General features: G+C 49.5%; 1 protein-coding gene across 2 annotated transcripts; it reads right to left on the reverse strand.

Moving 5' to 3' along the window:
- Positions 1 to 5,550: 5,550 nt before the first annotated feature.
- Positions 5,551 to 237,827, reverse strand: LOC140398257 (neuromodulin-like). 2 transcript variants are annotated; one of them, XM_072486709.1, is made up of 3 exons: positions 237,707 to 237,827; positions 84,733 to 85,072; positions 5,551 to 6,539 (listed from the first exon to the last, which is right to left on the reverse strand). In XM_072486709.1, the coding sequence occupies exons 1-3, from the start codon at positions 237,734 to 237,736 to the stop codon at positions 6,469 to 6,471; spliced, it is 441 nt and encodes a 146-aa protein (XP_072342810.1). In that variant the 5' UTR covers positions 237,737 to 237,827; the 3' UTR covers positions 5,551 to 6,468. The 2 variants fall into 2 exon arrangements, with proteins under 2 accessions (XP_072342810.1, XP_072342812.1); XM_072486711.1 differs by lacking the exon at positions 237,707 to 237,827 and adding an exon at positions 97,640 to 97,842.
- Positions 237,828 to 288,358: the final 50,531 nt, after the last annotated feature.

Consider the following 288,358-nt stretch of genomic DNA (forward strand, 5'->3'; position numbering starts at 1 on the left):
TTACCCCCACCGCAGCCCCCCCCCCCCGCCCCTTGCAACTATTACCGAAAAAAATCTCATTAAATCACCCTTTACCTATGTATCCCTTTACCATGCCAATCTCACTTTGTTATGGTCCATCCGGGGGCGGGGGGGGGGGGGGGGGGGGGGGGGGACTCCCTCACAGTTCTAAGCACTATACTTTAAAATTCCCAATTTCCAGCAATTTCTCATGATATTACAAGTGAAATTTCTCCTTCTTCAACACCATTAATAAGCTTGTTCCCATTAATTGAAATCTTTTGTCTCTTTCCCTCTTGTTGTTCCCCCCCTCCCCCCCCCACTCCCCCCCCACCCCCAGGTATACCCTTCTGCCTTAAGACCATGGGATGCAGATTTTAATATCTTCAATCGATGACTGGTTTAACCATCCATCACCAGACCTGACTGGACTATGGAGAACATGAATAGGATACTGCTCTCAATCGCTAAAACTGCACAATATTCAAATATCTCAATGATAATCCCTGGCTTCTCTTCTCCAGCACAAACTATCTTCAGAAAGCCCATTCCCTGCCTCTTCCATCCTCACCTGCAACAACAAATATGAGGAACTCCTGGGTGTTTTTCCTCACATTGATCAAGAATACACGTTCATCTGCCTCTGCTAAGCCCATCAGGTCAAATATCCCCGAATCTCCTCCAATGATTTAGTGATGAACTCACGTAGTTCTCTAGATTCTATTCCATCTCTTGCCTTGCTCGGTCTTGAGCTCATCCTGTCAATGAGATACACTTCCTACTTTCTTGATTCTGTTCTGGCCAAACTATTGACCACCCAGCTTTCTTTTCTGGCCCCGTGTTAGATGATAATGTTTTTCTATCTTCAACTACTGTTCCCCACACATCAAATCTGACATTATTGCCACTCGCCTCAAAAACTTTACCCTTGACTCCACCATCCTTGCAAATGAACGCCCTATCTCCAACCTCCCTCTCCTCTCCAAAGCCCTTGAACACGTTGACGCCTCCCCATCAGCATCTATCCATCCTGCAATTCCAATCCTCCAACCATATTTTCAGTACCAAGCCATGGTACTGAAATGGCCCCAATAAAAGTCCCAAATTACATTGTTTGTAATTGTAGCTATGAGAAGCTATCCCTCCTCATCTTTTTTGACCAATCTGCAGCCTCTGATACAGGTGACCACACCATCCAATAACTTTCCCCAATCATCCTTTGCGTAGTTCCACTTGTATCCATCTAATTGAAGTCAGGGTGGTTTCTATTACCACTTCCATACTGTAATTTCTGGCATTCCTCCAGGATCTATCCTTGTCCCCTTCTATTTCTCATTTACATGTTGCCTCTCAGCAAAACCATCCAAGAACCTCACGATGTTAGTTTTCACATCCTCACAAATTCCAGCTCTGCATTGCGATCAGGTCTCTCTCGAATCTGCCACTGCTGCTAAATTATCAGACAGCTTACCTGATGTCCTGTACTGGGTGAGCAGAAATTCTCTCCAATTAAGTATTGTGAAGACTGACACCAATGTTTGTGGTTCTGCTTCAGACACTGCTCTCAAGCTATTGACTCTATCTCCATGCCTCGCAACCGCCTGAGAATGAACCAGACTGTTCACAACCTTGGTGTCCTCTTTGACCCTGAGATGAGCTTTTGAATACATAACCAGGCTATTGCTATGCTCTTGCTGCCTCCGGACTTGACTATTGCATTACACGCCTGGTCAGCTTCCTATGTTCTACCCTGTTGACTTGAATCTAAAACTCTACTGCCCTTGTCTTAATTCATACCAATGATTTCATCCATCACTCCTGTGCGCACATTGGCTTCTGGTGCAGCAACGTCATCTGTTGAAAGATCATCAGTTTGTAAATCTTGAGGCTCAATTCTCCCAAGTCCCCATCAGTGTGTTCGATGTTGGACATGGTGGGAGGAGAGAATATCGTAGATGTCTAGACGTTGGTTTCACGCCAGTTTGGATTTATAGCGGGATCTTCCGCTAGTGCCTGCCATGGTGGTCTGGAAAACCTTCCAGTGGCCGGCGTGAACCATATTTGCATTTGTTAATGGGGTGCAGATGAAGGTTCGACCACCTTCAGCGCCCCCCCCCCCCCCCCCGCCACCAGATTCTCCGTGATGTCAGCAGGAAAATATGCTGACGTGAAACAAGTCAGAATAATGTGACATGCAAACAGTCTGACTGATATGAAAAATGCCTGGGGCTGTTTCCAGAGTTCTGGATGGAGGCTGCCTGCAACACTGGACCCTGGAACACCACAGCAGGGGATCGGGGAGAATCTGCAGGTGAACCTTCCGGATTCAGTGTCCTGGAGAGGATCCATCTTCCAGCGTCAGGATATTCCTGGAGATCCATCTTCATTCTCAGGAGGTCCACCTTCTGGTCTCAGGAGGTCTAGCTTCCTGCTTCAACAGTGGGTGAGTGATGTTAAACACCTCCTCAATACGGCAAGCCGGATACGGCAGCAGACTACACACCATCAGGCCTACCCCTCCACTGAATACAACGTTAAACACCCGAGTGCATAATTAATGAGGCTGGCGCTGGAAGATTTGCTATGTTTTCCCGCCACAGTGGGGAACATTCCTGCTCCGGCCACCACCACAGCACTTAGGCCGGAATTCTCCAGCTGGCAGCAGTATTCTCTGGCCCCGGTCGCAGCACACTCCCGTCCGTGGATTTCCGGACGAATGGGGTGGTTTCAATGGGAATTCCCTCTGACAGTGGGAGGGGAGGGGGTGAGAAATAAAGAATCCCGACCCAGCAAATGGCTCATTGCCTCCCATTGCTGAGAAACACACGACTGGGAGGCTAAACAATCCTGCCCTGAGTCTCAAAATGAGAGAATTCCGCCCTTAACGCTGACGATCCTTCCTGGCCTGCCGAGGATTCCCTGTTTGTATTCCAGATTTTCAAATTTTGCTGTTCTATCTCTCTGAGGTATTTGCAGCCTTCCAATCCTGACCTCTTGAGCAAGCCCCAATTTAAATTGCTCTGTCATTAGCGGGTGTGACGCCAACTGTCAAGGCCCTAAATTCTGGAATTCCCTCAGCAAATCCCTCCACATCCTCACCTCTCTTGCCTCTTTTTAGACACTCCTTTGAAACCTACCTCTTTGACCAAGCTTTAATAATTCCTTAGATGGGTCCTTTTCAGGTGTTGTTTGATGACGTTCCAGTGTAGTGCCTTAGGATGATTTACTTTATTTAAGGTGCTATCTAAATGCAGTGTGTCATATGAACGCATATACATATGTCCATGCTTGCACGCACACATACAGAACAAGACAATCTAATTTCTTGTAAAAACTGCTCAGAATCACCAAACTGAACCAATGAATCTCGCAGATGTTGTGACCAAGGCAATTCTAATATTTCATTTTGATTTGAACCATTTTTTTTTCCATTGATGGGAGAGAAAGGAGAAAACTGACCTTGAAAGAAGAAAAATGCCTCAGCATAAAAACAGAAACTGGAACTCAAAAATAAACAGAATTCTGGCAAACTTTTGAAATGTTTGGCATTGAGTCAACCTTGCAAGCAGGGTGTGAAATCGTGAGAGGTCAGATATGGAGCATTGTGGAGCTGGGCACAGAGACAAGGGAGATCACTTTAAACAAACCTGATGGAAGCCACTGCATTGGGTGAAACTGCGGCTTTACAACCTGCCCAGTATCACGCTCCACTGGCTTCAGTGGGGAATTGGACCAGTATTACATCAGTTTTCCCTTGAGTGGGTTAGGTTGAAACTGCCTCCAAAATTCTTTGCAGGGCCTCCACTTACATGTTGACCCTAGGGTTTGGCAACTCTAGCTGGGCATATTCCAGGAAATATCGGGGGAAAATGACACCACGGAAGGCATGCGGCCTGGCATGGGTGGGTGCTGCATTTATGAATTGGATGTACGAGTAGAGATACATAAATGCCAATCCTGCCCCACTCCCTCTTACTGTTGTCGATGCACAGTAATTCTGGTGGCTGGGAGGGTGGGGGAGGCACTGTAAGCATCAAAACAGGAAAGTCTCAATCTCAACTCAGCTGCTACTTAGCCTCTGGCACAACCGTGTCCAGCCACGACTCTCACCCTTGACCTCAACCCCTGGCATTTGAATTGGCAAGTCATGTCACTGCCCCCACTACCTCCCCAGCCCCCCCTACCCCCACCCCCACCAGCCTTCATGTCCCCAGGGTGTTGTAGTCTGCTCTCCACCAGACAAGGATACAGAGAATACATTTCCCACCAGCACCACGGGACTCATCTTCCTGGTTTTAAAGAATAATGATGCTTGTGGGCAATACTGGTCCAACTCACTCAACGGAGTCAATGAAATATTATTTAAAATCTCCCAGAAGGCTTCCATTGGCCACTAGGAGATTGATCCTGATTCCAGGAGACTCCCGATCATCCCAAGAGTGAATTGGAACTTTAGTTAACACCCTTTTGGCGAAATATTCCGACAGGCACACCACTGTGTCTGATAGGAAGTTATGTTGAAGTTTGCTACTGGATTGGGTATTTAATAAGCAAAAATAAAACATCAGTGGGGTCTAGTTCTCAATGTTAGTGGATCCATCTCAACGTGATATCATCAGTGAGTTAATGCTTTGTTCAAACATTAGTAAGTATCAGAATCTCTGAGGTTTCCTGCAAAAGATATGGACATTTGAGAAATTGAAACACTTGGGCCAGAAAGAAACTTCTGTGAAAAATGGGGGGAAAAATAAAGATAAGGATATTGCATATGGTCTTTCACGGCATTCAAATAAATATGGGAAAAGCAGAGCGTAGAGTGCAAAATCAGCAGTCATAGCTACCACTCTGAAAGAGGGAAGCAAGATATCAGCAGATCAACATACTGTGAACAGTTGTCAGGAGAATTAACACTGACCCAGTCTCCAGTTTTTTTTCTAACTGCATGTGACAAGATCTCCTGAAACCAACCAAAGCAGTTACTCATCATGTATCAGTAAATTTGTCAAAAAGAAAGGTGTGGCAATGTCCTGCCAATCCTCCTTAATAACCAATATTCCGGTTGTCCTTTTGATCTTCGGCTGGCAGAAATTTGCTCCCCTGTTGCCCCAATAGCTCAGAAACAAACTACTGGCCCATTGCATGAAGCTTTAGAGACCTTGAAATTCCTCAACGTTTGAACAAAGCATCAACTTAACTCTATAGGTCTATTGCTTCTCAGGCCCAACATCCAATATCACACAAGGCTTGCCAGGTACCAGAGACCCCTCCCAATCATAGAGCTTTGCTCATTTCTGTTCAAGCAGCCATACATTTTGGCATGGTAGGTACAGCCAAGGTAGTACGGAACTGGAGGAAAATAGAAAGAATGTTAGTTGTTACATCTGATCATCCATTAGATTGGGAAATGTGTTCGCCCGTCACATAACCTATTCACAGTCAAATCTTCCAGGTGGTATGCACTCCGACAACTTTCTGCATGACTCCCAGAGCGCACCAATATGAGGCAGAGATTCAGCATGAATTGAACGACAGAATCTCAGGATTTTAAAATCTGGGTTGAACATTTTGCATTTATTGAAAATTCCATTACTGGTTAGAAGTTTAAATAGAAAACCCCTCTGTTAGTGTCTGCAATTCGGTTCAGTTTTACTTTTTCTGGGGGTAGGTAAGGGGGAAAAAGAAACTCATGCTTAAAAGCTAAACAAATAAGCCTCCGTCCCTTCAAGGCATTAAGGCAACTCATTGCCCTGTGTACAACAAGTTCATCACAAAAGGTTCCAATTCATGCAGCATGCATACACACTCATTTCTGTTGCTCTATTGTAATCATATCTGTCTCTTGTTTACAAAAAATAGTAACTTGTCTGAAGACTTCAAGGCTGGTGAGAGAGAAAATGAATGACAGTACAAATGAAATTTCCACCTGACAATCAGACCCATCGCTGATTTTGCTGACGGGAAATTCTGATTGACTGGAGCTGGGGGGCCATTATTGTACCGAAGACCAGGCTTCCTACTGCCAATTATTCATAGATTATTCATCTGTAATATCATCTGGGAAGTAAATAAATCCAATCATAATGGCAATATATCAAGCTTCAATCTCCTGGTCGATCTGATATTAGAGTACCAGATCCAGCTCAGCCACAAACTCTAACATCCACATACATGCTCAAAATAAAATGGCCATGGACTATTTGTCCCTGAAATGAAGGGGAGACAACCAAAGATGCAAGGAATGAGGGAGAAGGAATTAAGGAAAGCTATGAGAAAAGGAGCAAAGAAGTGAGAAAGATAGGGATTCAGGGTCAGCGGATCTGCTGACAGGTGGAAATATACAACCTAATCCAGGATAAAGCATTTCGCAAAGAGTACAAATTGGAGAGACTCATTAAATTAATCCTGCACAATATTGTTCCGAGGTTCACTGGAGGTTTTGACAAGTTGTGTCATCGTAGCTCCTGGTCCTCACTGCTCAGGCGCTGCTGCCTCTGCCTCACCTTCTACCTCTTCAGATGCTTTCCCTCCATCTTCAGGGGCTGCGGAAACATTTAGATTTGATTATTAAACAGATTTGATCTCCATTTAACTCTACAGTCAGGTTACTATGTAAGAAATCATAGGGTCCAATTATTTGCAAGAGCATTGCTTGTCTTGTAAAATCATATTGATTTGATCATTGCTGTACTTTTGCTGCCACTTTTCAATCTAAGTGGATGGAAAATTACAGCGAAGTTCATCAGTGATTTCCTATGAGTGATTGGCAACCTCGGCTAGTGAATGGGCCACTTGCATGGCCCTCATTCATCTCAGTGGGCCACGAGATTGAAATCAGGCTTGTCCACTAACCATGACCCCATGAATAAGATTTAATACATCGAATACACGCAAATATCTCATAACAAGTTATAGAAAATGCTTAATCATTTATATATTAATAGAAATATCATCAACTTCAATTGTAAAAACAAAAAAAATAGTTACACTTTGCTCACATAGTCAATGTTGTGGGTGATCGGAATGCACTTCACCTCACTTACCCCTGGTTTTACGTTCGGATCACTTCAGTCACCCCGGTCAGTAAAAAGATCAGCGAGATATGACAACCCTGCCTGTTGGCAACAGTCAACAAAATGTCTCATGGGCTGCTCTTAGAACCCAATGAAATGAAATGAAAATCACTTATTGTCACAAGTAGGCTTCAAATGAAGTTACTGTGAAAAGCCCCCAGTCGCCACATCCCGGCGCCTGTTCGGGGAGGCTGGTACAAGAATTGAACCGTGCTGCTGGCCTGCCTTGGTCTGCTTTCAAAGCCAGCTATTTAGCCCTGTGCTAAACCAGCCCCTATGGGCCACATGTGACCCCCGGGGCCGCAGGTTGCCCACCACTGCACTGGACAGTCTATGAGGGTGAGACTCCATGATCGAAGCAAGTGTTATGGACACCTGGTCAGCTCTCAACAGTGGCTCAGAAGCTGAACCAGAGCCATAAGTTTTTTTTTAAAGATTTAAGATGGTGCGGAAAGATGGATTTGTTCCAGGAGTGATAATATAAGAAATAGGTCTTGGTTATTTTCTAAACAAACTCCACAGTTGCTGCAGTTTCTTTCATTACAACCTGCTGCCTTGTGAGTAGATATCACTCATGTTGTGGCTATTGTCTCTCCTCTTTGATTTCATGCAGCTGATCACTCACTGGTAAACTAGAGTCCTGTGCAATCTGATGCTGGATCTCAGCTTCCTTCCGAATCTGCCTTTCCAGACTAGCTTTCTCTTCCATGTAACCAACACTGATGCTTCCCGCTGGATGAAGTTCCCATTCCAGCTGCTTCCTTGCCTTCAGCTCTCCATTCACTCTGTCAAGGAGCTTTATTTTTCATTTACGTACATCAGCCATATCTGTTCATACCTGTGTTGTCATTAGCGGACTGAGCTGTCTTGGGTATTGTTTAATGGAAACATCATTTAGGATAGCTATATCCTGCGTAATTACTTTTGTACATTACACGTTATCCCCCCACGCAGCTCTATGTGACTGTAATGACTCTTTCAGGTCATTTTGATTTTCCTCCAGAAGGTAATTCAATAATTTATCCCGATTTTTGAATGTTTATTCATTGTTCAATTTAATTTGAGGAATGTCAAATTTAGAATTGTCTGGATTTAACGCTTCTTCCTTAGTTACAATGACTAACACTTCCTCTTTATTTCCTTCTCTATCAAAATAACTTTTTAGCATTAACCTGACACACTCTGTAAATCCTCCTTCTGTCTGGCATTCTTATCAAGTGATTTGCCTCACTTAGTTACCTTTCAATAGAATAAGGCCCATTAAATCTTGCTTTTGATGGTTCCTTGAATCTGGGAATGGGTATCAAAGGTGCTGGTTTGATTACCGCCTGAGGTTAACCTATTACCTGACATGTATGACACAATTCAATTACATCCTTATGCAGTCCAGATCAGTAGATATTTCTTAGTATTTTTGCTCGAGCCTTCCTCACCCCTAAATGACCTCCTACTGGAACATCATACGCTACCTGCAAAACCTTCTTTCTATAACCCACCAGTAATACCACTTGATGAACCTCTGCCCATTTTTCGTCTGCTTGGATATGTAAAGGTCTCCATTTTCTCATTAGTACATTATTTCTAATATAATAACATTCCAGTATACACTCAAATTCCATTTCCGTATATGCTTTCTGGTATAACTTCTTTATCTTTGAATCTCTTTATTGTAATTCAGCCAACTTGCTTGAACTAAAGCCATCTGCTTTGTCCATCACCTGCTCTCGTGCTGTATTACTCCTCTGATCAAACATGGTTTCTGACAATTCATCCACCGCTTGCTCTTTGCCTTGACTAATCATCTGATCAAATATGATTTCTGACACTTGAATCTCATCCTCCCTATCAGCACTCCTCAAGTTCTCTTCCTCCTGTCTCAGTCTGTGCTTTTGTGAATGGGTTACCAAACATTCAGGAAATACTCCCTGATATACCACTCGCCACATCTCTGATGTTTGATTTTCCACTGGCTTTTCAAGCACAATAGGCTTCTCTACTATCTGTTATCCAGTTAAATCATTGCCCAGGATAAATTGTACCTCTGCCAATGCTATTTCTTCTATTATTCCTATTACTACTTCGCCACTCTTCAACAGACTTTTTAACCTTACCTACTGGTCTCACCACCAATCCCACATATCCCTTTTTTGAAACTCTGTTTTCCAAACCATATATCTCCTTATCTCTCAACATTAAAGATTGACTTGCCCCTGTATCTCTTAAAATCCTAATTGCCTTACCTACATTCGGCTCACAAACAAAATCCTTCAGAAGGTCTGGTATATCTGTATCTGCCAGCTTCTGATCTGGTTGTACTCTGTGGCATCCCTTCCACTGGGACAATCGTTTGTTCTGCCACTTTAATATACCCTACTGGCTTCTCCAGTTTTGCCAAGTCTGTCTTCTGAGCACTTCTCGTAAGTCATCAACAAGGCGACTTCCCATGTCCAGCTTTATTACAATGAAACCACTTGAGTTTTCTCATCTTGCAACCACTATAATTTCCTTTTTACTCTGTGGCAAACTCTCCTTAACATCACAATCTCCTCTGCATGGACCCCCTGTGACCTTCTCATGTTTCCAGTTTCTATCCTTTGTAGATTTAAATTGACGTTGGACACTAACCTTTGCTTTATGCACAAATTCAAAAGAGTCAGCCATTTCTGCGGCTTGTCTAGCCGTTTTAACTCTCTGCTCTTCCACATGAGTTCTCACTACTGCGGGAAGTGAATCTTTAAATTCCTTCAAAATAATCATTTCCCTACTAAACCTTTGACTTGGAAGCATTTCTTCTTCCTCTAGACCTTCTTCAGCTCCTGCCTTTAACTTCAATCTTTGGAGCTGTTGCTCTCTTCGCAGTGCCAGTGTCCAAAGTTCAAATTGTCTGCCTTTCCTTTGCTTCTGCCATAGCCAATCTCTCTCTCTTCCTTTGCTAATCTTTCCTTTTCTATTTTAATCTTATTCCTTTCCATTTCCCTTTGAAAAACCCTCTCTTTTTCATTGGCTTCATTTCCTATCTCCATTTCTCTCAGTTTTTGCTGCATTTCCAATACTTTAATTTTTAATTGGATTCGAGCAAATTCTAATTGATCATCATTTTACTTGGCTGATTGCCCACTCCTGTTTATGCAAAAGACAGAGCCATGTGATTGATATGCAACTGACTTTCCATTGATAGACAAAGAGGCCATCACACTCTGCAATGGGCTAACAGCTGATCAAGCAGGATGGTCCCAAAGAACAATGGATCTGAGGCATCCTGTGTATTCCCACTAACAAGTTTAAGCCTGACCGGGACAATGTAACTCGGCCAGGTGTTGGCGTTTCCCTCTGACTCTGCGCTAGCAGGTTTTTTTTCCCTCAGTTTGTTTAACCCCTAAATTGCCTGTTGCATTGGGTCTCAGTTTTGGACACAGTTTCCTAATATCTCCCTCACATGACACAAGCATTCGGAAATTCAGCCCCTTGATTTCTGACAGTGCCACTGGGTACCAGTCACACTGCTGTGCTTCACTCAGCAGCTATTGTTCATGCAGGAACCCAGAGAACGAGGACCTGCTTTACAGACTGTGAATGCCCACAGCCCAGATTGGACTAGATGAAAATGAGTGGTAATCAGTTTTGACAAAATCAGTGCAATGGCATACTGGATGTGGAGAAGACATCTAAAATCGCAACATCAATTTCCAGAAATAAAAACTGGAAATAGAAAGTTCGTCAGTCCATGATCCCAAAAAACCTAAGAATGTTTGAAACCTCAATATCAGAAACAGTCGCCATAGCAAGGCCTGGAATTTGTGGAGGTTTAAGCAATGAACTGCATCATAGCCCCAATAAAACTGACCATAACTTCAGGACTTAAAGCAAATGTGGAAATTCTGAAGTTGCAGTTTGTCAATCAGTGCTCCAGCATGGATGGCGATTGGACCCCCTTTTGCCTGCTCCTCCCCCCCCTTCCCCGGGGCCACAATCACTAAAACCAGCTCATGTGGCACAAACTTCCCCTTGTTCACTCTCACGTCACTGTTTCAAATCCTATAAAAAGTTACACCATATTCACTGAGGTATAACTTGGATTTTGGATTTTAGACATGATCAGAATAATAACTGTAGCATAAAGGAGGGTTAATGTGGGCCTGAGTATAGTACCACCCGCACAGAGATGTAAGAGAGCACGTGACACCCACCCAGGGTCAGTTGAATGTTGGACAGAGCCGTGAAGAAGGTAAGTTTAATGAAGCGAGGGGAGTCCGGTGAGTTTCTTAAAAGACTTTTATTTAGCAGCAACATTACCTACAAGGGGCTCAGTTACACTTCACCTGGTCCGCTCTCCTTTCTAATCGGCTCTACAGTGGCCAACCATTTGTACTAGTGCTGGGTAAGCTACCGTACCCACAGCATGGGAACTCACAGTTCCAATGAGCACGGGGAAACAATCATCCCTCGCTGGTTGAGTCCCGTGCAGGTTATTACAGTAAGAGAGGTGCAGAGGAATTACTTTCTCCAGTGGGGGAAAATCAAAAGCAAAGAAGCATAGTCCGAGAATTAGATCCAGGAGGAAAATCAGGAAGCACGTTTCTGAAAAAAGGTTCATGTGGATTTGGGTGAACTCTCTCATTCCTGAGAGGCTGTGGATGCTAGGGGTCAATTTTGACTTTTACAACTGAGATTGATGGATTTAGGTTTATAATAATAATCTATATTATCACAAGTAGGCTTACATTAACACTGCAATGAAGTTACTGTGAAAAGCACCTAGTCGCCACACTCCGGCGCCTGTTCGGGTACACAGAGGGAGAATTCAAAATGGCCGATTTACCTATCCGCACGTCTTTTGGGACTGTGGGAGGAAACTGGAGCACCCGGAGGAAACCCACACAGACACGGGGCGAACATGCAGACTCTGCACAGACAGTGACCCAAGCTGCGAATCGAACCTGGGACGCTGGCGCTGTGAAGCAACAGTGCTAACCACTGTGCTACCATGCTGCCCTTAGTGAGGGTATCGAGGAGAAAGAGCATATGGAGGCAAATGGAGTTGAAGGGGTCGGGACCAGCTATGCTTTAATTAAATGGCGGAGTAGGGCTAAGGAACTGAATGACATACACCTGTTCCTATTTTAACAAAGCTGTAGGTCTGTTTGTTGAGTGTCAGTCAATTTTCTAATTTCCTACTGTACCACTGACTTGCTGATGGTGGGAGTGTTGAGGCAGTTGAAATGTTCGTGTTGAAACAATAGTCACAGCATCACCACCATCTGGAGAATGTTGGTACTGCAGGCACTGTTGCTTGGCAACTGACATTAAAAAAGAGCTTAGAATCCTCAGAACATCACAAAATGCTTTATAATCAATAAATTACTTTTGAAATGTCATCCCCGCTGTATTTAGGCCAACATAGCAGACGATCTGCACGCAGGAATTGCATATAAATGGCAAAAAGAAGTGGCCTGATAACCATCATAAATTCCTTGGGCCTGCTCCCGATCAGCCAGCTTCACTTTGGCGGATGATCGGTGAAACCTCAGATATGAATATATGGGCTTCCAGTGCAAAGTCAGCAGAACTCCCTGAGGAATTGATGGTGTCGGTTGAGGGAGGAGCTGTCTGGAAGCCAAGAGAACGGCCAACCCGTCTTCAAATAGTGCTCTGGGATTGTTCAGATATCCATCTGACCAGACATTGAGATGCTTCCTGCTTATCTGAAGAACACCATCCCCAACAATGTCACACTCTTCAGTACAGTATTGACCTTGAAAGATGTATTTAGTTGAGGTCTTGTGACGCAGTGGGTACTGTCCCTTCCTCCGAGCCAGAAGCTCTGGGTTCGAGTCCCACACCAGGACCTGATGACCAAGGAAGATGCGTTCATAATACGGTCAAACAGGCTGAGTGTCAACCTGAAAATCCTTCCAACCCGCCAATCTCTGGCGGTGAGAGAGGGAGAGATCCTGGTCAACCACGCTTGATGTGGAGTGGCACCCCACAAGCTATAAGCCCCTGGCGATAGACCAGCGGCCTGTTACAGGAATTACTAGCTATGGAAACAGATGAAAGACTGCTTTTGTGCACCACTAGGTACAGGAAGAGATTGGAAGATGATTATGTATTTAAGTCTGTGAGCTATGGATTGCAGTGCGCCATTTTTCTTTGGATTAGGAAACGAAAGGTCCAATATGAGCTGGGTCTTCCGTACACTAATTCTGTGTCAGGTACGTGTTCCAGACCATATCGGTTAGGATGACAAGTAGTCATTTGGGCGTCTTTCGGACCATAGCCTATTTAAATCAGGGGCCGACGGTCCATTTGCTCTGTAAGCAGTAATCACCAAACGAATGACCTTTTAAAGAGATAGTGAGCAGCTGGGAACAGGAAGATAAGTAACAATATTTTTATTCACCTGGATGTGGAGTCCATTGGAGCAGGAGCTCTCCTCCAAGCACCACACTCAAACTCCGGTTCTGCTGGCCTACTTTCACTTTGCCTCATACCCTCACCCAGCCAATTTTCCAGCTATCCTATCTGGATATCATCCCCAAACCCTTATCTCCCTCAATGGCAACTGCCGTCCACTGTTCACCAGTAACATTGCTCATGTGGAGGACCCGCAAGCTCACTTAGAGATCGGGGCATCCTTTCAAAATTGAGGCCTGATTGGGGTGAGTTCAGTTATTTTGTGAGTTTCCAATCTCAGTCTGTTTGGAAGCCTATTCAGAACTGAAGCATCTCTCAGGATAGTCATTAATTTTAATTTTAATGGTCAGTTCAAAAGTGAAGTTAAATGTCGCAACAAATATTTAAATAAACAAAATATTGCAGATGCTGGAATCTGAGATGACGGGTGCAATTTACCCGAATGAGCAGAGAGAGTGGCGCAGCGGACAATTAGCTGGGTGTTTCCTGACGCGCGGAGCGCCGTGAAACACCAGGCTATCGAACAGCTATTCGGGTCCCAGTGATGAAAATAATTTCATCCCCAGTGATGAAAATAATTCTAAGTGTAGGCTTAACTGGTGAGAAACTCCCCAGGGCCCAAAAAGTGACTTCAGCAGGGAATGTGCGCCTGAGTCCGCAATCAGCTCATGGTTTCTGCACTGAGGAGCTCCGTAGCCCCACACGCACACACTCGCAGTGCACCATTCCCGTCCCGATCAATGTCGCGTAAAAAATGTCAGCTTGGCACCTGAGCAGTGCCAGCCTGACACCCTGGCAGTGTCCCTGCCGGCTGGCAGCACCACCCGGCACATTGGCAGTGCCAGGGTGCCGGGATGGAATTACCAGTGTGCCCTTCTGGCACCAGCAGTGCCAGAGTGCCACCCTGCCCAGAGAGCAAGCACCTGAGGGCCTCCAATCTCCTGGGTGACAGGGGCACTGCCAGGGTGCTAGGTTGGCCATTTCCCACACTGTGGATCACTGTGCGGGTGCAGGGTGGGTTTGAGGTCCTCCTTATCGGTGAATTGGGGCTTGGTGGGTTCGGGGCTCACGAGAGATTGGGATGCCATTTAAAAATAGTGTCCTGATCTCCTTCTACATTGAGGAGTTCCAGCGAGCAGAGCTCCCCAGTGCAGAAAACGGGACTAAGTGTGGCCTCGGCCACGCATTCCTTGCTGTGGCCCCCAATCTACCTGAATAGCTGTTCGATAGCCTGGTGTTTCTCAGCACTCCGAGTGCCAGGAAACACCCAGCTAATTGTCCGCTGCGCCACTCTCTCTGCCCATTCGGGTAAATTGCACCCGTCATCTCAGATTCCAGCATCTGCAATATTTTGTTTCTTTAAATATTTGTCGCAACATTTAACTTCACTTTTGAACTGAGCATTAAAATTAAAATTAATGACTATCCTGAGGGATACTTCAGCTCTGAACTAGACTTCTAAACAGACTGAGATTAGAAACTCACTAAGGAACTGAACTCATCCCCCCCCACTCTTGCAGGTTCCCAAAAAGGGGAGAAGGTGACATAGTGAGTATTGTCACTGGATGATTAATCCAGAGACCCTGGGTAAGATCTTGGGTCCAGGGTTCAAATCACATCACGGTGGAATTTAGAATTCAATTAATTTTTAAAATCAAGAATTGAAAATTAGTCTCAGTAATTGTGACGGTGGCAACAAAGTTATAACAAGAACCAGCTATAACCCCTGGGGAAACGGGCAGGCGGAGAGGGAGAACGGGACGGTCTGCAGGGCCGTCCAGCTGGCCCTACGGTCCAGAAATCCCCCGGCCTCCCGCTGGCAGGAGGTCCTCCCCGATGCACTGCACTCCATTTCGTCGCTCCGATGCACTGCGACTAACGACACACCCCATGAACGTCTCTTCGCCTTCCCCAGGAAGTCCACATCCGAGGTGTCGCTTCCGACTTGGCTCGCAGCTCCAGGGCCCATACTCCTCCGTAAGCACGTACGACTCCACAAGGCGGACCCATTGGTTGAAAGGGTGCAGTTACTCCACGCTAAACCCCAGTATGCCTATGTAGCATACCCCGACAGCCGCCAGGATACTTTCTCCCTCAGGGACCTGGCACCAGCAGGTTCCCCCCACACACCCCTCTGGCCCGGCGCCACCCTCCCCTCCCCGGCGCACCCAGCAGCAACCCCCCGGGACCTCCCCCTGCCCACGCCCGAGGATGAGGAGGATTTAGGCACGTTCCCGGAGTCACCAAGGACCAGACCGGCACCAGAATCGCCGCCACCACTGCGTCGCTCCCAACCTCAGATCAAGGCTTCGGACCGGCTAAACCTGTAATTGGTCCGGGACTGTTAAAGCACCATGTACTGGACTCCAAACTTTTTTTGCCTCTGTATATTAAAACTTGTTCTGTATATAGTTCTCCGCCACCCCCGCCGGACTCAATTTTAACAGGGGGTGAATGTGGTAATCACCCAGTAGGCGGAGTATAAATATGTGTTCTCCCCATACAGCAGCTATTTCGCCAGCTGCTGTAGGAGGCCACACATCTTAGTGTAATAAAGCCTCAGTTGTATTCAACTCTCATCTTTGTGCAATTGATCGTGCATCATGCGACGTAGCCGAGGATGGCCAGGCGGGTTGGGCGGAAGAAGCATTTCTCTCTATTATAAGTGAGATTCAGGAGTTTCGCGGTGTGGAGGAAGCACCGGAGGTTCTCGTCATGGTCCTGCTGGTCATGGCCGCAGATGGTGACGTTGTCTAGGTATGGGAATGTGGCCCGCAGCACGTACTGGTCAACCATTCGGACCATTTCCCTTTGGAAGACCGAGACCCCGTTGGTGATGCCGAAGGGAACCCAGCGGAAGTGATGGAAGCGGCCATCTGCCTCGAAGGCAGTGTACTGGTGGACCTCCGGGCGGATAGGGAGTTGGTGGTATGCAGACTTCAAGTCGACTGTAGAGAAGACTCGATACTGCGCAATCTGATTGACCATGTCAGATATGCGGGGAGGGGGTACGCAACGAGCTGCGTGTACCGGTTGATGGTCTGCCTATAATCGATGACCATCCGGTGCTTCACCACAGTCTTGATGACTACCACTTGGGCTCTCCAGGGGCTGTTACTAGCCTCAATAATCCCCTCTCACAGGAGTCACTGGATCTCCGACCTGTTAAAGGCCCTGTCCTGGGCACTGTAACGTCTGCTTCTAATAGCGACGGGCTTACAGTCCGGGGTGAGGTTTGTGAAGAGGGAGGTTGGGGCGACCTGAAGGGTCGCGAGGCTACAGATGGTGAGGGGGGGGCAAAGGTCCGTTGAACTTTAAGGTAAGGCTCTGGAAATGGCACTGGAGGTATAGGGCCGCGTAGAGATGGGGGAGGACGTAGAGCTTAAAGTTGGTGTACTCTACGTCTTGCACAGTAAGGGTCGCAACACAATACCCCCGGATTTCTACTGCGTGGGATCTGGAAGCCAGGGAGATTTTCTGGGTCGCGGGTAGGATGGGGAGGGAGCAGCGCCTTACCGCACCTGGGTGTATGAAGCTGTCTGTGCTCCCGGAGTCGAAAGGGCAGGCCGTCTCGTGCCCATTGATCCGGACGGTCATCGTGGACTTCGTGAGGTGGTGCGACCGGGACTGGTCGAGTGTGCGGAGGCGAGTGTCGGAAGGCGGTCAGTAGGCGGGTCGGAGTTAGCGTCGGCCAGCGTACGGTCGGGCGAGCTGGGCTCCCGGGAGGCTGCGGAGTGGTCCCAAGATGGCGGCCCCCATGTGTCGCACATGGCTGGTGAGGTGCAAGATGGCGTCCAAGATGGCGGCTCCCGTGGGTCGCACGTGGCAGGTGAGGTGCAAGATGGCATCCAAGATGGCGGTCCCCGTGGGTCGCACGTGTCGGGCGAAATTAAAGATGGCGGCACCCACGGGTCGCACATGGCGTGTGGAACGGCAGCTGGGGGCAGCCCCGACAGGCAGCAGGCAGCGCTGCTGGGCCTAGATTTAGGTGAAGATCGGGCCTGGCAGGCTTTTGCAAAATGGCCCTTCTTCCCACAGCCGTTACAAGTTGCGTTCCGTGCCGGGCAGCATTGTTGTGGGTGATTACTCTGGCCGCAAAAGTAGCACTTCGGGCCTCCGGCATTGGCGGGCTGCTGCGCGACGCAGGCTTGTGTCGCACTCGGGTCGGTTAATGGCTGTGCCCACGAGGCCCACGAGGGTGCCGCGCGGTTGGAGGTGTAGGCCCCCATGTTCTGAGACGCCACCTCCAGCAAGTTGGAGAGTTGTACTGTCTCTGGGCGGCCGAGTGTCCCCCCTTCTAATAATCGCTGGCGGATATAGTTAGTGTTCATGCCCGCAACGTAAGCGTCTCTGATCAGCAGCTCCGCGAGCTGGGTAGCCGATGTCGCCTGACAGTCGCAGTTCCAGCAGAGGATGCGCAGGGCATGCAGGAATTCTGCGAGTGATTCCCCAGGGCATTGCCGTCTCGTGGCGAGGAGGTGCCTAGCATCTACCTGGTTAACGAATTCCACGTATTGTCCTTTAAGCAGCGTTATCGCTTGCGCATACGAGGGGGTGTCCCTGATGAGAGGAAAGATCCTTGGGCTCACCCGTGCGTGGAGGATATGCTTATTCTGGAGGTCTGTGAAGTCTTCATTGAAGGATGCGAGGTACGCCTCGAAGCAGCTTAGCCAGTGTTCAAATGTTACTGCAGCGTCGGCTGCTTGTGGATCCAATTCCAAGCGATCAGGCTTGAGTGATGAGTTCATCTTGAGAAGGTTAGTGTATTAAATTGATATACCATCAATAACACATGACGAGTGATGAACGTGACTGAGGCTTTCATACACTAAACAGCAAGCCTCCTGCCTCTGGACCCGAACTGGGTCCGGAGGCGGAGACTTGCCACTTTTATACAGAAGCCCAAGGGGAAGAACCACAGGCGGAGCCAGCCTGGACAAGCCCAGGCATGTACAATACAGTACAATACATATAATGCAATAGCATAGTTTACCACAATGTAGGGAACACTGCAGCTAATTTGGGACACAAACTCCCACAAACAGCAAATGCAACACTGACCAGATAATCTGTGATGTTGACTAAAGGGTAAATAATGGCCAGGCCAGTGGGAATACCTCCCCTGTTCTTCTTCAAATTAGTGGCAAGGGATCTTTTATACCCACCCAAGCAGACAGGTGGGGCCTCAGTTTGACATCTCAGCTGGAGGATGGCACCTCCAACAATGCTGTTTTCCCCCTGCACGTCACTGGACTGTCATCCTCGATTCTTGTGCTCAGGTCTTGAGGGTGGGGTTTGAACCCAAAACCTTGGGCTCAAAATTGAGAATGCAGCCAACCGAGCCGCACCTGACACGCCAAATTCCCCAGGCGCCTCACAGGAGTGTTGTCAGATGGGATTGATGGTACTGAGGCACATCAGGAGATGTTAAGACAGGTGACTGAAAGCTTGGTCAAAAATAAAGAAAGAGCATCTTAAAGGAGATTAGCAAGGCCGAGAAGTGGACAGCTTTAGAAAGGGAATTCCAGAGCTCAAGGCCGCGAATGCTGGGATAATGAAAGTCAGGCAGGAACAAGATGCCAGAATTGGAGGAGTGCAGGGATCTCTGTAGGGTGGTCAGGCATCTAGTTGAGTGCCAGACTGCCCACTGGCCTGTACCAGATGACTTTATGTCTGGTCTTTTGTGATTTTGGTGCATTGTGATGGAGCACCAGAAGGGGCCTATACCCTCCTTTCTCTGCCTGCAGCAGCCTGAAAGAAAATGGCACCAAAAATAGGAGGGTTTTCATATTTTTACCCTCCCACCGACCTCTTGAACTGGGTTGAATCTCCATGTATAATGATGTCACCCCCACGTGTAGGAACAGTGTCTAAATTGCCTCCAGCAGTGGCCATCCTAGATCTCTGAAGATTGTAGGCCAGAGGAAGTTACAGAGATAAGGAAGTGTGAGCCCACAGAGCGATTTGAAAACTAGGTTCAGCAAAGAATACCTGTGCTGTCTCTATCCAACAGGAGCATGCGCTGCTCTTTTACTGTCAGTGATTCTGATATAAGATGCAGTGGAATTTCTTCAAACAGGACCAATTATTCCCATGGGTTCTGCAATGCTTTCAGCTGATCACCCGCTATAAGTTTGTAATAGTGACATCTGATCATGAAGATGTGAAAACCTCTGGATCTGTCTGTTTAACTTGTTTAATTTGGAAACATGAATTCATTTTTTTTTAAATTAATTCTGGAAACAGTTTCTTGTTAAATGCCGTCCTTGAGTGCAAGTGTAGGTGGTATATGTAGGTGTTATATTGAAGCAACTGGTGTGCAGGTTAATTAGTTCTATTGTGACAAACAAGTGAGAAGAAAATTTGACATCCGTTTGAAAAATATGACATTTGGCATCTAGTTTTTCTTCAAAAATTATTCAGTCACATCATTCCAAACTTGCACTACCTGGCCTAGAAATGGATAAATTAGCAATTAGCAGTTCCCCCACATGTGATGTTGGATACTTGGGCACTTTGTTATTAGATGGCGCTGTCCAGTTTGCTGTCCCTTCACCCTTTCAGATCGTCCAGATGCACTTGAAATCACCGACTGGATTGAATGGATTGACTCTCGCCGGAGCAGAAGTGGGAGCTGCTGAAGAATGACCAGCCACTCACTGCTTGAGCCATGGTAATTAACCTAAGGGAAGCATTTTTGTGCATTGCGTCTGCAATCAGAAGACCCATCACTTCCTTAACTTCAGACATGGTGAGGTGGCCTCCTTGCAGCACAATACGGAGGTCAGAGGAGCAGGAATTGTTTCCTCCAACCTGATTGATGGCCCACGGGACCATCCTCACGATCATTGGTTGCAGGAGATAAGGCTGTGGTGTCCCACATCCCGCAAAAAGAGCAAGTCACCTTTGACCTTGGCAATCCAAGGTTGAAACACATCACATAGTAGACTTAATGCTACACACATTAATGAAACCAATCTTTAGACCCATTTTAAAGCTGTTTTTCACTTATCAGATTGAAAAAGTGACCTAGACCTGGGGTTGTGCTGGTAACAATCACTGCTCCCAGTTACCTGCACCTGGGGCTGTGTTGGGGACTTCAGTGCTCCCAGTTACCTGCACCTGGGGTTGTGTTGGGGACTTCACTGCTCTCAGTTACCTGCACCTGGGGCTGTGTTGGGGACTTCAGTGCTCCCAGTTACCTGCACCTGGGGTTGTGTTGGGGACTTCAGTGCTCCCAGTTACCTATAGCTGGGGTTGTGTTGGGGACTTCACTGCTCCCAGTTACCTATAGCTGGGGTTGTGTTGGGGACTTCACTGCTCCCAGTTATCTAGAGCTCGGGTTGTGTTGGGGACTTCACTGCTCTCAGTTATCTAGAGCTGGGATTGTGCTGGGGACTTCACTGCTCCCAGTTACCTGGACCTGGGGTTGTGTTGGGGACTTCACTGCTCTCAGTTACCTGGACCTGGGGTTGTGTTGGGGACTTCACTGCTCTCAGTTATCTAGAGCTCGGGTTGTGTTGGGGACTTCACTGCTCCCAGTTACCTGGACCTGGGGTTGTGCTGGGGTCCTCACTGCTCCCAGTTACCTGGACCTGGGGTTGTGTTGGGGACTTCACTGCTCCCAGTTACCTGGACCTGGGGTTGTGTTGGGGACTTCACTGCTCTCAGTTATCTAGAGCTGGGGTTGTGCTGGGGACTTCACTGCTCCCAGTTACCTGGACCTGGGGTTGTGCTGGGGTCCTCACTGCTCCCAGTTACCTATAGCTGGGGTTGTGTTGGGGACTTCACTGCTCTCAGTTATCTAGAGCTGAGGTTGTGCTGGGGACTTCACTGCTCCCAGTTACCTGGACCTGGGGTTGTGTTGGGGACTTCACTGCTCTCAGTTACCTGGACCTGGGGTTGTGTTGGGGACTTCACTGATCTCAGTTATCTAGAGCTCGGGTTGTGTTGGGGACTTCACTGCTCCCAGTTACCTGGACCTGGGGTTGTGTTGGGGACTTCATGCTCTCAGTTACCTGGACCTGGGTTTGTGCTGGGGACTTCACTGCTCCCAGTTCCCTGGACCTGGGGTTGTGTTGGGGACTTCACTGCTCTCAGTTATCTAGAGCTGGGGTTGTGCTGGGGACTTCACTGCTCCCAGTTACCTGGACCTGGGGTTGTGCTGGGGTCCTCACTGCTCCCAGTTACCTAGAACTGGGGATGTGCTGGGGTCCTCACTGCTCCCACTTACCTGGACCTGGGGTTGTGCTGGGGACTTCACTGCTCCCAATAACCTGGACCTGGGGTTGTGCTGGTGACTTCACTGCTCCCAGTTACCTGGACCTGGGGTTGTGTTGGGGACTTCACTGCTCGCAGTTACCTGAACCTGGGGTTGTGCTGGTGACTTCACTGCTCCCAGTAACCTGGACCTGGGGTTGTGCTGGGTACTTCACTGCTCCCAGTTACCTGGACCTGGGGTTGTGCTGGGGACTTCACTGCTCCCAGTTACCTGGACTTGGGGTTGTGCTGGGGACTTCATTGCTCCCAGTTACCTGGACCTGGGGTTGTGCTGGGTACTTCACTGCTCCCAGTTACCTGGACCTGGGGTTGTGCTGGGGACTTCACTGCTCCCAGTTACCTGGACCTGGGTTTGTGCTGGTGACTTCACTGCTCCCAGTTACCTGGACCTGGGGTTGTGTTGGGGACTTCACTGCTCTCAGTTACCTGGAGCTGGGGTTGTGTTGGGGACTTCACTGCTCTCAGTTACCTAGAGCTGGGATTGTGCTGGTGACTTCACTGCTCCCAGTTACCTGGACTTGGGGTTGTGCTGGGGACTTCATTGCTCCCAGTTACCTGGACCTGGGGTTGTGCTGGTGACTTCATTGCTCCCAGTTACCTGGACCTGGGGTTGTGCTGGTGACTTCACTGCTCCCAGTTACCTAGAACTGGGGTTGTGTTGGGGACTTCACTGCTCCCAGTTACCTGGACCTGGGGTTGTGCTGGGGTCCTCACTTCTCCCAGTTACTTGGAGCTGGGGTTGTGCTGGGGACTTCACTGCTCTCAGTTACCTAGAGCTGGGGTTGTGCTGGGGACTTCACTGCTCCCGGTTACTTGGAGCTGGGGTTGTGTTGGGGACTTCACTGCTGCCAGTTACCTGGACCTGGGGTTGTGCTGGGGACTTCACTGCTCCCAGTTACCTGGACCTGGGGTTGTGTTGGGGACTTCACTGCTCCCAGTTACCTGGACCTGGGTTTGTGCTGGAGACTTCACTGCTCCCAGTTACCTGGACCTGGGGTTGTGTTGGGGACTTCACTGCTCCCAGTTACCTGGACCTGGGGTTGTGCTGGAGACTTCACTGCTCCCAGTTACCTGGACCTGGGGTTGTGTTGGGGACTTCACTGCTCTCAATTACCTGGACCTGGGGTTGTGTTGGGGACTTCACTGCTCCCAGTTACCTGGAGCTGGGGTTGTGTTGGGGACTTCACTGCTCTCAGTTCCCTAAAGCTGGGGTTGTGCTGGGGACTTCACTGCTCCCAGTTACCTGGACCTGTGGTTGTGCTGGGGTCCTCACTGCTCCCACTTACCTGGACCTGGGGTTGTGTTGGGGACTTCACTGCTCTCAGTTACCTGGACCTGGGGTTGTGTTGGGGACTTCACTGCTCTCAGTTACCTGGAGCTGGGGTTGTGCTGGTGACTTCACTGCTCTCAGTTCCCTAAAGCTGGGGTTGTGCTGGGGACTTCACTGCTCCCAGTTACCTGGACCTGGGGTTGTGTTGGGGACTTCACTGCTCTCAGTTACCTGGACCTGGGGTTGTGCTGGGGACTTCACTGCTCTCAGTTACCTGGAGCTGGGGTTGTGTTGGGGACTTCACTGCTCCCAGGTACCTGGACGTTGGGTTGTGTTGGGGACTTCACTGCTCCCAGTTATCTAGAGCTGGGGTTGTGCTGGTGACTTCACTGCTCCCAGTTACCTGGACCTGGGGTTGTGTTGGGGACTTCACTGCTCTCAGTTACCTGGAGCTGGGGTTGTGTTGGGGACTTCACTGCTCTCAGTTACCTAGAGCTGGGATTGTGCTGGTGACTTCACTGCTCCCAGGTACCTGGACCTGGGGTTGTGTTGGGGACTTCACTGCTCTCAGTTATCTGGACCTGGGTTTGTGCTGGTGACTTCACTGCTCCCAGTTACCTGGACCTGGGGTTGTGTTGGGGACTTCACTGCTCTCAGTTATCTAGAGCTGGGGTTGTGTTGGGGACTTCACTGCTCTCAGTTATCTAGAGCTGGGGTTGTGCTGGTGACTTCACTGCTCTCAGTTCCCTGGACCTGTGGTTGTGCTGGGAACTTCACTGCTCTCAGTTACCTGGACCTGGGGTTGTGTTGGGGACTTCACTGCTCCCAGTTACCTGGACCTGGGGTTGTGCTGGAGACTTCACTGCTCCCAGTTACCTGGACCTGGGGTTGTGTTGGGGACTTCACTGCTCTCAATTACCTGGACCTGGGGTTGTGTTGGGGACTTCACTGCTCCCAGTTACCTGGAGCTGGGGTTGTGTTGGGGACTTCACTGCTCTCAGTTCCCTAAAGCTGGGGTTGTCCTGGGGACTTCACTGCTCCCAGTTACCTGGACCTGTGGTTGTGCTGGGGTCCTCACTGCTCCCACTTACCTGGACCTGGGGTTGTGTTGGGGACTTCACTGCTCTCAGTTACCTGGACCTGGGGTTGTGTTGGGGACTTCACTGCTCTCAGTTACCTGGAGCTGGGGTTGTGCTGGTGACTTCACTGCTCTCAGTTCCCTAAAGCTGGGGTTGTGCTGGGGACTTCACTGCTCCCAGTTACCTGGACCTGGGGTTGTGTTGGGGACTTCACTGCTCTCAGTTACCTGGACCTGGGGTTGTGCTGGGGACTTCACTGCTCTCAGTTACCTGGAGCTGGGGTTGTGTTGGGGACTTCACTGCTCCCAGGTACCTGGACTTGGGGTTGTGTTGGGGACTTCACTGCTCCCAGTTATCTAGAGCTGGGGTTGTGCTGGTGACTTCACTGCTCCCAGTTACCTGGACCTGGGGTTGTGTTGGGGACTTCACTGCTCTCAGTTACCTGGAGCTGGGGTTGTGTTGGGGACTTCACTGCTCTCAGTTACCTAGAGCTGGGATTGTGCTGGTGACTTCACTGCTCCCAGGTACCTGGACCTGGGGTTGTGTTGGGGACTTCACTGCTCTCAGTTATCTGGACCTGGGTTTGTGCTGGTGACTTCACTGCTCCCAGTTACCTGGACCTGGGGTTGTGTTGGGGACTTCACTGCTCTCAGTTATCTAGAGCTGGGGTTGTGTTGGGGACTTCACTGCTCTCAGTTATCTAGAGCTGGGGTTGTGCTGGTGACTTCACTGCTCTCAGTTCCCTGGACCTGTGGTTGTGCTGGGAACTTCACTGCTCTCAGTTACCTGGACCTGGGGTTGTGCTGGGGACTTCACTGCTCTCAGTTCCCTGCAGCTGGGGTTGTGCTGGGAACTTCACTGCTCTCAGTTCCATGGAGCTGGGGTTGTGCTGGGGTCTTCACTGCTCTCAGTTCCCTGGAGCTGGGGTTGTGCTGGGGTCTTCACTGCTCCCAGTTACCTGGACCTGGGGTAGGGTTGGGGACTTCACTGCTCTCAGTTCCCTGGACCTGTGGTAGGGTTGGGGACTTCACTGCTTCAAGCTTCCTGGAGCTGGAGTACACTGGCATCTTTACTTTAAGGTTAAGGTGCGCCGCTCCTTTCACTGTTTCCAACGTCTGGGTAGTCAGGTTTCCTCTCCTCCTGTTCCTTAGCATTTTGCAGCTTCTTTGCATATCCGCCATTGTCCACCGTCGTCCAAAGAGTCTGCAGAGACTATCCTCCAATGACAGATGGGAGGAGCCTCTTACCACTGATTTGGGAGGTGGCTTGGCCCCTCCTTCTTTTTGACTTTCTTCATGAGCTAACTGCACAGGGTTTTCCCTCCGTTGGCTCCTCCTCGATTGATCCATTCTGCTCAGGATTCGGAGGTCTGGATGGGGTGATGCAGGGGCAGTACTGGTGTTTGTCAACTTTCTGCTGCACCTTTTCCTTTTCGTCCTTCCTGTGTTTCCCTGTGAACCTGTTTGTCCCATTCTGCTCACTGGTATAGGACATGATCAACACAGAATAGAATTTCAGATAGGGGTGAGAGGACAGAGGATTTGGTGTCATTTGCGACCGTTGAACCCTGTAGGTTTACTGGAAGCAGGAGCTAAGACAGCCTTCATTATTTCTGCTTGTCAGGAGGAAGGTAAAGCTCAGGAAGGGGAGCCATAATTCAGAGTTCTTCAACAAGAACAGGAGTCTGTGTGATTTCAACACAGTAGTGTTGGAAGAAGAAAGATATTGACCAGAATTTTCTGGTCATTGCGATTCACATTTCCCACCAGCAGGGCACCCCCGCCAGCGGTTTTGGCGGTATGCGGTGGCTTCAATGGGAAACCCCATTGAGAAGTGGCCGCAGAATAGAAACCCGCCGCCAGTAAACGACACATGACCCAGAAACCCACGGCTGGGGCACCGGAGAATCCAGCCCATTCATATCAACATGTTACTATCTACCCTGTGCAAGTCTAAGAGCACATTCCTTTTCTCACAGTGTGGCAACCTTGCCAGAGCTGGTTTGTACGCCCAATAATTCATCAGTCTCCAACTAAACAGACCATCACATATGAGTTATTGATATACCATGCCTGGTTAAGTATCCAGCTTTGATAAGATGTATTTCAAGTTTATTGCATTGATTTTGCTGTCATGCGTGCGTGTGTGGATTTGTATGGAAGATTTTGCATTGAATTGTTGTTATAAACGGGGGAGTTGCCCTGGCTTATTCACATATACATAGCTGGTGGATGAGTCTCTGTCAGAGATAAACAGCTTTGCCCTTCCGCAACTCCCAGCGTCAAATTTGTAAGATATTTGTTTAGCCTCTCGTATCCTATTTATTTGTCACTGATAAAAGAAAAAGCTTTTGTTTCTTTATTTTTTCATGGGATGTGCGCAATGCTGGAAAGGCCAGTATTTTGTGCCCTTTCTAATTGCCCCTTGGCTTGCTGGGAACATTACAGAGGCCATTAGAATCAACCATATTGCCATGGATCTGGAGCCACATGTAGACCAGACCAGGCAAGGATGGCAGATTTCCTTCCCGAAAGGGCATTGGTGAACCAATCAATGATTTACGGTTACCATTACTGAGGCTACCTTTCAATTCCAGATCTAATTTATTGAATTTCACATGGTAGAATTGAGTTGGTGTCGCGAGATCATTTGCTTGGGTCGTTGGATTGCTAATCCAGTAGATATCACCACTAAACCACCATCTCCCCTCGAGCTGCCAGCAAATCAGCTTCCTCTGACCTTTGAAATGCAGTGTTTCCCTACCGCTAGCACAACTATACCGGGCTCTTATTATGTTATTGATCCTATTACGATAAACTGTGTTATCCTGATATGTCCTCACTTAATTTGTTGGTTCCCATCTGAAAACAGCTCCTACTAAGAACATAAACCACAAGAAATAGGAGGGGTGACCATACAATCTGATCATGGCTAACTTTGGATGTTAATTCCATCACCCTGTTTGCTTAATCTTTTAAAATAGATACTCAGTTTATTTCATATATTACGCATCCCATTCACTTTTTTCCCCTCAGGGCTTTAGAACTATGAAACCTCCCTCACTATTTCCTACTTGATGCAATCTAATATATTTTAAGTCCAAGCTTGGCATCATGAGGAGAAATCTTTTTATTCAGCAGCTTACAAATATTTGGAATTTTCTATCCCAGCGGGATGTCGATGCTTCATCTTTCAGCATACTTAAGACTGAGATAGACAGATTTTTGATCTCTCAGTGAATCAAAGGATGGGCCGAATGGTTTCTTATGTTCTTATGATCTCAAGTAGGTGGGAAAGTAGATTCGAGGCAAAGGAATGAAAGGTGGAACAGACTCGACGGGCCGAATGGCCTACTTCTACTGCTAGGTTTTATGGCCTTATGGTTAATCACTATTTCCAGATTTGTCCATTCTTTAGTCATGTTCTGCTTTGGTGGGTTTGGCCATTCATTTGGGATTCTCAACAAAAATAAACAATGCTTGTACTTAGAAGGAAAAAGCTACAAATAAAAAGCTTCAAATTTTTCTTTCAAAGCTTTATCCAAGCAAAGCCATTCATAACTCAAACCAAAATATTACATTTGAGGTCAAAGTTACATGTTTTCCAAATGCTGCATTGACACGTGGTATAGATAGTGTCTAGAATGAGATGAAATTCTGCCCAAATGTCTCTGGTTCTTCCATGAACGGTCAAGTGTTGATATCTTACTGAGGTTAAATTAACTATGACAATCTCCCAGTCATCTGGAAATATTCACTCTGGGTGGAGTCTACTTTCTGCCTAATTTGCACGGTAGCACAGACATTAGCACTGTTGCTTCACTGCTCCAGGGTCCCAGGTTCGATTCCCAGCTTGGGTCACTGCCTGTGCAGAGTCTGCACGTTCTCCCCGTGACTGCGTGGGTTTCCTCCGGGTGCTCCAGTTTCCTCCCACCAGTCCCGAAAGACGGCCTTGTTAGGTGAATTGGACATTCTGAATTCTCCCTCTGTGTACCTGAACAGGTGCAGGAATGTGGCGACTAGGAGATTTTTAGGGCGGCATGGTAGCACAGTGGTTAGTACTGTTGCTTCACAGCTCCAGGGTCCCAGGTTTGATTCCCGGCTTGGGTCACTGTCTTTGCGGAGCCTGCACGTTCTCCCCGTGTCTTCATGGGTTTCCTCCGGGTGCTCCGGTTTCCTCCCACAGTCCAAAGACATACAGGTTAAGTGGTTAGGTGAATTGGTGAAGCTAAATTGCCCTTAGTGTCCAAAAAGGTTGGGTGGGGTTGCTGGGTCACAGGGTTAGGCTGGAGGTGTGAGCTGAAGTCAGGTGCTCTTTCCAAGGGCCGGTGCAGACTCGATGGGTTGAATGGCCTCCTTCTGCACTGTAAATTTTGTGATTCTATGTTCTATGAATTACTTCCCATTTGTTTCCCTGTGGTAGGAAAGGTCAGTGCAAGGGGTGCTTAGGGCGGGGAGGAGGGAATATTTTGACCGCGTCAAGCTGAAAATTAGAACCATGAAGCAATAGAATCCCTACAGTGCAGAAGGAGGTCATTCAGCCAGTGAGTCTGCACCAACACTCTGAAAGAGCACCTTATCTCAGACTACTCTGCCGCCTTATTCCCGTAGCCTCACCCAACCTGCATCTCTTTGGACACTAAGGGGCAACTTAGCACAGTCAATCCACCTATCCTGAGCATCTTTGGATTGTGGGAGGACAATAGGACTTTAAACTAAAGATTGAAGGGGAAGGGAAAGTCAGGGAACCAAGAGGTGAAGTAATCAGTGGGAAGCGTAGCTGCTTAGGAATACAAAAAAGCACGAAAAGACAAAACTCAGGAGAGGTTATGATAGTCCCCATCCCACAAAATATGACACAGTGTATGGAAAGGCTCAGTAAACCAAGGTCCACCACACTAAGAAAACAAAAAGGGACGGTCAATAGAGAATTAAAGGTGCTATATTTAAATGCGCGCAGTGTACGGAACAAGGTAGATGAGCTTGTGGCCCAGATTGTGACTGGCAGGTATGACGTGGTAGGCATCACAGAGACATGGTTGCAGGGGGTTCAGGACTGGCATTTAAACATCCAGGGATTCACAACCTATCGAAAAGACAGAGAGGTGGGCAGAGGGGGCGGGGTTGCCTTGTTAATTAGGAATGAAATTAAATCAGTAGCACTAAACGACAGAGGGTCAGATGATGTGGAGTCTGTGTGGGTAGAGTTGAGGAACCACAAAGGTAAAAAAACCATAATAGGAGTTATGTACAGGCCTCCTAACAGTGGTCAGGACCGGGGGCACAAAATGCACCACAAAATAGAAAGTGCATGTCAGAAAGGCAAGGTCACATTGATCATGGGGGACTTCAATATGCAGGTGGACTGGGTAAATAATGCTGCCAGTGGACCCAAGGAAAGGGAATTCATTGAATGTTTACAGGAGGGCTTTTTGGAACAGCTTGTGATGGAGCCCACGAGGGAACAGGCCATTCTGGACTTAGTGTTATGTAATGAGCCAGACTTGATTAAAGATCTTAAAGTAAGGGAGCACTTAGGAGGCAGTGATCATAATATGGTAGAATTCAATCTCCAATTTGAAAGAAAGAAGGCAGAATCAGATGTAAAGGTGTTACAGTTAAATAAAGGTAACTACAGGGGCATGAGGGAGGAACTGACGAAAATCGACTGGGAGCAGAGCCTAGTGGGAAAGACAGTAGAACAGCAATGGCAGGAGTTTCTGGGAGTAATTGAGGACACAGTACAGAGGTTCATCCCAAAGAAAAGAAAGGCTATCAGAGGGGGGATTAGGCAGCCATGGCTGACAAAGGAAGTTAGGGAATGCATCAAAGCAAAAGAGAAAGCCTATAATGTGGCAAAATGTAGTGGGAAGTCCGAAGATTGGGAAGGCTATAAAAACAAACAGAGGATAACAAAGAGAGAAATAAGGAAAGAGAGGATCAAATATGAAGGTAGGCTAGCCAGTAACATTAGGAATGATAGTAAAAGTTTCTTTAAATACATTAAAAACAAACGGGAGGCAAAAGTTGACATTGGGCCGCTCCAAAATGACGCTGGTAATTTTGTGATGGGAGACAATGAAATAGCTGAGGAACTAAATAAGTACTTTGCGTCAGACTTCACAGTAGAAGACATGAGTAATATCCCAACAATTCCGGAGAGTCAGGGGGCAGAGTTGAATATGGTAGCCATCACAAAGGAGAAAGTGCTAGAGAAACTAAGAGGTCTAAAAATTGATAAATCCCCGGGCCCAGATGGGCTACATCCTAGAGTTCTAAAGGAGATAGCTGAAGAAATAGTGGAGGCGTTAGTTATGATCTTTCAAAAGTCACTGGAGTCAGGGAAAGTCCCAGAGGATTGGAAAATCGCTGTTGTAACCCCCCTGTTCAAGAAGGGAACAAGGAAAAAGATGGAAAATTATAGGCCAATTAGCCTAACCTCGGTTGTTGGCAAGATTCTAGAATCCATTGTTAAGGATGAGATTTCTAAATTCTTGGAAGTGCAGGGTCGGATTAGGACAAGTCAGCATGGATTTAATAAGGGGAGGTCATGCCTGACAAACCTGTTAGAGTTCTTTGAAGAGATAACAAATAGATTAGACCAAGGAGAGCCAATGGATGTTATCTATCTTGACTTCCAAAAGGCCTTTGATAAGGTGCCTCACGGGAGACTGCTGAGTAAAATAAGGGCCCATGGTATTCGAGGCAAGGTACTAACATGGATTGACGATTGGCTGTCAGGCAGAAGGCAGAGAGTTGGGATAAAAGGTTCTTTTTCGGAATGGCAACCGGTGACGAGTGGTGTCCCGCAGGGTTCAGTGTTGGGGCCACAGCTGTTCTCTTTATATATTAACGATGTAGATGACGGGACTGGGGGCATTCTGGCTAAGTTTGCCGATGAGACAAAGATAGGTGGAGGGGCAGGTAGTATGGAGGAGGTGGGTGTAGCGCACAATGACTTACGAGAGAGATGAGTAGAGATGAAGTCGATGAGGCTTTATTAAGCGTGACTTGTTCCCAGCAGTTCAGCAACAGAATGGAGCTGCGGGGAGAAGCAAGGGTTCTTATACTCCGCCTTCAGGGCGGAGCCAGGGGTCAACAGCCAACCAGGACCGGGATCTGTCAGCCAATAGCATCACGGCTTCACAGTCCCACATGACCCCTAATACATACCACCACATTCACCCCTTGTTAAAAATGAACCCGGCGGGGTGGTGGTTCACATGGTGGTAGGGCTTTACAAGGCTGGTCCTGGGAGGAAAATTTGGGGCATGTCGTTACAATTTTAGCCCTACACTGGGCTATGTACAAGGTTTGTGAACTATTTACAATATTCGTAAGAGAAAAGAACATTTTCGTTACAGTCCCAACAACATTCTTGATGTCACACCGATGCCACGAGTCGAGCAGGCGGTCTGGTCTTCCTCGTCGATCGCCTCAGCCCCGGTGGTGGTGCAGGTGCTTGTTCCCGCGTTGTCGTCTCCGGGAGCGTTTCGTTGTTTGTTTCTGTTTCACTCCTGGTCGGACACGGGAGGAGGACCGATCCTCCCGGGAAGGGGGCGGTCGCGGGGTGCCCAGGGGTGGCAGGGAGAGGATGATCGGTGTCGGGGGGGTGTGTGTGTTGCCGGCGGGTGCCAGGTCTCGCAGGGAGACCGTATCCTGTCGGCCGTCGGGGTACGCCACGTAGGCGTACTGCGGGTTCGCGTGGAGGAGGTGAACCTTCTCGACCAACGGGTCCGACTTGTGCGCCCTTACATGTTTTCGGAGCAAGATGGGTCCTGGGGCCGCCAGCCAGGTCGGCAGCGACGTTCCGGAGGAGGACTTCCTGGGGAAGACAAGGAGGCGCTCATGAGGCGTTTGGTTAGTGGTGGTACACAGCAGCGACCGGATGGAGTGGAGAGCGTCCGGGAGGACCTCCTGCCACCGGGAAACTGGGAGATCCCTGGACCGTAGGGCCAGTAGGACGGTTTTCCAGACCGTGCCGTTCTCCCTCTCTACTTGCCCGTTGCCCCGGGGGTTGTAGCTGGTCGTCCTGCTCGAGGCTAAACCCTTGCTGAGCAGGAACTGACGCAGCTCGTCACTCATGAAGGAGGACCCCCTGTCGCTATGGATATATGCGGGGCAATCGAACAGTGTGAATATGGTGCTAAGGGCTTTGATGACTGTGGCCGCTGTCATGTCGGGGCAGGGGATGGCGAAGGGGAAACGGGAGTGCTCGTCCACCACGTTCAGGAAGTATGTGTTGCGGTCGGTGGAAGGGAGGGGCCCTTTGAAATCCAAACTGAGGCGTTCAAAGGGGCGTGAAGCCTTGATCAGGTGCGCTCTATCCGGCCTGAAAAAGTGCAGTTTGCACTCTGCGCAGATGTGGCAGTTCCTGGTGACTGTACGGACCTCCTCCACAGAGTAGGGGAGGTTGCGGGACTTTATAAAATGGTAGAACCGAGTGACCCCCGGGTGGCAGAGGTCCTGGTGGAGGGCTTGGAGACGGTCTATTTGTGTGTTTGCACATGTGCCGCGGGATAGGGCATCGGACGGCTCGTTCAGCTTTCCGGGACGGTACAAGATCTCGTAGTTGAAGGTGGAGAGCTCGATCCTCCACCTTAAGATCTTGTCATTTTTAATTTTGCCCGCTGTGCATTATCGAACATGAAGGCTACCGACCGTTGGTCAGTGAGGAGAGCGAATCTCCTGCCGGCCAGGTAATGCCTCCAGTGTCGCACGGCTTCCACTATGGCTTGGGCTTCCTTTTCCACTGAGGAGTGGCGGATTTCTGAGGCGTGGAGGGTTCGGGAGAAAAAGGCCACGGGTCTGCCCGCTTGGTTAAGGGTGGCCGCCAGAGCTACGTCGGATGCGTCGCTCTCGACCTGGAAGGGGAGGGACTCATCGATAGCGCGCATCGTGGCCTTTGCGATATCCGCTTTGATGCGGCTGAAGGCCTGGCGAGCCTCTGTCGACAGGGGGAAGGTAGTGGTCTGTATTAGCGGGCGGGCCTTGTCTGCATACTGGGGGACCCACTGGGCGTAATATGAAAAGAACCCCAGGCAACGTTTCAGGGCTTTGGAGCAGTGGGGGAGGGGAAATTCCATAAGGGGGCGCATGCGTTCGGGGTCGGGGCCTATTATTCCATTGCGCACTACGTATCCCAGGATGGCCAGCCGGTTTGTGCTAAAAGCGCACTTTTCCTCGTTGTATGTAAAGTTCAAGGTGTTTGCGGTCTGGAGGAATTTTTGGAGGTTGGCGTCGTGGTCCTGCTGATCGTGGCCGCAGATGGTTACGTTGTCGAGATACGGGAACGTGGCCTGCAACCCATGTTGGTCAACCATTCGGTCCATCTCCCGTTGGAAGATCGAGATCCCGTTCGTGACACCAAATGGGACCCTTAGGAAGTGGTATAGACGCCCGTCTGCCTCGAAGGCTGTGTACTTGCGGTCACCTGGGCGGATGGGGAGCTGGTGGTAGGCGGACTTGAGGTCCACGGTGGAGAAAACCTTATATTGGGCGATCCGATTTACCATGTCGGATATGCGGGGGAGAGGGTACGCATCCAGCTGTGTGTACCTGTTGATGGTCTGGCTATAGTCTATGACCATCCTTTGCTTCTCCCCTGTCTTTACTACTACCACCTGTGCTCTCCAGGGACTATTGCTGGCCTGGATTATGCCTTCCTTCAGCAACCACTGGACTTCAGACCGAATAAATATCCGGTCCTGGGCGCTGTACCGTCTGCTCCTAGTGGCGACGGGTTTGCAATCCGGGGTGAGGTTTGCAAACAAGGACGGCGGTTCAACTTTGAGAGTTGCGAGGCCGCAGATAGTGAGTGGGGGTATTGGGCCGCCGAATTGAAACGTTAGGCTCTGCAGGTTGCACTGGAAATCTAATCCCAGTAATGTGGGCGCGCAGAGTTGGGGAAGGACGTAGAGCCTGTAGTTTTTAAACTCCCTCCCCTGCACCGTTAGGTTCGCGATGCAAAACCCTTTGATCTCTACGGAGTGGGATCCTGCAGCTAGGGAAATCTTTTGCGTACTTGGATGGATGGTCAAAAAACAGCGTCTTACCGTGTCGGGGTGGACGAAACTTTCAGTGCTCCCGGAGTCGATCAGGCATGGTGACTCGTGTCCGTTGATCAGCACCGTTGTTGTCGTCGTCTGGAGCGTCCGGGGCCGTGATTGATCTAGCGTCACCGAGGCCAGTCGTGGTCGTAGTGTCTCAGCGTCTTCTTCGGACCCCGTGGAGCCGTCGATGCTGGGGTCCTTTGTTGTCATCCAAGATGGCGGCGTCCATGAATCGCACGCGGCCGGGGGTGGACAAAAAGACCGCCCCCATGGATCGCATGTGGTCGGGGGTGGACAAAATGGCCGCCCCCATGCATCGCACGTGACTGGGGAGTCACAAGATGGCGGCGCCCATCCTCCCCTCGTGGTGGCCGGGACCCAAAATGGCGGCACCCGCGGGTCGCACATGGGGCGCTGGGGAGGTGGGGGAGCGTTTGGGATGCGCTGGCCTCGTTCTTCTCCAGGGATCGCGTCGTCCCCCCGGGACCGGCACACAGCCGCGAAATGGCCCTTTCTGCCGCAGCTCTTGCAAATAGCTGCGCGGGCCGGGCAGTGCTGCCGGGGGTGTTTCGCTTGCCCGCAGAAATAGCAGCGGGCCCCCCCGGGATGATCCGGCGCTTTAACCGCGCAAGCCTGTGAGGGAGGGGGGGGGTTTGACGCGACGTGGGTCCACGGAGGCCAAGGGGCTGCCGCGCGGTCGGGGCCGTAGGCGCGGGCGTTTTGCGAGGCCACATCTAGGGAGGCTGCAATGGCCCGTGCCTCTGAGAGTCCTAGCGACTCTTTTTCTAAAAGTCTTTGGCGGATTTGGGGAGAGTTCATACCTGCAACAAACGCATCGCAAATTAACATGTCCGTGTGTTCAGTCGCGTTTACCGGCGGGCAGCTGCAGCCCCGTCCCAAAATTAGCAGCGCGGCGTAGAACTCCTCTAACGATTCTCCGGGACTTTGCCGTCTCGTTGCGAGTTGGTAGCGTGCGTAGACCTGGTTCACGGGGCGAACGTAGATGCTCTTCAGTGCTGCGAGCGCCGTCGGGAAATCCTCTGCGTCTTCTATGAGAGGGTAAATTTCCGGGCTTACCCTTGAGTGCAGGACCTGCAGTTTCTGGTCTTCTGTGATCCGGCCGGGGGCCGTTCAGAGATAGCCTTCGAAACAAGCTTGCCAGTGTTTAAAGACTGCTGCCAAGTTCACTGCGTGGGGGCTGATCCGCAGGCATTCCGGGGCGATCCGGAGCTCCATAGTCCTTTAAGCACACTTAATAAATTGTAGCGCACAATGACTTACGAGAGAGACGAGTAGGGATGAAGTCGATGAGGCTTTATTAAGCGTGACTTGGTCCCAGCAGTTCAGCAACAGAATGGAGCTGCGGGGAGAAGCACGGGTTCTTATACTCCGCCTTCAGGGCGGAGCCAGGGGTCAACAGCCAACCAGGACCCGGGATCTGTCAGCCAATAGCATCACGGCTTCACAGTCCCACATGACCCCTAATACATACCACCACAGTGGGGAGGCTGCAGAAAGATTTAGACAGTTTAGGAGAGTGGTCCAAGAAATGGCTGATGAAATTCAACGTGGGCAAGTGCGAGGTCTTGCACTTTGGAAAAAAGAATAGAGGCATGGACTATTTTCTAAACGGTGACAAAATTCATAATGCTGAAGTGCAAAGGGACTTGGGACTCCTAGTCCAGGATTCTCTAAAGGTAAACTTGCAGGTTGAGTTCGTAATTAAGAAAGCAAATGCAATGTTGTCATTCATCTCAAGAGGCTTGGAATATAAAAGCAGGGATGTACTTCTGAAGCTTTATAAAGCATTAGTTAGGCCCCATTCAGAATACTGTGAGCAATTTTGGGCCCCACACCTCAGGAAGGACATACTGGCACTGGAGCGGGTCCAGCGGAGATTCACACGGATGATCCCAGGAATGGTAGGCCTAACATATGATGAACGTCTGAGGATCCTGGGATTATATTCATTGGAGTTTAGGAGGTTGAGGGGAGATCTAATAGAAACTTACAAGATAATGAATGGCTTAGATAGGGTGGATGTAGGGAAGTTGTTTCCATTAGCAGGGGAGACTAGGACCCGGGGGCACAGCCTTAGAATAAAAGGGAGTCACTTTAGAACAGAGATGAGGAGAAATTTCTTCAGCCAGAGAGTGGTGGGTCTGTGGAATTCATTGCCACAGAGGGCGGTGGAGGCCGGGACGTTGAGTGTCTTTAAGACAGAAGTTGATAAATTCTTGATTTCTCGAGGAATTAAGGGCTATGGAGAGAGAGCGGCTAAATGGAGTTGAAATCAGCCATGATTGAATGGTGGAGTGGACTCGATGGGCCGAATGGCCTTACTTCCGCTCCTATGTCTTATGGTCTTATGGACACCGGAGCCCCCAGAGGAAACCCACGCAGACATGAGGAGAAAGTGCAAACTCCCCACAGACAATCACCCAAGACCAGAATTGAACCCGGTTCCCTGCCGCTGTCCCACTGCGCCAACCATAACAACTTTTGAGCGTTTCATTACTGACCTTTTTTCTTGTTTAAGCCAATTAAATATTGCACCGACTGCCATGGTGGGGTTTGAACCTTTGTCCCTAGACCAACTAGTCTGGACCTCTGGATTCCTAGTCTATTGACATTCCCACTATGCCATTGTCTGTCATGTGAACTCTCCCTGTCCCCTCTCCCTTATGCTCTCTGGGACACTTTTCAGGAACCTCTCTCTTGTCCCTCCCTCAAGGGTCTCAGTCTCCTGTCTCTCCAGGAAATATATGTACACTGACTGGTGCCTCACAGTCCCTCTCTCTCAGAACGGTATCTTTACACTGACGGATGTCTCTCAGTTACTCTCTCTTAGGGAGATAGATATCTGTACACTAACTGATGTCTCAATACCTCTCTGTCAGGGAGCTATTTACACACTGACTGGTGTCTCACAATCCAGCCTCTCAGGGAGGAATCTATGCAATGACAGATATCTCTCAGTCCTCCTCTCACAGAATGGTATTTGTCAGGAAGCGGAGGTTGTTTCTTTTTATTCATTGATAAAATGTGTTTGGCAATGTCAAGTTCAAGCAAAGTGTTTGGCTGTGTCAAGATGCTATCATGGTGAATAAAGTGGCACAGCAGATACATGACCCAAATGGTTGATTCCTGTTCCGATGTGTTCCTGCTGGAATAACTCAAAGCTTTACCAAAAGGAGTAGGTAAGGGCAGCACGGTAGCTTAGAGTTAGCACAGTTGCTTCACAGCTCCAGGGTCTAAGGTTCGGTTCCTGGCTTGGGTCACTGTCTGTGCAGAGTCTGCACGTTCTCCCCTTGTGTGCGTGGGTTTCCTCCGGGTGCTCCGGTTTCCTCCCACAGTCCAAAGGTGTGCAGGTTAGGTGGATTGGCCATGCTAAATTGCCCCTAGTGTCCAAAAAGGTTAAGTAGGGTTACTGGATTAAGGGCTGTAAATTCTATGACAGGAGCAGCAAAAAGCAAATGGGACCAGCATAGCTGCAATAACAGTCGACATGTTGGCGGAAACTACTTGGAGAGTATGGAAAGCCAACTAGGTATCAATAATAACAAACAAAGGGAGAGGGTAAAAGCAGGAGTGACAACCGGGGATGGCATGTGTTGTCGGATATCAGTTACAGTTTGGCAAGTCTGGAGATGTCTTTGTATGTGGTTCATTAAAGTTGAAAAACAGATTTCTGTATTCCGCCGGTTCAAAATAGACTCAGGGCAAAAACATAAAATCAGTAGCTTCGACTCACACATTTCAAGCAGTCAGGAAGCAGACAGCTTAATAACAGGGAAGCGCAGCATCATTGGAAGCATCCATACTGAGGGGAATTGGGAGATGTGGTTCAGAACTGAGAGAGAGTGCTTTCATGTAAAAGTGCAGAAACCAGTTGAAAATGAACCCTTTCAGGGCAAAGGAAAAAGTCATCATAAAATTTAAGAAGTGCAACACAGCAGGCGATGGTTATTATTTGGCATGAGGGAATACAAATACGAAGGACGGGATGACCTGTGCCTTTTCACTTGTGGATAGGCTTTGGGAAATTAGGAGGTGAGTTACTCACTGCAGAATTGCCAGCCTCTGGCCTGCCCTTGTAGCTACAGTGTTTATATGGCTGGTCCAGTACAGTTTCTGGTCAATGGTAATCTCTGGGATGTTGATAGTGGGGAATTCAGAGATGGTAATGCTCTTGAATGCCAAGGGCCGATGTCAAAAACTTGAAGGTAGTCAGAGGAAAATTAGAGTCAGAGTAAGTGAGAGGTTGAACGTCAGAGGAAAAAAGACTAAATTTGATTTTTAAAGATTAAGAAAACAATTATCTTCTCTTGCAGGATACTGAATTGCATGAAAATTGGGAAACGCTTTGTGAGCCTCACAAAGTGATGCAAGAAACATTGGTCAGGACACTGAAAGAATTCCACTGCTCTTCTTTGAGAAATGCTGTGGGATCTTGCACCCAAGACGGCAGGCAAAGTCTCAGTTAAACATCAAATCCAACAGATGGTATCACCAACTATTCGTCCGCCCTCAGCACTAGATTAAAATTTCAGGATAGATTGCATGCTCAATTCTCTTGCGTGCTGCTAACATTTTAATCAAATATTGTCTTAATTACTCTGGCCTTCAGCCTTTCACTTACTCTGACCCTAATTTACCTCTGGCGAGCTTCAATTTCTGGACGTGACAACTAACCATCGCCTTTTGACATTCAATGGCATCACAATCGCTGATTCCACCAAGGTTTTCTAATTCAGATGAGCATGCTACTAACTGCGAAAATCCTGTGATACATCATTAACGATGTGTGAAATGGCTTTGTTCAGTCTATCAAATGTACCCTTCTCATTTACCCCAACTGAGCCGCAATAGCATGAATGCATGGTAGCATTGTGGATAGCACAATTGCTTCACAGCTCCAGGGTCCCAGGTTCGATTCCGGCTTGGGTCACTGTCTGTGCGGAGTCTGCACATCCTCCCCGTGTGTGCGTGGGTTTCCTCCGGGTGCTCCGGTTTCCTCCCACAGTCTAAAGATGTGCAGGTTGGGTGGATTGGCCATGATAAATTGACCTTAGTGTTCAAAATTGCCCTTAGGTGTTGGGTGGGGTTGCTGGGTTATGGGGATGGGGTGGAGATGTTGACCTTGGGTGGGGTGCTGTTTCCAAGAGCCGGTGCAGACTCGATGGGCCGAATGGCCTCCTTCTGCACTGTAAATTCTATGAAACTGTTTCCTGAGCTCTGCTAAAATCTTTAACCCCACTCAGCAGCTTGTATGAGAAATGATTTCAAATGACTGTCGCCTTATCAGTTAACATTTGCTTTTCACCCATTCAAATTTGTACCATCTTGCCTTACTCATCTGCCTTAACTTACAGTAATATTCTGATGCAGCCATCTGGGATGGCCACCGTCAGCATATAAAATGGATACTCGCAGAGCAGACAGGGAAAAATGGACAATGCAAAGTAAACAAGCAGGCACAGAGCCTGAATGTGTATTTAAAAGACAGACTGCAGAAAGAACCGAAACTCGGGGCCGGTTTACACATTGATGGCCCATCTCCGATGAACAAAGACTGGTGCTCAGGTAACCGATACCGTCCCAGACATTTCAGCGCCAGTTACCCCAGCAAGAAGAAACAAACAAAGCAAGGCCAACGGCCACTTAGGACACGCCCAGCCATTACCAGATGATAATCTATGAAATCAAGGTACCGCCCCTTTATTGGCTCAGATCGATGGCGGTGATCGTGAAGCTGCCCAATTAATTGAGACCAAGTTTAAGGCCCGCCTAAAAGCGCGCAAAGCCCCCCCGAGTACAAGAAGGAACCCCCGCCATAGGCTCAGCCTCTTGGAATTGGCTCTCAACCGGAGAGACCCTTCCACCTGCACCACCAGAGGCAAGTAAGTTCAAGTTCAACGCTCGCTACCAGACGGACGACCTTAGCTGTACACCTGTTACCTCTTCAAACCCAACAGCCTCAGATCCGAACAATGGCCATTGTTCCTCTGACCTAAGTGGGCACCTGAAGTTAAGTACAGGTGTTAGTGATAGACATAGTTTAGCCTGTAGTGTTATTGTGCATGAGTAAATCATACTGTGTAAATAAAGTATCATTGACTTTGAACTAATTAACTGGTGTATTGGCTCTTTGATCGGTATTCGGTTGAACCTTGTGGCGGTATCAGGAGATACCTGGCGACTCTGAAAGCATATTCATAATTAAGATTAAGAAAGGCAACCTTATTAACCACCATATTTAGAGCCACTAAAAGAGAGCAACACTGGGTACACTTGTTTATACTGTTCAATAATTTATATATGTCAGTATGATCTCCCTCAGCACCCTGCTGTCTAGATTGTCAGCTTATTTAATTTTTCCTTCTTCTCATATGGCATTGTTCTTGCTGCCCTTCCGTGCACCTTCCTCAATGTTTTATGATTCTCTTAATTGCCAGAACACCATATAGTATTCCAAGTAAGTTTGGAACAGTGCATTATAGCCTCAGTGAACTGGTATTCAACTGTCCTGGCTAAAGAGGTTTTTTTTGGTTGAAAAAAAAAGACTTGTGCTTCTGTTGCAATGTTCGTGACCCTAGTACAGCTCAAAGCACTTTATAATTAATGAGGTACTTATAAAGAGAAGTCGCTTTTATGATAAAGGAAATGCAGAAACCAACTTACACCCAGTAAGATCTTATACACACTAAAATGATGACCAGAATACTTTGAGTTTGCAATGCTGCTGGAGGGATAATTATTGGCCAAAATCGAACAACGTCACTGAAATATTTATTATGTACCTGAGGACCGGCAGTTCCTCATTTTAACAAATGAGTTATCCTAATATGGTTCGCTGCAGTACGGGAGTTTCAGATATTAGAGCACAAAGGTCAGCCAGCACGGGTCCATCTTACCACCTTTTAAAATGAATTTTAATTTTAATTTTGACCTTGGCGACTAAAGTTTTGACATTACTGCACAGAACTATTCTTAATCAGGAATGTACATTGATAATTTGCTTCCTGCTGTGTTAGTCTTAATGCAAACGGACAGCTATTCTGCTATCACACTAATTAATCACTTTGAAACCGGAGCAGTTGCCACATAAGGGCTACAAATAGTACTCGGCAAGTTAAAAACAGCCCAGTAATGAAAGAATTGGAGCACTGTGGAAAAAGTAGAACATGGGAGCCTGGTTTGCTGATAGGCCGCTGGAGGTTTTAGTGGACGGTCTAACAGGAAAGGACTGTTACTTACAGATCTCAAAGACACGCAACAAAGGCACGTACAGGATGGAAGTTTATACGACGATCAATGTGGCTTCAAACACCTATACAGGAAGATTACTTTAGGAATGTGTCAAAATAAGCAAAGATTACCGTTAGTATTAGACTATTTGTATGCGGGTCTGCTATATTGGGTGAAACCTTCTGAGAGTGATGATCATAGTCAGATTGTCACTCCATGCTTATTTTTTAAATACTGCATAAGAGCTCCGCATTTGTGGCCTGGACTTCCAAACTGGGCCTTTTCAGAAATGTGGAATGTAACTGTTCTGGGAGACCATCTTCGTAGTGCAGGATTGTTGGGGGAAGCCAAACCACACCCTATTCCTATGGCACTAGTTACTATATTTTGAAAAGTCTTCAGTCACTAACACAATGAAAAGCTTTGGGAAAGTTCAATAGCTTTTCACTGTTGGTGAGTGAATGTGGGTGAGGTAACTTGATAGGGTGAAGATTGTTGTAGGATAGTAAGGGAGTTAGTGTGTAAGCTGGGTGTGGTGTCAGGGTTGAGTAGTAGGTGGACAGGGTGGGTAACATTGGTAGGGGACGAGCAGGACAGGTAGAGTCATGAGGTCAGGAGGGGTCGATGTGGGAGAGTCAAAGATTCAGCGAGGAGGGGCCAGCGGGAGTTTGGGCATTGGAGGGTCAGAGAGGGCGTTGGAGGTCAGTGGAGTTTCTGGGCTTCAAAAGGTCAGAGGTCAGGGAGAGTCAGAGGAAAGGGCTTGGTGAGTTAGTTGTATAGTTACCCAGGAGTTAGATATGTTTTTTTTCCGGTGGCACCTTGGCACAGTGATTAGCACTGCTGCCTCACTGCACCGAGGACCCAGGTTCGATACAGAACCCAGGTCACTGTCGTTGTGGATTTTGCACATTCTCCCCAAGTCTGCGCGGGTCTCACCCCCACAACCCAAAGATGTGCAGGGTAGGTGGGTTGGCCACACCAAATTTTCCCTTAATTGGAAAAAAAAATTAAAATAATTAACAAATAGATTTTTTTTTCCCGTCTAACATTTCCCGGGTAACTATCCAGGTCAGTGAATCGGAACCCTTCAAAATCTATGACTCTAACGCAGGGTGGGAACATTTATGGAGAGTTTAGGATGCAGGGAAATTGCCCATCAAATGTTGAACTGTCCTGGCTAAATTCCGTGGAGTCCTTGCATTGGGACTTCAAAGTCCGCCAGCAAATCTGGAATATGAGTGACCATCTGGAGATGGCAGATCTGGGCCAAAATTACTTTGCTCAACAATATACAGTGATTCCTCACATTTCTCATATTGATTTCAATGGCCATTCAAGAAGGTAGTAGGTATCATGCATGGTTTCTTGACTACTTTTACTAAACAATACTGTTAACTTTACTTTATCTACTGACATGGTGCAAGTAGAACAAAAGAGATAGTTCAAAAGGAAGTGAGGCTTGGACTTCTATGGCACCCTGTCACATCCTTATATTATCCATAAACATTTCGAATGTAACCCATTAGCTGTAGTCAGTCTTGTTGTGTGGGCAAAGGAAATAATGAGAATGTTGCTTCAGGAGAAAAAATGACTCTAAGAGCCATCCACATCAAATTACAGCTGAGACAACTTCGCTCCAACTATATGAAGATTGATTTATTATCTGCTTTGTGCGTTTGTCAGTGTTTAATTTGCTCTGCCTGAGTCATTGAACACAAGTGTGGAAGGAAAAACCCTGCTAATTTAATTTTTGTTACTCGGTGAATGGCTAGGATGTAGAATTCACTGCCTGTGAGTTTGATGGAAGCAGATTCAATCATGGCTTTCAAAAAGGATCAAATGGTCTCCTTATTAGCTGTAACCATTCCATGGGCCAGATTTAGTGTTGCCGATGTGAGCCCCGCCCATCAGCTGAGAACCTGCGAGAGCTCTGCATTGCTTCGATGGAGGAGGCTGACCGAATTCAGTGTCCAACGTTAGGCCTCCTCAGAACTTAGAGCCCTGGTGGCAGAAATCCTGTCACCAGCTAATCGAAGGCCAGCAGCTCTCCCCATACAGACAGTGACACTGAGAGTGGTGGCTGCTACCAGTTCTGCAGTCAGGCCTTCATTAGAGAGCATCATGGGATCCCGAGGGTGAGATGGTTTCGGGTCACGAGGAGGAAATTCTCAGTGAGGTGGGGAAAGAACGCGTGTCGGAGGCCTAGGGGTGGCACCCCCTTTCCCAATGCCGGGCTAATCAGGCACTAAGTGCCTTGGAAAGAGAGCCTCTTGGGAACCCACTGCATGGCCTTCAGAGGCATGGGAAGCCCATGCAAGTTAGAGAGAATCCCTGAGCCACCACTAGATCCTGGTGAACTCCAGAATAATGTGAGCCTAATTAGCTAGTGGGCAGGTCCCCTGCGTCAGCCCACTGACCTAACGGGGGTCAGGCAGTGGGAATGAAATGTGCAACCTACCCTGCAATTTTGAGGACCAACCCACTACCTAGCCCCCCCAGTGGACTCCATTATATCCAGGCACTGATTCAATTCCATTTGATAGATGTCTGTTGAGCAGAGGTTAAGCATGGCTATGGCATGTTATACACCTTTAAGTCCAACTTCACAGAGCTAACAGTAACCTTGGTTATTAGTTGACATCAGAAACCAAGCAATCTCCTGTTACAGTATGTGAACAAGTCAGGGCATCTGCCCAGTTGCTACTTTACTACAACACACAGAAGGTTATTTCACAAGGTGAGATCACATGGGATTTGGGGTAATTTATTAGCTTGGATAGAAGATTGGCTGACAGACAGGAGACAGAAATTCGAGATAAATGGGTCTTTTTCTGGATGACAAGATGTAACGGGGTGCCACAGGGTTCTGTCCTTGGGCCCCAGCTATTTACAATCTATATTAATAACTTGGATACAGGGTAGAAAGTTCTACAGCCAAATTTGCAGATGGTACAAAAATAGATGGGACAGCAAGTTGCTATGAGGAAATAAGAACCTTACAAATGGATATAGATAAGTCAGGAGAGTGGGCCAAAATGTGGCAGATGGAGTTTAACATGGATAAGTGTGAGGTCATGCATTTCGATCGGAAAAATGGAAAGGCATCTTATCTCCTAAATAGGGAGAGACTTTAGGGTGCTCCGATGCAAAGGGATCTGGGTGTCCTCGTGCATGAGTCACAGAAAACGAGCATGCAGAAGCAGCAGATATGAAAGAAAGCTAATGGAGTATTGGCATTTGTAGCGAAAGGAATTGAGTATAAAGGTAAGGAAGTGTTGTTGCAACTGTACAAAACATTGGTAAGACTGCACCTGGAGTATTGTGCACAGTTTTGGTCCTCTTATTTTAGGAAAGATGTAGTGACATTGGAGGCAGTTCAGAGGAGGTTCACTAAATTGATTCTAGAGATGAAGGGCTTGTCGTATGAGGAGAGATTGAACAGTTTAGGTCAATACTCTCTGGAGTTTAGAAGAATGAGGGGAGATCAAATTGAGGTGTACAAGGTGCTAAAAGGTATGGATAAAGTAGACGTGAAGCAGATGCTTCCTCTTGTGGGGAATTCTAAAATGAGAGGTTGCAAATTTAAAACAGACTTGAGGAGAAACTACTTCTTCCAAAGGGTTGTGAATCTGTGGAATTCGCTATCCCAGAGTGCGGTGGATGCAGGGACAGTGAGTAAATTTAAGGAGTTAGACATGCTTTTAATTGGCAATGGGTTGAAGGGTTATCGAGAACGGGCAGGACAGTGGAGTTGAGGCTAGAATGGGATCAGCCATGATCACATTCAAGTTGTTGAGGCTCAGGAGGCTAAATTGCCTGCCCCTGCTCCTAGATCATGTGTTCTAGGGGGACGATGTTCTGGCTGATTTTACAATCCAGCTCTTCGTCTGTAGCATTGTAGGTAACAGATGAGGAACATAAAATGGCGGAGCTGATCCAATAGGCTGAATGGCCTAATTCTGCTCCTCCATCTTAGAACTTATAAACTTATGAACACAAAATGTCTGTATGTGGTCAGAGAGAGTCCTTTTAAAAAATAGTAGAACATTTACGCAGTGCTCTTCCTGATGTTGTTAGGGGATTGCGCTACACTCTCCAGGCTGTGAAGACTGCTGGTTTCAGTGATTTGGAGATAGAATACAAAGCTTTGCCCAAAACAATGGTCCAGCCGCAAACCACCTTCCAACAAAAAGATGAATATGGGAGCTGGGGGACAGACAGGGAGCTGTTGAATCATCGCCACTCCCTCGCTAAGGATTATTTCTGGAATAGTAGCAGGAGAAGCTGCAGCAAGTCTGCAGGCTCCCAAGGCTGAGATAGGAAAGCCTTTGGGTCTGTGTCAAACTAAGGCAGGCAGCAGGGTTGCATCAGATTCCCTCCTTACTCGGTAATCATGCAGAAGTAAAGCATCAGATAGAAGATTGTACAGTGTGTCAGCACAGCCTTCGATCACACCAAAGATATTCGCTTAACACACATTTATTCTCACTAAATTAAACAAATTTTGAACATCATTTGCTATTTATCATTTATGTTACAACGCATTCTTATTTTGTCTGTAAACTAAAAGCATGCTGGAAAATGTAGGTAACATATTTATAAATCATTTATGTGTCCATATCTGTGGAAACTGCCGGTTGCAGTGTAGTATTTCAGAGGTTTTGAGACTTAAAACCCTTTTAATTTAAATATCAAGGTTCCGAATTTTAAATTTAAAACCATGGGGTCATCTACTGTGCCATGAACTAGCAAGATACGAATAACCAGTATTTATGACTCGAGTAGGATTTATTAAGCGAAGAGTTATATATGCTTAACAAAAATCAGTGAAGACAGCATAAAAGTTTCTGATCCCTCGCGAGTCCAGATTTCCTGAGTGCTGACAGCACAGGGAACGTCTTTCTTCTTTTTTCTCTGAAGCGATGCTGAATTGTGTCTCAGAAGAATTAGTGGGGTTATGCTGAGGAAGATTCTGAGTCCTTAACTTTTATCCTTAATTCTGGCTGTCTCTGATTCCTTATCAGAAAATAGTCCAAAGTAACCCTTTTCATTGGCATCCCCTCATCTCTGTAACTAGAGGCATGTCCAGCCCTTATTCCCTTAGGCCCCAGAGGCTGCATTCCATTTTGAACCTCCTATAGCTACATTGTGCCATTATACAAACAGTCTTGGATGCTCATGTACGAACCATTCTGATGATTCACATAAACAGACTAAGAAATGATGGGGTGAATTCTTCACCTCCCCAGCCGCGTGTTCCTTGGCAGCGTGTTGCCGTAGCAGCGGGGTTCTCCGTTTCTGCCATCGGCCAATGGGTTTTATGAAATATTGATATCCTATGCCATAGATATTGTTAACTGATAAAAGGAATTAGCAAACGTGTGGTGATTGTCCCTTTAAGGGCAACACAGCAGATTATAGATCACCTGGCCTGGGGGACCAATTAGGATTCATATTGGGGAATCACCCCAGGCAGTGACGTTCTCAGCTGTTCCGCATTGTCTCTTTAATTTCTCCTTCTTCTTTACTTCATTTTGTAAATGTTTGCAACTTTTTGTTTCAAGTTTCAGTCCTTTCATCGTGTTTTTTTCTCTGGAGCTTTAATTCTTTTTGCTGATTCCTCTTTATTTTTAGTAGTTCCTAGTTTCTTTTGAAGTCTTTAATTCCTGCGTTTTATCAGAGGGAAATCCATCAAGTTTTGACTGGACATTTACATTTCACAAGTGGAACTTTCATTTCAGCTCGTCTTAACTTCAGCCAAACCCTTTTGGCTTCACTGTTGATCAGGTCTGTCTCCGACGAAGTGCTGACTTGCTTCCATCCTGCAATTCTTTTGTTGCTCTAATTCTGGGGTCTTTCGGTGCCCTCCTCCTGGGGTCTTTCAGTGCCTCCTCTTTGTGGTCTTTGTTGCCTGTGGAGCTTTATTAAGAGATGTCCTTTATCTGGGGTCTGTCCTTTACCCCCTTTTTGGGGTCATCTGTTGCTTCATATCTGAGGTCTTTCTTTGCCCTCTTTCTGGCGTGCCCTATTGCCTCCTTTCTGAGGTCTTCTGTTGCCTCTTCTTTGAGGCCTCCGTTGCCTATAGACCTTTTTTGAGAGTTGCCTTCTATCTGGGGTGTCCTCTAATTTTCCTGTCCATAGTCATTGGTTCCTTCTTGTGATTGCCGCTTTAAGTGCATCGCCATTTCAAATGCATTTCCACTTTAAGGGTATTGCCACTATAAGACTGTGTAGTAATCATTTCCCTCCACACAGGTTTTAGTTGCTCAGATACAGTTGGCTTTCATTTGACAACAAATGTATTAATGCAGGTACAGAGGACTGGATTTTTTGTTCCTGTGTCTAAGTGCTGACGCCAATGGAGGATCCGTAAAGCTCCACGACGGAAAATTCGGCACCAGACCTGCACCAATTCCACTACCGGTTGGGGGCTAGCCACCCCACATGCACCGTATGCCACCAGCTGGCACCATGCCTGTTGGCATGCATGCGGGCAGGGATCGCGGATGGGCTGGATGCCGGGTGGGCACCTATTGGGACCATACCTGTGGTGTGCCTTGGGTCCTGTGTGTGACGCAAGGGGTACGCCTACCTGTCCAGGGTCATGCTGGATGGGAGCAGGGGCGCAGTGGGCAGGTGGGGCTTGGTGCCGGATGGTGTGCACGGGGATGCGCTAGCTAATAGTACCACTGATGGAGCATCCGTCCTGGTGGAGGGGGGGGGGGGGCGGCATGTGCCAGAGAGAGTGGTGGGGCCGTGGTACATGCACCCACTGTTCAGGGTGTGCTCTGCACCAGCCTCACACCCCCCACCCACCCCCACCCCCCCCGCCCTCCATTCCCCTCACAGTAGAGCACAGCCTTGGGTGGGTGCGCTTCAGGGTGCCTACACCTGGTGTTTCACACGGCACTGATGCTAGCCCCCCACAGGTAGTGGAATCGGTGAGGGTGTGGTGTCGGTTTTTCCGTCATGGAACTCCACGGATCCTCCGTTGGCGTCAGCACTTAGACGCAAGAATGGAAAATCCAGCCCCCTGTACCTGCATTGATAAATTTGTGGCATCCTGCTGGTGGAATATCATGCGGCTCACCCAAGGAGGACACTCATGGTAGACCCCACAGGAGGGCGCAGGACAGAGGCATGTCACGCGACCGACGTTGTCTGGAGGTCGGCCCATCGGGGGCGTAGCATCGGGGGGAGGGCCTCAGTAGATGTCCTGAGGCTGTCCCAATGGTGTGCGGCGTACTCAGCGATGATGCTGTTTTTGAGGGGGCAGAGCATCCGAATAGTGGCGCCGCCCACGATTTCGGGGTCAAAACGGATTTTCCGGCCAATCGCCAAATGCGATGTCGTTGTCGTTAATCGGAGAATCCCGCCCTTAATCTCTCAAACAGAGAATGCAACAGGCATCAGTATTCACCAAAGAGAAGGAATTGGTAGATGTTGAGTCTGGAGAAGGGGGTGTAGATAGCCTGGGTCACATTGTGATCCAAAAAGACGAGGTGTTGGGTGTCTTAAAAAATATTAAGGTAGATAAGTCCCCAGGGCCGGATGGGATCTACCCCAGAATACTGAAGGAGGCTGGAGAGGAAATTGCTGAGGCCTTGACAGAAATCTTTGGATCCTCGCTGTCTTCAGGGGATGTCCCGGAGGACTGGAGAATAGCCAATGTTGTTCCTCTGTTTAAGAAGGGTGGCAGGGATAATCCCGGGAACTACAGGCCGGTGAGCCTTACTTCAGTGGTAGGGAAATTACTGGAGAGAATTCTTCGAGACAGGATCTACTCCCATTTGGAAGCAAATGGACGTATTAGTGAGAGGCAGCACGGTTTTGTGAAGGGGAGGTCATGTCTCACTAACTTGATAGAGTTTTTCGAGGAGGTCACTAAGATGATTGATGCAGGTAGGGCAGTAGATGTTGTCTATATGGACTTCAGTAAGGCCTTTGACAAGGTCCCTCATGGTAGACTAGTACAAAAGGTGAAGTCACACGGGATCAGGGGTGAACTGGCAAGGTGGATACAGAACTGGCTAGGCCATAGAAGGCAGAGGGTAGCAATGGAGGGATGCTTTTCTAATTGGAGGGCTGTGACCAGTGGTGTTCCACAGGGATCAGTGCTGGGACCTTTGCTCTTTGTAGTATATATAAATGATTTGGAGGAAAATGTAACTGGTCTGATTAGTAAGTTTGCAGACGACACAAAGGTTGGTGGAATTGCGGATAGCGATGAGGACTGTCTGAGGATACAGCAGGATTTAGATTGTCTGGAGACTTGGGCGGAGAGATGGCAGATGGAGTTTAACCTGGACAAATGTGAGGTAATGCATTTTGGAAGGGCTAATGCAGGTAGGGAATATACAGTGAATGGTAGAACCCTCAAGAGTATTGAAAGTCAAAGAGATCTAGGAGTACAGGTCCACAGATCACTGAAAGGGGCTACACAGGTGGAGAAGGTAGTCAAGAAGGCATACGGCATGCTTGCCTTCATTGGCCGGGGCATTGAGTATAAGAATTGGCAAGTCATGTTGCAGCTGTATAGAACCTTAGTTAGGCCACACTTGGAGTATAGTGTTCAATTCTGGTCGCCACACTACCAGAAGGATGTGGAGGCTTTAGAGAGGGTGCAGAAGAGATTTACCAGAATGTTGCCTGGTATGGAGGGCATAAGCTATGAGGAGCGATTGAATAAACTCGGTTTGTTCTCACTGGAACGAAGGAGGTTGAGGGGCGACCTGATAGAGGTATACAAAATTATGAGGGGCATAGACAGAGTGGATAGTCAGAGGCTTTTCCCCAGGGTAGAGGGGTCAATTACTAGGGGGCATAGGTTTAAGGTGAGAGGGGCAAAGTTTAGAGTAGATGTACGAGGCAAGTTTTTTACGCAGAGGGTAGTGGGTGCCTGGAACTCACTACCGGAGGAGGTAGTGGAGGCAGGGACGATAGGGACATTTAAGGGGCATCTTGACAAATATATGAATAGGATGGGAATAGAAGGATACGGACCCAGGAAGTGTAGAAGATTGTAGTTTAGTCGGGCAGTATGGTCGGCACGGGCTTGGAGGGCCGAAGGGCCTGTTCCTGTGCTGTACATTTCTTTGTTCTTTGTTCTTTGTTCACCCGTGGTTCCTGTTTAAGAAATATTGAGATAGAGAAGCCTTCAAATTGTACATTAGCATCAAACGGCCTCCTTTATGCTACAAGAATTATTATTTCTTTTTAATGTTTTTTTATTGGATTTTTGCACAGAGTATATTTTGCCGTTATGTACACAGGATATGATACATCTATATATATGTAAGTAGGCATCGTTCGTGCCGGCGAGGCACTTCCGGAGGGCAATCCTCAAGTGGGTCTGGTGCCGGTGTTGCCCCTCGCTTCTCCCGGTCGGATTTCAAATTTTATCTTGCATTATATCTTACCAATATTATTCCACCAATTAGCTGAACCTGAAATTGCAAGGACTAATCAAGAAATCATTTAAGAGTCCAAAAATATGGGGCTGGATTATCCGATCCTCCAGTTGCATGTTTCTCGGTGTTGCGCCATTTGCTGGTGGTGGGATTCTGTACTCCCACCGCTTGTCAATTTGATTTCCCATTGAAAACCATTCTGTCGGAAAACCCACGGGTGGAGATGCACTGCCAGTGGGAACAGAGAATCCCAACATCCGGAGAATTCCAGCCGTGCTCTATTATTTCTCTCCTCCTAGATACGTGCCTCATTCTACGTCTTCTATTATTCTTTGAAAGTTTCCTCCATCAGGTTGTGAGTCAACAGTCCAGTTCTCCACGATTGTGCATGGCAACCTATTTTCTGTCTTGAATAACTGTAGACTGAATCACAACAAACTTTGAACATTGCCAAGAATTGCAGCTGCTTCCACAATTTTCTGCTTATGATGACATACCGGCCGGGATTCTCCATTCATCACCGATTGGGAATTCCAATCAGATAGAGACCGGGGCATCATCAAAAAAATGGGATCAGTGCCAGGGAGCAGACCCATTCCCTGCTTCCCCACTGCCAGCCGTAGCGTGCTGCCCATCCCTTGCTGGCAGAAAAATGCAAACTTGTGATCAGCATGCATCAATGTGCAATTAATGGGCTGGAAGCTCGATTCTATCCCCCATCCGCATTTTACTCTGACCCCCCACCCCTGGTGGGCTTTGGTGAAAGTATGGCCAAGTGCAGCCCTAAGATTGCTATGACAACCCCATACCACATGATAGCAGTTAAGTGTTATCACTTCCTCTTTTCTAACAACTGAAAGTACTGAGCTGCCTTGATGTGGTCAGGAGCTGTCAATCATAGCAAGAGTGTTTTATAAACATTGTAGGGAACATCAAAGCAGGGTACTTGAGATGCATTCAAGCGTGAAGAGAAGGATAAATAAACAAACTCCCTCAGCAGCTGAGTCTGAACCATTAAGTTGTCAATCATCAGCTAGTGAAATGTATTGGTCTGTGAAATTGAATGGATGCTTAGCATTTAAAAAGGTGTCAGGGGAAGTTTTTTTTAAGAGTTGTGGGCTTTAGTAGAAGCCTCTGACACTTATTAAAGTTCATCTTTAAAGGCATTGTTCTAAGGCTGCAGGTGTTAGGAAAGAGAAAGTGTTCCTGCATTGACTTTTCACTGAGGAGGCCAGTTCAGGAGCTTAAAAAGTCAGACCAGGAGGATGCTGTTGAGCAGAGGGTTGCCTGAGATTGACATGCCAAGGATGATCATCTGGTTGCCCAGGGTTGTAAGGATCATACCAGGCACAGAACCCCCATCCCTGGTCAACCGTTCACCGATAACCCAAGACTTCCCAGCTCCAGGAGTCTTGGGGAACCCCCCCCCCGCCCCCTACCCCTATACAGCCTGGCAGTGACAGAGGGTCACATTACCTATGGACTGAACCTCTTGACCCCCCTCTGGATCCACCATGCCAGGCATGCGTGTCACTGCCAGTGTGTTGGTGCCATGGTACTGTGCACCATTGGCAATGCCATGGAGCAGGGACTGAAGCAGGTGATTGCAGGAGGGGTGGCTAAAGGGGGGAGCGGATGGGGGTGCTGCGGGTCGGGGCTGGGAGGGGGGGGTCTGGTCACCATCATGTGTGCATGGTGTGAAGGGGGAGGTTAACCCATTATTCCCGTGGTAGCGGGCTGGATGCCCCTCCTTGATGAGGTCTTGGGGGTGCCAGTCTTGTCCACGGGGGTAGTGGGGTCAAGGTTTATGTTGTTGGGGGAGGGTGCCTGATACTGGATGCTGGTGTCGGGCCAATTGGCGGTCCAATATCGGGATTTGAATGGAATCGGACGTGCTTTCCACCATGTAGAAATTTGCATGGCCATGGATTGTGAATCTCACCTGGGCGCTGCTGTTAGAGCCAGCACAGACCATCCCAATTCTCCACTGGCGGGAGCACTTAGACATCAGAACAGAGAACCTTGCCCACCCTCTGTTCATTAAGTGAACAGTAATCCTGTCTATTGACAAGAGGTGGGGACTGTAAAACAGGGTGTGAATAAAGAAGTGCATGCAATGAATGTTGCTGTTTGTTTAGAGAAAACTGCGCACCTGGAATAATAGTGCCTGCCCTCCAACTTCTGCTGCTGTTATTTTCATGTTCAAAGAGTTCACCTGTGACCTCAATAATACAGCAATGTGCCTCAGTGGTTAGCACTCCCAACTCCATGTCAGAAGGTTGTGGGTTTAAATTTCACTCAATTTGATTAGGTGTGACGCTCTAATCCAGTGCTACAGTGTCAGAAATCCTGGTCTGGATTCACTGATTTGGAGGCTAAATTCCGACGCCGGTGTAGGAACTGTGGCATTTTACGATGCCAACGATCATCGATCCTGCGACCAGTGAGGGGCTAGCAACTGCGCTGGCTAAAACTCTTGGCTCCCACAACAAAAACAGCCGGAGAATAGCCGGGTCCATGGCCGCGCATGCACACGGTGACGACCCACAGCGGTCACGCCATAAAACATGGCGCCGGCCGTGCGCAGACCCGACCTGCCCCCCCGGCCAGCCCCTGGACACTCTCTGGCCACCCCCCACCAGCCCCCTCAGCCCTCACATAAGCCCCCCCCCCGAGCCAGCAGCACGGCTCCCGGCCGACCGCGGCACCGCTGGACACAATCCGCAGCCGCCACTCCGGGTCCCCGACCGCTGAGACCACATGTCAACTGCGCAGCTGGGAAATCGGTCCATCGGGGGTGGAGCATCAGGGGAGAGCCTGAAGGTGACGCACCAACGGCGTGCGGCACGCGATGTGATGACACCATTTCGGAGGGGGCAGAGGATAGAAAACTGGTGTCAACCGGCGGCGGCCCCGAATGGGGCGTCCAAAGGGATTGTCTGGCTGATCGCTGATTATGATATCGGCGTCGTGCAACGGTGAATCCTGCCCCCCTGTTTTTTAAAATAATAAAACAATAAATCAAGGCCCTGTCTATCTTCTCAGGGTGACATAAATGATCACAAAATTTGAATATTGAGGAACAATGTTTTTGATTGGGGTCCTGGTCAATATTTATCCCTCAACCAATATTACTAATGGCTTGTCATTATCACGTTATTGATTGTGGGATCTTCCGGAGTGCAAATTGGCTGCTTTAATTCCTATAGTACAACCTAGATGGTGTTTTGGCTATCCTTCAGTTGTAATAGTTACTGTATAAATACTAGTCACTGGGTGGAAGTTTTGTGCTCTTCCCGTCGTTACTGTTGAAGTCAGCCCACACAACGGGGTCCCCCCCGCCGACGGGATCCCCCCCGCGGGCGGGGCGGGCGAGTCCATGCAAAAGCCCATAGACCTTGGTGGGGCTGGAAGATTCCGCTGGCGGCCAATGACTTGGGCTCATCAGCCATGGGAAAACCCTCCTGACCATGGATGGAGGATAGTTAGGGGATGGGTGGGGGCGGGGGACAGGAAACATCCAGCCATTCTTCGGTGAACTGCATACAAGCTGATCCTAGTGCTCAGTTCTTTAAATGCTTAATACAGTGGTGACTTGAACTTAACCTGGTAGTGAAAGGATGGTGTACATGTGTTGCAACATCTACCTCAGGTCTGGTTGCAGGTGCTTTTTTTTGTATAATAATCTTTATTGTCACTCTTTGTCGACTAGTGGGAGGAAACCGGAGCACCTGGAGGAAATCCACACAGACACGGGGAGAACATGCAGACTCTGCACAGTGTCCCAGCCAGGAATCGAACCTGGTACCCTGGTGATGGGACGCCACAGTGTTAACCACTGTGCTACCGTGCTGCCCACATGCTGACGCATGTCCAGGTTTTTGATGAGTTCTGCCTCCTCACACATTCTGCAAACTGTGTTTGTTTCATCATTGACTGTAGGAGGAGGTTGTGCTAAGAGGCATGATCCTTAACCTGAGTCAATGCCTGCACAAGACCTGGCTTAACACTTGATTGAAACGGGAAAAGTTAGGACCAAGTGAGAAACATCATAACTCACCTACTGCCTCACAAATAGTTAACGTAGAAAAACATTACCTTCACCATTATATTTCCTGACACACTTTTCTGTGCGGGAGTATATTCAAAGCCTAATTCCAATCAGTATCTGATTCTTTAAAGCCGACACCAATACTTACTTACACATCTCAGTGTGTGTCATCCAGCTAATTATCAGACCAAGTGTGGTAGTCACCACTGTTGTATTATTGTATATACGGGTATTACGGTAAGGCCCCTGTACTACAGGTACGGGGGTAGATCCCTGCCTGCTGGCTCTGCCCAGTAGGCAGAGTATAAATGTGTGTGCTCTCCGAACAGCAGCCATTTTGTCAGCTGCTGTAGGAGGCCACACATCTCTGTGTAATAAAGCCTCGATTACATTCTACTCTCGTCTTGCCGTAATTGATAGTGCATCAATTTATTACACAGAGATTTTTCAGAGATGGACCTCCGCATCAAGCCGGATCGCCTGCAGCTGCATCCTCAAGCAAACAACGCCAAAAAGGACTTCCAACATTGGCTAGCTTGCTTTGAAGCATACATAGGGTCTGCGCCAGACCCACTCTCAGAAGCACAGAAGCTCCAGATTCTGTACACGCGGCTGAGCTCCAACATTTTTCCCCTCGTCCAGGACGCGCCTACCTACGCAGAGGCCATGCGCTACTGAAGGAGAATTACCCTCAGCAGACCAACAAGATCTACGCCAGGCACCTTCTGTCCACGCGGCACCAACTTCCCGGTGAGTCTGTGGAAGATTTCTGGCATGCCCTGCTCGCCCTGGTGAGATGGGGTGACTGCCAGGCTGATTCGGCCACTGAACATTCGAACCTGCTAATGAGAGACGCGTTCGTTACGGGCATAGGGTCTGACTAGTGGGCAGCACGGTAGCATTGTGGATAGCACAATTGCTTCACAGCTCCAGGGTCCCAGGTTCGATTCCGGCTTGGGTCACTGTCTGTGCGGAGTCTGCACATCCTCCCCGTGTGTGCGTGGGTTTCCTCCGGGTACTCCGGTTTCCTCCCACAGTCCAAAGATGTGCAGGTTAGGTGGATTGGCCATGATAAATTGCCCTTAGTGTCCAAAATTGCCCTTAGTGTTGGGTGGCGTTACTGGGATATGGGGATAGGGTGTAGGTGTTGACCTTGGGTAGGGTGCTCTTTCCAAGAGCCGGTGCAAACTCGATGGGCCGAATGGCCTCCTTCTGCACTGTAAAATCTATGATAATCTATGATGACTACATCCGCCAGCACCTCTTAGAAGGGGCCACGCTTGACCTCGCGGCTACCAAGAAACTAGCGCTCTCGCTCACGGTTGCCTCACGCAACGTACAGGCTTATGCCCCCGACCGCACGGCCCACCCCCTCTGTTCATCGTGGACCCTGCCAGCGGCCACCCCATTGTGTACCCGATCAGCGACCACCCTCAGCCAACCCCAAGCCAGCGCTGCACGGCAGCCAACCAACCCCGCGGGACCCAAGTGCTACTTCTGTGGACAGACAAAACACCCCGGCAGCGATGCCTGGCGCGGCACGCACTCTGCAAGGCCTGTGGCAAGAAGGGACATTTCACTGCAGTGTGCCAGTCCTGTTCTATCACCACTATTGTCCCGGCACCCCCCACGTGCAGCCAGTGGGCGCCGCCATCTTCCTCTCCTCAGACCACGTGCGGCCCGTGGGTGCCGCCATATTGCTCCACTCACAACATGTGCGTCCCGTGAGGGCCGCCATCTTGCTTGCCTCAAATCCAATGGGCGCCGCCATCTTGCCTGCCCCAGGATTCGTGCAGCAAAAGGGCGCCGCCATCTTGCCTGCCCCAGGACACGTGTGGCCCATGGGCGCCGCCATCTTACCCGCCTCAGGATCCCTGCCCGTTGGGCACCTCATCGGGCCGCTCATCGCCTGCAACCGCCGACGACCAGCCGCGTCTCGCCTCGGTCACAATCGACCAGTCTCGACCGCACTATCTCGCGACCGCTTCGAAAAAGGTGAAGGTCGACGGGCACAAGATATCCTGCCTTCTGGACTCCAGGAGCACTGAGAGCTTCATTAACCCCGATATGGTAAGGCGCTGCTCCTTCGCGGTACACCCAGCTAACCAAAGAATCTCCCTGGCCTCCGGATCCCACTCCGTGGCGATCCAGGGGTACTGCATCGCCACCCTCACTGTCCAGGGCGTAGAGTTCAGCGGCTGCCGGCTCTACGTCCTCCCCAACCTCTGCGCTGCCTTGCTACTCGGCCTGGACTTCCAGTGCAACCTCCAGAGCCTAACCCTGAAATTTGGCAGGCCCCTACCACCCCTTACTTTGTTTTGCGGCCTCGTAACCCTTAAGGTCGACCCGCCTTCCCTTTTTGCAAACCTCGCCCCGGATTGCAAACCCGTCGCCACCAGGAGCAGACGGTACAGCGCCCAGGACAGCACCTTCATCAGGTCTGAGGTCCAGCGGCTGCTGCAGGAAGGTACGATCGAGGCCAGCAACAGCCCCTGGAGAGCCCAAGTGGTAGTGATGAAAACCGGGGAGAAGAACAGGATGGTCGTTGACTACAGTCAGACCATCAATCGGTACACGCAGCTCGACGCGTACTCCCTCCCACACATATCTGATATGGTCAATCAGATTGCACAGTACCGGGTCTTCTCAACAGTGGACCTGAAATCTGCCTACCACCAGCTCCCCATCCATAAGGCGGGCCACCCATACACTGCGTTTGAAGCAGACAGCCGCCCTTACCATTTCCTTAGCGTTTCCTTGAGCATCACCAACGGTCTTCCAACGGGAGATGGACCGAATGGTTGACCGTACAGGCTGCGGGCCACTTTCCCGTACCTGGACAATGTCACCATCTGCGGCCACGACCAGCAGGACCACGGCGCTCACCTTTCCAAATTTCTCCACACCGCCACACTCCTCAACCTAACTTGTGACAAGGAGAAGTGTGTGTTCAGCACAAACCGATTAGCCATCCTCGGCTATGTGGTTCAGAACAGTGTTCTAGGGCCCGACCCCGACCGCATGCATGCCCTCATGGAACTCTCCCTCCCCCACTGCCCCAAGGCCCTCAAACGATGCCTGGGGTTCTTTTCGTATTACGCCCAGTGGGACCCAAACTATGCGGACAAGGCCCGCCCACTCATTCAATCCACCGCTTTCCCACTGACGGCCAAGGCTCACCAGGCCTTCAACGTATCAAGGCCGACATCGCCAAGGACGCGATGCATGCGGTCGACGAGACGTTCCCCTTCCAAGTCGAGAGCGATGCATCAGACGTCGCTCTGGCCGCCACCCTCAACCAGGCAGGCAGGCCCGTGGCATTCTTTTCCCGCACCCTCCATGCCTCCGAAATTCGGCACTCCTCCGTCGAAAAGGAGGCCCAAGCGATCGTTGAAACTGTGCGACATTGGAGGCATTACCTGGCTGGCAGGAGATTCACTCTCCTCACTGACCAACTGCCGGTTGCCTTCATGTTTAACAACACACAGCGGGGTAAGATCAAAAATGATAAAATCTTGAGGTGGAGGATCGAGCTCTCCACCTACAATTACAAGATTTTGTATCGCCCCGGTAACCTCAACAAGCCCCCCAATGCCCTGTCCCAAGGTACATGTGCTAGCGCACAAGTGGACTGACTCCGGACCCTGCACGACGATCTCTGTCACCCAGGAGTCACCCACTTTTACCACTTCATTAAGGCCCGCAATCTGCCCTACTCCATCGAGGACGTCAGGGCTGTCACCAGAGACTGCCAGGTCTGCGCGGAGTGTACCGGCCAGACCTTGCACGCCTGGTGAAGGCCCTCCGCCCCTTTGAACGCCCCTTTGTGGCAGTGTGGACTTCAAAGGGCCCCTCCCCTCCACCGACCGCAAAACGTACTTTCTTAATGCGGTCGACGAATATTCCCGATTCCCCTTCGCCGTCCCATGCCCCAATATGACGTCTGCCACCGTCATCAAAGCCCTCAACACCATCTTCGCTCTGTTCGGTATCCCCGCCTACGTCCACAGCGACAGGGGATCCTCATTTATGAGCGATGAGCTGCGCAGTACCTGCTCATCAGGGGCATTGCCTCGAGCAGGACGACCAGCTACAACCCCAGGGGAAACGGGAATGTGGAGCGGGAGAATGGAACAGTCTGGAGGGCCGTCCAGCTGGCCCTACGGTCCAGAAATCTCCCGGCCTCCCGCTGGCAGGAGGTCCTCCCCGACGCACTTCACTCCATTCGGTCGCTCCTGTGCACCGTGACTAACAAAACCTCCCATGAACGTCTCTTTGCCTTCCCCAGGAAGTCAACTGCTGAGGTTTCCCTCCCAACGTGGTTGGCAGCTCCAGAACCTGTTCTCCCCCGCAAGCATGTGCGGCTCCACAAGGCGGACCCGTTGGTTGAGAGGGTACAGCTACTCCACGCAAACCCGCAGTATGCCTACGTAGCATACCCCGACGGCCGCCAAGACACAGACTCCCTCAGGGACCTGGCACCAGCTGGGTCCCAACACACACCCCCCTCTGCCCCGGCACCACCCTCTCCTCCCCCGGCGCACCCCACCACAGCTCCCGCTCCAGGATAGTCCATCCTCCCCTTGCTCCAAACCGGGGATGAAGAGGATTTCGACACGCTCCCAGAGTCACCAAAGACCAAGCCGACGCCTGAGTCGCCACCAACACTACGGCGCTCTCAACAACAGATCAAGGCACCCGATCGTCTCAATTTGTAACCTCTTTAATTTTAAAATCAATCTGTATTTATATGGTTTTCCACCACCCCTGCTGGACTCATTTTTAACAGGGGGTGAATGTGGTAGTCACCAGGGTTGTATTATATTGTATATATGGGTATTACGGTAAGGCCCCTATACTACAGGTACTGGGGTAGATCCCTGCCTGCTGGCTCCGCCCAGTAGGTGGAGTATAAATGTGTGTGCTCTCTGAACACCAGCCATTTCATCAGCTGCTGCAGGAGGCCACACATCTCTGTGTAATAAAGCCTCGATTACATTCTACTCTCGTCTCGTTGTAAATGATAGTGCATCAATAAGTTAGACTAATATCGCCCAGCAAAGTTTTTCTTTAATTTATTGAGTGTATAGCAGCCAATTTGCACACAGCATGATCCCCTAAACAATAATTTATTGAGTGTAACATTCCTAAACCTCTTTCCTTAAGCCATTTTAATGGTGAGTACAGCAAGCAAAGCAGAAAACATAAATACATCACCGGGATGAGTGATACGGTGGATTACAAATTTTGTCAGGCAAGTTATTCCACCAAAGGTAAATCTTCAGACCTCACCTGCTGTGATTTAACTCCTTACATTAAGAACATATCAAAGAATTGGGCCCGCGGACAGAATTATTTACAGTGTGCCTGTGATTTTCCAATATATACTCATGATAGTTGAGCACTCATAAAAACCCCCCTTTTCTGCCAATAAATGAAGTGCAGAGATTCTTATTTCATCCAATCGCCCAGGGTCTATTGGTGAAAATCTCTGTCTGAAGTTGAGAAAGTTTACCCAACTACTAGCTGGAATGGGTGGGGCAGGTTGTCCTATGAGGAAAGGTTGGACTGGCGAGGCTTATATCCTCTGGAGTTTGGAAGAGTAAGAGGTGACTTGAGGGGACTTAATAAGTTGCACGTGAAGAAGGTGTTTCCTCGTGTGGGAGAATCCAGACTGGGGGTCACTGTTCAAAAAGAAACAGAGATGAGGTGAAATTCTTTCTCTGACTGCCATGAGTCTTTGGGATTCTCTTCCTGAAACGGTGGTGGAAGCAAAATCTTTGAATATTTTTAACATGTAGTTGGATAAATTCTTTGTAAGCAAGGGGATGAAAGGATATCGGGGGCAGACAGGATGTAGATCTAAGGTTACTGTCAGATGATCTTATGAAATGGCAGGGCAGGCTCGAGGGGCCTAGGGGCCTATTCCTGCTCCTTGTTTGTATGCTCGTATGTTCATTAAGTCATGAATTCAGTGATCTCAGCCACTGCCACTGCCTCGGAGCTGCAAGAGGAGGGATTTCAGCCAAGGTTCCCTCTCCTAATTGCAATTTAGCTGGAGGGCAGCTGAGTTAAGCTTTGGAATATACTCCCGCACACAAAAGTGAGAACATCAGGTGAGACAGAATCCGACTCAACTGTGATGATCGCTGTGGTGAGAACACTTGACCAGACTCACTGCCGAGGTTGAAGGTTTAAAAAAAAAACCAGGCAGCTGAACAAGGGATGGGACAGGGATCTGTTAACATCAGAATTCAAGAGAGGAGCGGCGAAAACCCGGACAAATCTAATTACCTTGTCCGAATGGAGAGGTATGGGCTGACATTTTTTGAGTAAGCTCAAGGGATTTTTCAAGCCCTATCAATGGCTTCTCAAAAGATACAATGACCGGATTCTCCTGACCAATAGCATCAATCAACCCTTATCCATTTTACCTTCCAGCCCCTGAACAATTCTTCTAATAAATTAACAACCAAAAAAAGGAAATGAAAAGCTATCCGGAGGACAGTCATTGTCATCTTGATGGATGCATTTCTGACCCAAACCATATTTTACCTTCACAGCCAGCCTACCTTGCCTTTTATATAGTATTCTCTCATGCGCATCTTGCCTAGCAACCAACAATTAGGTTAGTGTTGCTAGGGCAAAAAGCAGCTAAATTCAGAAACAAGGCCTGGAGTTCGACACCAGGGATTGGACAGACCGGCTGACTGAAGTTACCATGAGAACTATTTCTGTTGCCACCTGCCTGCAGGAGCGCAGATCCTTTTTGACTTTACCAGTAGAATTAGGGCATGGCAAATAGAAATAAATGTGCTGGATTAGTTCCTCGTTAATCTTACCAAGGATAACTTTCCTGCATATTTTCCATTTCGGAATCATGTTCTCTGTTATGTTAAACGCTGTGTTGAAAATGTTCAGCAGATCCTAACCAGGTTAAACGTTAGGATGTCTGACACATCAACTTGTATTTATATAGTAGCTTTTAATGTAATAAAACATCTTGAGGTTCTTCACAGAAGCGTTATATATTTGACAACAAGTCAAATAAACAGATTTAAGAAGTTCACTCCAGTCTTATTCTTAAATCAATGCTGGGAACATTAGAATCGGTTGACAAACAACTCTCCCACGGAAATAAAATTGATAAAAGCTTCCTCAATTAAGGATGATCTTTGGGAGAACAAGAATTGCACATTTAATTTGTTTGCAATATATTTTTAATCTGAAAATCCATTGTGGAAAACCCTCCGCCTTGTCAAGCTTCAATGTCTGTTAATAGTTCTTGTCCTAAATGATGGTTCACTGTGCAATAAAAGCTGTAATTTTTATCGTATTTCCAATTCCAGCTTCGGTGGAACCTACTTAGGTAAACGCCGATAAGATCATCATTTTGTGTTTTCCATTCGTTATTGAAAAATGTACTTTTTTCTGCCTCAGACAAAAAATCTGGGCAGGGTACCAGCTCAGTGCAATTATTGTAAGCTACTACAAAGTCCAAGGACTAGGTTATGGCCCAGCTAAAGGGCGCTTAATTCTGGGTCCAAATGTTGTGTGTTTAAGTCCCATGTCAGAGACTTGAGCACAAAATCTAGACTGGCATTCCAGTGTGGTACTAAGGGAGTGCTGCACTGTTGGAAGCGCTGCCTTTTTCAGAAAGTCATGCCTCGCCTGCCTTCGAAGGCAGATATAAAAAATTCCATTCTACTATTTTGCAGAAGACCAGGAAGGTGGACCTTGTTGCCCTGGCCAATATTTATTTCTCGATCAACATCGTTAAACTAGATTATCGGTCACTGACTTTTGTTTCAACAGTGACCACGCTACAAAAATAATTAACTTGAAGGCACTTTGCAACATCCTGGGATTATGAAGGGCATTACATAATTTAATATCTTCTTACTTTGACTTTCTCGAGAGCAACTTGATAGACAAAGAAACACCCATGCTCTGATGTCTGCCTCGAATAGCAAAGATGGGGTTGAAGAAAGAATATGTGATTTTAGATCTGAATTGAACTATGGTCGGTGTTTTATGGGGCAGTAGTGGTCCAGTCCACCAATCAGAATGTCAGGGGAAACCCTGCCTCGGCCAGTTCTGGGAACGCTGATTGCCTTTTACGAGTGCTAGACCTGCAGGCGGGGCATCCATTCTTTTAAGGGATGATGCCCCATCCCCAAGACTGGCAGGCCAATTGGAGGGATGGCAGTTCTGGGAGCGGTAGCCGCTGCTGGTACTGTAGGCAGGCAGCAGTAGCATCCATTGATGAGGCCACAGAGTGAAGGTAAGTGGGTCAGGCTCACCGGGGCCATTCAGGCAAGCACTGGTGAGGAGGTGAACACTCATTCATCAGGGCAGGGGGGCTCCATTCCACGGGGCTGGTCTTTGTGCAGGAAGGGCACTCCTTGAACCACAGGGTGCCCGATCAGGAAACTCTCCCCCAACCATGAGCCTGCAAGGGGGCCTCCAGTGTTTACATGGTAGTCTTACCACATAGCAAAGTGCCCACCCACCGGCAGTGGGATGAGGACCTTAGATGGCCGTTAATTGGTGGCTTGAGGGACTCAATCGGCCTCAGGGCAGGAGGGGGGCTCGCCACCTACCTCAACACTAATAAAAATGTCAGTGGCAGCTGGAGGGCAATGAGCATGTTCCATCTCTACTCTCCCACCTGATTTTCAACCCACCCCCACTTCCAGCACACTCCAAGCCTGGGTTTCTCATAACAGTAAAATGATTTTGTCACAAATTATGAATTCACAAACATCCGGAAGAAACAAAACATACTTTCCTATAGATCTCTTAATATTATTTGATGACTAGGAAACTGCAAACAACTGAAAATAATTGATAACTTGTCAGAAGCATTTTCAGAAGCTTGCCCCTGACTCTTTCAATCAAAGATGGCGGCATCTCTGTAGGTATCCAACAATTCCCGAATCAGTACTTGACCTGGACCTGACAAACCCTGTACGTGTAATTTAAATTCTGAATGAAAACCAGCTGGGACTTCTTCAGAATTACTTTCATTTAAATTTACAACCGTTAAACACATTTCAGCATAATGAAGGATCTATTTTTATCGCAAGCATTGCCAATTAAATTATCATATACACTCACAGGAAACTATGGATGATGACTCCTGTCAGCAGCCTGTGCTTTCAGTTCTATTTTAATCATAGGTTGTTTCCCATGAGATTTAATCATTAACTTGTGAATTTCTTTTCCACAATAAACCACAAACTGTGTACATCTATTGTTATACCGTCAATTCACTGTGAGACTGTGAGAACAAGCGAACATTGGGCTTTAATATCCATAAACTCACCTGCCAGAGTCGGCTGTACAAATGAGTGCCACCCGCAGGTGGCCGGACTGTATATGGCCCCATTGAGGGCGGAGCCAGAGGCGGAGCCCACCAGGGTTCCAGTACAGTACAGGAAGTAGCCCGTATCATCACTTCCAGGTCATGGGTCACATCATTATACAGATATTACAGACAGCTCATGCATTAGGTGAAATACATTCACCACATCTATCTATAGAGACCCTGAGAAATCTGCTGATTGGTGCATATAACCCCGCTGTATAATCCACAGTTTTACCCATTGTACCAAGGAATGAAGTGAGGCAAGTGGAGCATCTTCCAGTGGGAGGGAATGTGGGAAACAGTGATCATAATATCATTCGTCTTAGAATGGCTATGGAAAAGGACAAGGAGCAACCAAAGGTGAAAATATTCAACTGGAGGATGTCTGATATCGAATGATGAAAAGTGATCTGGCCTGGCAGGATTGGAGTCAAAGATTGTCAGATAAATCGGTAAATAATGATGGGAGGCCTTCAAAAATGAGATGATTTTGGAAACTGGCATTCCCTCCAGAAATTTATAGAATCCCTACAGTTGCAGAAGGTGGCCATTCAGCCCCATTCAGTCTTCACCAATCCTCTGAAAGAGCACACTACCTTGGCCCACTACCCACCCCAACCCCGTAACCACACCTAACCTTCAAATCTTTGGACACTAAGGGGCAATTTTTTTAGCATGGCCAATCTCCCTAAACTGCACATTTTTGGACTGTGGGAGGAAACCAGAGCACCCGGAGGAAACCCATGCAGACACGAGAAGAATGTGCAAACCCCACACAGACAGTCACCCAAGGGCAGAATCGAACCCAGGTCCCTGATGCTATGATGTAGTAGTGTTAACCACTGTGACACCGTGCCGCCCTTAAAGAAGAAAGGAAGGGAATCCAAAGCTCGAACTCCCTGGTTATATATTGAAGACATAGAGATTAAAATGAACCGGAAAAGGGAAGTTTCTGATGAATGAAATCATAATTCAGCAGAGAAGCAAGCTGAAACAAAAAGCAAAGGGAAATAAGAGGAAAAAAGTGTATGAGAATAGATTAGCAGCTAACATAAAAGGAGTCTGTTATAAATACATTGATAGTAAAATGACAGTAAGGGTCGAGTGAGACTGGCTAGAGACCACAAAGGAAATGTTCATGTGGAGGTAGAATGCATGACGAAAGTGCAAAATGATTATTTTGAACTTGTCTTGACTAAAGAAGATGTTGAAAATGTCACAGTAAAGGAAGAGGTGTAGGAAAACTTGAACGTGATAAAAATAAAGAAGAGGCATTTTAAAAAGGTTGGCAGTACTCAAAACAGAAAAGTCAGCCAGTCTAGACAGGATGTATTCTTGGTTCCAAGTTAGTGATTCCAAATAAACCTATGGAGTGCGGCAAGTGGAGCATCTTCCAGTGGGAGGGCATTTGGGAAATAGTGAGCATAATATCATTACTCTTAGAATGGCTATGGAAAAGGACAAGGAACAACCAAAGGTGAAAATATTCAACTGGAGGATGTCTGATTTCAATGAGATGAAAAGTAACTTGGCGTTGAAAGAGTTCTTATTGACAGAAATAAGGGTAGAGATACTATAGGTTATGGCCACAGTTTTTCAGTCCTCCTTAGATATGGATGCAGTTCTAAAGGATGGGAGAGTAGGAAATGTTACCACCCTCAACCATACAATGTTCAAAGACAGGGGAGAGGGATAGATCTGGCAACTACAGGTCAGTTAGCTTAATGTGGATGATTGGGAGTCTTTAAACCAGGGCAAAATGCAATGGCACATAAAAAGAAAAACAACTTAATGAAATGCAGCAAGGATTTGTTAAAAGCAAATGATTGACAATTTGAGTTATTTTGATGAAGTAACAGAAAGGGTGGACTGCAGGTGCTTATCCAATTGTGCTGTGAAATTGAATCTACCTCCATCAAACTCTCAGGCAAAATGTTCCAGATCAGGACCATTCGCCTCATGGAAAATCTTTCATTGTGTTTGTCTTTGATTCTTTTACCAGTCACTTTAAACCTGAGCCCTCTGGTTCTCTTACTTCCACCAGTTGGAACATTTTCTTGTTATCTGTTCTCATTTTCATGGCTTTCAACATCTCTCAAGTTGAATAATCCCAGTTTCTCCAATCTACCTTTGTAACTGAAGTCTCTCATCCCTAAAACTGTTCTTGTAAGGCTATGAGGGGCATAGATAGAGTAGACAGGATGAAGCTTTTCCCCTTGGTGGAGAGATCAAGGACCAGCGGGCATAGATTTAAGGTAAGGGATGGGAGGTTGAGACGGAATGTGAGGAAACACTCTTTCACCCAGAGGACGGTGTGTGTCTGGAACTCACTGCGTAAAAGGATAGTGGAGGCAGAGACCCTTATAACATTTCAAAAGTATTCAGATGTGCACTTGCAATGCCAGTTATGGGCCAAGTGCTGTAAAATGGGATTAGAATACTTTGATGGGTGTGTCTCACCAGTGCAGATGCAATGGGCCGAAGGGCCTTTTCTGTGTTGTAGACATCTATGACTCTTTGACTATAAATCTTTTCTGCACCCTATCAAATGTCTTCACATCCCTCCTCAATTATGGTGCCCAGAATTTAACACAAATTGTCCAGTGTTTTCTAAAGCTCATTAGAGCTCCCCTGTTTTTGTACTCAATGTTTCTGTTTATAAAGCTCAGGATCCTGTTTGCTTCTTCAACCACTTTTGCAACTTGCCCTGCCACCTTCAAAGATTAGTGCGCATATACTGCCAGGTCCCGCTGCTTACACTTCAGAATTGTACCCCTTGGTTTGTACTGCCTTTTTCTCATTCTTCTTGCCAAAATGTAGCTCTTTTGACTTCTCTGCATCAAATTGCATCTGCTAGGTATCCACCCATTCCACTAGAGTCTGTCCATGTCTTCTTGAAGTCTATTCGCCTCTCAGTTCATTATTTCCATGTTTTGTGTCATATGCAAATGTTGACATTGTGCCCCATACACCCAAATCTGTTGTTAATATTTAACACGATAAGCAGTGGACCTAGTGCTGATCCCAGCAGTACCTCACCTTCCTGTAACATCTGAAATTCCCCAATCCTCTGTCACCACCTCCATATCTAAGAAGGATTGGAAAGTTATGGTCAGCCTCTCCACAAGTTCCACTTTTCCTTCCCTCCACATCCTTGGCTGCATTCTGTCTGATCCTGGCACTTTACCAACTTAACATACAGCCAGCCTTTCTAGTGTGAAACCCGTGGTGTTAAAGGGCAGTGGTTGTGGGGATTGAAAATTGCCTAAAGGATAGAAAAAGACTGCGGTAGCGAAGAGTTGTTTTCAGACTAAAGGGAAGTGAACAGTAATGTTCTCCAGGAATAGGCATTAGGACCACTGCTCTTTTGACCTGGACTTGAGTACATGGGGCATTATTTCAAATTTTGTTGATGGCACAAAACCATCATAGCGATAGGATTTGAGTATAGGAGTGGGTTTGTCTTGCTGCAGTTATATAGGGCCTTGGTGAAGCCACATCTTGAGTAGTGTGTGCAGTTATGGTCTCCGAGTTTGAGGAAGGACACTCTTGCTGTTGAGGGTGTCCAGCGAAGGTTCGCCAGACTAATTCCCAGGATGGCAGGACTGACATATGAGGAAAGATTGGATCGACTGGGCTTGTACTCACTGGAGAGGGGACCTTATAGAAACATATAAAGTCCTGATGGGACTGGACAGGCTAGATGCGGGAAAAAAGTTCCCGATGTTGGGAGCATCCAGAACTAGGGGTCACAGCTTAAGAATAAGGGGTCAGCCATTCAGGACTGAGATGAGGAAGAGCTTCTTCTCTCAGAGAGGTGTGAATTTGTGGAATTCTCTAGCACAGAAAGCTGTTGGGGCCAGTTTGTTGGATATACTCAAGAGGGAGCTGGACGTGGCCATTGCGGCTAAAGGGATCAAGGGGTATGGAGAGAAAGCGGGAGTGGGATAATGAATTTGCATGACCAGCCATGATCATATTGAATGGTGATGCAGGCTCGAAGGGCTGAATGGCCGACTCCTGCACCTATTTTCTATGTTTCTCTGTTTATACCCCATCGCCAGCAATAAAGGCCAATGTTCTGTTTGCCTTGCAAATTAATTGTTGTACCTGTGTGCTGATATTTCATGATTCACGTACAAGGACACCCAGATCCCTCTGTATGGCAGCATTCTGCAACCTATCTCTGTGGTGATATGCATCACTGTAAGTACACAAAGGGTTAATGTACATACACTACACCTAGCTAGACACTAGAGGGAACACCAGAGACAGGACACACAGACAGTCAACCAATAAGTCAGTAAGATAGGACACGACCAATGGGCAGTCACCATACACATAGAGGTGACACTACCACAGGAAGGCATTACACCAACCTATATAAAAGGACACAGCACACATGCTCAGTCTCTTTCCAGTGGAGACACTCAGTGAGTATAGACACAGGGTTGATTGAACATCACACCCACCACGTGGATTGCAGCAGACTGGTTCATCAGTCTGAGTAGCTATAGCAGGATTAACAGTAGCATTGAATCCAAGTAGGAGAATTGTTAATAGTTTAATAAATGTGTTAAAGCTATCTCCAAGTCTGAACCTTCCTTTGTCAGAGCGCACAACAAGGAAGCCGCTTATGCTACGTCAAGAGCATAACAAAACAATCTCTATTTAAATAATACTCTGCTTTTCTAATCTTCCTGCCAAAGTAGAAAACCTCACATTTTCCCACATTCCACTCTATCTGCCAGATTTTTGCCATTTGGCCAGTAATGTCCACTTCCGTCTTCGGTTCTGTGGCAGGGGTGGGAACCTGGAGTGTTCCCTGCAAATGAATGGGCTGGGCCATCACGCACAAGTGCGCTCTCCCCGCCGAATTAATTATGCATGTTTGCGATTTGTGATGTGTCTCGTGGTGGGCTAGGCATGAAGTTGCATGTCTGGCATTATGTCCGAGTGCAATGTTTAAAAGACATCCGGGCAGTCAGTGATTCAGCATGCCATAACCTCAGGGCACTGAGATGGCCTTCATAAGGCACCAAGCAGCGTACCCACGCTTCCATGATGCCTCGCTGGAGACTATCCTTCAAGAGGGTCATCATATTTTCTCGGGATGGGAGCAGGAGGCTCACTTGACTCACCACAGTGGTCTGGGAGGGGGTTGTCAGGATGCTCAATGCCAGAGGGTGCAGAGGAGGAGTGCCCTGCAATGCAGCTGATTGATTTAATCTGCACCATCAAGTTAAGTGAACGTCAGATTCAATTTGGCACGGGATGTGGGCGTCAATGACAGACCAGTATCTGCATTTTCCATCCCTAAAAGCCCTTCAGAAGGTGCTGGGGTGCTGCCTCATTGCCCCACTACAGCCATTGTGGGCTGCTGGTAGCGAGGGAACTGTGTGCCGCTGACCCAACCACACTTAAGGTACAGCCATGGTGCGGGACTAGAGTGGAGGGAAACTTGTAGATGCTGCTGGTCCCCTGTCTCTGCTCCCCTTGTCCTTCCAGCTGTTGGGGCTTTTAGGTTTGGTGGGGACTGCCAATGTAACCCTGGGGATTAGCAGCAGCGCATCTTTCACTTAGCACACAAGGCTGCCACTATGGCTTGGTGGTGGAAGGTCTGAATGTTGATGATGCTGGTGTCCAGCTTCCTGTACATGATGGATGGCTTTGAAGAGTCAAGAGGTCATGTGTTAGCCACAGATATAGGAGCATGTGACCTGCACCCACATCAGAAGTGCTAATGATGCCTTTATTCATCTTTAAGCAGGAGAAGATAGCACACATCAGGCGAGAAAGGGAGAAGATGGGTGGGGAAGTCTCAGAACTAGCACCTCACATAATCTGAACAGCGGGGCTGATGGGTTGGCAGGAGAGGATCATGACCGTTCCTGCGCCAAGGTTGCGGTCAACCTGCTGCAAGCATCCGCTGAGGAAGCCCGTTCAACCTCTGAAAATCAGAACCCGAGGGTGATGTGCAATGTAGGAGCCAGGCTAGGTTGTCACTCATGCCCGATTCTCTCTATTTCAGTTGGCAGTAAGAAGAGGGGCAGGCCAACTCCCACACACCTCGGTGGGGCATATCTAGGTTAGGCTAGGGCTCTGGGGGTCAATGCACAGAAATGTGTCCACAGCAGGCAAGGTAGTGAATACCAAGGGCTCTGGTATTTGGAACACTGCTAGTGAAGAGTCCCCTGCTCGGTCAGAGTCAGATGATGAGCCTCTGTAAGTGGTCATGGAAGAGATACTGGAGTTGGGGAACATCAGCCACAGGTATCAGAGACGCTCAGCAGAATGGCACAAGAGCAGAGGTGTTCATCCGTGAGCCCTCTGATATCACGGCTCCAGCATGTGAGCACTTGGAGATCTGCATACGGAATATGGCAGACCCTGGTCCAGCAGAATGTGGAATTTCTGCTGGAGATGCAATACACTGCTCTAGCCATGGGTAAGTGTGTACAGTGGCTGGACGAGAGGGGGACAGGGCACTTTGACCTCCTTCCAGGACTTGGGGAGGGGGTCCATGGGCACCCAAAGGGAAGAGGAGCATCAGGCTGGCACCCCTGGGGCTTCCACCCAGTACATTCCAAAGGCAAGCATTCATTCTGAGTCCCTTCTGGCTGTGACCCCATCAGCTCCAGTCCCTGAGACTGCAGAGGGTGCACCTGCCTCACAGCAAGAGACCAAAAGGAAACCAGGGCTTTCCAAACCTTGATCCTTCAGAAGACGCCCACTGTAAAATCACTGCATATAGTTTGAGCATCTTTGTAAATAAGTGAATAATTTCCATTAATGGAGGTCTCCTGGTCTTGCTGCTTGTCTTATAGTCTGTGCACACTCAGTGGGGGGGGGGGGTACCAAGGCTGGTTCAAGATGCCTGTGCATTGAGGCATCACTCTTTGCCAAGGCTCATTCAAGACATATTTGAGAAGACTCCCACTTGCACTATCCAACTTCTCTTCAATTCAATTGTCAGGATAGATTATCATGGTTCTCTTTCAGCTCCAACTGCCCGAAGACCCTCCTCCCACCTGGAAGCTCTTCAGTTGGACATTGAGAGCATTGATATCCTGATCTGCCTGGGCCTCAGGATGATGCACCTCACCTTCCAGACAGTGTCCAACACCTTTTACCCTCTCCTGAAACCCATTCCCTATCCCTATTACCATTGACCCTTGTTAGTTTCGCCCTCCCATTGGTTACTCTTGAACCTCCGCCCATCACACGAGAATCCAGCACTTTTACCCTTTAAATGCCTTCCTTCCTCACTCAGCCCACACCTGTCACAGTCCCCATTCCTACACTCATGTGCACTCCCCAGGTCCATGTGAAAATTCTTACCCCCGTGAATGACACCCCGCACCCCCTCCCCCACAACTTCTCTCATCATTCAGACCTCATCTTCCCAATCTACCACATTCCAGCATTGCCTCTCACACTCACAGTACCCCCCAATACCACAAGTATCCTTGCTTAGCCTCACAAGATTCCTGCATTGATAGAACAGAGCCCTCCCTCAGAACAACTGCACTCCCCCCCCCCACCTGATCAACTCCCCTCTCTCCCACTTCCTGCTTCCTGACCACTGCACCTCCCCCCATCCCCCCAACACCACCAGCAAACTTTCATGGTCACCCTTCCTCACAAGAAGTTTTGGCCAAACCCCCCCCAACCTTCAACTGTGTATTCTGCCACCCCCGTCCCCCTGCCTGCGGATACAGAGGAAACCTCCTCTATGATACCAATGAGGAAAGCCCAGGACTGTTTTTGCTTTAGGGCAGAGATGTTTAAGGGGATCGAGTTATTTGAACTCTTGAAGGTTTCTGATAGAGTAAATAAGAAGCTACTCTTTCCAGTAGCACAAGGGTGGGTAACCAGAGGGGACAGATTTAATGTAATTGAAGGGAGAATCAGAGATGGGATGTATTACATTCTGGTGCTTGGCTAGATGGAATTAGTGCACTAGAGAACGTCTAGTTCATGACTAGTTGAATGTTTATTGTTAAACAATAACGTGGGTCAGAAAACAATAAGAAAACTATCAAAATCTACTAACTACTTTATTATTATCAGATTATCTAAGAGCTACTACAAATGCGACTATACACTAGGGCGACTATCTCCAGACCCCCGAGGGAACAGTGTGACATGGTTGTTCTTTGATGCCATCTGCTGGTTGGATGTCATATCTATTAATATTTACATGATTGCCTATGCATATCATCACAGGATGTGGACAATATTTTTTTGTATGGAGTGAGTTATTATGATCAAGAATGAATGACCTGCAAGAGCAGCGAAATCAGGTTTACTAATAGCTTTCAAAAGGGCATTGGATAAATACTTGAAAGGGACCATTTTTGAGGAAGCTGAGAAAGAGCAAGGGATTAGGACCAATGGATTTCTCTTTAAAAGAGCTGGATGGTTTCATTATGTGCTGTATTATTATACGATACAACAAAGGCTCCCAAATAATGGACCATTCGGCCCATAGAGAGTTTGCATCTCCACCGCAGGTAATGCAAGGTTTAGTGTTGTGTCATATATAGCTCAGTTTCTTGGGTTACCAATGCTCCAGGAGTATGAAAGTTCAGGACTGAATTGCAGGTTACCCCATAGGGGCAATAAATAAATATCTGTGGGATTCTCCGTCGACAGGACGCTCCGCTTCGCCAGCAGCGCACCCACACCCGCAGGTTTCCCGACAGTGTGAGGTGGCCACAATGGGAAACCCCATTGGCCGGTTGGAGAAACGGAGAATCTCGCTGCGTGTGGGGGCGGAACGTGCTGCAAAACGGGGCTGGCAGAACGGAGAATACCGCCCATGTGTCTCTGTTATTTTCTTTCAACATTTAATCTATAAAATTATTTGGGGTGTGGAAAGCAGGCTGTTGACTTGGTGGGGAATTTGAAGGCAGGAATAGTGCATTCCAACCTCCAGAATGAAATCTAACCAGAGATGGAAACACGACACTAAGTCCCTACAACTCCCTTTTTAATATAAAAGCAAATTACTGCAGATGCTGGAATCTGAAACGAAAGAGAAAATGCTGGAAAATCTCAGCAAGTTTGGCAGCATCTGTAGGGAGAGAAAAGAGCTAACGTTTCGAGTCTGATGACTCTTTGTCAAAGCTAACAGACAGAGAAAGTGGGTAATATTTATACTGTGGAGTGAGAATGAAAGATGAGTCATAGCCACAGAAACCCAGGGAAACCGGGTGCTAATGGCCACAGAAACCAAGGGGAAAGAGTGCTAATGGCAGTCCCCAGAGAGAACAAAAGATGTGAAAGGTCAAACAGCAGAGAAACTAACGTCAAAGGATGAACTGTAGATGTGGGGGGAGGGGAAGGGGAAAGCAAAGAGGAGAAAGGTAAAGGAAAGGTGGATAAGATTGGGTGGGGGGGGGAATTAAATGTATATTAAGAAAGAACAAAATGGTAAAAGACAGTAAAAATGGGGTGAAAACAAATGGATCGAGGTGGGGGTGGAGCTGATCATCTAAAGTTGTTGAATTCGATGTTGAGGCCGGAAGTCTGTAGCGTGCCTAACCGGAAGATGAGATGTTGTTCCTCCAGTTTGCATTGAGCTTCACTGGAACCTTGCAGCAGGCCAAGAACAGACATGTGGGCATGGGAGCAGGGTCTTTTGATAAAATGGCAAGCAACAGGAAGGTCAGGGTCCTGAATGCGCACAGACTGAAGATGCTCAGCAAAGCGATCACCCAGTCTGCGTTTGGTCTCTCCGATATAGAGGAGACCACACTGGGAGTAGCGAATGCAGTAGATCAAATTGGAAGAGATGCAAGCGAAATGCTGCTTAACCTGGAATGAGTGTTTTGGACCTGGGATGTTAAGCATGGAAGAGGTAAAGGGGCAGGTATTACACCTTCTGCGATTGCATGGGAAGGTACCATGGGTGATGGCAGAGGTACTGGGTATGGTGGAGGAGTGGACTAGATTGTCTCGGAGGGAATTCTGCGGAATGCTGACAGAGGGAGTGAAGGGAAGATGTGTTTGGTGGTGGCATCACGCTGGAGTTGGCGAAAATGGCAGAGGATTATGCTTTGCATACGGAGGCTGGTGGGATGGAATGTGAGAACGAGGGGAACTCTATCCTTGTTCTGGGGGTGGAGGGGAGGGGGCGAGGGTAGTGGTGCAGGAGATGGACTGCACACTGTTGAGGGCCCTGTCCACAACTGTAGGTGGGAAATCACGGTTGAGGAAGAAGGAACGCATTTTCAAAGCACCATTTTGGAAAGTGGCATCATTAGAACAAATGCGACGGAGGCGAAGGAGTTGAGGGAAAGGGATGGAGTCCTTACAGGGTGTAGGGTGCGAAGAGCTGTAGTCCAGATAGCTGTGGGCTAGTAGTGGATATTAGTGGATAGTCTATTGCCGGAAATGGAGACAGAAAGATCAAGGAAGGGAAGGGAAGTGTCTGAGATGAACCAGGTGAAAGTGATGGAGGGGTGGAAACTGGAAGCGAAGTTGATGAATTTTTCCAGGTCTGGGCGAGAGCATGACGTGGCACCAAATTGTCATCAATGTATCGGTAAAGGAGTTGTGGGAGAGGGCCCGGATAGGTCTGGAACAAGGAATGTTCCACATACCCCATAAAAAGGCAAGCATAGCTAGGACCCATGCGGGTACCCATTACTACACCTTTGATTTGGAGAAAGTGAGATGAGTTAAAGGAGAAGTTGTTCAGCCAGCCAGAGGAGAGTGGTGGTGGATGGTAATTGTCCGGGCCTCTTTTTGAGAAAAAAGCGAAGAGTTCTCAGGCCATCCTGGTGTGGGATGGAGGTGTAGAGGGATTGCACATCCATGGTGAATAGAATGCGGTTAGGGCCCGCAAACTGGAAGCTGGCAATATGACGCAGGGCATCGGAGGAATCCCGGATGTCGGTGGGGAGGGAATGGTCCAGAGGAGTGAGGATGGAGTCAAGATAAGAGGAAATACGTTTGGTGGGGCAAGAGCATGCTGACACAATGGGCCTGCTGGGACAGTCCTTTTTGTGGATTTTGGGAAGTAGGTAAAAGTGGGTTGTCCGGAGTTGGGAGACTATGAGGTTGGAAGCCATAGGGGAAGGCACCCGGAGGAAATGAGGTCGCTAACGGTGTTGGAGATCATGGCTTGATGTTCAATGATCTGGTCATGGTCCAGCGGGTAAGAGGAAGTATCTGAGAGTTGGCGAGGTAGAGGTCAGTGCGCCAGACTACAACAGCACCCCCTTTGTCAGCAGGTTTGATGACAAAATCGGGGTTAGACCTGACGGAGTGAAGAGCAGAAAGTTCAGAACGAGAGAGGTTGGAATGGGTGAGTGGGGCAGAAAAATTAAGATGGCCAATGTCCCGTCGGCAGTTCTCAATGAAAAGATCAAGGGCAGGTAATTGTCCCAGCAGGGGGGGTCCACTTGGAGGCAGAATGTTGGAGGCACATGAAAGGATCAATGGAATGGGGGGAGGATTCTTGCCCATTCCTGTAACAGCCTCCCCGAACAGGCGCCGGAATGTGGCGACTAGGGGCTTTTCACAGTAACTTCATTTGTGACAATAAGCGATTGTCATTTTTTTTTTCATTTCAAAGAAGTGGGCACGGCGACAAAGGCGACGAAAGAAGAGTTCAACATCATGTTGAGCCCGGAATTCATTGAGGTGGGGACGTAAGGGTATAAAGCTGAGTCCTTTGCTGAGAACAGCATGCTCAGCCTCAGAGAGGGGAAGGTCAGGGGGCATGGTGAACACGTGGCAAGGGCTGGGGTTGGGATAAATGGGGTACGAGGGATTGGGACTGGTGGAGGACATGGGATGGGCAGTGGTGTTGATATTGGGAGAAATGGGGTACAAGGGATTGGGACTGGTGGAGGACCTGGGATGGGCAGTGGTGTTGATATTGGGAGAAATGGGGTACGAGGGATTGGGAGTGGTGGAGGGCCTGGGATGTGCAGTGGTGTTGATACTGGGAGAAATAGGGTACGAGGGATTGGGACTGGTGGAGGGCCTGGGATGGGCTGTGGTGTTGATGAGTTGTTGAAGCTTGCGTTCCTTACCATCTGTAAGAAACAGAAAAAGATTCTTGTTAAGACGTCGAATGATGCGAAGGATGAAATGAAACTGGGGACAGGGACAGATTTGAGAGAGTAAGACGGTGCTGCTGGAGAGAGATGTTGAGTGTCTTCATGTGGTGGCGCATGGCACTGAGTGTGGATCTCTGGATGCGGCAAGAGCAGCAGTTGGAAGAATGTTATATATCCTGGAGGTACCTGTAATCCTGGAGGTTACATGCAGGGTGGAATTTAAGTTCAAATCCATTCAGGACCCTGACCTTCCTGTTGCTTGCCATTTTAACAAAAGACCCTGCTCCCATACCCACATGTCTGTTCTTGGCCTGCTGCAATGTTCCAGTGAAGCTCAACGCAAACTGGAGGAACAACATCTCATCTTCCGGTTAGGCACACTACAGCCTTCCGGCCTGAACATCGAATTCAACAACTTCAGATGATCAGCTCCACCCCCACCTCGACCCATTTGTTTTCATTTCATTTTAACTGTCTTTTACCATTTCTTTCTTTCTTAATAGACATTTAATTCCCCCCCCCCCCACCCAATCTTATTCACCTTTCCTTTACCTTTCTCCTCTTTGCTTCCCCCTTCCCCTCCCCCCACATCTACAGTTCACCCTCTGATGTTAGTTTCTCTGCTGTTTGACCTTTCACATCTTTTGTTCTCTCTGGGGACTGCCATTAGCACTCTTTCTCCTTGGTTTCTGTGGCCATTAGCACCCGGTTTCCCTGGGTTTCTGTGGCTATGACTCATCTTTCATTCTCACTCCACAGTATTAATATTTCCCACTTTCTCTGTCTGTTAGCTTTGACAAAGAGTCATCGGACTTGAAACATTAGCTCTTTTCCCTCCCTACAGATGCTGCCAGACTTGCTGAGATTTTCCAGCATTTTCTCTTCCGTCCCCTTTTTAATATATTGCTCAGTTCACATGGCTCCACTATGTAATTAAATCCTCAGTTTCACCAGCTCACCCATGCTGCTGTTCAGCCCAGATAGTTACTTATGTTACACACTGCTTCAGCTCCTGCAGCTCCTTGAAATCTCCTACTGTTCAGTCCTATTAGTTCCCCTGGGTACTGATCTATTTAATCCCTAACAGCCTAAAATGCGATACTGCGGATGCAAAACTAATGCAAGATTACTGACTATTTAAGGATCCCATGCCTTGCAACAATAAAACCAACCCACAGTTATCCTGGCTTTGTGTCTCCCCGGTCAAAACTGGGTGGGCTAAAGATCTTCACAAAGACTTTAATACAGACTGCTGTACAAATACTGGACAAAAAAGAGAGATAAGAGAGGAACGTCAAAATTATTGATATGAACACCGACATGCTTTTACCACCCCCTTCTGTTTTTATGAAGTGTAAATCCAATTAAAATAAATAGGTTGACAGCTGCTTTAAGACAGCAAAGAAAAGAAATCTGTTTGACACAAACAAATAAAGTTTAGTAATTTAACATAACCAATCATAATTTATGGTCTCAGTTTACAAGAATGACCCGAACAGTCGGGGATATTGACATTTGGACTTGAATTGTGTTCCTGAGAAAGGTTGAAAAAAATGAATTAACTATTAAGTACAAATCGTGCTTCACGACTGCATGGAATATTTGCCGCAATAATCAAATGATATATTATCATTATCATGAGATATAAGCAACATATTTCAACTTTGAGCATGATCATGGATAGATGTTTGTATTCACCGCCTGGACAGAATTCTAGCAGAACAGATCTTTATCTTTATTATTGTCACAAGTAGGCTTCCATTAACACTGTAATAAAGTTACTGCGAAAATCCCCAAGCCGCCACACTCCAGCGCCTGTTCGGGCACACAGAGGGAGAATTCAGAATGTCCAAATTCCTAACAGCACGTCTTTTGGGACTTTGTGGGAAGAAATCTGTTTAGCTGTTTAGCACAGGACTAAATCGCTGGCTTTGAAAGCAGACCAAGGCAGGCCAGCAGCACGGTTCACTTCCCGTAACAGCCTCCCCGAACAGGCGCCGGAATGTGGCGACTCGGGGCTTTTCACAGTAACTTCATTTGAAGCCTACTTGTGACAATAAGCGATTTTCATTTCATTTTCATTTCAACCGGATGCACCAGGAGGAAACCCACACAGACAGGGGGAGAACGTGCAGACTCCGCACAGACGGTGACCCAAGCGGGAATCGAACCATGGACCCTGGCAATGTGAAGCAACAGTGCTAACCACTGTGCTATCCATCATCTGATCTTTGTCGAGCAGGCCAATTTTTCTTCCATTGACTTCAGCAAAGTTGGATGATTGTGGGTTCAAGACCATTTTTTGGATGAGACGTTAATTTAAGGCCTCGGTTGCCCTTTCAAATGGATACAAAAGGTTTCAAGACTCCCTGGTCTCCTGGGCAATATTTGTCACTCAATCAGTGGCTCAAAAGCTAATTATCTTGTCATTATCACATTGCTGTTTCATGGGATCTTCCTCTGCGTTAATTGGCTGCCACTTTTTTTTCTTTTGTTCATGGGATATGGGCATTGCTGGAAATGCAAGCATTGATTACTCATCCCTGATTGCCTGTGAGAATTAGTGGTGAGCAGCCTTCTTGAACCACTGCAGTTCATGTGGTGAAAGTATATACAACAGGGCTGTTAGGAAGGGAGTTTCTGGACTATTACGCAGTGACAGTGAGGAATGAGAATATATTTTCAAGTCAGGATGATGTGTGGGGAACTTTCAGGCGCTGCCGTTCCCACGTATCTGTTCCTTGTTATGCTTGGCAGTAGAAGTTGTGAGTTTGGAAGATGCTGTCAAAGGAGCCTTGGTGAATTGCTGCAGTGCATTTTGTAGGCGGTACACGACTGTGCTCTGCTAGTGGAGGAAGTGAATGTTTAAGGTGATGGATGGAATGCCAATCAAGCAGGCTGCTTTGTCCTGGATGGCGTCGAGTTTCTTGAATGTAGTTGGAGTTGCATTCATCCATCACACTCCTGACTTGAGTGTGTTGGACAGGCACTAGAGAGTCAGGCAGTGAATTAGTCACCACTGAATTGCAAATCTCTGACCTTCTTTTGTAGCCACAATGTTTCTGTGGCTGGTCCAGTATGATTTCTGATCAATGGGAACACTCAGGATGTTGATAACACCATATGCAGCAATGATAATGCTGTTGAATGTCAAGGAGAGTCGGTTTGTTTCTTTCTTGTTGAAGATGGCACCTGTGTGGTGCAAATGTTACTTGTGTTGTCATTATGAGGCTTATAAAATTGCTATGTATCAGAACTGTGTATTAAACTTAAAGTATAATGAAGGGGGTCATGACACCTATTCTGGAGACAGCTGGACAGCCAGTCTGGGTGGCTTGATTATTCGAGATTAAAGAGGGCCCAGATTATTTTACCGAGAGAGAGGTGCAAGGTGTTGACACTTGGAATCAATGGCAGCAGCGTGTGTGCGAACATAGACTGAGAGTCTCCAAATAAAAATGTTGCGAATGTCAAGTTATAAACAATTCTGCTATAAACTCTATTTACTGTCAAGTTAAAAGATAGATAGGTCCAAGATGGGGTCTCAGGAATATTTCATCAGCATTTCTAGCTGAATACAATGCCCATGTGATTCGTGTTACAATGGAGAGCGGCTTTGAGAGGGGAAAGTTTTCTCAGATATCTGTAAAATGCACAGACTAGGTTGGTCTGACAGAATCCGGGAAAGGGAGGACAACTATAGGCAGCAAGACAATATGGGCAGGATTCTCCAATAATGGGGCTATGTCCCCACGCCGGCGTAAAAAGTGGCGCCAACCACTCCGGTGTCAATGGTCCCGGATAATGGGGAATGCTCCCCTTCCTAGGGGGCTAGGTTGGTGCCGGAGTGGTCCACGCAGCTCCAGCCAGCGTGGAACAGCCAGCTTGAGTTCATGCATGCGCGGAACGGCCGGCGTGATTCAGCACATGCGCGCTATGGCCGGCGTGATTCCGCACATGCGCGCTATGGCTGGCGTGATTCAGCACATGCGCAGGGGTTCCCTTCTCCGCACTGGTCGCCAGAAAATATGGCAGAGCCCTACAGGGGCCTGGCGCGGAGGAACATAGGCCCCCACAGAACCAGCCCCCCGCACCGATCGGTAGGTCCCGATTGCGGGCCAGGCCACCGTGGCCCCCAGGGACAGATCCCCCCCTGCACCCCCTCCAGGACGGCCCCCGCAGGCACACCTTCCAGGTCCTGCCGTGTGCGACCTGAGTAACCCACGCCAGCGGGTCTCGGCCGAACTTGGCGGCCACACGGCCCGTCGGGGCCTGGAGAATCGCTGGGGACGCCGCTTTCAACGGCCCTCAACCGGCGCGGCAGGAATCCCGCGGGCGCCCGAGAATCAGCAGGGGAGAATCGGGAAGCCGGCGTTGGGGTGGCGGGGTGGGATTCTCGCGTCCCCCTGGGGATTCTCCAGCCCGGTGCGGGGTCGGAGAATCCCGGCCTACTATGCTTCACCGTGCAGAAATGTGGGTGGGAATACACACTTGCACTGAAAAGACCAAATTCATGAGGAATTAAAATGAGGTTGAAAAATTCACCTAGCTTACACTGGAGTAAGAATGAACGGGGAGGGGGGACGAATTCACTGTGAAAGACAGTTCTGATCTAAAAATTCTCAGGCTGAGAAAGGAAATGAACAGAAGTAAACCCTCTGGATCAAAAAATTGCCTTGGACTAATTCTGGGGAACTAATATCTAATTAAAGGACAGTGTAAAGTATATCGCTGATGTGGTTTTGGTTGTGCTAAAAGAAAAATGACTTGCTCTGATGTTGCCTCTAAAAATAATGCTTCGTTACTCATGCTTTTAGTCTTTTGTTACAGTGAAAGTCTTAAAATGCTAAATCTTGTTGTTTTACCCTTTCAGCTATTCATTGGAAGTTTGAAGTTCTCATTAAAATTTAGCAGTCTCTTATCAGCTCACATTTGATCTTGTTGCACGTGGATACAAAGTTCTTCATAATCTGAGAAGTTAGAAATAGGACTGAATATTGTGCAATCATCTGCAAAAATCCCCATTTTGACCTTATGATAGGGAAAAGTTTGTTGATGAAACAGCTCAAGATGGTTGGGCCTAGGACGCAACCTGGGAGGCCCACCTGCAGTGATATCCTGGGCTGAGGTGATTGGCCTCCAACAAATAATAATAATCTTTTTTATGTCACAAGTAGGCTTTCATTAACATTGCAATGATGTTACTGTGGAAATCCCCGAGTCGCCACAACACGGCGCCTGTTCGGGTACACTGAGGGAGAAATCAGAATGTCCAAATCACTCGACTACATGTCTTTCGGGACTTGCGGGAGGAAACCAGAGCACCCGGAGGAAACCCACTCAGACACGGGAAGAACGTGCAGACTCCGCACAGACTGTGACCCAAGCTGGGAATCGATCTAGGGTCCCTGGCGCTGTGAAGTAAGAGTGCCAACCACTGTGCCACCCTGCTGCCGATTATAGTCATCTTCCATTATGCTAGGTATGACTGCAGCCAATGAAGATTTTCACCTGGATTCTCACTGACTTTTATTGGGGTTCCTTGTTGCCACACTCACTGAACACTTCCTACATTACAACCGTGATCTCACTTTAAAATCAACTCCTTGGTTACAAAATGCTTTGTGATGTGCTGAGGCCATGAAAGGTATTGTCTGGTCTTATGACCAGCAAGTCGGCGCCGGCTCTGCACCGGTTCTCCATCCGGTGGGAGGGGCTAGCAGCCGCGCTGTCTAAATCCGATTCACCTGCGGATACAGTCGGAGAATGGCAGGGTCCGCGGCAGTGCATGCGCACGGTTGTGGCCTGCAGCGGCCGCGCCATGCAAATGGCATCGGCCTCTTGCGGACCCGGTGTGCCAAAAACTGATCCCCTGTAACCAGCCTCGCCAACCCCGGACCACCCCCCACCAATCCCCCCAGCCCCCGCCGAAACCCGCCCCTGCCAGCAGAATAGCTCCCCCCTAACTGTGGCGGCGCTGGACTCATAGATTTTACAGTGCAGAAGGAGGCCGTTTGGCCCATCGAGTCTCCACCGGCCCTTGGAAAGAGCACCCCATTTAAGCCCACCTTAACCCTGTAACCCCGTAACCCAACCCAACCTTTTTGGGCACTTAGGGCAATTTATCAATCCACCTATCAAGCACATCTTCGGACTGTGGGAGGAAACCGGAGCACCCAGACGAAACCCACGCAGCCACGGGGAGAACATGCAGACTCCACACAGACAGTGACCCAAGCTGGGAATCGAACCTGGGACCCTGGAGCTGTGAAGTAACTGTGCTAACCACTGTGTTACCATGCCGCCCCTCAGTCCACAGTCGCCACCTGAGGTCCCACGCCGTCGGGGACTCGGTCCATCGGGGACGGAGCATCGGGGGAGGGCCTCATGTGACATCCTGAAGCCGTCCATACAGCGTTCTACACAATTTTTGAGGGGGCGGAGCATCGCAGAAATGGCACCGCCCCCGATTCAGGCGTAAACAGAGATTCTCTGGCCCATCGCCGAACGGGATTTCGACATCGCCAATTGGAGAATCCAGCTCATGATATAAATGCAAGCTCTGATTTTCTTACTTTTCAATAATATGATAATGGTTCAGGTTCTATAATGGGTGGATGCACTTATCCAGATTAGTGTAGGTAATGAAGAAAAAACTAGCTGCATGTCCATAATGTGGGGGCGGGAGAGTTCTCCGGCTGCATTGCACCCGGCGCACATTTTGCGATGTTGGGAGAGTTGCGGGACAGCCCCTAAACGGGGTTCAGCTGGGTGCTGATCAGTGTGCAATGCTCGGCCCACTGCAGCAGACGTAATCTGGTTCACGTCCTTGCTGACCAGGTTAGTATATTTAAATCAGTGATTATTTTTTTACAGTTTCTGCCTGGGCTGCTCTGTTGTTTCCAGGCAGGGGTGACTGATGGGGGCGCCCTGATATGGGGGTCTCTAATATGGAGAGATCTCTGATAATGGGGTCTGAGTGACGGTCATGCGGAAGGGGTTGGGTCACTCTCGTATGCGCTTGTCGTGCAGGGGGACGACCCGTAATTCCCGTGGTGCTGGGGCGGGGGGGGAGGATGACCGACTTGTCAGTGAGGCTGGGGAAGCAGGATTTGCATTGGGAGAGGAGCCAACAGCCGAACCTCGGCATCGGGTCACCATCTCAAAAGGGTGGCTCGATAGCAGGATTCCGAATGGAATCCCACAAGCTCCCTGTCATGCGTAAATTACAATGACAAGGGAGGGAGAATTGCTCCTGGACACCGCTCCTAGCACCACCGCAGACTAGGAACGATTCTACTCCAGCAGAACTTAGGGCGGGATTCTCCGTTGCCCGACGCCAAACTTGTAATCGGCGATCAGGCGGAGAATCCCTTTTTACGATGGAATCGGGGGCGGGGCCTGTTTTCGTATGCTCCGCCCCCTCGAAAATGCGCCATCGAGGAGCGTGCCGCATGCCGTTCGGTCAGCCTCAGAACGTTACCTGAAGACTCTCCCCCAATGCTGCACCCCCGATGGGCCGAGTTCCCAACCGCGCGGGGGACGTGTGGTCTCAGCGGTCGGGAACCTGGCGTGGCGGGTACGAACTCGGTCCAGCGCCTCCACAGTCGGGCGGGAGCCGTGCTGCTGGCCGGGGCGGTTTCGGCGAGGGCTGGGGGAATTGGTGGGGGATGGCCAGGGGGTGTCCCTGGGGGCACTATCTGGCAGGTTGGGTCCACGCATGGCCGGCGCTGTGTTGTCAAGCCCGACCGCTGCAGGTCATTGCCGTGCGCATGCGCGGCCACGGTCCCGCAAATTTTCCAACCGTCTTTGTCGTGGCGCAGCTGCGAACCCTTCACCGGTTGGAGGATCGGTGCTGGGGCGGCGCTGATTTTTTTTGACGTAAAACGCCACGGATCTTCCGGACTTAGCCTGAAAATCGGAGAATCCAACCCTTAGTCTCCCAAACCATGAATCCAGCCTTCCGTCATTTTTGGGAAGAATTCAGCCCAAGGTTTCTGTCATGATGAAGTCAGATGGACACAACGTAAAATCTGTTTTCTCTCCATGCAGGTGCTGCCAGACCTGCTGCGTTTTGCCAGCATTTTCTGTTCTTGTTCCAAATTCCAGTATCCACAGTATATTGCTTATTTTAAGGTTTCTGCCTGTATGTGCTTATAGAGTTCATACTCACAAAATAACATTAACACCTCACAGTGCTTCACGGGATTACTATTGAACAAAACTAACACAGAGCCAGGACAATATGGCAGGTGAACAAATTTACTCAGAGGAGTAGGTTTTAAGAATTGACTTAAAGGAGGAAAGGGAGTAGGTGAGAATGTTTAGGGAGGAAAATCTAGATCATACACTCCAGGCAGCTGAAAACAGATCTGCCTGAGAGATTAACGGCTTTGAATAAGTTCCTACCTGTTTCTGACTGCTCCCCATTGACAGATGCCCCCTCTTTTGCCTCTTCGTTAACTCCGCTTTGATCCTCCCCTTTAGCCGCATCAGCTGTTCCCGAGTTCCCAGCAGTCGTGCCGGCCGCCTCAGGTGCTTCTGCGGACACATCCTCCTCGCACTCCAGCGTGCCATCTGCCTTCTGCTCAGACTCTTCCTTCTCTCCCCCCTTGAGCTTCTTCCTGGTCATGTGGCCACGGAAACTGGCCTGGATCTTGGCCGCAGCTGCGTTTGCCTCCTCATCGTCCAAGGGGATGTCGAGAATATCTTCCTCCTCGTGTTTCACGCAGGTTTCTTCCTTATCGGCCTTCATTAAACACAAGGAAAAGGAAAAAAACAAGTTATTAGACCTGCGTGATTCATAAAATCTTTGCCACTCTCTGAAAAAAAAGCTTTCCCCCATCTCCAAGAAAATATGTCACCAGTCGAAGATAAAGTACAAACATTAATTGTATTTGGTTTGGAGATTACTACGAAATCCAATTGGATTCAGCAGATAGGTGGGCGTTGAGCAGCAGACTGCAAAGGCAGATCTCATGATATAAATCATTCGTGTACCATAATATTGTATTTATGTGGGTGGGTGGAATTATTCTTCATTTTCTCCCACTCTGGGTATCCAGCCTTCCTCTCACACGACACCTCCTCTCCAACACAGCCTAAGTCATGAGATGATGCCCACAAATGTCTTGGCTGAACCACAATGAGGCATGCGCAAGCGGACTCAAAAGAAAACACCCTCTGCCATCTAAGGACTCAATTTTTTCCCCTTGGACTGGTTCAGTGCCAAGGCTGATACCTTTGTCAGCTCGACTGTGGCAAGCTCTGGTGTGACACTAAGCCATAAACAAGAACAGGGATCCTCACTCCTGCTAGCACAGGGGGAAAGCAGCCAAGATCCTGACTTGACTTCTACTCCAATGATCTTGCTGAAAAAAAGAACATTGGTGGGAATTGGGGAACCATAGGATTGTGCCCAAATCTGATTCGAGTCATAGTTGCAGGTACTGCTGAAACTTAGGCAATCTAGGCTTCGAAGGTTGACTAATCAGTTGAAACATTGGAGAGGGATGAAGGGAGAAAATTGTAGGAGGGAGCAAATTTTTAAAAAATGAGATTCAAATTTATGTTTGCCCAGGAAGTAGTCTGACATTCTCATCATTAGTCCAGTAATGCATTTAACATGAGAAGCTCTGATCTATTTTCAGAGTCGTCTGATTACTGCGCTATCTTGAAATCCTCACCGGTGGTGCATATAACCCTTTCACATCGGGAATTAAATTCAGTTCAGAGCACCAGGTCATGCAGTGGTTTAAAAAACTACGATCTCATTGCTGGATCTTGGCCTTGAATCGAGATCAGCTGTAAGCTCTGGGTTTTTTTTTAATTCATTGAAACATATTCAAGCAGTTGGAACCCGTCTCCTAACTAATTCATACATCTGTCTCGAATTCAGCACAAATTGGCACTAAACAGGATGATACTGAGGAAGCTAACAAGGATGGCCAGATTTGGGAACTGTAAATGTTACTCTGCCATAGTAATGAATGATATTCTGATATTCCGTTTAAAGGCACAATGTTGCTTCTGTGTAAAAACACTTAATTGCATCCAGCCCATAATGCGACTGATCTAGGAGGGTTGAAGAAAGGGTACAAAATAAACTCTTTCTATTCACTGAGTTCTCTCACCTTAATAAGCACAGAAAGAAAAAACCATGTAATTAGGAGAAAATAATGAATCTGAACCCAATAGAGTTCATCCCGCCATTCTGAAATTTATAAAAAGTCCTGTAAAGTAAAACTTATTTCCCCAGTTCCTATATTTAATAATTACGCTAACATGAGGAAGATACTGCAGAAGCTGGAAATCTGAAATAAAATCAGAAAATGCGGGAAATACTCAGCAGGCTTCTGGAGAGAGAAGCAGGGTTGTAGTGGTTGGATTTCCATCCTTGAGGCAGGCAGCAGGAGTCAAAAAAGAAATTCCTGGCTTGGCTCACCCCTCCATAGAAAGTGCCAGGAAGGCTGAGATTTTCACCTTGCATGGTAGGCTGCAGTCGGGTGAGCTGACCCAAGAAAATGGGCTGCTGGGTGTGGAGGCAGGCTGTTTAAAATGTCCACCTCAGTGCAGTGGGACTTCGATCCAGTTATAATAAAAACAGCGACGGCCTCCCAAACAAGCTCAGCCAAGAATACCTAATGAGGCCTGACTGACAGCCTAAAAACTCATTAGCCCATTGAAACAGATGAGCCCCACCATGAAAATTACTCGGTTGACTCTGGTTCTCTGACCCATGCTGTCAATTGTACAATGCTTATTTACAAAAGATAAAAAGTCTTCAAATTCTTGCACTTCGACTGCTGATCCTGTAACGTGTTCAGATGATCAACACTTTTATTTGCCTGCATTAAAAATTATGGCTGGGATTCTCCCCTACCCGGCGGGGCGGGTGTTCCCGGCAGGATGGAGTGGCGGCAAATCACTCCGGCATCGGGCGGCCCCAAAGCTGCAGATTTCTCCGCACCTTTAGGGCCCAAGCCTTCACCCTGAGGGGCTAGGCCCTCGCCGGAGTGGTCGGCGCGCCGCCGACCGGCGGGAAAGGCATTTGGCGCCACGCCAGCCGGGACCGAAGGGACTGCGGCGGGCGGCAGAAGTCCGCGGATGCGCGGGAGCGTCAGCAGCTGCTGACGTCATCCTCGCGCATGCGCAGGGGGGGTGTTACTTGTGCATCGGCCATCACGGAAGCTGTGGCCGAGGCGGAAGGAAAAGAGTGCCCCCACGGCACAGGCCCGCCCGCGGATCGGTGGGCCCCGATTGCGGGCCAGGCCACCATGGGGGCACCCCCGGGGCCAGATCGCCCTGCGCTCCGCCCCCCCCCCCCCCCCCCCCCAGGACCCCGGAGCCCACCAGTCAGCCAGTCAGCACAGAATCCCGCCAGTCCCGCCGGGAAGGTAGGTGGCTTGATCCACACCGGCGGGACTGGCATGACAGCAGCGGGACTTCGGCCCATCGCGGGCCGGAGAATCGCCAGGGGGGGCCCGATGACCGGCGCGGTGCGATTCCCGCCCCCTCTGAATTTTCGGTGCCAGAGAATTCGGTGGCCGGCGGGGGCGGGATTCACGCTGCCTCCCGGCGATTCTCCGACCCGGCGGGGGGGTCGGAGAATCTCGCCCTCGGTTTTTTTGGAGAAGGAAGGAAGTTATCAATTAATTACTTTTATCTTTTTTTTACACATCCTCATATCATTGTAGGGTTCATTGGTTAAACCAAATTTATTCTAACTCAAAACTAGAGCCGCTCCCCCGGTATACGACACTAGTGTCCCAGCCCGGGACGAAACAAAATTCCCAACCAAGTCTGGGATGGTATTTGAAAGGCTTGATAATGAGTCTCAGCAGGACAGGCCTCTGCCTGTTACTATGGGAACTCATACTCCACAAGCCCCAAGGGGAGATCAATGAGTGATCTCTCATGGTCCTCGTGAGGGTTTTCATGAATGGACATGGAAGTGCCTAGCTTGGCATGGGAGTATGAGCGGCTATAGAGATTGGTCGAAGCTCATATCTTGGAATCGGGGCAGGAGGAGGACCTTTTAAACTTACTTTTCTAACGTTTCCCTCATGCAGACAACAGTTCACAGCACCTCTGAGTTGCTGTGGACTACAGCTCTTTGAAAAGCCAGCCTGACTCCATGAAAATTGCGGAAAACTAGGACATGCCTGTCCTGTGATGGAGCCAGTCAGCACAGAAGTGCAGGGAGTGGGCTCACACCCTGAGTTTATTCTGTTGTTTAAAACCAATTGCTCTTTCCATCTAAACATAACTGTGCTAATGGAAGACCCTATCAGCCAATTTTTACATCTTTCTACATGCTAATGAGGCATTTCGCTCACTGGGTCCGTATTCACACCTGGTAACATTTTCATAAATTTCTCTTTTGAAATTTTCTTAAAGTTCACTTGTTTGCCTGATTTCCACATTGAAACATGCAGCTTGTTATTTTACAGAATCTGTCTCCTGCCTCCATTTTGCAACTTTGATAGAGATAGACCACTATTATTCTGAACATAAATGGGAGTGTTTTTCAACGAATTAGCACCCCATTTTTGGGTGTAAATGTGTCAGTAGAAGGGCTGAAAATTGTGAAAAGGAAACACCGCGTCACTGTTGAACATAGGCACGTTGCAATTTTCAGATAGGCCTGAGTTTCGGCAATCAATGGTGCTCCCATTGGAATCAGCATTGACGCTACCACAGATTGGGAGGCCATCACATACATTTTCACCTCATGTGTTCATTAGCTACAGAAATGGAAAGCTGAAAGCTTTGCTGTGGTTTATCATAGAATCACAGAATTTACAGTGCAGAAGGAGGCCATTCGGCCCATTGAGTCTGCACCGGTCCTTGGAAAGAGCACCCTACCTAAGCCCACACCTCCATTCTTTCCCTGTCACCCAGTAACCCCACCTAACCTTTTTGGACACTAAGGGGAATTTAGAACGGCCAACCCTGCACATCTTTGGACTATGGGAGTAAACCGGAGCACCCGGACGAAACCCACGCTGACTCGGGGAGAACGTGTAGACGCCACACAGTCACCCAAGCCGGGAATCGAACCTGGGACCCTGGAGCTGTGAAGCAACAGTGTTCACCACTGTGCTACCGGACCGCCCAAAATTAACAAAATTTCAAACATAGAATCCCCATAGTGCAGAAGGACTCCTTTTGGCCCATCGAGTCTGCCCTGACCCTCCGAAAGAGAACCTAACCCAGGTAAAAAATAAATTTAGAGCATCCAATTATTTTTTCCAATTAAGGGGCAATTTAGCGTGGCCAATCCACCAATCCACCTATTCTGCACATTTTCCGGTTGTGAGGGCGAAACCCAGGCAAACACGGGGAGAATGTGCAAACTCCACACGGACAGTGACCCAGGGCCAGGATCGAATTTGGGACCTCGGCATCATGAGGCAGCAGTGCTAACCACTGTACCATCGTGCTGCCCCTTGCGCCACTGTGCTGCCCAGGTTGTAAAGACCCCCCCCTCCCATGCTCTTTCAATAGCACCTTCAAAACCCATCTAGTACCTTGAAGGACACCATCCACCTCCAAGCCGCACACCATTCTGATTTGGAACTGTATCACAGTTCCTTCACTGTCGCTGGGTCAGAATCATGAAACTCCCTTTCTAGCAGCATTGTGTCTGTACCTACAGCACATGAACTGCAGCAGTTCATGAAGGTAACTTCCCAGGCCCATTAGAGCTGGACGTTAAATACTCATTTTATCACTGGCTTCCACGTCACAACAAATGAAAAGCAAATTTGGAATAAAAAGCCATGTAATGTTGCATTGCTGTAAAAAGCTACCTGGTTGACTAATGCTCTTTTGAGAAGGAAATCTGCTATCCCGACTCTGTCTGGCCTATATATAACTCCAGCCCCCAGCAATGTGGTTGACCCTTAACTGCCCTGTGAAATGACCCAGCAGTTGTCAACATCACCATCAAAAGGATCAACAATAAATGCTGAACTTGCCTGGGATTCCCAGGTCCCATGAATGAATCAAAGAAAACCTGCCCTAAATTTCTCTCTTGCAAATCCACCAATCAGTCAATGCTGGCAGGAATAGCCTTTTGAACCCTAAGAACCCAAGGTTCTGAGCATTTGTGCACAACATGTTATCTTCTTTGGCAACGCCTTCTCCACCTGCTCTTTTTTGTTGTGATCCTCAATCAGCTGTCCAGTTGGATGATGAAATGAAAAACATAATGTGATCTGAAATGCTGACAAGGTTGAGTTTAATGTGCCATAGATTGGCTTCTTCTAGTTTATAGAAAGAGAAGAGAGAGGCCAGATTACAACGGTGTACCATGTGTTAAGGCACCCTGGGCAATGCAAGTCAATTCCAGCCCCACCTGTCCCTGAGTTACAATACTAGTGAATTAACCAATAATTCTTATAAAAACCCGAAGTCTTTGGCCCTTGGCTGCCCAATAATTACAGTCACCAGGTTTGTACGTTTAAACACATTTACTGTTTATTTATAACAAGAACTATGATGAAGTACACAGCAGATGCAGTTGGTCGACTATTAACTAACATAACTCGCACTTTAACCTGCCCCCTCCACCCTCTGCAAACACACACACATGAGATACAAACACAGAGGGGTGAATAAAAGTAAGAAAAAGTAAGGGAAAGAGAAAAAATTCTTTGCTTCAGATGATGGTTCTTAGCATGGTTTCTTCACAGTAAACTTAAAGATTGGAGTCTCTGGTTTTCAGCCTGTAATGGTCTTTGCTGCAGTTCTAAAATAAGATGCTCACAAGGTTCCTGGAGAGACAGTCTTTGTTTCATCAATCTTTGCTTTCAGTTTGTGGTTTGTTTCCAGGCCTCTGCAGTTTAGGAAATGCAGTACTCACAGGCAACAGGCCTTCTGGAGAAAGAGAGTCGATTCACCCCATCTTTTCTGGGCGAGCTAACAGATTCTGGACTTTGCCGGCACAGCCTGTAATGGTTCTGCTGTAAATAGATTCATCCAAGCTCTCTGCCAGTTCAGAAACACAGCCTTTCTGGAGAAAAATGGAGAGGAAAGAATAGCACAACCTTCCTCAGGGTTGCCAGGAGTCAAACTGAAAGCAAACCGAAAACCTCGGGGCTCTGAAAACATTCCAGTGGGATTGGATCCAATCACTACCTGTTACCGGGCTGAGCACAGCCTTTTGTGGCCAATTCATTGTCCACCAGCCAAATCAATCAACCTGAGCCCCGACCCATCTCTGTAATTGGTGCCTGCCAGTCTACAACTCCAGTTTAAACCAGCACCTGCTTCTGATTTCTTCAGCTTGAATTAAAGGTTCAGGGTGCTTGCCTTAAAGCCACACGTCCATTAATCATCCATGGATCAAAACTATAATGGCAAAATTAAAAGAAAGGGGAAATAAGTGAATAAACAGGAAGGACCTTTACACAGAAGAGGTTGGATTTTCCATTTCAGTGGCTAAGTGCCGGCTGAAACGGAAAATTCCTGGGTATTTTACGGCGCCAATATCGGCGCCGAACCCGCAGTGGCAGCGGGTGAAACCTTGGCTCCTGTGGCAGAAACGGCCGGGGAATGGCCAGGTCCGTGGCCCCGCATGTGCATGGTGACGGCCTGCAGTGGTCGTGCGTACAACATGGGGCTGGCCGTGCGCGGATCCGACCTGCCAAATACGCCCCCACAGGCCTTTGCAGAAGTCCACCCAGCCAGCGGTACGGTTCCCGGCCGACTGTGGAAGCGCTGGACACGGTCCGCGGTCGCCAAGCCGGGTTTCCGACCACTAAAACCAACCGTGCGGTCGGGAACTCAGTCCATCAGGGGTGGAGCATCGGGGGAGGGGCTTCCGATGACACCTCCAACGCCTTTCCAATGGCGTGAGGCACGCGACGCGACGACACCATTTTGGAGGTGCCGGAGACTCAAAAACCCGCGTCAAACTGGCACCGCCCCCGATTTAGCCGTCGGAAGGGATTCTCTGCCCGATCGCTGATTACAATATCGCCGTCGGGCAACGGGGAATCCCGCCCAAGATGTATCCATTGGAAGCAGTGAAGGCGCCTCTGTATAGGTTTAATTATAAGTGAATAAAGGAAAGGTTGGGATGTTAAGAACTAAAATCGTGACCCTAAGTTGGCATTGGCCCTGGTACTTCGTCTTCTGCAGCCTCTGTGGCTTAATTTCTCCAGCATTGTAGGTATTCCTCTTCACATGAAGGTGCATGTTATTCCTCCTTCAAAAACGGTTTCCTTCTCCTGGAACCAGAGCGGAAGAACTGATAAATTCCAGTGGTCGTGATGGAATGCACTGCCTGAGGATTTGGAGAGGGCAGCTTAATTTGAGGCATTCAAGAAAAAATTGGATTATTTTGTGCAAAGGTAGAATGTGCAGGGTAACGGGGAGAAGGCAGAGGGTATGGAACTAAGTAAATTTCTCATTCAGAGAGCCAGTGCAGGTATGACAGGCCGAATAGCCCCCGGTACTGTAACAATTCTGTGATAACAAGCAGTGATATCGAAATATCAGTCAGTATGCAATTGACAGTACGTGCATCATCCAAATACATTAGATTCTTTCAGACTGCATCGATGCTAAGTTGCGGGAAAGGCACTTCCATGTGAAGGGTGGGTGTGCAATCTGCTCCATTGTGAGGGAGAGATAGATATAAGTGGCAGACATGATGGGTGTTCTGTATTAACGGAAGTTAATAGTAGGTTCTCCCAATCATTGCTTGGTGTTTTACAGCAGAGGTTGATTTTCTATGTGCTATTCTTCCAAGCGGTTGGCAGCTTTTTACCACTATCGAAAAATGCCACCACCACCACCCACTCTGCCTCGTCATTACCAGGAGAATTTCAAAACTACCACTTGAGAAACGGCCCATTGTCTCCTAGACATTCTTTCTCCAAAGAAGGTTGCTACCGTAAAAAAGCTGCAAAGCACCACTTTGAGTTCCCTAAATAATGTACGTAACCTGGTTTCCAAGTGGGAGTGCAGTATTAAGATGCATATATTATGGAATTGAGGGCCCGTTTAGATTAGTTGACTGAATGGCTGGTTCGTGATGCAGAGCGACGCCAACAGCCCGGGTTCAATTCCTGTTTCGGCTGAGGCTATTCATGAAGGCCCCATGTTATAACCTGCCTGCTTACCATTGGCTGGGGACTAATGACAATCCCACAATGCTGTGGGAGTATAAGCTTCCCCAATGAGGGGGTCGGAGAAATCATTAGCAGACTCCCTGTATAAATAAAGCTGGCCAGTTTGGAACCAGCAGGAAGGAGTGAGCAGCAAGCGAAGTTGCTGCTGCTGTTGTATATATATGTTATTGTAAGTAAATGTTATTTCTTTGTATCCTTAAAACTCGTGCTGGATTCTTCATGGCCCTCACAAAACTCCACTTTCTCAACCTTGCCCCTCATCTGAGGTGTGGTGATCCTCAGGTTAAATCAGCCCCAATCAGCTCGCCGCCCCAAAGGGGAAAGCACGTCTGAGAATATGGCGAATTTATTATGGAACTGCTTACTTTAAAAAATACATGCAATTAAAGTTTTCCCTCTTGAGTGATAAAGGGTGGTAAAGGAATTGAGTTTAGATAACCAGTTATAGCTGCAATTAAAAAAAAACACCTTTCCTTCTGCATTGTCACTAACTGTGCCTAATTGGCTCCTTGGAAACAAGCACTACGCACACACATATATTTTCCCAACTCAAACAGTAGGAAACAAGCCTAACAAGGTTTTCCACAGGGAAACAGTTGAGACTGCTGCCGTTGATACGAATCCTAGTTTTCCCTGGTAGTGATGCAAATTTAGCACAATCGCCACAATTTTAATCTTTCTATTTCACCTTTCCGCATTTCCCTTTTGATTTATTCCATTGCGACTGCGACCGGCCTTTCCAATACCTGTTCAAACTGGCCAATCTCCATTTGCCAGCTGGATCTCAGCAGGTACTGAGTAGCCACTCTGCTTATTGCAATCCAACCCACACTCAACAACCAGACTCAGGCATTTCCAGCAGGGGCGAACAGATGGTAAACTGAAGCAGGCACTCTGGCTAATCTTAACTCTCCTTAGCCGAGAAATGCTGGCAAAATTCTTCCATACCAACAACAACTTGCGAATATCTGACACCTTTAATGTAGGGAAACATCCGAACCCTCTTAATCTGTCCAGCTGGATATTACACTGTGCAGGACGTTACTCTGCTGTGTCATCAAGAGAGCTTTACAAAAGCCATCTTTATTTTTCTTTTTTTTTGTTGCTGCCCAGATCTTAACCCACACAAGTGGCCGCTCACCCATCCCCCTGCTGTGCTCACTGACCCAGATTTGCTGCCGGGTCCTAAACACTGCCATTTTGAAGTTCTCATATATGCAGATGTCTTTGTGGCCCTACCCGCCACAATTTCTAACATCTTCCACCCCAGCAGACCACCAGGAACTCAGTCCTCTGCTTCATTACCCCTCCCCTATTTTAGTGCAGCCGGGTCCTCAACTGCCGAGGGGAGAAGTTTTAGGTATTTTCTCCTCAAACTTCCTCATTTCTCACCTCTGTCTGACCATTTAAGACGCTTCTTAAAACATTTCGCTTTGGTCAAGATTTTGTCCAACTGCCCTCAAATCTCCTTTTCTCAGTGTCAATTTTTGTTTCATAATGCTCTTGGGCCCGTTGGGAGATTCATGCTGTGCTCAAGGTGTTCTGTAAATACAAGTGTTTTCCATTTCTGTTCCTTTGATTTCCCAATTTTTTCTTGACAAATTTTTTGAAGAAGCATTTTTAGCCAATACGGACACACATTTCGTGTCTGGTCCAACAGATAGAAGCTCAGTTTAGAAAGGGCCCATCTCTGTTCCCACTAAATAGACTGCAGCATTCCCGGATATCAAGAGATTACTGCAGTCTACACACAAATAATGCTGGGAGAGGAAGTCCCAAAACACACCATCTTTAAAATGGCAGGTACAGGGAAAATAAAACTGAGAGAAAGGTTTGTGTTGACTTGTCAGTTCAGAATGGCAGAGAGCAAAACTTGGCATGTTTGAGAGTGACAAGGTGACAATGTGCGATCTTGTGTGCACAAAGTCACAATGTGTTGTATTAGTGACATTAGATATGTAATGATGGGCAGTTCAGCTTCATCGATCTCACAAACAGGGCATAGAAAATCTTAAACCCTTTCAATGCATCTGCCTGAGACTAGTCTTGAGCATGTCATCGATGGACGTCTATGAGCAGATGCCTCACACATCCTGTTGGCCATGGATGGCATACGATGTGTGGAGGGGCCAGCATCATTGGGAAGGGGAAAAAGCATTTTAAAGAGAAGACGCTTTGCCTCCACGGACCAAAACAATAATTTAGCAGTCAATATGCTCTTGGCAATTTCAGGTACCATTTGCCACTTGTACAGCTTCACTCATAACTTTCAAGCATATCCAGACTTAATGTAAGAGCCGATCGTGAGTGACATGCTCTCTGAGCTTTGACACAGAGGATAAATGGAATAGAAGTATCTGTCAAGCTTCCACTTATCATTCTTGGTGCTGTCCATGAACCACAGGAGTGACCACTGGCGGTCAGTTCACCACCCCACCTCACCACTACCCCCCTCCCCCCCACCCACCCCACCCCAACAAACCCCATCTCCCACTTGGATGTATTTAGGAGATGTTTGGCTCTGATGGAGGAGGCTAACAATGAGAGCAAGTCAAGGCAAAAGGAGACATTTCCTCATATAATCATATCCTTGAAATCGCTCTGGACTACATATTAATTTTGCAACACATGCCATTAATTTCAAATGGATGGAGTGCTTCTATTTTGGGTCCATATTCTGTTGATGCCTCATGTTCTGCCTCACAGCCCTGAGGACCCGGGTTCGATCTCAGCCCCGGGTCACTGTCCATGTGGAGTTTGCACATTCTCTCCGTGTCTGCATGGGTCTCACTCCCACAACCCAAAGATGTGCAGGGTAGGTGGATTGGCCATGCTAAATTGCCCCTTAATTGGAAAAAAAATAATTGGGTATTCTAAAAAAAAATTTTACATCATGTAACAGTAGCAAACCCATGAAGACTCCAATTTGTTTTGATATATTAATTGGGTGAATTACAGAAAGAAACATTTGTCTAATGCAGAAATATTTGCATTAGAAGTCAGACACCCTGTCGTTACAGTATCAGTGAGACCTGACAGCACTATATTTACTTTATAAACTGTGTTATGGGCATCATAGTGTGAACACATTGGTCCATTAATTACTAAATGCCCTGTGTGCTTTGAACATACTTTCCATTGTTACACATCCCAATATTTATAAGGATGTAAGTAAAAATTCAAAACAAGGAAGAGTATTTTAACCTCTTTAAGCATGGCCCCTTTATATCTTTAGATCCAACTGCAATTCAAAATGCCTGTGATATTTTATTTCTCCTGTCTCTTACTTGGCAAATTATTCCAAACATATATTGCTCTTCAAGCAAAGAAGTTCCCTGTCTTTTGCTTATAATATCCTACTTTTCCAGCAAGGTTACCCAATTAAAACCAATCAATACTTGGTATGTTATAAAAGAGAGGAACATCGCAAGTTTAAATTGGAGAAATATATCACCGCAGCCACATTTTTGGATTTTAAGAATTCCATCCTGAACTACAAAATAATATATTTTGCTATTACTGTGGAAGTGCCTCTGCCAGCTTGTATATTTCCTGATCCTTACATCAAATTCAAGCTCTAGTAGCCGATGCATCTTTCTGGGAGAAACTTTGATGAAGAGCATCTTGTTAAGTGTGCACCATTTTTAAATTTCCAAACTACATTATGCACGGCGCACAGAAAATGATATGTCTTGACAATAGATGTTTCCAGACAAGATACTTCACTGGAGCTGCTACAAGAAATCAGCACTTAAAGAGTTAAAAATGCAGAAAGCCAATTCGCCAATTCTTCAGTTAAAACTTCACTCTCAGGGTACATCTCATTAAGAACTGTACTTTTTCCATGAAATATAAACCACACAAGTAAAACTGCTAGAAACCTCACAGCTCAAATCTCTCCAAGGCTCCTTTGTGCAACTTTTAGTTGTATATTCATTTTATAAAATAAAATATTCTACCGACAGCCGATGCATTAGACAAGATAATCAAAGTGATTTATATTGAAAACGCTCCCCAAATGTCATTGACACAAGTTATCACCTCGCTGTTCAGCCTGTCTCACGAATGTGCATCAATACTAGTTCAAAACTAAAGGTTCCATAACCATCAGACTTGAATTCTGCAGACAAATCACAATGAAACAAATGCAAAAAACGAGAAATTATACATACAGTACAGCAATCCATCCTAAAACGACTGGGGATTAAAGTCTGAAATCAGCTGCTGGGGTTTAGTGACTGCAGGTAAACAACAAGGTTGAGAGCGAGTGCTGTACTCTAGACTCTTGCTTCCTTCTGTCTCTCTCTCTCTCTTTCCTTCTGTCTCTCTCTCTCTCTCTTTTCTCTCTCACTCTCTTCTGGACTGATCGGCTTCTGCAGGTGTTAAAACTAGACCATCACTGATTACATAACCCCCGTCATTAGCAGAAACCGACCTATCACCAATCCACACAAAACTTGGGCTCTTTCCATGCAGAATTCTAACCGGCTCTGCCAGTGATGTTTTTCTTCACCAATGAATGTTGTCTTTTTAAAAATTCTTTTCTCTATTCTCAGCAGACATGTTGCAAGACTGTTACAGATGAGCTTCGGCATTCCACAGTTCCTCCTGTCCTCATTTTCGCTCTCTCTATCCCAGTCTATTTTTTACTCTCTTTTTCTTCCAGCTCCCACACACGTCGAGACTTGGTGAAATTAATTCCACAGCCTTTTCATTCCAATTTTGAGTTAATTGTACAGATATTTATTTTTTGTTCCTAGTTGTGAGAAGCATATTTTCACAGCATAAATAAATGACTTTTCCTTTGAAATTACTCCATAGCAATAATTCTTCATTTCGGTGCATACAAAATTGCTGTGTGGAAATCCACACATGGCAGAATAGTAACAGTATTTTTCAGTCCATTTTGAAGCAGCATTTAGATGTGAGCATGCACTGATATGAACAGAATGTTCCTTTTGGTAATGGTGAGTTCTATTCGCTACTCCATTATAGAACCGCTACAGTGCAGAAGGAGACCATTCGGCCCATCGGGTCTGCACCGACCTTCTGAAAGAGCACCCCACCTAGATTCACCACCCCCCCCCCCCCACCCCATTCCATCTCAACCCTTTAACCTAACATATAAATCCCTGGGACACTAAGGGTCAATTTTAGCACGGCCAATCTACCTGATCTGCACATCTTTGTACTGTGGGGGGAAACCGGAGCACCCAGCGGAGTCCCATGCTGACATGGGGAGAATGTACAAACTCCACACAGTCTACCAGGTCAGAATTGAACCCCGGTCCCTGAACCTGTGAGGCAGCAGTGCTAACCACTGTGCCATAATGCTGCCCTATTATCATTCGCCGATGCCAGCAGCATCTATGACTTTCTTCTATTTCAATCAGCCACTGTGTCTTGTGGGCAGTAATATCAACATCTAGGTGGTTACCATTGACCAGAAACTGAACTGCCTAACCATAAATACTATGGCTACAAGGGCAGAATCTTGCGGCAAGTAACTCAACTGTCGGCTTCCCAAAGACTGTCCATCATCTACAAAGCACAAGTCAGGAGTATAATGGAATATTCCCCACTTGCCTGGCTGAGTGCAGCTCCAATAACACTCGTGAAGCTTAACACCATCCAGCACAAAGCAGCCCGTTTGATTGCTCCCCCTTCCACAAACATTCACTCCCTCCACCACCGACAGACAGTGGTAGCCATGTGTACCATTTACAAGATGCACTGCAGCTACTCACCAAGGCTGCATAGCTAGCATGTTCCACAACCGCTACCATCTAGAAGGACAAGGGCTGCAGACACATGGGAACACCAACATCTGACATAGAAATCTATCGCCGTTCCTTTACTGTCACTGGGTCAAAATCCTGGAATCCCCTCCCTAACATAACATCACTGTTGATGTACCTACACTTCAGGGACTGCAGCAGTTGAAGAAGGCAGTTCACCACTACCTTCTCAAGGATAACTAGGATGGGCAATGAAGGCTGGCCTTGCTAGTGACGCCATATCCCGTAAATAAATTTGAAAAAAATCCACCTGTACTAGCACAACTTGGGAAGCCATTCCAAAGAATCCTGACTGTGATCAACATCTCTCCTGATGGTGTTAATTCATGCTGAAGAACTATTCCATGGCTGTAGATGCACCCCGTCCACATCAGTCCCACCCTCCCGTCTCCCCAGTACCTTGACCCAATGGCCATCTTTTATGTCTTTGTCCATACAATGAGCATCAGTGGGTTATTTGACCATGGGCGTTTCGCAACTGACAACACACACTATTTTTTTCCAACAGGAGTCACTGGATTGCAATCAGGAGCAGAAACACTTGACTTACTATTCTCCTTCCCTCACACAGAGTTCCGAGGTCATCTATGCATTCCCTCACATCACCTTGGCTGCGATCACCCAACAAATTTCAAACAGAACAAATGCAAGTTTCCCTATCTGGATAACTGAATTAATTGCGCGTTAGATAATACACGTCCCAGTGAGTCATCCGGGGACTGAACCCCGATCAAACATGTTACCATACTTCTGCAACTAGTCACCATCTTTATTCATGAGAAAGTTACACTGCTGCAGCCACTCAAAACTTCTGGATGTAATTATACTGCTGAAATAATTCAGAGGCAGCAGAGAGGCACGCAAATATTCAAGGCTGAGATAGACAAATTTGTGATCGACAAGGGAGAACATATAATTCATAGAATTCCTACAGTGCAGAAGGAGGCCATTCGTCCCATCAGGTCTGCACCGACTCTCTGACAGAGCACCCTACCTAGGCCCATTCCACCGCCCTGTTCCTGTAACCCCCACCCAATCTGAACATCTTGGACACTAAGGGGCAATTTATCATGGCCAATCCACCTAACCTGCACACCTTTGGACTGTGAGAGGAAACTGGAGCACCCGGAGGAAACCCTCGCAGACACGGGGCGAAAGTGCAAACTCCACACAGTCACCCAAGGCTGGAATTGAACCTGGGTCCCTGGCGCTGTGAGGTAGCAGTGCTAACCACTGTACCACTACGCTGGGGTTATGTGTGGGTAGACAGGCAGAAAAATGGAGTTCAGGCTATAGCCAGGTCAGCCATGATCGTATGGCAGAGCAGACCCAATGAACTGAATGGCTGACTCCTGCGCCTATTTCTTATGATCTTGTGATCTGTTGGCTGAATTTCTTTTGGTATGAAAATCATCGAAGTTCCCAATAATGCATTGGTAACCTTAGTATATTCTGGGGAGCAGTTTGGCTCGGTTGGCTAAATCATTGTATCATCATGCCGAGTAAGACCAGTTGCATGGGTTGAATTCCCGTACCAGCTGAGGTTATTCATGAAGGCCCCGCCTTCACAACCTTGCCCCTCACCTGAGGTACGGTGACCCTCAGGTTAAATCACCACCAGTCAGCTCTCCTCCTCAAAGGAAAAAGCAGCCTATGGACATCTAGGACAATGGCGACTTGACTTGACTTTAATATTCTGTTTATACCTCACTCAAAACAGCAATTCAAGAATATTGAAGGCAACTTAATGCGTTCATCTGACTTCTGGATCCTCACTTGGGATCTGAAGTGAACATTTTCTATCTCCTCTCCTACACAGCTTGCCGGGCCCATCCAATTTCTGTTAAGTTATTAAATAATGGAATATTGCTTCATTCAATGGCTTTATTTCCTGCCCTCCCTCTGCCGATGTTTAGATGGGAGCAGACAGGTTCGATGGAAAATCAACAGAAGATCTCCGCCACGTCACTGCTCATTTCAGACCGAACGGATTTCCTATCGCAAGCAAAGCTTGATGTACATAAGATGTGCTACACCTGTCAGCATACTAAGTGGCGGATGAGTGGATTGTACAAGCACTAATGGGGGGTAGATTGAGAAAAGGCAGAGTTTCAGTGCAACCCCCTCCAGTTCCCCGCAGCCCCATACTCACACACGTACATAGGAAATATGTAGGACATCTACAGATCCATTTCTTGTAGTTCTGTGAAGAAAAGGCAGCCTAGAATATATATATATATATTTCAATAATGATTCAGCCAAGATTCTCACTAGTAGTAATATTAATAAGTGAATCTTTGAAGCATCTGCTGTACCGCCATGTGCAACTCGGAGTGAGAGGAAATTGGAAGCTTGATTAGTGCACGCTGTGATTTAAGCCAGCCTTACAGTAAGTTCACACAAGCTGCTGTTTACTGAGGAGAGAAGCAAACAGAACTGATAGTAGAAGGAATATCAATCCAGAAATAGAAGAAAATGCTGCTCTGGAAGAAGCCTGATGGTTCAATTCTGGTGGATCATAGAATGAGAGAATGACAAAAAATAAAATTGTGCAGAGTACAAGGATGCCATTCAGCCCCTTTAGTCTGTGCCAGCTCCCTGAAAGAACATCCAATTGGTCCCATTCCCCTGTGTTTCCCCATTGTCTTGCAATTTTTTATTTTTTTTTTGCAGAAATCCAGTTCCCCATTGAAATTTAATTTTGAATTTATTTCCACCACTTTAGCATCTTAACAAGTCACTGAGCAAAAAATATTGGTCGGTATTCTCCGCTTGCCGACACCGAAATTGCATCCTTTTGACGCTCCGCCCCCTCCAAAATGGCGTCATCGGTGAGTACACCGTACGCCGTTGGAACGGCCTCAGGACGTCAATTGAAGGCCCTCCCCCGATTTCCGCCCCCAATAGGCTGACTTTCCGACGGCGTGGATCACTTGTGCTCTGGGTTTTCGTCAGCCTCGCGTGGCGGCTGCGTACTGTGTCCAGCGCCGCCACAGTCGGGGGTGGGGGGGGTGGGGAGGGAGGGAGCCATTCCGCTGGCCGGGGGGACTTCGGCGGCGGCTGGGGGGGACTAGTGGGAGGTGGTCGAGGGGTGGCAAGGAGGGTTTACAGGAGGGCACTATCTGGCAGGCCAGGCCGCGCGCGGCCAGCGCCCTGTTGTACGGCATGACCACTGCAGGTCGTCCCCGTGCGCATGTGTTGCCACGGACCGGACCCGGCAATTCTCCGGCCGTTTCTGCCGGGTCGCAGGGAGTTTAACGTGGTGCGGCTGCTAACCCCCCCCACCGGGTGGAGCATCGGTGCAGGGGTGGCACCGACATTTTCATCTTAAGACCAGACACATTCTCTGGACATAGCCTCAAAATCGGAGAATCCAGACCATTCTCTTTGGCCTAAATTTTCCGACTCTGCCGTGGCGGGTTCCCCACCCGCCCCTCACTGGCCCACCGCCCCCAGGCGGATGCAGCGAGCCATTCAAACGCCCATAGACTTCGGCTGGGACTGGAAGATCCCGCCGACGGGAGGGATGGGTTCGGGGGTGGGCAGAAAATGATGGCTGTATCTCAGGCTTGTGTTTCTTTGTTCGCCAATTGTTTTCAATCAAATACAACATCTCGATGTTCGCTTTGTTTCTGGGAAGAGATTTTCGGGTTGGATTTATGGTTTCAAGTTGGTGGTCCTGTCACAATGCCAGCTGGAGCAACAAGAAAATATCTCAGGAATGTGAGTTTGGAGGTCAGAATACTCTGTCCAATTTTCACGAATGAAGCAGAGTTACAATTTGTCAAATTCACCTTGCTCCCACAATAGGTTAAATATAGAAAATAGTACAGGCCTGATGGGCCAAACGACCTCATTCTATCCTGTAATATTCTATAGTTCAATGCAATTTTTCCACTATGTTCACAGTGCCACTGACACAACTTGACCAGCGGAAGTCTTATGTCTTGAATTGAAATGAAAATCGCTTATTGTCACAAGTAAGCTTCAAATTAAGTTACTGTGAAAAGCCCCTAGTCGCCACATTCCGGTGCCTGTTCGGGGAGGCTGGTATGGGAATTGAACCATGCTGCTGGCCTGCCTTGGTCTGCTTTAAAAGCCATCTCTTTAGCCCTGTGCTAAACCAGCCCCTTCCGTTGTTGTTCACCTCACATTCAGTGTCTCGTGTAGATGAACAGATATAAGATTGTGATTATGTTTTAATAATCACATTGAGAGGCTTAGATGGTTGATGGAATCAATAACGGATATGGAGGAGGGATTAAATAGCATTAATCTCCTTAAAGGGCTCAAAGAATGTTGGAGCTCACGAGAACAAAGTTCAAAAGTTTTTCTCTTTCATCCCAATTTCCTTCTCTTTCCATGCGCTGCCCCCCCCCCGCCCCCCCCCCCCCCCCACACCCCCACCCTTCCCCGGCAACAGTGCTTCACCCTGTTCAATGGCCACATGAGGTTCTCCACCATTTCAGAATTCATGCTTCATAATATATTCATGAATGAGTTTAGATAGTTGAGTGTCAGCAAGTTATTTTCAGCATGGGGTCATCACAGTCATGTTCAATCTTGTCATTGATGCACTATCAATTACAACGAGACGAGAGTAGAATGTAATCAAAGCTTTATTACACAGAGATGTGTGGCCTCCTGCAGCAGCTTACGAAATGGCTGCTGTTGGGAGAGCACACACATTTATACTCCGCCTCCTGGGCGGAGCCAGCAGGCAGGAATCTGCCCCCATACCTGTAGTACAGGCCTTACCGTAATATCCATATGTACAATATAATACAACAGTGGTGACTACCACATTCACCCCCTGTTAAAAATGAGTCCAGAGGCGGTGGTGGAAACCTACATACATACACATTGGTTTTTAAATGATAGAGAGTTTACAAATTTAGACGATCGGGTGCCTTGGTCTGTCGTTGAGAGCGCCGCAGTGCTGGTGGCGACTCAGGCGTAGACTCCGGGAGCGTGTCGAAATCTTCTTCATCCCCGGGTGGGAGCAAGGGGAGGACGGATTGTCCTGGAGCGGGGGCTGCGGTGGGGTGCGCCGGGGGAGGGGAGGGTGGTGCCGGGACAGGGGGGGAGGGGTGTGTGGGGACCCAGCTGGTGCCAGATCCCTGAGGGAGACCATGTCTTGGCGGCCATCGGGGTACGCTACATAGGCATACTGCGGGTTCGCATGGAGTAGCTGTACTCTCTCAACCAACGGGTCCGCCTTGTGGAGCTGCATGTGCTTGGGGAGGAGAACGGGTCCTGGAGCTGCCAGCCATGTCAGGAGCGAAACCCCGGAAATGGACTTCCTGGGGAAAGCAAAGAGACGTTCATGGGGGGTTTCATTAGTCGCGGTACACAGGAGCGACCGAATGGAGTGAAGTGCGTCGGGGAGGACCTCCTGCCAGCGGGTGGCCGGGAGATGTCTGGACCGTAGAGCCAGCTGGACGGCCCTCCAGACCGTCCCTTTCTCCCTTTCCACCTGCTCGTTTCCCCGGGGGTTGTAGCTGGTCCTCCTGCTCGAGGCAATGCCCTTGTTGAACAGGTATTGGCGCAGCTCATCGCTCATGAATGAGGATCCCTGGTCGCTGTGGACGTAGGCGGGGAAGCCGAACAGAGCGAAGATAGTGTTGAGGGCTTTGATGACGGTGGCAGATGTCATGTCTGGGCATGGGACGGCAAAGGGGATTCGGGAATATTCATCAACCACACGTGAAAGTACATGTTGCGGTCGGTGGAGGGGAGGGGCCCTTTGAAGTCCACGCTGAGGCGTTCAAAGGGGCGGGAGGCCTTCACCAGGCGTGTACAGTCTGGCTGGTAGAAGTGCGGTTTACACTCCACGCAGACCTGGCAGTCTCTGGAGATCGCCCTGGCTTGCTCGAAGGAGAAGGGCAGGTTGCGAGCCTTGATGAAATGGTAAAAACGTGTGACCCCTGCGAGACAGAGGTTGGCGTGCAGGGTTCGGAGTCAGTCCACTTGAGCGCTGGCACCATGTATCTCGGGATAGGGCGTTGGGGGGTTCGTGGAGCTTACCGGGGTGATACAAAATCTCGTAATTGTAGGTGGAGAGCTCGATCCTCCACCTCAAGATTTTATTGTTTTTGATCTTGCCCCGCAGTGTGTTATTAAACATGAAGGCAACCGACCGTTGGTCAGTGAGGAGAGTGAATCTCCTGCCGGCCAGGTAATGCCTCCAATGCCGCACAGCTTCAACGATCGCTTGGGCCTCTTTTTTGACGGTTGAGTGCCGAGTTATGGAGGCATGGAGGGTGCGGGAAAAGAATGCCATGGGCCTGCCTGCCTAGTTCAGGGTGGCGGCCAGAGCGACATCTGATGCATCGCTCTTGACTTCGAAGGGGAGCACCTCGTCGATCACGTGCATCGCGGCCTTGGCGATGTCGGCCTTGATACGGTTAAAGGCCTGGTGAGCCTCGGCCGCCAGAGGAAAAACTGTGGATTGAATGAGTGAGCGGGCCTTGTCCGCATAGTTTGGGACCCACTGGGCGTAATATGAAAAGAACTCCAGGCAACGTTTGGGGGCCTTGGGGCAGTGGGGGAAAGGGAGTTCCATGAGGGGGCGCATGCGATCGGGGTCGGGTCCCAGAACTCCGTTCTGGACCTCATAGCCGAGGATGGCTAAGCAGTTTGTGCTGAACACGCACTTCTCCTTGTTGTACGTGAGGTTGAGGAGAGTGGTGGTGTGGAGAAATTTGGCAAGGTTGGCGTCATGGTCCTGCTGATCATGGCCGCAGATGGTGACAATGTCCAGGTACGGGAAAGTGGCCCGCAGCCTGTATCGGTCAACCATTCGGTCCATCTCCCGTTGGAAGACCGAGACCCCGTTGCTGACGCCAAAGGGAACCCTAAGTGGTAAAGGCAGCCGTCTGCCTCGAACGCAGTGTATGGGCAGTCCACCTTGTGGATGGGGAGCTGGTGGTAGGCAGATTTCAGGTCTACTGTCGAGAAGACCCGGTACTGTGCAATCTGATTGACTATATCAGATATGCGTCGGAGGGGGTACGTGTCGAGCTGCATGTACCGATAGATGGTCAACGACCATCCTGTTTTTCTCCCCAGTTTTGACCACTACCACTTGGGCTCTCCAGGGGCTGTGGCTGGCCTCGATGATGCCTTCCCGAAGCAGCCGCTGGTCTTCAGACCTGATGAAGGTCCTGTCCTGGGCACTGTACCATCTGCTCCTGATGGCTTTGCAATCTGGGGTTAGGTTTGCAATTAGGGAAGGCAGGTCGACCTTAAGAGTCGCGAGGCCGCACACAGTAAGGGTGGTAGGGACCCGCCGAATTTCAGGGTTAGGCTCTGATGGTTGCACTGGAAGTGCAGGCCGAGTAGCAAGGCAGCACAGAGGTTGGGGAGGACGTTGAGGCGGAAGCCACTGAACTCCACACCCTGGACGGTGAGGGTGGCGATGCAGTACCACCGGATCGCCACGCAGTGGGACCCGGAGGCCAGGGAGATTCTCTGGTTAGCGGGTTGTACCGCGAGGGAGCAGCGCCTTACCGTATCGGGGTGGATGAAGCTCTCAATGCTCCCGGAGTCCAGCAGGCAGGAGATCTCGTGCCCGTTGACCTTCACTTTAGTTGAAGCAGTCGCGAGGTTGTGTGGTCGAGACTGGTCAATCGTGACCGAGGCGAGACGTTGCTGGTCGTTGACGGTTGCAGGCAATGAGCAGCCGGATGAGGTGCCCGACGGGCATGGGTCCTGAGTCAGGTAAGACGGCGGCGCCCACGGGCTGCACGTGTCATGGAGGAAGCAAGATGGCGGCGCCCATTGGTCCTGGGAGGAACAAGATGGCGGCGCCCACGGGCCGCACGTGTAGCGAGTCGGGCAAGATGGCGGCGTCCACTGGCCGCACGTGGGGGGTGCCAGGACAATAGCGGTGATTGAGTGGGCCTGGTACACTGCAGCGAAATGTCCCTTCTTGCCACAGGCCTTGCAGAGGGTGCTCCGCGCCAGGCAGCGCTGTCGGGGGTGTTTTGATTGCCCACAGAAATAGCATTTGGGCCCCCCGGCGTTGGTTGGCTGCCGTGCGGCACAGGCGTGGGATTGGCTGAGGGCGGTCACTGATGGGGTGCACGATGGGACGGCCGTCTGCGGAGTCCACGATGTTCAGGGGGGGTGGGCCGCGTGGTCGGGGGCAGAGGCCTTAATGTTGCGTGATGCAACCGTAAGTGAAAGCGCTAATTATTTGGTCGCCGCGAGGTCTAGCGTGGCCCCCTCTGAGAGGCGCTGGCAGATGTAGTCAGACCCTATGCCCATAACAAATGCGTCTCTCATTAGCAAATTTGAGTGTTCCATGGCCGAAACAGCCTGACAGTCACAGTCTCGAACTAGGGGGAGCAGGGCGCGCCAGACATCTTCCACCGACTCACCGGGACGTTGACGCCGCGTGGAGAGGAGGTGCCTGGCATAGAGTGTGTTAGTCCGCTGAGCGTAGTTTTCCTTCAGTAGCGCCATGGCCTCTGCATAGGTTGGCGCACCCTGGACAAGTGGAAAGATGTTGGAGCTCAGGCGCGTGTAAAGGATCTGGAGCTTCTGTGCTTCTGGAATTTCATCTGGCGCAGACCCGACGTACGCTTCAAAACAGGCTAGCCAATGTTCAAAGTCCTTTTTGACATTGTCTGCTTGCGGATGCAGCTGCAGGCGATCGGGCTTGATGCGATGGTCCATCTTCTGAAAAACTCAGTGTAATAAATTGATGCACGATCAATTACACAAAGACGAGAGTAGGATGTAATCGAGGCTTCATTACGCTGAGGTGTGTGGCCTCCTACAGCAGCTGACGAAATGGCTGCTGTACTGGGAGCACACATATTTATACTCCGCCTACTGGGCGGAACCAGCAAGCAGGGATCTACCCCCGTACCTGTAGTACAGGGGCCTTACCATAAAGCACCTATATCAACATCCTATATATACAATATATACATCAGCGGTGACTACCACAGATGGCTAATCAGTTTGTGCTGAACACACACTTCTCCTTGTTGTAAGTTAGGTTGAGGAGTGTGGCGGTGTGGAGAAATTTAGAAAGGTTAGCGTCGTGGTCCTGCTGGTCATGGCCACAGATTGTGACATTGTCCAGGTACGGGAAAGTGGCCCGCAGTCCGTACCAGTCAACCATTCGGTCCATCTCCCGTTGGAAGACCGAGACCCCGTTGGTGACACCGAAGGGAATCCTAAGGAAATGGTAAAAGTGGCCGTCTGCTTCAAAGGCGGTCCGCCTTACGGATGGGGAGCTGGTGGTAGGCAGATTTCAGGTCCACTGTCGAGAAGACCCGGTACTGTGCAATCTGATTGACCATATCAGATATGCGTGGGAGGGGGTACGCATCGAGATACGTGTACCGATTGATGGTCTGACTGTAGTCAACGACCATCCTGTTTTTCTCCCCGGTTTTTACCACTACCACTTGGGCTCTCCAGGGGCTGTTGCTGGCCTCGATGATACCTTCCCACAGCAGCCGCTGGACCTCAGACCTGATGAAGGCCCTGTCTGCTCCTGGTGGCGACGGGTTAGCAATTCGGGGTGCGGTTTGCAAAGAGGGAAGGAGGGTCGACCTTTAGGGTCACTAGGCCGCAAACAGTAAGGGGTGGTAGGGGCCCGCCAAATTTCAGGGTTAGGCTCTGGAAGTTGCACTGGAAGTCCAGGCCGAGTAGCAAGGCAGTGCAGAGATTGAGGAGGACGTAGAGCCGGAAGCCGCTGAACTCCAAGCCCTGGACGATGCAGTTCCCCCGGATCGCCAAGGAGTGGGATCCGGAGGCCAGGGAGATTCTTTGGTTAGCGGGGTGGTACCGCGAGGGAGCAGCGTCTTACCGTATCGGGGTGGATGAAGCTCTCAGTGCTCCCGGAGTCCAGAAGGCAGGATATCTCGTGCCCATCGACCTTCACTTTTGTTGAAGCGGTCGCGAGGTTATGCAGTCGAGACTGGTCAATCGTGACCGAGGCGAGACACGGCTGGTCGTCGGCGGTTGCAGGCGATGAGCGGCCTGATGAGGTGCCCGACGCGTAGGGGTCCTGAGGCGGGTAAGATGGCAGCGCCCACGTGCCGCACGTGTCCTGGGGCATGCAAGATGGCGGCGCCCTCGGGCCGCACGTGTCCTGGGGCAGGCAAGATGGCGGTGCCCATTGGTTCTGAGGCAGGCAAGATGGCGGCGCTCACGTGTTGTGAGTGGAGCAAGATGGCGGCACCCACGGGCCGCACGTGGTCTGAGGAGAGGAAGTTGGCGGCGCTCACTGGCCGCACGTGGGGGATGCCGGGACAATAGCGGCGATTGAGCGGGCCTGGCACACTGCAGCGAAATGTCCCTTCTTGCCACAGGTCTTGCAAAGCGCGCTCCGCACCAGGCAGCGCTGCCGGGGGTATTTTGTCTCTCCGCAGAAGTAGCATTTGGGTCCCCGGGTTTGGGTGGCTGCCACGTAGCACAAGCGTAGGGTTGGCTGAGGGTGGTCACTGATGGGGTCCACGATGGGGTGGGCGCTGGCAGAGTCCACGATGCACAGGGGGGATGGGCCGTGCGGTTGGGGGCATAAGCCTGTACGTTGCGTGAGGCGACCGTGAGGTAGAGCGCTAGTTTCTTGGTAGCCGCGAGGTCAAGCGTGGCCCCTTCTAAGAGGCGCTGGCGGATGTAGTCAGACCCTATGCCCATAATGAACGCGTCTCTCATTAGCAGGTTCGAATGTTCAGTGGCCGAAACGGCCTGGCAGTCACAGTCTCTCACCAGGGCGAGCAGGGCACGCCAGAAATCTTCCACAGACTCACCGGGAAGTTGGTGCCGCATGGATAGGAGGTGCCTGGCGTAGATCTTGTTGGTCTGCTGAGGGTAATTCTCCTTCAGTAGAGCCATGGCCTCTGCGTAGGTAGGCACATCCTGGATGAGGGGAAAAACGTTGGAGCTCAGCCGCGTGTACAGAATCTGGAGCTTCTGTGCTTCTGGGATTGGGTCTGGCGCAGACCCTATGTATGCTTCAAAGCAAGCTAGCCAATGTTGGAAGTCCTTTTTGGCGTTGTCTGCTTGAGGATGCAGCTGCAGGCGATTCGGCTTGATGCGGATGTCCATCTCTGAAAAATCTCTGTGAAAAAAATTGATGCACTATCAATTACGGCAAGACGAGAGTAGAATGTAATCGAGGCTTTATTACACAGAGATGTGTGGCCTCCTACAGCAGCTGCCAAAATGGCTGCTGAGCACACACATTTATACTCTGCCTCCTGGGCGGAGCCAGCAGGCAGGGATCTACCCCTGTACCTGTAGTACAGGGGCCTTACCGTAATACCCGTATATACAATATAATACAATAGTGGTGACTACCACAGTCATCATCTGAAATTCGTGGTGAGAGTTGAAATTATGACATTATGATCAGGAGTCCACCATTGGAATGTACGCAGTACAACACTTTTCACTGTACCTCGGTACACCTGACAATAAATCAAATCCAGTCCAATCCAACCTCATCCCTCCCGAACCCACACTCGCTTCTCGTTATTGGTCAGAATTATATTGTTCACTCCCTTTCCCTTTTCCATCTGGTGTGTCTTTCTCTCCCAATTTCAATTGACACTTTGGGTGGGATTTTCTGTGCCAACCCCCGCATCGTGGGTTTGCTGTTGGCACTGGAAGATCCCGCCAGCAGGAACAGCCAAGAAATTTCAGCCTTGGTCCCACTCTCTTACTCTTCCCCTGTGCATAAATGTCTGCCTCTTTTATTCTCTCCCACTTCCCTGGATTTAGCATTACTGAAATAAATAAAATTAGGAGCTTCTCCGCTGGACTGATGCTGGCCCATTACTGCTACTCCTCAGTGCTCTTTATATCAGCCTTCTCCCCTCATTTTACTCCTTTCTTTCTGCTTTCCCTTTACTCTCCTTTCCTACTCACCAGCTTCTGCAATGTTCATCCCACATGGGGAGACACTTGGGGCAGTGCAAGACACAGAAATATCATGGAGACTTTAAGACAGAGTGCATCATCAGGAGATGGGAATATGAGTGCTGGACAATAAGGCATCATATAATAAATGAATGCCCGACCAGCAGATAGATCATTAGATGCTTGGAAGAGTTTTGTTAAATGGCAGATCCTAGAGTTCCTTTGCTAGAGTTGAGCTTGTGTGCGGGGGTGGGAGGGACAATAGTGTTGGGATACTGCTGTAAAGAAACATGTGACTTTTCAGAATTGGGCAGGGACAGTTGTACATTTGATGAAAACCGTTTTTAATATCATTAGTGTGATGAACGGTTACTGCCTTACCATCATGTAAGGTGATGTCCCCTTTAAGACCGGGCTTGGAACCCTGGGGACTCCGCCTCTGGCTCCGCCCATCTGGGAGCCATACATAAAGGCCTGCCTCATGGTCTGTATAGCAGTCAGCTCTCATCTATAGCTGTAGCATAGTTATTAGTCTAATAAAGCCTTCTTTACAGTTTAATCTCTAAGCATCATTATTGAGGGTACCTCAATTTATTAGACTAAACTAGATTCAGGATGGACGCAGGTCTAAAACCAGAGAAGCTCAATCTGGAAGCACGAACGCCGGAGGCAAAGGAAATTTTTAAATACTGGCTGCGGTGCTTTGAGGCCTACCTGGACTCCGCAGAGACTCCCATCCTGGGGCCACACAAGCTGCGTCTATTCCACGCCCGGGTGAGTCACAGAATCTCCGCCACGCTCGAAAAGGTGACGACTTATGATGCGACGATTGAGTTGCTCCACAAGCGGTTTGTCAAACCCGTCAATGAGGTGCACATCCGGCATCTGCTCTCTACCTGCCGGCAGCGCTCGGGGGAATCGCTCGACGCATTTGTTGAGAAACTCACCGCGCTTGCCAGGGACTGTGACCATCAGGATGTGACAGGGGAAGTCCATATGAACCTGCACATCAGGGATGCTTTCGTGTCCGGAATCCGCTCGACCTACATCCGGCAGCGGCTGTTCGAAAACGGGCCAAAAGACCTCCAGGAGACGCTAACGCTCACCTCCTCGCTGGAGGTGGCCCGACATAACTTGGGTACGTACCCCGCGGACTCTGCCAGCCCCCCCCCCGGACTTCCTCAGACTCACCCGTATTACAGGCCTGCGCCACGCGGCGACCCGCTCACCATGGGGGCACACCTTGCTACTTCTGTGGGCAGGGCCAGCACCCACGCCCACGCTGCCCAGCCCGCTCCACGATCTGCAGCGACAGCGGGAAGAAAGGGCACTTTGCGAGGGTCTGCCTGGCCAGACCCAGGGGCCAGAAAAACAAAGAACAGCCGGCCCGAAAATCAGGCTCTCAGGCCTGCAGGCTAGGCAATGCTGCTGCGCACCGACCCGACACGCCCTCTTCTGACGCGTCATCAGCCTCGTGCGACGGCCATCTTCTCGACCCGACACGTGCGACCGACGGCAGCGGCCATTTTACGAGTCCAACTCGGCTGACGACTCCGACTACCCGCGACTGGGTGCGATCACCCTCGATCAAACTCGGCCAAAACACCTGCAGAACTCCATGATGCAGGTCCAGGTCAACGGGCACGACACTGCATGCCTCTTCGACTCCGGGAGCACGGAGAGCTTTATCCACCCTGAAACGGTAAGGCGCTGCTCCCTACGCACCCATCCCGCATCCCAAACCATAGCCCTCGCATCTGGGTCCCACTCGGTACAAATCACGGGGTACTGTATTGCGGATCTCTCGATCCAGGGTGCCAAATACACCCGTTTCAAATTTTATATCCTCCCTCACCTCTGTGCTCCCCTGCTGCTCGGACTGGATTTCCAGTGCAGCCACTGAAGCTTGACACTAAAGTTCGGTGGACCCTTGCACCCCCTCACGGTGTGCTGCCTTGCGACACTGATAGTCGCACCCCCCTCGCTATTCGCTAACCTCACTCCCGACTGTAAGCCCGTCGCCACCAGGAGCCGGCGCTACAGTGCCCAAGATATGGCTTTTATCAAGTCAGAGGTCCAGCGTTTACTGGGAGAGGGGGTCATCGAGGCTAGCAACAGCCCTTGGAGAGCGCAAGTGGTGGTAGTCCGGTCCGGGGAGAAGAAACGGATGGTCGTGGATTATAGCCAGACCATAAACCGATTCACGCAGCTTGATGCGTACCCCCTTCCTCGCATCACGGAAATGGTAAATCGGATCGTCCAATACCGAGTCTTTTCCACGGTCGACCTCAAATCTGCCAACCACCAGCTCCCCATCCGACCAAAAGACCGCCCTTATACTGCCTTTGAAGCAGCCGGCCGGCTCTTCCACTTCCTCAGGGTCCCCTTTGGTGTCACAAATGGGGTCTCCATCTTTCAAAGGGCGATGGACCATATGGTGGACCAGTACGGTTTGCGGGCTACATACCCGTACTTGGACAATGTCACCATCTGCGGCCATGATCAGCAGGACCATGACGCTAACCTCAAAAAGTTCCTCCAGACCGCCCGGCCCTTAACCTGACCTATAACGAGGGCAAATGCATTTTCCACACCACCCGGCTGGCCATCGTCGTCTATGTCGTGGAAGACGGGGTCCTAGGTCCCGACCCCGACCGCATGCGCCCCCTTAAGGAACTTCCTCTCCCCCGCAGGCTCAAGGCCCTCAAACGGTGCTTGGGGCTTTTCTCCTATTACGCCCAGTGGGTCCCCAAGTATGCGGACAAAGCCCGCCCACTCCTAAAGACCACCACTTTTCCCCTCTTGGCTGAGGCTCAATTGGCTTTCAACCGCATCAAGGCCGACATCATCAAGGCCGCCATGCACGCGGTGGACGAAACCATCCCTTTCCAGGTAGAGAGCGATGCATCAGACATCGCCCTGGCTGCTACCCTCAATCAAGGAGGCAGACCAGTAGCGTTCTTCTCCCGAACCCTCACCGCCTCCGAGATTCGACACTCTGCAGTCGAAAAGGAGGCACAAGCCATTGTGGAGGCTGTGCGGTGCTGGAGACACTACCTCGCCGGCAGGAGGTTTACCCTCGTCACCGACCAACGGTCGGTCGCCTATATGTTCGATAACACGCAACGGGGCAAAATAAAAAACAATAAAATTTTGAGGTGGAGGATCAAACTCTCCACCTACTCGTACGATATCAAGTATCGTCCAGGGGAGCTCAACGAGCCCCCAGATGCCCTGTCCCGCGGCACATGCGCCAACGCGCAGGAGGACCGCCTGCAAGCCATCCACAATGACCTCTGCCACCCGGGGGTTACCCGGCTCGTCCATTTCATCAAGTCCCGCAACCTACCTTACTCAACCAAGGAGGTCAAGGCCATGGTCAGGGCCTGCCAGGTCTGTGCGGAGTGCAAACCGCACTTCTATCGGCCAGACAAGGTTCGGCTCGTGAAGGCCTCGGGCCCCTTTGAGCGACTGAGCGTGGACTTCAAGGGGCCCCTCCCGTCCACCAACCGTTATGCCTATTTCCTCACCGTGATCGATGAGTTCTCCCGTTTCCCATTCGCCATTCCCTGCACCGACATGACCTCAGTCACGGTGATTAAGGCACTGGACAGCATCTTCACCCTGTTCGGTTTCCCTGCTTATATCCACAGCGACCGGGGTACATCGTTCATGAGTGATGAACTGCGTCACTATCTGCTCAGCAAAGGCATCGCCTCGTGCAGAACGACCAGTTATAACCCACGGGGAAACGGGCAGGTGGAGAGGGAGAACGCGACCGTGTGGAAGGCTGTCCTTCTGGCCCTGCGGTCGAGAAATCTCCCAACCACCCGCTGGCAGGAGGTCCTACCCGATGCCCTACACTCCATTAGGTCACTCCTCAGCACGGCCACGAATGAGACCCCTCACGACCGATTGTTTCTCTTCCCCAGGAAGTCTACCTCCGGGGTCTCGCTTCCACCTTGGCTGATGGCTCCGGGACCTGTTCTTCTCCGGAGGCATGCGAGGAGCCATAAAATGGACCCTCTAGTTGAAAAGGTCCGAATGCTCCACGCCAACCCCAGTTACGCCTACGTGGAGTACTCCGACGGCAGGCAAGATACGGTTTCCCTCCGGGATCTGGCGCCCGCTGGATCCTCCACCACAGACGCCCCTTCCCGCGCCGCTCCCCTGCAGGACCCGTCGCCCCCTACAACACACCCCCTTCCGGCCCTACTACCCGTTGGTGAGCTCCTACCATGCCCCCCCCCCCTTTACACACCCCGCCGGCGCCGGCTCCGCTACCCCCGGCCCTGCCTAGTTCCTCTGCCCCGACCCGGACCGAAGCTCCGACGGCTGTGCTCCCGGATGTGCCCTCAACCGGGACGTCCGTGCCCGCCGCACCACCGCCCGAATTGAGGAGGTCGAGGAGGACGATCCGGCCACCGAGACGGATGGACCTATGATGGCACTTCACCCCCGCCGGACTCCTTTTTAAACAGGGGGTGAATGTGATGAACGGTTACTGCCTTATCATCATGTAAGGTGATGTCCCCTTTAAGACCGGGCTTGGAACCCTGGGGACTCCGTCTCTGGCTCCGCCCATCTGGGAGCCATACATAAAGGCCTGCCTCATGGTCTGTATAGCAGTCAGCTCTCGTCCATAGCTGTAGCATAGTTATTAGTCTAATAAAGCCTTCTTTACAGTTTAATCTCTAAGCATCATTATTGAGGGTACCTCAATTAGCGACTTGGGTATTTCATGCTCCACTCCCCCGCCACCCCTGGTGATGCTCCATCCCTCTTAGATAAAGGTCCACGGGCACAAATTAGTGAAAGCACGGGCACCATGGCTGTGCAGAGGAACAGGAGCCGAAAATCTCTGAAAAAGCCTCATAAATTGTCGGGCATGCTGAGGGGGTTGCTGCCCAGGCCAGGGGCAGTAGCGGGAAATGAGTACTGTTAAGTCTGTGAGCTTGAGGTGTACCCCTCAGGTTTGGGGTGGCCTGGTTCAGACTGCCATCACTGCAGTATGTGTTTTAAATGCACCCCTCTGGTGCTACTGACAGCTCACACTTCTGAGTGCATACTGAGTCCTATGAATGCTCAGGGAGCTCTGGTCAAATTCCTAACCCTCCGCCCAACAAATCACTGGCTGACATAGAATCATAGAATTTACAGTGCAGAAGGAGGCCATTCAGCCCATTGAGTCTGCAACGGCTCTTGGGAAGAGCACCCGACTGAAGTTCATACCTCCACCCTATCCCCGTAACCCAGTAACCCCACCTAACCTTTTTCGACACTAAGGGCAATTTACCAGAGGCAAATCACCTAATTTGCACATCTTTGGACTGTGGGAGGAAATCGGAGCTCCGGGAGGAAACCCATGCAGACACAGGGAGAACGTGCAGACTCCACACGGACAGTCACCCAAGCCAGCTATCGAACCTGGAACTCTGGAGCTGTGCTAACCACTGTGCCACCATGCTGCCCATCTGGCAGCCTCCCCGCATCCGATCTTCATGCCTGTTCCTCAGCACCCCTTAGCATCCACCAACACAATGCCTTCATGTACAGTTGAGATGCTCGCACACACCACCTGCCATGGACTCCCCAAATCATCAAATGCGTGGTTCACAAAGCCCTCTCTTTGTACTCGCAGGAGAAGCTAGCCCAGAATAGTTGGGAAAGGTGCCAGTACGGGTGTCGGAGTACCCGAGATCCGAGTCCTCAACCGCTTTGAGGAACGGGCCCTGGAGATCAAGGATTGACCGAGGAGGGAGCAGTCCCCGGCAGCAAGGTTGGCCTGTGCCAGAGAGGTGAGAAACCACTGCCCCTTCACCAGATGACCTGTCTCGAGTGAGTTGTTCAGGTCAGACAAAACGATCCTTCCCCCGCACTGACCACATGTCCATTCTTACACAGGAATCTATCTGGAGTTGTCCCCCACACCCCGCCACCCAAGAGAACACCTCAGTGGAGAGCTCTGAGAAGGCCACCATCGAGGCATCACAGCTTTCACCCACACCTTTCCCCAGCACTGAGACACACACCTCGGTGGTCGGCATTAGTGGACAAGTTTCTGGAGCAAACCCAGTGAGGGTTGCGGGCACAGGAGATGATACTGACAATGCGTGGCACCGAGGGCAACACTGCTAAGGTGGTGACCGCAGTGGAAAGCCTGGAGCATGAAGTCAGCATCTTGACTGGTGGTGTCCAAGGCGTGGCGCATGTCATGATATTCAGATAAACATCATGGTGCAAACATACATACACACTGATCGACAGATCAACGGACCAAACAATACACACATAACATCACAGCCAATCACAGGCAAGAGCATACACACTATAAAACGGGGAACACGACACTTCCCGCTCATTCCAGAAGGAGACATTAGTAATAGAACTGAGTTGTACATCCGCAACCGTGTTGGTTCATCTGTGTAGCAGAGCACCCAACACGACAGCGCAGTCTGTGACAACCGTGGCTGGGGGCCTCGACAGCGTGCGCCAGTCACTGAGGGACTTGTCCCAGATGCAAGTGGACAATGTCAAGGCACTACAGAGCATGTCTCGGTCGGTGAGGGACGTGTCCCAGATGCAGATAGCATAGATGGTCATAGCCAGGGAATTGCAGAGCATGGCCCAGTCACTAAGGACCATCGCTGAGGGCGTCAACAGCATGATGCAGACAGTGGGGAGCGGCCAGGACTGGCAGAGTCAGATGACGCTGAAGCCACTGAAGCTCAATCCAGCTGTCCCTCTGTCCCATGGAGACCCCCAGGCCCTACGGGCACCATCAGGGAGGAGGAGGCGCTGGAGGCCAACTCGGGTCCTGCCACCAAGCAGATGGCTGCGGTCTCCAGTTCTTCCAAATCCCTCCCTCCTCACACCGGCGATTCTCAAGGGCAGGAGGTAGAACAGGGTGGTATGGCGGTGCCAGTGGCACTGCGAAATCGGCTGCAGCCCTGTGACTCCAGGGCCTCCAGAGGACGTCCGTCAGGGGCATCAAAGGGCACAGGGTGCGAAAAAAAGCTGTCTCTGCCTCCAATGTGCACATGGGAACACACCTACAAGTAGAACTCGGCCATGTAAAATCAAGAAGATTGAAGATCACTGAATGTGCACTGGGGGAAGTGGTTTAGCTAAGGGGAGTGGGATTATAAAACGTTCACTATTAAAACATGTCAGACCTGCTACATGTGAATCCTCTGTCATGTTTATCTTCACAGTGGGTCTACCTGCCCCCCTTCCCCCATGTTGACCTCCGCTCCCCCCCACTACCTGCCCCCCAGGCAGAGTGGTCCAAGATCAAATGTCCTTGATGCAGAACCCCCTTAAGTGGATGGGTGTGAGCGCACTTTAAGCAGAGAGACAGGAGTCAAAATTTGGCATAACCCGAGGAGCAGCAGAGCTTATCTTACAGTGAGTTATCATCACTCTGCTGCCCTGTATATTGACCAGCTGACAGTGTCGGCACAGGCCCATCACCCTGGGGTGATGTTATTGGAAGGTGGAACATGGTAGTCAGCATGTTGGGGAGCGGAGGGGGGGAGGAGAGGAATGAGGGGGAAGGGGGTGAGCTGACGGGCAAAGCTTCATTCTATGAGAAGTGGACGACAATGTGAGCCTCCCTGGTCCTCTGGGCATGCCAGACCATTGCCACCACCGGTCGTCCATCCACCAGCTCCTCCTGCCGTCCTCCCCAGGCTCGTCCACCATCTACTGATGGTCCGTCTCCTCCTCAGAAGAGGCCGCATGTCCCTCTTTCTCCAGCATGTTGCTCCACTGCTGTGCCAGTTGTGGGGGGCACAGCGGGAGGCCCTCTGCAGTATACCACCAGCGCGGTCCACGCATCGGAACGTATTTTCAGAAATCCGATGCAACGCTCAATGAGAGCACGGATGGCAACATGGGCCTCATCATATCCAGTCTCTGCATCTATCTCCGGCCTCCGTACTGGTGTCATCAGCCAGGACCTCAGCGGGTACCCCTTATCCCCCAAGAGACAACCCGGCATCCTCGGGTGGTCCTCTAAGACGCCGGGGATCTCCGAATGTCCCAGGATGTAGTTGTCATGCACGCTCTCTGGGAAGCGCGCACACACACACACGATCTGGTCGCACATGAGTTGGACATTCAGGGAATGGAACACCTTCCTGTTAATGAAGAGCACTCCTTGATGAGCGCTAGGCGACATGCGCGCCATCAATTACCCCCTGGATCTGGGGAATCCCGGTGATGGCAGAGAATCCTGCTGCCCGGGCATCTTAATGGGCTTGGTCCAGCTCAAAGTTGATTAAGTCAGCTGCCCGGGCACAGGGCATCCGTGACCCTGTACATGGGGAGCCGCTTCCTTCTACCATTGACTCTGCCGATTTCTCCGGCGTCTGGTCATCTGGGCTGCCAAGCACTGCGAGGGCATCTCTGGGGGACTGACACCACCATCCATTTTGGTATCGGAAAGGAATTGAAGAACAAAAATAAAGACAAGTACAGCACAGGACCAGGCCCTTCGGCTCTCCAAGCCTGTGCTGACCGTGCTGCCCGTCTAACCTAAAAGCTATGACACTTCCGGGGCCCGTATCCCTCTATTCCCATCCTAGTCTTGTATTTTCAAGACACCCCTTAACGTCACTATCGTACCTGCTTCCACCACTGCCTCCGGCAGCGAGATCCAGGCACCCACAACCCTCTGTGTAGAAACCTTCCCTTGTACATCTCCTCTAAACTTTGCCCTCGCACCTTAAACCTATGGCCCTAGTAATTGATTCTTCCACCCTGGGAAAAAGCTTCTGACTATCCACTCTGTCCATGCCCCTCATAATCTTGTAGACTTCTATCAGGTCGCCCCACAACCTCTGTCATTCCAGTGAGAACAAACCATGTTTATCGAACCATTCGCCATAGCTAATGCCTTTCATACTAGCCAACATCGTGGTAAACCTCTTCTGTACCCTCCCCAAAGCCTCCATATCCTCTGATAATATGGCGACCAGAATTGAACACTTTATTCTAAGTGTGGCCTAACTAAGGGGCTATACAGCTGCAGCATGACTTACCAATTTTGATACTCAATGCCCCATCTGAAGAATGCAAGCCTGCCATATGCCTTCTTGACTACCTTCTCCATCTGCGTTGCCACTTTTCCAGATCCCTCTGCCTCTCAATACTCTGAAGGGTCCTGCCATTTACTGTATATTTCCCACCTGTACTAAACCTTCCAAAATGCATTACCTCACAGTTGCCCAGATTAAACTCCATCTGTCATCTCTCCACCCAAGTCTCAAACTGATCTATATCCTGCTGTATCCTCTGACAGTCCTCATGGCTATCAACAATTCCACAAACCTTTGTGTTATCCACAAACTTATTAATCAGACCAGATACATTTATATGTACGACAAACAGCAAAGGCCCAGCACTGATCCCTGTGGAACACTACTTGTCACAAGCCTTCCATTCAGAAAAGCACCCTTCCACTGCTGCCTTCTGTCTTTGCTGACCAAGTCAGTTCTGTATCCATCTTGCCAGCTCACCTCTGATCCTTTGTGTGGTGAATGTATAATTACTGATAATTCACCAGTGCACTGTATTATGTTATGTTCTGTTAGTAACCCTGTGGGCTCCACCTATGGGCCATTGTGTGGCTTCACCCACAGGGGGATATGTTGGGGCATGTATGGGCTCCGCCCATGGCTCCACCCCTGTCATGATATACACCAGTATATCATGGTGCAGACACACATTGATAGACACACAGTGGGACCAATCAACACACACAACACCGCAGCCAATCACCAGTGAGAGCACACGCACTATAAAGACAGGGGTCATCAGAATTCCCGCTCATTCGAGTTGCAGCTAGCTAGGAGGACAGAGCTCACAGCCTGTAACACAGACATTCACCATGTGCTGAGTGCATCGTCTGGTTAGGACACGGCAAAGGTCTTTAGTTAAAGCTACAGTCTGAGTATGTTTAAACAGTTAATGATTCAATAAAATAGTGTTGCACTATTTCAAGTGTTGGTGACATGTATGTGATCCAGAACACCCAACACATCAACCCCTTTAGAGGAAGTATAAGTGCAGCTGACCTGCGGGGTCGCCTTCAGTGCTGTACCGGTCGCAGGCAGGCACAGTTCTAAGCTGATTAAAACCACGGTTTTAAACCACGTGTCTTCGAGTGAATTGATGGTCACATAACCTTGTGACTTCACCTTCTCCACCAGTCTGCCAGGAGGGACAGACTGAAGAATCCAGTCTGCCATAAAGGACAGAAGTGGACAGACCGAAAATCCATTCGAGTTTTCACCCGGGGCGCTTAAATCCCCCAAGCCTCCAACGCCTTTGCGTGTCCCGCTTTCTCTCAGAGTGCCATCCAGCAAGCTAGTCATGCGAGAAAACCTCACTCTGCATACTCACTACCGGCCACAGCAGGAGCCTCTATACCCCAGTCCCTACCGGGAACATTAGGGAGACAGTGCCCAGGTGTCCTCCCCTGATTCACACACTCATTCTTTGGTCGCGAGGCTATCCCTAGTGCTGAAGCTCAGCTCTTGAGTGTTTGACTGTTGGCTGCTGCCTCTATGGTGCTGACGCTCCTAGAGATCAGGCAAACTGTTCAGGCTTCAACGTTTGATTGAACTTATTGCAATAATCATCGTCTGAGACCCAGCACGTTTACCCACGAGAGGCTACTTGAGAATATGTTCTTCATTAAACGGTCAACAGTAATAAAGATTTGAAAATCAACTACGTGACATTCCACATATCACACGAACAATGAAACAACAGGGGAAAGTAATTGTTCATCTTGGTAACAATACAAAGATTTATCATCTCATATTCACAAAACAACAAACATATGGGGCTGGATTCTCCGCACCCCGACTCCGAAATCGCGGCCGGCGTCGGGGCGGAGAATCCATTTCCCGGTATGGAATCGGGCCCCCCGGCGGTTCCCGGATTCTCTGGGCCCCGAAAAGCGGCGTGCTTCAGAGTACGCCTTGCCGCATATCCCCTACCTGCTGCCATTGCTGGAGGCCCGCTCCGCCATTCTCCAACCCGAGCGGCCGATGTCCTGATGCCGTGGATCTAACAAGGTCCTGCCAGTCGGGATACTAGCATGGTCGCTGTGAACTCAATCCGCGGCCGCCCTGGTCGAGGGTAGACTGATTGGAGGGGGGGAGGAGGGGGGGCCGTATACAGGACCGGGCAATTTTTGGGCGGGCTGTCTGGGGCGGGCACGCGGCCGATCGGGGGCACTGTGTTTAAGGTTCAGTTCCGCGGTCTGAGTCAGGTATGGAGCACGGCACGGCCGCTGGAGGCAACTGCCGTGCGCATGCATGGCCTCTGACCTGGAAGTGCAGTAGCCCGTATCTGCAGCAAAGGCTGCTAGTTTCACACTGGTTCACTGCTAGTCCCCTGCAGGGCTAGGAATATGTAGCCCTTTCACGCCAGCTTTTCTGGCATGAAAGTCCACAGTTTTTATGACGGCGTGGGGACATAGTCCCAAAAACAGATAATCCAGCCCATGATTTCACCCCTCGTCGGTTCCTCAACAGAAATGGAGGATAAACCTGAGAATGTGTTATCATGTCCAGAACTTGGTCGTAGAAATGATCTGTTCATCAATGTGTTACTTGTTCCGCATATCAGTGCCATTCTCCGCCCAGGAGTCGGAGTTCTGCAGGCTCTCTCACATGGCTCAATCTCATCGGAACCAAATCCTGGCACCTACATATTCCACTGGCACTCTAGGTGCAGTTGAACATCCTTTACTTCCAGCATGTTGAACCAACGGTGATGTGCCTGTTACATGCAGGACTCACCACACCAGCAACAAATGCATCAGCAATCTGCGAAAGCATTTCTTCAACGGCGTCATCAGGTGATCCATTTGGATCTTCTTGCTTCAAACCAGATTGCCTCCTGGACTCATACATCCCCCTTAGCCCAATATTCGAGGACCCAGGTACCTTAGAAAGAATTGTCCTTTTTCTCGGCTATAGAAAAGGAAGGAAACAGCAGAGCAGCCTCCAGGCATTTGCAACCACCAGCAGGAGCAAGCAGCAAGCACAACTGCAGTTGTGAAGTGTTCTCATAACTAACAAGGCCAATTCCTTATTAGCAATATTCTTCAGCTGTAAAGCTAGATGCTACTCGCAGTCAAAGGGAATTAAAATGATTTCAGAATTGAACCAAGAACAGGGATCTGTCCTGGAAGTGTTTGGTAGGACAGGCAGCAGCTGTAGTTGCTCCTGTTATGGGTATGCACAATATTTAAAGATGGCTTGAAGGCCTCACAGAAGAAAAGACCCTCAGCCCCCCATTCCCCCAGCCCAGAAGCAACCCACAACCTGCAACCACCAACCAGGCCCAACCACCCTGAGGGGTTCCCAACCCCCCCCCCATGAGCATGGGGATAGCAGTTTCAATACTCTTGAGCTGCATGCCAGAAAATGGCATGCTACTCACCTACTCAGTTCCCCTCAACAGCCACTGTGCCAACTGCATGTTCTTAAAAATGAGTACTAACAACACACATGTGATTTTCCGATGGGGAACTGATTAATTTCCGATTTCAACCTCGCTAATGAAATGGAAAATGATGAAAATGAGGGTTAATGATATGCTCATCATATTTGCACGTGATCTGAAACTTGCTATCAGGGCCGGTGGAAGGGGGGGCTGAGGGTCGGTGAGATAGCAATTGCACAAATCTCGATTTTATCCTTTCCTGTTATTTATCCAGCGTGTCCACATCCGAGCCGGGTGCAATGCGGTGGTTAAATCACACCCTGTAGCCGGGATTCTCTGACCCAGGTCGGAGAATCCCCGGGGGAGACGCAAGAATCGCACCCCGACGCCGGCCTCCCTATTCTCCGGCGCAGTTTTTCGGGCACCGGCGGGATCGCCACCACGCCGGTCGGGTGCCATTGACAGCGGCCTCCCCCGCTGATTCTCCGGACCCCGATGGGCCGAGTGGCTTATGAGTTTGGCCCAGTCCCGCCGGCAATCAGGGCCTACCAATCGGCGGGTGGGCTGGTTCGTTGGGGACCCACTTTACTCCGCGCCTGGCCCCTGTAGGGCTCCGCCATATTGCTCGGGGACCAGTGCGGAGAAGGGAATGCCCGCGCATGCGCGGAAATACGCTGGCCGTTCCGCGCATGCGTGAGATCACGCCTACCGTTCCGCACATGCGCGGACTCGCGCGGGCCGTTCCTCGCCGGTTGGAGCTGCGGGGACGACGCCGGCATCAACCGAGCCCCCGAGAAAGGTGAGAATTCCTCACTTTTGGGGGGCAGGTGACGCCGGAGTCGTTGGCGCCGGTTTCTCCGCCGGCGTGGGGACATAGCCCCATTTTTAGAGAATCACGCACAATGTCTCCCAAACAGAGAATTCTTGCTGGTGTCTTGCAGGGTTTATCAGTGAGGGTGCTGTCTCATTCCTTTCATCTGATCATGAAAACATTTTTAGTGTGAAGTTATGAAAAGTTTATGAATAAGGACAAAATATTGATTTGGAAATAAGAGAAGGGCAGATTTAGCACAAATTCAAATCGAGTGCCAGGTATAAATGGGTTGAAACTCTGGTCAGTGGAACAGGAAAGTTAGATGGAAATCAGTTCTGTTGATTCAATAATAAAAACAGAACATGCTGGAAATACGCAGCAGGTGTGATAAACAGAATTAATGTTTCAGGACCTTTTATCAAAATGGGCAACAAACCCAACGAGTGTATGTAGACAATGGTCACAACAGAACAAAAGACGCTATAATCTCCAAGTCAGCCAGCAATTACTTTTTTCTGAATGCCTCTTCAAGAGTAGTAATAACACAGGCTTAAAAAAGAACCCATTTTCCATTGTACAGCATCTTTCATAGCTTCAAGACATCCCGCATCACTTCACGACCAATTAACTATAGTATAAATCTTGTCAGCAAATATGGCAGCCATTTTGTACATAGAAATAAATCACTTCTCCAGTCTGCTTGTCCAGACAGAGCAAGAAGGACCAGGAGGGATAGTTTGCATTTATCACAGTTGCATAGGATGCCATTTGTGTCTTTGAGAAGAGTCATTTCAGTCCTGAGACAGGCACAGAAACCTGATTCGAGGCATTCAAAGATGGACGCCGGGTGTCATAACCCCTACGAGGACCACAGGGAAACAATCATTGATCTCCCTGTTGGACTCGTGGAGCATGAGCACCCTAGGTAGGGGGGCGGAGGCCAACCACCTGGGACACGCTATGAGCAAGGTATTTAAAGTAGGCCCAACTCAGAGCCTGGTGAAACAAATCCTCCCAGCTCGTATAGTAATAGGAGTGAGATGCTACATTGCCATGCCAGGCTGTGATGCAACCAGATAGGATGTTTTCTGTGGTGAACCTGTAAAAGTTGGTAAGAGTCAGTGTGGACATGCTGAATTTCCTTAGTTTCTTGAGGAAGTATAGGCGCTGTTGTGCTTTCTTGATGGCAGCGTTGACATTATGGTGACCATTGTAAATATGTAAATAAATTCCCCTTCATTAACGACAGCTTACTTATAGTTATTATACCGGGAAAGATGGGTACGGATTTGGAGGCAACTGCATTTTGAAGATCATACGAACATTCAAACATGTAAATTCGGAGCAAGAGCAAGCCATTCAGCCCCTCCAACCTGCTACCCCATTCAGTAAAATCATGGCTGATCTAATTATGGCCTTAACACTACTTTCCGGCCTACCTGCTAATCCAAACATACGAATAAGAAGCAAGAGCAGGCAAGGATTTTGGAGTGGAAAGAGAGGTTGAAGATGGGGACAGTAGTTTACAAAGATGGTGGGGTCAAGGGCTGTTTTGTTTTTGAAGAGCGGGGTCATTAACTGATAAAACACAAAGATACATTGCTGATTAGCTGTATATTTTTAAATAATGGGAAACCTGGTCCATTCAAAACAGAAGAAAATTCATTCAGCATCTGCCACACATGGATTTACAATTTTCTAACACCTACAAAATTATGAGGGGCATAGACAGAGACTTTTTCCCAGGGTAGAGTGGTCAATTACTAGGTTGCATAGGTTTAAGGTGTGAGGGGCAAGGTTCAGAAGAGATGTACGAGGCAAGTTTTTTACATAGAGGGTAGTGGGTTCCTGCAACTCGCTGCCGGAGGAGGTGGTGGAAGCAGGGAACGAGAGTGTCGTTTAAGGGGCATCTTGACAAATACATGAATAGGGTGGGAATAGAGCGATACGGACCCTGAGAGTGTCGAAGATTTTAGTTTAGACGGGCAGCATGGTTGGCGCAGGCTTGGAGGGCCAAAGGGCCTGTCCCTGTGCTGTACTTTCCTTGGTTCTTTGTTCTATTTGAGACATTGATTAAACAACTCTCTTCTTGTCTCCTGTACATAAACAATTCCCGTATTGACACCGGAAAGGCGATCCACATTTGGGGAAGTTACAAACTAATGGTTAACCAGGATGTCAAGCTGAATAAATATCCAATCCCGAGAATTGAAGACCTGTATGCAAAGCTGGCAGGAGGGTAGTCTTACACTAAGCTGGATATGTGTCACACGCATCAGCAACTCGAATTGGATGACACATCCTGGGGGTATGTCATAATGAACATACACAAAGGCCTATTCCAGTCCACGCGCATGCCTTTTGCCGTGTCTTCGGCATATGCAAAATTTCAAAGGACAATGAAGAGTCTGCTTCAGGGCCTACTGTGTGTTGCGGTCTACCTTGCTGATATCCTTATGACTGGATCGATAGGGGCCAAGCACCTAGCAAACTTAGAACAGGTGTTAAAAGAGATTTCAATAGGCTGGAGTTTACCTCAAGAAAGAGAAGTGCACCTCTCAAGCCACTGAGCTGACTGACCTGAGGCTCTGCGTAGATGCACAAGGATTACATCCTGTGGAAGACAAGTCAAGATGATAAAGGAGGTGCATTCCCCCACAAACCCAACAAACTCAAATTGTTTTGGAGGATGGTAAACTAATATCGATTTTTTTAACAAACTTATCATAGGCCCGCTTACATATTCTGCTGAAGAAACACCGTTGTTGGTCTTGGAAGACACTCCAGGAGGAAGTTTTCTACACAGTGAAGTGATGGCTGCATTTCACTTCAACCCATCTAAAGAATTGATATCAACCTGTGATGCCTCTGGTATGGTATTGGTGCAGTGTTGTACCATGAACTGGACGATGGTTCTGAAAGGCCAATAGGGTATTTGTCAAGAACACTCTCTGAGGCAGAAAAAGGCTATTCATAAATCGAGAAGGAAGGACTATCGATAGTCTTCAGCAACAAGAAATTCACTTTACCATCATTTCTGACCACAAACCACTGTTGAATCGCTTCAAAGAGCACAAGGCTGTCACGCCGATAGCCTCAGCAAGAATTCAATGATAGGTGTTAATGGGCAGCACAGTGGTTAGCACAGTTGCTTCACAGCGCCAGGGTCCCAGGTTCGATTCCCGGCTTTGGTCACTGTCTGTGCGGAGTCTGCACATTCTCCCCGTGTCTGCGTGGGTTTCCTCCGGGTGCTCCGGTTTCCTCCCACAGTCCAAAGACGTGCTGTCAGGTGAATTGGATATTCTGAATTCTCCCTCTGTGTACCCGAACAGGTGCCGGAATGTGGCGACTAGGGGATTTTCACAGTAACTTCATTGCAGTAACTTCATAAGCCTACTTGTGACAATAAAGATTATTATTATTCTAATGTGTTTAAAACCATTGAGAGCAGTGAGGTTTTGAAATTCAGCCCTTGTGAATATGGGTTCATTGTCCGATACCATGACTTCAGGTGATCCTTGGAGTTCATGAGAATGAGAGGTGGTATGATTGAAACAAAAAGGTCTCTTTGGGCTTAGAGAGGGTAAATGTTGGGAGGATGTTTCCACTCATGGGAGAGCGTAGGACCAGAGGGGATAATCGCAGAATAAAGGGTTGATCATTCAAGATAGATTTGAGGAAGAATTTCCTCTTGCAGAGAGTGGTGAATCTTTGGAATTATTGACGCAGGAAGCTGCAGCGGCCAAGCCCCAGAACATTTTCAAGGCTGAGAGCAATAGATTTTTAATCACTCAGGGAATTAAGGATTAGGGAGATAAAGCAGGAATGTGGGCGTAGTGAGTGTTAGATTAGTCGTGATGATATTAAATGGCAGGGCAGGCTCGAAAGGCTGAATGGCCTATTCCTGCTCATGTTTCTTATGGCCTCACGGTCTCCCAATCTGCACATGTGTGGAGGCTCCCGATGCGTCAGGACTTATAGTTCCCGTCCTCTGCCCAATGACAAGGTAAACATTGCACATAGATTGATGCCATAAACCTGCTGCTCTGCCCACTGCCTGTTAGGTGTATTCTTGTCTTTAAAATTATGGGCCGGGATTCTATAATAATGGGGCTATGTCCCCACGCCCGCGAGAAAACAAGTGCGAATCACTTCGGACCTTTTTCTAGAAAGTCCCGAGTAATTCTCCATTTTGAAGGAGGCTTGCAGAGCCCCAGAGTGCTCCACGCAGCTCATGCTGCTGATACGGGGTCCTGCACGTCCGGCCGCGGGTTCGAGCATGCGCGTGGCGGCCTCCTGCGGCACCGTCCCCACTCGACATGGGGGACCCACGCAGCGGGCTGTCGCCGAAGAAGTAGCCCTCCCCCCCAGATCGCGCGCGCCCGCCGATCGGTGGCCCCCGATCGGTGGCCTGGCCGTCGTGGCGCGCCCCCCCCCCCCCCCCCCCCCCCCCAGGACGGATCCCCCCGAACCCCACCAGGACAGCCACCGCAGCCATGACTCTGAGCTCCCGCCGGGTGGAACCATGTTGGAACCACGCCAGCGGGAACTCGGTCGGTTGTCCGCGGAGAATCGCCGCTGGGGCCTTCTTCAACGGCTCCTGCGCTGGTCGCCGGATAATCGCGGGATGGCGTTGCGGGTCCGTCGCCCCATTCTTCGCCCCCCCCCCCCCCCCCCCCCGCCAAACGGAAGGAGTGGAGGCTCGGAGAATCCCGGCCATGATGTGTCGGGGCAGCACGGTGGCGCACTGGTTAGCACTGCTGATCACGGAGCCGAGGACCCGGGTCCGATCCCGACCCCGGGTTACTGTTTGTGTGAAGTTTGAGTATTCTCCCCACGTCTGCGTGGATCTCACCCCCACAACCCAAAGACATGCAGGGTAGGTGGATTGTCCATGCTAAATTGCCCCTTAATTGGAAATTTTTAAAAAAACGTTTGCTGACTTCCTCTGACTTCTAGTCAACTGTTGCACCTATCAGCTCAGCATTTCCTTATCTTTACTGGTCACTCTTCTGCGTCACTGGACCATATTTAGTATCTAGTTTCCTGAGGTTGTCAGCATCTTTCAGCTTCACCCTGAGCTATTTCAGCACCATCCACTGAGTATGTGCATTGCTTATTTTTCCTGCCTGTACACACTTCTCATCCCGAGTCATTCATTAATTTCTGTGCGACTTCATCGGTTTTCCCATTGTCTCCCAATTTGAAATCATCTGCAAATTTGAATTCTGCATATTGAGGTTGGATGGGGTGAAATTGGGCATTGGTGAAACACATTTGACATATTTCCTGATTGATGCTCGATCAATGACTCCAGAAGCGAGATTGGATGACAATTGAAGGCTTTATTGGACTAGATGTTTCCCCCAGCAGCGCAGGTACAGAATGCAGCTGCTAGGGAGACACAGACTCTTATACTCCACCTTCCTGGGCGGAACCAGCAGGCAGGCTTCACCAATGATCTTCCTGTCTCAGGTACCTCCCACACCAATGATCTTACAGCCTCAACCTAGGTACCGTAATACCCCTAATACAGACTACCATATTCACCCCCTGTTAAAAAAGGGTCCGGCGGGGGTGGTGGTCTCGTGTCATACAGTGGTAGAGGTTATGGTGGTACCCGTCGGTGGTACAGTGTTTTGCCTTATTACATGTCACAACTATTTACAGTATTCATTTTACATGTACATATCAGAATGAAGCAATTAGTCGATGGAGGCCCTGGTTGTCCTCTGTGATTGTCGCAGTTTCGGCGGTGATGCAGGCGCCGGCTCGGGCATCCGTGACTCCGGGAGCGTGACTTTGGCTTCATCATCCCTGAGTGGGACCAGTGGAAGAACCGATCCACCTGGGAAGGCGGCAGCTGGTGGGAGGGAGGGTGGGGTTGGTGGGGAGGGGTGTGGGTGGGGATCCAGCGGGCGCCACGTCCCGTAGGGAGACCGTATCCTGCCGGCCGTCGGGGTACGCCACGTTGGCGTACTGAGGGTTAGCGTGAAGGAGGTGGACCCTCTCTACCAATGGGTCCGACTTGTGCGCCCGCACATGTTTGCGGAGCAGAATGGGTCCAGGAGCTGCCAGCCAGGTTGGGAGCGAGGTGCCGGAGGAGGACTTCCTAGGGAAGACAAGGAGATGTTCATGAGGTGTTTCGTTTGTCGTGGTACACAGCAGTGATCGGTTGGAGTTGGGTGCATCGGGAAGGACCTCCTGCCAGCGGAAGACTGGGAGATTCTTGGAATGCAGGGCCAGTAGGACGGTCTTCCTGACCATTCCATTCTCCCTCTCCACCTGTCCATTTCCCCGGGAGTTATAACTGGTCGTCCTGCTCGAGGCGATGCCCTTGCTGAACAGGAATTGACGCAGTTCGCCGCTCAAGATCTCATAGTTGTAGGTGGAGAGCTCGATCCTCCACCGTAAAATCTTATCATTCTTTATCTTGCCCCGCTGTGCATTATCGAACATGAAAGCTACCTGAAAGCAATGAGGAGCGTGAATCTCCTGCCAGTCAGGTATTGCCTCCAGTGCTGCACAGCTTCTACTATGGCCTGGGCCTCCTTTTCAATGGAGAAATGATGGATTTCTGAAGCATGGAGGGTGCGTGAAAAGAAGGCCACGGGCCTGCCCGCTTGGTTCAGGGTGGCCGCCAGAGCTATATCGGACGTGTCGCTCTCGATTTGGAAGGGAAGGGATTCATCGATTACGTGCATCGTGGCCTTTGCGATGTCCACCTTTATGTGGCTGTCGGCCTGGCGGGCCTCTGCCGACAGGGGGAAAACTGAAGATTGGATTAGTGGCTGGGCCTTGTCCGCATAATTGGGGACCCACTGGGCGTAATATGAAAAAAATCCCAGGCAGCGTTTCAGGGCCTTGGAGCAGTGGGGGAGGGGAAACTCCATGAGGGGGCCTATGACGCCATCATGCACTTCGTAGCCGAGGATCATAGAATTTACAGTGCAGAAGGAGGCCATTCGGCCCATTGAGTCTGCACCAGCTCTTTGAAAGAGCACCCTACCCAAGCCCACACCTCCACCCTATCCCCATAACCCAGTAACCCCACCCAACACTAAGGGCAATTTTGGTCACTAAGGACAATTTTAGCATGGCCAATCCACCAAACCTGCACATCTTTGGACTGTGGGAGGAAACCGGAGCACCCGGAGGAAACCCACGCACACACGTGGAGGACATGCAGACTCCGCACAGACAGTGACCCAAGCCAGGAATCGAACCTGGGACCTTGGAGCTGTGAAGCAATTGTGCTAACCACTATGCTACCGTGCTGCCCCTAGGATGGCTAGCCGGTCAGTGCTGACCACGCATTTCTCCTTGTTGTAGGTTAAGTTAAGGGTTTTTGCGGTATGGAGGAATTTGCGGAGGTTGGTATCGTGGTCCTGCTGGTCATGGCCGCAGATGGTGACGTTGTCGAGGTACGGAAACTTGGCCCGCAAACCGTACCGGTCAACCATGCGGGCCATCTCCCATTGGAAGACCGAGGCTCCATTTGTGACGCCAAAGGGAACCCTTAGGAAGTGGTAGAGCCGCCCATCTGCTTTGAATGCAGTGTACTTGCGGTCGCCCGGGCGGATGGGGAGCTGGTGGTAGGCGGATTTGAGGTCCACCGTGGAAAAGACCTTGTATTGTGCAATCTGATTGACCAAATCAGATATGCGGGGGAGAGGGTATGCGTCGAGCTGTGTATGCCTGTTGATGGTCTGACTATAATCGATGACCATCCTGTGCTTCTCCCCAGTGTTTACAACCACTACTTGAGCTCTCCAGGGGCTGTTGCTAGCCTCGATAATACCTTCCTTCAGTAGCCGCTGGACTTCCGACTTAATGAAGGTCCGGTCCTGGGCACTATACCGTCTGCTCCTGATGGCGAGAGGTTTGCAATCCAGGGTGAGGTTCGCAAAAAGGGAAGGTGGGTCGACTTTGAGGGTTGCGAGGCTGCAGACAGTGAGGGGAGGGGTATAGGGCCGCCAAATTTAAAGGTTAACCTCTGGAGGTTGCATTGGAAGTCCAATCCCAGGAGCGTGGCAGCGCAGAGGTGAGGGAGGACGTAGAGTCGGACAGTGAGGTTTGCTACGCAGAATCCCTTGATCTCTACAGAGTGAGACCCGGAGGCCAGGGAGTGTCTTTGGTTAACTGGGTATGGTAGCGGGTATTAGGGGTATTACAGTACCCTGAATAATGCTGTCAGACCATTGGTGTGGGAGGGACCTGAGACTGCTATTTTCATTGGTGAAGCCTGCCTGCTGGTTCCGCCTACTAAGGCGGAGCATAAGAGCCTGAGTCTCCCCAGCAGCTGCATTCTGTACCTGCGTTGCTGGGGGAAACACCGAGTGCAATAAAGCCTTCAATTGTCTCCAATCTCATCTCGGGAGTTATTGATCGAGCATCAATTTGTTGCACTAGATTTTGAAGAATGGAGCTCCGAATCAAGCCGGAGTGTCTGCATCTCAGTCCCCACGCGGCAAACTCAGCGACAACCTTCAAACACTGGCTGGCGTGCTTCAAAGGGTACCTCAGGACGGCCACGACTGAACCTACGGAGGACTAGAAACTGCAAGTTCTCCACTCGAGGGTGAGCCCAGAGATCTACACCCTCATCGAGGATGCGGACGATTTCGAGGCCGCAATGACCCTGCTGAAAGGACACTATATTCGCCCTGTAAACAAGGCCTCCGCCCGACACCTGCTAGCGACGAGGCGACAAATCCCCGGGGAATCGCTGGAGGAGTTCTACCGTGCGCTCCTGGTGTTAGGGAGGAACTGTGACTGCCCGCAAGTTTCGGCCAGCGACCACACAGAACTTTTGATCTGGGACGCTTTCGTTGCAGGTATGCTGTCCTCCCAAATCTGCCAGCAATTGCTGGAGAAAGAGACACTAGACCTCAAGGAGGCACGAGCCCTTGTTAGCTCCCTGGATGTGGCCTCCCGAAACGCCCGCGCTTACGTCCCTGACAGCGCCGCGGCCTCTTGGGCAGCGTGGAACCCCCCCCGGGCCGACTCCGATGCATCCCCCATCCCCCACAAGCTTGTGCTGCGAGACTGCCAGGCAACCCCGGGGGGCCCCGCTGCTATTTTTGCGGGCAAGTCAAGCACCCCCGGCAGCGCTGCCCGGCCTGCCTATCCACCTGCAAAGGGTGCGGCAAAAAGGGCCATTTCGTGGCACTATGCCAGGCCCAGGCGGTCGCCGCGGTCTCTGGGGGCGAACCGGGACCGCCACCACAACTCTCTCCACGAGCCACGTGCGGCCAGCGGGCGCCGCCATCTTCCTTCTCCGGGGCCATGTGCGGCCTCCGGGCGCTGCCATCTTGTCCCCCGGGGACCACGTGCGACGGATGGGCGCCGCCATCTTGTACACCTCCAGCCATGTGCGACCAGTGGGCGCCGCCATCTTGGCTGGACTCTCAGGACCCCGACTCGGATGACCAAACACCACCCGAGGAAAACATCCAAATTTTGCCACAACTTGTCTCGGTGACCCTGGACCCGTCTCGGCCCCGCACACTCTCGACTGCGACGCTGACCGTGCTCATCAACGGGCATAAAGCATCCTGCCTGATTGACTCTGGGAGCACAGAGAGCTTCATACACCCCAATACGGTAAGGCGCTGTTCTCTTCCTATCCACCCGGTCAACCAAAAAATCTCCCTGGCCTCTGGGTCTCACTCGGTAGAAATCAAAGGGTTCTGCATAGCGAACCTCACGGTCCAGGGAAGGGAGTTTAAAAATTACCTGCTCTACGTCCTTCCATACCTCTGCGCTGCCACGCTCCTAGGGTTAGACTTCCAATGTAACCTCCAGAGCTTAACTTTTAAATTTGGCGGCCCTATATCTCCCCTCACTGTCTGCAGCCTCGCGACCCTCAAAGTCAATCCGCCCTCCCTGTTTGCGAACCTCACCCCGGATTGCAAACCCGTCGCCACCAGGAGCAGACGATACAGTGCCCAGGATTGGATCTTCATTAGGTCGGAAGTCCAGCGGTTACTGAAGGAAGGTATTATTGAGGCTAGCAACAGTCCCTGGAGAGCTCAAGTCGTGGTTGTAAACACTGGGGAGAAGCATAGGATGGTCATCGATTATAGTCAGACCATCAACAGATATACGCAGCTCGGTGCGTACCCTCTCCCCGCAGATCTGATCTGGTCAATCAGATTGCACAATACAAGGTCTTTTCCACGGTGGATTTAAAATCCGCCTAGCGCCAGCACCCCATCCGACCGCAAGTACACTGCATTCGAAGCAGATGGGCGGCTCTAACACTTCCTAAGGGTTCCCTTCGGTGTCACAAATGGAGTATCGGTCTTCCAACGGGAGATGGACCGAGTGGTTGACCGGTACGGTTTGCGGGCCGTGTTTCTGTACCTCGATAACGTCACCATTTGCGGCCACGACCAGCAGGACCACGACACCAGCCTCCGAAAATTCCTCCATACGGCAAAAATCCTTAATCTAACATATAACAAGGACAAATGCGTGTTCAGCATCGACCATCTAGCCATCCTCGGCTACGTAGTGCATGATGGAGTTGTAGGCCCAGATCCCGAATGCATGCGCCCCCTCATGGAGTTCCCCCTCCCCCACTGCTCCAAGGCCCTGAAACGCTGCCTGGGATTTTTTTCATATTACCCCCAGTGGGTCCCCAACTATGCGGACAAGGCCCGCCCACTAATTCAATCCACAGTCTTTCCCCTGTCGGCAGAAGCTCGCCAGGCCTTCAGTTGCATCAAAGCGGACATCGCAAAGGCCACGATGCACGCAATCGACGAATCTCACCCCTTCCAAGTTGAGAGCGACGCATCCGACGTAGCCCTGGCGGTCACCCTCAACCAAGCGGGCAGACCCGTGGCCTTCTTCTCACGCACCCTCCATGCTTCAGAAATCCGCCATTCCTCAGTCGAAAAGAAGGCCCAGGCCATAGTAGAAGCACTGGAGGCATTACCTGGCTGGCAGGAGATTCACTCTCCTCACTGGCCAACAGTCGGTTGCTTTCATGTTCAATAATGCACAGCGGGGCAAGATAAAGAACGATAAAATCTTACGTGGAGGATCGAGCTTTCCACCTACAAGTATGAGATCTTGTATCGTCCCGGGAAGCTAAACGAGCCTCCTGATGCCCTATCCCATGGCACATGTGCCAACGCACAAGTGGACCGCCTCCGGGTCCTCCACGAGGACCTCTACCACCCGGGGTCACTTGATTCTTCCATTTCATTAAGACTCGAAAGCTGCCCTACTCCATCGAGGAGATCAGAACCACCACCAGGAATTGCCAAATCTGTGCGGAGTGCAAGCTGCTCTTCTGCAGGCCAGAGAAAGCGCACCTAATAAAGGCTTCCCGTCCCTTTGAACGTTACAGTATGGACTTCAAAGGGCCCCTCCCCTCCACTGACCGCAACACGTACTTCCTGAACGTGATTGACGAGTACTCCCGGTTCCCATTCGCCATCCCCTGCCCCGACATGACCACAGCCACCGTCATAAAAGCCCTCCACAGTATCTTCATGCTGTTTGGTTTCCCCGCCCACATACACAGCACCTCCTTTATGAGCGACGAACTGTGTCAATTCCTGCTCAGCAAGGGCATTGCCCCGAGCAGGACGACCAGTTACAACCCCCGGGGAAACGGGCAGGTGGAGAGGGAGAACAGAACGGTCTGGAAGACCGTCCTACTGGCCCTATGGTCCAGGAATCTCCCAGTCTCCCGCTGGCAGGAGGTCCTCCCGGATGCTCTCCACTCCATCCAATCACTGCTGTGTACCACGACCAACCAAACCCCTCACGAACGTCTCCTTGTCTTCCCTAGGAAGTCCTCCTCCGGGACCTCGCTCTCAACCTGGCTGGCAGCTCCTGGGCCCATCCTGCTCCGCAAACACGTGCGGGCACACAAGTCGGACCCATTGGTCAAGGAGGTCCATCCACCTCCTGTACTCTAACCCTCAATACGCCTATGTGGCATACCCCGATGGCCAACAGGATACGGTCTCCCTCCGGGACCTGGCGCCCGCTGGATCCCCACCCACACCTCCACTACCGACCCATCCTCCCTCCCACCGGTGCACCCCACAGCCGCCCCCTTCCCAGGTGGATCGGTCTTTCCACTGTTCCCATCTAGGGGTGATGAAACTGCTGAAGAAACCAAAGCCACGCTCCCGGAGCCACGGATGCCCGAGCCCTGGCGCCTGCATCACCGCCGAAGCTATGACGATCGCAGAGGATGACCATGGCCCCCGATTGACTAATTGCTTCACTCTGACTATAAATAATTGCTGTAAATAGTTGCGACATGTAATGAGGCAAAACACTGTGCTAATGTATACCGGGTACCACCATAACCTACACCTCTACCAGTGTATAACGCAAGACCACCACCCCGCCGGGCTCTTTTCTTTAACAGGGGGTGAATGTGGTAGTCGGTATTAGGGGTATTACGGTACCCTGAATAATGCTGTAAGGCCATTAGTGTGGGAGGTACCTGAGATTGCTATCTTCATTGGTGAAGCCTGCCTGCTGTTTCCGCCCAGTAAGGCGGAGTATAAGAGCATGAGTGTCTGCAGCAGCTGCATTCTGTACCTGCGCTGCTGGAGGAAACATCTGGTGCAAAAAAGCCTTCAATTGTCTCCAATCTCGTCTCGGGAATTATTGATCGAGCATCACTGGGTGTATGGGAAGAGAACAGCGCCTTACCGTGTTGGGGTGTAGAAGCTCTCTGTGCTCCCGGAGTCGATCAAGCAGGATGTTTTGAGCCCGTTGATGAGCACGGTCGTCGTCGCGGTCGAGGGTGTTCGGGGCAAGACTGGTCCAGGGTTACCGAGGCGAGTCGTGGTAAAAGTTGAAGATTTTCCTCGGGCAGTGTGTGGTCATCCGAATTGGGGTCCTGAGACTCCAGTCAAGATGTTGGCGGTCACGGGTCGCACATGGCTGGGGGTGGGCAAGATGGTGGCGCTAACGCATCGCACGTGCTCCCTGGGGAACAAGATGGCAGCGCCCGGGGCACGCACATGGCTGGGGAAAATGAAGATGGCAGCGCCCGTGGCCCGCACATGGCCCGTGGAGAGAATTGTGATGGCAGCCCCGGTTTTCCCTCGGAGACAGTGGCGACCGCCCGGGCCTGGCATACCGCCACAAAATGGCCCTTTTTGCCACAATCTTTGCAGGTGGGGGAGCGGGCCGGGCAACGCTGCTGAGGGTGCTTGGCTTGCCCGCAAAAATAACAGCGGGGCCCCCCGGGGTTGCCTGGTAGCCGCGCGGCACAAGCTTGTGGGGGGATGGGGGATGCATCGGGGTCGGCCGAGGGTGAGTTCCACGCTACCCAAGGGGCTGCCGCGCGGTCGGGAATGTCCGCGCGGACGTTTCGGGAGGCCACATCCAGGGAGCTAGCAAGGGCCCGTGCCTCCTTGAGGCCTAGTGTCTCTTTCTCCAGCAGCCGCTGACGGATTTGGGAGGACAGCATACCTGCAACGAATGTGTCCCGGATTAAAAGTTCTGTGTGGTCGCTGGCTGAAACTTGCAGGCAGTCACAGTTCCTACCCCGTACCAGAAGCGCGCAGTAGAATTCATCCAGCGATTCCCCCGGGATTTGTCGCTTTGTCGCTAGCAGATGTCGGGTGTAAACCTGGTTTACTGGGCGAATGTAGTGTCCTTTCAACAGGGCCATCGCGGCCTCGAAATCGTCCGCATCCTTGATGAGGGTGTAGATCTCTGGGCTCACCCTCGAGTGGAGAACTTGCAGTTTCTGTTCCTCCGTGGGTGCAGCCGTGGCCATCCTAGGTACCCTTTGAAGCACGCCAGCCAGTGTTTGAAGGTTGCTGCTGAGTTTGCCACGTGGGGGCTGAGTTGCAGTCAGTCCGGCTTGATTCGGAGCTCCATTCTTTAAAATCTAGTCCAATAAATTGATGCTCGATCAATGACTCCATAAGCGAGATTGGATGACAATTGAAGGCTTTATTGGACTAGAAGTTTCCCCCAGCAGCGCAGGTACAGAAGGCAGCTGCTAGGGAGACACAGACTCTTATACTCCACCTTACTGGGCGGAACCAGCAGGCAGGCTTCACCAATGATCTTCCTGTCTCAGGTACCTCCCACACCAATGATCTTACAGCCTTAACCTAGGTACCGCAATGCCCCTAATACAGACTACCACACAGATCTCGCCCGTTACCGTCAAGGGAAATGAAAATCAGACATGGGGCTGCTTCATGCCACCACCGACTCTAACTCCGCTCAGTCTAGATTACTCACAGAAATGAGGAACAGCAGTATCCTCAACACCCAGTCGTGGGTCATGTCATTTCAAAGCTGTGCACCGACTATCCCTGAAAGTTACTCCACTCTTACTCCAGAAAGTGACACCACATACATAGACTACCTCGATGTTATTCAGAAGGTGGTTAAAACTGGAGCCACTCCAGGATCCAATCTAACAAGGACTACAGAAACACGATGGGGACAAACTTCTCGTGATAGACTGTCAAATGGAGCCTATCACCAGAGTGGTCGTTACTTCGGCAATTCCAGTTGACGAGGTCACTCAAGAGTAAGTCTGAAATAATCCCAACAAAGTGCTCTGCCGCATTTCATTGCCTTTGATTATCTTTTTCAAAAATAATAGCGTAGGATTGAATTCTGCCCAAGATTTCAGAAATCCTCCTTATTCCTCATTCTATTTCATTTTGAAACAATTACTGAATACCCTCATAATTTGCTGCTATTTATTCAGAAGCTGCTTTTCTCTTTCTCATTTCTCACAAAGGGGAGGCTGTGGTGAATGGTATTTTCACTGGACTAATAATGCAGAAACCCAGGGGAATGCTCTGGGGACCAGGGTTTGAATCCCACCATGGCAGATGGTAAAATTTTAATTCAGTTACAAAACTCTGGAATTAAGAGTCCAGTGATGACCATGAAACTGTTGCTGATTGCTGTAAAAACCCATTACTAACGGAACAGGCGCTGGAATGTAGCGAAGAGGGGCTTTTCACAGTAACTTTTTTGCAGTGTTAATGTAAGCCTACTTGTGACAATAAAGATTATTATTAGAACATAGAACATAGAACAATACAGCACAGTACAGGCCCTTCGGCCCACGATGTTGCACCGAAACAAAAGCCATCTAACCTACACTATGCCATTATCATCCATATGTTTATCCAATAAACTTTTAAATGCCCTCAATGTTGGCGAGTTCACTACTGTAGCAGGTAGGGCATTCCACGGCCTCACTACTCTTTGCATAAAGAACCTACCTCTGACCTCTGTCCTATATCTATTACCCCTCAGTTTAAAGTTATGTCCCCTCGTGCCAGCCATTTCCATCCGCGGGAGAAGGCTCTCACTGTCCACCCTATCCAACCCCCTGATCATTTTGTATGCCTCTATTAAGTCTCCTCTTAACCTTCTTCTCTCCAACGAAAACAACCTCAAGTCCATCAGCCTTTCCTCATAAGATTTTCCCTCCATACCAGGCAACATCCTGGTAAATCTCCTCTGCACCCGCTCCAAAGCCTCCACGTCCTTCCTATAATGCGGTGACCAGAACTGTACGCAATACTCCAAATGCGGCCGTACCAGAGTGCTGTACAGCTGCAACATGACCTCCTGACTCCGGAACTCAATCCCTCTACCAATAAAGGCCAACACTCCATAGGCCTTCTTCACAACCCTATCAACCTGGGTGGCAACTTTCAGGGATCTATGTACATGGACACCTAGATCCCTCTGCTCATCCACACTTTCAAGAACTTTACCATTAGCCAAATATTCCGCATTCCTGTTATTCCTTCCAAAGTGAATCACGTCACACTTCTCTACATTAAACTCCATTTGCCACCTCTCAGCCCAGCTCTGCAGCTTATCTATATCCCTCTGTAACCTGCTACATCCTTCCACACTATCGACAACACCACCGACTTTTGTATCGTCTGCAAATTTACTCACCCACCCTTCTGCGCCTTCCTCTCGGTCATTGATAAAAATGACAAACAGCAACGGCCCCAGAACAGATCCTTGTGGTACTCCACTTGTGACTGTACTCCATTCTGAACATTTCCCATCAACCACCACCCTCTGTCTTCTTTCAGCTAGCCAATTTCTGATCCACATCTCTAAATCACCCTCAATCCCCAGCCTCCGTGCAATAGCCTACCGTGGGGAACCTTATCAAACGCTTTGCTGAAATCCATATACACCACATCAACTGCTCTACCCTCATCTACCTGTTCAGTCACCTCCTCAAAGAACTCAATAAGGTTTGTGAGGCATGACCTACCCTTCACAAAGCCATGCTGACTATCCCTGATCATATTATTCCTATCTAGATGATTATAAATCTTGTCTCTTATAATCCCCTCCAAGACTTTACCCACTACAGACGCGAGGCTCACCGGTCTATAGTTGCCGGGGTTGTCGCTGCTCCCCTTTTTGAACAAAGGGGAGCATAATTGTTATTATTAATGTCCTGGAAAGCTGCCGGCCTTATTCTGGCACATATGTGACTCCAGACCCACATACAATGTGTTGACTCTTACAATGAATTCTTACATTCAGTTCAAGGGGAATTAGGGATGACCAATAAATGGCAAATCCCTATTCCCATGAATGAATTTAAAAAATGACCAATAGTGTGCTGCGATCAGGTGTGGGAGTTTCAGATCATGAGAACCATTGACTGTGCGATGTCACAGGCACATCACACTGGCATCTCATAGAACCCCGACAGGACAGGAGGACCCCATTTGGCCCATTGAGTCTCCATCAACCCTCCAAAAGGGCACCCACCCACATCCCTGGGCATGAAGGGGCAATATAGCATGGTCAATCCACCTAACCTGCACATTTTTGGACTGTGGGAGGAAACCGGAGCACCCGGAGGAAACCCATGTAGACAAAGGGGGAACGTGCAAACTCCACACAGACAGTCACCCGAGGTCGGAATGGAACTCGGGTCCCTGACGCTATGAGTCAGCCGTGCTGACAACTGTACCGCCGTGCCATGTAGTGAACAATGACACAATGATAATTGGCGTGTTCTGACATAGCAATGTGTGGCATTCATTAGAGTTCTACTGCCTCGATGGTTTGGCCGGGCAATGAAGCAAAGCACGTCAGAGCCACAGAGATCAGAAAGATCCCGAATCTCTTCGATTTGGAAATGCTGCGTTTGCTACTCTCATCTGGAGTGGTGGTAGAAAGGTTAGGATTCACCTCACAACATGTCTTGGGTTCTGGATTGGTTAGTTTTTCAGGGACCCCGACCCTCGGCCTAACCCAGCTAGAGGGCGGTCAGAGTTTCTCAGATCCAGAGAATAAATAAATACTTTGTTGGGGAGCTGGTGGAATTAGGGTTAGGGTTACTGGATGGGTCATCCAGAGGCTTAGGCTGATGACTAGAGAAAATGGGTTAAAATTCCCGCAATTCAATTATCAATATCTTTAATTTAAAACTAACCTCAGTAAAGTGACCTTGGGATTGTCTGCCCCCCCCCCCCCAACAGCATGTATTGCGAAAGCAGCCCACCATTGGCTAGCAGCGGGATCTTCCCCGCTGTCAATGGGATTTCCCATTGTTCTCATCCTTTGCCACTGGGAGTGGGACGGCGGGGGGCAATGCCAGCGGGACTGGAAGATCCCACCGGCGGCAATAGTTGGAAAATCCCACCCCATGTAACTGTCATTAGTTTCCAGAAAAACCCATCTTATTCACTAATGTCCTTTAGGGAAGTAAATGCTGTCTGGTCACTGGAAGTCTGTGTGGAGTTTGCACGTTCTTCCAGTCTCTGCGTGGGTTTCCTCCGGGGGCTCCGGTTTCCTCCCACAGTCCAAAGATGTGCAGGTTAGGAGGATTGGTGGATTGGCCATGCCAAATTGCACCTTACTGTCTCGAGATGTGCATGTTCGGTGGGGTTGTGGGGGTAGGATGAGGGAGTGGGCTGAGATAGGGTTCTGTTTCAGAGGGTCAATGCAGACTTGATGGGCTGAGTGGCCTCCTTCTGCACTGTAGGAATTCCATGATTCTATGAAATGACCTAGCAAAGCCACTCAGTTCAAGGGGAATTAATAGGGATGGGCAACAAATGCTGGTCTTGTCAGTGACGCCCACAATATGAAAATATAAAAAAACAAATTTCCTTAAATTAAGCTCCAAATAGGGACTCCCAATTTGCAAAGTTTAACCTGCAGTGCAAGCTATCTGTCTATCTCTCTCTCGGTATTAATAGACAATCAGTCCACAATGAATTGTGATGTTTTGGGCCTTTTTTAAGATCTGTTTCCAGTTTATTTGTGGCAACTTGCTGATGTGACCAGGAGTGTGACTACTGTGTGTTAACAGAATCCACAAACAGATACTTCTTAGCAGCCCACGTGGTCACCAGCTTCAGACCTGACAGTTTATTCACTGCAAACTGAAGAAGACAAATTTAGCTTTGGCACACCCAAAATATTTCAGCAAAAATACGAAGATATCACAGTGAAAGAAGGGAATTATCTATTTATTTTCAAAAACATCGCCCTTCTCATCAGATTTTTCTTTCTCGGTTCAATTTCACCCATTCTAAATTGGCCAAGTGAAGAAGTAAAGAATGATCAAGCTGGAATGCCAGTCGTCTTTTCAAGGTCTAAGGGGTGAGATGTCTGGTGCTGCATCTTTCATTGGGAAGGAGAAATGCCAGAGTAGAATTTCACCAGTGCTGAATTTCGAATACATTTTTTTAAAAAGGACAAAAATAATTAAGAACAAGAATCTTGATTGGTTTCTGTAATTTTACTGCAAAGTTGTGAGCAATATTTTCCTTCAAAATTTATCCAAAACTGACCCCCCCCCAACCACATCCCTGGTTTCCTGTGGCAGGCGCAGCCCACCATTGGCTGCCAGTGGGACCTTCCGGTCCTGTCAAAGCCAATGGAATTTTGCATGGCTCACACATCCTGTTGCCGGGGAACCCATGGTGCGGGTCGACTTTGGTGGGAGCTGAGGATTCCGCCGGCAGGAAGAACCGGAAAATTCTGCCCTTCATTTTCTGAGGTTGTTTGTTTCGGATGGCCCTTGCACAAACATCAGTCAAACCCAGTATCGACGTTTCATAGCTGCAACTGAACTGTACTGAGATAGAAAATAAGGCATAAACTCAAATTGTTTCCAAATTTAAATTAGTGCTGATTTTACCCTGGGTCGGGCTCAGTACCGGTGGTGAGCTGGGGAGGTGCAGGGGTCCCTCAAGAACCTGGCAGAGTGAGACCTGGGTCTTTTTAATCTCCCAGATCTCATTTCAATAGTAGCGTTTCCTGACGGCAGCTGGCATCAAGGCACTTGGTTAACATCAGGAATTGGATGTCTTTGCCAACCCGAGAAAACAATTCACATTGTAAAGAAAGTGCAAGGGATTGTGGGAGTTATGCAGTTAGAGGGTTTGAGGGAGGGTTTTGTGGGGAGCTGTTGATAGTGATAGCTGGTAATCATAGAATCATAGAATTTACAGGGCAGAAGGAGGCCATTCGGCCCATCGAGTCTGCACTGGCTCTTGGAAAGAGCACCCAACCCAAGCCCACACTGCCACCCAACACAACCCCACCCAACACTAAGGGAAATTTTGGACACTAAGGGCAATTTAGCATGGCCAATCCACCTAACGTGCACATCTGTGGACTGTGGGAGGAAACCGGAGCACCCGGAAGAAACCCACGTGCACACGGGGAGAATGTGCAGACTCTGCACAGACAGTGACCCAAGCCGGGAATTGAACCTGGGACCCTGGAGCTGTGAAGCAATTGTGCTAACCATTATGCTACCGTGCTGCTATGCTACCGCCATGTTATGTTGCAGAGCGAATGCTTGCCATGAGAGGACGAGGCAAGAATGTGGCAGAGGGAGCCCAAGGATTCATAGTGGGGCCAGCAAAAATAGGTAATTCCGCTGGGCTTCGCCCACCTGGAATCTCTACAATTCATAAGATCATATGAGATGACAGGGGTGGGCTGTTTGATGGCGGTAGGATTCTCTTTTCCCGCCAGCAGCACCCCCCCCCCCCCCACCCGTGTCTTTCCTAACGGCATGGGGTGGCCTTCAATGGGAAATCCTACTGACAAGTGGCGGGAGTAGAGAATCCTGTCGGCAGCAACCGGCGCACTAAAATTCTGCGCCCTCGCTAGCAATGGCAACGGGGTGGACTCGAGAATCCCGGCCCAGGCCACGAGGAATAGAGGCAGGAGTAAACCATTTGGTCCTTCGAGCCCTCTCTGCCATTCAATAAGATGGCTGCTCTGACTGTGGCCTGAACACCACTTTCTTGCATCTCCCCTATAACCTGTCACTCCCTGGTCCATCAAACATCTATCTGATTCAGCCTTGAATATATTCAATGACGCAGTCTCCACTGCTCTCGGAGGAAGAGAATTCCAAAGATTAATGACCCAATGAAAGAAGAAATTTTTGCTCATCTCCATCTTAAATTTACATAGAATTTACAGTGCAGAAGGAGGCCATTCGGCCCATCGAGTCTGCACCAGCTCTTGGAAAGGGCACCCTACCCAAGATCAACACCTCCAACCTATCCCCATAACACAGTAACCCCACCCAACACTAAGGGCAATTTTGGACACTAAGGGCAATTTATCATGGCCAATCCACCTAACCTGCACATCTTTGGACTGTGGGAGGAAACCGGAGCACCCGGAGGAAACCCACGCACACACGGGGAGGATGTGCAAACTCCGCACAGACAGAGACCCAAGCCGGAATCGAACCTGGGACCCTGGAGCTGTGAAGCAATTGTGCTATCCACAATGCTACCGTGCTGCCCTAAATGGGAGATTCCTAACTGTGCCCCGAGTTCTAGATTCTCCATGGGAGGAAACATCTTTGGGGTGGCACGGTGATACGGTGGTTAGTTCTGCTGCCTCACATGATCAGTGATCCGGGTTTAATTCCAGCCTTGGGTGACTTACTGTGTGCAGTTTGCACATTCTCTCTGCGTCTGCGTGGATTTCTTCCGGGTACTCCGGTTTCCTTCCACGGTCCAAAGATGTGTAGGCTAGATCGTTTGGCCATGCTAAATTTCCCCTGCAGTTTTGATTGTGGTGATACGGCGGGATGGATGGGGTAGTGTACATAAGTAGAGTACTCTTTTGGAGGGTTGGTGCAGACTCAATGCTGAATGACATACTTCTGCACTGTAGGGATTCTATGATCCTTTCAGTATCTACGACAAAGAACCCTCAGAATCTTAAAAGTTTCAACAAGCTCAATATTCATTTTTCTAAACTCCAATGACTATTGGACAAACCTGCTCAACCTTTCCTCATAAACAACCTTTCAGCCCAGTGAACCTTCTCTGAACTGCTTCCAATACGAATTCATACTTCCTTAAATAAGGAGACCAAAACTCTACATCGTACTCTCGGTGGGGTCTTGACTGTCCTTGTACAATTGTAGCAAGATTCCATGCTTTTATACTCCATTCCTTTTGCAATACAAGTTAATGCTCCATGCAATACAAGTTAATGCTCCATTTGCAATCCTAATTACTGTTTTGCCTGCATGCTAATCTTTTGGGATTCATGTACATGGGCACCCAGATCCCTCCATATTACAGTAATTTGTAGTCCCTCTCCATTTAAATAACATTCTGCTTTTCTAGTCTAGTGGACAACCTCATATTTTCCCACATTATTGTCTAGTTCAAATGGTGACAGAGCCAAACACCTTTGGGGACAGGCATAATCTCCCAATCGCCATTTCAGCGACTCATTCATTCCATTTGTTCTTGATGGCTCTGGTTAAAAATCAGACCTTTTTTTAAAAAAGCACAGCATTAAATCACCTAAAAGTCTGGACCTCAGAGAACCAGATGGTAAATAATTGCTAAGATAGGATGCAGCGCTTTTATGTAATTTATGCTGAAACCCAGTCCTGTAAATTAGGCAGCATTCAAATCCTGCAGAGTTATTGAGTGAACTTGTCCTGCTAACGCTGTTTTGTCTCTCCAAAAGAAAGATGTGAGAAAAAAATATTAAAATTCCACCTGTGTCTATTATGCATTCATGTTTAATGCACAAACACGGAATTAATTTTGCACCTTTTTATTCACACAATTGAGCTGTACGGAATGAGTTAGCGGTCAATCAGGCAGGAAAGAGCAGGTATCAAGCAACTGGAAAGGGACAATAAAATGAGTAGGAGGGACACTCAAATCTTAGGCTAAGTGAGATCAAATGGCAGTTCACAGGTCCCCAAGGAGTGATGTCGCCCTGTCCCTGAGGTAAATTTCTAAAACTCCTAATTTCGGGGAACATGTGGCAGTGAATTGAGGTCTAATTCTTCGTAATTTCAACTTTTCAGATGTTGCTTACCTGAGTGCAATGACAGTGTGTTAAAATGAGGGAATGGATACCAATAATATGAAGGTACAGAAGTGTTGTTTGGTCTTGGGATTCTTATGGATTTGAATATTCCACAAACTGGGGCACTGGCTTAGCTCCAAACCCTCCTCGTCTTCTTGGTATTTATTCAACCCTTTGGTATTTATTCAACCCTTCATAGAATCAGAGAATCCCTACAATGAAGAAGGAGGCCATTTGGCCCATTGACCCTGCACTGACCCCATGAAAGGGCACCCTACCTAGGCCCACTCCCCCGCCTTAACCCCACAACCCAACCTTTGGATACTAAGGGGCAATTTAGCATGGCCAATCCACCTAAATGCACATCTTTGGACTGTGGGACGAAACCGGAGCACCCGGACAAAACCCACGCAGACATGGGGAGAACGTGCAAACTCCACACAGTCAACCAAGGCTGGAATTGAAGGGAGGTCCCTGCCGCTGTGAGACAGTAATGCTAACCACTGTGCCAGCGCGCTGTCCCAGTTCCAGCTCCGGTTCACCATCCAGTGAAGCTTACTAGAAAGTGTGTGTGTAGCCATCAAGTGATTTGGTTCAGCCATGGTAACACCAGTCACATAGCCCACTAATGTGTGAGGCTTACATCTTGGTGTGAGACTGGGCACCTGGAACCCCTTGGAATTGTAAGAGCCACACTGTTCCTGTTTAAATATAAATATTAAAGTTTCAACTATTTTAACCATAATCTATGCATATCTGGCACAGTATGGGTATGGATATGCAGTCAGGGCAGCTTTTCAATTATTAATGTGACTTATACACAAATGCCATAAAAACATTGGAAGAAACAGAACATACAGTTCACAGCTCGATGATTCGTTTTAAAAATTGTTGAAAAAATTACAATTAAACACCTGAAGAATAATTTAGTTTCCTGTTGGACAGGAAAGTCTGGTCATAATTTGAAGAGAGTCTCCGTGGAAACCAATTACAGGGAACCTGTTTCTGGCACTCTACAACGTAGAGGTGAGACCCTTGTTATGGGCAGACATGCAATTCAGCAGAGTGATCGACTGACAATTGCAAAAGATCGAAGAGATTTGAACATCAAGGCGGGATTCTCCGACTCCCCCGCCGGACGCAGGATCGCCGGGGGGGGGGGGGGGCGGCGTGAATCCCACCCCGCCGCCCCGAGGCCGGCTGCCGAATTCTCCGGCGCCGGGGTTTTGCCGGGGGTGGGAATCGCGCCGCGCCGGTCGGTGGCCGCTGGCAGTGGCCCCCACCCCCAGCGATTCTCCGGCCCGCGATGTGCCGAGTGGCCGCCCGTTTCCGGCCAGTCCCGCCGGCGTAAATCAAACCAGGTCCATACCAGCGGGACCTGGCTCTGCGGGTGGCCTGCAGAGTCCTCGGGGGGGGGGGGGGGGATCTGGCCCCGGGGGGTGCACCCACGGTGGCCTGGCCCGCGGTCGGGGCGCACCGATCCACGGGCGGGCCTGTGCCGTGGAGGCACTCTTTCCCTCCACGCCGGCGGCTGTCAACCTCCTCCATGGCCGGCACGGAGAAGAACTCCCCTGCGCATGCGCTGGGGTGACGCCAGCACACGTTGGCGCTCCCGCGCATGTGCCAACTCGCGCAGGCCGGCGGAGGCCCTTCGGCGCCGGTTCAACCCCGCCGGCGCCAACCTATCCCCGGAAGGTGAAGAGGATTCCGTACCTTCTGGGCAGCCCGACGCCGGAGTGGTTCACGCCACTCCTTGGCACCGGTACGGCCTGCCGCGCCAGGTGGAGGAGAATCCGGCTGAGGCCCAGAACCCATATACAACCAAAGTTCAGAGTTTAAAGCCATGTACGGGCAGCGCGGTAGCACAAGTGGATAGCACTGTGGCTTCACAGCGCCAGGGTCCCAGGTTTGATTCCCCGCAGGATCACTGTCTGTGCGGAGTCTGCACGTTCTCCCCGTGTCTGCGTGGGTTTCCTCTGGGTGCTCCGGTTTCCTCCCATAGTCCAAAGACGTGCAGGTTAGGTGATTGGCCATGATAAATTGCCCTTAGTGTCCAAAACGGTTAGGAGGTGTTATTGGGTTACGGGGATAGGGTGGAATTGAGGGCTTAAGTGGGTCAGTGCAGACTCGATGGGCCTAATGGCCTCCTTCTGCACTGTATGTTCTATGTATTTGTTATGTGCCCCAATTGTATTGGCTCTGGGCGCAAATAGGCAGAAATTCCAGCCCAAATTGACCTCTACAATAAATTCCCAATCTTAACTTGGTGGACATGCCAATTGCTGCCAAATATTAGAAACACTAAAATACATAAAGAGGCAGCCAAGATATTGTCTTAAGTTTTGGTGCTAATTTCCCCCACATTTAAAGCAAGACGGCATTTTGATAAATGGGTTGAACTCACCGCTTGGCAAAGCCACCCAGTGGCTCGTTAACACGATTTCCAGTTAAAATAAGATGACAGGGCATTTTAAAGGCTAACATTTCAATTAACTCCCTCTCCTAAAAGTGACCACCTGTTTGGGAGTAAACATGATACTGATGCCAATTTTAAGAGCCGCTTAGAAGGGATACTGGCTATCAAAGCTCATTGTGAAGTGGATCTCTGAAATACATCTGGAGAGCTTCCTCAAGACATCACCAACACCGGGGCAACAGTTAATCTGGAAATTCTCTGAGGACATAATTCTCTGAGGGTGGCACGGTGCACAGTGGTTAACACTGCTGCCTTACAGGGAACCAGGTTCAATTCCAGCCTTGGGTGACTATCTGTGTGGAGTTTGTATATTCTTCCCGTGTCTGCGTGGGGTTTTCTCCGGGTGCTCCGGCTTTCTCCAACAGTCCAAAGATGTGCAGGTTAGGTGGTTTGGCCATGCTAAATTCCACCCGAGTGCAGGATAAGCTAAAGGGTTATTGGAAAAGGGCGGAGGAGTGGGCTTGGTTGGAGTGCTCTTTCAGAGTGTCGATGCCGACTCGATGGGCTGAATGGCCTCCTTCTGCACTATAGGGATTCTGTGATCATCGGAAATTAGTCAGTCTTGTGCTCTTCCCCTTACTGAAACACCTAATCGGGGTCAGCAGGAGAAAGGGAGTGTTTGGTCAGAGATACTTTACTCATGGTTCCCCCTTGGTCTGGAGGTCATGAGCCCAAACAGAGCTGCACCTATTGTTGCAAGATAGAGGGATGGAAGGGCAGGAGTTCAAGGGGTCTCCTTCACTCCCTAACTTGTGGGTACAGTACATCCCTCCACCTCTGGGCCTCCTCTACCGCGGTGGACCTCCAGTGTCATGTCTAAGAACCTGTCACCCTTTTCCTTGATCCCTGAGCCACCCTAGCAGCCAACCAGAGCACCCCATACTTTCAATGGGAATGGGTGTAAGGAGCACATATATACTGCTCCATGAAAATTACATCTATTAGCTCTTGATTGCAAAGTGTGCAAGCTGTCTGCTTTAGCTCCTCCAGCCAAGTTCAAATTATGGCAACCAGCAATTTGTGCCGAAATCTAGTCTGGACTAATCTAACCTAATCTAAATTTGGACATCCAAACAAGTTAATTTTATTAACACTGCAGCCATCTGATGTCCCAATAATTTGTGTGAAGACCAGGAATGTGAGTCTGTACTCAGCACCTCCTTGCAACTGCCTCATCAGTTGCTTGTGAATAATTTACCTGCTCTTGCTCTTGGACCTTGAGTGGAAAGGCACTCAAGAAAAGATAAACAACAGCACGGTGATGCAGTGGTTAGCACTACTGCCTCACGGCGTCGAGGTCCCAGGTTCGATCCCGGCTCTGGGTCACTGTCCGTGTGGAGTTTGAACATTCTCCCGTGTTTGCATGGGTTTCACCCCCACAACCCAAAGATGTGCAGGCTAGGTGGATTGGCCACGCTAAATTGCCCCTTAATTGGAAAAAGAAATGAATTGGGCACTCTAAATTTATAAAAAGAAAAAAAAGAAAAGATAAACTACAGAGGGAAGAAAATGTGATAAAATGAGGAGACAATACAAACTCATTCTTGTTTTTCACCAGCCTGAATTTTATACCCTGAATTGTGCCTCCATGAACATGACTCAATGAACAACAGTCAGGACACATGTGGTCATTAGCCTATCACAAGGTTCTTCTTGCTAAGGGTTGCTGATCCAGAACTTGGGTTAGATTGGAGGAAGAAGGTCTGTTGGATATATCCAGTCAAGTTACAAAAGAACTGGCTGATTCAATATCACTCCTGCGATATAGCATAACACAGTGAGACTTAATAATAATAATCGCTTATTGTCACAAGTAGGCTTCAATGAAGTTACTGTGAAAAGCCCCGAGTCGCCACATTCCAGCGCCTGTCCGGGGAGGCCGATACGGGAATTGAACCCGCACAGCTGGAATTGTTCTGCATTACAAGCCAGCTGTTTAGCCAACTGTGCTAAACCAGACTTTTGAAAATCAACTGATATTTTATTCGTCATTGTGCAGCTAGATCAAGCCATTTAGTCAAATCAGCTGACTTTTGAGATAATAATAGTTTGGGGGGGATTCTCCGGCAGCGCTTACCTGCCGACTGGAAATTCCCGCCCAAGGACAATGAACCTTCACACGGTTTGCATCCCACCGTAGCAATCTTGCAGCGGGCGCGGCCGAAGAATCCAGCCCTTAGACTAAGAGCATGCCTGCATCCAATGACACATAAGGCAGGAAGATATGCATTTATCTGTTTCCACAGTTAATTTTCCCTGGACCAGATCATAGAGTCACCGAGAGGTCGAGAGCACAGAAAAGGCCCGTTGGCCCATCCTGTTTTTGCCGGTCGAAAATGACCACCTAAGTATTCTAATCCCATTTTCCAGCACTTGGCCCATAGCCTTGGCATCGCAAGTGCACGTCTAAATACTTCTTAAATGTTATAAGGGTCTCTGCCTCCACCACCATTTTAGGCAGTGAGTTCCAGACTTCCACAACCCCCTCTGGATGAAAATGTTTCCCCTCACATCCCCTCGAAATCTCCTGCCTCTTACCTTAAATCTATGCTCCCTGGACATTGATCCCTCCACCAAGGGACACCAATCCAAATTAGGCCTGGCTGACCAGGAGGTTTTCTCCCTCTTACGGCCTGCCATAGTAGTATTGGAAGGATTTACAGGTTGGTTAAAAAAAAACATCAATGTGCCTTCTGTGGTCATCAGATCCTGGAGCGAAACTCAAACACAGAGGGTGGGAATTTTCCAGCCGTTCCCACCGGCGGGTTCTTACAGTCCTGTCGATGGCCAATCCCACTGTCGGTTCCCTGGGGGCAGAGGATGGGAACAACGGGACACCCAGTTGACAGTGGCGGGACCGGAAGATCCTGTCGCCGTCCAATGGCGTTTCACCTCTGCCGCCGCAAAACAGCCTGCGGGTGGGGGCGGGGGTGAAATATCCTGCCCAGAGCTTCCCTCAGAGGCAGGGATGCTGCCCACTGTGCCACAAGGCATCCTTTTGGGGTAATAATGATAAAGTTGAGAAGTTTGATTTGTGCAAGAAGGTAATTGTCCTGTTCTGCCCAAGTCGCCCCGTGCCTTTTCCACCTCTCTTCCACTTTGGTGTTACAACCCCAGTCTGCATTGCATTGACTTTGCATTTTAATCAAACTATCCCTCGTTGCGATATTCATTCCCATTGTAGTTCCTGATCAGACTAAATGTCCTCCAGTCTTTTTCCTTACTTGGCAGAGAGAATAAATTGTGAGTCAGGCACTTACATTTTCTTTTGCGCAATATTTTGTAATTTCCTTTGGCAATAAAATGCCAAATCTATTAGAACATGAATGATTAATTGGGTTGACATTCAAACACTATAAGTTGATCATTTTTAAATGCGTGGTCCATCGAAATCCAAAGACGAGCGTAAAATTTATTGGCAAACAGTTGCGTGTTTATAATTTGATTGTGTTGAATTACAACCAGCTCCAGAAAATGGCACTTAAACCAGCAACATATATACCATTTTTATATATGTTTTAGCAGCTGTTGATGTTGATGGCTTGCAGATATTGTCACAGATTCTGGGGCTGTTGCTTAGCAACAGCAAGTGGATGATAATAAAACATTCTTGGAGTTGCCGAGATTTTTCCCAGCAGAGAGAAAAGCAAAGGACTTTGACTAACATGCAGTCATGTTGGGGACAGTGCACATTCACTAATTGACGGGAAATGGAACCACGTAAATTAAAACTTCACCATGGTTTTGTTTAATTTCATGTTTGCATTCCAGCGAAGCCACTTTCCATGAATGAATAAATAAAACAAGAAAGTCCATTGTTGCAGTTGGTGATGGTTCCACCTGGTTTCGAACAAAGTCACAAATATAGAGGGTGCTGTTATTCCTGTGAGCCATGTTGGAGCTGCACTGACATTTTTTTAATCCCGCTGTCTGCATTGGAGGTCTTGTGGCAGAAGCTCTGGGCTCAAATCCCACCCCAGGATGTGATGGTGCATTCATAACGCCGTCAAACAGGTTCAGTGTCAACATGCAAAATCCTTACAACACACCAATGGCTTGTGGTCAGAGTGGAAGAGACTCTTGGTCAGTCGTGCTTGATGTGGAATGGTGCCCCTCAAGCTATAAGCACCTGGCGACAGATTAGCGACCTGTTCTGGGAATTACTAACTACAGAAACAGACAAAAGTCTTCCGAAGTGCTGGAAGAGAGCTGGAAGAGAATTGGAATTGTCCAGAGCCAGGAATTGCCCAGAGCCAGGTATGTTCAAATATGTCAAGCATGTGCAAGGCAATTTATCACATTGCTGCAATGTGCACCTCAGGCTGGCGAGGGGGATTTCCATCCCTTACCATAGTGTAGGATGACAGCTGAAAATTCAGACCTTTTTAAGCTTTAATTTTCATAACTGTTGCAATTTTCCATACCACTGAATCTTAAGAAATCACTGCTAAAGGGCGAATGGTGTGAAATATAGAACATCTTTTCAACATTCATGCAGACATTTCTGTATGCGGTTAGATAAGTTGCATACTCATAATAGTTACAGTGGAATTCGCCCCTGAAAACATTTCCTGACCAATCCAGGCAGTCCCAGTCGGCTGACGCAACTTTAGTGGAAGCTTAACCTAAAGATTCGATCCTAGGCCTGTGCTGAGTCAGATCTTCTGAACTGGTTTGGGGTCAAGGTTTTACAATTTGTATCAAACCTCCACAGCCAATAGGGAGTTCACCAATCCCCGGCTGTCAAAAGCACAGTCAGTGCTACAGGAGAAGAAGCCTGTGGGCACTGAAAGGACCAGCGGAATCTGAGGGGTAGATTTTCAGGTCCCGCTTGCTGCAGGAATCATCACAGGCGGAACGGACAATTTGACAGACTGTTTAGAAGTCGCACGACTGGAAACTCCTGCATTGAATATCAGGGGGCAAGTATTCCAAAATGTAGAAACCGGGATCTTCATAGGAAGGTAGGTGAGCACCCGATCAATAGGTGAGCAGTCTTTACCAGTCCATTTCCTTCTGTTGTGGGACCTTTTGGCCAGTGTACCCTATATCCTGAATCATCACCCCACTTTCCAGATAATGGTCTTGAAAGTCAGTCGTAACTGATGTTGCTTAGGAATTTATTTTGTTAGTTAACGGGTTCTGGGTGGTGTTGGCTAGGCCGACATTCTTATTGCCTATCTCCAATTTCCCTAGAGTAGGTGGTGGAGAGCCGTCTTCTTGAACCACTGCAGCCCATGTGTTGTAGGTACACCCACTGTGCTGTTAGGAAGGGAATTCTAGGATTTTGACCCAGCAACAGTGACGGAATATAGTTCCAAGTCAGGATGGTGTGTGGCTTGGATGTTTGATTCTGTGTCATTATCAGTTCTCAGCTCAAGGGACATTGCAAAGAAAAATCTATCCTATTACGATGAAAGATCTGGGGCGGGATTATCCGTCCTGTGAACCAGGTCTATGCCCGTCACCTGCTGGCGACTAGGAGGCAAAGCCCCGAAGAAACGCTGGAAGACTTCTATTGGGCACTGCTGGTGCTGGGCCGAAAATGTGGATGCCCGCCAGTTTCGGGGAACGAGCAGACGGAACTTTTGATCAGGGATGCTTTTGTGGCAGGTATGACTTCCCCCGATATCCACCGAAGGCTCCTAGAAATGGACACACTGGGAGTTACTGAGGCACGGGCCCTGGCGGGGTCCATGGACGTTGCGTATAACAACGCACTGGCTTTTGCTCCCGGATGCGCAGCGGCCCCCTGGGCTGCGTGGCACCCCATTGCGGCAGCCCCCCAGACCTTCCCTCTAACCCCGCAAGCCTGCGCGGCGAGACGCCCCGCAACCGCCGCCGGACAACGCTGTTTTTTCTGCGGGCAGGCGAATCATCCCCGCCCGCGCTGCCCGGCCCGCACCGCCACCTGCAAAGGGTGCGGCAAGAAGGGCCACTATGTGGGGGTCTGCCAGGCCTGCGCCGTGGCCGCGGTCTCCAGCGACTATCGGCAGACCCTTTTTCAGGCCCCGGCCATCCAGCGCCCACCACCACCCCACTATCCTCAGGCTGCTTGCGACCCACGGGCAGGGCTATTTTGCCCCCCGGCCACCATGCTGGACGGGTGGGCGCCGCCATTTTGTCCCTCGCCGCCACCATCTTCTGCATCCCCGGACTGCATGTGCGAACCATGGCTGACGCCATCTTGGATGGGGCCCCAGGCGCCCAGCACAGCCGACTACACGCTACCCGACCAGAACTCTCCTTTACTGCAGCTGGCCTCGGTAACTCTGGACCAGAGTCGGCCCCGGACGCTTGTGAAAGCTACAACGACGATCTCCATCAACGGCCACGTGACGTCGTGCTTGATCGACTCTGGGAGCACGGAAAGCTTTGTCCACCCCAACACGGTAAGACGCTGTTCTCTTGTTACCCATCCCGCAAACTAAAGGATCTCCCTGGCCTCCGGGTCACACTCGGTGGAGATAAAGGGGTTCTGCCTAGCGAACCTCACTGGCCAAGGCAGGGAATTCCACAATTTCCGCCTGTCCGTCCTGCCGCACCTCTGCGCAGCCACCCTCCTTGGGCTGGATTTCCAGTGCCATCTGCAAAGCCTGACTTTTAAATTTGGCGGCCCGATACCCCCCCCCTTACTGTCTGCGGCCTCACGACCGTTAAGGTCGACCCGCCTTCCCTGTTTGCGAACCTCACCCCGGATTGCAAACCCGTGGCCACCAGGAGCAGACGGTACAGTGCCCAGGACCGGACCTTTATCAGGTCGGAGGTCCAAAGGCTGCTGAGGGAAAGGGTCATCGAAGCGAGCAACAGCCCCTGGAGGGCTCAAGTAGTGGTGGTAAAGATCGGGGAGAAACATAGGATGGTCATTGACTACAGCCAGGCCATCAACAGGTTTGCGCAGCTGGATGCGTACCCTCTCCCCCGTATAGCCGACCTGGTAAACAGGATTGCGCAATACAAGGTTTTCTCCACGGTGGATCTCAAGTCTGCCTACCACCAGCTACCTCTCCGTAATGGTGACCGCCAGTACACTGCCTTCCAAGCAGATGGGCGACTCTATCACTTTTTAAGGGTTCCCTTCGGGGTCACGAATGGGGTCTCGGTCTTCCAACGTGAGATGGACCGAATGGTTGACCGGTACGGCTTACGGGCAACGTTCCCGTATCTTGATAACGTCACCATCTGCGGCCATGACCAGCAGGACCACGACGCCAACCTCCGAAAATTTCTCCAGACCGCGAATATCCTTAATCTGACTTACAATAAGGATAAATGCGTGTTTAGCACCGACCGTCTCGCCATTCTAGGCTATATAGTGCGAAGTGGAGTCATAGGCCCCGACCCTGAACGCATGCGCCCCCTCATGAAATTCCCCCTCCCTCACTGCCCCAAGGCCCTAAAGCGCTGCCTCGGCTTCTTCAGCTATTATGCACAGTGGGTCCCCAATTACGCAGTCAAGGCTCGACCCCTGATCCAGTCCACAACCTTCCCCCTGTCGACGGAGGCCCGCCAGGCCTACTGCCGCATCAAAGCAGACATTGCAAAAGCCACGATCCGTGCCATCGACGAGTCCCTCCCCTTCCAGGTCGAGAGCGATGCGTCCGACGTAGCTCTGGTGGCCACCCTCAAACAAGCAGGCAGGCCCGTGGCTTTCTTCTCCCGCACCCTCCATGCTTCCGAAATCCGCCACTCCTCGGTCGAAAAGGAGGCCCAGGCCATAGTAGAAGCTGTGCGACACTGGAGGCATTACCTGGCCGGCAGGAGATTCACTCTCCTCACGGACCAACGGTCGGTAGCTTTAATGTTCGATAATGCACTGCGGGGCAAGATTAAGAACGACAAGATCTTGCGGTGGAGGATAGAACTCTCCACCTACAATTATGAGATCTTGTACCGTCCGGGGAAGCTGAACGAGCCTCCTGATTCCCTGGCCCGCTGTACTTGTGCCACCGCACAAGTGGACCGCCTCCGATCCCTCTACGAGGACCTCTGCCACCCGGGGGTCACTCGTTTCTTTCATTTTATCAAGACCCGCAACCTGCCCTACTCCATCGAGGAGGTCAGGACAGTCACCAGGGACTGCCAAATCTGCGCGGAGTGCAAACCGCACTTCTACCGCCCAGAGAGGGTGCACCCAATAAAGGCTTCCCGTCCCTTTGAACGCCTCAGCATGGATTTCAAAGGCCCCCTCCCCTCCACCGACGGTAACACGTACTTCCTGAACGTGATTGACAAGTACTCCCGGTTCCCATTCGCCATCCCCTGCCCAGACATGACCACAACCACCGTATTCAAGGCCCTCCAGGGTATCTTTACACTGTTCGGTTTCCCCGCATACATTCACAGTGATAGGGGTCCTCCTTTATGAGTGACGAACTGCGTCAATTCCCGCTCAGCAAAAGCATCGCCTCGAGCAGGACGACCAGTTACAACCCCCGGGTAAACGGGCAGGTTGAGAGGGAGAACGGCACGGTCTGGAAGACCGTCCTGCTGGCCCTCCAGTCCCATTCTCCCGCTGGCAGGACGTCCTCCCGGTGGCCCTTCACTCCATCCGGTCGCTGCTCTGTACTACCACAAATCAGACACCTCATGAACGTCTCCTTGTTTTCCCCAGGAAGTCCTCCTCCGGGACCTCGCTCCCAACCTGGCTAGTGACACCCGGACCCATCCTGCTTCGGAGACATGTGAGGGCGCACAAGTCGGACCCGTTGGTCGAGAGGGTCCACCTGCTGCACGCCAACCCCCAGTACGCCTCCGTAGCATTCCCTGATGGTTGCCAAGACACGGACTCCCTTCGGGACCTGGCGCCCGCCGGAGCCCCACGCACACCCGCACCGTTGCCCCCACCCCCACCCTCTCCGCAGCACCTGACCGGAGGGTCAGTACTCCCGTCGCCCCTGCCTAGGCCCGAACAAGCACTGACGCCCCTTACAGGTGCCCTTCCCCCCTGCCCACTTTTCACCCCAACAGCGCCGCCTAGGGGTGGCGAAGCTGCCTGGGATGACGACACCACGTTCCCGGAGTCGCAACTGTCGGGGCCCCCATCAGGATCACCGCCGAAGCCCAGACGCTCCAGAAGGACGACCAGGCCACCCGATCGACTGATTGCTGCACCATGAACACTTTGCTATTACCCTCGACATCACGGCACCTCCATACCTGGTCCTACCATGCGAAAGGCGATATTAACGCTGGCCATCACCCCGCCGGGTTCTTTTTAAAAGGGGGTGAATGTGGTAATGCCAGGTATTGCGGTACCTGAGTGGTGGATGACCATTGGCTAGACCCAGGAGTCTACCATTGGTTGATGTACATAGCTCCGCCCTGAGAGGCGGAGTATAAGAACCGATGCCGTCCCAGCAGCCTTCACTTTCTGTATCGAAGCTGCTGGGGAACAGTTCTAGCAGATTAAAGCCTATTAGTTATGACCCACCTTGTCTCGAGAGTAATTGATTGTGCATCAGACACTAAGGGCAATTTAGCATGGCCAATCACCTAACCTGCACGTCTTTGGACTGTGGGAGAAACCGGAGCACCCGGAGGAAACCCACGCAGACATGGGGAGAACGTGCAGACTCCGCATAGACAGTGACCCAGCGGGGAATCGAACCTGGGACCCTGGCGCTGTGAAGCCACAGTACTATGCACTTCATTGAGACTTTGTGCTGGGGTGGATGGCATTCCAGTCTCTGAGCCAGAAGCTCCAGGTTCAAATCTCACCCGAGGACTTGATGGCCATGGAAGGTGCATCCAATGTGGCCAAACAGATTAACAACCTTCAATATGGCTGGCGTATGAGCGGGAGAGACTCCTGATTAGCAATGATTGGTGCGGCATGGAACCCCTCAAGCTAAAGCTTCAGGCTAACAATCCGCTCCAGGCAAAAGTAGCTGCAGAAAATAATCACAAACATTGTGCCTTGTCTGCCTTGTGTACGCTTGAAGTGTAATCACTGTTCTAATGTCAGAATAAAGGCCATTAATTTGTGGTAAATAAAATTGGGTAAATATTCCAGTAGTTTGCATTTGCTGCAGGGAAAATAGAATTAAGCAGTAAATGATTATATTCTATTGGAATAAACACAAAATCAGCAACAATTCACCAAGCCTTTACCTATTGTTGAAAAGAAAAAATTGTTCCATAATAAGATTGAATTATCTCCTTTGTTATTCACTTGAATGGATCCTGAGCAATGTGTTCTGAAATGGTTCAGTGTGTAATGTATTTCTAACTGGCAGCAGGGTGAGTTTCATTCAGGACCTTTAAAAGTGGTTTCTGATGTTTAATGGGGAGTTAGTGTAAACAATGATATATTTGCCCAGAAAGCTTACCAAAGCAAAAGCTTCAGAACAGAAACGTAAATATAGTTGACAATGCTAAGTGGTAATGAGCATTCAATTTTCCACACATTTCTCGAGAGTTTCTCTGAAGATCTCAACATGTGGTCTGTTGTCCAATTAAGCTGCATCTTCGACTGGATCACAGGATAGATATAAATGAGGAACGTCACTATGGGCCTACATCCTGAAAATACTTACGGCCTTCATCGCAGCATCTAGCTCCTTAAACAATTCCAGGGTTTTGATCTCCACCCGTCTTCCAGTTGGGTGTTCAAGCATCTCTCAGGAAACTTGAGCACTCAGCTTGTGTCTTTTGTGTTTCTTCAAAAGAACTAACGGTATATCTTTCACACAAAATCTTTACCGACCCCCCCACCCCTAAACCAGCACAAAATCGAGATTGGAAAAAGGAATGGGAAAGTAGAACCTGGGTAGAATCATTCCCCTTGAGGTTGAGGGCAGGGTGCCTGAGAAATGGCTCAGCAGTGAACTACTGTATTACACAGTGAGTTCAAAGGATGTTGGTTCACTTCGGGCATGGTCAAACGGAAAAGTTTCCAAGTGTGGTAGCGAGCAGGAATTGCCAGGTGTTTCCCGACCGCTGACTCGGCGACGCCGTCACTGGGATGTAACGTTAATTAGGGCACTTAATGATGCCCACAGGCTTCACGTCGGAACTCGCTGACCATCCAGCTGATTCAGCTAGACTGCGCTCGGCAGCTCCCCACTAACCGACCCCGCAGAGCAAACCCCAGACAGCACTGCGTAAACCAGCCCCACGTTTCAGTGATGCTGAACTGACCCAACTGTTGGACGCAGTGGAGTCCAGACGGAATATCCTGTTCCCCCGAGGAGGTCGGAGGGTCAGCCACAGGGCAGCCACAGCCACCTGGGAGGCAGTAGTAGCAGTTGTCAGCGGGAGAGTGTAATCAGTAGGACAGCCACCCAGTGCCGTAAGAAACTAAACGGCCTCCACTGGGCCGCATGGGTGAGTTGGCATCAACCCCTAGCACGGTCTTGCCTGCCACCCCCTGCTCCCCCCTTGACGGCCCTGCGGTTGGCACCAGACCACCTCCCGCCCCATTACGTTCTGGCACCTACAGGCGCACCCCACCCATGCCCAGCCGTGATACCCACACCTGACCCCCCACCATAGCCTCCCCACCACTACCTTGCGGTGCATGAAGTATGCGGTTCACAATTCCCTCTCTACACCCCCACAGGGAAAGTTGGCCCAGAACAGACGGGAAAGGGCCCATATGAGTGGCGGGGTGCAGGACATCAAAGTCCTCACCCCCTCTGAGGAACAGACTCTGGAATTGCAGAATTGGCCGAGGACAGATGGGTCACCGACCTCAATATTGGCCTGTGCCACAGAAGTAAGTATCCATTGGCCCCCACCCAAATGACCTATCACACATGTGTTGTTTATGCCAAACATAATGATCCTCCCCACTATCCGATCACCTGTCCATTCTCCCGCAGCATCTCCAGCTAATGGTGCTGGACCATTCGAAGTGGGGCCCCCCTGCCTCCCAAGAGAACACCTCAGAGGAGAGATCCGAGGATTCCACCGTCGAGGCGTCACAGCTATCACCCCCACCTTTCACCAGCTCAGAGGCACACACCGCGGTGGGGGGGAATAGTGGACAGGTTTCTGAGGCACAATCCGAGGAGCACCATACAGTTACTGATGCACATCAGGTGGAGGCAGGAATGTCCAGCAGGGACAGCAGTCGGAGGTCTGGGTCCCAGTCGTGTGTCAACCCTATTTCGAGGCTCCGGACCAGGTTATCCCGGGGATGATGCAGACACTATGTTGCGGTTGTGAGATTCAGAGGGGGATGTCAGCAACATTCCAGCGGGTCCCAAAAGCTATGGGCGCAGGAGTTGGCATCGGCAATGCGTGGCATCGTCGCCAACACTGCTTGGGTGGCACAGCAGTGGAAAGCCTGGCACGCGACATCAGCAGCTTGAGTGGTGGTATCCAAGGCGTTGTTCAGTCAGTGATGGCTATGGCCGTGTCCCAGTCTCAGGTGGACCTTGCGAGGTGGTTCAGAGCATATCCAAGTCATTGAGGAACGTGCCCCAGGTGCACGTGGCCATTGGCGAGGCACTGCAGAGCATAGCCAGGTCACAGAGGGTCATCACTGAGGGCATCGACACCATGGTTCAGACAATGGGGAGCCGCCAGGGCTGGAAGAGCCAGCTGGAGCATAGTCCACCTGCCCCTCCATCTCAAGATAACTGCTATGGGCACAAATCGGCAGGAGGAAGCACTGGAGGCCAAACCGGTGCCACCCTACAGGGAGGCGATGGTGATCACCAGCTCTCCCAAGTCCCCCCATTCCTGACAATGGCGGGTTTTGGGGTCAGTAGGGGGAACAGGGTGGCACGGCAAGGCATGTGCCACTGGCAAGACGACGTCCCGGGCCAAGGCGCTCCAGAGGATGCCCACCAAAGGCATCAAAGGTCACATGGCGTGGTAAGCAGCAGGCTGCTTGCACCTCTGATGTGTGTTCTGGGGCCTAAACACAGAGCTCGGAAACTAAAAAGATTGAGGATCACCGAACGGGCACGGGGGTGGGGAGGGTGGAAACCACACCATCGGGTGGTTAGGCTGTACGACTGTACACCATTAACACATGTTACACCAGAGACTTGAGAAGCTTCTTTGACGTTATTCCATACAGCGAGCCGGCTTGCACCCCCTCCCCGGTTTGCCCTCCCCCAGCCCCAGCCCCACAGACATGGTGGTCCTAGAACTTACCCCCCCCCCCCCCCCCCCCCGCCCCAAGGCATACAATGTGCAGGTGAAGGGTGTGAGCGCACTGTCAGGGACAGACTGGAGTCAGACTACAGCAGAGATTGAGGAGCACCAGAGTTCCCCTCACAGCAGGTTATCGTCACCCTTCTGCCTTGTATATTGAACCGCTGACAGTGCCGAGAAAGGTCCATGGAGTGATCCTGGAAGCGGGGAACAGGGCGGGAGTGAGTGGAGAAAAAGAGGCAGACCGGGACGTGGGGGGAGGGGAGAGCGGTGGGAGTGAAGAGGGGAAGGGGAGCAATAAGATGGAGGACAAAGCCATGTCCTATGAGTAACGGGCTAGGATGAGAGTCTCTTCATCCGACTGACGTGCCGGAACCTCGCCGCCGCCGCTGCCACCTGACCTCCATCACGGGCTGGTCCTGCGGTTCCTCCCCGGGCTCGTCCTCCGGCCCCTCCTGGTCCGGCTCCACCTCCTCCACCTTCTGCACATCGCCCCGCTGCTATGCCAGTCTCTGGAGGGCACAGGAGACCACCACAAAGCGGGGAGCCCTCCTGAGGGTGTACTGCTGTGCTCAACCAGAGCGGTCGAGACATCGGAACCGCATTTTCAGCAGTCTGATGCACCCCTCAGTGCCAGCCTGGTTGGCCACATGGGCCTCATTATATTGCGTCTCCGGCCTCCCCACCGGAGTCATTAGCCAGGACCTAAGCGGGTACCTGTTATCCCCCAAGAGCCAACTGGTCATCCTGGGGTGTCCCTCGACTATGCCGGGGATGTCCAACTGCGCTAGGATGTGGTTGTCATGCACACTCCCTGGGAAGCATGCACAAACGTGCATTATCTTGAGGTGGTGGTCACACACGTTCAGTAAGTGGAACCCTTTCCTGTAAATGAAGGGTGCTCTGGACTGCGCGGTGAACACAAGGCGACATGCGTGCCACCTATTACCCCCTGGACCTCGGGAATCCCGGCAGTGGCAGAGAATCCTGCTGCCTGGGCATCTTGCTAGGCCTGGTCCAGGTCAAAGTTTATACAGTCAGCTGCCCGGGCAAACAGGGCATCGGTGACTTCACGGATGCACTTATAGTCTGTTGGCTGGGAATTGCCACAAAAGTCCCCCACGAGCACTGGAATGAACCCAAGGCGTAAAAGTTCAGGGCTGCGGTGACCTTGACGGCCACCGGGAGTGGGTATCCCCCTCCTCCATGTGGTGCCAAGTCTGCAAAGACATGGCACAGGTGCTGCACTGTTCCCTTGTTGAGGCGGAGCCTACTGCGGCACAAGCTGTTTGACATCTCGTCAAAAGACCAGCAACACCTGTATGCCTTGGTCCATCTCAGCCTCCCCCCTCTGGGTCATGTCATAATATACACCAGTATATCATGGTGCAGATACACACACACTGATGAACACACAGTGGGACCAATCAACACACACAACACCGCAGTCAATCACCAGTTAGAGCACACTCACATAAAGACAGGGCGCATCAGAGTTCCAGCTCATTCGGGATGCAGCCTCCTAGAAGGACAGAGCTTACAGCTTACAGCACAGATCTTCACCATGTGCTGAGTGCATAGACTGGTTAGGACAGGTATAGGTCTTTAGTTTAATCTAACATCGTGTTAACCCACAGTGAAAGCATGTTCAACAGTTTCTAACTTAATAAAATAGTGTTGCACTATTTTAAGTGTTGGTGGCCTGTATGTGTTCCACGGATCCAGAGCACCCAACACATCGGGTCACTTCCTGACCTGATGGGCTGCCGGGTCCTCAGCGTGTGAGGCGTGCCCCTGCACATGGAATGCTGCCTCGAGCCTCTGTCGACGCTGCTGCCTTCTAAGGGGTCTGGGCCCCTGGCCTGCCACCATTACCGTGAGGGCAGCTGCTGCAGGGTCCACAATATCATCCATAACATGATATCCGTAAGGAATTGGAATGGGAGAGAGACCGACTACCAGTAACGGCTTCCAGCCAGTAGCGTCAAATTCCCCAAGCCTCCTCCGCCCTTACATTCTCTGCCACCTCAAGGTACCATCCAATGAGCCAGTTATGCTGGGGGACCCCGCCTGCACATGCACCCTGGTCCCCTGGGCCGCTGACCCCAGCCGGGAATAGCCCTGGGACCGGGCTCAGGTACACCCCCACCCCCCCAACCCCCCACACCATCCCCCCGATCCACACACCCACTGTCTGGTCACAGGGGTACCCGCAGTGCTGCAGCCCGGCTCTTGTGTGTTTGATTGTTGGCTGCTGTCCCTGTGGTGTTAATGCCTCCAGTGTTCAGGCAAAGTGTCGGACCCGTGGGTGCTGAGCCCCTCGCCCTCCAACCCAGGGACGACCCCCCACTGATAGCAGCCGATTTCCCCAACCGGGCCTGTCTCCCCGGGCTGACTGCCCGTTTTCCAAGATGGCTACTCATGTCCTCCGATCCCAGCAGCAGCCATTTTGCCAGCTTCACGTTTTTAAATAGGTGTGCTAAAGGGCGGCTGCGTGACCGCTCGCTAGGAGACAGTTAGATCATGGGAGGACATTAGATAGGGGGTTCTTCCCTTTAATGGGATAAAGATTGGCCTTACCTGGTGATTATTGGTTTCTTGCCACACCACAGCGGAATCCAGATCGTGCCTAAGGGAGCGGGCCGACTAGATTGGAAACTGATCGGCGCCCAGCGCGGTTTCCGATTTCAGACTCCCCTGCAATCTAACCGGCACGCTCGTATTCGTGCCCGGCACAGCGCGGCATTATATTGCGCATTTCATGTCTGATTGAAGTCAGGGCCATTAAAAAAAGTTCACACCCTTTTATCCCTGCATAATTGTGCAATTTGCCCTTTTCTGTGTACAGGTGCATATTAATATATGTTTAAAATGGAGTGCTTGTCCTGTGCAGGATTATTCCAAGAGCTGGCTTTGACTGAATTCCCCCCATCCCCAAGGAGATGACTATACATTTTAAGGAATTATGCTGTTTTTTCCACATTCATTGTTACTGCAGATGACTAGAAGGATATTGATTCTCTCTTGATAACACAAATTGCTTGAGATCATTCTTAATTACTTATTAATGAGAGGAAGGTGAAAATTGCTAACATTGTAGATTGAACTGAATTCCAGGCTGGCAGGTTGTTGCTGTGACTCTATCAGCACAATTAAGATTATTTATAAAGCTACATTTCTAATCACAATTCCAATTTTAATCTGAGAGTCAAATAAAGAAAATAAATAGGGATGGTTCCCTTTGCCTGAAACCAAAGCAGGAACCTTGGGTTGGATTCTCTGTTTCAGAGGCTAAGAACTGACGCCAGGACTGAATCAGTGATGTTCTACGACCAAGAAAGCAGCGCCGTTCCCAGAGCAATTCAGGATCCGTTAATGGATCAGCACTGGCGCCACGTGGAACCAATGGAATTTCAGTGCAAAACGGCGTCCAATTCGCCAGGGTGGGGACAGGCACTCAAGGGGCTGACACGTTACAGTGCATATAAGCACTCCACCCGCCACACACACTCATTCCAGCCAACAAGAGCGGAAGAGAGGCACCCCATTATGCAGATGCGGAACTCAGGACACTGCTGGATGCTGTGGAGGAGAGGTGGGGTATCCTGTTCCCCGCCACCGTACACCGGGCCTGGGCACAGATGGCAGAGGCTACTCAACCTCCTCAGGGCGGCCAGGGTGAGTAGCCAGCACAATGCCCCTGGCACCAAGCCCTGTCCCACACACCCGTGTCCCAACCCACCAAAAAGGTGACCGAACCCCACCTGCCGGCAGTCTGCTCGCACCCTACCCTGCACCACAGGCCAACATCCATACCACCCGCACCCGCCATGCCTGGATGCTCTACACACACAGGGGACGTCACTTCTGATATCTTGCCTTTGTGAAACAATGCAGGATGTGGGTATTACTGGTCCTACTTCTCACAGACAATTAATGCACAGCTGTCAGGTTGAGGATCAATCATGCGCTGAATGCAATTCCATTGGGTGAAATTTAAACATTGCTTGCAATTCTATTGGATAAGTTTAAACATAGCTGCTTCAGGGATTGGAGCACGTCCAACAGGGGTGGGCTATTAATTTTTGAAAATTGTACAAGTACTGTGTTCTGGTCTTTATTCAGCAGAACAGATCTTGGCAGCTATCTAGGTCTATTCTCCGTGTACACGTAACACGCTTGATTAAATAGCCATCTTATCCAGGTTGTCATTGTGTTTGTTCCTCTCTGTACTGAGTTGAGCCACAGGGAATAACCCCACGTGGATTCTGACTCAATACACAGGTCTTGAAACCGCTCCTACAGCCTATCCATACCAGACATTAGAACGAGGAGATTTGTGAGGCCCTTTGAAAATTAGCGAGCTGGGCCTCATTATGGTTTAGTGAGTTTGCCAAAGGAAAACCTGAGCAATATGAAACAGGCTGAAGTTCTTAGATTCACTCTCTGCCCTGTCTTGGATTAGCTCAGCTCAGCCAGGGCATTGGTATGGGCTGGAAAGTTTTGCAATTGACCCCATCAAATTGGTTTAGGGGGAAAATGGAGCTGCAATTTTACTGATTGCAAGTACGTGAAGAGGAGGAAGAGATAGATGATAAGCAGAGAAAATTCAGAAACAAGTGTACAGTCTATGATGACATTGACCTAGTTAATGTTATCGCAATAGACAGAGCGTTATTGTACATCTGGGCAAATTATAATCAACCAGGGACTTAAACATTGTGTGCACGAAATGTTCTGTTCTTCAACGTCAACATCAGTCACTTTTATCATCCAAAACAATAACTGAATTAACTGTGAAAAAAATTATAGGAGTTGCAAGCAATATATTAACTGATGCCCCGATGGCTTTGCCGATGGTCACGCCCACCTGAAGTATTATGATGAACCAGATAAACTAGACAGTCCCAGGATTGATTCCTAGTTTGTGTCAAATTAGCAAATCTCCGCAGTGTAAATAGCTTCAGGCTGACTGGCAGAGCAGTGGGCTGAATGGCCCAGTCTTGTCACTCTTGCCTGCCAACTGGTGTATTCCATTGGAAAATGCACGTGTACATTATTGGTGTGAAAACAAGGTTGGACTGTAATGCTCTCTAAATTAAAATAGCCTTCTAACGTTCACTTCTTTGTCTCACTCATGTGGAATGACAACTTGCGTGAAATACACAAGAGGTCTGGCAGCCATGGATCTCCCAGCAAGTAGGTCAGCAGGGGAGAGAAGAAGGGAGAAAATGAATGGACAAAACAGAATGAAACTCAACTTGCTGACGTTGTATTTGATCACAAAGATAATTTTACCCCACCAGAGATTAACACAAAATCTAGGCTGGCATTCCAGTGAAGTGCTTGTATGGGCCAGGGTTTAGAAAACTCCAAAGTATATCTCAGAGTTCACCTGACCTACAACTGTTTATCGATTTTGGTTGCGATGAGCACAAGGCCCTGCTTTCAGGTGTTATTCAACAGAGGCCTTAAGTACTTTTAATCCAAAACAAGCTTTATTCTACGAATTTAGTTAACATTTTTTATAAACACACACAGTAAGCATTTTTATCAACTACAAACATAAATACCCCTCATTGCCACAGTAATCTATGTATCACCCTTAATAAATTCCCCCCTTTAACTTCCAATGTAATAACAAGATTCCATAAACCAGAAACCCCTTTTCAAAGGTGTGGCCCAGCACACAGCACTCAAGACCTGGTCTGGATACTCTTGTTTTCTTTCCAAAACAGCAGGTTTGAATTCCTTCCAGAAAACAGTTATTTCTTTTAAGTTATCAATTAGTCTGGAAACAGCTTTTAAAATGCAGATAGAGAGACATTTCTTTTCAACCTGTGCAGAACAAACCCAGTTCAAACTCAAAACAAAAGGAAAACCAACTACCAGAGCCACACCAGCTCCCAACTCAAAAATAAAAGTAAAAATCCAGAGCCACAGCCCAGCTCCACCCACACAATGACATCAATGAAGCCATGTGATAAGACAAAAACAGTTCTTAAAGGGACACTCCCATGACATGCTGTATATGGGAGCTTGCTGCACACAAATTGACTTCTGTTCCCTACATGACTGCAGTGGTTACGCTTCAAGGCAGTTTATTGCCTGTAAAGTATTTTCATAGAATTTACAGTGCAGGAGGAGGCAATTCATCCCATCAAGTCTGCACCGGCCCTTGGAAAGAACACCCGACCTAAGCCCACACCTCCACCCTATCCCTGTAACCCAGTAACCACACCTAAACATTTTGGACACCAAGGGCAATTTAGCGTGGCCAATCCGCCTAACCTGCACATCTTTGGACTGTAGGAGGAAACCAGAGCACCCAGAGGAAACCCGCGCAGACACGGGGAGAACGTACAAACTCCACACAGACAGTGACCCAAGCCGGGAATTAAACCTGAAACACTGGAGCTACGAAGCAACTGTGCTAACCACTGTGCTATTGTGGTTTTAGGCCATTTTGAGGTTGTGAAAGGTGCTTATCAATGTTAGTTATTTCTATCTCTTCCTTCACCCTATTAAAGGAAGGTGTTGAACAACCTTGTCACGTTCTGAGCCAAGCTGTTCCAGTACAGCTACAACACTAGCATCCAGTCAGCAATATGCAAAATTGCCCAGGAATGTCTTGTACGCAAAAAACAGGTTAAATCAAAGGGAGATCATGTCTTATGAATTTGATTAAATTTTTTGAGTAGGTGTCTAGGTGTGTAGATGAGGGGAGTGCATTTGATGTCATCTACCTGGACTTCAGTAATGCTCAGACAAGATCTCACATAGGAGACTGGTCAAGAAGGTAAGAGCCCATGGGAAACAGGGCAATTTGGCAAATTGGAAAACTGGATACAAAATTGACTTAGTGGAAGAACAACAAAGAACAAGAACAAAGAAATGTACAGCACAGGAACAGGCCCTTCGGCCCTCCAAGCCCGTGCCGACCATGCTGCCCGACTAAACTACAATCTTCTACACTTCCTGGGTCCGTATCCTTCTATTCCCAGCCTATTCATATATTTGTCAAGATGCCCCTTAAATGTCCCTATCGTCCCTGCTTCCACTACCTCCTCCGGTAGCGAGTTCCAGGCACCCACTACCCTCTGCGTAAAAAACTTGCCTCGTACATCTACTCTAAACCTTGCCCCTCTCACATTAAACCTATGCCCCCTAGTAATTGACCCCTCTACCCTGGGGAAAAGCCTCTGACTATCCACTCTGTCTATGCCCCTCATAATTTTGTATACCTCTATCAGGTCTCCCCTCAACCTCCTTCGTTCCAGTGAGAACAAACCGAGTTTATTCAACCGCTCCTCATAGCTAATGCCCTCCATACCAGGCAACATTCTGGTAAATCTCTTCTGCACCCTCTCTAAAGCCTCCACATCCTTCTGGTAGTGTGGCGACCAGAATTGAACACTATACTCCAAGTGTGGCCTAACTAAGGTTCTATACAGCTGCAACATGACTTGCCAATTCTTATACTCAATGCCCCGGCCAATGAAGGCAAGCATGCCGTATGCCTTCTTGACTACCTTCTCCACCTGTGTTGCCCCTTTCAATGACCTGTGGACCTGTACTCCTAGATCTCTTTGACTTTCAATACTCTTGAGGGTTCTACCATTCACTGTATATTCCCTACCTGCATTAGACCTTCCAAAATGCATTACCTCACATTTGTCCGGATTAAACTCCATCTGCCATCTCTCCGCCCAAGTCTCCAGACAATCTAAATCCTGCTGTATCCTCCGACAGTCCTCATCGCTATCCGCAATTCCACCAAACTTTGTGTCGTCTGCAAACTTACTAATCAGACCAGTTACATTTTCCTCCAAATCATTTATATATACTACAAAGAGCAAAGGTCCCAGCACTGATCCCTGTGGAACACCACTGGTCACAGCCCTCCAATTAGAAAAGCATCCCTCCATTGCTACTCTCTGCCTTCTATGGCCTAGCCAGTTCTGTATCCACCTTGCCAGCTCACCCCTGATCCCGTGTGACTTCACCTTTTGTAATAGTCTACCATGAGGGACCTTGTCAAAGGCCTTACTGAAGTCCATATAGACAACATCTACTGCCCTACCTGCATCAATCATCTTAGTGACCTCCTCGAAAAACTCTATCAAGTTAGTGAGACACGACCTCCCCTTCACAAAACCGTGCTGCCTCTCACTAATACGTCCATTTGCTTCCAAATGGGAGTAGATCCTGTCTCGAAGAATTCTCTCCAGTAATTTCCCTACCACTGAAGTAAGGCTCACCGGCCTGTAGTTCCCGGGATTATCCTTGCTACCCTTCTTAAACAGAGGAACAACATTCGCTATTCTCCAGTCCTCCGGGGCATCCCCTGAAGACAGCGAGGATCCAAAGATTTCTGTCAAGGCCTCAGCAATTTCCTCTACTGCCTCCTTCAGTATTCTGGGGTAGATCCCATCAGGCCCTGGGGACTTATCTACCTTAATATTTTTTAAGACACCCAACACCTCGTCTTTTTGGATCACAATGTGACCCAGGCTATCTACACCCCCTTCTCCAGACTCAACATCTACCAATTCCTTCTCTTTGGTGAATACTGATGCAAAGTATTCATTTAGTACCTCGCCCATTTCCTCTGGCTCCACACATAGATTCCCTTGCCTATCCTTCAGTGGGCCAACCCTTTCCCTGGCTACCCTCTTGCTTTTTATGTACGTGTAAAAAGCCTTGGGATTTTCCTTAACCCTATTTGCCAATGACTTTTCGTGACCCCTTCTAGCCCTCCTGACTCCTTGCTTAAGTTCCTTCCTACTTTCCTTATATTCCACGCAGGCTTCGTCTGTTCCCAGCCTTTTAGCCCTGACAAATGCCTCCTTTTTCTTTTTGACGGGGCCTACAATATCACTCGTCATCCAAGGTTCCTGAAAATTGCCGTATTTATCTTTCTTCCTCACAGGAACATGCCGGTCCTGTATTCCTTTCAACTGCCACTTGAAAGCCTCCCACATGTCAGATGTTGATTTGCCCTCAAACATCCGCCCCCAATCTATGTTCTTCAGTTCCCGCCTAATATTGTTATAATTAGCCTTCCCCCAATTTAGCACAGTCATCCTCGGACCACTCTTATCCTTGTCCACCAGTACTTTAAAACTTACTGAATTGTGGTCACTGTTACCGAAATGCTCCCCTACTGAAACATCTACCACCTGGCCGGGCTCATTCCCCAATACCAGGTCCAGTACCACCCCTTCCCTAGTTGGACTGTCTACATATTGTTTTAAGAAGCCCTCCTGGATGCTCCTTTCAAACTCCGCCCCGTCTAAGCCCCTGGCACTAAGTGAGTCCCAGTCAATATTGGGGAAGTTGAAGTCTCCCATCACCACAACCCTGTTGTTTTTACTCTTTTCCAAAATCTGTCTACCTATCTGCTCCTCTATCTCCCGCTGGCTGTTGGGAGGCCTGTAGTATACCCCCAACATTGTGACTGCACCCTTCTTATTCCTGATCTCTACCCATATAACCTCACTGCCCTCTGAGGTGTCCTCTAGCAGTACAGCTGTGATATTCTCCCGAACAAGTAGCGCAACTCCACCTCCCCTTTTACATCCCCCTCTATCCCGCCTGAAACATCTAAATCCTGGAACGTTTAGCTGCCAATCCTGCCCTTCCCTCAACCAGGTCTCTGTAATGGCAACAACATCATAGTTCCAAGTACTAATCCAAGCTCTAAGTGCATCTGCCTTACCCGTAATGCTCCTTGCATTAAAACATATGCACTTCAGGCCACCAGACCCGTTGTGTTCAGCAACTTCTCCCTGTCTGCTCTGCCTCAGAGCCACACTGTCCCTATTCCCTAGTTCTCCCTCAATGCTCTCACCTTCTGACCTATTGCTCCCGTGCCCACTCCCCTGCCATACTAGTTTAAACCCTCCCGTGTGGCACTAGCAAACCTCGCGGCCAGGATATTTATGCCTCTCCGGTTTAGATGTAACCCGTCCTTCTTATACAGGTCACACCTGCCCCGGAAGAGCTCCCAGTGGTCCAGATAATGGAAACCCTCCCTCCTACACCAGCTGTTTAGCCACGTGTTTAGCTGCTCTATCTTCCTATTTCTAGCCTCACTGGCACGTGGCACAGGGAGTAATCCCGAGATTACAACCCTCGAGGTCCTGTCTTTTAACTTTCTGCCTAGCTCCCTGAACTCCTGCTGCAGGACCTCATGCCCCTTCCTGCCTATGTCGTTAGTACCAATATGTACAATGACCTCTGCCTGTTTGCCCTCCCCCTTCAGGATTCCCTCTACCCGTTCGGAGACATCCTGGACCCTGGCACCAGGGAGGCAACATACCATCCTGGAGTCTCTTTCACGTCCACAGAAGCGCCTTTCTGTGCCCCTGACTATAGAGTTCCCTATTACTATTACTCTTCTGCGCTTTGACCCTCCCTTCTGAACATCAGAGCCAGCCGTGGTGCCACTGCTCTGGCTGCTGCTGCTTTCCCCTAATAGGGTATCCCCCCGACAGTATCCAAAGGGGTATATCTGTTCGAGAGGGGGACAACCACAGGGGATTCCTGCACTGACTGCCTGCCCTTTCTGGTGGTCACCCATTTCTCTGCCTGCAACTTGGGTGTGACCACATTTACATAACTGCGATCTATGACGCTTTCCGCCACCTGCATGCTCCTAAGTGCATCCAATTGCTGCTCCAACCGAACCATGCAGTCTGTGAGGAGCTCCAGTTGGGTGCACCTTCTGCAGATGAAGCCATCCGGGACGCTGGAAGCCTCCCGGACCTGCCACATCTCACAGTCAGAGCACAGCACCCCTCTAACTGACATTGCGTCAATTACTTAAAATTAAAATTAAAATTTGTCTTTTTTAAAAAAATATATTTTTTTAAATTTCAAAGTTACTGTCAACTATCTGTTTCCTAGCACTAGATTTCTAATAGAAATGCGATAGCTAACTATAGTACTCTCCGATCTCTGGCTTAGATATCCCTCTAAATTATAATTAAGTTATTATGTTTAATTAGTTACCAAATACTAGCCACTCTGGCCACAGCTTTTCTGTGATGTCACTTCAGTTTCCCCCCGACACACACAATTTGAAAAAAGGTATAAAAGTAAAAATAAGTAAAAATCACTTACTTACCTTCTTACCTTCTGAGTGTCTTAGATGTTCTCAGGTTCTCTCGCTGACAGAGATTGCTCCTGCACCTCCGAACCTTGACCTGCACAATGCTAATAATATAATAATAATATAATATGGCACTTACCTCACACCAATGGGTCTTATTATTAGGTTAGAGGAGGAGGGCGGGTGGGAGACACTACACGTGTAGTGTCTCGGGTTTCCTCTCCACCAGAATTTATTAGTTGTGGGGGGGACTTCCCAGAGGTCCGCGGGTCGAACTTCCGGTTCCCGCCTTATATAAAAACAAATAAAACAGAAAAGAAGAACAGACACGGGACCAGGTAAGGGTTTTTAAATTCACTACTCACCTCCCAGAAGGCCCCTGCGCACCGCTGCCGCCGAAATCCAAAGGGCTGCTCCTGTAAAGGTAAGTGGTTTTAAAGTCGCTACTCACCTCCCAGAAGGCCCCTGCGCACCACTGCCGCCGAAATCCAAAGGGCTGCTCCTGTAAAGGTAAGTGGTTTTAAAGTCGCTACTCACCTCCCAGAAGGCCCCTGCGCACCGCTGCCGCCAAAATCCAAAGGGCTGCTCCTGTAAAGGTAAGTGGTTTTAAAGTCGCTACTCACCTCCCAGAAGGCCCCTGCGCACCACTGCCGCCGAAATCCAAAGGGCTGCTCCTGTAAAGGTAAGTGGTTTTAAAGTCGCTACTCAACTCCCAGAAGGCCCCTGCGCACCACTGCCGCCGAAATCCTCACAAAGAATCCTTCCAATAAGGAAGGAGGCAGAGGATGATGGTCGAAGGTTGTTTTTGTGATTGGGAACCTGTGTCCAGTGGTGTCCCACAGGGATTGGTGCTGGGTCCCTTGCTGTTTGTAGCGTACATTAATGATCTGGACGTTAATGTAGGAGGTATGATCAGTAAGTTTGCAGCTGACACAAAAACTGGTGGTGTGGTAAACAGTGAGGAATAAAGCCTAAGATTACAGAATGATATCCACGGGCTAGTTAGATGGACAGAGCAGTGGAAAATGGAATTTAACCCTGATAAGTGTGAGGTAATGCATTTTGGAAGGGTTAACAAGGTAAGGCAATATACAATGAATGGTAGCACCCTAGGAAGCACACGGGATCAGGGGGACCTTGGTGTACATGTCTATATATCCCTAAAGACAGCAGGGTAGGTAGATAAGGTAGTTAAGAAGGCATATGTGATACTTGCCTTTATTAGCCGAGGCATTAACTATAAGGGCAGGGAGGTTATGATGGAGCTGTATAAAAAGCTCTTTAGGCCACAGCTGGAAGTTTGTGTGCATTTCTGGTCGCCACGCTAAAGGCAGGAAGTGATTGCACTGGAGATTCACCAGGATGCTGCCTGGGTTGGAGCATTTCAGCTATGAAGACAGGCTCGATAGGCTGGGGTTGTTTTCCCTCGAGCAGAGAAGGCTGAGGGGGTCCTGATTGAGGTGTATAAAATTATGAGGGGCATAGGATAGGAAGGAACTTTTGCCCTTAGCAGAGGGGTCAATAACCAGGGGGCAGGTAATATGCAGGAGGATTGTAGGCGCTGTGAGGAAAAACCTTTTCACCCGGAGGGTGGTGGGAGTCTGGAACTCACTGACTGAAAGGGTGGTGGAGGCAAGAATCCTCACAACACTTGAGAAGTATTTAAATGAACACTTGAAATGTCATAGTATACATGGCTATGGGCCAAGTGTTGGAAAATGAGATTAGAGTCAGTAGGTGCTTGATGGTCAGCACAGACATGATGGACCGAACAGCCTCTTTTCATGTTCTATGACTTTAAATCCAACCCAGCTAATTGCCCGCCCCATTATCTATTCTCGATCATCAGTAAAGTGATGGAAGGGGTCATCAACAGTTCTATCGAGCGGCACTTGATTAATAATAATCTGTTTACTGAAGCTCAGTTTGGCTTCCACCAGGATCACTCAGCTCCTGATCTCATTACAACTTTGGACAAAAGAGTTGAACTCCAGAGATGAGGTGAGAGTGACTGTCTTTGACATCAAGGCCACATTTCATTGAGTGTGGCATCAAGAAGACTGGGCAAAATTTTAGCCAATGGGAATTGGGGGAAATTTCTGGTTGGGGTCAGACCCAGCACAAAGGAAGATGGTTGTGGTTGTTGAGGATCAATCATATCAGCTCCAGGACATCACTACAACTGCTCCTCAGGAACTGTCCTAGGCCCAACCATCTTCAGCTGCTTCATCAATAATCTTTCTTCTGTCATACGATCAGAAGTGGGGCTGTTTGCTAATGATTACACAATGTTCAGCGCCATTTTCAACTCCTCAGATATTGAAACAGTCCATATCCAAATGCAAAAAGACCTGGACAATATCCAGGCTTGGATGACAAGTGGCAAGTAACATTCGTGCCACACAAGTGCCAGACAGTGACCGGCTCCAAGAGAGGGCTCAGCTGCGAGATTTCTATTAACATTAGCAGAAGGGTAGCCGAGAGAGTTCCCACATGGCTTTTAGCACATCCTAACCTTAATGTTAGGATGAAGCCACTTGGAAATAGCTTCACCTGCAGAATATGTCTTCATTTTCGAGAATGTAAGGATTTCTGGATCAACTTTAAAAGCTTAGAAATCAGGGATCATTTTTTATTTTTAATGCCCCAAAATTAAACCAAAAATGCATCACGACAAAACCAGGATCACAAAAATGTAAAGTACCTGCCTTCAGCACATACTAATGGTTACATAGAAAATGATTACATTAAAATTACAGGAGACGAATTGAGGTAAGAAAGGATGCTTCGAACTCTATTCTTATTTTTTCTTCTAAAATGTCAAATACGCAAATATGAGCAGTTCATTGATCACTTTACATCTCTTTGCATTTCTCACCCACAAGCCATTCGTTCCTGAATTACCAGTACTTCAGGGAAACCAAGAATTCAGGTCTATGATCCATTGTTTCAATTGCTCAGAATTTAAATGCAATAGTTTGGGCTTGAGGAAGCTCGGTGCTCTGTGACACATTCCATTTCCTGTTTGTATATGAAATGATTTTCCTTGAAATAGTTTATCTTTCAGTACTGCGAGAATGCTGATTAGGTCCCTAAAGCCAAAATGCTAGATACAGCAAGTTTACAACACATCAATTATGAATGTTCCTGAGCCCCCACATTTTCTTTAATCCACTTTATCGCATACACTATCATCAATTTATTTATTACGTGTGCAGTTCATGTTTTTAAAAAATGAATTTCTTGTTATGGGAGTCATCTTGCTCATTCTTTGTAAGTTCAATCTTCACACACTCCCACTGTGTTGAATCAGACACAATGATCTCATGGAATATGCAGTGCAGAAGGAGGCCTTTCAGACCATTGAGTTTGCACCGGCCCTTGGAAAGAGCATCCTATTTAAGCCCACAGCTCCACCCTACCCCAGTAGCCCCACCTAACCTTTTTGGACACTAAGGGCAATTTAGCATGGTCAATCCACCTAACCTGCACATATTTGAACTGTGGGAGGAAACCAGAGCACCTGGAGGAAACCCATGCAGACACAGAGAGAATGTACAGACTCCGCACAGTGACCCAAGCCGGGAATCCAACCCAGGTCCCTAGCGCTGTGGAGCAACAGTGCTCATGACTGTGCTACCATGTCGCCCTACACACCTACTCTAAGCTATTCTTTCCCAGTAATGCCAAGGTCTTCAACTCATTGGGCGCAATCTACCTGACTAGGAACAGAGTCCTATATCGCGATTAGCCGCTATTGAACGGCCATTTGGGTAGACTGGGGCCTTGGCGGGGAACTCCGCGACGAGGCCACACTTAATCTCGTTTTCTGCACTGAGAAGCTCCGCTTGCCAGAGGTCCTCAGTGCGGGCTGAGATCAGGACCACCACTTTTAAATGATGTCCCAATTTCTCGACCTCTGAAACTCCCGGCCCCCCAAGCGGCAACTCACCAAGAAGGGAGTCCTAGCACCTTGGCAATGCCAGGCTGACACCCAGGTGGCACTGCCAGGATGCCTGGGAGGCACCAGCAGTGCCATGATGCCACCCTGCCCAGAGGGCAAGCACCTGGGGATCTCTGATCCCCTGAGTGGCCCTCACTAGTGCCATTCCATCTGGTCCCTGTTTGTGGAGGCATTCACCCAAGGTGTCCGAGGGGAGGGGATTAGATCCCAACACAGTGGTAGATCGTGGGAGTGCATATTAGAGTAAGTCTAGCTGTCTTACTCTAATATGCAGATTTGTTAAAAAGTGATCTCGCCCATCAATGGGCGGGATTCACATCGTGACATCTAATGAGATCGCGTTGGAATTTGCGAGGTCTGGCGAGCCAGGTAAATCCCTGAAGAGGAATATCCCGGCATCTATTGGCCGGTCGATCGCAACCATTATCTGTATTCTTTTCTTTATTTCCTCTACAACTTCAAGCCTTTTAATATTGAAGCCTGATGTCACCTAACCATTTATTACCAGAGTGAGCCTTTGGTCATCAACATTCCTGTCTCTGGGATAGAAGGTATTGGGTTCCAACTCTAGACCTGACTCTGAATTTTGAGCTGCAGTGTGGATGCCTGGCACCCTATGATCCACCCCCACCAAACCCCATGCCCCACCATTACCACAAATTTGAGAAACTTGAAAAGAACTTTGGGTGTGATTTTCCAGCCCTTCCTGCTGGAGGGATCTTCCTGTCCTGCCAAAGGCGAGCGAGCCCCCCCCCCCCACACCCTCCAGTGACCGGGCAAGCCATGCAAAATGACGTAGAAATCGGTGGGTCTCGAAGATCCCACCAGCGCCAAGTGGTGTGCTGCCGCCACTGCCATAAAATGTGCAGCAAAGGCGGGGGAAGGGCAGAAAATTCCACCCTTTGGGCGGGAGACTCCACTCTCAACCGTGGTGGAACCCCTTGTGAGCGAGAATGGAGAATTTGGCATTCCAACCAACACTCCATTCTCTTTCAACGACACTGGAAAATCCCAGCCGTAAACGAGGATGGAAGATTTCCTGCCTTTGTCTCCTCAAGTCCTGTCAATATTTGCCTACATTAGATCAATGACCAGCTCGAAAAAAGTACCTTAAAGCGCTTTGGGGTGTCCTGAGCTCATGTATGCAGTATTAATGTAAATTCATCAGGGGTGATTTTGACCCACATTAGCTATCAACGAGAACGGTGGCATGGGCAGAAAATTTAGTGAGGCCACATTGTCCGATTTTCTAGGACACTTGCCGGTGGCCTAACGAGAAAAACACCACAAAAGTCCAGGAACCTCATTTTAATACATTACAATACAATTAGCGAGCCCTCCTGCCAAGACCTCCCGCCTCGTTGTATGTTCATCGGTCGCCGGCCTGATTTACAACAGCTGTATGAAAACGAGAACCAGCCGACCTCACCTCCGAAGGGGATATCGGAGGTGAGCACTCAGGTCATCATTGCCATTCAGGGGCATGGTTGCAGAGGGGGTAGCGGAGAGGATTCGGGGGACGACGACAGATAAGTTCAACTTGGGCCAGCGGGTTGAGGGGGTGCAGCAGGTGTGGGTCAGTATCGTTATCTCAGGAGTTTCTTAATCTTCCTCACACTCCTGTCTCATCTAGGTTTATCCCCAGGATCTGCAGCTGAGATTGAGGTGGCCTGCTTCCTTTCATGCCTATTGCCTGAGATGACCTTTGTGGGTGTCCCCTGGGGGTCTGTACCTTGAGGGTCCCGGCCTAATTTCAGCCTGCACAGATGCTGCAGTGTTGCCCTTCTTGGTATCTGGGGCTGGAGATGTGTCGCTCACATGGAGGGGAGATTTAAAACAATTTTTTATTTGTTTTCATTTTTTGAAGTTAGATGGGCTCGACACACCCAAGATGACCTGGGTGGAAGGCCCAAAACTGCACTCATGCTAATCCTCTTCCCTACGGGAGCCTTGGGGCCCCTGGGCCTCCTCATGGACAGGAGGGGCAGCGAAAGTGAATCCCTGTTGTCCTCTGGTGTTGACACTCGTGGGTTCCGACTAGTGCCTGCACCATGCTGTTGGAGCTTGGCACCATGGAGCTCATGGCCTCAGCTATGGAGGTCATGATCTGAAGCATTGAGCAGACATCCCCTGCCTGGAGCCCATGTCCTGCACCTATGTCTCCACTGCGGATACCAGCCTCACAGTATTGGCCTTTATGAGTTGGAGTGACAGCACTATCTCCTCGGACAGAAGGTGATGGGATTCCTCCAGTCGGCCTTACAGTCCGAGGAGGGATGCTGTCATTCCTTCCTGATTCTCTGCCTTTGTAGCTCCAGTAGCTCTGTAATGATCGGAACAGGCAGCACCCACCAAGGTGTGAGCATCTGCGCTGGTTTAGGATGTGGGTGACAGCTGTGATGCCTCCCTCAGAGCAGCTCGTGTCTGTGGTCTCCAGAGGGTGTGAGGATGGTCCGGGCTGGTTGACTAATTGACCTGCAAGAGAAGGGAAATTATATTAGTGCACCACGGGGAATGAATGATGGGAGAAAGTTATCTCACATGGCTGCATGGCTTGAGGGTTCTCACTTTTGCCTGCTGCCCCCACCTTGCCCCTTGCCCAGATGCAGTCCTGCACCTCGCAGGTCAGCTGAAGTGCTCTCTCCACATAGGGCATCAGCTCAGGCATGGCTCTAGCAGGCTGTACCCACGCACGCTGACTGTGCTTGAGTTTGTCCTGCAATGAGAGAAATGGGGAAGAGTATAGGCAGGAGGCCTGTCGGGTCAGATAGCGATGAAGGCTGGCATGCGTGGGAGCAGGGATGTGAGGAGCATGTTATCTACTGGGGGGAACCATGGGGATTGGGGGGGGGGGAGGGGGGGTGCCATGACAAATATTGGGAACCCATAAGGCAGCTGGGTGAGAGATCACCGTGATGGTGTGATGGGTGTGTGAAGGGATGCAGCGGAAAATATTAGGAAACAGACTCACCTTGGCAGCACAAAGAAGGTCATTCATCTTCCTCCGGCCCTGTTACCCCGTCCTCTTATGGATCGAGCTGGCACTCACTATCGCGGTCACTGCCTCCCAGGCGGGAATGGTGACCTTGCTTGATGCACGTCTGGTGGTCATGGGTAGAGGATGTGACGCCACTGCCCCACGTCATCCAGATGTTTGGTGAGTGCTCGCCCCATGAACAAAGAACAAAGAACAAAGAAAAGTACAGCACAGGAACAGGCCTTTGGCCCTCCAAGCCTGCGCCGACCATGCTGCCCATCTAAACTAAAATCTTCTCCATTTCCAGGGTCCGTATCCCTCTATTCCCATCCTATTCATGTATTTGTCAAGATGCCCCTTCAATGTCACTATCGTCCCTGCTTCCCCCACCTCCTCCGGCAGTGAATTCTAGGCACCACTACCCTCTGTGTAAAAAACTTGCCTTGTACATCTCTTCTAAACCTTGTCCCTTGCACCTTAAAACCTATGCCCCCTAGTAATTGACCCCTCTACCCTGGGAAAAAGTCTCTGACTATCCACTCTGTCTATGCCCCTCATAATTTTGTCGACTTCAATCAGGTCGTCCCTCAAGCTCCTTCATTCCAGTGAGAACAAACCAAGTTTATTCAATCTCTCCTCATAGCTAATGCCCTCCATACAGGTAACATCCTGGTAAATCTCTTCTGCACCCTCTCTAAAGCCTCCACATCCTTCTGGCAATGTGGCGACCAGAATTGAACACTGTACTCCAACTATGGTCGAACTAAGGTTCTATATAGCTGCAACATGACTTGCCAACTTTTAATACTCAATGTCCCAGCCAATGAAGGCAAGCATGCCGTATGCCTCCTTGATGACCTTCTGGCAGCCATTCACCCCCGAACGGACTTGGCACAAGTACTGGGGAGGCCTTTAAAGGGAACAGCCAAGTGTTTACAGTGATTACATTACAGGGGCGAGCAGTCAAAGGCAAGCCGCCACGAGCACTTTGTGACTCACATAGACAATAGAAATTGTTAACGAGGCTGAATATTCGATGAGGTTTCCTGCCATAGTCACTGGTGGAATTCTCGCCAGTTTTCTCACCGGAACCGACACTTCAAAAAAACATGGTAAGATTCCTTCCTACGTTACTTTCTTCAATATACAGAAAGATTTTAAGCTTTTTACTTAATAAATAGGATATGATGAACCAAGCAAAAACAGAACTTTATCTGATTCGCTGTCAATTATGGGAGAAAGAGAATGGAATGTACATCCCACAACAAGACTTTATGCTCAGCTGACGAGGAAAGGTTCCTGATAAATGAAGTGAAAACATGGACCTGCCAATTAAGAACCTGCCGCAGTCTTTCTTCCCACTCCCATCAGAACATGAAGTCCCTCAATAGACATCTTCAACCACCATCCCTGCTTCTATGCAATATGTCTCATCCTGTTTCAGGAGGAGATATCCCTCACCCGCAAGCTCTCTCTCTCACACCAGCCATTCCTTCCTTTCAAAATATATCCAAAACAAAAGGAAATACAATTACAATGATTTTGAAACGGTACTTTTCAAGGATACCTGTACAAAATCGATCTGAAAAATACCCAATTCAGGCAATTTCATAGAAATTACAGTGCAGAAGGAGGCCATTCGGCCCATCGAGTCTACACCGGCTCTTGGAAAGAGCATCCTACCCAAGGTCAACACCTCCACCCTATCCCCATAACCCAGTAACCCCACCCAACACTAAGGGCAATTTTGGACACTAAGGGCAATTTATCATAGCCAATCCACCTAACCTGCACATCTTTGGACTGTGGGAGGAAACCGGAGCACCCGGAGGAAACCCACGCACAGACGGGGAGGATGTGTGGACTCCGCACAGACAGTGACCCAAGCCGGAATCAAACCTGGGACCCTGGAGCTGTGAAGCAATTGTGCTATCCACAATGCTACCGTGCTGCCCCAAGAATTTCACATTGTATTTCACATGTACCAAAATCCAGAATACAATCAGGCCTGTGATTGGAATGTTACAGTCCTGTCACAGCGGAGGGGAAGCGGTGGATGGGAGGGATGTGCCGAGCTTTGACTTTGACAGGATCAAATAGTTTGTAAAATTCCCCCCTTAGATAACCAGAGGGAGAAAACCACAAATGTTGCAAATGAGATACAGAAGCAGAAAATGTTGGAAATACACACTTGGGTCCACCAGCCTCAGAAAGAGGAAATAAACAGGCTGACATTTCACGTAGACACACTTCAATCCAGCTTGCTATTTTCTATTTTAAAATGAGTTAACCACATTGCAGCCTGACCTTGCTGAGTACATGGAGTGGAGTTTTCCCTTTCAGGACTGGGTCCTGTGACATTGACAGAGAGTGTTTCCCACCATGGCGGCACGTTAGCACAGTGGTTAGCACAATTGCTTCACAGCTCCAGGGTCCCAGGTTCGATTCCCGGCTTGAGTCACTGTCTGTGTGGAGTCTGCACATTCTTCCCATGTCTGCGAGGGTTTTCTCCAGGTGCTCCGGTTTCCTCACACAGTCCAAAGATGTGCAGGTTAGGTGGATTGGCCATGATAAATTGCCCTCAGTGTCCAAAAAAGGTGAGGTGGGGTTACTGGGTTATGGGGATAGGGTGGAGGTGTGGGCTTGGGTAGGGTGCTCTTTCCAAGGGATGGGCCGAATGGCCTCCTTCTGCACTATAAATTCTATGTCAGCCACTGGGAAATGTGCTGTATTTGCGAGGCCCCAGTCTCATTAATTATGGGTCGGAATTCTCCAACTGTTGGGATTCACTTTTCCCAAGGCAGTGCACCCTCAATGGAATAGGGTGCCTTCAATGGGAAAAGCCATTGACAAGCGCTTGGAGTAGAGAATCCCACCTCCATCGAATGGCACTCCACTGAGTAACGGACGGCGGAGGGAACGGGGAATCCCACCCAAGTATTCTGGAATTTCTCCATGTTTCAGACGACAAGCGGGCTGGATGGTGCACTCCTCGTTGACATATCCAGGCACTATATTGAAAAGTTGTCCATACAGCAACTTACCCACCATGCCGATTGAGATGGTTTAATGAGAACAGGGACCTCCGGCGTCAAAGGTTTAGCCATGCCTCCCTCGACGTACTGCTCAACCAAGTGGAGGCCAGGGGAAATGTCCTCTTCCCAACAGGTGGGAGGTGGAGGTCGAACAGGAAGACAAATCCTTTCTGGGTGCATCGACATCTTTCTGCTTGAACAAAGTACGGCTGCCTTCTCAAGTCTCCCAGCCTCTGACAGAAAGACTGGCAAATTGTATTTTTGTTCACCCTAGGTGATAGAAAAACATTTTCACATTCTGCAGAACGTGAAAGGTTAAAGTTAGTTACATCAGATGCGACTTAATCAGAAGCACTGTATAGTTTGGAAGTGTGATCCTCTGGGACTGACTAATTAAAGTCCTGCATTAATTTGAGGTCTTGCTGGTTTTTGGTACCTTTTTGTATAATTCTGGTCTGCCTCGCATACCATGGTGAACGGTTGACAAATCATCCTAATACATGGGCTGAGGCCAATGGGTCAGACTCATTTCTATTGAGCTACTGCAGGTGAAACATTTGCAGAAATACCTCTCTACACTTTGAGAAGTAAACAAACACTTTTGTTCTGCATTAATTGAGACTGCATTGGTATAAACCCAGGCATGTCTAGTGCCAGAGACACAGATGCCTATTCACAGGCCCAGGCTTTAAGCCCTGCCTCAAATGCATTTGAACTCCATGATTTTTTATGCACCAGTTTGTTCTTCTTCACAGCCAGAAAATGGAGAGCAGAAAATGTGAGGCAATCTGATGTTTCACCAGCAAGAAATGATTGTTAAAAATATATGTGGGCCAGAATTCTCCGCCTGTTGACATTCTCTCTTTCTGCCGGCATCGCACCCCCAAACCCAGATTTCCCATTGGCGTGAGGTGGCGTCAATAGGAAATCCCATTGATAAGCGGCAGGAGTAGAGAATCTCACCACCTGGGAACGGCACACAGCTGGGAAACATGCAGCTGGGAATGAAGAATCCCGCCCATGATGCTTGTATATCTGTCATTGAGAGGAGACCCAATGGTAAATGCTGGGTCAATGATTCCACTCATGGTGGAGACTAGAACCAGGAGAAGCAATTTAAAAATAAAACTGAGAGGAACATGTTTTTTCTCTGAGAGGGTTGTTAGTATACGGAATTATTCCCAACGAATAGAGGGGGGCTGGGTTATTCAATTTGATGCAAGGCAGAGTTGGACAGGTTTTTGATGGACAAACAAAGTCAAGTGTTATGGGGGGCAGACAGGAAAGTGGAGTAGAGACACAACAAGATCATCCATGATCGTGTTGAATTGCAGAGCTGGCTCGAAGGACCAAACTCCAGCTCCTAAGTCCTGTGCTCCTTTATAACATTTTTTCTAAGTTTTACATTTGTACCCACTTTGGTCTATAAAATCTTAGTCCCTGTTGTCACATTGTTATGCTGCTTATTTTTTCCTATCATAAATTCCTAAGTCCACATCATATGACAGAAACTGTTTAAGTAAATCTGTCACACTGTAATTACACCGTCCCACAGTGGAACCTCAGTTTAATATTTTGCTCCTACTAGAACCATATTGAAGAGAATTCTTGTGCCATAAATAACTCTGTTTCGAACATTGTCCGGAGCTCAGATACCAAGTAATAAATAAAAGCCTAAGTGAAAGTATTCAATAGAAATAAGGACAAAACGTGCATGTCGGAGGGGATGAGAAGACGCGGCGTGAGGCATTCATGTCCACAGATGGTGTACAAATGGCATCTCACCTGGGGACTCTGAATTATTTTTAATACATTGGGCTGGATTCTCTGCCGTTCACCACCGGTAGTGGAGTGGGCGTTGTCACGGCACCCTGTGCTAGTGCACTGTCAATTCCAGCCCCTTTGATGCACACAATTGAAATTAACTATTAATTCTTGAAAAATATCTTTGGTCTTTGGCTGCTCAATAACTACAGTCACCAGGTTTGTAAATTTTAACACAATTAATTTTTAATTAATAACAATTAACTATAATTAAATCATAGAATTTACAGTGCAGAAGGCCCATTGGGTCCACACCGTCCTTGGAAAGAGCACCCTACTTAAGCCCGCGCCCCTACCCTATCCCTGTAACCCCACCTAACCTTTTGGACACTAAGGGGCAATTTAGCATGGCCAATCCACCTAATCGGCACATCTTTGGAATGTGGGAGGAAACCAGAGCACCCAGAGGAAACCCACGCAGACACGGGAAGAAAGAGCAAACTCCACGCAGACCGTTGCCCAAGGAATTGAATCCGGGTCCCTGAAGCTGTGAGGTAGCAGTGCTAACCCACTGTGCCACCATGCCGCCCTAATAATTCAACTGGTTAACTATCATCTAATTCCTAACCTCTCTTCTTCAGGTCGCCCCACCCTCTGCGCACGCACAAGACAGACAAACACAGAGGGGGGAAGGGGGTGTGAAGGAAAATAATTCAAAAAGTAAATAAGATAGAAGTCTTTGTTACAGAAGGATGTCTTCCAGTACGTCATTCAGTTTAGACCTTCAATTGGAGGTTCTTGCTTTCCATCCGTAATGGTTCTCACTGTAGGTTTATTTGGATCTCAAGGCTTCTCTCCAGATTCAGAAACCAGAAGGCAAGAAACCTTTTTGGAGAATGAGAGAGAGAGAGGAATTCACGGCTTCTTTCAATATCCAGGAGAGTTCTGTCCTTTCTGGATCCTCTGAAAATTTTCCATCTGACAGAAGCCAATCACGGTCCGTTGCCAGTCTTTGTCAATCCATTGGCCACCAGCCAACCAATCGAACTGAATCCCTCCGATCTCTCAGGTGCCAGAAAGTCTGAGTTCTTGTATTAAAAATCTAAATCTTCAGAGCACAGTGTAGTATTTTGCAACTCTTGAGTTCCTCACTTCCTCTGCTCAACTTAGAGGGATATGTCCATTAAATATCCATGGATCAAAAAATGATAACAACAAAATAAAAGAAATGGGAAATAAGGGTATCAACAGGAAGGATCGTTACAGCACAGATTCTGTTCCAATGCACTGGTCTCCTGCTGGTGGCAGTATCGATGTTCACACCCCATGGCAACAGGAAGATGTAAATGGATCAAAATAACCGTAATGGCTGGGCACTGAAGTTTACAAGCTTGCGTGATTCTCCGCATCTCTGGGCCGGGATTCATGTGGGTGAGAATAGGTGTAGATATTTACCAGCATGGCCCAGGCAAGATGGATCTTGCAGTGTACCAAGAGGGTAACTCTTTAAGGGAGTTCTTTGACCACACCAAAAGCAGATAAGTGCTCTAATTTCTTCTTTTTCTATGCAGAAAGTACTTAACTACTTTTAATATGGTCCAATAGCTGTCAATCAGAGCTAAATGTTTATAAACATTGCGGTTAGTTTCACAGTTCAGATCCATTCAAGTGTGAAGGGAAATTAAATTAATAATTCCAGACAGCTGGCTGTGTGAAAGCTGTCAATTACAGCCTAGTAAACCATTGACGTGAATTAAAGTCTTGCAGATCAAGATCTGTTGGGGTTTAAAACCAGCTGATGTGCTTTTTGCCTTCTAGGAATTTACGGTGCTGCTTCCTCTGCCTGAGCCATCAGGTGTAGGGCACAGGTCAGTTTTAAAGCAGAGATTTTTCACTGACTGTCTGGATTGCTCTCTAGCTTCCAGGCAGGGGTCTCTGGAAGGGGACGGGGCTGTCTCTGGTGGGCGGGCTCTGAAATTGGGAGATTTCTGGTGGGGCTCTCTGTAATGGAGGGTCTCCGGTGGATGTCTCTCTTATGGGTGGGTCTCTGGAATGGGGGTCTCTGGGGAGGAGTCAGGTCACCCTTGTACAGTGGGGGGGGGGAGGGGGGTAACCCAGCAAATCCTGTGGTGCGGGGACTTAATTGCATTGCGGGGGGGCACAGCCACCGGACCTTGCTATCAAGCCATCTGCTCAAAATGGCAGCCGGATAGCGGAATTCGTGTGGAGATTTGCATGCCAAGGATTAGTGATGCTGATCAGGATTCCCACTCCCAGTCTGAGTGAAAATCAGAGGCAATTCATCTCCGGCAGGAGAACATAGGGCTGGATTCTCTGATTTCCAGGCTATGTCTGGATGATTCCTGGCGTTTTACATGGGAATAATCAGCGCGGTCCCAGCTCCGATCCTCCGACCACGTAAAACACATGGCCTTCCTGACATAAACGCCTGGAGAATTGCCGGGTCCATGGCCTCGCATGCACATGGCGACGACCTGCAGCGGGTCCCCCCCCCACCGCCCCCCAGCTGCCCCGCCGAAGCCTCCCCCAGCCAGCAGCACGGCTCCCACCCGACTGTTGGCGGCGCCAGGCCTTTTTCCCGACCATTGAGACCACACGTTCCCCCGCGCGATTGGGATCTTGGCCCATCAGGGGCGGAGCATCGGGGGAGCGCCTTCAGGTAACGTCCTGAGGCCGTCCGAACGGTGATGATGATGCCGCTTTGGAGGGGGCGGAGCATCCGAAAACAGGAGCCACGCCCGATTCCATCGTAAAAAGGGATTCTCCGCCCGATTGTCGATTACAAAATCAGTGTCGGGGAATGGAGAATCCCGCCCATAATCTCCCAAACGGAGAATCCAGCCCATTGGATTTGTGCAAATATTGCCCATTGAAGTTAACTCTGGTAATTAATTGACTCAAAAAATTAAACTGGTCAGTGTGAGATCAGAGGGAACATTTTAAAAGTTTTTGAATTTCTTAAAATTGTTTAAAGAACTACAATACTTCAACATAACCAGCAAATGCTTCTGAGTCGTTTGAAGACAATTTCCAGTTAATTAAAATTGAGTTACTCTGAGATTGTGAATTGACACTGATTTACAATGTGTACTTCATGCGATAAACCCATTTCCAGCTGTATTAATCAAACTGTACCAAGTCACCACTCTTAAATATATCAAGGAATTTTAATTAAAGCAGGAAAATATTTAAATGAAGTTAGCTTCAAAAACATTGCCCAAGTACACTAGTTCATGGCAGACCATTCATTCAATGATAAGCAAATGATTTTTGAACAGTTTGAAAAAACATTTATCAAAACTGATGCAACTTTGAGCACAATTTGCACCCAATCGCTGACTACCCAAAGTGGAAACTCTATTCCATTATATTTATATTTAGTTCCCACCTCCACAATTAACTTTGTGCCATAATCCAGAATTTGTCATTCCCCCTTTGTCACAATTTCACTGTAATTAGTCTGTCCCACCTCTCATTCTGGCAAAGTACAGATAAACTTAATATTTGCTCCTCCCACCCAGTCATCACCCCTAATCACCCATTCCCCACAAACAACCCTCACCCGATTTTTGGATCCTCGGGACATGAATTTCTGGACCATTTGCATTTGTTTCCTGGTACCCTGCCTGTGGTTGGGAAAGGATTCCCATCTTGGAATCATGGAATCCCGACAGTGCAGAAGAGGGCCATTCGGCCCATTGCATCTGCACTGACCCTCTGAAAGAGCACCCTAACCCGCTACCATCCTATCCCTGTAACCCCAGTTAGCCAGCACATCCCTGAACACTAAGTGGCAATTTAGCATGGACAATCCACCCAACCTGCACATCTTTGTGAGGAAACTGGAGCGCCCGGAGGAAACCCACGCAGGCACGTGGAGAATGTCCAAACTCCACTCAGACAAGTCACCCATGGTCGGAATTGAACACAGGTCCCTGAAGCTGCAAGGCAGCAGTGTTAACCACTGTGCTGCCGAAGTAAAGTTCTTTTTAAACTTGTGGAATCTAATGTAAAATTACAAAAGGAAAAGAAGCCTTCTAGATTTACTGTCCATTGTTAATCTGCTACTGGACTTCCGGGTGCGGCGATGACCAGCTGAGTCGCACGTTTCGGCAGCTCCCGGTGAAACGGACTTTTGGGCTCTTGATAGGAGCCCCAACGGCAATTTTGACGGCTAAAAACACTGTGCGGTAAACCAGAAGGGAATCCCCCCTGGATACGGATGGAAAAAGGAGGAGAAAGTGGCCGGTTTGCAGTGGATCCTTTAGAACAGCGGCAAGGAAGGCAAGCAAAAACCAAGATGGCGTCGGAAGGTGGCAGTTTAACATGGGGCCCTGAACAACAAGAGTTCTTGAAATGCTGTGTGGAAGAGCTCAAAAAGGAAATGAAGAAAGAGCTGTTGGCCCCGATACTACAGGCGATCGAAGGGCTAAAGGAGGAACAAAAGACCCAGGAGCGGGAGCTTCGGGTCGTGAAGGCAAAGGCAGCCGAGAATGAGGACGACATACAGGGCCTGGTGGTGAAGACGGAGATGCATGAGGCACATCAGAAACGATGTGTGGAAAGGTTGGAGGCACTGGAGAACAACGCAAGGAGGAACAACCTGAGGATTCTTGGTCTTCCTGAAGGAGCGGAGGGAGCGGATGTCGGGGCCTATGTGAGCACGATGCTGCACTCGTTAATGGGAGCGGAGGCCCCGGCGGGTCCGTTGGAGGTGGAGGGAGCATACCGAGTGATGGCGCGAGGACCGAGAGCAGGAGAAATTCCCAGAGCCATAGTGGTGAGATTCCTCCGTTTTAAGGATAAAGAAATGGTCCTTAGATGGGCAAAGAAAACTCGGAGCAGTAAATGGGAGAACGCGGTGATCCGCGGTTATCAAGACTGGAGTGCGGAGGTGGCGAGAAGGAGGGCGAGCTTTAATCGGACCAAGGCGGTGCTTCATAAAAAGAAGATAAAATTTGGAATGCTGCAACCGGCAAGACTGTGGGTCACATATCGAGGGAGGCACCACTACTTTGAGACGGCGGATGAAGCGTGGACTTTTATTGTGGAAGAAAAACTGGAATGAGCGGGTTATTAAAAAGAACGTTTGAACAAAGTGGTGGGGCGAATGTGGGGGGCGAAGAGGGGGGTTAAAAAGGGGGGAAAGAGGAGTTTTATGGACTAATCCTGCGATGTGGTAACTTTTCTCTCTCCCACAGGTGGTGATGGGGGGAGGAGGGGAGGTGGAGGAGATGGGGCGTTGGCCATTGGGGGCGGAGCCAAGGGAGAAGCGCGGGCTTGGTACCCGCGCTATGATAATCATGGCGGGAATAGAGAAGCGGGGAGGAGGGGGCGTCGCACGGTGCGAGCCGAGGTCACGGGGGGAAGCCGAGGTCGGCCAGAGTTTGCTGACTTCTGGGAGTAACATGGGGGGAGTAATTACGCTAGCGGGGGATCTAGCAGGGGGTGGTGGGAGGGGGGAATTACTGGGTTGCTGCTGCTGGGGAGAGGGGGGAGCTGGTATGGGAGGGGATGGGCGGGGGGGCACCGCCTGGGGGAGATACAGCTGCGTGGGAACCGGGTGAGGAGCTGGAAAAAGGGGATGGCTAATCGACAAGGGGGGGGTAGGAAGCCCCCCAACCCGGCTGATCATGTGGAACGTGAGAGGGCTGAATGGGCCGATAAAGAGGGCACGGGTACTCGCACACCTTAAGAAACTTAAGGCAGATGTGGTTATGTTACAGGAAACGCACCTGGAACTGATAGACCAGGTTAGGCTACGCAAAGGATGGGTGGGGCAGGTGTTCCATTCGGGGCTAGATGCGAAAAACAGGGGGGTGGCTATATTAGTGGGGAAGCGGGTAATGTTCGAGGCAAAGACTATAGTGGCGGATAACGGGGGCAGATACGTGATGGTGAGTGGCAAACTACAGGGGGAGACGGTGGTTTTGGTAAACGTATATGCCCCGAACTGGGATGATGCCAATTTTATGAGGCGGATGCTAGGACGCATTCCGGACCTAGAGATGGGAAAGCTGATAATGGGGGGAGATTTTAATACGGTGTTGGAACCAGGGCTGGACAGGTCGAGGTCCAGGACTGGAAGGAGGCCGGCAGCAGCCAAGGTACTTAAAGATTTTATGGAGCAGATGGGAGGTGTAGACCCGTGGAGATTTAGCAGACCTAGGAGTAAGGAGTTCTCGTTTTTCTCCTATGTCCATAAAGTCTACTCGCGAATAGACTTTATTGTGCTGGGAAGGGCGTTGATCCCGAAGGTGAGGGGAACGGAGTATACGGCTATAGCCATTTCGGATCACGCTCCACACTGGGTGGACTTGGAGATAGGGGAGGAAACAGGAGGGCGCCCACCCTGGAGAATGGACATGGGACTAATGGCAGATGAGGGGGTGTGTCTAAGGGTGAGGGGGTGCATTGAAAAGTACTTGGAACTCAATGATAATGGGGAGGTCCAGGTGGGAGTGGTCTGGGAGGTGCTGAAGGCGGTGGTTAGAGGGGAGCTGATATCAATAAGGGCACATAAAGGGAAGCAGGAGAGTAAGGAACGGGAGCGGTTGCTGCAAGAACTTTTGAGGGTGGACAGACAATATGCGGAAGCACCGGAGGAGGGACTGTACAGGGAAAGGCAAAGGCTACATGTAGAATTTGACTTGCTGACTACGGGCACTGCAGAGGCACAATGGAGGAAGGCACAGGGTGTACAGTACGAATATGGGGAGAAGGCGAGCAGGTTGCTGGCACACCAATTGAGGAAAAGGGGAGCAGCGAGGGAAATAGGGGGAGTGAGGGATGAGGAAGGAGAGATGGAGCGGGGAGCGGAGAGAGTGAATGGAGTGTTCAAGACATTTTATAAAAAATTATATGAAGCTCAACCCCCGGATGGGAGGAAGAGAATGATGGGCTTTTTGGATCGGCTGGAATTTCCCAAGGTGGAAGAGCAGGAAAGGGTGGGACTGGGAGCACAGATCGAGGTAGAAGAAGTGGTGAAAGGAATTAGGAGCATGCAGGCGGGAAAGGCCCCGGGACCGGATGGATTCCCAGTCGAATTCTATAGAAAATATGTGGACTTGCTCGCCCCGGTATTGACGAGGACCTTTAATGAGGCAAAGGAAAGGGGACAACTGCCCCCGACTATGTCTGAAGCAACGATATCGCTTCTCTTAAAGAAGGAAAAGGACCCGCTACAATGCGTGTCCTATAGACCTATTTCCCTCCTAAATGTAGATGCCAAGATCCTGGCCAAGGTAATGGCAATGAGAATAGAGGAATGTGTCCCGGGGGTGGTCCACGAGGACCAAACTGGGTTTGTGAAGGGGAGACAGCTGAACACGAATATACGGAGGCTGTTAGGGGTAATGATGATGCCCCCACCAGAGGGGGAAATGGAGATAGTAGTGGCGATGGATGCCGAGAAAGCATTTGATAGAGTGGAGTGGGATTATTTGTGGGAGGTGTTGAGGAGATTTGTTTTTGGAGAGGGGTATGTTAGATGGGTGCAGCTGTTGTATAGGGCCCCGATGGTGAGCGTGGTCACGAATGGACGGGGATCTGCATATTTTCGGCTACATAGAGGGACAAGGCAGGGATGCCCTCTGTCCCCATTATTGTTTGCACTGGCGATTGAGCCCCTGGCGATAGCGTTGAGGGGTTCCAAGAAGTGGAGGGGAGTACTTAGAGGAGGAGAAAAACACCGGGTATCTTTGTATGCGGACGATTTGTTACTATATGTGGCAGACCCGGCGGAGGGGATGCCAGAAATAATGCGGATACTTGGGGAGTTTGGGGATTTTTCAGGGTATAAATTGAACATGGGGAAAAGTGAGTTGTTTGTGGTGCATCCAGGGGAGCAGAGTAGAGAAATAGAGGACCTACCGTTGAGGAAGGTAAGAAGGGACTTTCGTTACCTGGGGATCCAGATAGCCAAGAATTGGGGCACATTGCATAGGTTAAATTTAACGCGGTTGGTGGAACAAATGGAGGAGGATTTCAAGAGATGGGATATGGTATCCCTGTCACTGGCAGGGAGGGTGCAGGCAGTTAAGATGCTGGTCCTCCCGAGATTCCTCTTTGTGTTTCAGTGCCTACCGGTGGTGATCACGAAGGCTTTTTTTAAAAGGATTGAAAAGAGCATCATGGGTTTTGTGTGGGCCGGGAAGACCCCGAGAGTGAGGTTTCTTACAGCGTAGCAGGGATCGGGGGGAGCTGGCACTACCGAGCCTAAGTGAGTATTATTGGGCCGCTAATATTTCAATGGTGAGTAAGTGGATGGAAGAGGAGGAGGAAGCGGCGTGGAAGAGATTAGAGAGGGCGTCCTGTAGGGGGACTAGCCTACAGGCTATGGTGACAGCCCCATTGCCGTTCTCACCGAGGAACTACACCACAAGCCCGGTGGTGGTGCCTACACTGAAGATTTGGGGACAGTGGAGACGGCATAGGGGAAAGACTGGAGCCTTGGGGGGGTCCCCGATAAGAAACAACCATAGGTTTGCCCCGGGGGGAATGGATGGGGGATATGGAATGTGGCAAAGAGCAGGAATAACGCAACTGACAGATCTGTTTGTGGATGGGAAGTTCGCGAGTCTGAGAGCGCTGACCGAGAAATATGGGTTGCCCCAAGGGAATGCATTCAGGTATATGCAACTGAGGGCTTTTGCGAGGCAACAGGTGAGGTAATTCACGCAGCTCCCGACACAAGAGGTGCAGGACAGAGTGATCTCAAAGACATGGGTGGGGGATGGTAAGGTGTCAGATATATATAGGGAAATGAGGGACGAAGGGGAGACTATGGTAGATGAACTAAAAGGGAAATGGGAAGAAGAGCTGGGGGAGGAGATCGAGGAGGGGCTGTGGGCAGATGCCCTAAGCAGGGTAAACTCGTCGTCCTCATGTGCCAGGCTAAGCCTGATTCAGTTTAAGTTATTACACAGGGCGCATATGACTGGAGCACGGCTCAGTAAATTTTTGGGGGTGGAGGATAGGTGTGCGAGGTGCTCGAGAAGCCCAGCGAATCATATCCATATGTTTTGGTCATGCCCGGCACTACAGGGGTTTTGGATGGGGGTGACAAAGGTGCTTTCAAAAGTAGCGGGGGTCTGGGTCGAACAAAGCTGGGGGTTGGCTATATTTGGGGTTGCACAAGAGCCGGGAGTGCAGGAGGCGAGAGAGGCCGATGTTTTGGCCTTTGCGTCCCTAGTAGCAGGATATTGCTAATGTGGAAAGAAGCCAAGCCCCCGGGGGTGGAGACCTGGATAAATGACATGGCAGGGTTTATAAAGCTGGAGCGGATTAAGTTCGTTCTAAGGGGGTCGGCTCAAGGGTTCACCAGGCGGTGGTAACCGTTCGTCGAATACCTCGCAGAAAGATAGATGGAATGGAAAAAAGAAGGCAGCAGCAGCAGCCCAGGATCGGGGGGGGGGAGGAGGAACCAGAAGGACTCTCAGGGTTGTTAACATATACGGTATAATATGTATAGGTCGTTGCTACAGATAATTATATATTGGACTGTTAAATTATATTTTTGGAGAGTGTTACTTGTGATAAGGCAGTTGCCAATTAGGGTTAGTTTTCATTTTCATTTTTGTTATTTATTATTTATTCATTTTCTGTTTATAAAATAGGTCATTGTTATTTGTGTTGTTATAATATTGTGTAAAGGATGCACAATGTACTGTGTTGGTTGACCAAATATTTTCAATAAAATATTTTTTTTTAAAAAGTTAATCTGCTACTGAAAACTCTGCTGTAAAACTAATGCAGAGCCAGTGCGCAGAACTCTCCCCCAAAAAGTGTAATTTCTGGCAAGAAAATTAGTGTAAAGAATATCGGCTGATCCGACACAATTCACATTGCGATCTTCCTGGAGTCGAGAATTACACCGGCACTGAGAGAGGCAGGGCCTAAACACGCTGGCAAGCCTAGACCTGATCTCATTCAGGCCCGCCTCCCCCCGTCCTACCCTCCGCAACATTGCCAGAATCAAGTTTCAGAGAACTTCTCCGTTCTCGTCGACATTAAACCTCTCTCACCCCCTCAAAGATCACTAGCATCAGGGCCCTCCCAATTGGTTCCACAAGGCCATAAGATATAGAAGCAGGGGCGACACAGTGGCCCACTGGTTAGCACTTCTGCCTAGGGCGTGAGGACCCGAGTTCGGTTCCGGCCCCGGGTCACTGTCCGTGTGGGGTTTGCACATTCTCCCCGTGTCTGCATGGGTTTCACCCCCACAACCCAAAGATATGCAGGTAAGGTAGATTGGCCACACTAAATTGCCCCTTAATTGGAAAAAAATAATTGGGTACTCTAAATTATTAAAAGAAAAATATATAGAAGTAGAATTAGGACATTCCACCCATCGGATCTGCTCCTTCATTTGATCATCTCTGAAATGTTTCTCATCCCCATTCTCCTGCCTTCTCCCGGAAACCCTGATCCCCTTATTAATCTAGAACCTCTCTATCTGTCTCAAAGGCACTCAGTGGCTTGGCCTCCACAGCCTTTTGTGGCAATGAGTTCCACAGATTCACCACCATCTGGCTGAAGACATTCCTCCTCATCTCATGTTTTAAAGGATTGTCCCTTCAGTCTGAGGCTGTGCCCTTGGGTTCTGGTCCCTCCTACTAGTGGAAACATCTCCACGTCCACTCTACCTAGACCTCTCCACATTCTGTAAGTTTCGATGAGATCTCCCCTCATCCTTCTAAACTCCATCGAGTACAGACCCAGAGTCTTCAACTGCTCGTCATGTCTGCATTCAGACCCGCACCCTACTCGATGGCACAGCACCCCCCAAATTGGCACCACGCTCCCGACCCCCCTCCCGCCCGGGTGAGCGATATCCCGCTATGAGATCACCATAGGCATCCCCCCTTCATGCCCCCTTTTAATAACCCCCTTTTCAGGCCCCACCCCTTCACACCCCTTTTTCTGGCCCCGACCCCATCAGTCCCTGCCCTTTCAGGCCCCACCCCTTTCAGGCCCCGCCCCCTCGGCAATGTTAACCTGGCCATGACCCAAACCAAGCGGGGTCCACTGTCCTCGGAGCCGGCCTGGTGTGGTCACCATGTCTGGTCTATGCTGGTGGAGACCAGTAGTGATTCCCGCTGGCCTCACGCTGTCCCAGTCGAGAGTAATTACTGGGAGCGCAGAGAGTTTGGTTTGAAACTAATCTAGATGATTTAAATATGCAAATCTGGTTCGCTTCCACGTCTGCTGCAGTGGGCTGAGAGCATCGCACACTGATCGGCACCCAACGCGAATCGTTGAGTGGCTCTCCCTCTATTCTCCCGACATAATGAGATGTTTGCCGGGCACAACACTGCCGGAGGATTGCCCTCATGAATCTGCTGATGAGGGGGATCTCACAGCTCACATTGTCATTGAACTGTCCTTTTGTAAGAAGAGAAAATTGTGATTTTGGGAAATGAGTTTCTTCCTGTTTTGATGAGAGGTATTTAGTTACATTTTGACACTTAAAGCTTGTTTCAGGGAATCTGGAAGGGAGCCCTCAGCAGACTAGCAGTTATCATAGGTTGAATTCAAGATCAGAAGCTGACTTTCTGAGTAGACAGCAAACATCATCCTTGCTGTGAAATGGCAGATGTATAGAATATATACTGAGGAAAATTACTTTCTATACTTTGTAAATACTCTTCCTGGTTAACCTAATGCACATGATATCGCCGATATCGACCTTTGGGCTCGTAATGCGATTATCTTTCATCTTCAAATTGTAAATATATTTTCATTTTATTATTTTTCCACTGCACTGATTAAGCTGGTGATAACAGAACAATGATATGACTTCAAATGTGACTGTTCAGCACAGTGGTTCCCCACTATCTGCTTCATGGAAATTATTCAACAGCACCAAATAATTGAATTGGAATGTCGATAACCGCATGCATCCTAATTAACCAAATGATTTGACCGTTGCTAGGTTTCCTGCTGTTTGCGTTCTCTGCCTCAGCGCTTTTCCAAAGGCATGAATAATCTGGAGGCATCTTTCCGATATACCTCATGCAGCAGATCGTACTTTGCAGATTGCAACGTAGACAATGTCCTCTGGCTGGGTAACTCAGTGACCCTGAGATTGTCACCTGCAGTGCACCTTCTTTTGGGTGCTATTTGGACTACTGAGGTCATCGAATCATTTACGGCACAGAGGAAGGCCATTCGGCCCATTAAATCCATACTGGTTCTCTGCAGAGCAATCCAGTCAACCCATTTCCCCGCGCAAATCCATTGCCCTGCAAATTTATTTCCTTCAAGCGTCCACCCAATCATTAATTGTTTCCGCTTCCGTGACAGACAAGAAAGATGCATTCATTTTCACTTGGCAATGCACTGGCTGCTATGATGGGTAAGGTCAAAAATTGTGCCCTTGACCTATGCCTGAAACTTTAGTTGGTCACATATGAAAATAAAAGGCCTAACACATACCACTGCCACCAATGCAGCTCTCCCATCACCAGTCCATTATTTTTACAGGGGGCCGGTTCAGCTCAGTTGGCTGGGTAGCTGGTTTGTGATGCTTAGCGAGGCCAACAGCACAGGTTCAATTCCACTACCGGCTGTGGTTATTCATGAAGGCCCCACCTTACCCCTCGTCTGAGGTGTGGTGATCCTTGGGTTAAACCAAAACTGGTCATAGAAACATACAAAAGATAGGAGCAGGAGGAGGCCATTCAGCCCTTCAAGCCCACTCCACCATTGATTATGATCATGGCTGATCATCCAGCTCAATAGCTTAATCCCGCTTTCCCCCATATCCTTTGATTCCCTTCGCCCTAAGTGCTATATCTAACTGCTTCTTGAAACCATAGAATGTTTTGGACTCAACTACTTCCTGTGGTAATGAATTTCACAGGGTCACCACTCTCTGGGTGAAGACATTTCTCCTCATCTATGTCCTAAATGGTCTACTCTGTACCCTCAGACTGTGGCCCTTGGTTCTGGACACACCCATCATCGGGAACATCCTTCCTGCATCAAACCTGTCCATTCCTGTTGGAATTTAATCAGTTTCTATGAGATCCCACCTCATTCTTCTGAACTCCAGCGAATACAATCCTAACCAACTCAATCTCTCCTCGGACGTCAGTCCCGCCATCCCAGGAATCAGTCTGGTAAACCTTTGCTGAACTCCCTTTATAGCTAGAACATCTTTCCTCAGAGAAGGAGACCAAAACTGCACACAATATTCCAGGTGTGGCCTCACCAAGGCCCTGTATAATTGCAGCAAGATATCCCTGCTCCTATACTCGAATCCTCTTGCAACAAAGACCAGCATACCATTTGCCTTCTTTACCGCCTGCTGCACCTGCATGCTTACCTTCAGTGACTGGTATACGAGGACACCCAGGTCTCACTGCACATTCCCCTCTCCTAATTTATGTCCATTCAGATAATAGTCTGCTGTCTTGTTTTTGCTACCAAAGTGGATAATCTCGCATTTATCCAAATTATACTGCATCTGTCATTCATTTGCCCACTCCCTCAACCCTGAAGGATCTCTGCATCGTCCTCACAGCTCACCCTCCCACCCAACTCGGTGTCATCTGCAAATTTGGAGATATGACATTTTGTTCGCTCATCTAAATCATTAATATATATTGTGAATAACTGGGGTCCTGGCATCGATCCCTGTGGCACCCCACTAGTCACTGCCTGACGATTTGAAAAAGACCCTTTAATTCCTACTCTTTCCTGTCTGCCAACCAGTTTTCTATCCATCTCAATACACTAGCCCTAATCCGATGCGTTTAATTTTACACACTAATCTCTTATGCGGGACTTTGTTAAAAGCCTTCTGAGAGTTCAAATACACCACATCCACTGGCTCCCCTTCATCAATTCTACTAATTACATCCTCAAAGAATTCCAGTAGATTTGTCAAGCGTGATGTCCCTTCATAAATCCATGCTGATTGTGTCCGATCCTGCCACTGTTTTATAAGTGCACTGCTGTAAAATCTTTGATAATGGATTCTAGTATTTTCCCGACTACTGACGTCAGGCTTACTGGTCTATAATTCCCTGCTTTCTCTCTACCTCCCTTTTCAAATAGTAGAGTTACATTAGCCACCTTCCAATCTGCAGGAACTGTTCCGCAATCTATAGAATCCTGGAAGATGGCCATTAATACATCCACTAGTTCTAGAGCCACCTCACTCAGTATCCTAGGATGTAGAATGTCAGGCCCTGGGGATGTATCAGCCTTCAATCCCATCAATTTCCCCAACACCATTTCTATACTGATATTGATCCCCTTCAGTTCCTCCTTTTCACTAAACCCTGCATTCCCCAACATTTCTGGTATCTTATTTGTGTCCTCATTGGTGAAGACAGAACCAAGGTATGTGATTAGTTGCTCAGCCATTTCTTTATCCGCTATAATACATTCCCCAGTCTCTGACTGTAGGGGACCTACATTTGTCTTCACCAAACTTTTTCTCTTCACGTACCGATAGAAACTTTTACGGTCTGTTTTTATGTTCCTTGCAAGCTTACTTTTGTACTGTATTTTCCCCTTCTTAATCAATCCCTTGGACCTTCTTTGCTGAATTCTAAACAGCTCCCAATCCTCAGACCTGTTGTGTTTTTTGGCCAATTTATTTGCTACTTCCTTTGAATGAATACGCCCGCTGATTTCCCTTGTAAGCCATGGACTGGCTACCTTTCCCATTTTACTTTTGTGCCAGACAGAAATAAGCAATTGCTGCAGTTCCTCCATGTGCTTTTTGAATGTTTGCCATTGCCTATCCACTGTCATCCCTTTAAGTAACATTCCCCAATCGATCATAGCCAACTCATGTCTCAATTTATCATCGTTTCCTTTGTTAAGATTTAGAATCAATTACTTAATTCCCCATCTTGATGAAAAATTCTATCATATTATGGTCGCTCATCCCCAAGGGGTCTCGCACAACTAGATTGCCAATGGTTCTGTTCCCATCACACAGTACCCAGTCTAGGATGGCCTGTTCTCCAGTTGGCTCCTCAACATATTGATCCAGAAACCCTTCCCGCATACACTCCAGGAACTCTTCCATGATATTGTGGCTAATTTTGATTTCCTCAATCTATATTCAGATTAAAATCATTCCCTCTCAAAGGGGAAAGCAGCCTATGGTCATCTGGGACTATGGCAACTTTATTTTTATTTGTCTGGAGGCTACACATCATCAAATAAGCCATTGGTGGGTGCTCTGCCACCGCCAGGACAGGCCCTGCTCACCGCTCCGGTTCCCAATCCCACTCCATCTCTCTCCACCCCAACACCCCCATCCCCTCCACATTTCGCACCCCATATGCACCTCCAGCATCCCAAGCGTTTGGTGGGACCGTGTGATGGAATGGCCAGCTCACATGCAGAAATCACTCAGGTGGACAGCGGAAAGTGCTACCGTGGGCTACCGTCAGACGTCAAACAATGTGGAGCACCAGAGCTCATCGGAGACCGGTTGTCATCATCCTCCATCCCATGGACCAGACCTGCTGGTACTGCCAACCCAGGGCCCATACCCTGTAGTGAGGCAGGTAGAAATCACAAAGCGTGTTACAGGTGTGAGGGGGGTGTGGGGAATGTTTGTGCTGCCGTCGGCCAGGCACCCTAGTCGGCGAATCTTGAGGTGATTAGAGTGTCCTGTGCGCGCCGACCCTGTCGCACACATCGTGTGGCCTCCTGTCCCTACCCGGCCACTTGCCCTGGTCCTCGCCCCTTAATCCTTGTCGGATGAGGTCTGGCGCTAATTCCCTTCCTCCGGCATGTTTCCCCTCTGCCACATGATTTTGTGCAGGCCACCACGATCTGGGAAACTGTCTTAGCGCTGACGTTGAGGGCCCCACCAGAGCGGTCCAGGCACTCAAACCGAATCTTCAGGATGCCGATGCATCGTTCGATCACAGACCTAGTCGCAGCAAGGGCTTCGTTGTAGCAGATCTCCGTGTCGCTCTGTGCCATCCGGATAGGCATCATCAGCCACGACTGCAGCGCTTAACCCCTGTCACCCAAAAACCAACCTCTCAGTCTGAGGTGAGACTCCAATGTGCTGGGAACCATCATGTGTGCCAGGATGGGAATAGGATGGGAATAGAGGGATACGGACCCAGGAAGTGTAAAAGATTGTAGTTTAGTCGGGCAGCATGGTCGGCACGGGCTTGGAGGGCCGAAGGGCCTGTTCCTCTGCTGTACTTCTTTTTGTTCTTTGTTCTTTGATGAAGGCGTCATGCACACTGCCCATGTATCGGGCGCAGACGTGCATGTGCATCTTGTGGTCACACACCAGCTGCACGTTCATGAAGTTATTCCCCTTTCAGTTTGTAAAGGCCACCTCTTCATGCACCAGTGCTCGTAGGGAGACATGTGCCCCGTCGATCACCCCGGGACATGGGGCATCCCGGGACATGGGGCTTTGGCGGCGAACCCCGCTGCCCAGGAATCCTGGTGGGCTCGGTCCACATTGAAGCTGATATATTGCGCCGAGAGGTATGTGGAGCCTCCATTACTGTGCGGGTGCTTACATGCACGAATCTGCAAGATCAGTGACTGGCCCCCACTCAGTGCCTGGAAGAACCCCGTGCCGAAGACACTGCCCTCCCCACTGCACCTCTGGCCCTGTCGGTGGCTGGCATCACGGGGTGCACAGCAGGGTGGATGCCTTACAGGCCATGGCAATGGCAGTCCATGCCTGGACACCCCAGTCCGGAGGGTCACCCCGACTCCACGTCCCATCCCCTGGTCACCTGGTCCTGGGGGTTGCCCGATGCCATAGCACATCCCCTAGTCACCCTCCACTACTCCACCTGGCCCTGGCGGACACCCTTACCACCTCCATGTGTCCCCTCACCACTCCTGCCCCCCAGCCAGCCATGGCAGCAGCAGGACCGACAGCCCACCATCGCGCCTCTGCCAAGATGTCCTCCCTCCTATAAAATAGTTAAACCTTAAAACCACAATCAAAGGTGAATTGTACGGAAACCAAGGTGTTAACTAACACACAGAGGGGTGAGGTAACTGATATGCCATCAATGAACACACGATGAGTGGTGAACGTAACTGAGGCTTTAATACACTAAACAGAAAGCCTCCTGGCCTCTGATCCCGAGGTGGATACCAGCCACCTTTATACCGGCCCGAGGGGAGGCAGAGCCATCGACAGTGGTTTACCATACTACACATAATACAGTGGCCATTTACCACATTACACGTATTATACATTACAGTGGTTTACCACATTCACCCCCTGTTAAAAAAAAGAGTCCAGCGGGGGTGAAGTGGACTTAAAGATCAAGTCTGTTGGGGGCCTTGACCTTCCGCCGTGATCGCCTCAGTCCCGGCTGTGGTGGGCACCGGTGCCGAGACCTGCGCGTCCGGGAGCGTGTTGTCCTCTTCTTCACCCAGTTGTTGAGACGGTGGGGGGGGGGGGGGGGGGTGTATGGGCGGGAGTGGTGGTGATGGTCGCCGGTGGGCCTGCGGGTGCCAGTTCTTGAGGTAGGTGGGTAGAGGTGGGGGGGAACGGTGTAGGGTTGGGGGTGGTGGTGATGGTCGCTGGGGAACCTGCAGGTGCCAAATCCCAAAGGGAGACTGTGTCCTGTCGCCCGTCCTGATGTGCCACGTAGGCATATTGTGGGTTTGCATGGTGGAGCAGGACCTTCTCGATGAGGGAGTCGGATTCATGGCTCCTCGCATGCTTCCGGAGGAGGAAGGTCCCTGGGACTGTCAGCCAGGACGGGAGCGAGACCCCTGAGGTGGACTTCCTAGGGAAGGCAAACATACGTTCGTGAGGGGTCTCACTGGTGGCAGTGCACAGGAGCGACCGGATGGAGTGGAGCGCATCGGAGAGGACCTCCTGCCAGCGGGAGACTGGGAGACTTCTATACCGTAGGGCCAGGAGGATGGCCTTCCAGACCGTCGCGTTCTCCGTCTCCACCTGTCCATTTCCCCGGGGGTTGTAGCTGGTCATCCTGCTGGAGGCGATGCCGTTGCTGAGCAGGAACTGACGCAACTCGTCGTTCATGAAGGAGGAACCCCGATCGCTATGGATGTAGGTGGGGAACCCGAACAAGGTAAAATGACTGTGCAGGGCCTTGATGACAGTGGTGGAGGTCATATCAGAGCATGGGATGGCAAAAGGGAATCTTGAGTATTCGTCAACAATGTTGAGGAAGTACACGTTACGGTCAGTGGAGGGGAGGGACCCTTTGAAGTCGATGCTGAGGCGCTCAAAGGGGCGAGAGGCCTTTACCAGGTGCCCCCTGTCTGGCTGATAGAAGTGCGGTTTGCACTCTGCACAGACCTGGCAGTCCCTGGTCACGGTCCTGACCTCCTCGATGGAGTAAGATAGGTTGCGAGCCTTGATAAAGTGAAAAGAACGGGTGACCCCCGGGTGACAGAGGTCATTGTGGAGTGCCCGAAACCGGTCTACTTGTGCGCTGGCACATGTACCGCGGGATAGGGCATCTGGGGGCTCACTGACCTTCCCAGGTCGATACAAGATATCGTAATTATAGGTAGAGAGCTCGATCCTCCACCTCGGGACCTTGTCGTTCTTAATCTTGCCCCACTGTGTGTTATTAAACATGAAGGCAACCGACCGCTGGTCAGTGAGGAGAGTGAATCGCCTGCCGGCCAGGTAATGCCTCCAATGTCGCACAGCTTCTACAATAGCTTGGGCTTCCTTTTCGACGGAGGCGTGTCGAATCTCGGAGGCATGGAGGATACGGGAGAAAAAAGCCACGGGCCTGCCTGCCCGGTTGAGTGTAGCGGCCAGGGAAAAGTCTGACGCATCGCCGCTTTGGCAATATCTGCCTTGATGAGGTTGAAGGCCAGGCGGGCCTCAGCCGTCAGGGGAAATATGATGGATTTAATAAGTGGACGGGCCTTGTCCGCATAATTGGGGACCCACTGGGCATAGTAGGAGAAGAACCCCAGGCATCTCTTCAGGGCCTTGGGGCAGTGGGGGAGGGGAAGTCCCAGGAGGGGAAGTTCCAGGAGGGGGCGATGCGGTCAGGGTCGGGCCCTAGGACTCCGTTTTCCACAACGTAGCCAAGGACGGATAGGCGGGTTGGGCGGAAAATGCATATTTCCTTATTGTAGGTGAGGTTCAGGAGTTTAGCGGTGTGGAGAAAGTGCCGGAGGTTTGTGTCGTTGTCCTGCTGGTCATGGCTGTAGATGGTGACATTATCTAAGTACGGGAACATGGCCCGCAGCCCGTACTGGTCAACCATTCGGTCCATTTCCCGTTGGAAGACCGAGACCCCATTGGTGACGCCGAAGGGGACCCTGAGGAAGTGGTAGAGGTGGCCATCTGCCTCGAAGGCAGTGTATTGGCGGTCCTCCGGGCGGATAGGGAGCTGGTGGTACGCGGACTTCAAGTCAACAGTGGAGAAGACTCGATACTGCGCAATCTGATTGACCATGTCAGATATGCGGGGGAGGGGGTACGCATCGAGCTGCGTGTACCGGTTGATGATCTGACTGTAGTCGATGACCATCCGGTGCTTCTCCCCAGTCTTGACGACCACCACTTGGGCTCTCCAGGGGCTGTTACTAGCCTCAATGATCCCTCTCGTAGGAGTCGCTGGACCTCCGACCTGATAACGGTCCTATCCCGGGCACTGTATTGGCTGCTCCTAGTAGCGACGGGCTTACAGTCCTGGGTGAGGTTAATGAAGAGCGAGGGTGGGGGGACCTTAAGGGTCGTGAGGCTACAGACGGTGAGGGGGGGCAGGGGTCCGCCGAGCTTTAAAGTAAGGCTCTGGAGGTGGCACTGGAAGTCGAGCCCCAGTAATAGGGCAGCACAGAGATGGGGAAGGACGTAGAGTTTGACGTTAATGTACTTTATGCGTTGTACAGTAAGGGTTGCGACACAGTACCCCCGGATTTCTACTGCATGTGATCCGGAAGCCAGGGAGATTTTCTGGGTCGCGGGTAAGCTTGGGAGGGAGCAGTGCCTTACCATATCTGGATGTATGAAGCTGTCTGTGCTCCCGGAGTCGAAAAGGCAGGCCGTCTCGTGCCCGTTGATCCAGCCGGTCATCGTAGATTTAGTGAGGTGATGAGGCCAGGACTGGTCGAGCATGATGGAGGCGAGCTTCGGAAGGTGATGGGTAGGCCGGTCGGAGGTAGCGCCGGCCAGCATATGATTGGGTGAGCAGGGCTCCCGGGAGGCTGCAGACTGGTCCAAAGATGGCGGCCCCCATGGGTCGCATGTGGCGGGTGAAGCACAAAATGGCGTTATAGATGGCGGCCCCCATACCTCAGTTAATCTTGGAGTCAGGTATTCCTCTGTGATGTGAACAGCAGAAGAATTGACATCTATGTCTGCACAGACCATGGCAGAGAATAAACCAAGGTAAAGATGTGCTAAACACCAGGGTCGGGGTTCTCCGATATCATGGCCAAGTGTGGACGTCGGCGTCGACGGGCCTCCAGGCCCAGTAATTCTCCTGTTATTTGGGGGCTAGAACGGCGTTGAAGTGCTGTGCGCTGCTCCGGCGCCGAAAGCCGGCCCTGCATGGCCGGCACGGGTCTCCGCATGCGTGCGCTGTCCGTCTCTGCGCCGGCGCGTGCACGTGGTTGCCGTTTCCGCACCAGCGTGGAACAACATGGCGGCGACCGAACAGCGGGCCCACGCGGAAGGAGGTAGGCCCCTTCCAGATCACGGCCGCCCACCGATCGGATGCCCCCGATCGCGGGCCTGAACCCCGTGGAGGCCCCTCCCCCCGAGTCAGATCCCCCCGCTCCCCCACCAGGACGTCCACATGGGCAGCGGGTCCGGGCTCCCGCCGGGTGGTACCAGATTTGAACCACGCCGGCGAACCTCGGCGGGAGTTCAGCCCGTCGCCCACAGAGAATTGCCACGGGAGCCTATTTCAGAGGCCCTCCACCGGCACCGCGGCGACCGCGCGGGCACAATTGGCGGCGATTCTCCCGGGATCGGAGCGGCATGGCAGGATTCTTGCATCTCCCCGCCGTTTCTCCGACCCGGCTTGGAGAATCCCGGCCCAGATGTCTCAATAGAATGGTCACTGAGGGCGAAATTCTCCCCCAACGGCACGATGTCCGCTGACTGGTGCCAAAAACGGTGCCAATCAGACGGGCATCGCGCCGGCCCAAAGGTGCGGAATGCTCCGCATCTTTGGGGGCCGAGCCCCAACATTGAGGGGCTAGGCCGGCGCTGGAGGGATTTCCGCTCCGCCAGTTGGCGGAAATGGCGTTTGTTGCCCCGCCAGCTGGCGGAAATGGCATTTGTTGCCCCGCTAGCTGGCGCGGAAATGCGGCGCATGCGCGGGAGCGTCAGCGGCCGCCGACAGTTTCCCGCGCATGCGCAGTCGGGAGAGTCTCTTCCGCCTCTGCCATGTTGGAGGCCATGGCGGAGGCGGAAGGGAAAGAGTGCCCCCACGGCACAGGCCCGCCCGCGGATTGGTGGGCCCCAATCGCGGGCCAGGCCACCGTGGGGGCACCCCCCGGGGTCAGATCGCCCCGCGCCCCCCCCCCAGGACCCTGGAGCCCGCCCACGCCGCCTGGTCCTGCCGGTAAATACCAGCTTTGATTTACGCCGGCGGGACAGGCAATTTCTGGGAGGGACTTCGGCCGGAGAATTGAGCTGGGGGTCTCGCCAACCGGCGCGGCCCGATTTCCGCCCCCGCCCAATCTCCGGTACCGGAGACTTCGGCGGGGGCGGGATTCACGGCGGCCAACGGCCATTCTCCGACCCGGCGGGGGGTCGGAGAATGACGCCCTGGATCTCTGCCTGTGATAGTGCGATATGAAACATCATAAAGGAGGATGACATCGGGGAACAGGCACTGCCGTCAGGAGCAAAACGACCAAGATCGGTCATTTCCAGATCCAGGCTTATAGTCCTGGTAACTAGCAGCGATGTTTGTGATAGTAAATTTCAGCCAAAATAGGGAAGGGGTTTGTGCGGTGTGAGGTATTTTGTAATTTTCAGTCAGTCTTGTATTAGGGTTCGTATTGTGAAGTATTGTTAATCCCAGTCAATCGAGGGGTTTGTACTGAGGAAATTTTGTGAGTTCAATAACCAAACGAATCTGAAGTTGAGCCGCACCCTGTGTCTATGTGTTTTATTCCCATAGTTCCTGAAGTGCAAGAAGTATAGTAAGGGGGGTTATTGTGAGAACGGAATCGCTTACATCAGTTAATGCATGACAACTAATTATCATTTTGTTTATCCTTCAATGGAATATGGGCATCATTTGCAAGGCCAGCATTTGTTGAACGGAGTGGCTCACAGGTCATTTTGGAGGGCAGTTAAGAGTCAAATACATTGCTGCGAATCTGGGATCACATGTGAGCCAAACGTGGTAAGGAGAGCTTATTTCCTTCCCTCAGGACATTAACAACCCAAATAGGTTTTTACGACAATCGCCCATAGTTCCTTGGTCCCCATTACGGGTACTAGCTTTCAATTCCAGATTCCTGTCTAATATGTGCTTCAATGACAATACCCAGTCATATCCTGTACCCCAGCAAAGAGCCTGAGCACATGTCAATAAGCAGATGTTTCAGATGGTTGCAGATGCATAACACTGGGAAAGCTTGCAGAGACAGTAAACCCCCTCCCCCGCATTCACCATCTATTCCCTCCCCTGGACCCCCCACCCTCATCCAGCCGCTTCCGCCCCACCTCCCCTCAATCGAGGGGAGGCAGTGGCGTAGTGGTATTATCACTGGACTACTGATCCAGAGGCCCAGAGCCATGCTCTGGGGACCCGGGTTTGAATCCTGCCATGGCAGATGGTGAAGTTTGAATTCAATAAAAATCTGGAATTAAAAGGTGACCATGGAACCATTGTCGACTGTTGTAAAAACCCACTTGGTTGACTAAGGCCCTTTAGGGAAGGAAACCTGTCACCCTTACCTGGCCTGGCCTAGATGTGAGTCCAGATCCACAACAATTTGATTGACTCTTAATGGCCAATAAATGCTGGCCAGTGATGCCCACATCGCATGAATGAATTTTTAAAAATTGGGGCGGCACAGTGGTTAGCACTACTGCCTCACAGTGCCAAAGACCCGGATTCAATTCCGACCTTGGGTAACTGTGTGTGTGTACTTTGTATGTTCTCTCTGTGTCTGCAGTGTTTCCTCCGGGTGCTTCAGTTTCTTCCCACAGTCCAAAGATGTGCAGGTTGGGCGGATGGACCATGATAAATAGCCCCTTAGTGTCCAAAAAGGTTAGATAGGGTTATGGGGATAGGGCTGGGCTTGGGGTGGGGTGGAAGGGGGGGGGGGGGGCGTTGTCCTGGGTCGGGTGCTCCTTCAGAGGGCCAGTGCTGACTGGATGGACTGAATAGCCTCCTTCTGCAATACAGGGATTCTATGGTTGTAATCGTTTCTTCCTTTTGTAGATTGGAACCAAAGGACTATGGGCTGGACTTCAGCACACCATCAGGGTTGCATAGATTGCATAGAAATAGGCCTAAAGATAAATCATAAATAAAAAATAGATGACATGTGGCTTATATTTTAATGCCTGAAGATTGCAGAACCAAACTGTACTTTATGATTACATGGATTTTGGACATCAAAATGAAAATGTAAAATTGTCTCAATTATATCAGAAGATATGAAAGGGCACAGCAGGGGATCAGCAACTCGCGTCAGTGGCAACAAGAGAAGATCACTGATCTTAGTTAAACCACGTCTAATTGAGTTATCTGCCAGTGCAAACTGTTATGTTCACATTTATTCTAGAAATTTTTTACTTTACAGCGGATTTATGGAAACCAGAGATTTACAGCTTTCCAGCCAAAGTGAATCTAAATAAAACCAAGATTGAGATAAAACACTGTACACTGAGAAGCAGAACGAGGCAGGATAAGTTGAAAGACCATCCACCTGATGAATTGCAGTCAATAAGTTAATGCATTAAATCGAAATTGATATACTTAGCTGAACATATTAATATTCAAAATCCTTATAGGAATACGAAAATTACCCTGCAAAATCAGAATATAATGTCGAGAGTCTAAGTTGGGGAATTAACGAATGCTGTGCTCGGCGGATATTTGGAATGTTGAAGTCAGTTGCTAGGCTAATTAAAGAAATCTGCCCTTCACGACTGCACTGAATAACTGCAGGTCCCATATTCAGAAGAATATTTATACAAGCATAAATATTGGAAAGATCAAAAGGATTATCAGCAAATTTGAGAAATTCGTGCTAGCCTTCCAGAGAAACAGTACAGCTCAAAGACAGTTATAGAGTCATTATGGCACAGAGGAGGCCATTTGACCCACCACTCCATTCTGGTTTGTGAAGCAATTATATCAGCCTCAGTCCCATGCTTTTTTTGTCCAATTTTCTTTTTTATTCACTTTACAATGATGTGAGCATTGCTGGCTGGGCATTTATTGTCCATCCTTTGTCACGTTCTGTAGACTGGCCAATTTGAATGATGCACTACAGAACATCTAGTTTAGATAATTTATTATGAAACAACTGTGTGGTAAGGATAACTGGAATAAATAAATAACAAACTACTAACACTAACTATTATAAAGCTACTGCAAAACACGTCTATCCACCAACACGACTTACTCCCAACTCACCCAGGCACAGAGCCGCATGGTAGACTTACACTGCCACCTACTGGTTGGAGGTCATGTACAATATATACAGAATTGCTTTCTGCATATCATCACATCCCTAACTGTGCCCCATTTACCTGGAGTCATGCCAGTAAGGGTGGCAGCTATCTTTCCCTAAAGGACATTAGTGCACTAAATGGCTCTTTATGAAAATCAACAGTGGTTTCATTAGACTTTTAAATCCAGATTTTTATTGAATTAAAGTTTCACTAGCTGCCATGGCGGGATTTGAACCAAGGTCCCCCAATTCTGCTCTGGGTTACTACAATGACAATACCACTGCACCACTGCCTCCCCTATTCTGATACAATCATCTTTGATTCTATCACACTCATAGCCATGAGTTCCAAGTCATTACCACTTGTTACTTTAAAATATCTGCCACATCCGCCCTGCATCTCTTTCCAAGATCTTAATGCATTTGCCCCTAATGCTTGTACCATCAGTCAATGGGAACAGCTCATCTTTGTCTAACTTATTTAAATGTGTCATACTCTTGTACACCTCTTATCAAATGTTCCTCCAATCACCTTTGCTCCAAGGAGAATTCCTCAGCTTCTCCAACCAAATCGTGTAGCTAAAGTCCTTCATCCACAGAATCATTCCCGTAAATCTCCTCAGCACTCTCTCAAGGATCCTCGCATCCTTTCTAAAGTTTGGAAACCAGAACTGGATGCAATTCAGTTAGTCTTTATTAGTGTCACAAGTAGGCTTACATTAACACTGCAATAAAGTTACTGTGAAAAGCTCCTAGTCGCCACATTCCGGCACCTGTTCGGGTACACAGAGAGAGAATTCAAAATGTCCAATTCACCTAACAGCACGTCTTTCGGACCTGTGGGTGGAAACCGGAGCACCCGGAGGAAACCCATGGAGAAAAAGTGCAGAATCCGACAGACAGTGACCCAAGTCGGGAATCAAACCTGGGACCTTGGCGCTGTGAAGCGACAGTGCTAACCGCTGTGCTGCTGAGTTGAACTTTTAAAGGATAAAGGTTTAGCACTGCATCGCAGTTTTTGTACTTATTACCCTCTATTTATGAAGCCCAGGATCGTATAACTATTCTCTCAATATGTCCAGCCATTTTTATTTCAAATAATGTGTTCATCGATTGTGGGGGAGGGTTCTCTATTTGCATAGGAGGATAATTATTTTTATTTTTGTTAGATCAGGGCACCCTTTAAAAATCATGCCCCAATCTCTTGAAGACTGAGGTTGCTGACATGGCGGGCTCATTCTGAGCCCAACCTTCTAGCGTTGTGGGACCCACCTCCATAATTTTTTTAAACAAAGTTTCAAAGACTATGGCAGGATTAACCAGCAGTGGAGCCGGCGTGCAGCGCACCGCTTTTCCAGCCTGAGTTGACATTTCACCCAAAGGCTTTTTTGGAGAATCTCAGAAGCAAGAGTTCAAATGTCGCAGAAAATTCCCTCGGAGCCATTGCCTTGGAAAATCCGAGGAGCCCGTGGTGTATTTTGGGATACATCCAAACTCCGACTATTTGGAGACTGGAGGATCTGGGCCACTGTTTAAAAATGTGACCCTTGATTTAGATATATGGATCATTGTGATGTATTCTGGGGAAGGTGGGATCTGTACAAGAAGTATGGGTTGCACCTGAACTGGAGGGGCACCAATATCCTGGTCGGGAGGTTTGTTACTGTTGTTCGGGAGGGTTTAAGCTAGTGTGGCAGGGGGTGGAACCAGAACAGCAGCCCAGTAAATGTAGAGACTGGGGGAAAAGGTGAGACTGAGATAAATATAATGCAGAATAAGGGCAGGCAGAGAGAAGCGCAGGGCTCAGCGGGACTGTAGGTCTGGACTGCATTTGCGTCAATGCAAGTATAACAGGCAAAACAGATGAACCGAGAGCCTGGATTACAGCATGAGTCTATGATGTAATTGCAATTACGGAGACATGGTTAAAGGATGGACAGGACTGGCAGCTTAACATTCCTGGATATCATTGTTTTAGACGGGGCAGAAGGGGAAATAAAAGAGTTGAGGAAGTTGCATTGCTGATTAGGGAGAAGATCACAGCAGTGTTGAGGGTGGACACACTGGAGGGATCTTGTAGTGAGGCATTATGGGTGGAGCTCAGGAATAAGAAGGGTTAAATCACAATGTTGGGAGTGTACTATAGACCTCCCAATAGCCCACAGGAGACAGAGGAGCAGTTGTGTAGTCAGATACTGAAAAGTATGAAACAAGCAGAGTAGTTGTGATGGGTGACTTTAACTTCCCCCATAGTGACTGGGAATCCCTTACAGCCAGGGGATATAGAGCAATCTGTTAGATGTGACCAGGAGGGCTTTTTGACACAGTATGTTAACAATCCAACCAGGGAGGGGGCCATACTCGACTTTAGAATGGGGAATGAGCCAGACCAGTTGATGGATGTTTCAGTGGGCGAGAATTTTGGATTTAGCGACCATAATTCCAGAGGATTTTGAGTAGTTATCGATAAGGACAAGAGTGGCCCGTGGGTAAGGGTGCTTAATTGGGCAAGTTCCAATTACATCCAAATTAGACAGGAACTGAGGCATGTAGATTGGGAGCGGCTATTTGAGGGCAAATCCACATCTGACATGTGGGAGGCTTTTACAGGCCAGTTGATTGAAGTGCAAGACAGGCATGACCCCGCAAAAATAATGGATAGAAATGGCAGGACTCGGGAACCATGGATGACGAGGAAAATTGTAAGCTTAGTAAAAAGGAAAAAGGAAGCATACGATAGTCTAGGCATCTAAAATCTGATGAAGCTCTTGAGTTCAGTGGAAGTAGGGAAGGAACTTAAACATGGAATTAGGAGGGCTAACAGGGACCCTTTAGCAAACATGGTCAAGGAGAATCCCAAGGCTTTTTATGCATATATTAGGAACAAGAGGGTAGCAAGAGAAAGAGTCGGCCCGCTCAAGGACAATGGAAGGAAATTAAGCATGGAACCACAAGAAGTGGGTGAAATCCTTAATGAGTACTTTGTATCGGTATTCACCAGGAAGAAGGACATGGCGGATGTTGAGGTCAGGGTTAGCTGTGTGAACACACTTGAGAATGTCATTGTATCAAAGGAGGGAGTGTTGAGTATCCTAAATTGCATTAAAGTAGACAAGTCCACGGGGCCAGATGGGATCTATCCCACGTTACTGCGGGAGGCATGGGGAGAAATAGCTGAGGCCTTAACATATATCTTCACATCCTCTTTGGCCACAGGCGAGGTTCCAGGGGACTGGAGAATAGCCAATGTTATTCCCTTGTTTAAGAAAGGAAGCAGGGATAATCCAGCAAATTATAGGCCGGTGGGCCTGACATCAGTGGTGAGGAGGCTATTGGAAAAGAAACTGAGGGACAGGATATAGGCACATTTGGAGGAAAATGAACTAGTTAGTGACAGGCAGCATGGTTTTGTACAGGGAAGGTCATGTCTCACCAACTTGATTGAGTTTTTTGAAGAGGCGACAAAGAAAATTGGTGAGGGAAAGGCTGTGGATATAGTTTATGTGGATGTTAGTAAGGTATTTGGCAAGGTACCACATGACAAACTGGTACAAAAACTAAAATCACATGGGATTCGGGGTGAGCTGGCTAGATGGATACAGAACTCGCTTGGTTATAGGACACAGAGAATAGCGGTGGAAGGGTGTTTTCAGATTGGAGATCTGTTGCTAGTGGTGTTCCGCAGGGATCAGTGCTGGGATCTCAGTTGTTTGTAGTAAATATAAATGATCTGGAGCAAAATGTGGGCGGTCTGATTAGTAAGTTTGTGGATGACACGAAGATTGGCGGAGTTGCTGATAGTGCCGAGGATTTTCAGAGAGTACAACAGGAATTAGGTCGATTGAAGATTTGAGCATAAAAATGGCAGATGGAATTTAATCCGGACAAATGCGAGGTGATGCATTTTGGAGGATCAAATCTAGGTATGAATTATACAGCAAATGGCAAAACCCTCAGGAACATTAACATACAGAAGGACCGGGACGTGCAGGTCCACAGTTTCCTAAAAGTGGCAACACAGGTGGCGAAGGTGATTAAGAAGGCATATGGCATGCTTGCCTTCATCAGCCGGGGCATTGAGTACAGTAGTTGGGAAATTGTCTATAAAAACTTTGTTAGGTCGCATTTGAAGTATTACGTGCAGTTCTGGTCATCACATTATCAGAAGGATGGGGAACCTTTGGAAAGAGTGCAAAGAAGGTTCACCAGGATGTTGCCTGGTCTCTAGGGTGTTGGCTATGAGAAGAGGTTGAATAAACTAGGATTATTTTCACTGGAAAGATGGAGGCTGAGGGGAGACGTGATAGAGGTCTACAAGATTATGAGAGGCATTGACAGGGTGTATAGTCAGATCCTCCTTCCAAGGGTGGAAGTGTCAATCACAAGGGGCCACAGGTTCAAGGTGAGAGGGGGAAGGTTTAAGCGAGATGTGCGGGGTAGGTTTTCACACAGAGAGTGGTGGGTGCCTGGAATGTGCTGCCAGAGGATGTGGTGGAAGCAGGCACATTAGCCACATTCAAGAAGCATCTAGATGGGTACAAGAATAGGAAGCAAATCAAGGGGTACGGACCGAGTAAGGGCAGAAGGCTTTGTTTTTAGTTAGGGAATCATGATCGGCACAGGCTTGGAGGGCCGAAGGGCCTGTTCCTGTGCTGAACATTTCTTTGTTCTTTGATAAAAATGAGTCGGCTGAACTTTCAGGCTCTGCTGAGGTGCTAACGAGAGGGGAATAGGACCAAACAATATTGGCACTAGATTGGATGCCGGTTTCCTGACCCCACTCCTGGCACTGCCCATTTCTGCCCAGGCAGGATTCAGGCCCACAAAGTCTCCACAATTTTCTGAGGAGGGACCCTGCAGCAGGCCAGGAGGCAAGGGCTGCCTGCCTGAGCGGCACCCACCAGTACACTAAACCACCTCCACCGCCGCCCAACAGTGATGGCTGCATTTTCTGCTTTTGATTACATTTGTCTTTGAACAGTTAGTTTGAGGGAGCCTCCACTAAATTAGTTATTCACATTTTGCTGCAATCTGCTGGTTTTCTCAAACTGGAAGATCTCTGATTGACCCTCCACCTTTCAGAGCTCTCCTACCGCCCTTAATGGAACAGGGAATCTAGTTCCATGCCAATTAGAGAACAGCTCCGTGATATTCCGATGTCACCCCTCCCCCCCCCCTCGAGAAGCAGTTCGGGATTGGAAACAAACTCATCTCCTGTTTTCTGCCCCCAAAGCAAAAATTCAGCCAAAGAAATTCTGAGACCTCTGTATTATCTGCCTTGTTCTGTTTTATGCAAGAGGTCATTCCCCAAAATAAGGATTGATAGTGTCAACTGGGCATACTCTTGAGTTATTACACACTCTGAGCTGCGCAATAATACATTTTTATCCCTGCAAATCTGAGTCTATACGTTGTTACAATTGGATTAATTGAAGCAGCTTACCAGCTCTATGCTGCTAAATCTGAAACAAATTGTGTCAGGAACATCTATGAATCATTTGTCCATTCGCATTAGACAATTTGCTGAATTGGATGGTCGGAGTGATTTGATTCTTTGATGTCTGTTCAACCTTCACTGCCACTTTGCATAAATTTGTTGTGGAATGCATTAAATTAGCTTCATTATCACTTTCAGAGACTCAAGTTAAACAGACAATCACTGAAAGGTCAGCAGTTTCCTCTTCGATCATTGCGTCCCAAACTATTTTCCAACACTTGAAAATTAATGTGACCCCTAATGTGAGCGAAGACATAGCCGAAATAAAGCAACACAGTCTCATTCAGCATATTTAGGGCGTGATCCAACTAAAAAAAAGAGATTGTTCTAGTAAGATAAGTGGAGTCGTTCCCGGCACGAACGGCACACTTTTTGTGTTCCCTGGAGGGGGGAAATGCCCCCTCCTTGACCCCCCCCCAGCCCCCCCCCCCCACCCCCTCCACACCCTCCCCCCCCCCCCCCAAGGCCGCACTTAGCATCATTTCCTGCACTGAAGAATTCTGGCGAGTGGCACGGGCAAAATCCCAGCCTGGCACCCTCGCAGTGCCCCTATCCGCCTGGCAGTGCCACCTGGGCATCCTGGCAGTTCCGGTATGGCACCTGGGTGGGGATGCCAGTGTGGCACTGCCAGAGTGCCTGGGTGGCACCAGCAGTGCAAGGGTGCAACCCTGCCTGCTGGCAGACCACTTGGGGGGCTCCAATCATCTGGGAGACCCCCCACCCCCACCCACCCCCGTTCTGGTCCGCCTGGTCCCAGTATGTGGGGACAAGTACTGAATGGCACCCAGCTGAGTTCACCTCAGCGAGGCCGTTAAATGTCAGATTAAATCCAGCGCAAGCATGGCTCAGTGGGTTCTTAAACGACCGGGTCTTGCCCACAATGCGACGTCACAAGAGATCTGGTTAGATCCCGCAAGGCGTAACAGCCATCAGGAAGCCCAGGGGAGGCCGCATCTCGCCCCTGTTCCAGTGGTACGCAGCCGGTAGATCGTGCCCTATAGGTCAACATATAATGCATCGTATTATTAGGAAAATCTGAATTTTTAACCACTTTGGAATCATTTTATTATTTTATGTACTCATGCAGGTTTCTCTGCATTCCCCAGTGGCTGAAGGCTCAGTGAAGTCCCTCTCCCCACTCCCACACAAACACACAGCTCGGCCAGTTGGTGATGGCCAGTGGGGCGGGGGGGCGGACAGCGGCTCCGACAATCTGAGTCACAGCCAGTGCTGGTATGTTACTGATTCATCAACTTTGTGCTCCCATTGTGCCGACCGCTATTGTCTGTTCATAATTTCATAATTTTCTTAATATATTTTTAATTGAAATTTTCGATTGTAAAGTTCACCCACCCAAAACTCCACTGTAGTAAATTGATGATAAGAGAAAAATTGCTCTATGGATCCTGCCCCTTCCAGACGAGATCTTGTAATAATTAGGAAAGTTATTCCCTGACCAACTGCCCCCCTTCACCATCTGGTACTTACCAATTTGAGAACTGACTCGTCCTCAGGCTCGTAAGAAAGAGCAGGAGCGTTTCATTCGTCCCATCAGACTAGCTTCACCATTCAATAATTGAGGCCCAAACTCCACTGTCTGCCTGTCCCCTCTCACCCTTGACGCCATTGTCGAGCTTCAATCATGGTGAACAATGCTTGCTTTGCCATCCAAGTCCTGGAGTGGGTTTTGAACCCAGGGCTTTCCAGACCAGCAACCAACTGAACCATTTAGGCTCCAGATATTTAGGTGGCATTTTACTGCCTCACTGAGGCAGGGGCGAGGCTGTAATATACACCGAATCATTCACAAATCCCTTGACTTTGGTGGAATTGGAATATTCCGCCCTTGGTAAAGTTCTGTTAACTCATCTTCCTACCTCTGTGTGCACACCAGGTACCAAAGTGGCCAAGGAACAGGAGTTATTGAGTCCTCTGCATGTGACTATTTTAAAGGATTTTGAGGCAAAAAAACACTCTGAGGAGCAGGTGGGCAGTGTTCAAATCAGATCCAGCAGCAGATTCAATAGGAACAGGATGAAGTGGGGAGGGGGGGGGTAGTGGGGGAGGACAAAATCAATGGCTCATGCATCAAACTTGGTGTTCATAGTCTTGGCACCGGGCAGCACATTGACTTGGATAAAGAGACTGACAGATGAGCAGAACAAGGGCTGGACACATGCCCCCTGAGTTTGGTGTGGATTGCAGTCTTGGCAGAGGGGATTGTATTCTGCTGTCTCTGCAATCGACAGTTTGGGAGCCACTGTCCTAGATGCTATGCTGATTTATTGTAAGTATTATTCTTGTTTCCCCATGAATAGGTACCTTTTTCATCCCATTTCATCTGGACATTATGGAAAGTATACGGCCGGATTCTCCGTTCCTGAGACTAAGTGTTGACGCCAGGGCAGGATTCATGTAGTTTGCGGCAGCAATACTGGCGCAGCACCTGGGCCGATTCAATGACCATTAAGGGGCCAGCACCACAACCACGTGAAACACAATGGGTTCCAATGGGAAATGGTGCAGGATTCACCATTCCGGGATTGACACTCAGGAAGCTGACAAGCTGCACCCACATATATATGCTTCACTCCCCACACACACCATCCCAGCTAACAAGATGGCAGCACGATTCGCGGGCCCGAGGTTCATCGACGTGGAACTGGAGACACTGCTGGGCACAGTAGTGGAGAGGCAGGCAGCTCTGTACCCCGGGGTGGGAAAGAGACTGCCAGCCGCCACCTTTCACCGAGCCTGGACACAGGGGACAGCGCCGTAGGCAATGCCGTCCGCCAGAAAACACAGCACAACCTCCTCAGGGCGCCTAGGGTGAGTAGCTCCCCTCCCCGCCCAGGAGAAGGGCACTCATAATGGCCTAGGGCGGGAGAAGACTGGAAAGGACCGCCAGACCTCACCACAGCAAAGAAGAGGGCATTGAACTTGGTCAGCTGTCCTGAAGACAGGGCAGTCACTGGGGTGGAGGTCAGTATCGGGTGAGGGAGTGAGACCCTGCTAAATTGCGGTTCTCATGGTACATGTGTCACCCCCCCCCAACCACCACCCCCACACTGCACACATACCCACACCATCCCCACCCACACACTAACCCTGCTGCACCACCACTGCCACCCCTACATACCCCCTCCCCAACGCACCCCCCTCCCCACCACACCCCGCCACCCCAACACACTCCATCATCCCAACACACCGCGCCACCCCATCACTCTCCATCATCCCAACACCCCAACACACCACGCCACCCTAACACACCGCGCCACCCCAACACACCGCGCCACCCCAATACACTGCGCCACCCAAACACACCACGCCATCCCAACACTCCCCGCCACCCCAACTCCCCAACACACCGCACCATCCCAACAGACCGCGCCAATCCAACACACCCCGCCACCCCAACACACCCCACCACCCCAACACACCCTGCCACCCCAACACACCGCGCCACCTCAACACACCGCACCACCCCAACACACCGCGCCGCCCCAACACACCGCACCACCGCCACCCCAACACTTCCCGGCAGCCCAACACACCGCGCCACCCCAACACACTGCGCCACCCCAACACATCCCGCCACCCCAACACACCACGCCACCCCAACACACCGCGCCACCCCAACACACCACGCCACCCCAACACACCACGCCACCCCAACACACCCCGCCACCCCAACACACCACGCCACCCCAACACACCCCGCCACCCCAACACACCGCGCCACCCCAACACACCACGCCACCCCAACACACCGCGCCACCCCAACACACCCCGCCACCCCAACACATCCCGCCACCCCAACACACCCCGCCACCCCAACACACCGCGCCACCCCAACACACCACGCCACCCCAACACACCGCGCCACCCCAACACACCCCGCCACCCCAACACACCGCGCCACCCCAACACACCGCGCCACCCCAACAAACCCGCCACCCCAACACACCCCGCCACCACAACACATCCCGCCACCCCAACACACCGCGCCACCCCAACACACCGCGCCACCCCAACACACCGCGCCACCCCAACACACCCCGCCACCCCAACACACCCCGCCACCACAACACATCCCGCCACCCCAACACACCGCGCCACCCCAACACACCGCGCCACCCCAACACACCCCGCCACCCCAATACACCCCGCCACCACAACACACCCCGCCACCCCAACACACCACGCCACCCCAACACACCGCGCCACCCCAACACACCCCGCGACCCCAACACTCCCCGCCACCCCAACACACCGCGCCACCCCAACACACCCCGCCACCCCAACACACCCCGCCACCCCAACACACCGCGCCACCCCAACACATTGCGCCACCCCAACACACACCACCACCCCAATACACCACGCCACCCCAACACACCCCGCCACCCCAACACACACTGCCACCCCAACACACCGCACCACCCCAACACACCGCGCCACCCCAACACACTGCACCACCCCAACACACCGCGCCACCCCAATACACTGCACCACCCCAACACACCCCACCAACCCAACACACCCCACCACCTCAACAATCCCCGCCACACCAACTCCCACCCAACCTATGATGCAAACATGTGTCTTGTATTGTGCCTTGCTGGAGCTGCTGGTGAAGGGGCGGGCTCTTCTAGTGTCCCCCGCCCCTGACCCCAGAACCCCAGATGCCGGGCTGCAAAGAGGACAATACCTAGCTGGACGGGAGAAATTGACCAGAATCCAGGAACACCCTGGAGCTCGAGTCCGGGGATGACACTGATTTCCCATCACATTTATCTCCAACATCCTCAACCATCCCAGAGACACTCACCTCAGTTGACATTGTTAGTGACGACGCTCCTGGGGCACTATCTGATGTGCACCACACACATGCTCCAGTACAGCAGGTGGATGTAGGAACTCCCGAGGGGGCGGACGGGGAGAGGAGAAGCCCAAAACCCGTCTCGATTGCAGCTAGTCCCATCGATAGTGGAATGCAGTCATAGAGCCAGGGACTGCACAAGGGGTTGTCAACGAGCATCCAACACCTGCAGGTGCAGTTGGAGGAGTCCAACCGTGTGTAGGAGCAGGTTGTGGTACCGGCCATGCATGCCACCCGGGCCAACACTGCATGGTGGAGGCCTTGGGGATGAAGGTTTTGGCCATGGATCAACATGTCCAAGGCCTTGGGCAATCTGTGCAGGCGGTGGCCGAGCCCACGACTGGGCTGCCCTCTCACACACAGCCATGTGCCAGGACCACCTGGACATCACAGTGGCACTCCTGAGCATTGCCCAGTCACAGCAGGTCATGGCTCAGGGCGTCGGCAGCATTGCCAAGGTGCTTGCCGACTTGGCACAGACACAGAGGAAGATGGCCTAGTCCCAGAGGGAGATGGCGCAGTCACTGGCTGATGTGGCACAAACCCAGAAAGTGGTGGCACACTCACAGCATGGTGTGGCACAGTGCCAAACAGAGGGGGTCCACTCCCTGTTCTCCATGGCCGCGAGCATGCAGACTCTGCTCGAGGCGGAAGCGGGCCTTCAGGCCTGGCAATTCCAGCTGGCGGGGAACCTCAGGGGTTAGCTCCACTCGCACCCCAGTCCCATGGAGTAGCCTGGGGTCAACCTGGCACCCGAGGGAGGCGGAGGAGGTGATGGAGCTCATGCCGGTAACTCCCACATGGGAGATACTGGAGCACCTCAGCACCTCGGACACCCCACCTCCCTCCCGTCCCTGATGTATCACATGGGCAGCGGCACCACGCCACCTGGGACACCCGAGCAGCAGCCAGGCCCACGTAGGCTAAGTCACCCCAGAAGGCAGCTGCCAAATAGGACCCAGGTCACAGCAGGCCGCCTCCACTCCTGATGTACCATCTGGGGATCCAACTAGGCATAGCGCGAGAGCCCGTAAGGCCAGAACGGTAGACACCAGTTAAGTTGGGACGGGTGCAGGGCACAGTTTAGGAATAGGGGCTAGGGCACAAACCTGTCTATGTGTTTTCACACTAAACACCTGTGCACAAGTCACAACCTACCTCGGTGCCATGTCAGAGGGGTGCGAAGGGTGGACTGGTCTGGGCCGGCCAAAGAGGGGTGGGGGAGGTGCAAATGGGCGGGCGTTGGGCGTGGGCTTTGTCGTTATTCACCCTGGGGTAACACGGACTGCAACAGGATGCAGGTGAACTGTGAAGCATACACCAGACGTAGGTGTTGGTTCAATGCGATTTATTGAACTTCTGTAACAATGCACACAGCTGGCTGTGGGCTGACACTCTACTACTCTAAGTGTACTAACTCTAACTTACTAGACCAGGCTAGCTCTGATCCATGTGTAGAAGGTGCTGACTGATATATACACCATGACTGTCACTACAGTTGTCACCAGTGGAAAGAGGCGGAGTGCTGATGCCTCGGGTGTTTTATAGTTGGAAGACCCCCTCTGGTGTTCTGTCTGGTGATTGGTTGTGTTCTGTCCTGTATGTTGATTGGCTAACCTGGGTGACTGTCACTGCCTGTTTTTACCTCATGATGTGCATGGGTGCATATTATGACATCCCCCCTTTTATTAAAAAAATTTGTCGGTTGCTTAGAGCATATACAACATTTTTACAGATACAACTATTTACAGCAAATGGTGAGTGAATGCATATATACATGTAAAGTGTCTAGCATGCAGATACAGAACAATATGTACAAAGGAAATATTTATAAGTCCAATCTCTGGGCTGGCGTCGGATCCTTGTCGACCGCCTGAGAGATGGAGGTGGGGCGACGGCGCCTTGACAGGCAGGATTGCAGCCAGATTGGTGGCCTCAGGGAGCGAAGTGTCCGGAAAAGGCATAACGACAGCTAGGAACATGAGATCCGGTGGTGGGCAGGCAAGTTTGCGTAGTGCCCTTCTGTTGCGCCTGACAATGGATCCATCAGCCATGTGAGCCATGAATGACCTGGGAGCAGCCTGTTGAACAACAACAACTGGAGCTGACCAGCCTCCACTAGGCAACTTGATGGTAACAGCAACTACCGGAGAGAGCACAGGCAAATCAGTAGCATGAGCATCGTACGTCAGCTTTTGCTGGTTTCTGAGTTGCTGCACCTTTTGCAGCACTGGGAGGTGATCCAGGTCAGGTAAATGAATGGCCAGAGCAGTCGTCCGCAGGTCACGATTCATAAGGAGTTGTGCCGGAGACATTCCGGTGGACAGAGGGGTTGCCCTATAGGCCAGGAGCGCAAGGTTAAAGTCAGAAGCTGAGACCGCAGAATCCACATTGAGGATGGGTAGGTGTGTTGCTGAATTTGAAATGAGGAGGCCTTGTCATACGTGGTAATGATGCCCACACGATATGGGGACTCCAGGCAGTCATCCTCTGGATCCGTGGTGTTACCAGGTTCCGAATCCAGCAGCCCTTGCTGCACACTTTGAACGCGTTTGCATTGGAACTGGGATCGCTGGCCCACGATCGGAGGTGCAGACCTGCACAAGGCTGCATAATGGCCAGGCTTCCCACAATTTAAACACCGCCTGCCTCTTGCAGAGCATTGCCGCTTTAAGTGGGCGGTACCGCAGTTCGGTCACGTCATGATGTTGACGTCGTAACGCGCCGTGCGTCGTCGCACATGCACAGTGAGGGCAGCTGCTGCTTTGTTCTCCCATCTGTGGTGCGCATGCGTGGGACCTCGGGAAAAGCGCGCAAAATGGCTGCCTTCATCGATGCTAAGGTGCCGCATTCGGGCGATGGCCTGTACACTCTCAGCCTCGTGGGAGGCAAGTTGGTCCTGTTCTGCCGATTTAAGGCGGAGTAGCGACTTTCCGCCTGTTCATGCACTTTATACGTCTCGATGGCTACTGGCAGGGTCATGTTTTTATTTTTAGGAGCTGCTCCCGCAGGGCCTCGCAGTGGACCCCAAACACGATCTGATCCCTGATGAGGGAATCAGCAGTGTCACCGTAGTTGCAGGATTGCACTAATATGCAGAGATGAGTTGGAAAGGATTGGAGAGGCTCATCCTTACCCTGAAGGCGTTGCTAGAAGACGTAGCGCTCAAAGCTCTCGTTCATTTCGACTTCACAGTGACTGTCGAATTTGGCTAACACGGTCTTGTCTTCGCTGTCGGCAAAAATGAGCGAATTGAAGATTTGGATGGCCTGGTCACCCGCAGTCGATAGGAGCAGTGCGATTTTTGTGGCATCGGACGCATCCTCGAGGCCCGAGGCCTCAATGTATAGACTGAATTTCTGCTTGAAGGCCCGCCAGTTGGCGCCGAGATTTCCGGTGATCCGTAGCTGTGGAGGGGCCGGGATCTTCTCCATGCCGCTGGAAGGCACTTGCTGGTTGTCACTGAATTATTCAAGGTAAATTACTTACATGGAGTAGACTCCTGGTATCATGTCGTGTTATTCACCCTGGGGTAACATGGATTGCAACAGGATGCAGATGAACGGTAAAGCATACACCAAACGTAAGTGTTGGTTCAATACGATTTATTGAACTTCTGTAACAATACACACAGCTGGCTGTGGGTTGACTCTCTACTACTCTAATTGTACTAACTCTAACTTACTAGACCAGGCTAGCTCTGATCCACGTGTAGAATGTACTGACTGATATATACACCCTGACTGTCACTACAGTTGTCACCAGTGGAAAGAGGTGGAGTGCTGATGCCTTGTGTGTTTTATAGTTGGAAGCCCCCCTCTGGTGTTCTGTCTGATGATTGGTTGTGTTCTGCCCTGTATGTTGATTGGCTAACCTGGGTGTCTGTCACTGCCTGTTTTTACCTCATGATGTGCATGGGTGCATATTATGACAGGCTTGGCCCAGGGTCTGCGGTTCAGCCAGCGCTCACTGCTCTTGTGTCCCATCCCCCAACCCCTCCCCCCCCCCACTGTCTCCACCTCTGCCACCCGACGGAATCAATGGGACCATGTGATAGAGCGGCCAGCTCGCAGACAGGGATCACCCAGGTGGATGGTGGGAAGTGCTACCATGGGCAGGGGTCGGACGTTGTCAGGTGATGCATAGCAGTAGAGCTCATCCCAGAGACGGTTGACATCATCCTCCATCCCATGGGCCAGACCCGCTGTCACTGCCAACCCAGGGCCCGCATCCCATAGTTAGGCAGGTATGTATGTATCATGGAGGGTCTGCAGGCAGGGGGGCAGCCAGTGGAGGGGGGGGCAGGGCAGCTGTTGGCTGGGAGTGGGATGCGGTAACTGTGCACCAGGCCAGTTCTCTCCTTCCCAATTGGTGAAACTGGAGGTGATCAGCGCGACCCGTGCGGCCTCCCGTGCCTGCCCAGGTCCCATATCCTGCTTATCTTCACTCTCCCCCACATCCTCCTCATCGGATGAGGCCTGGCATTCACCCTCATCCTCCAGCACGTCACACCTCTGCTGTGCGATGTTGTGGAAGACACGGCAGGCCATCACAATGTTGGGGACCCTCCCAGTTCTATACTGGAGGGACACTCCAGAGAAGTCCAGGCACCTGAATCGCATCTTCAGGATGCCTAAGCACCGGGTCACGGCATGGGCGTCGGTCTGTGGCCCCAGGATAAGCGCCATCAGGCACGACTGCAGCGGATAACCCCTGTCACCCGGGAGCCAACCTCTCAGCCGGGGTTACACCTTGAAGAGGCCAGGTCCTATCGAGTGTAGTAGGATGAAGGTGTCGTGCACACTTGGGGCTGATTTAGCACAGGGTTAAATCGCTGGCTTTGAAAGCAGACCAAAGCAGGCCAGCAGCACAGTTCAATTCCCGTACCAGCCTCCCGAACAAGTGCCGAAATGTGGCGACTAGGGGCTTTTCACAGTAACTTCATTTGAAGCCTACTTGTGACAATAAGCGATTTTCATTTCATTTTTTTTTCATTTCATTTCCCGGGTATCGGGCACAAACGTGCATGATGCGCATCTGATGCCCACACACCAGCTGCACGTTCATCGAGTGGAGCCCCTTTAGGTTTGTGAAGAGCGGCCTGTCATCTGCAGGTGCCCGTAGGGCGAACTGCATCCCGTCGATCACCCCCTGGTCCCGGAGCATCTCGGCGAGGGCGGCAAACCCTGCTGACCGGGCAGCCTGGTGGGCTTGGTCCCCAGTGAAATGGATGTATTGTGCCGATTGGGTATATAGGGCCTCCATGGCGGCGCAGTTGCTCCTGTGCACTGAGCTCTGTGAGATCCCGGACAGGTCCTCACTCGGCGCCTGGAAGGATCCGATGGCATAGATGTTCAGGGCCACCGTGACCTTGAAGTTCACCAGGTGCGGGTGTCCTCCCCCATTCCTCCACAGCGCCAGGTGCATCCGGCAGATATGTCACACTGTCCCGTTGCTGAGCCAGAGTTGTCACCGGCATGCCCGGTCGGGCAGGTCCTCAAATGGCAGGCGCTGCCAGCACATGCGAGACCTGATGCGGCGCCTCCTTTGCACCCCCTCCTCCTCAACCTGTTGGGCGGCCGATCTCTATCAACACCGGCTTCCTCCTGTTCCTCTGGGCAGGTTCCACTGCTGCATGGTCCTCCTCCTCAAGCAGCTCCAACTCGTACAGCCTCAGTGCATCATCTAGGGCTATGGCACTAGAAGCAAGGCCACCATTACTGGTTGAATTCCAAAATCCATTATTTGCAGGGGGTGAAAGGCCGACATGTTAGCATGGTGCATACCCCAGTGCCCAACCAGGTGCAACAGACTACATGTGGCCCCAGTTGACACTGTGGATCCTGCCCTGCATGACTACCCACCTCCCCATCCTCGCACCCCTGGCCCCGTTGGTGCTGGGCGGGGCGCCCCCAACCCTCGTCCAGCGCCCACCTGTAGGGGTTACTGTGGGCGTTACCCTTGGGTAATCCGCATGATGCCTGCCGAAGGGTGGCGACTGATTGGGGGGTGGTATAGCAGAGGGTGGCGTGTGGGTGTGGGGGCTGGAGTGCAGTCATGTTGTGGTGGATGATGGGGGCTAGGGTGTGGGGTTGATGGGGCGAGGGCACCCATACGGCCAGTAGAATTCTGCAGAACCATGGGCTAAGTTAGGTGGCCAATTAGGTGCGCAGGCAGCGGCAATGGCGTTCCTTCCTGGACACTGCCCCAATCCCAAAGGGGGTCACCCTGGTACACCATGGCTCGTCGCCCCTTTAGCACCACCCTCGCGGGCCCTGGTAGCCCCCATCCCCCGCCCCCCGCCACCCCATCCCCAGCCGGCCCGGCTAGTGACAGGATTGTCCTACCTCCTCTCTCTCCCTCATCAGCCATGGTGCCCCTTCCCCGATTTATAAAAGCACGCGTGAACTTCGCCTTGAGGAATCCCTTCCAGTGGAGGCGGAGAATCGTGGAGGCCCCGGAGAATACCGGGTCAGGCCCGCTAATAATATACAAATGCCATTTATGTGCCGAGTGGAGCGGAACGCATTTACGGCACTGTTGAGGCACCGTATAATTGCGATTTGGCGTGAACCCGGTGCCCGCTGCGATTTCGCCCAATCACCTTTCCCAATTTCAGCGCCGGTCAACGGAGAATCTTGCCCATGATTACAGAAAAAAAAACGAATTTTTTTCCATTGCCATTTTAGTGTTGTGGTTTTAAGAATCCTGCATTCTGCACTTATTCTGTTTGTTTTATCGTTTTATAAAATTAAAGTGGCAGGTATAAGACAGTTATTTTCTGCCTTCAGCTCTTTTATTTCCATTTCTTAAGTGTCAGTACCAAATGAAAAATGTTGCAAGCACATTGCCCCACCCTGATGGATATCAGCCCTCCCTCTTCCTATTAATATGTCTTTAATCCTTATTGCCAACAAGTGCAATCTGTCAGAGAACAAGATGGAGAGGCAGGGTCAGCGCTACTATGTCAGTGACTTCCTCAATACACGCTCCTTGAGAGAAGAATTGATCCAGTTAGTTTTTTCCTTCCTCGGAAAAATTCATCAATGTTGTCAAGAATGGATGGACAGATAGCTTTAGCTAAAATGTCCATCAACCCAGTCAAGAACAGATGGAATACCAATGGCGTACCTATCTCCAACTGGAAATCGAGCATCGATCGGCTAAATGGCCTCCTCTTGCAATAGTTTCCATGGTGACAGTTCAGCTCTAATGATACTCCAGTGAGAGTGGGATAGGATAGTATGATTAATAGTTTTGTAATATGTTTAAAACTTGCAGTCCAGTTAATTCCATTCCAATTCTCTTCCTGCACCTCGTGGTGCACTAAGGCAAACTTTTGTCTGTTTCCATAGCCAAGAATTCTCAGAACAGGTTGCCAGACGCTTATAGCTTGAGGGGCGCCAATCCAGATCAAGTGTGGCTGACCAGGAACCGTTCCCACTTTAGCGCCAGCCGTAGGAGTGTTGGAAGGATTTGCAGGTTCGCACACGCTGGGAGATATTACACGCCACCAAGAAATAAAGGAACTTCCATTTAGAGCATTTCACAACTTGAGGGCTGCCAAATGTACAGCCAACAAAGTGCTTTCTGAATAAAGGGAAAGGCAGGATGGACAATATTTTTCCTCCAAAATACAATGTTACAATTTGCTACTGGTAGGTGTTGGAAAGGCATATTTATGCTAAAAGGTTATAAGGCACAAAACATAATTTTAATGGTTACTTAAAATGGATTCAGTCCCTGTTTATCACACAAACCTACATTTAATACAAGTGTTTCCCTGCCTTTGTAAACATTGGGGCAATGTGTTCACTGGCGTATAATGTGTAGCCAGCTTTTACATTAATTTCCACTGTAAAGTCGTTCAAATTATGTCCAGAAATCATCTCAAGATTCATAAAACATTTCATACATATGACCCAACTCAGACTTGGACCCAGTTCTCATATCCAAATGTTGTTTCAGTCAGTGCAGTCAGCTTCATGTATTTAAAAAATAGTTACAACAGGTTGCTTCGTCGTGAGCTTGGGGTCCAGATGGAGTTTCTTTAGGGTATACCCTAAGAGTGCAATCATAGGCTGTTAGCCATAAAAAAACATTTTTGTTTCTTTACAGGTCTATGTCCAGTACTCTGCAAGAGGTTGGACTTGTGCTTCCCACCAGATCGCAGTCCCTTTCTCATGTAATATTGTCTCATAGTTACATCAGCAGTTACACCAGTAGCAGATGCTCCTTTACTCTGCACAGGTAATCAATCTCAGGCAAGGAACAAAAGATTGGGAGAGTAAGCACAATGATTGGATGTTCCTGATATGGCACCTTGTCTCATCAGTTTGATAGCTAATCTATTGGCTACACTGGAAAATACTGTTCCGCTAACTGTGCGACCACAGAATAAAACATGGTGGTAGTGAGTGAAAGAACTTAAAAAGAGAACCTTGAAAGAATGACAAGAGAAGAAAAAGATAAGACTCACCAAGATGTTGGAACATCATGGAAGCAACAGTTGCAAGCTGAGACACAAATCCAGAGACCGGACTGCAGTGAGCACAGACCCAAGGCAGCAAGCAGCAGCACAGAAGCAGGAACAATTCCAGTGCTCAGCAGAAGCATGTTCTGTTCACCTCAACTCTCGCTCAGATGTCGGGTCTTGAGCCTTGATCCTCGACTACCGCGTGTGTTCCCAGCTGGCAGCTGCTGGCTACCTGGCCTGGCCTCTGCTATCTCTAGACTTTGCTGCTTGGTCAGTTTGTTACCCAGCCTAGCCCTCTCACTCTGGCAGGCCTCTGGCTCTGGTCGCCTCACTCCCACTGGATGCTGCTCCCTAATTCCTGAGACATGATATAGGCCTTCTTCACACCTAGTTGGGATCTACCGTGTATTGTATATAATGGTTATTGGAAAGAAACATAACTCTGTGTGGACTCCTTCGTGGCCTTATAAAAAATGAGCTTATCCATGACATTGTTGGAGCTCTCGATGAAGCATTATTGCAAACAAGATAAGATGTAATACTCATTAATACCCACAAGCGTGCAAACCACCATTTTGAAATGACATCAGCATGGTGGGAACAAACCACATAAGCACAATAATGTCCCGCAAAAGGGCGCCACAACTGTGGAGAAAGGCAATTTCAAAACTGTCGCTCAAAAACACTGACAACCTGTAAAAAGAGGGGGGAAAATTATACAGTTGAGCCACGTACAAGAAATGGAAGAATCACAAGCAAAAGAATTAACTTTCCTGGGGAAGGGAAATGATCCTGAAAAAAAGTATTGGACCATTAAACTCAAGGTGGGTAGGCAACCCACAGGATTTAAAACTAGACCCGGAAAAGGTATTTCTGTTTAATCGAAGAAAGTCAAATGGCTCAAACAGACTATATTGCAAGCCTTGTCTACCAAATTAAGTTGTGGTGGGTCAACTTTAAAGGTGAAAGGCCAACTCATGACAAGCTGAAATAAAGGGCTGGATTTTCAGGAGGAACTTCTTCTCCCAAAGGGTTGTGAATCTATGGAATTCCCTGCCCAATGAAGCAGTTGAGGCTCCTTCATTGAATGTTTTCAAGATAAAGATAGATATTTTTTTAAAGAATAAAGGGGTCTGGTGTTCAGGTGGGAAAGTGGAGTTGAGTCCACAAAAGATCAGCCATGATCTCATTGAATGGCGGAGCAGGCTCGAAGGGCCAGATGGCCTACTCCTGCTCCTAGTTCTTATGTTATCTGAGTGAATCGTGGAGCAGGCTCAAAGGGCTGAATTGCCTCTTTCTGCTCCTAATTCCTATGTGATTCCCAGTATGGAAGGATTGTCTTATAAACAAAAGTTAAAAAGGTTGGATGCTACTCATTTAAATTTAGAAGAATGAGAAGTGATCTCATTGAACATACAGGAAACGTTAACGGTAAATTTTGAGAATATTTTCCCCCTCATGGGAGAGTCTAGGATCAGAGGGCATTGGCTCAGAATAAAGAGGTGCCAATTTCAGACTGAGATGAGGAGAAATTTCTTCTCTCAGAGTTGTGAGTCTTTGGAACTCCTTGCCATAGATAGCTGTTGGGGATGAGCACTTGTGTATATTTGAGGCTGAGATCGATAGATTATTGATCAGCAAGGGATACGGGGAAATGGCAGGAAAGTGGACATGAGGAATGTGGGATCAGCCATGATCCTATTGAATGGCAGAGCAGGCTTGAGGGGCCAGACAGCCTACTCCTGCTCCTACGTCTTATCGTCTAAGCAGAAAGACACACCTAAGTTAATCTATAAAGTAGATGAGAGTTGCTGATGAGAACTGGCAGATGGTGAAATTTGAATTCGATAAAATTCTGCAATTAAAAGTCTAAAGGTGACCAAGAAACCATTGTTAATTGTTGTAAAAACCCATCTGGTTCACTAATGCCCTTTAGGGAAGGACATCTGTCGTCCTTACCTGGTCTGGCCTACATGTGACTCCAGACCCACAGCAATGTGGTTGACTCTTAAATGCCCTCGGGGATGGGCAATGAATGCTGGCCCAACCAGGGACGTCCACATCCCACGAAGGAATATAAAGAACGTTACTAAGTGTGAGAATAGTGTCTGGAAGTATGGCCAGACCACATCCCCACTAATGCAACTATGGCAGTACCTCGAACAGTGCAGGTCATTGATAACCTGTTTGTTTTCAATGAGAGAATAGTCATACTCGGAACACTTTGGTTTGATATTCTTCAAAGACTTCATCAAGGTCATTTAGGAATAGCAAAATCTTGTGCGCGAACACAGCAATCAGTCTGAAGGTCAGGCATTACTCACTCCATAGAATAAATAATTTCTAACTGCCTTACCTGTGTCATAAAAAGTCCAGAAACAAAATAAAAACTTACGTTTGTCTTTTCCATCAAGGCCATGGGAGGGCTTGGGAATGGAATCATTTGAATTTAGAGGGAAACCCTTTCTTATTTTCAGTGATTACTACTCATGGTGGATTGAAGTAAACAGATTGCATAAGTTGCATTGTACCACAGCAGGAGCAATCATTCAATCTCAAGAGAACATATGTAACTCCTGACATCCTGCGCATTGCACTTTACTATGCATTAGTAAAGTGTGGCCTGACAATGAGCCACACTTTACTAATGCATAGTAAATTGAGAACGAGGTCTATGCGCGACATATTCTCACTACTCGACACCAGCGCCCCGGGGAGTCACTCGACGACTATCTGCGCGACCTCAAAGCCCTCGCGCCCAACTGCAACTATCAGGCCATTACGGCCACTCAGCACAGGGAGCTCGCCGTCCGAGACTTCTACGTTACGGGGGTCAGATCAAATTACGTGCGGCAGCGACTGCTCAAGAAAGGGGCCCAGGACCTGGACGAGACGGTGAAACTGGCGACTTCACTGGAGGTCGCTTTCCAGAGTCTCACTGCATTTCCGGCCGAACACTCAACCCCCTCGTGGGCTCCCGACCAGAGACTACCCCAGGCCTGTGCTGCGCGCCCACCCGCTCATCATGGGGGGGGGGTTGCCTTGTTATTTTTGCGGCCAGCCTCAACACCCTTGACAGCACTGCCCGTCCGCAATGCGCACTGCAACAGTTGAGGCCGAAAAGGGCACTTCGCCAAGGTCTGCCTCGCCAAGCCTAAGCACGCGACCTCTCAGACCCGGACTACCGACTCTCAGGCCCGCAGATCTCGCAATGTGGCAGCGTGCCTGCCGACTCCGCCTCCGCACAACACGTGCGACTCATGGAGGCCGCCATTTTGGCCATCCTCCCCCACACGGCCGGCCACGTGCGATCCATGGGGGCCGCCATCTTGGACACCATCTTCCTCGATTCCCGCCATGCTTGATCAATGGGGGCCGCCATCTTGGACGCCATCTGCTACGCCGCTCGACACATACGGCCTGCTCGGACAGTCACCGGGGGGCCGCCCCAGCACAGCCGACCACGCCGACGGTCACCCTCAACTCAGCGCAGTCACCTTGGACCAGTCGCGACCCAAGCATCTCAAGAGCTCAATGATGGTCGTCCGGGTTAACGGGTATGAGACACCTTGCCTGTTCGATTCCAGGAGCACCGAGAGTTTCATCCACCCAGAAGTGGTAAGCCGCTGCTCGCTCCCGATATTCCCGGCGCAACAAACAATTTCCCTCGCCTCAGGTGGTGGTCGTCAACACCGAGGAGAAGCTCCGGATGGTGGTTGATTACAGTCAGACCATTAACCGGTTTACGCCACTTGATGCGTACCCCCTTCCCCGGATTGCAGACATGGTCAATCAGATCGCTCACTACCGCGTGTTCTCCACGGTGGATCTGAAGTCTGCATACCACCAGCTGCCAATCCGTCCGGAGGATCGCCACTACACGGCGTTTGAGGTAGACGGACGCCTTTTTCATTTCCTCCGGGTCCCTTTTGGCGTCACAAACGGGGTTTCGGTGTTCCAATGAGCAATGGACCGAATGGTGGACCAGTACGGGCTGCGGGCCACATTTCCGTACTTGGACAACGTCACCATCTACGGCCATGATCAGCAGGAACATGACGCCAATCTCCACCGATTTCTCCAAACCGGCCAAAAACTTAATCTCACCTATAATAAGGAGAAATGCATTTTCCGCACCACCAGGCTAGCCATCCTCGGCTACGCCGTGGAAAACGGAGTCCTAGGGCCCGACCCTGACCGTCTGCGCCCCCTCCTGCAACTCCCTCTCCCTCACTGTCCCAAGGCCCTCAAGAGGCGCCTTGGATTTTTTTCCTATTACGCCCAGTGGGTCCCCCAGTATGCGGACAAAGCCCGCCCACTATTTAAGGCCACCCTTTTCCCTCTGGCAGCCGAGGCCCACCAGGCCTTCAACTGCATCAAGGCGGACATCGACAAAGCCGCGATGCGCGCGGTGGCGAGTCCGTCCCCTTTCAGGTGGAGAGCGACGCATCAGGGGTCGCTCTCGCCGCCACACTCAATCAAGTAGGCAGACCGGTTGCGTTTTTTTCACGCACCCTCACCGCCTCTGAACTTCGACACTCCTCGGTCGAAAAAGAAGCTCAAGCCATCGTGGAAGCCGTGCGGCACTGGAGACACTACCTCGCTGGTAGGCGGTTTACCCTCGGCGCCGACCAACGATCGGTAGCGGTTCGACAATACGCAGCGGGGCAAAATCAAGAATAATAAGATCTTTAGGTGGAGAATCGAACTCTCCACCTATAATTACGATATAGTATATCGTCCTGGGAAGCTCAACGAGTCCCCAGATGCTCTGTCCCGCGGCACATGCGCCAGTGCACAAGGGGACCGACTGCGGGCTATTCACGATGACCTCTGCCACCCGGGGGTCACCCGGCTCGCCCATTATATCAAGGCCCGCAACCTGCCCTACTCCACCGAGGAGGCCAAAGCTGTAACCAGGGACTGCCAAATCTGAGCGGAGTGTAAACCGCACTTCTATCGACCAGATAAGGCCCACCTGGTGAAGGCGTCCCAGCCTTTTGAACACCTCGGTATCGATTTCAAAGGGCCCCTCCCCTCGAATAATCGCAATACCTACTTTCTCAATATTATTGATGAGTTCTCCCGTTTCCCGTTTGCCATCCCGTGCCCCGATATAACCACCCCCACCTGCACAGTGTCTTCACCCTGTTTGGTTTCCCCAACTACGTCCACAGCGACAGGGGCTCGTCGTTCATGAGCGACGAACTGCGTCAGTACCTGCTCAGTAAAGTCATCGCCTCGAGCAGGCCTACCAGTTACAACTCCCGGGGAACCGGACAGGTGGAGAGGGAGAACGCGACGGTCTGGAAGACCGTCCTACTGACCCTATGATCCAGGAATCTCCCGGTTTCCCACTGGCAGGAAGTCCTCCCCGATGCGCTCCATTCTATTAGGTCCCTCCTGTGCACGGCCACAAACCAGACTCCTCATGACCGCCAATTTATTTTCCCTAGGGAGACTATCTCAGGGGCCTCGCTCCCACCCTGGCTGATGACACCGGGTCCGGTTCTCCTCCGGAAACATGTTCGGACCCATAAGACCAATCCCCTGGTAGAGAGGGTCCAGCTCCTGCACTCAAACCCGCACTACGCATATGTTGAGCACCCTGATGGACGACAGGATACCATCTCCCTCCGAGACCTTGTGCCCGCAGGCTCCGCCACCACTACGTCCACAGTATCCCCCGCGCTGTACCCTGCTCTTTCTCCCATGCCCAGCGCCCCTGCGCCCATTTGGCTCCCGCGCTCCCTTCCACCCGGCACACCAGTCCACAGGAATGAAGCTCAGGAAGAGCCGCTCCCGGAGTCCACCCCTGGGGCTGCACCGGACCCACTTCCCCAGCCACCTGAAGCGGCTGCAACACCAGTGCTTCGGCGGTCGCAGGCGCCGGACCGGCTGAACTTGTGACCCATCACCCCCGCCGGACTTTATTTTTTTACAGGGGATGAATGTGGTGAATGTAAATACAGTTAATTCACCAGTTATGTTCTATGTTTGTAAATACAGTTAATTCACCAGTTATGTTCTATGTTATTAACCCTGTGAGTTTTATCTGTGGGCCATTGTATGGCTTCATCCACAGGGGGAGATGTTGGAGGATGTTGGAGCATGTACGGGCTCAGCCCATGGCTCCACCCCTTTGAAGGAGTATAAGAGTAGCTGGGCTGTGGGACTGTCCTCAGTATGTACCAGTCGCAGGCAGGCAAAATTGATAGTTAATTAAAACCACTGTTTTACTCCGACACGAGTCCTTGAGTGAATTGATGGTCGCATCAATATGTAATATCCTCAACCTCAAAAGAAGATTAGAACAAAATGAGGGAGATTGGTCAAGGCACCTGTGAAATCTGAAACATTGATGGGAGATGTAGGAGGATGTAAATATTGTAGGGATAAAGACTTGGGGATATGTCGAATAAAGGGTTAAAGTCAGAAACATACATGATGCTGATGCAAAAATGATGTCAGATCACATGACTGAGAAGCAAAAGGGATGTGGCGGATAAAAAGCTCAATGTGTAAATGCCTGTTTCAGATAAAGAGTAATGGCTTTAAGGAACGACAGACACTCCCTGTTAATTGTATATTAATTGTGCTCAGATAGTGGTCATGAACTGGGCATTCACTTGAATCTGCTATAAATTAACGCAGACTTTATTGGGGTAGGAGGTCAATGGTTTTAATATGTAATCTCATAAACTAAACATCTGGGGCGAGATTCTCTAATAGTGGGGCTATGTCCCCCACGTCAGTTTGAAAACCGGCGCCAAAGACTCCGGCATTAATGGCCTCTGAAAGTGAGGAATTCTCCCCTTTCTAGGGGGCTAGGTTGCCGCCGGAGTCGTCCCTGCAGCTCCAAACGGCGCAGAACGGCCCGCGCGAGTCCGTCCATGCGCGGAACGGCCGGTGTATTTCCGCACATGCACGGGGGTTCCCTTCTCCGCGCTGCTCCCCGGGCAATATGGTGGAGCCTGCAGGAGCCCAGCAGAGATTAAAGAAGGCCCCCACGGAACCAGCCCCCCTGCCGATCAGTAGGCCCCGATCTTGGGCCAGGCCACCGTGCCCCCCCCTCCCCCCGCCGCCTTCCCAGGACGGCACCCGCACACTCACCTTCCAGGTCCCGCCATGTGGGAGGTGAGTAATCCACACCGTCGGGACTAGGCCAAACACGTCAGCCACACGGCCCATCGGGGCCCGGCGAATCGCCGGAGGAGCCGCTGTCAATGGCCCCCGACTGGCGTGGCGACGATCCCGCAGGAGCCCAAAAATTGGCGGCGGAGAATGTGGAAGCCAGCAGCGTGGCGTGATTCTCTGACCCGGCACCGGGTCGAAGAATCCCGGCCATGAAGTGCGGAAAGATTGGCTCCAGTTCCATCCTTCATCAACTGACTTTCTGTATTCGTAACCTCCCTCCTCAAAACAAAACTTCTTCGGCCTCTGTAATGCAAACTACAACCTCGGGCGCAAGTCAGCAGACTTGAGTTAAAGTCCGCTGAACAGCACATTTAGAGGGGTGTTTCTTGGTGCCTGCAGCACTGAGAAAGACCCTGATATTCAATGGCACCTTGCTGTTTTTTGTGGCCTCAACAAAATTTTCTCCACCAAGGCCGAACTTAGATGGGTTTCCTTCTGGTGAGCTTGAAAGGCTCCTCGCAGATCGGGTTCCCTAATCCTGACCCAAACCACCTTCAGTAACCCCCACCCCCCCTGCATTCGTGAACCCCACCTCATCCCCCCAACTTGTGGAGGATACCGGGAACCCCCATCACCCTCCTTCTACCTGTATTTCTGCCCTTACCTGTCGTACATGCAGGGCTGAACAGGAACACAAGTCCAGAACTGAAATAATTCAATGACAACTGAAGCATCAGTCTCTAAAACAGTGATGGGAAAGTTAGGCTGGTGAATGGGCCGCATGAGTGGCCCTCCTTCATCTCAGTGGGCCACAAGATTTAAATTGGGCTTGTTCACTAACCATGACCCCTTGAATAAGATTAAATACATTTAAAACACACCAAATATTTCATAATGAATTGTGGAAAATTCTTAATTATGCATATATTCATAAAACTATCGGCAACCTCAAATGTAAAAACAAAATTAATATTTACACTTTGGGCAGGGAGCGCACTGCTCTCACAGTCAATGTTGTGGGCAATCAGCACCCACTTCACCTCTCTTGCCCTTGCTTTACGGGCGAGTCACCTGAGTCATACTGGTAGGAACAAATCTGCACAGATAAAAATCAATGGAATGTGGCAACCCTGTGTGTGGACAACAATTAATAATTGTCGCGTAGGCCACACGCAGAACAGATGGGCCACATGTGGGCCTTGGGCAGCAGGTTGCCCACCATTGGTCTAAAATGTCATATTGGCACTAGTTACTTAACATTGTCACAAAGCAGTTTTAACATTGTACAAACCAATTTCTCTGCTTATTTTGACAATATAGCAGGGCTTTACGCTGGAAAGAAAGTTTCATATTGTCTCATAAAGGACCGAAAATCTAAACCATCATTTCTGCTTTCACTGCCACTTTTAGTATAATTGTCCTCCTGTGCCATATATAGTTTTAAAAAGACTTCATGGCAATGTCATGAGTGACATTTTGAGGAGGAAAAGATCCACTTCATGCTACTCTTTCATCTCAGCTTATTATTTCCCACCAATTGCTAAATTTGTCCTCAGACCTCCAGGGACCATTTTCGTGAAGCACCAGGTTTGCTGTTCATATCCTAGTGATTGCACAGATTGTGAGGGAAAATAAAGACAGCAGCTGTATCCAGCAGGAGCATCTCTGACAAAAAGTGAAAGAGACTGGACACTCACTTCTGACGTCTTCATGAAAGACAAAGGGTGGCTCCCTGAACATGCAAGCCACCTTTCAGAATGAATTAGTTTAGCTGCAGCCCCATAAAATGCATTCACTTCAGTGAGCTCTGTCCTTTCAGAGTGCATTATTTGACAACACAATCGAAGAAGCTGAACCAAATGTTTTACCTGCTTATTCCTACGCACACAACACAGCATGACTTAATCACCTGCTGTAGACTAGGCAACTCCTCTCAGTCGCTTGACTCCACCAAACCTACACACACGCCAAGGCTCTCAGTCAGTCTGCCCTCTGACGCCCCAAGTAAAATTAAACTGATCATTTACACTGGCCACCTCCCCCACTCCCCCAAGGAATTATGACGAGGAAGTCTCCCACTGTGGTGGGGTTTTATTTTTCTATATGTATAGAAATTACCCTCCCCCCCAACCCCTCTTGGACTTGACAGAATAAATTCAATTTGAACTGATTTATTCCTCCTTATTGGGAACAGTTGCTAGTTTCAATGCATTATTCATCATTCTGCTGTTGCACTTTTCAGATCACAAGTGGATATGTTTTTCATTTCTGTCTGTATCCAACAATAAGCGGGGCAGAGGAGCATAAAAGGAAAAGGACAACCGTTAACTGAAACCTGAACCTGTATTTTTTTTTTTTTGAAGCTTGTTTTAGTCAGTAGTTTCTTGATGTGTGCCTTTGTTTAAGTTCAATTTCTGAAGCCTTTGTTGTAATTATTGGACGTACGTGAATTCAGTTTAAGTGGGGTACTAATTGGCTGTAGATTAAAGTCTCACTGCAATGGCAGCCTGTGCTGTGCTGTCACTTTACCTAATGAATACAGCAGCAATTCTATCAGACTTCCATCGCTCGGGATCCCTTCACTTTAAGGGAAAGTGCATCACTCCTACTGCTTTCTTTGGGTGAGAGTTTTTTTAAGTTCTAAATGCCCTTCTTCTGAAGCAAAAGAAGTGAGAGGTCATGAACAGCAGGAGGGCTGTGAAGGTGAGATCAACCCTGAGGTAGTGATTAACTTTGTAAAATTTGGATTGAAAAAGCCCATTAGATGGAACTTGATCATCCTGGAGGGGGGACTCGCCAGGCAGGAAATCCACAATCTCCGCTGGAAAACTGGACTGACACATTGCCTAATATTACTCTGCGCTGATCTTCTGAAAAAGCAGGAGACAAATTAACTTTCAGTCTGACTGACTCTGAGGGATTCAAAGTGTTGGGCAAACAATGGCAAAGAACAACCGAACGTGCGTTTAAATATCAATTTTTACATCTTTGTAATGCTCCAAAACATTTCACAGTCAAATGATTTATTTATGACATGTGCAGCGCTGTTGTTTGGTAGGCAAACATGGCAACCAGTTTTTGCTAGGAAGGAGCTATCAAATTACATGGATGACCCGTCAGTCCATTTTGGTGGCAGTGGCTGCGAAACGGATATTGGGAAAACAATCCCATTTTTCAGATTGTACCAGGGGACCTTTTGTACCCATCCAGACATTCACACGTCATCTTGATTTACCCACTCAGGCAAAAGATAAAGAAGTTGGTTTTAAGTCGGGGCAAGGTGAATACAGGGGCCCAGGGTGGGTGGCTTGTGTATCACCCAGGGATATTTTGGGTGGAATTCAACCAAAAATTTCTGTTTTGAGTACGTTTGGTGGGGTGTTCCCGGCAGGCTTTTTGGGTGAAATCCATAACAACCACACCGAGGGCACGATCTAACAACCTCATCAAGATTTCGCGAGAGGCCTCTTCCGAGATTTACAAGGCTCGCTACGCCTCTAATGGGATCTCATGAGATGTCACAATCTGGATCCTGCCCATAGTAGGCAGGACCTAAGTTTGCATATTAAAGTGTGCAGTAAGACACACTTGAATATGCACTTGTTGGAGTTACCTTGTTGAAGTTGGATGAAAGCCCTGTGCCTCGGAGACCCTGAGTGAACGCCGGTTAGCATTGGTCTCCACAAAAGCAGACCAGGTGTACCGGCACTTTGGAGGGGGTCTCCCATGTGATTGGAGACCCCTGGGTGGTCGGGCTATGGGCAGGCTGGTACCCTGGCATGCCTGATGCTACCTGGGCACCCTGGCAGGGGCACTGGCAGCAATGCACTGCCTTTATGAGGTGGGGGGCTCGATGATCACCTTGTAGGGGTGTTGGAGGGGTCCGGAGGTCAAGATGGGGGGGTCTAGACATTGGTGCGCCATTTCAAAATTACACCACGCATCCCTGCACTGGATCACTGTCCGTGTGGAGTTTGCACATTCTCCCCGTGCCTGCGTGGGTTTCACCCCAAATCCCAAAGCTGTGCAGGTTCGGTGAATTGGCCACGCTAAATTGCCCCTTAATTGGAAAAAAAATAATTGGGTACTCTAAATTTATAAAAAAATAAATGCCGCCACAATCTCTGCGCTACAAGCAGCGGGAAACAGCTGGCTAAACATGCTTCACACGGGACTCTGTTTCATTTTCATTAAATCGCACGCAAAGTCATTTTGGGGGCCTTGGGGAGTTTTGCCCTGGTCCAGCCCACACTCAGAAATTTTTTAACCAATGGGGAACTGAACTTGCTGGTGAGAATGACTCCTTAGAGATCGGGCCGCCATTTTGATAGAGTCCCCTGATCTCTAAGTGAGCTTAAGGGTCCTCCATATTCCCCATCTATGGGTAATGTCACACATGAGCATTGACCCACACTCTCCAGTTGAGGGAACCCCCCTATGGGGCCGCTGGAAGTCCCCCCTTTTCAGGCCTCCCCACCCCCTTTTTGGTCCTACCCCTTTCAGAATCCCCATCCTTCATCCCCCCTAAACTTTATGAGGCCACGCTTGCCCTTTGTGCCCCCACCATTCAGAACCACATCATTCCCCTTTCTTGGGCACCAACCCTTGGCAGTGCCACCCAGGCACCCCGGAATTGCCACCCTGGCAGTGCCCAGGCAGCCTGGTAGGGCCACCTGGGCAACCAGGAAGTGCCAGGTTGGCTTTGCCAAAGTGCCAGAGTGCCCGAGGGAGAGCCAGCGTGCCACCCAGTCCTGTCCCCGACCACCCAAGATCTCCAATTGCCTAGGAGACGCCATAGGTGCCATTATGCCTGATCTATTTTGTGTGGACCAGCACTAAATGGCGCATCGACGCATCTTCACTGGGGTGGCTGTTAATCCCCGGGCACTGGGAGAGTCTGGCGCATGGCGAGTCTGGTGCATGGAGAGTCTGGTGCATGCATATTTAAATGAGCCTAATGGTGGGCAAGATCTCACGAGGTTGAGTTGAATCTCACGAGATTCAAGGGCCTCGCCGCGCCACCAAGCAGGGCACGACAAGGCTAGTAAATCACGTCCTTTGCCTTCCATGTCACTTGTGTATAACATTCAGGCTCGAAATCTCACCTGCAGCCAGCAAACTCTCTGCCGGGCCAATGAGTGTAGACAAGTGATGGGCAACCTCGGCTAGTGAGTGGGCCGCAGGAGTGGTCCTCCATCTCAGTGGGCCACAAGTATGAAATCAGCGTTGCTCACTCACCATGGTCCCGTGAATAAGATTAAATATATGCAGAATATTTCAAAATGAGTCATGGAAAATTATTATTTATATATTAATAGACCTATCGTCAACTTCAAATGGTAAAAACAACGTTTAATATTTACACTTGGACACAGAGAGAGTGCACGGCTCTCAAAGTCAATGTTGCGAGCAATCGACATGCACCTCATTTCACTTGCCCTTGCTTTACATGCATATCCTCTTGGGCAGCACGGTAGCACAGTGGTTAGCACAGTTGCTTCGCAGCTCCCTGCTCCCAGTTATGATTCCCGGCTTGGGTCTCTGACTGTGCAGAATCTGCACGTTCTCCCTTCGTGTCTGCGTGGGTTACCCCCGGGTGCTCTGGTTTCCTCCCACAGTCCAAAGATGTGCAGGTTAGGTGGACTGGCCACGATAAGTTGCCCTTAGTGCCCAAAAAGATTAGGTCGGGTTACTGGGTTGCAGGCATGGGGTGGAGGCATGAGCTTAAGTGGGCTGCTGTTTCCAAGGGCCGGTGCAGACTCGATGGGCTGAATGGCCTCCTTCTGCACTGTAAATTCTATGATTCTATGAGTCATACCGGTAGGGAAAAAACTGGATGGATGGAAATCAGCAGAATGTGGCAACTCGGCATGTGGGAAATGGTCAATATAATGTTTTGTGGGCTACACTCAGAACCCAGTTGGGCAGCATGTGGCCCCCGGGCTGTAGGTTGCCGTAGGTGTAGTGGGACTTTTGACTCCAGGAGACCACCTCCAGAAACCCAAGGTGATACATACATGGTTTTCAGGTAAGTGGTGTTGCCTTTTTCTTTTCTACTTTGTATTTTCTGTGGCTCTGCTCAATTATGGCAATCGAAGTGAATTTGCCTTTCTTTCTATGCTATCTGTGTCCGAATGCTTAGAGTCGCCAGGTATCGAATGATACCACAAGTTTCAACCGGCTATCGATCAAAGAGCCAAACACCAGTTAGTTAGTTCAAGGTCAAGGGTACATTATTTACACACAATTTGTCATGCAACATAAACACTACTAGTTAACTACACCTATCAACTAAAACAACCTGTACTTAACTTCGGGCACCTGGCTTAGGTCAGAAAACAGTGGCCACTGTTCAATTTTGGATCTCTTGGGTTCGAAGGAGTAACTGTTGCTCAGCTGGGCTCATCCGTCTGGTAGCGGGTATTGAACTTGGACTCGCTTCTAGTGTTGCTGCAATTGGCGATGGCCATGACCGGGGTACCAAGACCAAGAGCCAAGAGAGCGAACATATGGCGAACTCTTCTTCTTATACTCGGGGGGTTTGCGCGCTCTTTTGGGAAGTCCTTTGATTTGGCCCTTACTAATTGGGTGATCCCTGATCACTCCCTTCGATTCCTTAACCAATAAGTGGGCGGGGACCTGGATGGCTGGGCGTGTCTCAAGCAGTCATTGATCCCGTTGTTTGCATTTCCCTTGAACAGGGAGTGGCGCCAAAATGTCTGGGACTGTCCCGGTTGCTCGAGTACCAGTCCTTTGTTTTGGGGAAGGTGGGCCATCAAATGCTAATCGGCCCCATTAAAATGCTAATTGGACGGAGTTTCGATACCGTCTGTATTTCCTGCTTACGAATATGCATTTCAGGCTCTGAGCCTGCCTGAGTCTTGGCTTGTCCATTTTACCCACCAGGCTTTGCGAGTTTCTCTGTACCTAATTGGAAGTGGCCATCCCAGATGGCTACATTCGTGACGGTGGTGGGTCAGGGAGTTCAGAGGTGATCAAGATTTGACGGTAGGGGGAGAGATAGGTTTCCTTGTAGGGATCAGATAATATTTCAACATCCTGGGCATTACCATTGACTGAACCAGCCAGATAAATAGTGTGGCTGTGAGCTAGGTCAGAGCCTGGGAGAGTAACACACTTCCTCACTCCCCAAAGCCTGCCCACCATCAGATCACAAGTCAGGAGTGTGATGTAAAGCTCTCCACTTGCCTGGATGAGTGCAGCTCCAACAACACTCAAGAAGCTCAACACCATCCAGGACAAAGCAGTCCCCAAGTCATGGAACTCCATCCCTAACAGCAATGTGGATGTACCTACTCCGCATGGACAGCAGCACCTCCAGAACGTGGCTCACCATCACCTTTTCTAGGGCAATAAATGCTGGTCTAGCCTGCGACACCCACATCCCAAGAATGCATTTTAAAAATGCATTGACTTGAAAAAGGCCTGGATACAGAAAAAAAATCTTTGGTCAATTTAGGCAAGAAAATAATCATAGAATTGATGAAAGAAGCCTGAGAATTTTCTCTTTTGGATAGTGATCAAGCAACCTTTCCCATTGACTGGCACACATCCCAGTGATAACTAACTGTGTCACATGTAGGAAATCAACAAGTTAATCCTTTTCTGAACTTTGTGCTCTTCCACGGATTTATTGTACAATAAAGAACTATCTCCCAGCATCCAACCAAATAGTTCATAAGACTCCGAAACAGATGGAATCAGTTCAATCTTCCAGCTGTAGAAAGCCGTTTGCCTATCTCAAGCCTCGACCTGAATTTAACACTTAATAATCATAATCGCTTATTGTCACAAGTAGGCTTCAATGAAGTTACTGTGAAAAGCCCCTAGTCGCCACATTCCGGCTCCTGTTCGGGGAGGCCAGTACGGGAATTGAACCCACGCTGCTGTCCTTGTTCTGCATTACAAGCCAACTGTTTATCCCACTGTGCTCAACCAGCCCCTTTCAATATGTTGTGGGTTGAGAGCGTGGCCGGAATATTCTGGCCCCTCACGCTGGTGGGATCTCCCACTCCCACCGAAGAAAACGGACGTTTGAATGGCTCAGCGCACTTTCTGACCCAGCCCCTGCTGATGTGGGACCGACTACTCCACCCTGTGTGCCATGAGAAGGAGTACGAAAGGAGGAGAAGTAAATGTGAGGCAACTGATTGATCATTACTTCAAAGCGGAGCGATTCGCTTTCATGTGACTGGGAAGCTTTCTGGATAAAAAAACATTCATCGAAAATGTGTGGCAGTCAAAAAACTGAATAGTTTTAAATAAGATGACAAGCTGACAAGCTAAAAAGTTTTCAGCTGCTTCCATGACTTGGTTTTCAGCAAGAGTTTGGATAACTGGTTTGAGAAACTCGCACTGTTCTTAGTACATGCAGGATGATGGTACACAAAGTACCCTTGATGCTTAAGAGGTTCACATCAAATGGCTTTATATGAGCGTAGGTTGAAACGGTGCTGGACATTTCACCAGCAGTTTGTTGAAGATGAACTTTACTACACAATACAAATTTGTGGTGAGCAAACTGAGAAATGTTCTTTTCCTACCTGATAGTTTTCGCTGTCTGGCATGATGTCGACTTCAGCCGGTAGCACTCTGACCCTGGCTTTGCTAAGTGGTTGGTACAGGCCACAATCCAGGACTTCCACACGATTTACACTGGCACTTGTTGCAGTGGCCTTAATTTTAACCCATATCATGGAGCAGCACGGTGGCACAGTGGTTAGCACTACTGCCTACAACGCTGAGGACCCGGGTTTGATCCCGGCCCAAAGTCACTGTCTGTGTGAAGTTTGAATATTCTCCCTGTGTCTGTGTGGGTTTCACCCCCACAACTCAAAAGATGTGCAGGTTAGGTGGATTGGCGAGGCTAAATTGCCCCTGAATTGGAAAAAAATAATTGTGTACTCTAAATTTATTTTTAAAAAGGAAACCCATACTACGAAGCAAGAACCAAGAGGCAGATTTTTATGGCATTCCATCACCCGCACCCCCCCCCTTGCTGGTTTGCATGCCGAGGGTCCTGTAAAGTTCCCTCGGTGGTGTTCCATTGATGCCTAACCACCCACTCCCAAGCTGTCTGCAATTTTACAGGGGGGGGGGGGGGGGGGTTGTGAATGGTGAGATAGGGGAGAGGGGAGGGTGGTTTGGGCAGAGGGAGGGGGACCTGGAGCAGCTTTCCTATCAGCACTCCAATTGAAGGCCTGAAGTGGGCAAATAATCGCCACCTATTGCCCACTTCTTGCCACCCCACAGTTCTGAGGTCAGTGAATGGAGGTCAGAGAGGAGGTGAAGCCTGCCAGGTTACCCTTCTCATGTGGAAAAGGGAGGGGGGTGCCTCTCTTGCAGACTCAATTTTCCCAGTTGTCCCTTCCCTTGTCACAGGTCTGCCCCTCCCCAAGTGGTCCCTATAACTATCACTCTGCCTCCCTGCCTTTCCAAGCCAAGCCATCACCCCTACCCAAACCTGGCCTTCCAGTTCTAGGCAGAAGAGCCCTGTATCTCGCTGGTCCCAAGGCTACCAGAACCAAAACTCATGGGACTGCATGTAGACCGAGTGAGGGATGGAAAACCCATCTCCAGTCCCACATGCGATTCCTGCTGACTGTCCCTTAAGAAATCCTGCCCTGAGTGTGGAGGTAGTTGAGATGGCACGGGAGGTTTTATTCTGCCCTTTTTTCAATCAGATCAAATGGCAATTTTTAAACTGATTTCAATTTGTGGCCAAAATGGAAGAGCAAAAGTGACCTCCTCACCAGGAAATCTTGCCAACCATGGATTAAGTGCCATCAGAGACTCAGTCAGGTAGATTTCCTTTGTGGAGGTGCAGGAGCACTAATTTGAAAATTATTTATGGGCATCTCTGGCTAAGCCAGCATTCATTGCCCATCCCTAATTTCCCCTTTCGAAGGTGGCGATGAGCTGCCTTCTTGAACTGTTGCAGTCCCTGTGGTGCAGTGTTGTTCGGGAGGGCATTCCATGATTTTGACTCAGCGACAGTGAAGGAACGGCGATATATTTCCAATCTGGAATGGTGTGTAATTTGGAAGGGAACTTCCGGGTCACCATGTTCCCATGTGTCTGCCGCCCTTGTCCTTCTAGATGAAAGCAGTCGTGGGTTTGGATGGTTTGGAGGCTTGGTGAATTCCTGAACAGTACATCTGGTAGATAGTGCACATTTCTGCCACTGTGCATCGGTGGTGGAGGGAGTGAATGTTTGTGGAAGGGGTACCAATCAAGTGGGCTGCCTTGTCCTGGATGGTGTTGAGCATCTTGAGTATTGTTGGAGCTGTACTCATCCAGGCAAATGGAGAGTATTCCATTACACTCCTGACTTGTACCTTGTAGGTTGTGGACAGGCTCTGGCGAGTCAGGAGGAGTTGCACCACAGGATTCCTAGCCACTGACCTGCTCTTACTAATATAGCGGGACCAGTTCAGTTTCTGGTCAATGGTAACCCCTGGATGTTGATAGTGGGGGATTCAGTGATAGTAAGTCTATTGAATATCAAGGGGCAACGATTCGATGACTGTGGGGGGGATTAATTATTCCGGTTGACAACCCTCCAGGAGTTTCCTGGAATGAAAGATGTATCTGGACCAGGATTTCCTAAACTGGATTCTGCAGAACCTTAGAGTTCTGTTGGGTATGTCCAGGTATTCCATGGTAGGCCAGGCTGATACATGAATTTTTAAAAATGCTACGAAGTTGATTGTCCAATCAGAGGCTGGTTTCTCCCTACATTAGGTGCTGATAGGCTCACTCGGGATCCTATGAGCAGCCAATGCAGTTTGAATCCAGCCTCTGAGTGAGAGCGAGGCAGAGTGTGGACAGTGGAGTGACGTAGGCAGTGGTCATGGAGCAGGAGAGGAACTGACCATGGAGAGGGAGAGGAAGCAGCCATGGACGGGAGGGAAAATGGCCACAGGGCTGGAAAGGAAACAGCCTTGAGCGGGAGGTAGCAAAGGAGGCAGCCGTGAACAAAGGAGGCAATGGCATTGGAGAAAGGGAGAGAGAAATGAGTGTGTGTGCATGTGTGTATGTTAAGAGAGAGAGAGATGGGTAATAAGGGATGGGCAATAAAAGCTGTCCTAGCCAGCGACACCCACATCCCATAAAGAATGGAAAAAAAGAGGGACCTGAGGATATGAGCGTGTGTGTGTGCAGAAGAGAGAGGGATGAGAGTGTTTGTGTATGTGTGCCTGTGTGTGTGAGAGAGGTGAGAGCGTGCGTGTGTAGAAAAGAGAGAGTGTGTCTGATTTGAGCATCCAACTCTCCAGCAACACTCCTAATCTTCAACAAATCTGTGAACAAAAGAAGCAACGTCACTCCCAATAAAAATTACAAAATGTAAGACTTGAGAGGGGCAATTCTCCGAGCCCCGCGCCGGGCCGGAGAATCGCTGCAACCGTGCCCCGACGTCGGTGCGCCATTCTCCGAGGTGTGGAGAATCGGCGGCATTTGCGCCGGCGCGTTTGGCGCGGCGGGGCGTCGGCCGCGGGCCGCTGGAATCGGTCTGGCCGCTGATTCTCCGGCCCGGATGGGCCGAGCGGATCCGACAGAGTCCTGCCGGCGCCGTTCACCCCAGGTCGCTGCCGGCGGGAACCCTGTGCGAACGGTCGGGGGGGGGGGGTGCGGCCTGTGGGGGGGGGGGAGGGGCGCTGCTTCACCGGGGGGGGGGGGGGGGCTCCGATGGGGCCTGACCCGCAATCGGGGCCCACCAATCGGCGGCCCGGCCTCTTCCCCCTTCCCCCCCCGGGCCTACTTTCTGGCGTGGCTGGCTCCTGAACACCGACGCCATGTTGAGTTGGGGCCGGCGCGCTAAAGAAGTCCCCCGTGCATGCGCAGGATGGCGCGGCCCAACTGCGCATGCGCGGGTTGGCGCGGCGCCCATTTGGTGCCGGAAAGAGAGGCTGGAGCGGCATGAACCACTCCAGCGCAGTGCTGCCAGAATCGGTTGTACCCAAGCCCAGTTCGCGCCATTATGAAACGCGACGGCGTTGACGACGGCGCGAACACTTGGGCTCCATATTGGAGAATCGCGCCCAAGTACTTTGTTGAATAAGAGAACTTAGCAATTATAATAAATGTGTGCTTATAAGAAATAGAATATATTTTAATAAATTTGATTTTGTAATTTTGTTGCCATTGTGCTAAAAGAATCATTTTTTTGTGGCTTAACTCTTCAACATAATAAAAATGTTTCTGAAGGGTTTTGTCAGTAGTCTTGGAAGGTCAAAGTGTTTCCATGGCTGGGAAAATTTGGGGAAACCCATATCTGGACATTGCAACTTGGGGAGAAAAATCATAAAGTGAATGAAGACAATTGTGTCTTTTTATCCATTTCCTTTGACCACTTTCTTTTGTAATTTATTGGAGGTGTGAAAAAAGCTTACTTAAGTAGAACTCGAGGATCTTCCAATCCAGGAGCAACTATGTTTGATCCTTTTCCAGTTGACATGAGAACCTGATGCACCACAATATGCAGGTGCTAGATGATCAATGGCAAGAGTTGGAGGTCATGTGATAAAAGTTCCTGGACGACATCCATGTTGGAACCCGAACAACAATGCTTAAAGATTGCCCGTGTTCGGATGGTGGGACAATAAATGTTCGATGGTCATTTTCTGTCCTTTCTATGTTCATTCACTTCTTCCACAGGAGTGCTGCTGCGGTGCTGAGTCATCCTAAGTGAGATGGGGCAGTTGTGAGGTACAGAATGGGGCAAAAAAAAAAACCTGACCTTTATGGCCACAGTGTAATTTAAATGACTTGGCCATATCCACATTATTTTAAAACCTGGTCATATTCCCTCTTAATTGTCTTCTATGCCAGTTTTACTCAATAGTAACAGTGCCATGAAGAAGATTCTGAGAATACCACTGTGAAGAAGAATAACATTTGACTCAAAATATTCAGTTGATCTTATGGGGTGAGGGATGTGCAGTTCACCTGTCCTGCCAGACCTTGCCACCATGAAATTGCAGTGATAATAGGCTGAGGGTAACTTAATTAGTACAGAGTAGGATTTACACCCATTAGGACCAGGAAGTCCCACCCTAGAGAGCTGTTGAACAATCAGATAGGCCAATATTGTATTTTCATAACTATCAGCATTACAAGAGCTAATGTAGTGTCGAGAGTAGCCACTACAGATACAATTATATAAGGCAGTGATGCTAGACCTTAGGGGAGGAGTGTATGCAAGTGACAGTTAGTGAAGGTCATAAGAGCAGATAGTGTGAGCAAGGTTAGATTATAGTTTATACCGGTAGTGAGATTAGCCGTAGATGAGTGTAGTTGGATTTTATTGATCAGTTCTGTATTCTTAAGGCCTAGGTGTCGAATCCCAGTGTTAGTAGTGCAAATAAAATCATAGCTTTGTTTAAGTAAAAGCTATTCTGTGGTCCTTGTGAACACTACGCCAACCATCCTGAAATAAGCAACACCAAGAACACCGCAACTAACAGCTCTGTAGTCTCAGCAATGCCAGAAGACCATAGTGACCACTGCTGGGATTACAACCAGTCCCCAGCAAGTGGTGAAGATGTCTCCCGTACTTCAGGTAAGGCTCAGCACTTTGGGTGGGCATTGCTGGGAAACCCTCTAGAAGGTGGGGAAGAGAGTGATCGGAGGTGAAGGGACAAAAAGAGGTGGTGGGTAGGGCTGCCTGAGATGTAAACAGGGGATCGCCTCCCCATTCCAAAGGAGGTACCCCCTATTTCCTGTCTGACAGCAGCTAAAGCTGCCAGCCTGTGGCTTTCTACTGTCTTCCCCCAAAGACCAAACAATTGTCGTAGAGGTGGGATCAGACCCCCAGAAGGAAAAAAATAGTAAAATGGGGAAAGAGTAATACTGGTCTGAATTGTTAGGCACTCAATGCAAATAAATATCAAAATACGTTTAGATCCAAATCCTTTTAACAGCCAGTTCCTGGGCCATCCTTGACAACTTTCTCTGAACTCTTTGATACATTGATGCCCTTTTAAAGTAGCATTCCAAATATCATGTGCAATATTCCTATATCTTACATAATGTACGCATAAATAAACAGGACACCTTAGCTTATCCTCTTTCGGTGGTAGTTCCTTCTCGATCTACTCATGGTGAGTATTTGTTGAATGGCTATCGGTTTTTCTGATCTATTGTATGGTGGAGGGGACATTCTGAATTGGCAGCTTTATGGATATATATGGCTATTAATCAGTAGTTCCTTGAGCGTAAGGAAATTTAAGAACACATATTTATGAAGTAATCAGTCAGCAAAGCCATGACCACAAATCTGATAGATTTTCCTCAATGACCAAGTGAAACGTTTATGATTCTTTGACATTGATTTTTCTCTTAATCAGTGTGGTTGCACTGGGTGAATAAAACTCAAATTAATGTCATTAGATTTCATGGGAAACTGCCAATCAATGACCTCTGGAAAGTTTGTTTCTGGTCAATGTTATTAGTTGATGGATGTCCATGATTCATTGGTAAAGTTCACCTGACTCACTTCAGTCATGAAGCTTGCTCAATCCATTGATTGCAGATAAATCATCATTGGTTGTGAAGTACTAATCGTCAAGTGGAATTCTTGAGAGTCAGAGTTCAGCTCTGTGCTATTAGTGACAAACCAACTAACAGCTTCACATTTCAGGGTCAGCAGAAGCACGTACCATGCACATCTTTAGTACTTACAGGAAACGACCAACAGGGCACAGCAACAGTAATCCATACTCCTGGTGTGTTTCCAGTTCAGACAAAAAAAACTACAGGCTTAAAGCCCGCGCTCTCCTTTAAGCTTTCTCGTCCATCCTATTGGACGAGAAGTCATGTGGTCTCTGAGAATTGCTGTGACAGCATCCACATTTATAAGAAGTGCTGCTGCTCAGTGTGCAAAGTTGGAAAATTATCTCTACGGAGGGCAAGTCTATGGCTGTGGGTACCTCACGGAAGCATTTGTCCTACATGTGTGAGCCTTCATTGCAAGGATCAACAGGCTAGTCCAGTGGAGAGGATGACCAGATCTGAACCCAATCCTGTGGCTACACAATATTCTTCCTCACAAGCACGCACACATGCCTGCACAATTTCCAGCACAGACCACCAAACTGATCATCGGGATCATTTCCATGATGAAGTAATGGATTCTGCCCTTCCCTCCATTTTGCAATATTCTGTTTCTCACCTCTTGTATCACTCTCACATTCCACCTCATCATGAGGTGAATCATTTGCTTAGGGTGGCACAGTGGTTAGCACTGCTGCCTCACAGCTCCAGGGACCCGGGTCCAATTCCGGCCTCTGGTGACTGTCTATGTGGAATTTGCACTTTCTCCCCGTGTCTGCGTGGGTTTCCTCCGAATGCTCCGGTTTCCTCCCACAGTCCAAAGATGCAGGTTAGGTGGGTTGGCCATGCAAATTGCCCCTTATTGTCCAAATGGTTAGGTGTGGTTACTGGGTTACAGGGATAGGGTGGAGGCATGGGCCTAAGTAGGATGCTCTTTCCAAGGGCCGGTGCAGACTCGATGGACCGAACGGCCTCCTTCTGCACTGTAGGGATTCTATGATTCCTTCCTTCCTCTGCTTGGAAAACCACCTGATTTCAGCTTGGCACCTCCCTCTCTTTGCCACATCTGAAATTTGGATAAAGCTCCTGATGTGTTGGGTGCTCTGGATCCGTGGAACACATACAGGCCACCAACACTTAAAATAGTGCAACACTATTTTATTAAGTTAGAAACTGTTGAACATACTTTCACTGTGGGTTAACACGATGTTAGATTAAACTAAAGACCTATGCCTGTCCTAACCAGTCTATGCGCTCAGCACATGGTGAAGATCTGTGCTGTGAGCTGTAAGCTCTGTCCTTCTAGGAGGCTGCATCCCGAATGAGCGGGAACTCTGATGCCCCCTGTCTTTATAGTGAGTGTGCTCTAATGGTGATTGGCTGCGGTGTTGTGTGTGTTGATTGGTCTTGCTGTGTGTCCATCAGTGTGTGTGTATCTGCACCATGATATACTGGTGTATATTATGACATCCCCCCTTTTATAAAAGAATGTATGTGTGTGGCAATAAATAATGTATGGTGAGAATGTTCCTAACTACGTGTGGGGTGCGAAGATATATTTACAGGACTACGTACATGAGAACTAAGCTATTTACATGGGAAGGTGCCTGGTGCAGAGAAGCAGTATGCAACAAGAATAACGAGATCAACACTATATACAAACCAGGGAAACGATCAAACAAAGCAACGAAACAATTCAGAGAGTCCATAAGTTCGCAAAGTTCATAAATTAAGTCTCTGAGGTGGGCGACGAATTCTGGTTGACCGCCACAAGGGTGGGTCGAGAGCCGCCGGTTCAGGAGCAGGCTGGACTGCGTCAGAGTCAGGGGGAGGCAGAGTGACAGGGAGCTCTGCATAGTCCGTGGCAGGGTCAGCAGGAGGGTGAGGCGACAGTGGAGGATCACGTGGCGAGCGTGGAACGAGATGAAGGGCGCGTCGATTGCGGCGCAGAATAGAACCATCCCGTAGATGAACTAGGAACGAGCGGGGGGCCACTTGCCGAAGGACAACAGCGGTTGCAGACCAGCCACCATCTGGAAGATGGATGCGGACGTTGTCATCTGGAGCCAGAGCAGGGAGATCAGCTGCACGGGAGTCATGAGCCTCCTTGTGCTGTGCACGAGACAGCTGCATCCGGCGAAGGACCGGAATGTGGTCGAGGTCTGGGACATGGATGGACGGCACCGTCGTCCTCAGATGTACGACCCATGAGTAACTGGGCTGGCGACAGGCCAGTGGACAATGGGGCGGAGCGATAGGCCAGCAAGGCAAGGTAGAAATCGGACCCAGCATCGGCAGCCTTGCATAGAAGCCGTTTGACTATATGTACTCCCTTCTCCGCTTTGCCATTGGATTGGGGGTACAGGGGACTGGATGTCAAATGGGCAAAATTGTACCGCCTGGCAAAGTTGGACCATTCCTGGCTGGCGAAGCAGGGGCCATTGTCCGACATAACCGTGAGCGGGATGCCGTGTCGAGCAAAGGTTTCTTTACATGCACGAATGGCTGCAGACGAGGTGATGTTGTGCATCCGTATCACCTCCGGGTAATTCGAAAAGTAGTCCACGATCAGGACATAGCCTCTACCCAGCGCGTGGAACAGGTCGATGCCCACCTTGGTCCATGGTGACGTGACCAACTCATGGGGCTGCAAGGTCTCACGTGGTTGGGCCGGCTGGAAGCGCTGACAAGTGGGGCAGTTGAGCACTGTGTTGGCTATGTCCTCATTAATGCCGGGCCAGTACACTGCCTCTCGGGCCCGCGGCGGCACTTTTCCATTGCAAGGTGGCCCTCGTGTAGTTGTTCCAGGACAAGCTGGCGCATGCTATGCGGGATGACAATGCGGTCCAGTTTTAGAAGAACCCCGTCTATTACCGTCAGATCATCTCTGACATTTTAGAACTGAGGGCATTGGCCCTTGAGCCACCCGTCCGTTAGGTGGTGCATGACACGCTGTAGCAAGGGGTCAGCCGCCGTCTCGCGGCACATTTGGATGAGGCGTTCATCCGTGGCAGGTAGATTGGAGGCCGCGAATGCCACATGGGCGCCAACCTGGCAGACAAATCCCGCTAGGTCACATGGAGTGTTGACTGCCCTGGAGAGAGCGTCAGCAATGATGAGATCTTTGCCTGGGGTGTATACCAGCTGGAAGTCATATCGCCGGAGCTTGAGAAGAATACGCTGGAGGCGAGGCGTCATGTCGTTCAAGTCTTTCTGTATTATATTGACCAGCGGGCGATGGTCAGTCTTGACGGTGAATTGAGGCAGTCTGTAGACATCATCGTGAAACTTAACCACACCGGTCAGAAGGCCCAGGCACTCCTTTTCTATCTGCGCGTAGCGCTGCTCCGTGGGGGTCATCGCACATGACGCATATGCAACGGGGGCCCATGATGAGGCCTTATCACGTTGAAGGAGCACTGCCCCAATGCCGGATTGACTTGCATCGGTCAAAATTTTGGTCTCCTTTGCTGGATCAAAGAAAGCTAAGACCGGGGCCGTGGTCAGTTTTGTTTTGAGTTCTCTCCATTCGCGCTCATGGGCAGGGAGCCATTGGAAGTCTGTCGTCTTCCTGACCAGGTTCCTGAGAGCCGTGGTATGAGAGGCGAGATCAGGGATAAATTTCTCTAAAAAATTGACCATGCCCAGAAATCGGAGGACCGCCTTCTTGTCCTCTGGTGTTTTCATAGCTGTGATGGCAGCTACCTTGTCCGCATTCGGCTGCACACCCAGTTGGGAAATGTGGTCCCCGAGGAACTTGAGTTCCGTCTGATCAAAAGAGCATTTGGCCCTGTTGAGGCGGAGGCTCATGTATACGTCTGAATACGCGCTGGAGGCGACTAACATGCTCCTGCAGGGTGATGGACCAAATAATTATGTCATCGACATAGACGCGAACACCTTCAATGCCTTCCATCATTTGTTCCATAATCCTATGGAACACTACTGATGCAGATATGATCCCAAACTGCATCCTGTTGTAACAATATCTGCCAAAGCGGGTATTAAATGTGCATAGTTTCCTGCTGGATTTATCGAGCTGGATTTGCCAGAATCCTTTTGAGGTGTTGAGTTTGGTGAAGAGCTTGGCGTGAGCCATCTCACATGTGAGCTCTTCGCGCTTGGGAATTGGGTAATGCTGCCTCATGATATTGCGATTTAGATCCTTGGGATCAATGCAAATTCTTAATTCGCCGGAATGCTTTTTTACACATACCATGGAACTGACCCAGTGGGTTGGTTCCGTGACATTGGAAATCACTCCTTGGTTGTGGAGGCCCTGCAGCTGCTGCTTGAGGTGGTCCTTAAGGGGTGCTGGGACCCTGCGAGGTGCGTGCACCACAGGCGTGGCATTCGGTTTTAATAAAATCTTGTAGGTGTACGGGAGCGTGCCCATGCCCTCGAAGACGTCATGGTACTGGCTGATAATGGCGTCGAGCTGCGCCCTGAAGTTTTTGTCTTGAAAGGCAGACTCGTCAGCAGGAGAGAGAGAATGAACTCTCGGAACTAGGTTCAACAGCTTGCATGCCTGTGCGCCAAGCAGGGAGGCTTTCGAGGCACCCACGATTTATAAGGGAAGGATGGCTTTGCATGACCTGTGCACCACTTCAAGTTGGTACGAGCCGCTGGCAGCAATGGCATTGCCATTATAATCTAATAGCTGGCAGGCTGATGGGAAGATGGCTGGTTTGACACGAAGGCTTTGGAGGCCAGACCGCGCAATGAGATTGGCGGAGGCACCAGTGTCCAGGCGGAATCGTATTTGGGACCGGTTGACCGTCAGGGTGGCACACCACTCATCGTCTGGATCGATGCTGTATACCGATAGAGGCTGGATTCCTTGCTTCGGGGACACCCTGTTTTTTGTAACGATACCGACTCGAAAAGGCGCCTTCAGGTCCGTAATGTAGGTCTGCATTGGACTCAGTGACCGTGGGTTGAATGGCCCATACATTCCTGCGAGGCTGGCTGGAGCAATATGAGTTGGCAGGCTGAGCTGATCTGCATAAAGCAGCATAGTGGCCAGGTTTGCCACATCTCAGGCATCGTCGGTATTTGGCAGGGCATTGGTGCTTTAAGTGGGCGGAGCCACAGTTGCCGCACGTTGTAGCGTCAGTACGTTCACTGCACCACCGCGCATGCGTGGTGCGGTCGTATGTGGTGCACGCCTGCGCAGTACATTCGTCGACATCGCCGTCCCCTCGTTCAGTGCGCACAAGTGTGGGAGTCCGCGAAAAGCGCGCAAAATGGCCGCCCTCATCCAGGCTGAGGCCCTGGAGTTGCTCGATTGCTTAGACCCGTTCTGCCTCGTGGGGACCTTGCCGCGCCGTTTCAGCCACTTGGATGTGGGAATACCGACTAGTGGCGTGTTCATGTAGCACGCAGGCCTCGATGGCGGTCGCTAGAGTGAGCTGCTTTACCGTGAGGAGCTGCTGGCGTAGGGGGTCCGACTGAACACCAAAAACGATCTGGTCGCGTATCATGGAGTCGGAGGTGGGCCTGTAATTACAGGACTGCGCAAGGATGCGGAGGTGGGTGAGAAAGGATTGGAAAGGTTCATCCTTACCCTGCAAACGCTGTTGGAATACATAGCGCTCGAAACTTTCATTCACCTCTATGTTGCAGTGAGTGTCAAACTTGAGGAGGAAAGTCTTGAATTTTGATTTATCTTCATCATCAGCCAAGGTGAGAGAATTGAAAATGTGGATGACATGTTCGCCGGCCGTGGATAGGAAGAGGGCGATCTTCCTGGTGTCTGAGGCATCTTCCCGGTCTGTGGCTTCAAGGTAGAGCTGGAAGCGTTGTTTGAATATCTTCCAGTTGGCCCCCAGGTTACCGGTGATGCGGAGCGGCGGCGGCGGCGGGTGGACGCTGTCCATTTTGCAGGATGACTGTATGCTGGTGGAAGGCAGATCACTTGCAGGTAGGTCTAAGAAGTTCTGATATCCCTCAACTCCTGGTATCATGATGTGTTGGGTGCTCTGGATCCGTGGAACACATACAGGCCACCAACACTTAAAATAGTGCAACACTATTTTATTAAGTTAGAAACTGTTGAACATACTTTCACTGTGGGTTAACACGATGTTAGATTAAACTAAAGACCTATGCCTGTCCTAACCAGCCTATGCACTCAGCACATGGTGAAGATCTGTGCTGTAAGCTGTAAGCTCTGTCCTTCTAGAAGGCTGCATCCCGAATGAGCGGGAACTCTGATGCCCCCTGTCTTTATAGTGAGTGTGCTCTAACTGGTGATTGTCTGCGGTGTTGTGTATGTTGATTGGTCTTGCTGTGTGTCCATCAGTGTGTGTGTATCTGCACCATGATATACTGGTGTATATTATGACAACTTCCTTGTTGTGATTATCGCGAGTCTAAAAACCAGGGGATTCATTTTGCATTTCAAGTGAAGAAAATTGTGGGGAATCGAGATGATCCAAACTATCTCAAGGACATTACCGACCAGCATGCAAATACAAAGCGATATAATTAATATCATATAAAAATTCTAATAACAATACCCTCCCTTGTGCAATAGCAGGGTCTGTTTAATTACTGTTCTTCTAAACTCAGCTCTTCAGTTCACTCTGCACGTTGGTGCCTTACATGAAAATGTGTTCGTATTTTGTCACTTGATGCTCACTGCATCCCAATTTGCTGTTTCCATGGCAAACTAAGTTCAACCGTTAATTTACTTGAAAAATTATTTTTGAACAACGTAACAGATGACCTGAATCTTCCAGTTCGAATTCAGAGTATAGGCCCCGTGGACAACAATCGTCTTCACGTTTCAAATCCTCTATGTGAGAGCAAGGACTCTCAGAGAAAGTCAACTAGAGAATTTGCCCTTCTACTCTCAAACACTGTTAAATTGTCTTTTCTCACACTACTGCCAAATCATCTGCTAGACAAACGCAAGGGAATTTTACAAGAATAATATCAGGGGGAAGAACAAAAGAACTAGAAGCAGGAGTAGGCAATTCAGCCCCTCGGGTCTGCTCTGCCATTCAATAAAATCATTTATTTTAAAAAATGTTGTGACCCAATTCATTTTTTCCAATTAAGGGGCAATTTAGCGTGGCCAATCCACCTATCCTGCACATCTTTGGGTTGTGGGGGTGAAACCCACACAAACATATGGAGAATGTGCAAACTCCACACGGACAGTGACCCAGGGCCGGGATCGAAGCTGGGACCTTGGTACTGTGAGGCAGCAGTGCTTACCACTGTGCCACCATGCTGCCAGCATTCAACACAGTCGCGGCTGATCTCATCTCAGCCTCAACTCCACCTTCCTGCCCATTCTCCATAACTCTTCAAATCATTACTAATTTAAAATCTGTCTAGCTCCTCCTTAAATGTACTCAATGTCTCGGCATCCACCGTGCTCTGAGGTAGGGAATTCTATAAATTCATGACCCTTTGCGAGAAGTAATTTTTCTTCATCTCTGTTTTAAATCTGCTACCCCTTAACCTTAAACTATGACCTCACTTTCTAGGTTATCCTGCACAAGGAAGCATCCACCCTACATCTACTTTATCAATACCTTTTGTCATCTTAAACACCTCAATTAATTTCCGTGCATTTTTCTAAACCCGAGAGAGTATAGGCCTAAGCTGCTCAAATTCCCTTCATAAGACAGATCCCAGGAGTGGGATTCTCTGAGCCACCGCGCCAAAATCATGCTCGGCACGGGGGTGGAGAACAGGGCGTCAGACCCGTGATCGGGTTCGATGCCTTCCGACAGGTCGCACAGTTAAGGACCATGTTCACGATGTCCTGGCTGATCCCAGGCCAGTAGACAGCCTGCCTGGCTCTGCGTCTGCACTTTTCCACACCCAGGTGGCCCTCATGGATTTGACGGAGCACCAAGCTCTGGAGACTGTGTGGAATTAAAATCTGGTCCAGTTTGAGGAGGATACCATCAACCACCGTCAGGTCGTCCTTTACATTGAAAAATTGAGGGCACTGCCTTTTTTGCCAGCCATTGGCTAGGTGTTGCATAACACGCTGCAAGAGGGGGTCTTTGGCTGTCTCCTCACGGATACGAATCACCTTCTCATCAGATGCCGGGAGACTGCTAGCACACAGCTGCACCTATGACTCAACCTGTGACTCAATTTGCCGGATGACGTTCGGTGGTTCACTAGGCACGGTGATGGAGTGGGACAGTGTATCGGCAATGATGAGCTCCTTGCCAGGCGTGTAGACCAGGTCAAAGTCGTGCCTTCTGAGTTTGAGGAGGATGCGCTGAAACCAAGGCGTCATGTCATTAAGGTCCTTATGGATAATGTGGACCAGGGGCCTGTGATCCGTCTCGACTGTGAATGTCGGCAGGCCTTAGTCGTGAAACTTGAGAATGCCAGTGAGAAGACCCACGTTGGAGGATGTCGTCTAATAAACCCGCTGCACCAGGTTTAGCTTTTTGCAGGCATGTGCGCCCAGTAGGGATGCCCTGTCCAGCTTGACAATTTCAAACCTTAGCCGTGCATAGGTACTCCGGTTGGAGATGAGTAGATGGCAGGACCCCAGTGCCGTGATGGCATTACCGTTATAGTCCAGGAGCTGGCAGGCAGCTGGAAGGGCCTTGGGGGGGCTTCTTGATGTGTTTGAAGTCTGCCTGTGAGAGGAGGTTGGCAGAAGCACCTGTGTCCAGCTTCAACTGGATGGAGCAGCGGTTGACCTGCATCACCGCCCGTCATTCATCCTCCGAATCCACAGCGAGAAAGGACTGAATGCGAGATGAGTTAGGTGTGGCACATTCACATGTGGCAATGATGCCCACTCAGTAGGCGGACTCCAGGCACTTGTCCTCTGGACCCGTTGCACTGCCAGAATCAGAATCCTGCAATCGTCGTTGCACATTCTGGACGCGCCGTCGTCGGAATTGGGAGCGCTGTCCTCTGACTGGTGGTGCAGACCTGCACAAGGCTGCATATTGTACAGGCTTCCCGCAGGTTAAACATCGCCTGTCTCTTGCAGGGCAGTGCCCCTTTAAGTGGGCATTGCCGCAGTTCGGGCACGGCATGACGTCGGCATCGTGACGCGGTGTACGTCGTCGCACATGCGCAGTGCGGTCGGCAGATGTCTGCACCTGCGCAGTATGGGTGTCGGCCGCTTCGTTATCCCCTTCGCATGCGTGGGACTCCGGGAAAAGCGCGCAAGGTGGCCACTGTATTCAATGCTGAGGCGCTGCATCCGGGAGATGGCCTGTCGTGGGAGGCAAGTTTCTCATTTTCAGCCGATTTGTATTGGGAATACCGATATTTTGCATGCTCATGCACTGCACATGTTTCAATTGCGACTGGCAGGGTCATGTGCTTGATTTTTAAGAGCTGCTCTCTCAGAGGATCAGAGTGAACTCTCAACACGATTTGGTCTCTGATCATGGAGTCAGCAATATCACCAAAGTAGCAGGACAGCGCTAGCAGGCAGAGGCTAGTTAAGAAGGCATTGAAAGATTCATCTTTACCTTGAAGACGTTGTTTGAATATGTAGCGCTCGAAGATTAACGGGCAGCACGGTAGCATGGTGGTTAGCACAATTGCTTCACAGCTCCAGGGTCCCAGGTTCGATTCCCGGCTGGGTTCACTGTCTGTGCGGAGTCTGCACGTTCTCCCCGTGTCTGCGTGGGTTTACTCCGGGTGCTCCGGTTTCCTCCCACAGTCCAAAGATGTGCAGGTTAGGTGGATTGGCCGTGATAAATTGCCCTTAGTGTCCAAAATTGCCCTTAGTGTCCAAAATTGCCGTTAGTGTTGGGTGGGGAACTGGGTTATGGGGATAGGGTGGAGGTGTGGGCTTGGGTAGGGTGCTCTTTCAAAGAGCCAGTGCAGACTCGATGGGCCGAGTGGCCTCCTTCTGCACTGTAAATTCTATGATTTCATTGGTGTCCACTTCACAGTGACTATCGAACTTGTCCAGGATGGTCTGAAACTTTGTCTTGTCCTGGCCTTCGGTGAAGTTAAACGAGTTGAAGAGTTTGATGTCTTGATCACCCGCTGTTGAGAGGAGAAGCGCCATCTTTCTTGCATCAGACACATCCACGAGGTCTGAAGCTTCGATGTACAGCAGAAACATTTGCTTGAATATCCGCCAGTTGGCACTGAGATTGCCGGAGGTCCTGAGCTGGTGAGGAGCCTGAATCTTCTCCATGTTGCCGGTATACATTTGCTGGTCGTCACGGAACGGACTGAGGTAAGCCACCGTAAATTAATAGTCCCCTGGTATCATGTCATGTTAGGTACACTGGTCTAACACTGGCTGCAACTGGATGCAGCTTAGATCAGAAAGATACTCTAGACATTGAAGTTAGTTAAATCAGGTTTCTTGAACTAATAGTACAGTTCTCTGTGAGTTCAACTCTCTGCTAACTTACGCGTGGTTACTTTGACTGAACTAGACTAGCTCTTAGACACGTGGTGGAGGTGTGAGATTGTAACAACACCCTTGACTGACTCTCTAGATGTTCATCAGTGGAACGAGGCGGCGTGTGAGTGCCTCATGTCTTTTATCGTCAGATCCCACCCCTGAGTGTCCTGCCTGCTTATTGGTCATGTCCTGTTCTCTGTGTCCATTAGCTGTTTGTCTGTATATCATTATGTGCGTGTGTGTGCCTGCATATCATGACATCCGGGACCCCATGACTTATCTTTTAAAAGGTCCTGTGACCACATCTGGCCACTGTAGTTTTGTGCCTGACTCGGTACAACCAGATTGGTCAACAATTCTCACGGGAAAGACGTCCCTTAAAGGGTGGATGGAAGTCTCGCCCGCTCACTGCCAATCAATGTTCAAATGAGCATTAAATAGCAATGGGAGTTAGAGAGTTGGGGGTTACCCATTAGGTGCTGACTCTCCGGATGGCGAGTGCGGATCGCTCGCCATTGTTAAAATTCTACCAATGTGTCAGCGAGAGTTGCAAAAGTTAAAAGAAAATAATATTTTGTCTTTCATTTTAACATGCTTGTTAACTGCCCAAAGACTATAACAGGTGGGATTTTCCGGTCCTTCCCGCTGGTAGCATCCTCTGGTCCCGCCGAAGGTCACCCCCTTTGGTGGATTCCCTGGCAATGTGGCCAGCGAACAATGCAAATGGCCATTGACCTCGGCAGCACCAGAACATCCCACTGGCAGCCAACAGCGCGCCTCCTCCGCCACGAAAACGTCTCAAGGGTGGACCAGAAAATCCCAGCCTATGAAATGACTCTTAAAATCAAACAACTTAATCGAAATCCATTTGAAAGATGATCGTGGACAGCATAAGTAATACATAAAGCATGGCCAGGGTTCTCCAAACTCCCGGCCATGTGTTGACGCCAGTGTCAAAACTGGCGCGAGCGACGACGGGGTCAACGGGCCTTCAGGCCCAGTCATTCTCCCCTTCCTCGGGGGCTAGAGCAGCGTCGGAGTGCTGTGCCCTGCTCCGTCGCCAAAAGCCGCCCCTACATGGCCGGCGCGGGTCTGGGCATGCATGCAACGGTTGGGGCAGGTCCGCGCATGCGCGCCGCGGCCGTCTCCGCGTCGGCCCCTCGGCCAACATGGCGGAGCCCTACTGGGGCCCGGCGCGGAGGAACATAGGCCCCACCCGGATTAGCGCGCCCGCCGATAGGTTGCCCCCGATCGCAGGCCTGGCCACCGTGGAGGCTCCCCCCGCCCACCCCACCAGGACGGCCCCCGCAGCCAGAACGCCGAGGTTCCGCCGGGTAGGACCATACACGAACGACGCCGGTGGGACTTGGCGGGCATTCGGCCCGTCGAGCACAGAGAATCGCTACGGGGACGCTTTCAACTGCCCCCGACTGGCGCTGCAGCAACCGCGCCAGCACGTTTGGCAGCGATTCTCCGATCGCGTCGGAGTGGCGTGGCAGGATTTGCGCGCCCCCCGGTGATTCGCCGACCCGGCGCGGCCTCGGAGAGTCCCGCCCCTAAGTTCTATTGAGCTTATTGAGCTTTGCAACTGCGGATTATAAGTTCAAAAATAAACCTTATTTGTTTACTGAGAACGATAAAACTTTCTGGTAGGGATAAACAGGGCAGATGAAGATCAGGGGCTGCTTACCCCACCCCGCCGCGCCACATTTCTGTTTCAGCCCGCCAGCGGGATGCTCCGTTACGCCGGCTGGTCAATGGGGTTTCCCATTGTGGGGCAGCCCCACACCATCGGGAAACCCCCGGGCTCTGTCCCGCCGGCGGAGAATCCAGCCCCAGATGTTTCCCTTGGTTTGAGGGGGTGTCTCAAACTGGGGCACACAATTTCAAAATAAGGGGGAAATCACTGAGGACCAAAATTAAGGGCGGCACGGTGGCGCAGTGGTTAGCAATGCTGCCTTACGGCATCGAGGACCCGGGTTCAATCCCAGACCCGGGTCACTGTCCTTGTGAAGTGTGCACATTCTCCCCGTATCTGCGTGGGCCTCACCGCCACAACCCAAAGATGTGCAGGGCAGGTGGATTGGCCACATGGAATTTCCTCTTCATTGGAAAAAAATGAATTGGGTACTTTAAATTTAATTTTAAAAAAGGACGGAAATGGGGAAATGTATTTGTACTCAGAGGGCTGTGAAACCTTCGAATTCTCCACCCCAGAGAGAAGTGGAAGATCAGTCATTTGAATTTGTTTAAAGCAGGCACTGACAAATTTCTAAACACCAATGATATAGAGGGATATGGGGATTGTGTGGGGAAAAGCCGTGACAGTATTGGACGCCAGAGCAGGCTTGATGGGCTGAATGGCTCCTGCTCCGATGTTCCTATTTTTTGTACTGTGGACTTAGTACTCATAGTCCTTAAGGATCATTGGATATTTGCCATTTAACAACACTGATAGCTGTGATTTGTTGATGGGAATTAAACTCAGCTATCCCTACAGCCATTTTGCAGTTATTCTGAAATCTCCAGAGATTCTCTCCAGCAACTATTTCTTCATGATTTAACTTAAAAGGAAAAACAAATAAAATATTCCCTCTTCATTTTGTTTTTTTTAAAGCATTTACATCACCAAGTATGTTTAGATTTTGGCATGGGTCACCAAGTTAGGTAAAATTGTCAGTTTCATTACTTGGACATTGATAGTGAAAAATTATAATCAAGTAGAATCATTCACTCCCACTTTGCTTTCATCCACCCCCTTCCCCCGCAATTGATCTTCCTTTTTATTCGATCATTCTCTAAACTTACTACAAAGACTGTAACCACTGGGGGATTTTTCCACATATTTCACTTCAGCAGCTTTTAATGAATGCCACAAATCACACAACTTAATCTTTGGAAACTCCAGGTTCCTGACTCTCATTTCATAGCGGTGTCATAGCCTCAAATCTCATTATTCCTCCAAGAGGTTCGTTCATACTCCAAGCAGAATTGCGTTGGTGATAGCTGTGAGGATCAGCAGAGTTAACCACCAGTGATTACTCACATCTGCATTAAAGCACTGGCATAATGCAGAGACTCATTAGAAACCCATGTGTCATTAATAAATATATGTAAATTGTAAGATGAGTCATTATAATGTCTTTCTAAAAGGGCTCCAGTCAGCCTCTGCTACTTGATCCTAGCTTCAATGCACATTCGCAGACCTCAATTTGCCAACCATCGGCTACTAACTGTTTGAATGCAGGAAGGAAGATGGGGAACCTTCCAGAAATGGGTGAGGGTAGGGGAGCCCATTTGAGATAATGATGCCAAGCCACATACGCACTTGAAATATGGCTTCATTATCTTTCGTTGCCTTGACATCTCTTTCTCAGTGACTCATTTTGCTGATTATTTGGCAAAGTAATTAGCAAGTTTTGAAATACTGAATTTCGTAGAATATTCCCAAAGGTGTAGATTTTCCTCTCATGGTGAATAAATGGTTAACTCAGTTTTCAACTCATTTTAATGGACCCAAATCAATTTTGCTGTAGCTTTCAGGAAAACCAATCAATCCTGCACATGTAATAAGTTGTGTTTAAATCACCTCTTCTTCTATGAATCACAGATTGTGCTGTGATTTTGTTAAAGTTTGTTTTAACGTAAAAGATACATATTGGTCACTCATGGGGTGAAGTATCTTTTCCTTACAGTCTTACAAATGGAAAATTGTTTGAGGTTTCTTGTCAGGTATCCTAACAAAAGTTGTGGTCTGGTCCGGTATCCTAACAATCACCGTGATAAGCTACCTTATTCACTTGAAAGCTGCACTTCTCTCTCTTTAACCTCACTCCAGCATTCCAGAATATCCAGGTTGGATAAATGCTTCTCCTCTGTGCCTCCCGTTATCAAAACATTGTCTAAGTAAACAACTACTTTTAGTACATTTTACACCAGACTCTCTAATGTAGACTGAAAAATGGCACAAGCTGACAAGACCCCAAAATGGGCATATTGAAATAGCCCTTTGTGCATATTAATGGTGACAACTTCTCTAGAAGCATCATCCAGTTCCAGTTACTGGTACATGTGACTAATGTCTAGCTTGGTGCCTGTTAGACCCCCCAGCCAACTTCGCACATAGGTCCTCTATTTTGGGGATGAGGTACAGGTCTAATTTTTGCCTGGTTCACTGTCAAACTTTTAGTCTCAACAGATGAAAATGGTCTTGTCAGGCTTGACTCCCAAATGGAAGGTGCTAGTGTGGGCATGGGTCAGACGTCATATGATGTGGCGCACCGGAGCTCATTACAGTGCGGGTTGTCATCATCCTCCATCCCATGGACCAGACCCACTGCCAACCCAGTGTCCCCAGCTCGTAGCGCCGCAGATATGTATCATGGAGGAGGTATGAGGACAGCACGGTGGCGCAGTGGGTTAGCCCTGCTGCCTCACGGCGCCGAGGTCCCAGGTTCGATCCCGGCTCTGGGTCACTGTTCATGTGGAGTTTGCACATTCTCCCCGTGTTTGCGTGGGTTTCGCCCCCACAACCCAAAGATGTGCAGGATGGGTGGAGTGACCACGCTAAATTGCCCCTTAATTGGTAAAAGATTAATTGGGTACACTAAATTTATTAAAAAATAAAAATACAAATGGAGGAGGTGTGCATGCGAGTGATTTGGTGGTGTGGGAGGTGAGGGGGTATGGGCCTGTGATGGTGGTGTCCGTGCCCCTGGCCAGCAATCCCCCTCCCCTTCCTAGTCGGCGAACCATGTCGCGATGAGGGCATCCCGTGCGCGCTGGCCCTGGCGATGGGCGTTGTGCGGCCTCCTGTGCCTGCCTGGGCCCCATGTCCTGCTCATCGTCCACCTCCCCCACATCCTCCTCATCGGATGGGGCCTGCCCTTCCTCCTAATCCTCCTCTTCCAGCACATCGCCCCTCTGCTGTGTTATATTGAGGAAGACGCAGCAGGTCACCATGATGCAGGCGGCCCTCCCAGCCTCATACTGGAGGGCCCCTCCAGAACAGACCAGGTACCTGAAGCGCATTTTTAGGATGTCGAAGCACCGCTCGACCACAACTGTGGTCGCTGTAAGGGTGTCATTGTATCAGGTCTCCACATCGGTCTGTGGCCTCCAGGTAGACGTCATCAGCCACGACCGCAGCCTATAACTGGAACGACCCCGTCGCATAAAAATTGAGGGTGACCATCACCTTGACGGTCACTGGGAGCAGGTGTCCTCCCCCACACCCCCCGCGGTGCCAGGTGTGCCATGATCTGTCAGTTGTGTCTCACAGTCCCTCTGCTCATCTGCTGTCTCTGTCTGCATGCCCGGTCCAGCAGGTACTCGAATGACATGCGGTTGCAGTACACGTGGAGCCTCATGCAGTGCCTCCTTGGCACCTCATCCTCCTCGTCGGCCTGTTGGACAGCTGGCCCTTCAGCCAGTGTGGCAGCCACCTGCCCCTTGTCATGATATGCAAACATGCAGCTAATGAACACATAGAATAGGACACAACCAATGAGCAGTCAGGACACTCAGGGGTGGTCTCTCACTATAAAAGGGATGAGGCACTCACACCCCGCCTCTTTCCACAGGCCAACATCTACAGAGTGAGACAGGGTGTATCCTCAGCATCACACCCCAGCACGTGGCTTCGAGCAAGGCTGGTTCAGTTAGACTGAGTTACTACATTTAGATTAGCAAAGAGTCGAACTCATTGAGAACTGTGCTAGTAGTTCAATAAAACACATTGAACTCACTTCAAAGTCTGGAGCATCTTTTACTCAAGACTGTATCAAGTGGCAGCTTGTGTTATTCCAAATTACATAACACAACATGATACCAGGAGTCATCTAGTTAGTTCAACGCAACAAGATCCGTGACGACCAGCGAATGTATACCGGCACAATGGAAAAGATTCTGGCTCCTCACCAGCTCAGGACGTCCGGCGATCTCAGGGCCAACTGGCGGACATTCAAGCAGAAATTTCAGCTTTACGTCGAAGCATCAGACCTCAATGCACGTCTGAAGTCTGCCTGTGAGAGGCGGTTGGCAGAGGCACCTGTGTCCAGATTGAACTGGATGGGGCAGTGGTTGACCTTCATCACTGCTCGCCAGTCTGATGCACGGTAGATAGCTCTTTTCCTCACCACAGCGGGTGATCACGCCTTGGAAATATTCAACTCCTTTCACTTCGCCGAAGACCAGGAGAAGACAAAGTTTCAGACCATCCTGGACAAATTTGACAGCCACTGTGAGGTGGAAACCAACGAAATCTTCGAGTGCTATATATTCCAGCAACGATTACAAGGTAAAGACGAAACCTTCAACTCATATTTAACTAACCTTAGACTGCTAGAGCAATCCTGCAACTTCGGTGATATAAATGACTCCATGATCAGAGACCAAATCATTTTTGGAGTTCACTCTGATCCTCTGAGAAAGCAGTGTAGCGCAACAATTACTCACGAGTTGAGAAGTGATGAAGTCAATGGAGGCTTTATTAAGCAAGACTTGTTCCCAGCAGCTCAGTTACAGAATGCGGCTGCTGGGAGAACCCGGGCTCTTATACTCCGCTTTGCTGGCTGGAGCCAGCAGGCGGCTGATCCAACCAGGACCCAGTGTCTGTCTGCCAATAGCCTCTCGGCTACACAGGTACCGTACTACCCCGAATACATACCACCACAAGCAGTGACTGAAAATCAAGCATATGACCCTGCCACTCGCAAGTGAAACATGCACAGTGCATGAGCACGCTGAAAAACTACACAACGGCAGAAAATGATAAACTAGCCTCCCACGAGGCAGAGAGTGTGCAGGCCATCTCGCGGATGCAGCACCTCAACATTGACAAAAGTGGCCATTTCGAGTGATCTTCCCGGGGCCCGACGCATGCGTGATGCAAATGGGGTAATGAAGCGGCCGAATCCCACACTACGCAGGTGCAGACGTCTGAGAACCGCACTGCACATGTGCAACGACGCACGGAGCGTCAGGACTCGGACGTCATGACATGTTCGAACTGTGGCACTGCCCATTTAAAGAAACACTGCCCTGCACGAGGCAGACGCTGTTTAAACTGTGGGAAGCCAGGCCACTATGCAGCCCTGTGCAGATCTTCCCCCACCAGTCAGGAGCCAGCACTCCATGGGAGAAAACCCATGGAGACACATGGAGAAAGTGCAAACTCCACACAGACAATCACCCGAGGCTGGAATTGAACCCGGGATCCTGGAGCTGTGAGTCACCAGTGCTAACCACTGTGCCACTTGGACTTGTTTGGCATCTCACCAGCTACAGCCCACAAGTGCATCTGTGAGGTCACCAATGCCCTGTTTTCCCAGACAGCGAACTGTATAAACTTTGACATGGACCATAGAATCATAGAATCATAGAATTTACAGAGCAGAAGGAGACCATTCAGCCCATCAAGTCTGCACTGGCCTTTGTAAAGAGCACCCTTAAGCCTATACCTCCACTCAATCCACGTAACCCAGCCTAATCTTTTGGACACAAAGGTAAATTTAACATGGCCAGTCCACCTAACCTGCACTTCTTTGGACAGTGGAAGGAAATCGGAGCACTCGGAGGAAACCCACGCATCAGCAACTGTGTGGTGCTCACCAGATTGTGTCACAGAAACCTGACCACTACTGTTGCCCACCGAGGTGTGTGTCTCTGCGCTGGTGGAAGGTGGGGATGACAGCTGTGCCGCGAATTCAAGTCACGCCAGTCCACAATCATTGCGTTACCAAAATGCCTCTTTATGGCAAATTAGAGACGTTTAATCCTAACTCCGAATATTGGATTCAATCTGTTATATACTGTTGAATGTCTACAGTACTTTTTCCAGGCTAATGAAATAGGGGGACGGAGAAGAGAAAGATCATGGTGACTCTGCACCATGGCTTAATGGGAAACATGGCCAAGTTAAGGGAACACTGAAGAATGATGGGAAATGTGACCAAATTACAAGAGACATTGCAATTTCACAGACATTTAAACTCATCATGGGAAGTGCAGGATTGCAACAGGATGTAACAGCAGGGAATTTTTGACCTCAAAGACAAAGAATATCAGCCTGAGGTACCGGAGATGCGACATGAAATAAATGGCTGCAAACAAGCACCCATCGCATGGGAAACAAAAAGTAATGGGTATGAAGTGGAGCAGGCCATAAACATTAGCATTTGCTCAGATCTGTTCGAACAAAGGGTGGTGGTCATCAGCTGCATGCAGGAGTGCAAGTGAGTGGTTAGACACACAGTCCCAAGAAAGATATAAAAGTAGTCACAGAATTGGATATATCATCAATAAACTGCAGGATGAACAATCGAGAACGAACTTCAAGCCTCTAGCTTGATGACAAAGTTTCATCCCCATTTTGTGACTGGCCAGTGTGACTAGGTGGGGAAGTCTCCACAAGTTCACAAAGCGTTATTGTCTGTTTTAAACTTGTGCTTAAGACCTTGCAGCAATAGTGAAAGAAGGTAGAATAATTGAAGTGTTTTATTTACAGTGTGTGATAAAACCTTTCTTGTGGTAGCAGTGATAAACATTGGAATTTTTATACCTTTTTAATAAAGAAGAGATTTGATTCAAAAGTAAAAAGTGTTGTGTCTATCAATCAAACAGAGTGGGCTTTCTTCTCCCGGTTACATCATGCTACTTACAACCGGTGGAGTCCAAACAGAATTTAATCAGGAGTTTGACATCTCCAGACACCCCTGATACATTGGGCAGGATTCTCCGTTGGGATTCTCCATTTGCCAACTGCAAAATTGCGAAACGCGATTGTCGTGTTGGGTGTTCTGGTTTACAAACAAGCCAACAATGCTGGAAGTGGTGTAACGCTATTTTATTAACTGTTCAACTATGCTAACATACTGTAAACGTGGGTATAAGCAATACCAGCTTAACTGTGGATTCTTTCCTATCATTAGCTATGGTGAGGCACTCAGCACATGGTGAATGTCTGTGATGCAGGCTGTGAGCTCTGTGCTCTGAGCTTGCTGCTGCTAGAATGAGCGGGAACTCTCCTGTCCCCTGTCTTTATAGTGCTTGTGCTCTCACTGGTGATTGGCTGCGGTGTTATGCATGCTGGTTGGTCCTACTGCATGTCCATCAGTGTGTGTATGTGATTGCACCATAATGTACTGATGTATATTATGACAGCGATTCGATGGAGAATAACTTCAGACGCCAAAATCGTGGTAGGCACCGGTTGCACGCTAAATCAGGATGCTCTGGCACACCGAAAATGGCATAAATGTGCCGCTCGCCATGCGGGGTAAAAGTACAGTAGGCATATCATTATGCCTGACACCCGATGCTCCGGGGCCTACGATGGGCCGAGTTCCCGACAGCGTCACTCACTTATGGTTATAAAAATCGTGAACCTGGTGTCCTGGCTGCTGAGTGAAAGAGGAGGGAGGAAATGGCGTGGAGTGACTGCAGGCTGCTTGCCCGGACACCAGCTGTGCTGGCTGCGGCTGGAGGGCTCGTGCCAGGGCCTGGGGAAGGGGGGAGGGGCGGGGGGGGGGGGGGAGGGCCCGCCATGCAGCCGGAGTACACCACTACGGGACTGACCGCTATCACAGCGGCCATCTTGCTGACCCATCCCTGGTTCTACACAGTGACACCGGCCGTACGGGTGTGCCCCCCGCAAAACCCCCCCTTGGCTCCCAGCTCCCCGCACAACCGGTATACACCCACCGGGGGATCACCCAGGGCCACAGTCAAGGCAGCCTCCAGTAAGTGCAGTGCCAGCCAACAGTGCCCCTGGCAGCAGGGATGGGTGCCACGACCGGGGGCGCCGACGGGGCCGGATACCGACGGGGCAGGGAGAACATGCTTGGGCGGGGCCCACAGTGCTAACTGGGGCCACCATGTAGTCCACGGAACCGGGATGGGCACGGGAGTATGCGCCATGCTAACATGTTGGCTTTCATCCCCTGCAGGCAATGGCATTCGGACACCAACCCGCGATGGTGGCCACTGTGGTGAGGCTGCAGCCCTGAAAGATGCCCTGCGGCCGCGTGAGCGAGCGGCATCGGCTCAGAGAGGAGGAGAAAGCTGCAGCAGAGAAGTGGGCAGTGCCCACCCATGGGACATGTGGGTATTACTGATTCAAACAAAGCTGGTAGGTAGGGCTAGTGAAGTGTTTGCATCACTACCGCAGGAGGTATCTGGGACATATGAGGAGGAGAAAAAAATCCATCTTAGGTGCATATGAACTCATGCCTGAAGCCTACAGACAAAAGTTTAGAAATATAAGGAAAGAATTTGGTCAAACATACATGGAGTTTGAAAGGATCAAACAGAGTAATTTTGATAGGTGGATAAGGGCTTTAAAAATAGACCAAACGTATGAAGCTCTCAGAGAAATTATGCTTTTGGAGGAGTTTAAAAATTCAGTTCCTGATGTAGTGAGAACTCATGTGGAAGAGCAGAGGCTTAAAACTGCGAGATTAGCAGCAGAAATGGCAGATGATTATGAATTAGTTCATAAATCAAAGCTTGGTTCCGACATCAGTTTCAGCCTGTAAGGGGTAGAAACTGGGGACATGAGAAATACTCAAGTGGTAAAGGTAAAGGTGATCTGATGGTAGATAATAAGGGGAGTGTACCTCAGACTAAAAAAGAAATCCAGGAGGGTGGAAGAGGCATGAAAAGTTTCAAATATTTTCACTGTAATAAACTAGGCCATGTAAAGTAACAGTGTTGGTGGTTGAAGAAAAGCAATGGGAAGGCTGATGTGGTAAAACAGGATAAGACAGTGGGGTTTGTTAAAGTGGTCAAGGGAAGCCCAAGTGAAGCGAAGGAGGTGCAAAAGATTGTACAGCCTGATCAAGAGGTGATTGATAAGAAGGTGCCAGATCTCTTTAAAGAATTTACTTGTGTGGGTAAAGTTTACTCATGTGTATCAGGAGGAGCAGGTAAAGAAGTCACAATTTTAAGAGATACAGGAGCTAGTCAATCTTTAATGGTAATAGATGAGGAGTTATGTAATTTGGGAAGAATATTGCCAGAAAAGGTGGTAATATGTGGAATTCAGGGTGAGAGGAATAGTGTTCCAGTATATAAGGTAAGGTTGGAAAGTTCAGTGAAGAGTGGTGAAGTGGTAGTAAGAGTAATAGAGAAACTATCTTGTCCAGGAATACAGTTTATTTTGGGTAATGATATAGCTGGATCGCAGGTGGGAGTGATGCCTACTGTGGTTGATAAGCCAGTGGAAAATCAGACAACTGAAGTGTTGAAGGACGAATGTCCTGGGATTTGTCCGGATTGTGTAGTAACAAGGTCGCAAAGTCACAGATTAAGACAAGAGGAGAAATCAGAGAATGAAGATAAAGGTGAATTGCCATTATCAGAAACAATTTTTGATCAGATGATTGAAAAAGTGCAAGAACAGGTGGAGGATGAGGTGGATATTTTTAGTTCAGGAAAATTGGCATAGTTGCAACAAAAAGATATAGAAATAAACGGATGTATCAGAAAGCATATACGGAAGAGGAATCTGAGTGTATGCCAGAGTGTTATTACTGTAAAAGTGAATTCTTGTTGAGAAAATGGAGACCTTTACATATGCAGGCGGATGAAAAGTGGGCAGAAGTTCATCAAGTAGTATTGCCGGTAGGGTATAGAAAGGAGGTGTTGCGAGTTGCACATGAGGTACCAGTGGGAGGTCATTTGGGGATAAGGAAAACTCAAGCTAAAATCCAAAAACATTTTTATTGGCCTGGACGACATAAAGATGTAGTTACATTTTGTCAATTATGTCACATATATCAAGTGATAGGGAAATCTCAAGCAGTGATAAAACCAAGCCCTTAATACCCATTCCAGCATTTGAGGAACCTTTTACAAGAGTCCTAATTGATTGCGTAGGACCGCTTCCGAAAAAGAAAAGTGGGAATCAATAACTTTTGACTATAATGGATGTGTCTACAAGGTTTCCAGAGGCCATTCCAGCACGTAATATTACAGCTAAAAGATTGTGGAGGAGTTACTTAAATTCTTTACTAGAAATGGACACAGAAATACAATCGGATTAAGGATCAAATTTTACCTCAACGTTATTCAAAGAAGTTATGGATAGCAGGGAGGGTTAGAAAGGTGGCATCAGACATTAAAGACAATGTTGAGGGCTTATTGTCATGATTATCCAGAGGATTGGGATAATGGAATTCTATTCATACTGTTTGCAATTAGGGATGCACCTAATGAATCAACCAAATTCAGTCCTTTTGAACTAATTTTTGGTCATGAGGTAAGAGGACCACTTAAATTGATTAAGGAAAAATTGGTGAGTGAGAAATCGGAAATTACATTACTGGATTACGTGTCAAATTTTAGGGAATGATTAAATAGAGCAGGTGAATTGGCTAGGCAACATTTAAGAGTTGCACAAAATGTGATGAAACGGGTAGCCGACAAGAAACCCAAAGTTCTTAGTTTTGCCAGTGGAGATAAAGTTTTAGTATTGTTACCAGTGGTAGGTGAACCTTTAAAAGCTAGGTTTTGTGGACCTTATCAGATTGGAAGGAAATTAAGTGAGGTGAATTATGCGGTTAAAAACACCAGATAGAAGGAAGATTCACCGAGTGTGTCATGCGAATATGCTTAAAAGGTACTTTGAAAGGGAAGGAGAGAAAATGGAGGAGGTTTTAATGATTCTAACTCAAAGTGATGAATCAAATCCAGATGACTGTGAATTTGACATACCTCAAATTATATTGGAAAATGAGGATATTCGTAAAAATTGGTATAAATTGTTGAGTTACCTTCCAGGAAAAACGGACTGACCTGAAAGAGTTATTGATATCACATGGGCAAGTTTGTGGAGATAAATTGGGAAGTACTAAAATGGCTATACATGATGTAGATGTGGGAAATGCTGTTCCCATCAAACAACATCCATATAGACTTAACCCTTTGAAATTGGCACAGGTTAACAAAGAGATTGAGAGTATGCTTAAAAATGGCATAATTGAAGTGGGTTACAGCCAATGGAGCTCACCCATAGTGATGGTACCTAAACCAGACGGTACCCAACGGTTGTGGACTCTAGAAAGGTTAATGCAGTTACAAGAATGGACTCTTATCCGCTCCCACATTTGGAGGATTGCATTGAGAAAGTGGGACAATCAGCTTTTATTTCCAAACTGGATTTACTTAAAGGTTACTGGCAGGTACCTTTATCCAAAAGGGCGAAGGAGATTTCAGCTTTTGTGACTCCAGATGGTATATCCCAATTCAAAGTTATGCCATTTTATATGAAAAACACCCTAGCCACATTTCAACGGTTAACTAAATTAGTTGTTTCAGGATTACCCGATTGCACTGCACACATCGACAATCTGGTAATTTTTAGCCAGACATGGAAAGAACATTTAAACATCTGATGGAGTTATTCGATCGACTTCAGGAGGCGGGTTTGGTGGTAAACCTAGCCAAAAGTGAATTTGGAAAAGCCCAAGTCACTTTCCTTGAAGAGTTTCCGATACCCTCAAGACGAAGGGAACTAATGCAATTTCTTGGCATGAATGGATTTGACCGAACATTTGTGCAAAATGTTTGTAGCATGGTTGCTCCAACGATGGATTTGCTGAACAAACGTCGAAAATGTCAGTGGACAGCGGAGTTTCAACAGGCATTATGATAACCAATGCTTCTGTTGGAGAATTACAAGGGACTCTGTGATCAGATTGAACTAAAATATCTGACTTTAAAGTGACATGCCGAGGCATAGAGAAATGGATGGACCCTGCAGAGACCTTCTTGTTCAAACAGACTGCCAATCGAGAGGGATTCCAGTTGGAGGAAGAACAAAAATAGACTTTATTATTATACCTGTTTGCGTGTGTTGTTTTTTGAAACGAAAAAGTATATTCACTGTGTGCATTTCTTAAAGGATAGTGAAAAGGTGAAAAATGAAACCATCGTGAAGTTGATGGTTTATTTTGTTTTCTTGGGGGAGGTGTTATGTGAGAGTACCTTTAAGAAATGGGTGTCTTTTATAGAATAACTGTAGTGGGTGTACCTTTAAGAAATGGGTGTTTATTACTGCAGTGATGTCAGAGTGTGGGTGGAGCTTGGCTGTCTGTCAGCTTTTAGTTTCACTTTGAGAAAAGCTTGGGTGTGTCTGTGTTTTTTTGGTTTTGTTTCAGTGTTGGAACTGTGGTCAGCCACAGAATATGTAATGTTGTTCTCTCTGCCATGTAAAGACTATCTCTTGATCATTTGGTGAATTCAGAGTTATAACTGTTCTCAGTAGTGAATTTAAACCTGATGTGCTTCTGTTAAATGTGTTTTTTATGTCTTATGGGTGTAAAAGGAAAGTAAGGATTACTTAGTGTTATATTCTTTGGGGGTTGTATTTGAATTAATGGTTGCTAAGATGTTCACTGTATGTTTTAAAAAGGTTAACTTGAGTTCATAGAATAAACATTGTTTTGCTTTAAAAAAATACTTTTCCATTTCTGCTGCACGACACCTGTAGAGCGGGCCGTGTGCTCCCCATACCACAATCTAGTAAAAGTTGGGGTCAGGTGAACTCCATGATACACCTTGGGGTTCTCTAAACCCTGGCCCATAACACTGGCGCCGTGAAGCAACAGTGCTAAAAAAAACGTGCCACCACGCCACCCCATTTTATAAAATGGGGCCTGGCAAAAAGAACCTGCCGGAGGCAAGCTGGTAAGTACAGCCCCCAGAGGCGAGAGGGACATGCCCAGGCATTATTCTGGCACTGCCCCGGCACCACCTTTAAAAATGGCACACTGATCTCCTGTAGGCCGACGTTGCTAGCGTGGCGTGTTCTGCCAGCTTGACATCGTGGGATCCACCGCCAGCATTTTTCTTGACAAGTGTCATAAATAACGACAGGAAAAGCGAGCAATGGAGCTCTACGCCCTGCTTTTCCCACCTGAGTCAAAAATACATAAAATACTGCCCAGTATTTGGTGACCATGTATTAACTATTAATTCAATTAATGCCTTGAAATGTCAACCTTTTATGCTAGACATCACACTCAGCATCTTTGTTACACATATAAAATAAATTAAAGCACTCCATTCAGATGCTGTGTGAATGATAGAGCAATGACTTACTCCTATCAGATGCCTCACTGCGTTAATTGGCTGTGAAACGATTTGAGGCAACCGCAGAGGTGGGGTGGAAAAAAAGACAGGGAGACGGGTCAATACCAGCGTGGAATGAGGCACCTATCACTGTTGGACCTGCATATCCCCGATCCAGGAGCAGTGGCCGCTTCGAGGTATTGATCAAATCAGCAGCCAAACAGCAGCTGGTGGCACGGTTTGTTCAGCCAGTGGAAGGCCCCGTCCTTCTAACCTTCACTCCCACCACCATAGTAAACCCACCAAATCCGACTGCACGGGGAATTTGCAAACATCATGACCTGAACTGCTGACAGGCCAATAGACTTTTATGCAAAATTTTATACAGCACAAAATGTAATTGACAGTCAGCAACCATCAAGTCACGATTTTACTTCTTCATAGGTCACCTTCAGCAATACTTGGAAAAGCAGCAGCACTGGCTACAAGATCGCTTTAGGTTGAAGGATTTTAAGCGCCACAAGGGATCAGAATTTGTAGCTTTTTCCAGGGGCATATCTGGGACGCACTGACCACAATAGAAAAAGTGAAAAAGGCAGGGGCCAACTTGAAAAAGTTACAAAAAGGGAAGTAGCCGAGATTTATTCGAAAGAAAAGATGGCAAATAAGACAATAGGCACAAGCTATGGGAAATGATTAAACTGGAGATGTTGGAAGAACAAAGCTTCACAAAACAGCATTTTTGACTGTCAGAGAGAAGCAGAATCACTGGGTAATAACACAACACGTATATGAGGACGGGAGCACATAACGTACATGGCAGCTGCCAACCGTTGGCAATGGTGTTAGGGTGGAGGTTTGGTTTAAAACAAAATGTGAAGATATGGGGAGTCAAAACAGTTATTACAATGGTGGGCAGGATTGTTTCCCCGAGGGAAGGAGCAGCACTGATGGGAGAGATAGGGGAAGGCCTGAGAGCAATAGTATGGGAAGGATGGAATTGCTTTGGATGGGATGGTATGGGCGAGAGGGATTGGCCTGGGAGAGGAATGGCGCAGGAGGGGATAATAGAATTAATAAGTATTGCAAAATGGAAGGGACAATGCAACTTGTTACTTAAAAACCATTCTTTGTGCAGAGAATAAAGATGCACTCGATTTGAGTGGAAACATTTGAGAAAAGCTGTAAATCAAAATAGTGCATCAGTGTTGATTCTGTTGTTGAAGAAGATGATAACAGTCTGTATCCTCCAGGGTTTCTACACAGACTATCTCCAATGGGCATGCCACCTCACAAACTTAGACTCAAAGAAAGAGTAACTAGAATGATGTTACATATCTCAAATCCCAAACAGCGATGGACGTTTTCTTCAATGATAGATGATGAAATTGTAATAGTCAGACTTTAAGGAAATAAAGAGCGTGATTCTCGCCTTCGATGGGCTTTTGCTCGAGCAAAATCGAGGCCGGTGAATAGCGGGAGAGGCCAAAAACGAGAACCGCGCCAGGCGCCAAACAGGTTGCGACTCAACCAGCCCGCTTCCGCAGGTGAAAACGAGACCTCACCATAGCGTGGTGAGAATCCAATTATCACCACTTAAGCCCTATTTCCATACAATTAATGAGAGCCACCCTTTATCCAACATCTCCCGTGATTCATCGGCCTCCCCAGCAAGTGGTGACACTGGCACCGATTAGTACTCCTTTTTAAAAACGTGAACATGGCGGAAGGGCTCCTCTGGGGAGCTGAGGAGGTGAGTAGCCATCTTTGCTCAGAGGCAATGAGCCTGGGGTCACTGGTCTTGCCTCCCCAGTGTTCAGTGGGGGGGGGGGGGTGGGATCCCCGGCTGGGGGGGGGATCCCCAGCTGGGGGGAGGGATCCCCGGCTAGCGGGGGGGATCTGGGGGGGGGGATCCCGCGAGCGGGGGGGGGGGATGCCCGGCTGGGGGGATCCCGAATCCCCGGCTGGGGGGGGGATCCCCGGCTGGGGGGGGGGGGGGGGGGCTCCCCGGCTCGGGGGTGGGATCCCTGGCTGGGGGGGGGGGCTCCCCGGCTCGGGGGTGGGATCCCTGGCTGGGGGGGGATCCCCGGCTGAGGGCCATCCCCGACTGGGGGTCGGAGACCCTCCGCAGGGGTGGACCATCATGGGTCGGTGGGAGGGAGGTGCTGGGGGAAATCATGCATGGCACCACCATGCCAATCTCTGGATGGTGTGTATCCATCCCGGGAGCTACCCTAGCCCCTGCCCGTCTATCCCACCGACCACCCATATCCCCCACTGACTGCCGAGGCCTCTGGCCATGCAGCTGAAGGCTGTTGCTAATCGGGAATTGGCAATCATGGTTAAGTGAGCACTTCACACAACCCAAGTAGATTCCCCTGGGTGGGAGGGCCATGTAGCATGTTTAAGTCATTGCCAAGCATCCCAGTCACACTGTGATACCTGGACACTGTCCCTGAACACTGTGGGAGGCAACACCACATACGCAGTAGCGTACATTCAAGCACCTAGGGGCTGGCCCCTAGCACTAGGGAAATGTTCACGGCCGGAGGGTAGGTGAGTGCAACGGGGAGGGGACCATCGGTAGATCCAGGTGAGGCTATGTGCTGGTGTCCGGGGTATAGGGTTTGGGGTCCGGTGGGGCGGGGGGGGGCTGCTGCGGCCAGGACTGCGTGGGCATTGCATTCCGAGTGGGGGAGAGCTCATCAATGGGGGAATAGAAGATCCCGGGGAGGGAGCCACCATTGTTTGTCAATCTAACACTCTCTCCCAAATCCTTACAGATATTGAACTCTATGGCAGGGATTTTGGACCCAGCAGAACTTGCCCTAGTGGTGCTGGTGCTGGGCCGGTGGCCAGACGGCGGAGACAGCGCGGCAGCAGCAGCGGCTGCGGATGCTCGAGGTGGCCGCCCATGTGCCAGACCCCGCCACACACCCTGAGGACCTGGTCGCCCATCAGATCAGGGAGGGACCCAGAGGGGGAGTCCCGCGATGACCCAGGGTGCAAAGGATTCGCTGGTCGTTTGAAGAGATGATGGACAGCACGTACCACAGGAAACTCCGCCTCAACAAGGAGATGATGCGGCACCTGTGCCATGTTCTCGCAGACTTGGCACCATATGGGGGAGGAGGACACCCGCTCCCGGTGGCCATGAAGGTCACCGCAGCTCTGATCTTCTTTGCCTCGGGATTCGGGATTATTCCAGGACTCGCTCGAGGACCTGTGTGGCACCTTGCAGGCCACAGCCCACAGGTGCATCCAATAGGTGATGGATGCCCTGTTTGCCTGGGGCGAAAGCTACATCAACTTTGAGATAGACCAAGCCCAACAGGATGCCCAGTCAGCAGGATTCACCACCATTGCCAGGATTCTCCAGGTCCAAGGGGTAGTGGATGGTGCACATGTTGTCCTGTGCTCACCGGGCCATCTGGGAGTGCCCTACATTAAAGGAAAGGGTTTGTACTCCCTAAGCATTCAGCTTGTGTGTGACCGCTACATGAAGATCATGAATGTGTGTGCACGCTTCCCGGAGAGTGTGCCCGATAGTTACGTCCTAGGGCAGTCGGTCATCCATGGCACCTTCGAGGCCCACCCCAGGGTGGGCGTCTGACTCTTTGCGGCTAAAGAGTACCTGCTGAGGATCTGGTTAATGGCGCCAATATGGAGGTCGGAGACCAAAGCGGAGACCCGGTCCAACAAGGTCCGTGTGGCCACCCAGGCTGTGATTGAGCGGTCCATCGCGCTTCTCAAGATGCGGTTCTGATATCTCAACCACTCCGGCGGTGCACTCCAGCCCACCTTCCGGAGGGCCGTCTGCTTTGTTGTGGTCTGTTGCGTCATTCACAACCTCGCACAGCAGCGGGGCGACGAGATGGAGGTTGGTGATGAGGAACATGTGCCCAAGAGGATGAGGACGAGGAGAATGAGGTGGTGACGGACCAGCAGGGGCTGGAGGACGAGCCCAGGGAGGAACCGGAGGACCAGTCAGAGGCTACAGGACAGGCGGCAGCAATGAGGATCTGGCAAACCCAGGGGTGTGGGGGTGGGGGAGGGTGGGGGGGGAGGGTTAGGGAGTTAAGGAGAGAGGGGTGTGAAGAGAGGGTTGGGAGCCGCATGGAGAGTTGGGGGGATGGATGCTGGAGTGGGAGCAGAAAGGTCTCATTGGGGGTGGAGTTGGTGTCTACTCACTCGTGTTGCCGGGTGTAGGTCTTTGACCTTTCTTCGGCACTGGAGGCCAGTCCTCCTGGGAACACTCCCGGAGCTTACAAGCTGTTACCTCATCCTAGGCAGCGCAGGCTGCCCTGTGGTATATGCCCCGGGACCCTCGGGGGAATAGGACATCTCTCCTGGCCTCCACTGCATCTAGGAGACTCCCAGCTCCGCATCATCGAATCTTGGGGCCGGTCTCCTCGGTGCTGTTGTTGTGAGCTGACAGGGGTTGGCTGAGCGAGTGCTGCTTAAATGCTGCTTGTCTGTGTTAGCAGGGGAGGTGGGGAGAGCTGGCGAGCATGGTGCCAGCATCAGCTGGCAAGCCTTTATTTGCGGCAAGCGGCCAGTGGGGCTTCGGTAAGCAGACCAGTTAACACTGATTTGATTTGATTTGATTTATTATTGTCACATGTATTAGTATATAGTGAAAAGTGTTGTTTCTTGCCTGCTGTAGAGACAATGCATACCGTACATAGGGAAGGAAGGAGAGACTACAGAATGTAATGTTACAGTCATAGCTAGGGTGTAGGGAAAAGATCAACATAATACGAGGTAGGTCCATTCAAAAGTCTGATGGCAGTAGGGAAGAAGCTGTTCTTGAGTCAGTTGGTACGTGACCTTAAACTTTTGTATCTTTTTCCTGACGGAAGAAAGTGGAAGAGTGTATGTCCGGGGTGCGTGGGGTCCTTAATTATGCTGGCTGCCTTTCTGAGGCAGCGGGAAGTATAGATAGAGTCAATGGGTGGGAGGCTGGTTTGCGTGATGGACTGGGCTACATTCACAATCTTTTGTAGTTTCCTGCGGTCTCGGCAGAGCAGGAACCATTCCAAACTGAGATACAACCAGAAAGAATGCTTTCTATGGTGCATCTGTAAAAGTTGGTGAGAGTCTTAGCTGACATGCCAAATTTCCTTAGTCTTCTGAGAATGCTGGGCTTTCTTAACTATAGTGTCGGCATGGTTGTTGATAATCTGGACACCTAAAAACTTGAAGCTCTCGACCCTTTCTACTTCGTTCCCATTGACGTAGACAGGGGCGTGTTCTCCTCTACGCTTCCTGAAGTTGATGACAATCTCCTTCGTTTTGTTGACATCGAGGGAGAGATTATTGTCGTTGCACCAGTTCACCAGATTCGCTATCTCATTCCTGTACTCTGCCTCATCATTGTTTGAACTCTGACCCACTACGGTGGTGTCATCAGCAAATTTGAAAATCGAGTTGGAAGGGAATTTGGCCACACAGTCATAGGTGTATAAGGAGTATTGTAGGGGGCTGAGGACACAGCCTTGAGGGGCACCGGTGTTGAGGATGATCGTGGAGGAGGTGTTGTTGCCTATCTTTATTGATTGTGGTCTGTGGGTTAGAAAGTTCAAGATCCAGTCGCAGAGGGAGGAGCCGAGGCCCAGGCCATAGAGTTTGGAGACAAGTTTCGTAGGAATAATAGTGTTGAAGGCTGAGCTGTAGTCAATAAATAGGAGTCTGACAAAGGTGTCTTTGTCATCTAAGTGTTCCAGTGCTGAGTGTAGGGCCATGGAGATGGCATCTGCTGTGGATCTGTTGCAGCGCTAGGCGAACTTAGTGGATCAAGGCAATCCGGGCCATGACTAACCTTTCGAAGCACTTCATGATGATGGATGTCAGAGCCCCTGGACGATAGTCATTAAGGCACACTGCTTGGCTTTTTTTTGGTACAGGGATAAATGGTTGTCTTCTTGAAGCAGATAGGGACCTCAGATTGTTGTATAGAGAGGTTGACAATGTCTGAGAATACCCCTGCCAGCTGATTCGCGCAGGAGCTGAGTGCTCGTCCAGGTATCCCATCCGGGCCAGTGACTTTCTGTCGGTTGACCTTCGAGAAGGCTGCTCTGACATCTGCAATGGTGACTTCAGATACAAGTTCATCCGAGGCTTCCAGGGTGGAGGGCGTGCTCTTGCTGACCTCTTGCTCAAAGCGCACATAGAATGCGTTGAGTGCATCAGGGAGGGGTGCGTTGGAGCCGGCGATTGTATAGTGTTGCCAGCCTTGCATGGCCAAGTGATTTGAGGCTCGTTGCACTTCTGCTCGCGACCACACTGAGAAATCATTCCAGCGAATTGCGCTCAAAGTGTTTATTTTTCTAATTATATTTAGCTCACCAGATACAACCCGCCTTTTCAACTAAGGGGAAACAGTTCCCGATTCGATTTTCAAATGGGCTGGATTTTATGGGCTTGCAGTTGGCAGGAATTCAGGTGATGGAACCACAAATTAGATGGTCATGCCGTTGGTGGCGCGTCCACTGCTGCCACAATTTTACTAGCAGTGGGCTACCTGCCCATGGTCTAATTGATACCCTTAAGTGGGCAATTAATGCCAACTTAAAGGCCTCATCTCGCCACCACTCAGATTTAATGGGTGGTGGGAGAGGCCAATGTTCAACATTAGCCTGACAGGTTTGCCCGTGCTAGCTGCAACCAGTGAAAGGAAGGCCACTTCTTATTCCTGATCTCCACTGCCAATCAGAGATCCCCAAGTTTTCCCTCCCATTGTTGTCCACCATACCCAACACACCAAATGCCTCCAAGCCCCTTTGGCAGCGCCTGCCAACCTGGCCTTGGCGGTATTCCAGACTGATCTGGGTTCCGGGCATTCATGTTTTCTCTTCCTCCCGTGCCTCCTGCAGTATTGGCACTGGCCATTGCTCCTGGTGATGGTGCTGATGCTGCTGCACAGCTGCCAGTCTGTGATTGGCTGACAGCTCTATGAGCTGGGACTTCCCTCTGGAGAACAAAGGACGTCTCATTTCCGAACAATAAAGGGCTAGTTTGCCAAAGAGATTAAAACAGGACAAGCCAATCGTGCAAAGGCAGACTTGCTCACAGCTTTTATATTGGAGTGCGGGGAGTCGCCCTCGAGTGTATGATCCAACCCTATGACTATAAACAGTCAAATGGCCCGACCCCCCCCAACAGAATTTGTACTTGTATTCCTAGATTTGTTTTAGCATCAACAAGCACAACCCTTAAATTGGCCAACCAAGCTGGTCAACTTTGAATGCAACACACTGAATAATAATAATTTATAATAATTATTTTTATTGTCACAAGTATGCTTACATTAACACTGCAATGAAGTTACTGTGAAAAGCCCATAGTCGCCACATTCCAGCGCCTGTTCGGGTACACAGAGGGAGAATTCAGAATGTCCAATTCATCTAACAGCATGTCTTTCGGGACTTGTGGAAGGAAACCGGAGCACCAGGAGGAAACCCACGCAGACACGGGGAGAACGTGTAGGCTCCGCACAGACCGTGACCCAAGCCGGGGATTGAACCTGGGACCCTGGCATTGATGAAGCAGTGCTACCCACTGTGCTATCATGTTGCCCTATACTGACACGAGGACCTTTCTCTGTCGCTTGAAAAGGAATGATTAAGTTAAATACTCTTAATTCTGAGGGTCTTCAGGAGACTCCAATCTTCCAGCAGGCATCAGTGAATTGGGGGTTGAGCTGGCTGTATTTCCAAAGTCAATGAGGGAAAACCCAAATTCCACCCACAAAGTTTAATTTTGATGCAATGGAGATGGGCCCAAGAAGCTGAATTTGGCAAGCTTGCAATTCATCTGAAAATTGCCCCTCCCCAGGCCCCATCCACATGCCACCTATTAGAATTCCATTACAGTTCTGACTCGCTCATCCCACAAACTGGGATCTGTTCTACCTGCCAAGTCTGATAGGAAGCACTGGCAGACAGCTGGCAAAGTACTAATCACAGGAAAGCTAAAACTGTATTTTTGGAGAAGGGAATTAAAAGCCAGAGAGATTTAACTATGCTTTCATATAGAGATCATTTCAATTTTCCTGCTCCTGGTGGGATACTTCATTACTATTAATTAAAAGTTTAATGAAGTATTGCCAGGGATAAAGGCATGTTGGAGGAGGTGTCTGACTGGGTTAGAGCCAATATGCAATCCCAAAATCACTCTGGGACATCCCAGGTCTTTTAAACTTCTGTTATTCAATAAAAGCAACTAACATCTGGCTGGAGAAATTGGTTTGGGACCTACCTTCTGGCCCCAAAATAGTTGAGACGCTGAAAGCTTACTCCCGAAGCTAAAAGGCCCAAAGATCACCTAAAATTGGGCCTTGGTTTCATGGCAGAGGTGAATTACCTGTAAAGCCTACAGAGGCAGCTATCAATTTCTGCCCCCGTGGTGTCTCCTATATTCAGAAGATTTTTCTTTATCCTTCTTGGAGGTCAGCGTGAGGCAGGGAAATGAAACTTTTGGGGTCTTTATTTCAAAGAGCCACCATAATTGTTTGAACCACACCCTATATTTTCTTTACATCAAATGGGCGATGCGGTAGAATTCATAGAATTCCTACTGTGCAAAAGGTGGCCACTGGACCCATCAGGTCTGCACCAATTCTCTGAAAGAGCACCCTACCTAGACCCCTGCTCCATCCCCATAACCCCACTTAACCTGCACATCTTTGGACTGTGAGAGGAAACCCACGCAGACACGGGGAGAATGTGCAAACTCCACACAGTCACCCTCGGCTGGAGTTGAACCCAGATAATAATAATAATCTTTATTGTCACAAGTAGGCTTACATGGACACTGCAATGAAATTTCTGTGAAAAGCCCCTAGTCGCCACATTCCGGCGCCCGTTCAGGTACACAGAGGGCGAATTCAGAATGTCCAATTCACCTAACAACATGTCTTTCGGGACTTGTGGGCGGAAACCGGAGCACCCGGAGGAAACCCACGCAGACGCAGGAAGAACGTGCAGACTCCGCACAGACAGTGATCCAAGCTAGGAAGCGAACCTGGGACACTGATGCTGTGAAGCAACAGTGCTACCCACTGTGTTACCGTGCTGCCCTGGTGCTGTGAGGCAGCAGTGCTAACCACTCTGTCATCGTGTTGAAGATATTGAGTTGATAAAAAGTTTGTATGTGATGATGGATGAAATAAATGTGTCACACTACAAAAGCTGACCAGAAAATAGCTTTCACACTCTTGCACCGGAATGTTTGGATTACATGAACTTTTATGGGAAAATTGACTTGTTTCTTTATTCAACAGCAATATCAACTTGCATGTACTCAATATAGGAAAACTTCTCAAAGTGCTTAATGTTCAGAAAAAATATGGACATGGAGCCTCAATGAGGTGCCTATTTGGATAGATATATAAGAACTTTGTCAACTGAATATGGGTTTCAAGGAGTGTCTTAAAGGAGAAGAAAAGGCGGAAGTGTGAAGTGAGGGAATTCCATAGGGTTCTAACAGCTGTAGGCATGGCCATCAGTATGGTGGCAAAGACTGGGGGGATGCACCAGAGATCATTAGTGGAAGAGCAGAAAGCCCTTTACGAGCTATAGGCCTGGAAGAGGTTACAATGATTTGGCAGGAGGAGGGTGGGGTGTGCCTGGTGAGATTTGAACCCAAGGAGAATAATTGGAAAATCAAGGCATTGTGGACCAGCAGCCAATGTAGGTCAGTGGCCTCAGGAGTGGATGGATGATCAGCACTTGGTCTGAGTTAGGAGATGGGTAATAGAAGCTGAAGTTTATGGTGGGTGGGTGATGGAAGATTGGCCAGGGAATTGGAATAACCAGTTGTTGATGTTAGGAAAAAGAACGGATGATTGTTTTAATGACCAAGGAAGCCAGCGGCAGGAAGGAGAAAGATTTATTTTACTTTAGCATAAAATCTGCCCCCGGCATTAATTATGTACAATTTTACAAACCCTGGGGCTTGTGCGCGGTAAATACCAGCCTCACGTGACCCGGAATCGCAACACAATTAAAATTAACAATTAATTCTTAGAAAATACCCAACGTCTCTGGTCTTTGGCTGCAGAATATGCAAATCATATGCAAGTCATGAAAAGACATTTCCCAAAATGAATGTGCAGACAGCAACATGGGTGCAACAGACACAGATACTTGTGGAATTGATGGCTGTGATTGCGCAGACTTTGACCACAAACCTTTGCAACCCTTCAAATTAATTTCCAAATTGACGCTGGCTGTGACTGTCGGCAGCACAATGGTGGACAGGACACTGAGGCCTCCGTTTTAGTTAGCAGGTTTCTCAGCAGAGTTTGGGGAGCTGAAATGTGACATGGAACAAGCCCAGCATCACAGCTGCCAATCAGTGCCTTCTGAACGGCAGGAGAGGGAAAACGTGTAACGGTGGTGGCAGAATTGGTAAGATTGCCTGGCCGTGGCAGTGTGTCGTAAAAGGATTTATGGTAGACTGATTTAAATTGAATGCTTGCATGTTGTGGTGAATGAATAATTACTGATAATTCACCAGTGCACTGTGTTATGTTATTAACCCTGTGGGCTCTACCTATGGGCCATTGTGTGGCTTCACCCACAGGGGATATGTTGGGGCATGTACAGGCTCCGCCCATGGCTCCACCCCCTTTACAGGAAGTATAAGAGCTGCTGGCCTGCGGGGCCGCCTTCAGTGTTGTACCGGTCACAGGCAGGCTCAGTTCTAAGCTGGTTAAAACCACGGTTTACTTCTCCACGTGTCTTCGAGTGAATTGATGGTCGCGTCAATTTACTCAACTTAAAATACTACTATGGAATGAGCCCTCAAACCTGACAGACTGGAACTCAATCCACAGGCCGCGGAGGCGAAATAAATGTTTTCACATTGGCTTCGATGCTTCAAGGCCTATCTCGCCACGTTGTCTACGCCATCCATCACTGACGAACAGAAGCTGAGCCTCCTCCACGCATGGGTGAGCCATCGCACTTTTGTCCAGCTCAACGATGCCGCTTCCTATACAGAGGCCCTCGCACTACTCGAACGCCTCTATGTGTGGCCTGTGAACGAGGTATACGCATGACACGTCTTCACCACTCGCCGCCAGCGGCCCGGGGAGTCGCTAGATGATTACCTAAGCGACCTCAAAGCCCTCGCGCACAACTGTGACTACCAGGCCGTTACGGCCACTCAGCACATGGAGCTCGCCATCCGAGACGTTTACGTGGCGGGGGTCAGATCGAACTATGTGAGACAGCGCCTGCTCGAAAAAGGGGCCCAGGACCTGGACGACACAGTAAAACTGGCTAACTCTCTGGAGGCCGCTTTCCAGAGCCTTACTGTGTTCCCGGCCGATCACGCGACTCCCTCGTGGGCCCCCGACCCGAGACTACCTCAGGCCTGTGCCGCGCGGCCGCCCGCCCATCATGGGGGGCTACCCTGCTACTTTTGCGGCCAGTCCCAACACCCCCGTCTGCACTGCCTGGCTCGCAACGCGAATTGCAGCAGCTGCGGGCGAAAAGGTCACTTCGCCAAGGTCTGCCTGGCCAGGTCGAAGAACTCGAACTCACAGACCCGATCCACAGACTCACAGGCCCGCAGACCCCGCAAGGTGGCAGCGTGTCTGCCGACTCCGCCTCCGCATAACATGTGCGACTCGTGGGGGCCGCCACCTTGGCCATCCGCCCCCACGCAGCCGCCATCTTGGACGCCATCTTCCTCATCGCCCGCCACGCTCGACCAACGGGGGCCGCCATCTTGGCCGCCATCTGCTACGCCGCTCAACGCGTACAACCTACATGGACAGCCATCGCGGGGCCGCCCCAACACCTCCGATCACGCCGCTGGCTACCCACACCTCAGCGCGGTCACCCTGGACCAGTCGCGACCTAAGCACCTCCGGAGCTCCATGATGGCCGTCCGGGTAAACGGGCACGAGACACCTTGCCTTTTCGACTCCGGGAGCACAGAGAGCTTCATTAACCCGGACATGGTAAGACGCTGCTCACTCCCAATATTCCCGACACAACAAACCATATCCCTCGCCTCCGGGTCGCACTCGGTGCAAATCCAAGGGTGCACTACTGCAACCCTAGCGATACAGGGCGCTGAGTACGCTAATTTTCAACTATATGTGCTCCCAGACCTCTGCGCTCCTCTCCTTTTGGGACTCGACTTCCAGTGCAACCTCAGGAGCCTAACTCTTAAGTTTGGGGGGCCCCTGCCCACGCTCACCATATGCAGCCTCGCGACCCTAAAAATTGCCCCCCCCCCTTCGCAAACCTCACCGCCGATTGCAAGCCCGTAGCCACCAGAAGCAGGCGGTATAGCATGCAGGATAGGATGTTCATTAGGTCCGAGGTCCAGCGTCTCTTGCCGGAGGGGGTCATAGAGTCCAGCAATAGCCCCTGGAGAGCTCAGGTGGTGGTCGTCAAGACCGGGGAAAAGTTCCGGATGGTGGTTGATTACAGCCAGACCATTAACCGGTTTACGCAACTCGATGCGTACCCCCTTCCCCGGATTG

The sequence above is a fragment of the Scyliorhinus torazame genome, chromosome 21 (assembly GCF_047496885.1).
Source record: "Scyliorhinus torazame isolate Kashiwa2021f chromosome 21, sScyTor2.1, whole genome shotgun sequence".
In the NCBI taxonomy this organism is placed as follows: domain Eukaryota; kingdom Metazoa; phylum Chordata; class Chondrichthyes; order Carcharhiniformes; family Scyliorhinidae; genus Scyliorhinus; species Scyliorhinus torazame.

What these genes read in the sequence shown, in the direction of transcription:
- LOC140398257 (XM_072486709.1), bottom strand. Translation starts at nt 237,736, where the DNA reads ATGCTGTGTTGTGTGCGTAGGAATAAGCAG. An exon ending in GTGTGCGTAGGAATAAGCAG is followed by an intron (nt 85,073 to 237,706) that starts GTAAAACATTTG and finishes TGTTTAATGAAG; the next exon opens with GCCGATAAGGAAGAAACCTG. An exon ending in TGGGGAGCAGTCAGAAACAG is followed by an intron (nt 6,540 to 84,732) that starts GTAGGAACTTAT and finishes ATGTTTCCGCAG; the next exon opens with CCCCTGAAGATGGAGGGAAA.